The sequence below is a fragment of the Myripristis murdjan genome, chromosome 8 (genome assembly GCF_902150065.1).
Source record: "Myripristis murdjan chromosome 8, fMyrMur1.1, whole genome shotgun sequence".
Classification (NCBI taxonomy): Eukaryota; Metazoa; Chordata; class Actinopteri; order Holocentriformes; family Holocentridae; genus Myripristis; species Myripristis murdjan.
Genome location: NC_043987.1, coordinates 13688833 through 13977190, shown reverse-complemented (window position 1 = coordinate 13977190; position 288358 = coordinate 13688833). Strand labels below are relative to the sequence as shown.

Here is a 288358-nt window from a genome sequence, read left to right as displayed (position 1 = left end):
GGAAAAAGCACTGATAGATAGACAGAGGGATTAAGATGGGAAGCCCTGTGCAAGAGCATTGACTGCCAAGGGGAGCCATGACTCTTTCTTACTTCTCTATTCATTTTTTTTTTCCTTTCCTCTGCTGCTTGACACGTCTTAGGGATGCTGGGCTAAAAGAAGGGGGTGGGGGGGTGTCGGGATGGAGCAGGAGTGCTGAGGCAGGATGGGTCGGTGGAGAAACAAGTGGGTGAGGAGCAGTAAACAACCCACTATGTTCTCCTTGCATTATTGTATGGTTGGAGTACTGGTCTCCTTTTGCAAAAGGAGGCAAACCTCAGACTCTAGTTTTTGTTTGGTTTTGTTTTTGTTTTTTAAGAATGCAGGCAGAAGGGGTGAGCGACACTAGTCTTTGTGTGTCTTAAATCATGCCTCTGGCACCGAGCTACAGCCACTTACCAAGATGTCAAGAGTTGCGACTCGACAAAAGACACTTTACAGTCAGAGACAGAGAAGAACAACCACTTTTTTGCTTCTCAGAACTAACTTATGTTATGTTAGTTGCAAAAAGAATAAAATCCAATCTTCCCCACCAGTGGGATATTGATGAGTTTTATCATCTTTGTTTACTCTTAAATAAGGACAGTACTGACAATGAGCCCTCCACCTGTATGTGGTGAGAAGGCTAAGTGGGTGGGAGAGTGGGGTATGTGTGTGTGTGGGAGGAGACAAGTCATCAGTCAAACAGCAGGAAAAGAGGCATGAACTCGGGAAGTTTACCTCTGTCACTGGAAAAATATCCCCCCTCCCATATACAAACAATGTAACCAACCTCGACCTATGAAAAAGGAAACACAAAAAAAGTGGATGGGGGGTTCAGAAACAAGAACAAACAAAACAGTAACTTTTCTGCAGTATTTCTTCTACTCCTGCAGCTGCTTCTTCTTCCTCCTCCTCTTCTACTTCTTCAAAACATTGAAGCTTGAATCTTCTGTTGCACCCCACGCAGCTTCGTTTTTTAGACTTGCGGAGTTGTGCACCCTGTGGAATCCTGCATGAATGATACAAAAAATAATAATAATAACAATGAGAATCTACTGTATGTTGGGGGAAATGATTCCTTGGTCTTTTCTGTTGTGGTCTGTGAGGTTTCTCTCTCTTTGGTAAAAAATGCCTTTCTTTTTCTCTCTCTCTCCCCTCCCTCTGACATCCCTCTCTCTGTACCTTCATTTATGCTCAAATCAAGTGAGAGAAGGCCATGGAGAGAATGGATTGAGATACATGCCAAGAAGGGACAAAATGATTGCTTTTTGCTGGCTAGTTTGTATGTTCTGTGCCAAATGCTTGCCACCAGTACAGTTGGGTTTGGTCATTTTTGAGGAAGTCCATATTTTTTTGTAACTGTTTCCAAGGCAACGATCTTAAACAGATATACTGGGGAGCAGGGTAACCGGATAAAGGAACTGGCAATGAATGTTGCTTCATCCTTTTTTGTGTATCGGTTTGACAAATCAGAAACATCTTGAAGTCTTCCAGGGTTTGGGGTTAAAACAGAGATATCAGAGAGAAAGAGAGATAGAAAGGAGGAGAAAGGAGAGAACCTCTTCATCTTTGTTTTCTTTGTTATTGATGGTGACAGTGGTTCAATAGATAACAATATAATAACTTATAAAGATGATGTCCATGATAATGGGAGAGGTTCTCCGTAGGTTTGGTCCTTCTTTTCTTTTCTTTTCTTTCCTTTCCTTTCCTTTCCTTTTCTTTTCTTTTCTTTTCTTTTGCTAAATTCACTGTGTTAATTTTATTTAGGGTGGGTTCTTGTTCTAAGCACATTACCTGTCCAGCTCCAGGGTGGAGCTCTGTCCTACTGTTGCACTGTGGGAGAATGAGTTTGCTGGTGATGGGATCAGCCACTGCTTAAAGCAGCCAGTTACTGTAGCTGCTCTAACCTTACACTTGTCCTCAAGGCTCGAGGCAGCAGTATTTGGACAGTAGGTGAAATGGATTAACCCCCCCCCCCCCCTTCCCCAAGAATACATCACACGCCAAATATGCCACCGTGTAGGTTTCTGTTTTAAGGCTTTGGATGAGTACCCAGCAAACGGTGGTAATTTGTGGGTGAAGTGTGAACCTTGGGGTTAGACAGTTGGTACACCCCACTATAGATTTTAAGACAGAGCTCCACCACCAGTTGCAGCCATTAGGTGGCACTGTATGCAATACACTGCAATGTATCCTTATTTATTTTTTATTTTTATTTTTTTTATATATATATACCTCTCCCATTTGTTCTCTGTAATTCTGATTCAGAGCTTTTTTTTTTTTTTTTTTTCATATCCATGCACTGGAAGTAAGGTTTAACTAGTTCTCTCACTGGTAGAGCACCTCATCTGTGTTCACCACATAGAAACACAGCCAACCGAATTGCACAGGATCATGTAACGCACAGCCAGTCAACCTGGATGGGTTGGAGGAACATGGCTGGGTCTTGGCTGGGTCCTGCCAAACTCCTGTGTCCCGTGTGTATCCCTCCTATATATCTTTATTTCTTTCTGTGTATTTCTCTGTGTGCCTCAAACTAGCACTTGCCACTAACGCACACCACTGTCCACTCTGTCAGCACCTACACCCCATTTACATGCCAGGACATTGTGAGTTTCTGTTTAAATTATTATTATTATTATTATTATTATTATTCACATCCAGTGGAATTATTTTTGGTGAGTTACCCACATTTTACCTGGAGGCCTATTCACATGTTGACCAGAGAATGCACCGAAAAAATATTTTTAAAAAAAACTGCCTATTAGTGTCTTTCCAACTTCAGTGGAATGTCAAAGACAAGTATTTTTTCACATTTCGACACTTAAAATCAGAAAGGCACACAAGGTAATGTAGCTCCCGGCTGTAGGGCGTGTGTGTGTGTGTGTGTGTGTGTGTGTGTGTGTGTGTGTGTGTGTGTGTACAAAAAAGTGCGTTTCTGATCAATTTTTGTGTTTCCTTATTGCTTGCTTTGCTTTTGACTGTGTCCAGGAATATTTTTGTGACATCAAGATTCCAGTCACATCATTTTAATGATCTCTGACTCTGTGTGTGTGTGTGTGTGTGTGTGTGCGTGCATGCGTGCGTGTTGTGAGTAACCCCCTGAATGAAACATGCAAAGTCCCCCACATTCACCAGTCATCTTCCTGTCTATGCTGACCAGTGAAATCCACTAACACGCTAATTAACCACACGTCTTCAAAGAGCAATGTACAAGCCGCTACTGAGAAAAAAAAAAAAAAAAACCTAACTAGGGGTTTTTTGTTCGTTTTTTTGTTTTTTTTTTTAAGTACAAAAGACTAAAAAAAGGAAAAATATCTAGTTCCAGAAATGCATGTGCTATGTGCATGCCACACCGTGGGTGAACAGTCATCTTCAGGACATAAAAGAAAAAGCAGAATAATGAATTCAGAGGAATAAAAAAGATATAAATAGATAGATGTTTTTAAAAGCGACATGTTTCCTTTTTTCCTTCTATTTTTGAGAACAAAAAATATTAAAAATTAAAAAAAATAAAAATAAAAAGTCTAAAGAGTGAAAAGAAAATGGAGACTTTGGTGAGAGTCAAAGTCTCATTTGTTTCTTTCTTTTGCCAACTTGGGGTTGAGGCACAACACAACAGTGTTCAGGACACCACAAAAAAGAACTCTTGTTTTTCAAAAAAAATATATATATATTATATATATGTATATATAATATATATATACATATATATATATATATGGAAAAGACAGTACAGTTCAGAAGAGGATGGTGTATTCTCCCTTCTACTTTTTGTGGGGGTAGGGGGGGCAGGAGCTAGCCAAATCTGATGATGTACTCATTAACTGGCTTTGGAACCTTTGATCTCTCACTCACTCCCTCTTTTCTCTCTCTTTCTCTGTCTCTCTCACACTCTTATCTGTCACACTCTCAACCTATCTCACCGCTATTTCTACCAGTGCATTTTGTAATTCCAAACAGACTTCTTCCTAAGGAATAAAAACCAGAGAGAATGCACACTGGGCCGCCTTGAGATCTGCTCATTTCTTGCCTATATGCTGTTTTTGTCTTCTGCATCAACAAGCATGTGTTTTGTACGGAAGCACCGTCCCACCATATTCAACAACAACAACAACAATAATAGTAATGATTTAAAATAAATTGTGAGGGTTTTCTATTGTGACTTATTCTGACTTTTTTCCTCACAATTATCCAGTTGTGCCTTGGTAATCGAGAATTGTGATAATTTTGTTTTAATTATAGTGTTTTTCTTTTTTTTAATTTAAAAGTTATTAAGTATTTTTTTTTTTTCAGCTATATGTATTGCTTTGCAAGGGGACTTGCAGTCAGTAACGTCAGCTTATGGTGCAGTCACCTAATTAGCATCTGCAAGCTTGCTAATATAATAAAGGACTATTTTCATTGTGTTTTCACAAACTAGGATTCTAACATTAATGGAAGAATTGCACAGTATAAAGAAACAAGTAAGTATAAGTATAAAATAAGTCTATGAACATTTCTAAAGGAACAGCGTCATACCTCAGGCCAGCAACGTGGCAATTTAGACCCTTTTGGGCTTCCACAGTATGACGGCATACAAGGGTCACTGTTGAGAGAAAAAAAAATGACAAATGTGGGAGAGGATTATAATAATCCAAAGAAAAAAAATATGAGAATGGCCACTCAAAAGTGGGATGTGTTTTGCTTAAGTAAATGACTCAGTGGGCTAACATGGGAACAGTGAATTAATACCATTTTGCACCAAAGGAACCGTCCCTGGAGCAGAAACCCTTTTTGAGGGACCAGAAACCCTTACCCCTGCTTGCACCGGAGGAAGCCGGTCCTCTCTTTGAGCTGGGGTCTGTGTCCCTGGGCACCAAAACAGTCCCTACAAACTGACGAAGTGCCGAGGACCATCATGGTGGAGCTACAGTGCTGAACATGCCTGACTGTAACACCCCAACCGGATTTAAAATATGAGTGTGCATCCGAAACACAAATTATTAAAAGATCATCCAATCAACACAGCTGGTAATTTAGAGAACAACATACTGTTTAGCTCCTTTTGCACAGCCTGTTCGAGGCAGGAATGTTCCGCCTGTGCTTCCGGAGCACTGGCATGCTATCTAAAATCACACACTGGGGCAGCGTTATGCCGGCTTTGTTTGGTTCACTGTAAAAAAGTGAAGCCGGCATAATGATGGGTCTTGTCTCTCTTTGCAAATGCACACCATGTCATTTGATTTCCATTACTGTACTCTAAAAGTAGTTTCCTCTTTTTTTTTTTAGCCCTAGCGTTTCATTTTCAATCCTCTGCATTTTCTCCAAAATCAAATGCAACATCATAGCCGCACAGATGTAAATAATCACAAACAGAACGACAGTTTCGACATCTTCCATGTTTACTGTTTTGCTCGTCACTTGTGCCCAGAATGACTAGATAAATCCTCCTTGCATTAAGTTCACTTTTCCCTTTGTGTGGTGGAAAAAACAAACACCCAAATGCTTACTGTTTTCCCCACAGAACTGTCTTCCAAAAGCAAAACAAAGGAACTTTAGGCCCCAGAGTTTTTGGTGTAAAGGCTGCATTAAAAACCTTGGTTGCTTCAAGTGAGTTTAGTTTGTGTGCATCACACTTTTCTAACAAATGCACCTGTGTGATGACATTTCAGCTGTCTAGGTGACATGACTTTATGGGCTTAACTTTGATCTGCAAACATCTGTGTGTGAGAGTGTGTGTGTGTGTGTGTGTGAGAGAGAGAGAGAGAGAGAGAGAGAGAGAGAGAGAGAGAGAGAGCGAAAAGAGAAAGAAAGAGAGAGAGAAAGAGAACAGCTACAGCTGTGTCATGGCAAAAAGAGTGTGTGTGATGTGTATGATGTGTGTATTTTCACAGACGTGCAGACAGTTCCGGCCCCTCCTCCGAGCCCTGTGTACACAGACAGGCTGCTCTGGTTTCAGCCGGAAGAATTAGCAGCACAATCGACGGGCCTCATGCCCATACACAGACACTTCCCCCTTCCTACCACATTCCTTCCTCTTCCTTCCCAGGGCAGCCCCCAATACACACACACACACACACACACACTCCCCCTTTGGCCCCTCTCAGTAAGTGGTATGTACACTTCTCTTTGCCTGCCCCTTGCCATCCTACTTTACCACAAAACTTGTCTTTTCAGTAACAATTTACTAAAGGCATATGACCCCTCTTAATCCTGCTGAGGGTGTTCAAATCGAGGCCTTGTTTGACAAGTGTATCTGTACTAAAACCATCTGTAACAATCTGATTACAAGGTAGGTTACAACTCAATTAGAAATGCTCAGATATTCCTTTACAATCAAAAGAAACAAAAAAGTGAGGTAAGATTATACACAGTCCGTGCTCACAAAATGGATTACCCACTTTATTTAGATGGGCCATACACATGGTGTAATGTAAGGATGGTATAAAATGCACGGTATTGGCATGGCCCATTTTCAAGTATTCCATCAAAGCAACAGTATAAATAATTAGTTCGGTCCAGAATCAATGTTTTGCAGTAAATAACATTACACTTTCTTCTCACTTTCTCCTCTAGAATCAACATGCACTCTTTAATACACATGCATGCACAATGCAACATACTTGTGCTTTATTGATTATAATCCACTGGTTCCACTTTCCATGTAATGTGGCTTTTGTGCAAGTCTATTGCCTTTGATTGTTGGAGCTGAACAAATGGCTGTTGTCTTTACAGTAAAGGCCATTCTAACAGCTAGGAGATCTCATTGTATAGTGCATGAGGCTTTATGGCCCTCCTATTTTCTTTAGACTGCAATCTCCTGGAGTGTCACCTCTTTTGTTATTTAAATTGTTGTGGGGGATGTGAGGTTGTCGGGAAGGGACACACATTTCTAATTCTTCACACCCAAACCAGTTTCCTGTCGTACACACACACACATACAGCCTACATATTCAAACACTTAAAGTAAATCCCTCATTTACATACAGTAGTGACTTTAGTCAGGAGTACTCAACTCCTCCACGCTATAGGCTATTTATTGGTTATAATGGAAATAAATAACATTACACAACAGAATCACAGTACAAAAAATGTTTAATAAATACTGAGGTAGTGAGTTATCATCGCTGGAATATTTTACACTTAATTCATCCATACAGTTTGCATTGTGGTCCACAGAAACTTCATCACTCTCATAAGCATGTCACTGGATGAACAGGCTATACAACCTGTTCAGTATCTGCTTATATTAAACAGTCTTTGTTTGTATAAATCATCATCTTTCAGGGAGGAAGTAAACTGGAATGCGTCCAAACTATCCTCCTTGGTGGAAAGCCATGGATTTTCAATTAAAATGCCTAGATCCGCCTCTAGACAAAGTTAAAAGCTGTCCCATATGGCGCATTTTAGGCCGAATGTCAGTGGCATTGTTTCGCACCAAGCTGCCTCCTTAAACCTGCCCCGGCTAGTTCACATACTTTGCCCGGGGGCTCGTTGTACGTCTGGGACCATCGGCTGGTCGGTGCGCTGCTGCGCCTCCAAGCTCCCCGCTCAGTAGGCCGTCCTGATCTCAAATGATCCCGTTGTTTCAAAAAGCTGCAATAGCTCTCGGTACCGGCACCGGGCTCGGGTGTGCTCCCAGTTCACTCCCACAGTTCCCATAGTCCACCAACACAGCATTCAAAGCGACCTGTTTAAGGCAGGCCCCCTGTTCAAGTTTTGCCTTTTTGCAAGGCAGAAAGTCCGGCTCTGCGGCCACCATACCCCGTCTCTTCCTTGCGTGTCGCGGGGGGCCAGATGGGCCCTGATTTTCCTTGTTTTCTCCGCCGGTCAGTGTGTATGAATCGCAGCGCAGAGGGGGTCGGGTGACGGGCAAGGGGGACACCGACGGCACCTCCTCCTCCTCCCCCAGCCGGGCTCCAGCCGCGTTTGCGCTCGTCTCTGTCGGAGGGGGCTGCTGCACATCCTCAGCGGCAACACAACCCACAGTCGCCTGGGCCGCGTGGTACATGTCCCGGGCAGATTTCATCACCAGAGTGAGCAGGAGGCTCCGGTGGAGACGGAGACCCCCTCGCTGAGTTCGAGAGCTGTATAGTTTCCCCAAAGCCACGACCATGATCCTCTTGGCCTCAGCGCTGACCTCCATGTCACTGCGGCTTTTGTTACGGTCCAGGGCAAACAATCAGCGTCTGCTGCTTATTCAAGGTTTCAGTTTGTTTTTTGGGTCTCTCCCCTTTGACTTCACACACAAACAGACAAGAGGCGGAACACGAGCAGGGCAACTACTTATTACCTCGTTGACGTCAGCCACTCGCCGTCACGTGAAAGAGTCCCGCCCCTCGGCCACAGCCAGTCTGCTGATTCAAACAGCCCCTCTACAACTGGCCAGACAGCTGTGTCTCTATTTAGAACAGTGCTTATTATGTCGAAGGAATGATAACCATCCGAAATACAAACACACGCTAGCAGGACAACGAGGTTAATGAGTCTGGGCTGAGAAAACTGGCCTGTAAATGGTTTCTTATCCATCCAACAGAGAAGCTGCATTAAAACGTTTTATGCAGATTTTATTACATTTTCAGGGAAACTGAGCCTATCCATGCATAGGCTACTCTGGGCAGAAGGCAGGGAAACAACCAGGACAGGTCAAAGTGAATGGGAGGGTTACTAAAATCTTCACATTTTCATATAATAACAACTAGTTAAGCATTAGTACACTATTTAATTGCCAGTCTGTTAGCAACAGATCCCATGCTGGGTAGGCTACTTAATTGCCACCTTCTTACCTGATCATTTGGATTTTTGAAGGACTTTACAGAAATAATGTACAAAAATTCAACAAACTGCATACTATTTCACACTTAATTTCATCCTATTTACTGGTATGGGTCAAACTACAATTGGTGAGCTCATTCAGTGCTGTGGAGAATAACACAAACACCTGAAATTAATTTCAACAAATGCGGTGCACGAGGTCTCAATTAGGCTGCATATTTTCTGATGCAGACCCAATTTGTGGCTTAGGCTGACGAGACAAGTTCGCTTTTATTTAAAAATCTTGCCTGTTGTGCAGCTTTACACGTGTCACTACCCCTGCATCTATCAAATTCGAATCAGCTCTATCACATTTAAAAAAAAAAAAAAAAAAATGTTTTCCGTGCATACAAAGGAGTCTTTTGCAAAGATGAAGAGCCAAGGTTGTGAGCTCAGTTTTGTATTAGTTTGATGTTAAGAAATAGCAGTTCTTGACCTGATTCAAGTCAGCTGATCTATACATCTCAAATATACAGGAATGTATTTAGGGACATGTTTCAAAAATGTCTAAAAATGTATTTGTACGTCTAGATAACATTCATCATATATTTCAGCTGTATTTAGATGTCCAAAATATATGTTCTACCAATATATACATGAACTCATACTTTTTGGATACTTTAATATTAAGTATGTTTTTTTTTTTTTTGTTTGTTTGTTTTTGTTTGTTTGTTTGTTTTTTTTTTTTTTGTATAGTAACTGGCAGATGGTCTTCACTGAGGAAGTATGGTAGATATTGCTGCAAAGTGGGAGAGATGCAATATTAACCCATATAAATGTACGACCAGCAGGCCCCTGACTGCATATTTCGGTAAACTCTAACAAGTAGCACTGAGAAAACATACTTTAATTATACCTATTTGCACATTATTTGTAACCAGGCGCCACATACAACCATTGCTTAACATCAGTCATACTATTGGTCAAATGTTAGGCTGATAAGGTCTGCAATGTGAACAGGGCAATTTCATTAAGTGTTTTATATTTTGTACTCGTATAATACATAATTAGTTTAAATGTGTGTTTGTGTTTTCGGGGGTTCATAAACCAACCCTGTCTGCAAATAAAAAGGTAAGGGAAAAGACGTCTCTGGATACTGCAGTCTTCCTCACACGTAAGACGCATTATTCAATCAAGTGAACAAATTCGTTTTTATCATTTGCCTTGTTGGAGGAAACATCTGAACGCTCATCTCAGACTCACAGGCTCACCTTTCCCCCACTGTTGCTTTCTTTCGAAGGCAGACAGAGAAATGGGGTGGGGGTTGACCAACAGATGCCCATATTAAGCGCATCCGGCTCTTGTGGCGCGCGCAGAGGAAAACCCGTGACGCGCGTGGGAGCCCTCGTTTCCTGTTACCATATTAAGTCAGGATTGCGTCAGGGCCCTCGCTGCTTCCACGAGCCCATATTTGGGCAATGGAGTGGCGTTCCTTCGGGTTGCAAGGAATGTGTGCTGTGTGCAGGAGCAGTTGTCAGTACTTAGTAGTTTACTTTCTTAGCAAAGTGAGGCTGGATCATTTAAATATGAGGGAGCATGCACTCAGTAACTGTCTCTGCTCTGTTGGCTTCAGTGTGCTTAATTCCCTAATATTTCCCTTTTCTGATGGAGAAACTATGTCCATGCCTCCACGCAGGCTAATTTGGGAAAGATGGTAGGTGATCATTCCTGGGTGTAGTATAATTCCCCCCCTTCCAAAAAAAAAAAAAAAAAAAAATTGCACTCTGCACGTTCCCTCTTTGCACTGTCTTGTAGCCCCTCTGTCCTTTTGGCACTTGATGTCCTGGTTTTTTAATGACTTTTTTTTTTTTTTTTTTTTGTATACTATGAACACGACTGAGTGCAGCCATCACAACTGTTTAGCACATGAAACAGCATTGTTCAATCACTTACAGGCAGTGTATCTAGATAAGATAAGATAATCTTTATTTTCATTGCACAAAACAATGAAATTCTGTTGGAGCAGTCCACCAGTTGCCAGGCTTATAAATATAAAGATAAAAATAAGTAAAAACAAAGAGACATATTTACAATAGAGCTCAATAGCAAAGATATGAAATATGAATATGAAAACTTGTGCAAAAAAAAAAGTCTGAGTCCTTAAGTGTCATTAGTGCTGCATGTGTGTGTGTGTGTGTGTGTGTGTTGATGTGAAGAGAGGGAGGGGGTGGTGGAGGCTCCTGAGAGAGGGGAGGGGGCATCAGTGTGAGAGGGGGGTAAAGTTTAGTAGTATCACAGCTCTATTGTACAAGCTGTTTTTTAGTCTTGTTGTGCAGGCTCAGTATTCTGTAGCACCTATCTGAGGGGAGAGGGGTGAAAAGGCAGTGTCCAGGGTGTGTGCTGTCTTTAATGATGCCCTTAGCCCTCCAGATGCAGCGGGTCCGGTAGATGTCCTCTATTCTGGGGAGCTGGGTGCCGATGATCCTCTCTGCAGACTTAATGATATGCTGGAGAGCTTTCCTGTCCTCAACGGTGCAACCAGAGTACCATACTGTGATGCAGTATGTGAGCACTGACTCAATGGCTGACCTATAGCAGCTCCCCAGCAGCTGTTTTGGGAGGCGTGCTTTCTTCAAGCACCTCAGTAAGTGAAGCCTTTGAAGTCCCTTCTTGGCCGTCGCTGTGGTGTTGACGGACCAGGTCAGGTCGTGGCTGATGTTGACACCGAGGTACTTGATACTCTGCACAACCTCCACTGTCTCACCATTGATGGTGATGGGGTGGTGGACGAAGGGCTTCTGTCTCCTTCTGAAGTCCAGGATCAGGCTGTTTTCTCGGCTCCAGCTCACCAGGTTCTCTACCTCTGTCCTGTAGGCGGCCTAGTCATTTGCTGTGATCCTGCCTACCACGATGGTGTCATCTGCAAACTTAAATGTTGTTGGTAACATGGGTAGGCTACCAAAATGTACATGTGGTGATGGTCACCTAGCAAAAAGTCAACCTCCTTCCACCGTGTGCATTTGTGGAATATCTTCAAGTGTTTGTGAGACTTCACAACCTTAATGCTGTTAGCATGGTATCAAAGCAAATTAAACATTTCTGTTTAAACCAAGCTCAGCATCATGTTAGACAGATAGTAATTGGGAGCTAATAGTCTGTGCACGTGTTCATGTTGTGTGTATAAGAGTATGGCGAGTTGTCATGATAGTCTATAACAAGTTTTAAATCATGGTATCACTATAGACTATGCATTACATAAACAAAAATATTAACAGTGAAGTTTAGCTTCAGCAAAAACCTATGCAAAGAGATATTGCATTGATTTTTGTTTACGAACTCCTTGCCTCTTATGTTTTTAATTAGGTTCCATCATTTTAGCAGGCTCACACCTGAGACACAGACAACCAGTTCTCAGAAGACAACTTTGTCTCACACACAAAACCTACAAGCATACCATGCAAAGCGAACTTACAAAGCCTAGCTGATTTGTTGAAGTTCAGAGTTAAAGGGTGTGTAAAAAGAACCTGGGGCAATGTCTTTTTAATCCCCTTTCCCTCTGTGTACACGTTCAGAAGAATAGCAAAAGATATGTGGCCTTTTTGTTTAGAGGGAGGTTAATTGCTATGCCAAGTAAATTGAGCTGGCTGATGAGGATTTAAAGCAACTGCCACTCTGAGCTTGGCTCAGAAATCAAAAACATTTTGCTAAACTTTAGGCACTGACTGTTTTTTCTTCAGTGATTTTGATACTGAATTCTGTGGAACATCAGATGTCTTTGGTATATACATCAGCAGAGGAGAATTTCAATAATGCTCTCAAGATGAACATGAAGTTAACAGGGGGTGCATCACTCAAGCTTTGATTTGTATGGAGCAAACATTAACAGACAGACAATTACGATTTATGAGAGTACTTCATCATTTTGCTGATTATCCTCCACAAACAGAGAGAATGTTATGAGTTAACCATATGTAAAATCATATATAAAATACTAATAATAATGTTTTGTAGCTGTGGGCCTGGACAGCAGCTTTGGCCTTGAGCCTAGACTGGGAAACAGTGAAAGAGTGTGATGTGCAGGGGTTTGCATTTTATAAAGATGGCAGAACTGACACAAGTTGAAAAATGTACTTGTTAAAACTGATAAGAATGAATGCTGCGTGTGGTATCAAAATAACGGGGTCCGTGGCCAGCACCATAGCAGTGGTGTGGACTTTATGAAAGGGAAGTGCCTCTGTCCGCTTAGAGAAATAATCCCCCACCATGAATATCTACTTATTCTTATCAGATCTGTAGAGGAATGGGCCAAAAATAGCCACAGTTCCTTGCACATGAAGTCTCAGGGTAATACATGGATGAAGGGTGTCCCCGTGTGGTTGTGTTACGCCACTGACTCAAAACTGTGGAGGCTGGAGGACTGCGTGCACTTGACAGGAAGACTCACACTCGACTAGAGAAACTCACACCATCATTAAACACTGCACTTGCAACTTATCCCAACATGAATCATCACGGAAATCTACTTGCTCTCATCTCCGAACCCCAAATTTCACCTGAATAAGCTGCCGTAGCTCCACATTGTCGTGATCAGAGTTAGTTAATCAGTTTCATTCTTCCAGTTTGCATCTAATATCTAATGTGTCTCTTGTTCCTCGCATACAGTATGGCAGTATGAGTTTTGTCCCTGCTCACATGCATAGTTAACCGGTGAGAAAGACACTACTGGAATCTCTGCTAAAAACACAGCCATTCTAGAGAGCACACTGGCAATGGCATGTGCTTTCCTTGGCTGAAGTACAATCTTGCACTCAAAATTGGACAGCTGCTCCACTCACTAAGCTATGTGTCCTCCAGACCCAGAAAGTTATGCAACCACTGAAATGAAAGATGGTCTATTCCTTTTCGAACTGATCCTGCTTCAACTACCTGGTTAAAATAACTATATTCAACAGCTTTAAGTGAAGACACAAATCTGCTATTGTTTTGTCAGTGACTGGATAACATGTATAGCCCTTTAAAAAATAAATCAAGGTGAGAATAATCATAATAGCAAAATAGTAAATAGAACAAGGGAACAAATGAATAAAAAATCAAGACAAATTCCTACACAGAAGACAGCATATAAAAATGAGTTTTGCGCATAAACGTAAAATATGATACTGATTAGTCAGCTGGACTTCCTCAGGCACAGTGTTCCACAAACTAGGAGCCCAAATGGCATAATGCAGATAACTTGAAAGTAGTGTGGTAAGTCAGCTTTTTCAAACAGATAAGAGGACAGTATTACTTCTGGGTGTTTCCTCATGAATAATTACAGTAGTTGTGTTTATTTGTTGCTTATTGATAACCTTGTAATGCTGAACCGCTGATATAAGGAACATCTGGCAGTCCGTTGAAGGGCAGCCATCCCTGACAAATGAAGATAGCAATAAGCTATTACACACCCAACTGCTCCTCTACAGCTGCATGATGCATGTATTCCTGATAATGCTGAGCATCACACAGTTTCACAGCTTTCGCCATTCAGTGGCCTAGTAGAAGTGCTAAGTTGGGAAGCATACTGTATACAACAGTTTGATGGAAATGGGTACCCTTTTCTGTCAAACTGATGAGTGTTCGTGGCCGTATGTGTGTGTATGTGAATTCTTGAAAACTGCCATATGAGAGGCTTATACACAAAGTCAAAACAACAGGTGTAATGATGCCAATGTTTCATTTTTTATGTGTATGTCGGTGTGAATATGATATGAAGACAAATCTGAACACATCAAAGTATACAACAAAGTATTTGATTAAGGAGACTGTGCTGCTCTTTCTATTCATCTACAGTTGCAACTTTATTATTTTATTTTTACTATCATTATTATTATATTTAAATTTGGGATCTTTTCTCATGAATATTTAACTAGGATTTATTATTTTAGCCCATTCATTGTCTTGCCTGAGACATAAACATCAGAAGACATGAGTTTTGGACTCTTAAGACTTGTGCCTGTCTGTCTTTGGATCTGTTGAAGATGCCGCAAATGAAATGTGGGGCAATGTCTTCTTAATCCCAACTTTGTGTTTCCCTGTGCACAGACATTCAGAATAACAAAAGATCTGTGGCCTTGTCGGTTAGAGGGAAGTTCTTTTCTGTGGCAACAGAGTAATTGGAGCTGCGAAGGCTTTGTCATTTGTGAGCAAAAAGGGTGGATATTTAGTGACTGGTATATTTTGCCTCAAGACATCAAAGTGTATTGCAGTTCCTGTCCTCCTACTCCTCAGCTGAGCATATTCACACCAAGCACTTGTCACTCATCATGATAAATTGTCTGATGAACTCTGGGATAATCTGTCTCTGGCTCGCATCTTACTTGTGTAGCACTGTATAGGCCAGCAGTTTTGTTAAGTATGATACAAGCTATAAAAGACGGCAGCAACGGATATTCAATTCCAAAGAAAGTCAGTTCCCACACACACTTTTTCACCTCTGTATTGATTTATTCAAGAGAGTCAGCTGACGTGTCGGTTGCAAGACCCCTTCCCAAGACATACAGACCTCAAGACATACCTGTCTGTCTGACATACTCGTCTCTCTGTCATACCTGTATGTCTTGAGAAAGGTTCAACCAAAACTGGATCTTTGATCTTTTTGATTCCATGCACCAAACAAGAAACCAATAAAATGTGTGTATTGCCTTCTATTCAGCAAGCAATACCACTAAATGATTTGCAAGCACTTTTTCTTTCACCTGATTTGAATTACACTGACAAGGCTGTGTTTCCTGTGGTAGCGTGTCCATTCCTAAATCTTTCTTTAGCACCTGTAAAAATGCCACATGAACTGCAATAGTGTTAATGTTTAATCTTTCATCTGTTTGAATGGCATGGCCTCCGACATTTTTTAGGTGCATGACCAAAACCTACAATAGTCCGTCTCAGTGGTATCTTGAAACACTGCTTATGTAAGAGAATACCGTTATTGTTTGTTTGGAGCTTAACACTGTATGCAGACGTTCCTTCTCTACACTTAATAACCTCTGATACACTGTATTGTTTGCCAGTGATTCTGCGCAGCACCAGATCATCACCAGACTAGGGTTAGAGGAGGCCATCTCAAAATCCTTTCCCTCTGAGGAGAAATTGCCACCTCTTGTGGCACGTCTTAGTCACCTCGCTTTACATTTCATTCAGGCCTATCCTTGCATACACTGAGTTGAAGGAAGGGAGATGACACCTCAGTTGCCACATGATCATGAAACAAAAACGAATATGCTCTGAGAGGTTCCTGGAAAAAAAACATGAAAACAAGTCACACTAAGTGGCCTAACAGTGATCAAATTTTTGTCATATTACTGTAAAGATGGAAAGCCTATCTCCTCTGCACAATGAATGAAAACTACAAAAAGACTACACAGATTTACAGTCATTTTGAAACTTGGGCAAAATAGGGTTTTCCCTAAAGCCTTTACAGTTTTGTTGTACATGCTGTACAAACTGATCAAATTACAAGAAATGCAGTAGGAGAATAATTTCCTGAAAGACTGATGTAACAAACAAACAATAAATAAGAGGCAGCTGAGTATTGAATCACGTTTTTTGGACTGTCATACACAAATGTTCTGTACAGCTGTTTTTTTTGCAAATGAAGCATCTAAATAAAGTGATTGTTCCTTACTATTTAAAGTTCTATTCAGACAAGTGTGGGTTGATCAGGTATTTTACAACAGATCTGAACATGTGCATACATTTCATAACCATGCCAATAGCTCTAGGTGCAGTTTTAACTCCCTGTGTGGCCGTGTGATGCCGTGTTACTGATGGGAATACATTTTAGGGCGTGCCTCTGCAGTCCAACAGTTCATGGGGTTGCGATGCCCTTTATCTAAGTCAGACACTTGCTTTTCATGTCTGCTTTCGCAATTATTTCATGAGAATTTTGACAAACATGTTTTTTCTAGAGCTATGCAAATTAATGGAGTGGTGACGTTCTGAGTGACTGAACAAAGAGGCCGCAGCTTAAACTCACATTTGGCAATATTTGGACATTTACCAATCATTTCAAATAGTTTAAACTCTTGAGGCAGTGCCTTCTTTTTGTCGTCCTTCACTTCAGCATCACCATGGTGTGTGTGTGTGTGTGTGTGTGTGTGTGCACTTGAACTGTCGAGCTGGGAGATGTTGTGCAGTCTCATACACCTCGAGATTGTCTGGTATCTGTTGCCTTGTCAACCTTTCAAGTGCACTAACAAGGGAAATTAAAATGGGAGCTGTTTACTGTTAAGTGCAGTGTCGTATCCGGCATGTCTGGTATCTTTCTTTGTTTCAGTCTTGAGAGACAGCAAATGCTTGATGAGCTCTTATTATAAAATGAAAATGAAAATAAGAACAGTGCAAATTATTTAACTTCACTTAACACTTAACATTAAACAAGTTGGGCCATGTTATTCTCATTGTCTAAGTTTTGCTCACATCAATCAGCATGTCATTATGATACACAGCCACAGATTCAGTTTAGAGTCTAAGCTTATGCATGCATGCACCTTTCAACTCCTAGCTCATGCATTTCCTCATTTGAATCACTCAGATGAAGTCAGAAATAGGTCTTCAAGCCAACCCCTGATGAAAATAACTACATAGCTCAACATTAAGATGATTAAAAGGTTATTGACTGACAAAAAGAAAAGGGTGTGTACTGACATCGATATGTTTAAACACAGCGGCAAGTGGATGAACCTATGATAATAAACAGTGAATAAAGTTTAGTGCTTGCTGTAGTTATTGATTTGGGGAAAGGTTAGAGGAACCAAACATATAATATCAATAGGAATTATATGTTTGGTGTGAAGTCTTATTTCACTGAATAAAAGATAAGCTGTTGAGTTGATTCATGATGTCAAAGTGTTGCCCAATTAAAAATACTGAATAGCTGAATATGAAATGGGTCAATGAATACTGGCTAAATCCGCATGAGGTAACTTGTTCATACATGTAAATTACATCCTGTATGAGAGCAAAACTATTCATGAAAGCAGAGGCAGCTGTGTGTGGTGATGTGTGCACAAAAAAAAAAAAAAAAAAACAGACAGAAACAAGTGGCTATACAATGAAGTTCCCAAATCTCCCACCTGTAAAATGTTAAATAAAAATGGAAGAAGATCCATATTTGTGGTGGTTATTACAATCATTTTGTTCTCATTAAAGTGTAACCAGATGACTAGTAATGGTAACAGTGAGGGGGGAAAAAATATAACCAGACAGAAATTGTTACAAATCTTTTTTTTTATTATTAAGATATTCATTGTTTAATTCATGTTGACATTTTCTCTATGAGTTTTATTTATTTATTTATTTATTTTACAGTCGTTAATGTGCAATTACCTTTGATAATGTTGGGTCACAGTTACAGGGCTTTCACAAAGTTATTGGCACTTGGAACACAAAGACCAGGATGAGCAGTATAGGAGGTCCACTGGCGCTACAGGGGTTACAGAGGGCTAGGAGCAGGGGCAAAGACATGGGCAGACCAATTACTGCACAGATTTTGAAAAAGCGTTGTTTCTTGGTAGATATATATGTATATATACCTCATGCTGCGAGTGCACAACAAACAATCTGACCTCTATGTGTGCCTCTATATATAATATACAGTATTTATCTATACATGTATATAATCATATTTATTTATGTACTGTATAGTGAAAAAGGGTTCCCCATGCCATGCCACGCCTTATCCATTCAAGTGTGTAGGTCTATGTTTGTAAATATATAAGCTGACATGTACAGAAAAAAGTGTTTGCTGTGGACATACTGAAAAACAAGTTTGTGAAAGCTCTCTGTCCTCAAACGCAGCCAGGGGAGTACAAAACTCATCAACACTCACACAGAAACGATCGCAGATGGAAAAGTGTGCATGCAGGTTGTGGCTGAGAGATTTTTATGGTAAGAGTGAAAGCGTGCATAGCTGAAAATCGTATACACTGCATCGGGTGCACGGTTGCAACAAGAATCAAAACAAACAGAACACCGGCACTCGCGGTTCAATAGTCTTCAATTTAGTATGAGCTTGAAATTTCATGCGCACAATAAACTGAAGACTACTGAACCGTGAGTGCCGGTATTCTGTTTGTTTTGAGAGATTTTATGGACATGAGAAGTGGAATTTCATTGTTTGGTATGAGGTGCAGTTGCCCCTGAATGCTATCTCCAGATCTGACGTAACCACAGCCGTTTTGATCTTTGAACTGACTGGCACCTATGCCATTGCTTCTCAACCAGTGGGTCACGGGCCAGAATTGGGTCACAGGGATTCAGGCCGGGTCACATAGTTGTTGCTCTTCTGCTTCTGCTTGACTCTGCTAGACTCAGATTTCATCTTTGCAAGCATTTTATAACCATTTTCACTTGTCTCGATGAGCTTTAACATATTTCACATAAGGAATAGCACATTTATGCATACTAAGACGTTATGAAAGGTAGACTAACAGTTTCTCTGGAACAAATGTGGCTTCATTTGTGATCTTTCAAATGCAGTTGATGACTCAGAGTGGTGTATACGCTTTAGATGCACCCACTATTATCGGACAGAAAAATCTGCTACATGGCAACTGATTAGGCCTTGGTAATTCCACAGTTCTGTCGTGATGGTAGCTTTTTTCTGTCTTCCTAAGGAAAGAGGAGGGCTAATGACAAGGTATTGTTTGTGACTGTTTGATTTGCGGTTCACTTGCTTCTCGTCAGTGCTTTCAGAGAGACTTTGTGGCTTGTATGACCCGCCTACGCTTGACATCTATCAGCCCAACCATGGATGTTTGGAGGAATGCTGGCACCCTGGAGCCCGAGTGGGTCACAGTTATTGTTTCAAGCAAAATTTCCAAACACTATAAAATAAACATGCAGCCAGATGGTAATTTGGCAATATTTGTTGCTCTGACAGGATGACGGCCCTTCCCTCCCACCAAAAACAGGCTCCCAAGGCAGGCATGGTTACAGCTCCAGATGTAATATTATTAAACTGGAAGTCTCCATCAGCCCCATGTTTCAGGAGGTGGCTCAATGGAATGATTTCTATTTCTAAGATGGAACAGATTCGTTTTAACAAAGGGAATCCACAAACCTATTTCCTGAAGGTGTGGAAGCCATTTTTGACATTGCTTGATGAGACCTGACTTTATAACTCATGAGCTTTGCGGCTATGTTGCGTCTTTATTCTGCGCGAACTCTGTCCTATTCTGCATACTGACTGATATTTTGTGTGTGTGTGTGTGTGTGTGTGTGTGTGTGTTGTAAAAAAAAAAAAAATCAAAAATTATAACAATGATAATGATAATAACAATAAAAATGATGATAAAAGTATGATCATGTGCCCTTATTGTTTCTTACTCCAAATGTTACTGTAGACGTTGCACCTTCTCTTCCACCACAAGCTACTAGTTTTAAGTTTTTGCTTTGCTATGTAAGAGTCATTGGGAGTTGATTAGAAAAAGAAGTGTTTGGTCTAAAGGTTTTCCAGGTAATTCTAATCTGTCTTAATTTATACAAAGCTGAAGCATAGTTATCCTAAATGTGAATTACATAAATTGGATCGGGAGCTCACTATCGTGTGTTTTAAGGCTGAGTTCTTGGATTTATACTGTTACTACCTATTGGTTACATTATTCCTTTTGTTATACTATTCATAGCATCTCCTTTCATTGCTATGCTGATTATACTCTGCTCTATTTCATAGCTAAAACAATCAATTATAGTTAGTAGGAAGTGTTATGTGGCTGTCTAATTGAAGCCATAGATGAAATGTCTCAATATTTCTTTCAGTTAAATTCAGAGGTCTTTCTTACGGGCTCTAAACATGTGTCTTGGTGGTTTAACTCTGTACACAAAGCCAATAACTAGGAATTTTGGTGTTATAATGTATACATTTCCAACCTTTGAGAAACATACTAAAATGCTGGTTTATTTTACCAAACTGAGTAACATTCCAAAATTGGATTAGCTGTTAACACTGACCAACTTCCATATGTCTCATATCATCTTATCTTTCAAGACTGAAACACCAAGCTCCCCTGTTTTAATTGACAGACTTCAGCATAGCTCTAAATTGCACAAACTGCTGCAGCTGTGCATTGTCTCTTTTTCATTTATTTTAAAAGTTAACAGATTCCAAAATGATTTTGTAGTGATGGCACTTTAAATATGATACCACATGTTGTACAAGCATGGAATTTATTCATTACAACTGTATAAGTCCATTAAATCTTGTCAGACAAAAAAGAGGAAGGAGAAGAAGAAGAAGAAGAAGAAGATGATGATGATGATGGTGATGAAGAAGAAGAATAGGTGGGGCAAAAAATGTTGTGTGGACTTACTTTGAGTTGCATGAATTTACATGTTGAGTCCGATATAAAACCAGCTGAGAATCACTGACTGAGGCAAGTCTGCACGATTGCATTATTATTCAAACTTTTAATTACCCAAAAATATTTTTGCCACTGTTTTGCCTTTCTCTCTAAATAACATGAATAAATTTGACAGTGGAGCTGAAGCATGACTGCAGCTGCATGATGTCTAAGATGGGAAGCAAAACTACAAACACCCCTTCAAAGGTACTTTGGGGGGGAAGTTGGGGGTGTTGTCTATGTCAGTGTGGCTTCTACAGTCAAGTGCAAAGCTTACTGAGGTTTTGTTACCATTAAATTTCTTGCATAAACTCAAGGCATTTTTGTTCTGTCTACTTCTCCTGGTGAAGCTGTCTAAGTAATCCTCAATTTTGACCTATATAGGAAAACCAGATGCAGCTCAGTGTAGCTTTTTTCTGATTTTCATTTCCATTCTGTAAGAACTGGCAAACTGACTCAGCTTCTTTAGATAATAAGCAATATCTAGCTTCCCAAGTCAAAATGTTTTTGTACATATACTTTTAGAAGGAGAAAGCAATCAGAGTTGTCTGGGAGAGCAGTAAAAGTCTCCCTACAAACAACACTAATGCTTACCTAAGGCAGACCAAACACCTTGTCACCGTTACCATCCTGCAACTGGAATAATGAAACCCCTTTATTGACCTTAGATCGACAGGCGAACATGCATTCAAAAAGCTTCTCAAACACAAACATGCATGTGAAAATGTTAAATGTTGACATCTCTGATATTTCAGCAAGACAAAATCATGTACAAAAAAGAGAAAATTAATACAAAAGGCGTGGTCAGGACTCTCCCACACTAATCGTAATCACAAGCATCCAGCAACGGAAGTCAAGAACACTTGGGGTTCAGCTCAACAGTCTTCTTAATTATTTACATTAGGAGTTTGTGCCACTCGTGTACAAGAAAAAACAGGCAGATGTGAAAAACCTCAACAGCTAAAGGGGTTCAACAACATAGCACCCCCTTCCTAAAAGGTGCATGAGCCACTAGTTAGTCTCAGTAAGGTGCGGAAACCTCCCCTCTAGCTTTCGTGGAAGGTACTAAATCATTTACAACTCAAAAGTAAAACTGTCAGTCATTTTGAACTTCCATATTGACAAGGTGGTATAACAACATGGAAATACATTAAAATAGTGAATGAACACATAACACACAACCACACAATTCAAAGAGACTGTCCTTCTTTAGCAAAGAACCACATCTCACACATACCCGCTCACATGGACCATAGCCTATTAAGTATTTGCTTCAATCAAAACTGCCTCCTCCTTGGCATCACTCTACCCACCAGGCCTCTGTTTACGGATTCAGTGAAAGGCACATTCCAATATTCCACTAATATTCCCTGTGACTTTTGCACATGCACAAACGGTCAGTAGTGTCTTTATGTAATTAATTCAAACACAAAGAAGAGGCTAGCTGAGTAGTCAGGTTGATAGAAGATTGCTATGTCTACAATTAAGCGACATAATTTTAACTAAACGGTTTAGCTGGGCTGGCAAACCTTTACCTGCACCTTCACAAATTTCCAAGAAATAGTTACCACAGACAACAGTCACGCCATCCAAATTGGTTTCATAATTTCTTATAGGCTAGTGAACAGAAGATGAAATGCTTCAAATTTAGCAGATCAACTGCTCTTTCCATCGCTCTGTGCACTGTCAAAATAAAGATAAAAATAAATGTCTAAGGGTCTTATGTTAAGACTACTCTATCATTATACCACATTTTTATGCAAAAATAGCACTTTTCCTTATTTGACAAGACCTCTCTTGGCAATACTGCTGCTTAAAATACAAAAAAACACAATGATCGAGATTTTAAAACAATCCCTCTTGCTCTCTCTGCTCACACCAGGTGTAGGCATATGCACTTGTATAAATATATTTTGTCTTCTAAAAATATGACCATCTTTAATTACTTGTTCCCATTAAGTTTTCTTCACAATTATCGCAGTAAAAAGCTTTTCCCCTCCTCTCTGGATCGTTGTCAGGTTACAGAAAGAGAAACAAGCTAAATTTTCAAAAGACAGAAAGATGAGACATAAGACATAGCACAATGGTGCACTCGGGCGTGATCGATTTTCTCTGGTCAGAAGGGTGGTGTGGTGGGACGCAGGGGAAAAATTACGGGGTGATGGGTGGAAGCTGCAAGGGGGCGAATAGGGTAAGGAGCCGGTAGTGTTATTAATTTTCTTTTTAAATTTTAGTCACTTGTCCAAGGCTGGAATACATTTTGTCAGGCTGGCACAGAGAGAAATGCCACTGACACTCACAGTACATTCAATATCCTCACCACCTTAACTCCCAATCTGTCCGGCCAGTCATCCCTCCCTCCTCAAAATGCACTGGCAACTCCCACCGCTCCACCCCCACTTCAGGGAATGTATTTAATATGCGACAGTAGATGCGCTTACACACCTAAAAAAGACAAAGGATTGCAGAGGGCGGGTGTGAGGAAACAAAACACCCTCTCATCTCCCCCTTTCTCAACGAACCCCATTGTACAGTCATAAAGCAAAAATGATATTTTTCACTTCCTGGTTACAGTAGGGTAATACCCACTGTTTACCCTAGCAACATAGTATAGACAGTCAGGTGTGAGAGATCAGTGTGGGCCAAAGAGTGAGGGGGTGAGCAGAATAGGGAAATACTGGCATATATGTCATTATATTTCAACTTTCCCCAGACATGATGCTCAAAACAATGGCCCACCATCCCCACCCACACCTGGTAGCGATTCACCCGAAGAGCCACCTGACTCGACGCCAGCACTGCCAGCGGCCTCCAATGAGGCGGGATCGAAAGATGGATCCGCCCCCAGGGTGTCGTCCTCCATCTTAACAGCATCAGGGAGGAAAGCAGAGTAGGCGTCGCTCTCAGCCATCAGCAGCTTCAGCTTGGGGATCCAGCTCTTGCGTACCACACGCCGCGCATTGGTACACATGTCGGCGGCGATGGCATTCATTTCACTCTCTTTGAAGCTGGTGGCAAAGTTCTGGCAATAAACTGATGGGGAGATGGAAAAAGACAAAGAGGTGGTGATTGCACCTAATTCACAATATTATCCTGATAATCATGAAAATATATTTGAAACTTGAAACAGGACTGTGTGTTGGCGAGTTGTATAGCTTTTTCACGTCACTCATGTGAGGGCATTCACAAATATCCTGAAAAACAAGTTTCACGAAAAAGGATATTCACTACAATCAACTTTTGGTGGATGTTTGTTTTAATCCCGATCTGTGATAAAATCCTGTTTTGGCCCATCCCTACATGCTGATGTTATATTCTCTTGGCTATTGATGATTACTGGCTGGATGCAGCAGGTAGAAAACTGGAGATCAGCACAGCTAGAGAGGAAGCCTAAGGAACATGAACATGCTCCATACCAATTATTTACCACCTCCTTCCATCTATTATCACTGAACACTGACACATCCTATCCTCAGATCTCTCACTGAATTACAATTGGGGTAACTGTGCAAAAATGCAGCTTTACAAGGACATTCTGCATTGTTTTTTGCACACTTGACCAAGCGGAACTATTCCCATTACAAGTATAATCCACTGCAACACAACCAATAACATTTATACCATCAAGTGCCCATGTGGTTTTGTGTAAGTAGGGGATACAACCAATGAACTATGCAGCCGTTATGTGTAAACACAGTGCTGCAGTTGTGTCTTAAATAAGAGAGCTTTTGTAAACTCACATAAACACACAGGTACACGCCCAGCTCCCATTTATCATGCTTTCTCAACAAAAACAACACATGGCACACATCTCTATTCCCTAGGATTTTTATACTCTCTATATATCCACTGTAGTTTTCAGAGGTCGCATGATGTTCCTATGTTCAAATATGGTTATTCCAACTCTGAACTGACGCCAGCAAGTCTGAACAACATGTTACATATGATCTGCACATGATTTGTCTGCATAGAAGATGCTTAATGTCATTCACATGTGTTTAAGATAATGAAAGTCACCAGATGTTGTTCACCTAATGATATAAAATGAAGTCTCACCCTCCTATCAGTGTATTCTCATGTTATCTGTATCAGCATATAGTTAAACACTATTTGGACAAAAGTATTGGGACACACCTCTTAAACACTGAATGCAGTCTGCCTTTACAAAAAGTTATGAAAAATTGGCTTGCTCTACAGAGCTCACTGAATTCCAGTGTGGTACTGTAATAGTAATGTAATAGAATGCCACCGTTGCAACAAGTCAGTTTGTGAGATTTCTTCCCTCCTAGATATTCCACCATCAAATGTGAATGGTATTATTGCAAAGTGGAAGCTTTTAGGAACCACAGCAACTCAGCCACCTAGTGGCAGACAACATAAAGTTACAGAGCGGGGTTGCCGAGTGCTGAGGTGCATAGTGTGTATAAGTCACTAATGTTCTGCTGACTCAATAACTGCAGAGCTCCAAACCTCCTCTGGCATTAACATCAGCACAAAAACTGTGCCCCGGGAGATTCATGGCATGGCATGGGTTTCCATGACCAAGCATGCTGCCACCAGACTCTGGAGTGGTGGAAAAGGAGACCAATCACGCTTCTCTACCTGGCAGTTTGATGGACAAGTCTGGGTTTGGTGAATGTCAGGAGAACGTACCCTGCCTGACTGCACTGTGCCGACTGTAAAATTTGGTGGATGAAGGAAAATGCTATGGGCTTGTTTTTCTAGGTTCGGCCTTGGCCCCTCAGTTCCAGTGAAGGGAAATCTTAATGCTTCAATTTTCCAAGACATTCTGGACAGTTCTCTGCTTCCAGCTTTGTGGGAACAGTTTGGGGAAGGTTTTTTTCTCTTCCAGCATGACTGTGCCCCAGTGCACAAAGCAAAGTCCCTAAGTCATGGTTGGGTGAGTTTGGTGTGGAAGAACTTGACTGGCCCACACAGAGCCCTGACCTCAACCCCATCCAACACTTTTGGGAAGAACTAGAACAGAGATTGGGAGCCAGGTCCTCTCAGCCAACATCATTGTGTGACCTCACAAATGCTCTTCTGGATGAATGGTCAAAAATTCCCACAGACACAAAATATTGCAGAAAGCCTTCCCAGAAGAGTGGAAGCTGTTCTAGCTGAAAATGGGGGGCCAACTCCATATTAATGCTTATGGATTTAGAATGGGATGTCAAAAAAGCTTCTGTAGGTGTAATGTGTAGGTGTACCAATACTTTTGTGCATATAGTGTACGACCCAAGCTTGTTCATAAATGCCTGAAATGATGTACATGTGAGTGTGTGCTTTCTACTTTGGTCACAGCAGAATCAGCATCCTTCTATTCCACCATTATATTTAAATACTAATAATATACCACAGGGAATGGACATTATGAACTAAGGCTGAGCAATTTTATCGATTCTGCGATATATATCGATATTTTGTTTCCCCAGAAAGTATCGATTTTTCAGCCGCGAGTATTGATACATTAAGCCCCATTCAAATCCCCCGTGTTCTGTCTGGCACGCTGGTCGCCGGCTATTTCCCCCATTCGCGTTGCAAGAGAGCGATTAGGTCAGCCAGCTGCTAGTGTCGATGTAGAGCATTTCTAGCAAGTCACCCGTCTAGATACTCTCTTTACACAGACGCTGACGTCTTTCTTTTCCTGTTTACGCAGTCAGAGCTAAGAGATTCAGGGGAGAGGCGGTGAATATAAATCCGGCACCTTCAATCCATGTCAGTGCGCTACAGCAGCACACTGACATAGATTGTGTACCAAAGCGAAGAGTTGCCACTCCGCTCAATTTTCACTGGCTAACAGCAGCACACTGGCTTAGCTTGTCTATTCAGAGAAGCGGTATCACTTTGGCTTATTTTTCAATCTATGTTATCACATGCATACCACTGCTCATTCATTGGTAGCTGAATTGTTAGGTCTGTTTGATAAGTAATTTACATTTTTAAAATAATAATAATAATAATTTAACATATTGTTAAATTATTGGAGTCAAGCCAAACTAATTTTCTCATCACATCTTTGATTCTTTTTGTCCAGCATTTGCAAACTGTGGACTCTCTCCCCAGTCAGAGCCATATATTGTGTAATTGATTGATGCTTTCAGTTTTCAGTTCAATTAATTCAATCCAAGTCAATGGAACACTCACAAGATGTCACCAAAATCACTCTGTCCCTTTAAAATCTTTCAGAAAATGATGTAAGCATATCGAATCGTATCGAATCATATAGAATTGTATCGCTGGCCTAATATCGTGATATATATCATATCGTGAGCTGAATATCGTGTATCGTATCGTATCATGAGATTAGTGTATTGCTACAGCCCTATTATGGACACTGTTATTTTTAATGTCAAAAGAACATAGTATTGAAGGAACACTGGTCTGTTTTTAGTTTGATTCAAATTACTCTGATGTAAGATAGGACCTTGGGAGCACAGGGTGGACCCCCAGTCTAACCAGATGCAGAGTATTGAGACAGCGTTATTCAGCTTCTACCTGTTTTAGGTTAATAGTTAGCAGAGAGGCAAGAGTCATAGTACAAGCCCATAAACTTGTTTCAAAGTAAAATCAATGTTGGTTACCAGTTCTTTTCAACAGTGACTAATGTCTACATTTGAATAATAAACCAACTTACATTTCTTTTGTGTTTCTCTACATTTTAGTCGCGATTTAAGCTACCCTTTGTATTTTTTTTTTCAACCAAACCGTATGCAGCTCTTTTTACTAATCTAAGACCAAGATGTTACTCAAGGTGCATCAAGAAGCTCTAAACTTTGTGGGGTATTACAAAACATTACCCATAGAGGTGCATGAAATCAATCAGTTGCAGATAAAAAATATGAAAATCCCCAAAACTGGAGTTCATGGTTTTCACATGACAAGAGCAATGTAATTCTTACAGTCTTGCAAGTGAATCAATACTTGAAAACAAGAACAACTATTCTCAAGCAAGGAATCAGAGGGCTAATTTAGATGTATACATATTTGTGGGATTCCTGTGGGTCTGGCAGGTCCTGACACAGAGTTTCAAGGTTCATGTTTCTTTTTATTAGCTACAGGCAGGTGGTTACATGAGATGGCTGCCGGGAATTATGAAAACAGATAAATTGTGAAAGGAGCAGCTAAAAGACTTGTCTCTTAAGACATGCCCTGCTGGCTCTGTTGTTTCATTCTCTAAGACATAAGCCTTGAGGGGAGGTTTTCTCAACTTTAATAACTTTTCTAATATTATGTGTTTTCTGACTAATGGTGAACCTCTCATTACCATCATAAACATTGTATATATATATATATATATATATATATATATATATATATACATATATACATATATATACATATATATATATATATATATATATATATTCACCATGTGCTCTGAGATCAAGCTGTGCAGTAACTCAACTAAATAAAGTATTAATCCTCTTTTTTAGTTCCAATTTACTGTTATTTTTTCAGACTTTTATAATACTGCTCTTAACTGTATACTCTTACTTGTACTGAATGTCGAGACATTGAAACCAAAGCATTTCACTCCCTAATACTTGTATAACGACTCGTAAGACTAAAGAATCTTGAATCTAAAAACAAACTACATTTGTGGCAATCACTGAATAAATGCAAGACATGACCGTCTACACAAATGGAATAAGGATACCAGAACTGAATTCAGGCCATGCCTTCCACCATCTTTATGACTCTCGCCTATAGGATCTGTCTGTGGTTCGCATTTAGTGTCAGGATAAATGTTGCTATCTAGTGGTCAGTATGAGCTATCGCCTGATATATATCTAAAGCCAGGGAACTCAAACACAATAAGTAGAAAATGCTCATCAACATTATTTGCATCTTTATCGAAAATGAGTCCAGTGGAGACATTTAACTGCCAAATGTTCTTAGCCACTGACAAATCGAAAGTTGAATATCACATTTCACCGTCAGTGTGTTTTTCAACATAAGCTTTTACATTTATGTACATTCCTATCCACATGTATCCTTTGTCAAAGGCAAAAATGCACAGTTGCTTGAATGTTTGTATGCACACATCCATAGAAAAACAAATATGAATGCTTACATTTGACTGCATGCAGCACTCTGTTGTCCAGGGGCTTGCGACTAGGGTCATTGGTGGAGGAGCGGATGCCTGTTCCACAACTGTTGGCCAGAGTATTCCTGATGCAGTGGAGTAAAAATAAGTTGTACAGCTCAAGACAAGAGAAAATGAAAGTGTTTTATTTTATTACACTGTGCTACTGGATAAAAAAGAAAACAAACAAACAAAAAAAAAAATCAAACCAACATTTTTCTTCAAAACTAAAACTAAGCTATCGTTGCCTTCATGTGAGGCAGACTCACAGAAATAGACCAAGACACACAAACAGAAAAAACTAACCTGTCAAAGAAAGCAGCCAGCAGCCTCCTTAGCAGCACCTTGTGTCTGGTCCCCGCACTCACATGACAGTTCATTAGCTGGGCTCGTGATATGTACACAGAAGTACCTGGTGATTCATGCACACAATAACATCAATACACAAACTAAGTGACTACACAGTGTCCTATATGATCAGGTTATTGTCATCTATTGGGAGTTCTGGGTTGGTGGGGTGCATAATGGATATGACTTGTCTCTGAGGTCACTTTATTGGGGTTGTGTAGTTTGCAGCTCTAAGATGCTTTTGTTTTACTGTAGCACATGTTGCAGCTGTAGGTCGGGAATGAGGAAGTTGATGAAATGAATCACTGCACTGAGTGTTACTGCTTACAAGAACATGCTGAACTCACCTAAATTCAGTTTAGCTACCTTTTCATTTGTAGTGTAGAGTTCACCTACTCTTTTATGCTCAAATCTTTGACAAAAATTCATAATACACATTATATTAAGCAGCATCCGGCACATTTATGTAAGCTGTATATGCACACATGTATTCATTTATTCATTTACTTTACTAAAACATGCTTTATTAATTGGAGGTTATTACACTGGTTGTTTGCCTGATGATCATTGTTTTTATCCATCCTTTTCTTTACTTCTATATAATTACACATATGATTGCATGCACACACATTCAGTTGACACAAAACAGTTCAGGTTTACATGATCAATAAAACAGTACTGCATCTTGGGACAAGGTATGTCTCTGTTTTTGCTATGTTTCTCTTTTCATTTCTCAAAGCATATTACCTTACTCTGCTTGCTAGTTGACTAATGTCAGTGGTAGTGGCCCCCACTCACAAACACACATACACACACACACACCCACACACACATGCACGCGCGCGTGCGCGATTGCAAGGCATGTAACCCTGCCCATAAGGTAATACAGACACAGTCACAGGATGTCCTTGACATGTCTAATATTAAGCTCACCGAGTCACATGCTCAGTGCTGCTGCCTTATCTGAATGCCAATGCCAAGCTCAGTCATTTGAGGACAGTTTCCAGTAAATATAATGTGTATATACACATCACTGGCAGTGGCCTTGCTCTGTTTTGGTCTCTAGGATCAAATAATGTTGCAATATTTTACATATGAACAAGAGCATGGTTATTTTGTGCTTGATTGTACTTGGCTCATACGCCTCAATATGTACTACACATAATATATACTTAATATGTAGGTTCCAAATGAGTTCCTAAGGAGCCAGGGATGTACTTTATCTCAAAGGACTGTACAGTGTATGTTAAAATCCTGTATGCAACAATTACTTGATTATATTTTCCATCCTGTTTTCTCAAACCTTTGTCTCTCTCTTTTGTATGGACACACACATATAGAGACACATACCTGAGACAAGCTCTAATTTCTCTGCAGGGTCTCCCTCCTCATACAGTTTGGGGTGGCAGCGGTTGCCTATCTGAGTGACAAGTTCTGCGGGGAGACATGTAAGGTCTCGGCCTCGCATCCGACCCCGTGTTTCCGTGTGATCCGGCAGGGCCTCCACACGCTCACCAGCAGCTGAAGAGACACAAAACCTCAGAATGAGAATAAAATTGATCACATTCACACAAAGAGAAGATATATTCTGCTTAACAGCATACCATGTCAGTTCAAATGAGATTTTTTCCCTTGTGAGATATACATTATCTTTTTGTTGATATCAATGGAATGAATGGGGGAAAAAAATCAAGAAATCTCATTTTCCCTGTCTGGACAGCAGAGATGAAACCGAAATCTGTCACATAAGTGCAATTAAGATATTTGAGTGGGTATAAATCAAACCAAAATGATACATATTAAAGAATAGATTTTCTTACTTGTGCAATTGCCTCTGAGCTACTTTGTTCATACTTCTCTGCCTAATGTCCCTCACCTGCAGCACCCACGTTGAGCATGCTGTACATGGTATACATGTTACAGATCTGCCTGTACTGCTCCTCAGCACTTTCATCTGTCCCCTCCTCCTCTTCCTCATCATCATGGTAGCTGATGGGTGAGTCACTGGCATAGGCGCTCATGGTGCCGGGGCTGGCACCCTCTGACATGCCAAGACCCGTTGTAGAGTTCCCATTAATGCCACCACTGCCGCTAAGCCCACCGCAAGCCACCATGCCTGTCAAGCTTGTTCCGCTGGCTCCCATGCCCATGGCTAGTCCCAGTGCTCCAGAGCTCTGGATGGTGCTGCCACGCACTGCCTCCTGGGAAAAACGGGCCGCTTTCCTGGCCCCTCCTCCTCCCCCTCCACCTAAGCCTCCTCCGCCTCCATCCCGGCTGCTGCCCCCTTCCCACAGCCGCTTGGCCACTGGTGTGCAGACCACTGAGTAAGGAGACGCTGTCTCAGGTTGGCTAGCCGGCTGCTCCGTCTTCACCCGCGACACCAGGGGAAGTGGAGTCATGCAGGATGCAGGCCGGGTAGCACTCCCACTGGTCTGTGTGACAGGGCTCTGAGGCTCGGAGGGTGGTGCCTCCTCAGTGTGTAGGCCCTGGGAATCGCAGCTGGGAGAGGAGACCTGGAAATGAATGTGGATATCAACACTGTGTCAGCCTTCAAGGGTTGCATTGATACACAGAAAGCTGATACACTGATATAGAAAAACACGATGAATCAGCACTTCTGGATTTGATCTTTGACCGTATTTTTACTTGCACAAATTATTAATAATTAGAGATATTGCCTCACGGATGTATGCCTCCGCAAACCAGTCAAGTTGCAGTTTACATCCATATCTGTCCAGACTTATAGAAAATTTGTAGAAAAGATTTTGAAGGAATTGAATAAAATGTGTATTTTATGGCGAAATGGAAGTTATCACTTGTCTATGATTCCAGTGAATAACTTCCAGTGAGAAACATGCTCTATTCATTTAGAGACAATTTTTACAGAAGTACAGAGGACTGATGGAAAGCATTGTCACACAGTGCAAGAATAATCAGCTGAAGTTCAGTATCAGCAAAACCAATGAGCTTGTGGTGGACAACCAGAGGAACGGGAGGCTCCGTGTCCTGGTGGTCATCCAGGGAGGGGAAGTGAAGAGGATGGACTCATACAAGTAACTTGGAGTCAAAATCAATAGAAAATGGACTGGTCTCACAAAACGTAAGCCCTTTTTAGCAAGAAACAGAGCAGACTGTTCTCCCTGAAGACATCATTATCATGTCACAGTGAAGTTGACCTTTACCTTTTGGATATAAAATGTCTTGACTTCATCATTTTGTCCTATTATAACTTTGTGTGAACCTGTCATAATTACCGTATGAATTCCTGAGTTATGGCCAAAAACTTCTTTTGTGAGGTCACAGTGACCTTGATCTTTGACCACCAAAATGTAATGAGTTCATCCTTGACTCCAAGTGGACATTTGTACCAAATCTGAAGAAATTCCCTCAAGGTGTTCCTGAGATATTGCATTCACAAGAGTAGGACAGACATATGGATGTATGGACAAACACACGTACGTATGGACAACCTGACAACATAATGTCTCTGGCCATGTCTGTTGCTGGCACAGGATTTGCAGTGGTGCAAAAGACATCTTACAATTACTTTAATCTTAAACAAGTCAGCTTAGGAATGATTGTGAAATGCTGAACTTTGATCTTCTTGCAACTGTGTCCACACTGTAAAGACTCTCCTACATTTATTTGCTTTGTACAATAACAACTACAAGGAGTGGTCATTTCATGTCAATCAAAACACAGCTCCACCCTCTCTAACGCTACCCAACAGCAGACCCAGTAATAGTGGTAGCCATTATCATTGTCTATGCACAGATGGGTACTTTTTTGAACCTGGGCTGCACAAGTCCAACAAATACAACTTGTTCATTTTTTTTTTTATATATATATATAAGAATTCTCATTTTGTGCCACATGACTAGTCTTGCAAGCACAACTTCACCTTAAGAAAGAATTCAGTGCCTTTTTCCATAATCTGTTGGATCTGAAGGAAGCCAGCGGTGTACATGAGAAGGAACTGGTCCCCCACTGTCATGCTGAGACGGCCCGTGTAGCAGAAGGCCAATATCTGCTGGAAACTCTGGGGTTGCACAGCTGGGGGTAGCTCCACTATGGTGGGGCTCTTCCCATTGCCACTACCACCTCCGCCATTATTGCTGCTGCTGAAAAGGTCCCGGAAATAAGAGCTGCTGGCGGCCAGCACAGCCCGATGGGCCTAAGAGAGAAGAGAAAATGTCTGCATTTTTGGAGTAATGATTTCAGATATGCCATGGGAATATTTACATTTTAGACATTTACAATCTTGTCCAGAGTGGCGTATAATGCGTGAACGGGTCAGGCTTCAATGTCTTGCTCAAGGACATTTCCACAGGATACGAGGCTGCTGCTGAAATCAATCTGAGACCCTCTGGGGATAAGACTGTCAAACCATAATGTTTCCCTGCTACCACTTAGCATCTTAACAGACTGACAGTTATGAAAGAGATGGAAACAGGTAACTACATGTAGGGTTTGAAACTGCACAAATCAAGTTATTTTATCTTAACGACTGGGGTGACCAATTTGTTATAACACTATTTGTTTTAGCATTTTGCACCTTTATTGGATAACTCAATGGAGAAAGACATGAAAGCTTGGATAAGAGAGTGAGAGATGACATCCAACAAAGGTTCAGGGTAAGATTTGAACACAGGACACAGAATAATGCAGGGTATGCACCTTAGCCAAACGAACCACCTGGATGCCTTAAAGAAATATTTTCTATAAAATGCGCATGAGATATTTTAAATTTAGAGGCAGTTATGAGGACGGGGCTGAATGTTTACACCAAAATCAAACTGCCACCAACCTTATCAAAACAAAAACTAAACTGCTACCGTGTCCTAACCTACAGTTCCTCACCTTGAATGAATGGCCCTTGACCACCACTGAGACGTCGCAGTAGAGACCTTGCAGCCGCTGCTCATTCAGACACTCAAGAACATTGTTGCCAAAGTTAGGAATCGCCATCTGGAGGGTCTGGGCCATGGTGCGCCTAGGCACACCACCACAATGTCTATAGGCAGAGAAGCAAGGAAGGAAGGAAGGAAGGAAGCATAATTTTGATACAATTAGTCACTGGATTGGTAGAAAATGTGAACGTTATAAGGCTTTATGCAGGAAAATCAAGGTTAAGTGGCTGCCAGGCAGAACACAGCTGTTAAACAGAGTGTCATAATTCCAAATTCAAATCTGCAATGAGAGGATCTAAAATGAAACAAAATGGACAGTATACATTGGATGACAATCTTTTGTAGCAACAAAGCAATTCTAAAATATTTTGAAGTTAATGAAAGTCTAGTGTTGTGATTATTACCAGCGAATTATATCCCTCAGCATATCCAACTGACACAGGCCAACAAACACATTCCTTGTAATAGCTTTTGGCTAATTCACAAGACACAGTATGAAAAATAAAGTTTTACTGAAGCTTCCATACATAGCTTAAACTGCATTAATGCTTTACGTCACTAGAGCCTTACTTTTTATTGCCAGATGCAGGCTCAGTAAAAGCCTTTTTATTTTCTATGGGCTATAAAACCCAGTGTCCTTAGATAACTGGGTCATGTTCTGTTATTCTATGTGCAATAGTGTGTGGTCTAAACAAACACTACATAGCATATTTCCATGCAGTTCCATGAACAGTCAAAGGCAAACATACCCCCTTGCCCTGCACCTTCTAGAAGATTCCTATATTATGCCTGTCAATATTAAGTTAAACTGAACCAATGTTCCCTTTCATTGTGGATATGAACACAGTGTGCAGGCTATGTCTTCTTACTGTAAAGTGGCTATTTCTTTCATGCTACCTCCAGCTGCACTCACTCATATTCAGTGACAGAATATGTGCACACAGTATTCAGGGATTATATAGGTTACTTTATGTTTTTTAAATCCTGCATGTACTAAAACCTCCTTCTATATAGGAACAGGTGTGAATCACAGAGGAGCAAGAAGAGGAATCTGCTTCTTATTATTGGGACATGTACCATGTTAACTTAAACAACAATGGACAGTACATCTAATCCACTGATAAGCCCACATACTGTTTTATTGCCCATGAATCCCAGCCCAAAGCAGACTGCCAACTGTACGTGTTTGTGCATATACATGCAGTTGGGTGGAAATACAGGCGTACACCACACAGTCAAGTGTGTGCATGCATAGCCTAAATGAAGGTAATGTTCACACGGATGCTTTACCATTTGAAATTGGTGCAGGAAGGCATGCTGCACATGCAAACACAGATACATACACAATCATGACAATGGCTAAAACGGTGAGAATACTTTGAGTGAGAGTGATTGAAGCCCACCCTGTGTGAGGCATACAACCAACTTTAGTCTGACTGACTGATGAAGGCTGGAGTGAGCCGCCCCATCATATCCAAAGCCTTTCATTTGGGACTTAGCCAAGCTCCAGGGTAAAGAGAAATGCTCTCTTTGTCTCTGCCTCTCTCAAGCTCCCTCTCCCTCATACTAAAACACAGATGCGCACACACAAACTCAAACAAACCCACAAAAGGCACACTGAGTCACACACACACATTAGACAATACTGCTTGTTTACAGTTTGGCAAGCGAGCCGCAGTAAGCACACATGCGTGCACATAAAGACACACACACACAGGGCTGAGAGCAGGGTGTGTTTGCACAGTTTGCCCTGAAAGTGAGAGAAAGAGAGAGAGAGAGAGAGAGAGAGAGAGAGAGAGTGTGTGTGTGTGTGTGTGTGTGTGCACCAAGGAGGGGCAGTGGGGCCTGCGGAGAGGGCTGTTCTTGGAGAGGAGAGGGATCATCTCAGGTCCTTATTCCATTAAATATATAGGTTAGAGTGCCTCAACACGAACAAATGAAGTTCACCCCAACTAACCCTGTGGTTTAGATCTCATACAAACCAGCAAAGTCAGACTAGAGTGAAAAGTAGGTCAGACATACTCACAACATACTTAAACACCCAAGACATTTTCATGGTAAGCTTAAAGAATGTTTTGCTGGTATGCGAAGGGCTTATGTTATGTTATGATAGGCTGGGTGTCAACATATTTCATAACAGAGCATTTTCCAGTTCCCTAAGTATAAAACCAACAAGGTCTGGAGTCTTTTACATTGCTATGTGAATTATTAGTAGGGAGTCACTGGTGCAGCTGGCACACAATGCTCTCCCTCTATAGGCATTTCCTGGTTCTCATGTGCCCATGCCTGCAATATGGCTAGCACTGCTATTCTTATCAAATCAAGACATGAGACTCATCCATATTTATCTCTTCATCATAAGACCCAATCAAAGCAACACATCCCCCGTGCATTAAAGACTTGCAAAACTTCTCAGCGACAATCAACTGTAATTAAAGTTTAAACGGTGTAAGCAAACAGTTTATAGCGCATACCTTATGACTGCTGGCGTCTGCCTCCCTGCAGAAACGTTTAAACGGAAAGGGATGCAGGATCAAGCGGAACAGATAAGAAGCTCTTTACCGCACCGGGGGTGACCGCGCGGTGTGCCAGTCTACCCGGTCGGAGTGCTTCACTGCTGGCACCGGAGCCGGGAGGAGGAGGAGGGAGGGAACGACACAGGATGGCAGCAAACCCCGGTGATACCCGGCTGAGGGCGACGGTGTGTTTACGTGCTGTCAGAATCTACTCGAGCATATTCAACCAAATCCGCTCCTATCAACAAAGACGGTCTTAAATGTTGCTCTTTCTGTCCTGCCCGGGCGCACAAAAGTGTTTGATGCCCTCTCCCATCTGCAGCAGGCCTATAGAGGCAGCTAGTAGCTAAGCTAACACATTGTTAAATATTTTTGGGTTCGCCCCAGCGCAACATCCACCTCATGCACACTCTCACACAGCCCGCTGCGTTCAAGCGTTTAATTCTGCGATAACAACATAAAGAACAAACCACTTACTGTCTGTGCTGGCGAGGCAGCGGTATCGCGACACCGGCTGTCAACCTCAAATGTTACTTATTTAAATAATTTGGTGATGGGGGAAATCGCTCCCCCTGCCATTCTCCATTTTACCGACATCAACAGGTCATCCCAGGACACGCAGCAGCTGAGGGCGAGCCAGACGGAACCAGTGCGGCACGGAGCGGGGGGTGGGAGCACAACAAGGCACAGTTCTTTATAACCGGCTCTCGCAAGTGCTGTCGTGCCAAAAACCTGACTGTCATTACATTTTTGCATGTTTGTGAGAAGAGCTCCATGAAAATTAACCATTTGTCAGCACCGCACTCCATACTGAAATGCAATTTAACGTTACTGGTAAGAAGGTTGAGGGAAAACGTAGAAAGAATGTAAAGTTTATGACTGTGCCAACCTGGTCCCATCCCCCAAGTCGCATAGCGCAAACCAAAACTTTGTCGGGTATCTGCTGAATCGTTCATAATCAGCCCAAATCGCCGGTGCTAACTAGGGACACGGCCGGCACAGACACCTCCTTCTCTGCCGCTGCTGGGTCCTCAGACGACCCCGGCAGGGCGCCTCACACATCGGCAGACAGACACTCACCCCCTCGCTGGGAAGTTGATGCAGAGCGTTTCAATGGAGGGGACGCAGCGCTCTCTCTCCCCGCTTTTCCTCGCTACAAGCAGCCATTCATTGTGAGCAAATCGCCGATACCAGAGCCATCGAGGGCGGTACAGTATCCCAGGGGATTGCGGAACACAGAGCCACTGATCGCACAGAACAGAAGAGGAGGAAGACAAGCATGACGCGCTTGTCATTCAATCGCATGATCGTTTCGAGCGCAGCCTCAATTTGGGGAGACCTATCCCACGGCGTAGACTGTTTGCGCATTGGCACAGCAACAGCAGCAGCCTGCAAAGAGAAACCGCCTCTCTTTCTTCGGTCTCTCTCTCTCTCTCTCTCTCTCTCTCTCTCTCTCTCTCTCTCTCTCTCTCTCTCTCTCTCCATGCATTTGTGCGATTGATATGGGAAAAGTAGGCCGTGTGTGCGTGTGTGTGTGTGTGTGTGTGTGTGTGTGTGTGTGTGCACGCACTTATTTAACTTTGCTGAACTCTGTGCGCGCACACAATACAAAGTAGGGATAAAGCCGCGCCCTAACTGTTAGCCTATCAACAACTGAAACCTTTATCCCAATACTCATAACACCTACATTACCAACCAGCAGTAATTAAAATGAACCTTAATTATCATATCAGTAGTAAACTAGGCTAAAGGCTACACAGCAAAAACACATAGTGATAGTCTATGTTGGAAAATATAGTGCATAATTTTAAACTATACATTTCCATATAGGCCACAGCAACCTAGTACATAGGGGAGAGTGGGGTAAGTAGTGCCAATTTTTACTTAAAGTGCCTTTAAAGCGAGGGGATTACAGTAATGCCTCCAACTAAAATATGTATGTATAGTTTAGGATGTTGTGCATCCCTGGGAACAATCACTTTGGATCTTATATAAACTGATTGAGAAATACAGCTTTCGAAAAAAGAAGTGGTTTTGGGGCACAACTTGCCCCCGGTGCGGGGTAAATTGTGCCATTAGAGAGAATACACTGGGGTAAATTGTGCCATTGATAACTGAAGTAAAACAGATCATTTTAATCTCACAAATGATAATGCTATATAAAAGCAAAACAAATTCAATACAAAATTATTTATTTATTAATTTAACAAGATCACAGGCCACTTTTCTATAACAAGGCCTAGCGCCACATGAACACATACCCAGAACAAAATAAAACTTCAGAAATGAGCACCTGCAAATCATCTTCACCTGAATCTGAATAGTTTTAGTGATCAAAGGTAAGAAGACAATGTACAATAACAATAAAATACAATAAAGTAATGTATAGTATATAATCACAAGTTGTGCCACTGGCACAATTTACCCCAGGCCCTTTGGCACAAATTACCCCAAGCCCACCATTTTGAAAAAAATGCATCCCCCAGCTGTTTTGAGCTAACGTCATGCTAACTGTATAGACTCATGGTGTAGCTTACTAAAGTACTAAAACCTGTGTGAACTGTTTTCAAAGTTTTCTATAATTGTTCAAACACAGCAATCAAAAAACCTTGATCATAGAAATTTTACTTTGGAGGGCAAAAAAATATTTTTTGAACTGAAATGTGCTTACTTCTCAAGCCATGTGTCTCCCTTCTTTGCAGGATGAGTGAAATGGATGCCTCTTCAAAAATATGTGGTCACATGACCAACTTCTTCTATGGTTTTCTAGATAACAGGGGTGGCACTACTTGCCCCTTGGCACAAATTACCCCACTCTCCCCTACAGTTTTCCACATGTACCCGACAGTGTATGGATGGGCCACACATGGTTTGTAACACAATAACCATTTATGATTGTAACAAAAAGTAGCTATTGCAATTAGATCCCTGAAGGGCAGTAAGGTATATCCCCAAAATTTTTGGCTAGATGGGTCACAGGGTCACTAAAACTGGTAATGTTCTTCCTCTAGGAGTCATGAGTGAGCACAGCAAATGTGAAAAGTTTCAAGTATAAATTACTAGAGTTATTTTCACAAATTGAAAGTTTGGCCTGAAGGTTGTGCTGGAGGAAAGGTCATGGGGTCACCAAAATCAGCAGGATTCTTCATGGAGGTGTCATGCTTGATGTACGAATTGGAGTTACAGTCCCATCCTGGATCTGTGGTGGTCGATGGGTCAAGTCCATAATTGCCTACCCCCAACATCATCATTTCAGGGATCTAAAAAAATACTAAATTAAATTGTAAAGAGTAAATTATAGTAAATTCTGACATGCAATAATTATTATGAAAATCTCATTGAATTCACTTCCTTACAAATTATCAAAATTCCTGTATCTTGTCACATCAGTATATTTTCCAATATATCAAAAGCAGCATTTTGTATGTATATTTCAATACAATGCATTATATTAACACAATATGCACATTACACATTATTATTTGATATATAATATGGTTTGTATGTGAAATATCAGTAGGCAGCCTCTTCTATTACTTATTCATCTGTGTTAATCAGGCTGCAGGCTGAAAGAATATTCACCTTATATAACTTTGTATATCTTTGTAAGTAGCAAATAAATCGAAACATTAATCTAACTAAAGCATTAAATAATTTAATTTAATTATTTAACATATTAACAGTTCCTATATAGAAAATATATTTGTCTTGGCCTCCAGACATATGCTTCAGCAGGGTATTCATACATATGTAGCAGTCTATGCATTTATGTGTATAGGTATTAATATTCTTTCTTTGTGTGCATTTATACATTCATGCATTTATTCATGCTACCTGAGTGAAGCTGGAGGACTGGCAAATAAACAAGCATCATGCATATTTCATATACCAACAGTGTATGCAAGTAAAATGACATTCCTGTGTTAATGCACTTATGAATAAATTACTTCAAAATAACATGCTACCATGCATAGCAACAATGACTTACTGACTATGCATAAGGTGTTCATAATTTTGGTTGTAACTATGACTTTTGTGGGACGGAAAGAAACAAAACCTTCTTTATGCTATACAGTGTCATAGGGAGATTTGTCAGATGTTGCTTATGCAAAACCTGAACAGAGGTGCTCACTATGTTCGTATGTCTGGTATGATGTTCACGCATTCTGTTGTGGATTCACATCAATGGCAATTTCATTGCCATCTAGTGAGAAACTTAACAAAAAATTCTCAGAGTCCCAATTATTTATGTTTGTAGTGGTAACTGATGTGATACTGAGAACAAATCGCCCACTGTTGTAGGAGATTTTTGCAGTTAGACTGTAAACCACAATATTCAAAAGCTGTAGTAGCTGGCTTCACCCTGAATGTACAAAATATTATGGACAACTCCCTGATATTGAGCTGTAGCCTTGTTTTCAAATGCTTCAAAGAGTGCCAAAGTGTGGGGCCTTTGCCACTAGTGGCCTGCTGGCTTGGTACATGTGTGGGAGATGCAAGTAAAGAATGATGGGGTTTGCATATTTTGGCCTGAGGATGGCGCAAGAGAAAAGGTCACAAGGTCACCAAAGTTGACAGGGTTCATCCTGTGGGTAGCTATGGCAAGCCACTTTCACATGTACTTTCACATAGCATAAGACTTAAATCATTTTCATCCTCCTCAAACTATTCAGTAAGCCCTTGTACACTGAGGATGGGGGCGTTGTCATCCTGGAAGAGACCACTCCCACCAGGATAGAAAATATCACTGCATAGAGGTGGTCACTCAGAATAACTTCTGTATACTGATCTCTCTAATGTGACAAGTAGACTCTGAACTCTCAAATTTATCATAAATTGACAAATTGTGCAGCCTCTAACAATGAACAGTCAGTCAGCACAGATGAGAAGATTTATCTGGATTTACTTTGTTGGTGCACTTTTTTTGTAATATCCAGGTAAAATAATCTAGTTTGACACATTTGTCTTTTTAGATTTGCAGTGAAAAGATCTCATCTAACAAAGTTATTGTTGCTAAAAAGTACCTCAGCAACTTTTACTGTTATGAATGAAGAGTATGAATGCACTTAAAAAATAATGATAATCCAGTAATTGCATTTTGTGATATCTTCCATGCAAAGATGATATTTTGGCCTGGGGATGGTGCCACAGGGATGGTCATGAGGTCAGCAAATTCATTCTGTGAGGAACATGCATGCACTTCCAAAATTTCATACAACACAATCATACAATCAGTACAATTCAGTTCATACAATCTAACCAACTTTGAGTTTGTGATATGTGGCTTTGGAGTAAATACTGAACAGAGAGATGGACGCATGAACATGGCCATCCCCAGGCTTCATCCTCCTTAACTCTTGCTTGGCTTTATTTGCACATCTGTAGATTTAATAAGGGAGATAAAAGAAAAAAGGGGGATAATGGCTTTTACATCGATTTAAGTCATGGGCATAAATATTATGTTAGCATTAAGTGTTGCTTTGCTATCTGAATTTTTAAAACTGCTTAGATAAAGGTATAATTACCATGACAGTGCTGTTTAATTTTAAATGAACTTGTTTTTGTTTTGTTTTGTTTTGTTTTGTTTTTCTCACAACAAACGTTATAGTGGGATTTGAGGAATGCTTTCATTTAAAGGACTGACTCAACTATTGAATGTTTAATGAAAAATGTCAGGGATCTATTGATAATGGATAAACCATATCATTGTCAAACATCTGGGTCAGAGAAAAAAAAATCATTAACTGCCCACTGAATCTTTGACATAAAGATAAGGCTGGAGGATATGAACAAAATGAAATATCACAATATCTTTGACCAAATGCCTTGATATTGATATTGTGATGATATTGTAAGAATGACTATTTGTGCTTTTATAAGGCATTTGCACACAAAACATCATTAATAGTGTGGATATGACCAAGTAGGTAGAGGCAGGTAACAGAACAGCTAGAGCAGACCAGCCTTACAAAACTGTATCCTTTTATTACCACCTTTAGAAAAACAAACACAAATGCCGCGGGACGGTACTGGAGTCACCAGAGTTAACATTCACACTGTCTATGGCAATGCTAAAACTTTTATAGATATTCAAGATTCAAGATTAAATAATTTATTGCCACAACTTTATGGTTTTTATTGTTTTTTATATGTTTTTTTTTTTTGTTTTTTTTTTTGTTAATATATATGGAAATTTGTTTTGGTGTGCATGGAGATCACAACCATAAAAAAATAATCCACAGAATACATACTGTAGGCTCCTAAAAAAGACCACAAAAACGTAAATGGGGTGACAACAAAAACAATACAGTTACAATTACATTCACAAGCCAACATGAATTTTGTCACAAAATTTAATTTTATACATTGTTCTGAAGTAGCAATCCTCATTTTCGTAGTAACTTGTTGTGCAATGACAAATAAACTCATTCATTCATTCAACTCTTCCAACCACCATTACTAGCACTGTTATGACAGCTTGGCTTTTTGATGGCGCTAGATGGAACGTCATAGGGTAAAGTACTATCACCTACCCAACATGAATGTTGGAACCAAATTTCATGGCAATGCTAAATTAGTTTTTGATACATTCGTGGGCAAGATAAAAAAAAAAAAAAAAAAAAAAAAAAAAAAATCACTTCCTGGTGATGCTATAGGGAAGGTCATAGGACCACCTACATGGCTAGGTTTCATCCTCTAGTCTAGGCAACATGAATGCTGTCACCAAATTTGATGGCAATGCAAATACCTTTTAATTTTATTAGCGTGCAGTCTTTGGTCAGACAGGAAAATATACACTGAGGAATTAATCAGGGAATAAGGACCAGGTGTGTATGTGGACAGGGGAACAGGCAGGGAGCTGATTGGCTGGGATAGGGGAAAGGAGCAGGTATACCAAGGGCAGGGCTAATAAGGCTGGTGTGGAGCAGGAGTGCTGTTTAACCTGGGTGCGACTATTAAAAAAAATTAAAGGTACATTTGTCATTGTGACCCGGAAATGGAAAACTCTTCTCTTCCTCTTGCTTCAGAAACAGGCAGAGGACACTTGTCGCCTCCTTCTCGTCTCATCGACCTCTTCTCTCACATAGGATACAGAACACAGCTGCAATCTGCTGCCCCTCTTTTTCGTAGGTCGTAATGGCGTAGTGCAAACCAGCGTGTAAGTGCACAGCTGCCACCTAGCTGAGATACCATACAAAAGTTGAAATCATGGCTGTGCTTTAACCCGCTCCACTGATGTAAATGCTGTAAAATCAAAAACAGATAATAATACAAGCAAGCTAATAATTTTGTTCCTATGTGAGTAAACAGGTTGACACTATGTTGCAGTGTTTGAAAATGAAATCACAAGCTAAATAATGTCCTTGTGAATTACTCCATATAGGCCTATATGATCATGCACATGGGAGAAGGTTGCCTTCAGCGCTGAAACACTTTTCTAACAGAAACCCTCTTCTCCAGCTGCCAATGCAATGTCAAAATGTCACTAAAATGTCCCGGTTTTCAACACTACCAAATTTCAAAACCATCCTGGGTTTTTGCTATTCATGCCCACAGGTCACACTGAACATACACAGGTTAAACAAAAAAATGTTCAGCGTTTTCTGCTTACACTAATGGTACCAGGGTCAAAGTTTTCTTTTAGAAGCTATCTGACAGCCATTACATAACATTATATTACACCAGTTATTAATTAATTATTACACCTTGTGTTTTATGTTTACTAGTGTTATATTTTTTAATGATGTTTTGGTGGATTTTGGAAGAAAAAGCAATTTTTCATCTGTGGAGGCACTTTCCATGGCGTTGAAAGGTGTGCTCGGTAGGTGTGTTAATTGCTGAAATAATTGTCTCCCATCCTGACGCAAAACGCCTATGATGTGTGCATAAGTGCGTGTGTGTGTGTGTGTGTGTGTGTGTGTGTGTGTGTGTGCGCATAAAACTCCAGTACACTGAAAGGTCCTGGTTTTAGGATTTGAAAACATAGTCACCCTAAGGCAAATTCAGTGAAATTCTTTGGCCAGTCTGCTGAATTAAAAGGGTTTTATCACTGGAAGCTAACATAAACCATCTTTTTGTGAGAAAGATTTGTGATATTAGGTAATAATAATATCAGTTGTCTTTCTGTCAGAAAGGTTACTGCACTTAAAGTTGTGAGTCTAACCTTTGCCTCATATTGAAAATGCCAAGTCAACATTAATGTTAACTGCTTAGCAGGTAAAGGAAAAGTTAGTTAAAAATTCTCAACCAGACTATTGAGATAAACATGCTTTACCACTGGCAACTAATAAGATAAGCCAGCTTTTGGAACAAAAAAAAAAAAAAAAAAAAAAAAAGTTTGCGATCTTAGGTAATAATAACCATTGCCTTTCAGTCAGAGAGAATTGTGCATTTATCACATTTATCTGTTTATATTATCTTATCATTTATCTGTAGCTAATAATATCTACGCTCTGTCAGAAAAGCTAGTGCACTTGTAGCTAATAAAACCACCTGTATTTCTGTCAGAAAAGCTAGGACATTTATTACTGATAGCTACTATCAGTCATATTTCTGTCAGAAAAGCTATTGCCTGAATCACTGGTAGCAAATATCAACTGTCTTTCTGTCAGAAAGGCTAGTGTATTTATCACGTGGAGCTAATATCCACTATATTTCTGTCAGAAAGAATAGTGCATTTATCACTGGTAGGTAATAATATCAACTGTGCTTCTATCAGAAAGCTGCATTTATCACCTGTAGCTAATAATATCAATAATATCACCAACTGGAGGGTTATCTCTCTGATTGCTCTCTTTTGGAGTGAGAGTGCATGTTCACAAATACTGAACTCTGCTGGCACAAGGGAGTTATTTAAAACTTGACCTCTAGCAGAGGTCAAGTCAGAGGTCAAGTTTTGAACTCGTTGTGTGGTGATTTTCATATACTACAGGACATATCAGGAGCAAAATGAGCAGTCAACACGATGGCTCAGTTGCTCATGCAGCTTTGTAAATGTGTGTAAATGTAAACTGTAACCTCGTACAAAATTCTCACATTCAAAATGATCACTTTTAGACTATTCTCTCTGTGCATTTCCTCAGGTTAGAATTATAATTCTTGTGCTGCACTAAATGTGACAGTCATAGTTACAATCCAGCCTACAACTCATAAAAACTATAAAACTTACAGGAATTTCAGAAATGTTCAGAAATTTTTCAGGAAATTAATAACTTTGCAGAGATACTGAAAACACAGTTTTGCTGTAATTCCTGCTTAATTTCAAATCCTATATGAGACGAGGGTGCATTTTATGCTTCAGTGTCTATTTTTCTCTCTTTCATCTCTCATAAACACAAGGATACGAATATCCCAGCATAGACAACATATCATCTGGGTAACAATAATAAGTACATCTTCATTGTATTTCATTTTGAATTTCAAAGTAGTCTGCATGGCTCTCCTGACACAACAAAATTGCCTGTGAGGATGATGGCTTTGGTCACTGAGTTTACACAAAATGAAGCAGCAGAAATACTCAGAGCAGTGCTGTCCCTGCCATTTTCCTCATCATGTATCCAAAGAAAGCTGACACAGCAGGTTGTTTTAAGTTCACTCAGCAAGATGATATCATAATACTCAAGTTTTTCTACATGAATGCTGATTGTACATTTGGTTGAATACCACCCACCGCTGAGAAGAAATGACAATAGCTGCCTTGGAAATTTTCTTTGTTTAACATAAATGGATATACCTCCAGATACAGTGTTATGCTACAACAAATGAAGGCATGTTATGTAGCTTTCTCTAAGTACTTAGAGTTGTGGCTAAACCAGAGTTTAAGTTTTCAATTCACTGCCGCGTGTTCTAGAGAATTTCATACAAATATGTGCAAACTTTATCCCAGGGTTGCCTGTACAACTGAGTGCAACTGTAGTGCAAGCATTAAATCCCCAATGCCAATATTACAAGTAACTGTAAGAATTGCAAGAGTTATGGTCACAAAGCCCTCATAATGCTTTAAAGTGAGCGACTAAAGTGAGCATGTTATAGTGAAGTGCTACAGGACAAATATACAAAAGCCAAGGAGGGCAACAGTATGGAATTTTATCTAAGAAACAATAAATTCAAGCAAGCAGAAGAAGATATGGCAGTGGAAAGAACTTATTTGAACTTATTTTCATTGTCCTCCAACACCTGAACATATCTCTGTTATACCCTTAGTGCTGGTACCCGTGGGAGCATGCACTACCCCCTTGAGGTTAATGAGCAGGTAAATGAGCACCACCTTTTTACACTTTCATAGAGGAGTGTAAATATAAATACTCTCTGTGGTGGACCAAACCTGATACAGCAGCATAATAGCAGAGCAGTTCGAACATGCAAGGTCATCCTTAGGATTTGAGAGTTTTCACCTACTTTTTGGTAGAAAGCTTACTTGGATTCGATGAACAAAGTCAACCCAATGTTGTTTCGTCTAACCATTTTAGGATCATGTACCATCTAACAAGGACTGTGCAGATTTTAAAGTGGATTTAGGTTCTTGCCAGTACTACTACCCCAATCCTCATTGCTTCATATCATTCTCCTCCTGCCCCCATCTTCATACATTATTCCTGAATATGCCAGTATGGTGTCAGTTTCAGCCCCTCATTTCTCTTAAACATTTGAATAATTGTTTTGTGCATTATGCTTTATGTATGTTTTAATCAAACTGCATTTGGAAAAGTATGGGAACAATAAATCAAACACACCCTATGAAACACAGTGTGCAGACTGTCGTGCCAGAGTTAAAGAGCAACCCATGGTAGTTGCATGGATTAAAAGCTGTGAGGTTTGTGCGGTGTGTCTTATAAAGAAATATATAAGAAAACGAACTGCTGTTTATGTTGACCTAACGTTAGCAGATGTGTTAGCTTGTTGGAAATGCAATAGTGATGGGTTGTATGTGGATTTTGGCATGCACCTGCTGTTCCCTCTTCCTGCTACCAACACTGAATCTTTTCGTGATGCAGAGTACCGGACCATACTGGCCTAATTTCACCCCCCTGGAATTTTGCATATGTTTGCATATTAAATCATGCCTATTGCAAATATAATTGGTAATAGTTGTAATGAGTGCATTAGGTTATGCTTTTCTGTACAGCTTCAGTCATGAGCAATATTTATTTATGTATTTTTATTTAATTAATTATTATTAGGAGCTAGCTGCTTGTTTTAGAGTTATGTGCACAAAATGAAAACTTACCATCTAAAGTGAATTACTACTAAAAAAAAAAAAAAGTTCTTGCTATTTTAACAGTAATCTTACTTTAAGAATTATGGTGTGGTTTTCAGTAAAGATGAGAGTAGAAAGAGTCTTTTCCCACCCAGTAAAAGAGCTTGAAAATCGGTCTAAACCACAATAGAACTGCCTTCATTTTTCACAAGAGAAAATTAAAACATGGACATCTAAACACATGTGGAAGGACTTTTTCTTCATGTAAACAATATGGATAAAAGTAATGGGACACACCACTTAATCACTGAATTCAGGTGTTTCATTCAGTTCCATTGCCACAGCTGTATAAAATCAAACACCTAGCTATGCAGTCTGCCTTTACAAAAAGTAAGTAAGTCACTGTAATAGAAAAGTAACAGGATGCCACTGTTGTAACATATCAGTTCATGAAATTCCTTCCCTTCCAGATATTCTACGATCAACTGTAAATGGTATTATTTAAAAGTGGAAGCATTTAAGGGAGCACAGCAACTCAGCCACCAAGCAGCAGACCACATAAAGTAACAGCGCAGGGTCGCCGAGTGTTGAGGCAAATATACCCCTTTTCCACAAGCACCTACTTGGCTCGACTCGGCTCGACTCTACTCGCCTCGACACGGTTTAGGTGGTTTTCCATTACAATTGAGTACCAGCTCACCATGGGTAGAGTCGTCAGAGCAAGGCGGCGCATGGTCGCTGTTGCCGTTTTTTTTTTTTTTAATGCTGGGTTTGGTTTTCGTGCAGGAGTTGCTCTCATGTGTCATCGCTCCATGTCCAATCAGTGGCCTGCAGGGCGTTTACATCACATTTCGGCTCGACTCAGCTCGCTTGGGACCCCAGCTGAGTAGGTCCCAAAATCTGCTACCAGGTACTACCAGCTAATGGAAAAGCTCTCAAACCGAGTAGAGTTGAGCTGAATCGAGCCAAGTACCGTATTTCACCAATTAATCGCCCGGGCGTTTAATATGCAAAATCGACTTGAACCCCGGGCGTTTAAAAGAACCAGGCGGCTATTTGCTGCAGGCCTTTATTTATGTTTGCACCAGGACATTATCATGATGACAGCTGCTGTCCAATATATTTTCAGTCGGTTGATTTAAGATTAAGGTACACCCTTTTGTTCTAACGTTAGCTAGCGCTCTTATTTTGACAGAAAACGGAAGTGCGGCACTGTTAGTCTGCAGCTAACTGTTTACTTCTGCAAAAATAAGGTGAATAGCCTTATTTTGGGTTACCTACATATAATGCAAATAATCGCCCCGGCGGTTATTCGGGTGGACGTTTAATACGCAAAATGGGTGCAGACCCCAGGCGATTATAAGAACCCGGCGGCTATTTGCGGCCGGGCGATTAATTGGTGAAATACGGTAAGTACTAGTAGAAAAGGGCCAATAGTGTGTAAAAGTCACCAACGCTCTGCTGACTCAGTAACTGCAGAGCTCCAAACAGAGCCCTGACCTCAACCCCATCCAACACTTTTGGGATGAACAAGAACAGAGATTGTGAGCCAGGTCCTCTCAGCCAACATCATTGTGTGACCTCACAAATGCTCTTCTGGATGAACGGGCAAAAATTCCCACAGACACACTCCAAAATCTTGTAGAAAGCCTTCCCAGAAGAGTGGAAGCTGCTCTAACTGAAAAGGGGGGACCAACTCCACATTAATGCCTATAGATTTAGAATGGGACGTCATAAAAGCTCCTGTAGGTGTAATGTGTAGGTGGCCCAATACATTTGTCCATATAGTGTACTTCGTACTTCAGAAGATACTTGCATTTTGCAGTCAGTGCATTGTAATATGCTGTTGTTCTTACTAATGAATGCATAATGTGGTGTAGAGTGTGTACAGTAACCACAATAATTGCAAAGCATGCGGCTATATGCATTGCCCTTTTAATAAAGTTCTGATGGTGTGATGATGATTATAATGATGATAGCAATGATGGTGGAAATAATTATCATCATAATGATAACGTTGGTGATTATGATGATAGTAATGGTGTTGGAGTGATTGGTGACAATAATGATGGTGATGATCGCTTGGCAATTATGATACCACATGTTCATATACTCCGATGAGGATCGTGGGTTTTCATCTGTTTAGCTTGATTTTATTTAGCATTATTTTTTATTGTTATCATGATTATTATTGTTGTTGTTATTATTGTTATTATTATTAGTAGTAGTAGTAGTAGTAGCAGCAGCAGAAGTAGTAGTAGTAGTTGTAGTAGCAGTAACAGTAGCAGTAGTAATAGTAGCAGTAGTTGTAGTAGTGGTGGTGGTGGTAGTATTTACCTTTTTTCATCCAGGTAAAACTGATTGAGCACATATGCTCTTTGCAGCACTTTCCTGCTGCTTCACATTCAGTTCAAGACATTCACATCTGGCAGTTGCCCAGTACAGCCAGTTCCCTAGTGGCCACTGGAGAGCTCCACTGGAGCAGTTTTGGGCTGTGTGCCTTGTTCAGTGATACTTAACTGGTAATTGTAGACAGTAGTTCTCTAATATTTGTGAAGATACTCTGCTATTACTTCTCCATGGTTCACAATGGAGGCAGGGATCAGGTCAGGCAAGGACCTAGAGTGTGGGGGGCTTGCCTCAAGAGGATGGGAGGGGATGGGGGTGGAAGGTTAGACAGGGAGACGCTCTCAGGCAGCCTGCTGGGCATGGTGCCCTGCTTCCCTTTTGCCGGCCCCTTGGCACTTACACTGGCAGAAGCATGCTGTGACTCCATCCCAGCAACAGCGTCACAGACTTGGGCTGGCTGCCACAGAGTCCCCAGCCAATCGGGGCACACACTATGACAGATCACACCAGAAGTAGCCAATAGTAGACCTGGATGAGCTTAGTGTCATCCCTCCCAGATGTGAATTCCTTCAAACCCACAAGGTACACAAATGCAGACATAAACACCCAGCTCTCACCCATAGACAAAGTGTTCTTGCGCGCACGCGCGCACACACACACACACACACATGCACGCACGCACGCACGCACGCACACACACACACCGAAAGTGAGAGAGAGAGAGAGAGAAAGAGAGTGTGAGTGAGTGAGAGTGAGAGATAGAGTATAAAAACATAGTCATCCACATACGCCATTCTTCCTAATATGACAGTCTCTGTTTGTGTTGTCAAGGGGATTTCAGACCTGTGACCATCTGCATACATACCAGAGCACATTACTACACATGACTAGCCTTTCACATGGGAACGACCAAATCACTGCTGCTAAATGCAGAGCTATGTCTCCCTCTTGTGGGCAAAGTCTGTAATACAACAGATTTGCAAGACTACAGTTTACTACTACTAGTTTCATGGCATTCAGTGAGGAGAAAATATGACAGACTTTAAATAAAAGAAAATAGAATTCCTCTTGTCATTCATGTCATGAAATTAGACCATTCCTGGGGTTATAATCATTTAATTTGAAAGGAAAAAGATGGGAAAATTTGTCACTTATCTGGTGTCACTGTAAAAAATGTAAAGCTAAATTCATATAAAAACAAAGAAGTGAGTTATTTTTTTGTTTGTTTGTTTTTGTTTGTTTTATATTGCTGATGGCCCACCAGCTATTTCAGCGTTAATTCTTTGAGACAAAAAATGGAAATAAAGCCTTTATGCCTTTATGCCTCACCCTCATGTCATTTTGATAAACACCGATAAAGTTTGTATGTCAGTGTAACACAACAGGTTAGCAAGCACAGCACCATAGAAACCTTACACAAAAATTGGTGTGGTAATGTGGTAATGAAGACTGTTTCTTTTGTCTCTGATTCTTCTCACCTTAATTAGGGTCACCAACATGCTATAGATTAGGTGACAACAGTGACAACATCATGTACGATGTCGTAAAAGAACATACCTTCATCCAGGACCTCTATAACAGGGATTGATATCACATGTGTTAGTTACCATCACAGAAATTAATTAAATTACTGCACCACAAAACAAGAGGGATGACATTTTTTAATAAGACTGCAGTCTCTTTCATTGCAACTCATTTTTTATGCAACATTTCAGATACAGATTTATTACACTGACTGACCAAGGTCTGATCAAAACATAACTTACCAGGGACTGTTAACCAATACTCATCCAACAGTGTCACAGATCTAAATGATGCTGACCCAAAAAGCTGACATCTTCATGGCTCTATTCAATGAATTAGCACAGGAACCCTTTGACTGCCTCAGTCTTTACTATGCAAGAAAATAAACCAGGTGAACCAAACTTAACCCTCCTGTTATGTTCACATTTTTGAACATCCTTTATGTTTGGAGTCAATTTGACCCCTGCAGTTTAAACTTTCACAAAATTATCGTAACTAAAATTTTTACCAAAGTTTATGTGTCAAGTACTTGATGTTTCTTTGTTGATTACCTAAATAGCCCTTTAAATAAAACATAACTCCCCACCACCCCCACTTATACATCCAGTATTCCTATTACGCGACAATGGAAAAATATTCCGATCACCATAAAATCTCACTGATTGTTCTAAAATTGGAAAGAAATATTAATTTTTGGTGTTTTAATGGCTTTATATTATTTCTAAGTACAGATTTTTGTTATTTATAACCAATGCGTTACAAAGTGTGTACAGGACATTGAAAACATATCATCATGTCAATTTCATGTTTACCCGGTAGAACCCATTACATTAGGAACACTCATTAAATATGAAGCAAAAAAAAAAATGATGTTAATCATTTATTTAGAGACGTTAAACATTGGCTGGGGTCAAATTGACCCCAACATAATAGGAGGGTTAAACCAAACTCTGATCTGATATTTGCCTTCAGAGCCTCTATTGTGGAACAGACATAGTTTTACAGACTGTTTTTTATGTAGTTGTTTATTCAGTCTTAAATCTTGTTTTTGCCATTATGATTTCATTAAAGCAATTTGAAACTCTAATTTTAGAAAAAAAAGAAAAGAAAAAAACAACAACTTATAAATATAGGTTACTGCTGTTAGTAGTAGCTGTAGTAGAAGTAGCAGTATCAGTGATGTGATATGATAGACAAACTGGCACCTGGTTTGGCGATATTCAGGGCTAAGGTGATGTTTGAATGTGTCACCCTGCAGGTGTAGACTGCCCCACGTTGCCAGTTGACTGGGGACAGACGAAGGCGGCTTTGGATGCTGAATTTCCCTTTTGGGCCTCTGTGGGCCTCACTGGTGTTGTAGTGCCACAGCTCGGTGGTGTCATCGAGAAGCCAGGTGATGTTGATGGATGCAGGGCTGAAATCAGTCACCAGGCACACAAGCTCACCAGAGCCTTGTAGCAAGGTGGCTGAAGGTCGGGAGAGGCTCACTGAAGCTGTGAATATAGTCATATACATGTTATGGATCAGTACTGATAATATCTTTCTCCATGATGTATCAACTGATGATTCATATGTCATGGATAAAGAAAAAATACATTTGAAATTATGTAGGGCATTATGGACAGGATTTTTTATGAATACAGCAGGAGATAAAATGGTGGCCAACTTGCAAGAGATTAGCTATTAAAAAGAAAAGAGAAAGGGGAGATGTTGCCGTGGTCTCAAACTGGAGGTTGTCCTCCAGACGCAAAAGTCAGTCAACTAAATCGTCCTGTATGGCGAACTAAATCATAAAATGTATGTTTCAACCTGTATAGGAATAATTAACATGTATTAACTTGTCTAAGTAGCTTTCTTATACTAACTGAGCCAGTACGCTGTAAATATACAGGCTGTTCTCATGAAACGTTCGTAGGAATTCCTACGAAAAATAATGCACAAATTTTCGTGCATATTCCTACGAATTTCCAGCAGCACGAGCGATCAGCGCGCCTGCGCGAGCCCCGAAGTGAGAGCCTTAAGAAAAATGGCGGACATTCCTTTTATTCTGAGTGGAAAATGCAATATTTTAAGAGAGCTTATGCATTCAAATGCGTTTTGATAACATTTCTAGCGGGAAATGTGCATTTTATTTTTTTCTTAAGATAGTGAAATCATGTTTTTTCCATGTTTTGACACTAGTCAGTGGCGCCCCCTATTGGTTTGCCATCGGGCATGATAGTAGAGGTCAAGACCTTTCCAAAAATGTTGACCCCATGTCTGTGCCATTTTTTGTTGCTGCACTGTAAGCCTTTAAAAGTGTCTCAGGTGGCCATATTAAGTCAATGGGAAAATATGAAATATGAAACACTGAGTATTTTAAGGGGAAAATAAGCTTTGAAATGGTCCAAATTGAAAAGTATGACTGTGTATAAGACTAACATCAGTATTATAAATAAATTTGGCCATTAAATACCCCCTTAAAGAAGTTTGACTGATTTTATCAAGCTTGGCCCTAAAAGAGGTCTGCAGATGTACACCTGAGACAGCCTTGGCTTGGAGCACGATGAAAATCAAACTTTGTCACAGAACAACAATGAAGACATCGTTTGAAAGGTCTTGACCTATGGAGTAACATATCTCAGTGTGAAACCAGTGCGCAGTTCCTGCTCCTCAGGAATGCCCTTTGAACCTTGCACCTGAGACACTTTTAAAGGCTTACAGTGCAGCAACAAAAAATGGCACAGACATGGGGTCAACATTTTTGGAAAGCTCTTGACCTCTACTATCATGCCCGATGGCAAACCAATAGGGGGCGCCACTGACTAGTGTCAAAACATGGAAAAAACATGATTTCACTATCTTAAGAAAAAAATAAATAAAATCTGACCAAACAGGCGTTCTTCCCACACCCAAAAACTGTAATAAAGATTGAAAAATTAGTGATCACAACATCACATAATAGACATAACATATTAGAACTACAAAATCTATGGCGCAGGACACCTCTGTGTGTTGCAACTCTGCACGAATTGTAGTTCTGGTACCCCTCTTCCGGGTTAGGATAAACATTGTAAATTTAGGTTTAAAAACCATACATACGGTAGTTTTTCAACAGCAAAAGCATAACCTTAACATGTAGCCTATGTTTATACCACGAGTAAAGATGTGTTATGAAAAAAAAAAATATATATATAGACTATATAAATCGTTAGTGCTATTTTGACGTGTTTCGACGGTTTTTCCACCCGCTCTGTTTCGCTGACTGAAAGGGTTGTGTTCAATGGCGTAACATATCAGCATATTATCAACTTTCATGCACTTTATTACACTTTATTGACTTTATTGATGAAAGTAAAATCAGACACGTCGCTGATAAACACTAGGATTATGGGTAATGTAGTGCTTCTCCGTGATATGACATCGCAAATAAAACGTGTTTTCTTAAAATAAAGTTGATATTATACGGGACTTGTGGACTTGGCTGAAGCACATGCCATCGTTACACATCCTCATAGCTCGTGGTAAGTCTGCCTTGGATGGTTACAACGTTATGGCTAATAATCAGACCTTTTTCCGGAATATCGATTAAATTTGCACTTCCGGGATCTATGAACTACCACCCACAGCGTGACGTCACGGAATCTCGCCGACTTCCAGTGAACACCGTTTGTGTGGTGATCACACAGAATTAAAACCATAGAAATCGATTAAAACAGGTTACATGCTAGGAGCACGCAATGCGTTATTAGGAGGTCATGCTCATTTCACGGATTTCTGTGAGAGCAGGTTAACCCCACGCCTCCCTCCCCAGATTTCCACAGTGACAGTCAGTGAGGACGGAAGCTACATCAGCGACAGTGGTAGCAGCGTCCATAGCAACAGCCATAGCAACGATAGAAACCTGAAAGAATCTTCGTAATAACTAACAAAGTAAACATTATATACACTAACTGAACGAAGATTTTGGAAATAAAATGCACATTTCCCGCTAGAAATGTTATCAAAACGCATTTGAATGCATAAGTTCTCTTAAAATATTGCATTTTCCACTGAGAATAAAAGGAATGTCCGCCATTTTTCTTAAGGCTCTCGCTTCGGGCCTCGCGCAGGCGCGCTGATCGTTCGTGCTGCTGGAAATTCGTAGGAATATGCACGAAAATTTTTGCATTATTTTTCGTACGATATCATACGAACCGTTTCATGAGAATACGTTGAAATATAGCAGGCTGTAGTGTTGCTTAGCAAACATTTTTTAAATATATGGTCCTTATATTTCATATTAGACTTTACAGTTGTGCTGGTGATCAGTTTGATTAGTGACATAGCTGATGAGACTGAATAACTAAATATACAGTTGTGGAAAAAAGTTTTCGGGCACCCTTAAAATTTTACACAATCTCAAATATTATCATGAAATATTTGTGGAAAAATCTTTTTTGTGTTTGAAAAGGTGTGGCAGCATTAGACAGACAGATACAAACAAATGCAAATTATACTTTTTTGTTTATTGTTTACAAGAAAAACTAACAAAACTAAATTCTTGACAGTTTAAATAAGTCAGTTCTCAACACTGTCGGTATCAAAGTCAACAAATAACAGAGAATGTGTTCAAAACTGAACAAAAAATAAATAAACCATCACAGCATCAAATTAATATTTAGTAGTCCTGCCACTGGCACGTAGTAGAGCTCTAATCCTGGCTGGCATGTTCCCCACAAGCCTTTCACACTGTAAAGGGGTAATCTTGTCCCATTTTTCTTGAATTACTGCTTTTAATTCTTCTAAATTCTTTGGTTTACGCTTTGAAACAGACCTTTTGATAATCCACCACAGATTTTCAATGGGGCTCATGTCCGGGGATTGAGCTGGCCACTCTAAGACCTGGATACTGTGCTCCTGCAGCCCAGTTCTTCTGGCCTTGGATGTGTGGCAAGGGGCATCATCTAGTTGAAACATCCAGTTTTTACCTCGACAGAACAGTGCACACGCAGAAGGGAGCATGTGGGTTTCGAGAATGGTATAATACTTGGCAGAGTTCAATGTGCCATCACAGACAGTGAGATGACCAACACCAGCAGCACTCAGTTCCTTGTTTTAGCCATTTTTGTGTCTGAAGAACTTTAAAATGTGCTGGCTTTATATAGACACGAAGCTTGGCAACAAAAATTGTGTCTTTTAATAAAAAGAATGACCTTCATCACTGGTACCAAAATGACCCAATACTCAAAATTTCTTATGTATTTTTATGGAACCAATCAATTTTAAGTTTTTAATGGCTTTTCTAGGATTTGTTTAGTATTTTGGCTGTGACTGTACTAAAAGAAATTGCACTAGAAGACCTAAGAGCGATTCTTAATGCAATATTTCACAAATGCATGGGATTTCTGAAAACTTTTTTCCACCACTGTATGTTTTGAGTAATGATCTAATTTTCATATTGTGCTATCAGACAGAGGTTCCCACACTTACTTGAACAAATATTGATGGATCTTGTGAATTCATTTTTGGCATAGTAGGACTTGCATGTGACATCTGAGCCTTTTGCCCACTCCTTCATATCAAGTTTAATCTGACTGGTCAGACTGAAGGTTTTCTCCCCTCCATCCACACTTTGCAGCTTCTTTTCGACTGGTAAAGCCTTGACACATAGGCGGAGTTTGAAATTTGCGCTTTTTTTTATTATTATTTTATTTATTACAATACCAAACATAATGTAATTCAGATTTATTTCTGAAAATAATCTTATTTTATTGCATTGCTTAAATGTTTATAGATATGTATACAGGAAAAAAAAATATTGGACCTATTTTTGACTCAATGTAGAGACACATTTCAGACGCTGGGGGGAGCAATGCCCCACCACAATTCCTGGAACAACTCACCATTTTCTCAAATGTTCACACACAATTCTAAAAACTCACACCCAACGGTACAACACACACAAGCTGTCAAAACACAGACTACATGAGTGTTTGAAATGCATGAAAAAATTGCTGTCTGGCACTATTGTACCACCCTCTTTGTCTATTACACTCCTTTGAAACTTGCTGTACAGCGTTGAGCGCTCAGCATGTTCATATGTTTTAAATAATGGTATTAAAAGCAATAATCCTCTAACCAAATGTCTTTGCTCACTGTTCTGTTTCTACTACAGTCCATCAAAGCAGCTTTACAGAACTAGAAACTCAAAATAAGCTCTAAAACTAGAGGAAATACTTTGAATAATACAAGTACATCAAACTATTCTTCAAAAAACATATTTATTATAGTATCAACAAAAAACAAAGCATCAAAGAGAGAGAAAGATATGGCATCAAATAATGACATATGGGTCGCCTATGGGTCATTGAACCAGGTGCGAACCACAGCAGCCTGATGGAAGCTCACGTTATCCCAAATGACAACATATTGGGCTTGTTCTGGTTGCCCTGGCTCCCCTTCCTGTTGAAGAATATTATTGTGCAGCTGATCTAGAAACTGAAGGAGTAGTGCAGTGTTGTATGGACCCAGTATGGCATGGCGGTGGAGGATGCCACGACTGCTAATAGCTGTACACATGGTGATGCTGCCTCCCCTCTGGCCTGGAACTTGTGTGATTGCTCGGTGTCCAATGATGTTGCGGCCCCTTTTGCGCCTTTTTGTCAAATTGAAGTCTGCTTCATCGATAAAGATGTACTCATGAGGGACAGCCATGGCATCCATCTCAAAGATTCTCTACAGGAGTCAAAAACATACATTTTACTTCAAACACAGTACTGTGTGTATTGGAATGAAAGATGGGCCTTTACATACTATAACATTTCTGTGTTGTATAGCAATTACCTGCACATATTGGAATCATTGCTCCTTATCCCTATCAGAATTCCTCTCAAAAGGCACAAGGTAAAGTTGCTTCGTCCTTATGTGGTTCCGCTGCATTATCCGGTCAATGGTAGAACGGTTTATGCTGTCAGCTCCTTGAAAGATTCCCTGGTCTTCATTAATGTGGGTTTGAATTTCTCTTGGAGTAATGGCATTACAGTTTTTTCCAATTGCTAACACACTAAAATGACATGCATAGCACAATTATTTCAACTGACACACAGAGAGCAAAACCTCTTCTCAAGTCTCCAAAACTCTAAACACATTTTCTGCTTTACAAACATTTTGCAATTCAAAATGGAACTTTTTAAATGCACCGAACACGGTTCTCTGCATAAGACACAACAATCTGACTTTTGCACAACACTTCTCACATGTGTCATTTACATGGCCCTGACTCCATTGACTTCACTGTGGTAGTCAAAAGCAAAACATCTGCTCACAGCTGATAGAAATTACCTGCATGACTGTGAAATCACTAGTGCACCTGCATCACTACCCTTTCCACAAATCACCATTCACCAATCAATCAGGATGCACCTACAAAAAAAGGGGCCTATAAATTGTATTCTGTATTTTTTTTTTCAACTCCTTTCAACTCCAGTTTTTCTGTGTAATACTGTATGTGAATTACAGTATTTCAGTTTTTCCATCAATACAGTAAAATTTCACCTCAAAGTCTTTCTGAGTTTGGATGTAATTCTTTACTGTAAGTTCACATTTGAATGTGCAGCACACAGGAAAACCTTGTTCAAACTGACAGCTGTAGTTTGTATTCTGCTGTCAACAGTACAGTATAGCTGACTGAAGGAATCTACTCATTTGGGCAGAAGTTGAGTTGATGAGGGAAATATTGGCTTATTCTACTTGCTTTACAAAATGTAACTATGTAAATTGTCAAAAAAATATGACTGCAATACACACAGGAAAAAGTAAGGTTGAACCTGCTCAGACTGAAAAGGGTATGTTGCATTTTGGTGTTGAGTATGAAGTGAGTGAGTGGCTGGATTCGCTTGCTTGACTGCGAGTTGTATTGGGTGGTGACAAAATGTGCTGCATGTTTGAAATGTTTTGTCATGGTAAGAGCCTTTTGCAAACAAAATGTGTTATTTTGGGAAGAGCGCTAGCCTCTGAGTTCTGCAAAAATTAAATTTGACCATTACTGACCTATGGTCATCCATTACTCAGTACAGTACAGTACAATAAAAACTACATAGTGGATATTCAGTCTATATGCACTACAACATTACTGTACATGTACTGTGATACAGTACATGTACATGTGTGGTGACAATTAGGCAAATTACCCGTTTTCCCTCCTGAAAGTATGCGCAATCGATGCGACTCAGGTTTGGTTGAACTAGCTGGGCAGCTTCTCGCATAGTCCTCCCATGTACCACCACATGATGAACTAGAGTGGCATGGATTTCATCAGAGATGATTTGTCTTTGTTGCCCTTGTCCTCTTCCTCTTCCTCTCCCTCTCCCTCTGCCTCTTCCTCTTTGTTATCCACCAACCTCGCCATGGTTGTGATCCATTGTTCCAAAGCACATGAACATGCCTCCAGGCCCTATTTATTGACCCACAATTCTGATTGGTGTGTTAAAAATTTTTAGGCTGAGTGTTTGCACTTGGAGAAAGGTGTGGTCTCTGAGTTTAGGTCATGATAACTTGAGTTAATTATATTGAGAGCATGTGTTTGCTGAATGAACACAGTGCAATGAATGATTTATCTGGCCACTTTTGTGTAAGGTTTTGCAGAAAGAGTTTTTAATATTGAAATGTGTAGAAACAGGTGAATTGTGTTTATGGTTATGGGAAATGTGTGTGTGCTTTTGGGAATGACAAAAAGGTTTGGGTTTTTGTGCTACAGGAACCAGTTTTTGTGTTTTAGCAATAGAGAAAAACTGTAAAGTCAGGTGGAGATGGAGCAGGAGGTGTGTTGCACAGATGTGAGAGCAGGACAGGGAAGAGCGATCAGGGCAGGCAGCAAGCGGAAGCACCGAGTAACACCCAGGTCCCAAAAAAGCTCCGAAATACAGAAGTGAAACATGACACTGAGCAACGGTGCATCACACACACCAGCTGTGAAGTCTGCTCATGCCAGGAAAGGAAAGGCACTGAAAATGTAAATATCTTATAACTATTTACATTCTTAGGCACCTCTTGGATTTTGTTTGGTGACTTCTCACAACTTTGCTGAGAGTTTTAGTTCTCTGGTCTGTTGTTACCTCCACATTGTAACATCTTTCTATTTACATATTCAGTTGAACACGGTCTGTTGGCTCCAGGTGCTGGAGAGCTGATGGACAAAACTGATGCAGCTATGACAAAATCAAATATATAAACAAGAGTAATGAATGAATGAATGAATGAATGAATGAAAGAATAAATAAATACAAGAATAAATAATCTTTGATTAAAAATAGCTCAAAGAAACTTTAGGTTCTGTTGTTGGCTGGCTCTACAAATAATTTAAGAGTAAGCACAATGAGAACCTTGACATAATAACCTGGACAAAAAAAAAAAAAAAAAAAAAAACTTCTCTGCAGGAGAGAAGAATATTGGAGGAGCAGCCACAAATGCTTCACATGGGTTCCCAGTTAAAGGTTTATTTTCAACAAAAACATAACACAAATGTTTGTAAAAGGATTAGGTTTGTAAAAGGCCAATTACAATGAAATGAGTGTAATGAAAAAAATATCAAATTAATATATAGAGATATGATATTTTAACACAGACAGTCATCACAGACAGTCATTCCCTTTTCTTTTTTCATTTGACCTGAAAAAAAAAACAGCAACAAAGAAAAACAGATCAGAGCTTTCATATCAAAAATGACCAAAATACAACAATCTGTAACTAGTTCTAATGTTTTGATGAGTACAAATTATTTAGCTGCTGGATATTATGAGGTATAAATCATTGTGCACATAATAAGCATTACAGTTTCATCACAACTGCATTAGAAAATGCCATAATACAATTTAATGCATCATAAAATCATGACATCATCTAAAGTAGTGAACGTGAAATGAGGCACATCATTATTGAGTGAAGCAGAAAACACTGCACATTGCATCTGTACACAACAAGGTGTAACATAATTGTTGCATGATATGTATTGTAGATCATATTTCTAAAGTTCCACTATTAATTCATTTGAGAAATTATTTTAACTCTATTGGCAGATGGGGAAAACAGCACATGTATCTAACATTGATGGCAGATAATCACCACACTGTAGAGCTTTTGGTGCAGTTGTGTCACAAATGTCAGTCAACCATGGCTGGTGCCATCATGAAACTGCACTGAAGACTAGCAGTGTGCAAATAATGGCTAAATATAAAATAGCCAGGCTCAGAAAAAGAGATGTGAGAAAGGCAGAGGTGTGTGGATGTGGGTCTGTTTAGTAGTTGTTCTCAGTGATGAATATCTTACCTATAACATCCACATTATCTAGTCAAATCATGTTCATCATGCATTACAACATTTTCTCATGCAGTTATTTTAACACATCTATATGATGTGCACAGGATTATTTTATGATATGTAATAACCAACATGATGTTGGTGATTTTTCTGTCCTCTATTGCAGTTACTCTTTAATGACTTTTAGCTCTTCTTTATCCAGTTTTCCAGTCTATTTAATTTGGATTTTAAAGAGTTAAATTCAGATTTCACATTGTATCTGTGTTGGGTGAAGCCCTAACTTTTAAAAGCATTACTACCTTGACAGCAGTGGTCCCGATGCTGTACAGCAGAGTGATGAGGAAGAGGATGATGAAGGTGAGGGCTGTGCTCCCCATGCTGTCTTGATCTGTTTCCACGGCATGATCCCAGCAGCTGTTAGCCACACACTCTGCATGTGGAGATGGAAGTGGAGTTACACTGACAATCACATCTGTGGTCCTCTGCTCTGCTTATAATTGACACATTTTATCACGACTATCAAGACTACACAATATTTTATGACCCATATAGATCTGTTAAGACTATTTTGGGGTGAGACTGATTTTTGTGTTTCTTTCTTTCTTGCTTTCTTTCTTGTTTTCTTTTGTTAAAGCAGTGACAACAGCATTGGGAGAAGCTGACCCAATAGTCATTTCTGACACACTTTGTACACCCCTTAAAAGAAAAATACACTCACAAACTGTCTTACCTTTGAAATGAAATAATCATTCTCATTTAAAAACGTTTTTGTCTAATGCCTTGAGATGTTACTGAAGGTGGTGTGTGAGTGTTTTCTCTGCTGTGTTTTTTTTTTTTTTTTTTTTTTTTTTATTTTATTTAGTCCACCTGCTGGTCTTTGAGACTTGAGAATGATAATTCTCTATGGATCCTTTCATCAGTGGCCAAGCTGCCTGTCCTCTCAATATGTATTTGTATATTTATTATTTAATGGATATAGTGTTAGATATCGTTACTATGAAATATGCATATATACAGGGAGCATGTCTTTTATTAAATTTTGGTAATAGTAGCAGTGGCAATCACCCTGAGTTGCTTTTGAAAGACTCCATGTTTTGCTATGGCCTGTCTGTGGCTTGGCTTGTGAGTTGGTATCATAAATCCTGAATGCCCAATAATAATCTTTGAGACGAGTGACCCTGTTAGATGCTAAATTGTTTTTTTTTTCTTGAAAGGGAGGCAAGACCCAGTAGAGATAACATACACACACAAAGACAAAGCATGAGAACAGTGTTCATGCACCAACCACACAGAACAAAGAACGAATATTATTTAGTTGGTGAGTTTTACTCTTACAGTCATTGATCAATGGGGGTGGGGGTTACTAAAGTGAATGAAATTTCAGTGTGGGACATTTGCTGTCATTATACTTTCATTTGTAAATATTCTGTTTTTTTGTCCTACTGTGCTGCCACTCAGTATGCCTTTAACCTCATCATTCAACTAAACATACAATTCTCTACATGGGTTAAACATAAATGCCAACTACATGGACATAAATCAACAAAGTGATCAAGTGTTTTTTTTTTTATTATTATTTTGATTTTGAATCTGCATTTAAAAGACAAACAACATGTCATATCACAAGCAACAAACATGACAAACAGGGCATAAGACACAGCAACACAACAAAACATCTACTAGGCCTTGCAAGTTTGAGGGAGGTCAATGTTGAGGTTGACCGTGTTGGATTTCTCAGTTCTCGTCACTGTGGACCTCATAATGACTCGGGATGTGTCCATCAGGGATTCATGGTAAACTACACAGCTATACACCGCTTCATTGTTTTTCCACTGGTCAAGGCTGAACGATAGCTGGCCATAGACAGAGTAGACTCCATTGTTTTCTACAAGGTTTGTGGTATTAAACGCATACATTTTTGAATCTGCTGCCACATCATCAACAAGCCAAGACACCACAATCTCTTTGGGTTTGAAGTCTCTCACATAGCAAGTCAGGGTCACCACGTTATTTAGAGTTTGTTCTACTGGAGGCAGCAGAAAAACTGATGGACGCTTAGGCACTTCTCCTGCAAGCACGACAGAACAGTTAGGCCCTCCTGGCACAGACGAGAGCAGCTGTTATACAACATTTCTTCGACAAGAAGCATTCTTAAACAACACTCACACACAACATGATCATCATGAACAGAGATCTGTCAACCGCACTCAAACAGACTTTTAATGCACAACTGCAGAATAATGAAACTTTGCTCACCACTCTTTCGATAAGGTTCCTTCTTAGGCTCATTCAAAGTTGGATGTTCAACCACACAGTAGTAATCTATCCCCTTGCTCCACTCCTCATACAGGACGTCAATTGTAGCAACTTGGCGTTTCCCATCGCTTTGACTCCTGTTCTTGCTCTCAACTATTTTTTGTCCATCCTGGTCCTGCCACTCAACCGACTGGATTTTTCCCTGTTTATCAGTGACGTCACATACCAGTTCAGCTTTTTTGTTGAGAAACATGTCCTCCAATGAGATTGGTGTGATTGTGATGTCCAGGTCAGGTTGGATATCAGGACAAGGTAATGGTGCTGGTATTGGGAAGAAAAAAATGAGCATTTACTAAACCTTCATTACTATGAATATTCTGCTCTCTACACTTTGTTTGTACACTTTGTGTTACCTTAGTATGACAAATTGTTTCATGCCTGCTTTCTATTTTTTTTTTGTCTTACTGTGCTGTCACTCGGCACGCCTTTTACCTCATAGTTCAACTAGACATACAACAATCTACATGGGTTACACACAGATGTCAACATAATTCAGCAAAGTGATGGAGTGATTTTTTTTTTTTTTTAATTTTGAATCTGAATTTAAAAGACAAACAACATGTCATATCACAAGCAACAAACATGACAAACAGGGCATAAGACACAGCGACACAACAAAACATCTACTAGGCCTTGCAAGTTTGAGGGAGGTCAATGTTGAGGTTGACCGTGTTGGATTTCTCAGCTGTTCTCGTCACTGTGGACCTCATAATGACTCGGGATGTGTCCATCAGGGATTCATGGTAAACTACACAGCTATACACCGCTTCATTGTTTTTCCACTGGTCAAGGCTGAACGATAGCTGGCCATAGACAGAGTAGACTCCGTTGTTTTCTACGAGGTTTGTGGTATTAAACGCATACATTTTTGAATCTGCTGCCACATCATCAACAAGCCAAGACACCACAATCTCTTTGGGTTTGAAGTCTCTCACATAGCAAGTCAGGGTCACCACGTTATTTCGAGTTTGTTCTACTGGAGGCAGCAGAAAAACTGATGGACGCTTAGGCACTTCTCCTGCAAGCATGACAGAACAGTTAGGCCCTCCTGGCACAGACGAGAGCAGCTGTTATACAACATTTCTTCGACAAGAAGCATTCATAAACAACACTCACACACAACATGATCATCATGGACAGAGATCTGTCAACCGCACTCAAACAGACTTTTAATGCACAATTGAAAAATAATGAAACTTTGCTTACCGCTTTTTCGATAAGGTTCCCTCTTAGGCTCGAACAAATCCGGATGTTCAACCACACATTTGTAATCTATCCCCTTGCTCCACTCCTCATAGAGGACGTCAATTATGGCAAATTTGCTTTTCCCATTGCTCTCACTCAGGTTTCTGCTTGCAACTATTACTTGTCCATTCTTATCCTGCCACTCAACAGACACTCTCTCTTTGGGAGTGACTTCGCATATCAGTTCAGCTTTTTTGTTGAGAAACATGTCCTCCAGTGAGATTGGTTTGATTTTTATGTCCAGACAAGGTTCGCAAACATCTGGCCGAGCTGTGGGAGGAAATAATGGCCATTTACTAAACGTGCATAATTATAAAGCCACTGGAACTGCTGTCACAACAACAACAACAACAGTGATAATAATAATATTATACTCACTTTTATAGGTCACAGATTTGTTCACGTTTGTCTTAGGTCCTTCAAACACGCACGTCAATATGTCACCTTCAGTCAACTCGCCCTCAACATTGAGATAGCTTGCTGTGCTGTACCGGGTTCCAGTTTGAGTTTCTTTGCTGACAGCAGGTGTCTTGATCTCAGATATTGGGTTGGTGATTTCCTGTCCATTTTTCAGCCATGTAATCTCATGTGTTTCAAGTGAAAAATCAATGGCAAAGCAGGAGAAGGAACCCTTCGATTCATCCTCGGGAGAGGAGCCCAACACATGGATTTGTGCTGGAATTGGTGCTGGAGGAATCACAGCTGAAAAACAAACATACACAAATATATGTATGCAGAAGGAGGGACTAACAAATGTGCAGAATCAGAGGTGAACAAGTCTTGTTGAGATAAACCTTGGCCGACTTGTCGTGTAGCTTTATGAAACTGTAACATGTGTACATATAGAATACTTGTTGCTCAAACACACTGTCAATGACCTTTACAGTGACTAGAGCTTTAGTACTCTCTTCTGCATAGACACTGACTGTACAGGTAAGCCAACAAGTCGAAACCTCGAGCCTTTGACTGGACATTTTCTGAGCCGTGAACGTTCAAAGAAAGTAAAATGCAGGCAGGCAGATTGGAAACAACGTGGATTATGAAAGTAGATGGAAGCAAGCAGAACATATTGCCATAACTAGACTGAGCCAACAAGTCAAGCTACCATCAAGCCAAGCATGGTGCAAGCTCAAGCCTCTCCATTCCTGCAGTATTTACCATATTCTGTCCTGATTCACTAAGTATATACAATATTTTATGTGACTCTTACGTGGTTCCTTGATGGAGGTTATTGATCCTGTTACATGATCCACAGTATAGCCAAGATTCATTTGTTCCCAGTCTGATCTCTTCAGTCGGACCTGACTAAATCCTGTGTAGTAGCTGTACTTCTGAACTGCAGGGTACTGAACAGAGTCAGTCAGGGGCTGATTGCCGAGGCTCCATGTGATGGTCAATGAGGCAGGTGTGAAGCCGGTGGCGAGAATGCCGACAGTCACCGTTTCTGCGGTCTGAGAACCACATTGTATCAGAGGAAACACAGTAGGGGCCCTTGGTGTGGCTGAGAAAAAGAAAAATATTTCTCATGAGGATACTGAAATAAAAGTTTGATTCCACATGACAGAATTTTTTTTAACATGAGTGATAACAAAAGGGAAGCCCATGGCAGCTTTGCGTTGCAGCTTTCGTATCCCAGTTATTGACAGGTTGGTAAGGAAAGGAACAGACTAACGTCTCTCACTTATAGCACTTTGTAGTAGTTATTGTTATTATCAGTCAGTATATTGTTGGTAAATTATGATCAATTCATATATTCCACAGTATTTTTAAAAACTCAAAATTATTTGTTGAGGGTTTGACATGAGTAAGCATCCATTCATTTCTGTAATAGCAGCCACATCACAATATGGACATTAAATGATTCTAAAATAATTACTGTTCCTTTTGTTTCAGTTCACTGGTTATTTAAGTTGACAATTCTCACCTGATAAAACAGTTTCTGTTGTACCCTTCCCCCAGGAGTCAAAAGCACCGTAGCACAGCGCTAAATCTACTTATTGCTTATTTTCAAAAGGCTTCATCTAATCAATAACTAGTTTGAAAAGTCTATAACTTTACTTTTAATGGAGAATAATATTATAAAATCCATTTGAAAGACCAAATGCCCTAATATTACAGCTTTTTGTCTAAGATCTTGTCCGATACTGAGGATTTTGCCGTTTCCACTTTTCGCACATTTGAAACACTTTTTATTTGAATAACAAACATCTGAACTGACACGTGACAAGCAGAGAAATTATAAATCATAAAACATAATATTGTTCAGTCTGAGTCATAAACGAAGAGATTTTAATTCTTACCTGATGACACAGTGACCATAGTGCCTTTTCCCCAGTAGTCAAAAGCCCAGTTGTCACAGTTGAGACAACCAATACACACTTCTTACAAAAACTATCCTCCTAAATGCCTCACATCATACAGACTGTAGAGCCTGCCAGTTGAAAGGCAGTCTAAAGTTAAAATCAAACTAACATCTACTACCTCTGTTGATAGACCCAACTCGGTTTCACACTCAAGACAGATTATTTGACAGATTACAAATTACTGTTGGCTGTTTTATCACAAGACAACAGTTGTGACTACCTGAAAATAATACAATATTTCTGACTGATGAATTAAGAATTTCTGTATCTAATCAGAAATATTAATATTACGTACCTGAGGACACGGTGACCATTGTTCCCTTTCCCCAGTATTCAAAAGCACCGTAATAGTCACAGCCTAACAGTTTAATATCTACTGCATACAAAAACCTGCATCCACAAACCTATACTTTTCTACCATCTTACAAATACATTTTCTCTGCTTGTACAAGTGCTTATGAATAAAATTAAATGATACATGATATTGACCTTCAAACTTTAAACTGACTTCAGTGACAACAAGCGCAAACTCTCTCTTGTCCCTCTTTTTCAACACATTCTGCGTCTCAGTGAAATCCCTGATATCAAGTTTGAATTTTCAACAAAACACTTTTCTATTCTTTTTTAATCCAAAAAACGACCATCTAAAAGATGCCGTCTACTGACATCACTAAAGTCCAGATTCTCTACTATTAAATATTAGAATTGATACAGTGAAGATGGAAAAAAAAAACAAAGCCATTTTTACCTGTTGTTACAGTCACTGTTGTCCCTTTTCCCCAGTAGTCAAAGTAGTGATCACAATGACAGACTGTAATGTGCCGCTAGTACAAATACTAAAAAAAAACATTCCACTTAATATCGTCTTGACATTGTTTATTAGCCATATCCCCTTGAGACCTAGCTTACCATCTCTTACCACTTCCTGTAACCTTGGTTACATAATATTAAGCTTCAATCAATCAATTCGACTTTATTTGTGTAGCACTTTTCATACAAACCTGCCAACCGTCCCACCCCCACACACATATACACACACACACGCACATACACACACAGGAACTTCCCTCCCCCCATCCAAACACCGACACCCAGGCGCTATTAAAAGTGGAACACGAACTGAAAAACGAGCCTATCATATGTGAGGAAACACCAGAAGCAAGAAAAAAATTCAAAGTGAAGATATCAATCAGTCAATAAAACCATAAATAGTGGGTAAGAAATCAGTAGTAAAATGTTAAAAGGAAAAGAAATCAATAGATAGTAAACTGTTAAAAGAAAAACAGTCTAGAACATACCAATAAATAGCTGAGTTAATAATACATACTTGGGATAAAATTAAATACTGACAGTAAAAACATAAACATAAAACTTCAATAAATGACTAAATTAATTAATTAATTAATTAATTACATTTCATCCAAGTTTCATCCAAAAAAGCACTCTCTGCAATCTCTCTGCAAAAGCAATCTGGTGTAATTGTAATAGGATATAGGTGCGATGCATCTGATAAACCTTTGACCTGAAGGACATGTCCACAGTTAGGTTACATGGAGCAGGGAAGGGTCGGGTCTCTAATAACAAATGGGATTGAGAAACCCACAAGCAGCCAGTCTGATCCAGCATCAAGTGGACAGTAGACAAAGGTCCCTATTTTGTATTTATTTGTTTTTTAACACATGCCCCAGCCATAAAGCCTACATCTGAATCAGCCCATCTGACATTTGACAGAATTACCAGTCCAAGCCTGACTGTGGCTGGGCTCATTTCCATTATACATCTTGGTAAATCACATGCTAAATTAAGAAAATGCAGCTATGCAAAATCATCACTGACTGTCTCTTTGGGCAAATTGAATCATAGGCAACTGGACTTGTATTTGTCTTAGGAAGACGTTTCGCCTCTTATCCAAGGGGCTTCATCAGTTCATGCGCATCGGTCTTTCTAGTCCGCACTAGTCTGACAAAGACAGTGGAGTAAGGTCCAGGTATTTAACCTCTGTGGGTGTGTCCACCAAAAATGCCTGTGGGTGTGTTCATGAAGGCACTGGTTTCGCTTGACTATTGTTGTAGTCTCGTGTTAACGACAGTCGTTAGGTGCTGGTTTCACTTGACCATTGTTGCGGTCTGGTGAACGACAGTCATCAGAATCAAGTGAAACCCTGGTGAACGACGATCGTTGAGAGTTGCCTGAGGTTAATTTGTTGAACCTCCTGGGTACCGATGAAAGGGCAACATTATAAATTGGAGATAGGTGGTGCCGCAGCATATATTAGGTTGCTCTTCTGATTGTGCTCCTACGATTCAATTTGCCCAAAGAAACGATGACCTGGATAAATGAGAATATCCATAGACATCATTGACTGTGTTTACATGGTCTTTAGTATCCCGGTTTTGATTGCGTTTTTTAAGTATCCCGTTTTTGTGTTTGTGCAAGTAAACACCATATCCTGAATTCAGAAACTGGGTTATGGCCTCATCCCGGTTTCAAGAAACCCGGTTTTGCCACCGGGAGTACTCCAATAGAAGCCGGGATACTGGAGCATGTATACGCCTTATCCCAGTTTCTGATGGCTGCCCAACGTGTGCTTCCCATTTTTGGAGCGACGAAGAGACTGAATTTTGCCTGAAAATAATGAAAGAACTCAACATAACTACTGCCGCTTTTCCACTAGCACCTACTCGGCTCGACTCGGCTCACCTTGGTTTTCGGTCGTACCGAGTAGAGTCGAGCATGTGATGTGCCACCTAATTGGCAGGGCGGAGGCTTGGGTGATGACCAGACATTCCAAGAAGTAGACTCTGTAAAAGACCATGTAATTTCTCTTGAGCTGCCTTCTGATTTAGACTCTCACATTTCCCTGGGAAATAAAATTGCTGGGGAGAAGGAGAAACAGTGGTGTAGGCCATCCTCTTGCTCCGCCTAACCAAAAACTGCCTCTCTGTCACCCCCCAAAGCCACAGAGGTGGCTAGAGCCAGACTAAATCCTGAGGAGTGTCATTTACTGCTCTCAGCTAGACCATTTCATTTGCTCATCAGTGAACGAATCCTCTAGAGACCAGAGCTCTGGATGGCCACCTGCTGTGCTGTGTCACACATTGCACTCAAGCCATCCAGGTGGTCTTTGCTGATAATCGCACAGTTCTCCCTTACTAGCTAAACCAGTGACGAGCGTTGACGTTTTTGTGTAGTCATGCTGTGGTCCCAATTTTATGCGAGCGCCTGTCAGGGCGTGAGCTCGAAAAATTTTGGGCATTTATTTATTAATAAAAATGCATAATATGGTTTTTAACTACACTATATCAACTTGACAACTCGATTTTGATAGACACGCATGCGCATTTTGCCCCAATGTTACCAACAACAATGTGTTGCAATTTACAGTGTAAATGAAAATGGAAATTATTAGAACGGACGGATGATGCAGTAATAACCAGTTACAGAGTCAAGCAAATGGCACATGAACATGCTCACAATGTTACCAACAAAATGTTGGCATTTACCGTGAGATCTGAACTATTCAGACGTGCCACGGGGTGATGCAAACACAGAGCAATGTCACCAGCTAGCCTACATGGTCAATGAAATGACACACAAACATGCCCAATTGCCCATCAGACAGGCTACGCGCCAAAGTGATAAACGTCAGAGAACACCTCTTTTTCATAACACCTGCAATAGCCTAAATCGATGAAACATGCCAGGTTACTCAATTGAAGTTGTATTTTCACCCATTTTGATTGGCACGATGCAGATGAAAAAACAAACTAATGTTAACGTTCCCGTACTAGATAGCCAGCTAACGACGTTAACGGTAGCTAGCTGTCAAGTGCATGACTTGCAGTTGCCACTGAACATTTCAAGCGAACTTGCTACGTAGCTACTCGTGTTGCGCATGCGTCTTCTGAAAAGCTGATTCGCAGACCGCTTATTTTCCATTCAAAACGTCCACGTACAGGAAACACCGGCTACAAAACTACTGTAAATACTCAGTATCACAGAGCACATGCGCGCATCAAGCTGTCAACTTTCCAGCATTTCGCTAGCAAATTGAGATAGATACATGTATATTGGCACCATTGACCTATTAGTCAATCCCTATCAAACAATTTAAAATTAAATCCATCTGAGGAGCACCAAAATGTAGAAAAATTGAATATGACATGAATATAACAGAAAGAAAAAAAATATCAAGACAGAAAATTTCAAAATATCATCATATTTTATAGAAAAGTCACATATGATGACTTATAATAAATTACTCCGCTGTGTGCCAGCAGTACAAATGTGGTAAGCATGTTAATTAGTAAGTCTTTTTTTTTTTTTTTTTGGTAATCAGTAAGGCATTTTTAAAAACTTGCTCGTAATGTGTGCTGGTAGCAAAATGACATATTACACTTCAAAAAAGTAGTCAAACTCCTGCTTTTCTTGAGCTCAAGATGATCAAGACAAAAGTCTTTAGAAAATGAAGAAGAAAGAAAGAAAGAAAAATTCTTATCTTTGGGCAGAGAGAAAGACAAATGTGGCAGTAGTTAAACTCATCCTTGGTTATGTGGAAAAATACAAATTAAAAATACCTGTTCATTATTTATAGTACACAAAACTGGTTCACATAATGTATTTATAACTGCATTTACTAGTACTGGAAAGTGAATCATGTTGACTAACAATATTATAATTACAGTGTGTTGAATACTGTTGGAGCTGTGCTTTGGCTTGCTGAAAAAGATGTAGCATTACACATTACAGCGGTCCAGATCATGTTGATTCAAAACAATGACACAAGTTTAGACATAATTCTGTCAGGACTGTAAATATAAGACAAAACTCATGTAATCTTAGGCGGTAAAAGTTGCTCTGGTTTAGCGCTGATTTGCACCATCACCTTACAACATGAAGAGTCCTCCTCTGGTTCTTCATGATGTGATGAGATCAGCTGACAAATCATCTTCTGAGCCACTCCAATGTGCTACTGCTGCAGCTTTCTCCACTAGATGCCAGTCTTCACTAGCTTTTGGACTTCTGCTCTTCAGCTGAGAAAACCTGGCACATAAACCAAGGTGTCAAGAAACTGATCTAAGAAAACACTGAGTCAAGTTAGTCATCAATTCGTTAGCTTTCAAGAATCTATCTGGTGGTGTGATATTGTGCTCAAAAAAGAAAAGCGGCCATATCCCTTATAAGGTATTCGGGTCTGTGGGACCTGTTTTCAGTTTTTAGCTTAAGAAAAATGATACTAATAATTATTTTTTCAAACTAATATTTATTGGCCTTGGGTCATTTTCTGTGAGGAACATGAATCAGAAAAAAAATTTCAATTACCCCCCCTGCATACCCCCTCTCCACATTTATATTACATACAGGGTCTTCGGGTCCACTGGACCCGGACCTAGTGAAAGTGTGTAAATCATAGATCCGTGCACCCTCATGTTCCCTTCCTCCTGTGTGTGTGTGTGTGTGTGTGTGTGTGTGTGTGTATGTGTGTGTGTGTGTGTGTGTGTGTGCGTGTGTGCGTTGATTATTTTCTAGTTATGCCTGTTTTATGAGAGATTTTCTTATTTTGTTGCATTTTGTTAAAAAACGAGTGTTATTTCTATTCATGAATGTGATTTTACAAAGGTAAAGGGAACAAATTTAACATATGTATTGTTTATATTACTTGCAATTGGGATGAAGTAAACATCTGCTGAGTATTTTAACAAAAAAAGTTATGTTTATGTTGAATTAAAAGCCCCAAAATGCGACGGGTCCACCAGACCCAGCAGGACTCCCTGTGTAACAAAAAAACAAATACCATATAAGGGATATCTTTAGTCCAGTGATCTTGAAGGGCAATAGGTGCATAAGCTAAACTGATTCCTTTCAGGGTCAGCATGAACTGATCACATGGTGAGTAGATGCTCCGTCAGGAAAAGAGGTTAAGGTCAGAGGATGGGCTATCTTTGCTCTCTGACTCTGTCAAGGGCTGTGTGGTTTTTGGTACTGGCTCATTACGCATGTTTACTAGTCAGTGTGTGTGTGTGTATGTGTGTGTGTGTGTGAGAGAGAGAGAGAGAGAGAGAGAGAGAGAAGCTCAGTGGCACCCCTTTATAGTTTCTGGCTGGCAATGCACTCACTGCTTCACACACACACAATTATTCCAAATATGGTTGGATACCGCCCACTTCTGAGTCCTCATTACAAAGGATTTCAATAGCAAAAAGACATTTTTCAGTGATAAATGTGGCAATGCAAGAGGTGGACAAGGAAGATTATTTACAAGAGATGCCAGCCAAGAAGCCAAGAATTTGTGCAAAGAAGCAAAAGGTGTCCAGTGTTTCTGTGAAACATACCAAATAAAACGCAACAGAGTTTTATGCGTTACGAAGAAATGAATGAACGACACCACATGGATTTGTTATTGAATGCAAGCCAAACAGCCTGTCTACTGTGGCTGAAAGTACATGAATTAGCTACCTAGTCAACTGACTAGCTAACTAAAGCAGTGATTAAAGTTTTCTGTCACAATGACGGATTTTAGTCAAATTTAAAAAAAAAAAAAAAAAAAAAAGGGCTTTGCAAGGCAAGGTTGTCCGACAGAGTAAATTAGGTTAAGGACCAAATCAGTACTTAAATGAATGCCCAAGGCCACCAGGGAATATGATAGGGCCACATTCTGTGTGATTTTGTGAGAGATTAGAGACTAAATCAAAGGAAGTGAGTCGCTACCCTCAAGGGTAGCATTATGCCAGATATTTAATGGAGCTCAGATTCTGAATTCTGATGTCCCTGTTTACTGAAGAGACCAGGTTGATTCTACAACCATTTTTTCAAATACCACACAATATCAGATTCCCTGTGTTGTTTTCTATGAGTCACAAGTTAATTAAAGGATCCTCCATTTAAAGGCTCAGATGGTTGAGCACAACGCAAACACGCAAACACTCACCAGCATGGTAAAAGATTCTAATCAAATGTTTAATTTCATACAGTTTATTTGAAATAGAAAGCGCAATAAAAAATGTTTGAAATCTGTGGCTATAAACTATGTCTTTACAGATGATCAGCACTGCAACAAGTACATTGGTGGTGGAAGACTCCTGTACTTCCCCCAAGTCAGAGACTCAGATGGATGATGCTACTGGTCCAAACAACACTCCTCAACAGGTACATTCATGTTCATCCCCTCAGATTTCAATCTACTGTCTATCTTTGTCATAGTTTTGGATTTTTGTTAGATTAAGCAGCTAAAAAGGTGGAAGGAGGATTACTGTGATGGTAATCTAGTTTGAACAAGGACACGAAACAGTTTGGATTAAAGCATCTAGAAGGTCAGTGGTAGTGGGATATTTAGGGCAGATTTGAACCTTCAGGAGGAATTTATGTGTATGTATACCCGAAGAAGCGTTGCTCTTTTTATAATAACAATAATAATAATGATAGATAAGCAAACCAATTAGGACTTATTTTTATAATTTAGCCTACTTGAAACTGCAGTGACTAAAAACACAGAAATTTCTCTGTTGCCTCAAATTATTAACCAGTATACTAAATTTCAAACAAATTGATCAGTATCTGGATTGACTAAGTACATATATAAAATTTGATGTGAATCTTACGTGGTGGTCTAAGGGGGACGGTTATTGATCCTGCTGGATGGTCCACGGTACAGCTAACGTTTTTTTCCCAGTCTGATCTCTTCACTCGGATCTGACTGACCGCTGAATAGTGGCAGTCCGTCTGAACTGCAGGGTACTGAACAGAGTCAGCAAGGTTCGTCCCGCTGGCAGTGGCACAGCTGAAGGTCAGTGAGGCGGGCGTGAAGCCGGTGGCGAGGACGCCGACAGTCACCATGTCTCCGGTCTCAGAACCACATTGTATCAGAGGAAACACAGTAGGGGCCTTTGGTGTGTCTGAGAAAAAGAAAAATATTTCTCATGAGCATATTGAAATAAAAGTTTGATTCCACATGACAGAATTTTTTTAACATGAGTGATAACAAAGAGAAGCCCATGGCAGCTTTGTGTTGCAGCTTTCGTATCCCAGTTATTGACAGGTTGGTAAGGAAAGGAACAGACTTACGTCTCTCACTTATAGCACTTTGTAGTAGTTATTGGCTATCAGTCAGTATACTGTTGGTAAATTATGATCTATTCATAGATTCAACAGTATTTTTAAAAACTCATCATTGTTTGTGGAGGGTTTGACATAAGTAAACATCCATTCATTTCTGTAATAGCAGAACACATCACAATATGGACATTAAATGATTCTAAAATAATTACTGTTCCTTTTGTTTTAGTTCACTGGTTATTTAAGTTGACAATTCTCACCTGATGAAACAGTTTCTGTTGTACCCTTCCCCCAGGAGTCAAAAGCACCGTAGCACAGTGCTAAATCTACTTATTGCTTATTTTCAAAAGGCTTCATCTAGTCAATAACTAGTTTGAAAAGTCTATAACTTTACTTTTAATAGAGAATAATATTATAAAATCCATTGGAAAGACCAAATGCCCTAATATCACAGCTTTTTGTCTAAGATCTTGTCTGACACTGAGGATTTTGCCGTTTCCACTTTTCACACATTTGAAACACTTTTTATTTGAATAACGAACATCTGAACTGACACCTTACAAGCAGAGAAATTATAAATCATCTATTAGTTGTAAAAACATAATATTGCTCAGTCTGAGACATAAACGAAGAGAGATTTTAATTCTTACCTGATGACACAGTGACCATAGTGCCTTTTCCCCAGTAGTCAAAAGCCCAGTTGTCACAGTAGAGACAACCAATACACACTTCTTACAAAAACTATCCTCCTAAATGCCTCACATCATACAGACTGTTGAGCCTGCCAGTTGAAAGGCAGTCTAAAGTTAAAATCAAATTAACATCTACTACCTCTGTTGATAGACCCGACTCGGTTTCACACTCAAGACAGATTATTTGACAGATTACAAATTACTGTTGGCTGTTTTATCACAAGACAACAGTTGTGACTACCTGACAATAATACAATATTTCTGACTGATGAATTAAGAATTTCTGTATCTAATCAGAAATATTAATATTACGTACCTGAGGAGACGGTGACCATTGTTCCCTTTCCCCAGTATTCAAAAGCACTGTAGTTGTCACAGCCTAACAGTTTAGTATCTACTGCATACAAAAACCTGCGTCCACAAACCTACACTTTTCTACTATCTTACAAATACATTTTCTCTGCTTGTACAAGTGCTTATGAATAAAATTAAATAATACATGATGTTGACCTTCAAACTTTAAACCGACTTCAGTGGAAGTGGAAACTCTCTCTTGTCCCTCTTTTTCAACACATTCTGTGTCTCAGTGAAATCCCTGATATCAAGTTTGAATTTTCAACAAAACACTTTTCTTTTCTTTTTTAATCCATAAATTTGGGAAAATTCTGATGACTTACCTGATGAAACTGTAACTGTTGTTCCTTTCCCCCAGTAATCAAAAGAATTGTCACAATGTAATAATCTGACACATGCAACGTACAAAAACGACCATCTAAAAGATGCCGCCTACTGACATCACTAAAGTCCAGATTCTCTACTATTAAATATTAGAATTGATGAAGATGAAAATAAAACAAAGCCATTTTTACCTGTTGTTACAGTCACTGTTGTCCCTTTTCCCCAGTAGTCAAAGCAGTCATCACAATGACAGATTGTGATGTGCCGCTAATACAAATACTAAAAAAAGCATACAAATTCCAATTCATATGGATTTCTTGACATTGTTTAATAGCCATATCCCCTTGAGATATAGCTTACCATCTCTTACCACTTCCTGTAACCTTGGTTGCATAATATTAAGCTTCAATCAATCAATCCGACTTTATTTATATAGTATTTTTCATACAAACCAAATCACTCCCACACTGAAGTGAAGATAAAAGAAACAGTATCAATCAGTCAATAAAACCATAAATAGTAGGTAAGAAATCAGTAGATAGTAAATTGTTACAAGGAAAAGAAATCAATAGATATAAACTGTTAAAAGAAAAACGGTCTAGAAAATACCAAGAAATAGCTGAGTTAATAATAATAATTACTTGGGATAAAATTAAATACCAACTGACCGTAAAAACATTATATGCATAAACATAATATTTCAATAAATGACTAAATTAATTAATTAATTAATTTAATCCAAGTTTCATCTGAAAACGCACTCAGATAAAATCTAGTGTAATTGTAGGAACTGAAATTGTAATGGGTATTGTAATTGTAATAGGATATAAGTGCGAAACATCTGTTGAACCTTTGACCTGAAGGACATGTACACAGTCAGGTTTCATGGAGGAGGGAAGGGTTGGGTTTCTAATAACAAGTGGGACTGAGAAACCCACAAGCAGCCGGTCTGATCCAGCATCAAGTGGACAGTGGATGAAGGTCCCTATTTTGTATTTATTTGTTTTTTAACAACAGACCTGGCCATAAAGCCTACATCTAAATCAGCCCATCTGGTATTTGCCAGAATTACCAGTTCAAACCTGACTGCGGCTGGGCTCATTTCCATTATACATCTTGGTAAATCACATGCTAAATTAAGAAAATCCAGTGATGCAAAATTGTCATCATCATCATCATCATCATCATCATAAGTTCCTGAGTTATCATCAAGAACTCAGTGAACAGTTAAGAGCAAAAGTTAAGATGTTGTAACTCTAGTTCTATAAGCAATGCACAGCCCTCTAACTGGCTCTATGGCCAATAGCTCCTCCCCAACTGCACACATGGACTCACTCGGTGAAATTTTGCATGCACATTGTCAGCCAATGAGGACATGCTCTCAGAATGTGTACTATCCCAAAACTATAGACAAACCCATACTCACCATTATTCCATATCTGCAAGTGACTCTTCAGCGAATCTTGTTAAAGGGCAAACTTTAGCAAACTGCTTCTTGAACTGGGCTTTCCCAACCATGTCATCACCATAGCACACAAACATCTGTTGGATGTGGTGGATGGGGGGCCATGCTTTTGACATGACATGCCAACATATGTGCAATTAACTGATGCCTTTTTTACTTTCTGTTCTCCCACATGAAGACAAAACACAGCCTGAATGAACTACTTAAATGGGACTGGTTCTCTAGATGTGTTTAAAAGTAATCTTTAATGATTTGGAGACAGGCACATCTGGCTGCAGATGTTTTGACTCATTCATAATTCCTCTCTGTGATCTATGATGTCAATGAGTTATGAATAGTTTTGATATTTTATGATTCTGTAAGTTATTTCCTATTTTTGTTGTAATTTGTTATATGTTTTTGTATATCTGCAATCCTGTTTACCTCTGCTACTGTCTGTTTTGGCCAGGACACTCTTGTAAAAGAGGCCTTCCTGGTTATATAAAGAATAAAAAAAGGGTGGTTGGGAATGACAGAGTTAAGATCCTGTGGGACCTCCAGGTCGAGACAAATAAACAGTGGTAATGCAATCCTCAGTGACAGCAACATTAAAAAAAGAGGAATATGAAAAGCTGTGCAAGTATTGAAAGAATGAACTGAAGGAAGAACTGGTGAGGATGTGAAATACACTTGGCGCTGTGACCCCCAAACTGGGAGAATGATGTTCCAAATAGGGCATTAACGCAAAGGTTGACCCGTCGAAATGTTGTCATTAACTGACGTCAACGTTTCACCAGGGTCTGTCGAAAGTCAAAGAAAAATTTTTGATAGGGAACTTGAGAACACACCATCCATATTACAGTTTTTCTCAATTGCTAAGACACATTTCTCGAAAGCTGCTCTCCTTTTCTCTAACCTGTGAACACAAAACCCAATTTTCAAGCTACATTCACAAAACCTCAGACTCCTCTTGCAAAACCAAACTTTCACCGCAAAACAGTTCAATCTGTGCTCAAAACTGAACTATGTTGTCAAATTGTGCCCCGAGTCAATCAAAATTAAAAACACTACTGAGCAGTCACTAAACACTACATAGAAAAATAGAAAACACAATGCTCAGGACATGAAGCTGTAGAAGCATATATGTATATGTACAGTACAGGCCAAAAGTTTGGACACACCTTCTCATTCAATGCGTTTTCTTTATTTTCATGACTATTTACATTGTAGATTCTCACTGAAGGAATCAAAACTATGAATGAACACGTGGAGTTATGTACTTACAGTATTTCTCAATTGCTAAAACACTAAACCCTCCTCTCTGAACCAAATTCACAGTGCTCTGAACCCATTTATTGAATCTGTTATCCTTTTGGCAGAACCGTAAGCACTTTTCACAGAGTTAGACACAACTTGCAGACATATACTCAGCCACTAAAACACATTTTGCACTTCTTTGACAAGTTTATACACATTTTCTCACTGTTATGCACTTGTGTTGCATAACTGTGAGCACAGGGAGCAAAAGACAAACACAAGTAAAGCACTGGTGTCACTGGTTGAACACAACAACTCAAAATTGATCACACTTGTGGCTAATGATGTGAGGGAGCATATATAAGCCAGTTCAGAGAGCACTGCTTTGTGAGGCACTACAATGGATAGAAATCTGAGAGGAGGAGCTCGTGTGAGAGGAGGTCGAGGAGGTCGAGGTGGTCGAGGTGGTCAGCGAAGACAAAGAACAGTAATATCTGATGAAATCAGAGCTACTGTGATTGACCATGTTCTTGTCCATGGTATGAACATGAGGGAGGCCGGACAAAGGGTACAACCAAACATCAGTAGATTCACTGTGTCCACCATAATCCGAAGATTTAGAGAAGAAAACCGGTAATTACCTTTTTTGACATTATAGTATGTAAATGTTGACAGCAATTACTGTATGACTATACTGTACCATAGTGTACTGTAAGTAAATATATGTTTCAGTACATCACTATGCCAATGTACTGTAGTATTGTAATGGAGGGTTAGGCAAACTGTTTGTAGGCCTAGTATTCCATGTATATTTTTGTACTTTATTTTTACGTAGGCTTGCTGTATACCAGGGGCGAGCGGTCATAATAAGCTATAAATGCAGCGCATGCCCAAGCCCTTCAATTAAAATCTTTAAAATGTTGGTCTCCTAGTGTGTCCTTTTATAATATACCTTATTTCTATCATTTTGATCGCAAACCGCGGCCTATATACACGTATCTATCTCAATTTGCTAGCGAAATGCTGGAAAGTTGACAGCTTGACGCGCGCATGCGCTCTGTGATACTGAATATTTACAGTAGTTTTGTAGCCGGTGTTTCTGTACGTGGGCGTTTTGAATGGAAAATAAGCTGCCTGCGAATCAGCTTTTCAGAAGACGCATGCGCAACACGAGTTGCTACGAAGCAAGCTCGCTTGAAATGTTCAGCGGCAACTGCAAGTCATTCACTGGACAGCTAGCTACCGTTAACATCGTTAGCTGGCTAGCTAGTACGGGAACATTAACATCAATCAAAATGGGTGAAAATACAACTTCATTTGAGTAACCTGGCATGTTTCATCGATTTAGGCTATTACAGGTGTTATGAAAAAGAGGTGTTCTCTGACGTTTATCACTTTGGTGCGTAACCTGATGGCAAGTGGGCATGTTTGTGTGTCATTTCATTGACCATGTAGGCTAGCTGGTGACATTGCTGTGTGTTTGTAGGCTAGCTGGTGACATTGCTGTGTGTTTGCATCACCCCGTGGCACGTCTGAATAGTTCCGATCTCATGGTAAATGCCAACATTTTGTTGGTAACATTGTGAGCATGTTCATGTGTCATTTGCTTGACACTGTAACTGGCTGTTACTGCATCATCCGTCCGTTCTAATAATTTCCGCTTTCATTTACGCTGTAAATTCCAACACGTTGTTGGTAACATTGGGGCAAAATGCACACGCATGTCTATCAAAATCGAGTTCTCGAGTTGATACAGTATAGTTAAAATCCATATTGTGCGTTTTTATTAATAAATAATTGCCCAAAAATTTTCGAGCTCGAGCCCTCGCGGGCACTTGCATGAAATTGGGACCACAGCATGACTACACAAAAACGTCACTGCTCGCCACTGCTGTATACAAGTGCTAAATGCACAAGATTTCTGTTTGTTTTTGTACTGCAAGTGTTACGTGTAAATGCACAAGATTTCTGTTTTTTGTACTTTTTTTTTTACTATGTGCAAGTGCTAAATGCACAGGTTTTTTGTTTTGCAATATGCATTTAGCCTACAGTGAAGAATAAACATTTATTTCTACAGCTTCATGTCCTGAGCGTTGTGTTTTCTATTTTTCTATGTAGTGTTTAGTGACTGCTCAGTAGTGTTTTTAATTTTGATTGACTCGGGGCACAATTTGACAATGTAGTTCAGTTTTGAGCACAGATTGAACTGTTTTGCGGTGAAAGTTTGGTTTTGCAAGAGGAGTCTGAGGTTTTGTGAATGTAGCTTGAAAATTGGGTTTTGTGTTCACAGGTTAGAGAAAAGGAGAGCAGCTTTCGAGAAATGTGTCTTAGTAATTGAGAAAAACTATAACAAAAAAAGGTGAAATAACTGAAAACATGTTTTATATTCTAGTTTCTTCAAAATAGCCACCCTTTGCTCTGATTACTGCTTTGCACACTCTTGGCATTCTCTCAATGAGCTTCAAGAGGTAGTCACCTGAAATGGTTTTCACTTCACAGGTGTGCCTTATTGTTAATTAGTGGAATTTCTTGCTTTAAATGTGTCCCCAAGTGGAGTCGCAAAAACCATCAAGCGCTACAATGAAACTGGCACACATGAAGACCAACCCAGGAAAGGAAGACCAAGAGTCACCTCTGCTTCTGAGGACAAGTTCATCCGGGTCACCAGCCTCAGAAATCGCAAGTTAACAGCAGCTCAGATCAGAGACCAGATAAATGCCACACAGAGTTCAAGCAGCAGACCCATCTCTAGAACAGCTGTTAAGAGGAGACTGCGCAAATCAGGCCTTCATGGTCAAATAGCTGCTAGGAAACCACTGCTAAGGAGAGGCAACAAGCAGAAGAGATTGGTTTGGGCCAAGAAACACAAGGAATGGACATTAGACCAGTGGAAATCTGTGCTTTGGTCTGATGAGTCCAAATTTGAGATCTTTGGTTCCAACCGCCGTGTCTTTGTGAGACGCAGAAAAGGTGAACGGATGGATTCCACATGCCTGGTTCCCACTGTGAAGCATGGAGGAGGAGGTGTGATGGTGTGGGGGTGTTTTGCTGGTGACACTGTTGGGGATTTATTCAAAATTGAAGGCACACTGAACCAGCATGGCTACCACAGCAGCCTGCAGCGACATGCCATCCTATCCGGTTTGCGTTTAGTTGGACGATCATTTTTCAACAGGACAATGACCCCAAACACACCTCCAGGCTGTGTAAGGGCTATTTGACCAAGAAGGAGAGTGATGGAGTGCTGCGGCAGATGACCTGGCCTCCACAGTCACCGGACCTGAACCCAATCCAGATGGTTTGGGGTGAGCTGGACCGCAGAGTGAAGGCAAAGGGGCCAACAAGTGCTAAACACCTCTGGGAACTCCTTCAAGACTGTTGGAAAACCATTTCAGGTGACTACCTCTTGAATCTCATCGAGAGAATGCCAAGAGTGTGCAAAGTAGTAATCAGAGCAAAGGGTGGCTATTTTGAAGAAACTAGAATATAAAACATGTTTTCAGTTATTTCACCTTTTTTTGTTAAGTACATAACTCCACATGTGTGCATTCATAGTTTTGATTCCTTCAGTTAGAATCTACAATGTGTGACAAGGGCAACTGTAAGCCCTGACGACAAAAGTGACAACGCCACTCTAGGACTTTCACCTAGAGAATACCCCCTTTCACAGGTTCTTATAGTACAGAGAAAAAAGGGAAGCAGAGACGTGAGTTTCCAGTTTTGACCCTTAATTTTATTTATGTACCAGTCTACTTTTAGATTTCAAGAATTCACAAGACTAAACCTATTTAAAAATATACAATTTATTATCAAAAATATATGTATATATTTATACTGTGCTAAAAAGGTAAAGCTACAGGTAAAGGAGTATCAGTACAGGAAGGGGGGAATTAACAAGGAGCCTACAGGAGTGGGGAGTGAGGGAGAGGAGGAGTCACCACCACCACCAGGTACGGGCGAGGGAAGGAGATCACACACTCACTGCAAAGCAAAAGAACACAAGAATTAAAATACACAGCACTCAAACATGCAAATAAGACCCCCCCAAAAAAACAAAGGGAGACAGAGACCCTCCACCCAGTGACCCACTACCTGCAAGCATACGACAGCCCACCTGTACTGATACTAACAAAACCCCACAAAGTTGTTTTTTTATAAAACAAAAACAACAACAAAACCAATAAATTGACAGAAGCAAATATCAAAAATTAATCCACAATAAACACAGTAACCATACACAAAAATCTGTGGAGGGGCAAGAACAGCAGTGGCCAGCGCTCCTTTGAAACAGCAACAACTAAATCGGCCGGCATCCTTTCCCTGGGGCCTGCAAGTTTTATGACAAAACCATTTATCCAAGGGGGATCTGGCACACACCTATGCTTTCAAGCAGCTCCCATTCCTGCAACCACCTGCATAGATGATGCACGCATTAAGGCAAGCCCCCAACAACACAATCACACAAGCCACACAAATGTGTACCTCAGTTGGAATCTGTGTCCCTCAAGTGTGGAGTCAGTGAGGCAAACCCTGCTGCTGGCTGCTCACAGCCACCTTTGAGAGCTCGGAGTGATTGGGCTCACCTGCAGACAATCATTGATTGCAGGATGTGGCTAAACTAGAGACTGGGGATGAGAATCTACTCATCACAAATGTAAATAGTCATGAAAATAAAGAAAACACATTGAATGAGAAGGTGTGTCCAAACTTTTGGCCTGTACTGTAAATTTCTATGTTGCCTCAAATTATTAACCAGTACACTAAATTTCAAACAAATTGATCAGTTTCTGGATTGACTAAGTACATATATAAAATTTGATGTGAATCTTACGTGGTGGTCTAAGGGGGACGGTTATTGATCCTGTTTGATGGTCCACGGTACAGCTAACGTTTTGTTCCCAGTCTGATCTCTTCACTCGGATCTGACTGACCGCTGAATAGTGGCAGTCCGTCTGAACTGCAGGGTACTGAACAGAGTCGGCCAGGTTCGTCCCGCTGGCAGTGGCACAGCTGAAGGTCAGTGAGGCGGGCGTGAAGCCGGTGGCGAGGACGCCGACAGTTACCATGTCTCCGGTCTCAGAACCACATTGTACCAGAGGAAACACAGTAGGGGCCTTTGGTGTGTCTGAGAAAAAGAAAAATATGTCTCATGAGGATATTGAAATAAAAGTTTGATTCCACATGACAGAATTTTTTTAACATGAGTGATAACAAAGAGAAGCCCATGGCAGCTTTGTGTTGCAGCTTTCGTAACCCAGTTATTGACAGGTTGGTAAGGAAAGGAACAGACTTACGTCTCTCACTTATAGCACTTTGTAGTAGTTATTGGCTATCAGTCAGTATATTGTTGGTAAATTATGATCTATTCATAGATTCAACAGTATTTTTAAAAACTCATCATTATTTGACATTTGTGGAGGGTTTGACATCAGTAAACATCCATTCATTTCTGTAATAGCAGCCACATCACAATATGGACATTAAATGATTCTAAAATAATTACTGTTTCTTTTGTTTCAGTTCACTGGTTATTTAAGTTGTCAGTTCTCACCTGATGAAACAGTTTCTGTTGTACCCTTCCCCCAGGAGTCAAAAGCACCGTAGCACAGCGCTAAATCTACTTATCGCTTACTTTCCAAAGGCTTCATCCAGTCAATAACTAGTTTGAAAAGTCTATAACTTTACTTTTAATAGAGAATAATATCATGAAATCCATTTGAATGGCCAAATGCCCTAATATTACATCTTTTTGTCTAAGATCTTGTCTGATGCTGAGGATTTTGCCCTTTCCCTTCTTACTCTCTGACTCTGTTAGGGGCTGATTTTACACATGAGCTAGATAGACACACTAGGCAAGTTTCAGTTCAACAGACTGGGAAATAGAAAATCTACAAGTACATAAGCCCCCTGGGGTCACATGGGAGAATGAAATAAATTCATGTGGCAATCTACACACTTACAATTTTGTATCAGTCTGTGAATCTGCACAGATTTACAAACAGCACCCACAAATTATGTTTGTAACTCCAGTTTTGTTAACTGCACCCTCAGTAAAAAGAGTCAGTTTGGTCTTGAAATGAAACTGTTGCACCATTAGTGATTGAAGAAGTAATACAGACTAAACATAAATGTCCCAGTACATGTCTGTCGATACTGAAAGCACTGCACCGATACTGTTAACCAAACATGTTACACATTTTCAGCTGGGACTGCAGCATTTTCCTCATAAAGTTGAAAGCTTTTATTACAAGTAAAAGTTTGGCAACACCTGATCAGGACACAATTGCACAAAGCTATCCCAAAACAGTCTGCAGTGTGTGTGTGTGTGTGTGTGTGTGTGTGTGTGTGTGTGTGTGTGTGTGTGTGTGTGTGTGTGTGCAGTGTGGTCAATGCAGTGTGTCACCACCCTCACTTCTTGGATCAAACGGAGCTCTTTGAAACTTTACATCTCCACAGCAAAGGCACTGTCCTGTGGCAGGAGGAGAGCATTGCAGACCCCCATCCTCTCCTTGAGTCCAACTCTAAATTTGTTCATATTTTACCAGGATACCCCACCAGGCACGGATAGAGATTATCCATTCCCTCAGAAAATACTACTACTACTACTACTAATAATAATAATAATCATCATCAGCATCAGCATCAGCATCATCAGCATCATCTTCACAGACTGCAAATCAACAACATTTTCATGATTTTTTATTTTTTTTAATTTTTATTTCTTTTTTTACAAAAACACATACTCTTATAGAATGTGATTGCATTGAATCTGAAAGTGTATAGAGGTAGGTGAATGGGCCAAAATAACTAAATAAAAGAGTTTAATAGTCATCATCAGTGTAATGCGGTCCTGGCTGGATCAAGACAGGTCCACTGACCACAGAGCCAGCACCGGGGGGTGGGGAGGCAAACCAGACACTGCATAGAGCGTGCCCACCCCACAACCCTCCACAGCAGAGCTTAACATGTTGGTTATGATGATAAACCTGAGACTGCACCTGTGCACATGCATACACAACTGTACATAGCACTTGGCATTTGTTACCAAAGGTATCGCTCACCCATTCAAATGATCAGAATCAGGTGTCCTAATCACTTGGCCTGGCCACAGGTGTATAAAATCAAGCACTCAGGCATGCAGACTGTGAAACAAGACATTTGTGAAAGAATGGGCCGCTCTCAGGAGCTCAGTGAATTCCAGCGTGGAACTGTCATAGGATGCCACCTGTGCAACAAATCCAGTCGTGAAATTTCCTCGCTCCTAAATATTCCACAGTCAACTGTCAGCTCTATTATAACAAAATGGAAGCGTTTGGGAACAACAGCAACTCAGCCACGAAGTGGTAGGCCACGTAAAGTGACGGAGAGGGGTCAGCGGATGCTGAAGCGCATAGTGCAAAGAGGTCGCCGACTTTCTGCACAGTTCTGCTACAGAGCTACAAACTTCATGTGACCTTCAGATTAGCCCAAGTACAGTACGCAGAGAGCTTCATGGAATGGGTTTCCATGGCCGAGCAGCTGCAGCCAAGCCACACATCACCAAGTGCAATGCAAAGCGTCGGATGCAATGGTGTAAAGCACGCCGCCACTGGCCTCTAGAGCAGTGGAGACGCGTTCTCTGGAGTGATGAATCACGCTTTTCCATCTGGCAATCTGATGGACGAGTCTGGGTTTGGAGGTTGCCAGGAGAACAGTACATTTCAGACTGCATTGTGCCGACTGTGAAATTTGGTGGAGGAGGAATTATGGTGTGGGGTTGTTTTTCAGGAGCTGGGCTTGGCCCCTTAGTTCCAGTGAAAGGAACTTTGAATGCTTCAGGATACCAAAACATTTTGGACAATTCCATGCTCCCAACCTTGTGGGAACAGTTTGGAGCGGGCCCCTTCCTCTTCCAACATGACTGTGCACCAGTGCACAAAGCAAGGTCCATAAAGACATGGATGACAGAGTCTGGTGTGGATGAACTTGACTGGCCTGCACAGAGTCCTCACCTGAACCCGATAGAACACCTTTGGGATGAATTAGAGCGGAGACTGAGAGCCAGGCCTTCTCGACCAACATCAGTGTGTGACCTCACCAATGCGCTTTTGGAAGAATGGTCAAAAATTCCTATAAACACTCTCCTCAACCTTGTGGACAGTCTTCCCAGAAGAGTTGAAGCTGTAATAGCTGCAAAAGGTGGACCGACATCGTATTGAACTCTATGGGTTAGGAATGGGATGGCACTTCAGTTCATAGTATGAGTAAAGGCAGGTGAGCGAATACTTTTGGTAATATAGTGTACATGAAGTCCAGTCATAGGTTTTCAAAGGCCTTTCCGAGATCTACAATAAAAACTGTACCAGGTTCTTGTATTCTATCATACAAATCTATTATCTTTTTCTTTTTTCTATTCTTTTTTTCTATTCCCTGTTGTGTTCCTGTTTTATGAGTGAAATCATCCCTTCTTGTTGAGTTTTTGCTGGCTCCCTCTCCATATACGTGTAACAGATGTGTAAATTAACTTGTCATATTTCACCAAAAATCTGTTTTTGCTGTTATTGTTTTCATGAAAACTGTTTTTGTATTATTTTAGGGAGCATTATTTTGTTAAATTTACTTTCTTAAGTGTATGACCTTTGACATCGCGGCGATGTCACTTCCTGTCGCTTCGCGGCAATTTTATTCACTTGCCGCTAGCTATGGAGAGGAGGTGTGTTTCTGGAAGACCGCAGAAGGATGTTATATTGAAATATCTGTTTACACAGGTATGTGAGCTCCCTTTTTGTTTTTATCATATTTGTTTTGTTTAGTTTATAAAATACAAAAAAATTGCTGCTGGTGGATGGAAGAAAAATGTTTCTGTGTATATTATTGAACAGGATGTTTGTTTTATGATATATTTTGTTTTGTTGATTTGAGTTTGAGACGTAAAATTGAACTTATGTAATATTTTATGCACTTGCCGCTAGCTATGGAGAGGAGGTGTGTTTCTGGAAGACCGCAGAAGGATGTTATATTGAAATATCTGTTTACACAGAAAATAAATCCACCAGATGAGCAGACTCGTCGTCGTACTTGACTCGATCACCGCACACAGACACAACGCAGGAGGTGTAGCGGAGCCAGTTTCGGGACAAACCGGCTACAGTGGTGCCGTGACCCGGATCCACATTGCTTCAGACTGGATCATCGTCGTTCGTGGAGCTGTGGATCAACGCCAGCTTGGTCACCGGACGTTGCTACACATTACACGGTCGTTTTAACGAATTTCTCGGTATTAAAAAAAAAAAAAAAAAAAAAAAAAAAAAAAGAGAGAGAAAAATAACCTCTGGAAACTACCTTCTATTTTAAGTTGTTTTGTCCTGATTTGAGAATCAATTTTATTTTTTTTCTCACAATATTTTGTTGTGTACAGTTGAATGTGATATGACATATGTAATCAGGGAAATGGATGAGGACAAGGTCCCAGCTGATAATTTCAGTTTTTCTTTTGGGAGAGGGAGACCTATCAGTGAGTTACCTCAAACCCCAGTTCAAGGTGCATATAATGTAGATTCACCAGCTTTTTGTTCCACTCGTATGCCTGGTAATGTAGCCTCTAACTCCAGTGGAGCAGTTACACTCTCAAGCCTTCCAGATACAACAGACCCAGCCTTAAATAACCTGATAACACATATTGCACAACAAGTGGGACAGACTATAAAAGATCAGCTGAGGAATGAAAGTGTAGGAAAAAGTGTTGGTGGCACACAAGCTCAGAGCAGTGTGGGCCAGCTACCCAGTGACCCCACTTACCTCAACTTGACTGGTGCAAAATTAGTCCTACAGTCAGATGTGAGAGAACCTCCAGTCTTCAGGGGAGATGGGTCTGATAAGAACACAGTCTGTGAGTGGGAAGAGTTGATGGAAGTGTACTTCAGGAAACGAGCCACGCCCTTGAATGAACAGCATATTGAAATAATGTGTAAGTTAATGGGCAAAGCTAAAGACATTGTGAGAATAACTCTGAGAAGTAGCCCATCTCTGAAGCCTCAGGAAAATCCTAAAATCATTTATGACATCCTCAGGCAACATTTCAGTGCAGTGACGTACTCATGCATGCCCATGGCTGATTTCTACAGCACTGTCCCACAGGCAAGAGAGAGTCCTGTGGAGTACTGGCTTCGGTTGAATAAGGCTGTTGATGCCGCAGAAGAGGGGTTGAAAAGGCTAGGACGGCAAATGGAAGATCCCTGTCAGGAGGTAAGCATGATGTTTGTGAAACATTGCCCAGATCCCACCCTTGCTGCTGTCTTCAAGTTTAAAGCACCAGATAAGTGGACAGCGAGTGAGGTTCAAGAGCTTATTGATCGCCATCAGACTGAAATGAAAGAGCAGATGCTCTCCAAGTCAAAGTGCCCTAAACCACTGACAGTTCATGTTCAAGCAACCCCACAAAACAATTCAGAAACAACATCTCACTCAGTAGAGTCGTCTGGGCAGGAAGAGTGCAGTGCCACAGCCAGAGTCCCTTGTAATGATAACTGCTTGAAAACGCTAGTCAGCCTTTTTGACCGTGCACTGTCACAAAACAGCCAAGCTGCACGCGGACCAATCCCACCTGATCAGTTTCAGCATAGATTCTGCAGAGTCTGTCAGTCAATGGAGCACTCCACTCATGCCCACTGCAGGCGAGAGCGCCTATGCCTAGCATGTTTTCAGCCCAATCATATCAAGAAAGACTGCCCAAATCGCCAGTCTAGCCGATTTCAGCGTGCCTCACCGTCACAAAACACTGAGCATTTAAACTAACTGGCCCGCATTTGATGAGGGGATGTGTGGGCACAGAAGAATCCCTCAACAGTGGTGATATTGAGCAACAGTATATAAAAGCGTGTGCAGCAGCACCAGCTGGTGCTAAAGTAATAGCACAAAACATTCAGAGAGTGGGTCCCTTTGATAAACTGTTTTACACACCTGTCAGCGTAAACAACACATTCCAGGTCCAGGGGATGCTTGACTCTGGTTCCATGGCCTGTACACTCAGTGAGCAAGCAGAGCTGAAAATGTTGAGTGAGAATATACTCTCAGAGCCCATTCCTTTGACTCAGGAGATTGTGCTGGTGGGCTGTGGAGGGACACTGAGTAAACCAAAGTGTATGTATGAAATAGAAATGAAACTGTACGGAGAGAGTTGCATTGTGCCTGTCCTTGTGGTGCCCGGCCAGCGTGATGATTTGATCGTAGGCACAAATGTCATCAGATTCCTCATGCACCAGCTGAAAATAACAAGTGATTATTGGCGTCTTGTCTCTAGTGGAAATCTTCTCCCAGAGTGTGAACAGTTTCTTGACTTGATGGCAAATTCATCTCGGTGGAGAGGTGAGGAGCTTCCAGATGTGATCGGGACCGTCAAGCTCCAGCAGTCGGTCACCCTGCTAGCGAGGCAAGAGCACCTAGTTTGGGGTAAGTTGCCAAAGAATGTTCCCATGTCGCCAGGCAGCACAGTGATTGTTGAGCCCACCTCATCCAAGTCCATGCCTCGTAACATCATGGTCGGCCGTGTCATCACTCCTTTGTGGGGTGACAGATGGATCCCCATGAAAGTTACTAACCTGTCAGACAAGCCCATTATCCTAAAGAAAAACAGTAAGCTAGCAGATGTGTCTACTTGCTTAGCTGTGGAAGATTTTGAGGTTTTTCAAGGTGTCAACCAATCTGAAAAAGTTAAGCAGGGGGAAAAACCTGAAAATGTCAAGCCTGCAGATCTCAAACAGCGACTACAACAGGTTGGGCTTGCTGACATAGATATTGAACGGTGTCATGCTGACAAAGCAGGGAAAGAGAGACTAGTTGAGTTGCTTGAAAAGTATAATGACATCTTCTCTAAACATGCACTGGACTGCGGTGAGGCAAAAGGCTTCCAGCATCGTATCCGACTCACTGATGAGAGACCATTCCGCCTCCCCTACCGGCGAGTACCACCAGCCCATTACGAGAAACTGCGACAGGTCCTGTCTGAAATGGAGGAACAGGAGTTAATAAGGAAGTCGGTAAGTGACTATGCTTCCCCCCTCGTGCTGGTGTGGAAAAAAGACGGCAGCTTGAGGCTCTGCACAGATTTCAGGTGGCTAAACGCCAGAACCCTCAAGGATGCACACCCCTTGCCACACCAATCAGACTGCCTGGCCGCCTTGGGCGGAAGCACCTACTTCAGCACCATGGACTTGACGTCCGGATTTTATAACATCCCGATGGCAGAGGAGGACAAGAGATACACTGCATTCACAACTCCAATGGGATTATATGAGTATAATCGGATGCCACAAGGTTTATGCAACAGCCCTGCTTCATTCATGCGTATGATGCTCAGCATATTTGGAGATCTCAATTTCAGCAGTCTATTGTGTTATCTTGATGACCTGCTTGTGTTTGCTGCAACTGAGGAGGAGGCTTTGAGGAGATTAGAGGTTGTTTTTCAGCGGCTCCGGCTCCATAACCTGAAACTTAGCCCTAAGAAATGCCACTTGATGAGATCCTCAGTCAAGTTTCTGGGCCACATTATAAGCGGTGAAGGGGTGGCTGTGGATCCAGCAAAAGTTGAGGTCATATCAAAGATGTCAAAGGCAGACCTGATGGATGATGATGGCTGTACACCAGCAGTGAAGAGGATCAAATCCTTTTTGGGGATGGTATTCTATTACCAACACTTTATTCCTAACTGCTCTTCAGTAGCCAAACCGTTGTTTGCTCTCACTGCTGGACAAAAGAGACGTGGAAAGGTCAGGGCAAATTCCAATGCTGGCTCTTACAGAAAACTCAGACCCTCTGACTGGACAGACGAATGTGATACGGCCCTGTGTAAATTGAAAGATGCTCTATTAAACTGTGTTGTCCTCTCTCACCCAGATTTCTCCCAGCCCCTGATACTGTCCATTGATGCCTCACTAGACGGACTTGGAGCTGTCTTGTCCCAAATACCAGCTGGTCAAGTGAAGGCACGCCCCATTGCTTTTGCCAGTAAAACTCTGAGCAGTTCCCAAAAGAAATACCCAGCGCACAGGCTCGAGTTTTTAGCTTTAAAATGGAGTGTGTGCGAGAAGTTTAGCCATTGGCTAAGAGGCCATTCATTCACAGTATGGACTGATAACAATCCTCTTACCTATATCATGTCAAAACCCAAGCTTGATGCATGCGAGCAGCGCTGGGTATCCAAACTCGCCCCTTACACATTTGACCTGAAACACATACCTGGCTCCAAGAACATAGTAGCTGACGCTCTCAGCAGAGATCCCTTTGCAAAAACAGTCAGTCACAGGCTTATCACAGAGCAGTACAGCCATCTACTTGATGAAGCTGAGGGTGTTTGTCATGACGGCATTCAAGACACCTTTCGGCTGAAGGTCCAGTGTCAGGTGAAGAAATCAGCCTGCAACAGCTCAAAACCCCAATCAGTCCCCCTCAGATATTCCTGTGATACTGTGGATGTTAAGGCTCTTTTGGATGCTCATGAACACTGGGAGGCTGCCGCTGAGACAAGGGCTGTGGAGTTAATTCAGTCTGTTCAAGGCCTGTTATCACCAGGACAAGATTCACTCCCTGTATTCACGCTGGAGGAGCTTCAGCGCAGCCAAGAGCTTGACCCCACTATTTCCACAGTCATGCCATTTGTCACCCGCGGCAGGCGCCCTTCCCGCCGTGAGAGGGCAGGATTTGACACCAAGGCAATGGTGCTCTTCAAGCAGTGGGAGAGGCTCAAAACCCAAAACGGTGTCCTGTACCGAGTCACTAAAGACCCCATTAGCAAACTAAAGCGACATCAGTATGTCTTGCCCAATAGCCTCAAGGAAAAAGCATTACATGGCATACATGACGCTGCTGGACATCAGGGGCAGGCAAGGACCTTGCATCTAGTGAGACAGCGGTTCTTTTGGCCAAAAATGGAGTCTGATATAAAAGATCATGTCAGGTGCTGTCAAAGGTGCATCCTGGCCAAAACACCAGACCCCTCTGCTCGAGCCCCACTTGAGAGCATCAGGACATCTGTCCCTATGGAGCTGGTGTGTTTGGATTTCTGGAGTGCGGAGGACAGTAAGCAGCATTCAGTGGATGTCCTTGTTATAACAGACCACTTTACTAAGTTAGCCCATGCTTTCCCTTGCACAAATCAGACGGCTAAACAAGTAGCTAAAAAGCTGTGGGATCATGTCTTTTGTGTGTATGGGTTCCCTGAACGTGTCCACTCTGATCAGGGAGCCAATTTTGAAAGTGAGCTCATAGCAGAACTGCTCAAACTGTCCGGAGTCTCCAAGTCACATACTACAGCATATCATCCCATGGGGAATGGGGGGACTGAGAGATTTAATCGAACACTTGGAAACATGCTGCGGTCCCTTTCCCTCAAAGAGAAGCAAAAGTGGCCACAACAAATACAGACATTGACATTTGCATATAATGCGACAGTGCATGAAACCACAGGATATGCACCATTCCAGCTCATGTTTGGCCGAGTCCCACGGCTTCCCGTGGATGTGATGTTTAAACAGGTACTGCAGGACCCGGTGGTTGTTGATCATACAAGCTATGTTAAAACACTCATGTCACATCTTCATGAAGCAGCCAGGATTGCCCATAAACATGCTGTCAAAGAACAAGACAAACAAGCAAAAGGCTACAACAGGAAACTGAAAGGCACTCACCTGAACATAGGAGACAGAGTGCTTATTGCAAACAAAGGTGAGAGAGGAAAGAAAAAGCTGGCTGATAAATGGAATGCAACAGTGTACACGGTCAAAGACAGAAATCTGCGGACTCACACATACAAGTTGGAGGACGGCAAAGGTGACACAAAGATAGTGCACCGCAACTTGGTATTGGACATCAGCTTCCTGCCAGTGGTGACAGCTGAATTTGAGTCATGTGATGGTGAATCAGAGGAAGGGTCAAGTGTGACCAACACCCTGGACTATTTGGAGGAAGTGGATACGGAGGATAGGACCAGTGCATGGATAATGAGTGGATCAGAGGGCACTCAGAGTCGGGGTGCTCCAGAGCTGAGTGAAGAGGAGTTATCTCCAGACAGTGCTGTTCAGTGCCCCTCAAATGACCAAGCCTCTTCTTACAAAGACAGTGACTTGAACAGTTTAGTGGCGGAGCCTGACTCAGATTCCCCACTCATGTCAGATGTATTTTCAGTACCTCCAAATGCCCAGTTGATTCCAGAGTCACTGTCACAACCAGCAGGCCCAATTCATGACACAGCTACTCAGGTGACCCCCAAAGACACGGGCTGCCACCCAGAAACAGAGCCGGTGGTCAAAACACGAGTGGGCAGAGTCAGTAAAAGGGTAAATCGACTCATTGAGTCCATGGTTCAAAAGCCTTTTGGCTTCAGAGATTTTGCAAGTTCAGTTCATAAGAGGTCTCAGTCACTCCTTACATTGTTTTAAGAGGATGAACATGAGTTTGGGTTATTTCTTGTGCCTGTAATTTAGTGAACATGTATCTGTGGGACATCATGACTATGCATTGTTTGATATGTGGTATGCTTCATGTGTTTGAAAGTAGTGGGATGTTTGTATGGTGTAAAAGGCATCATATTGTCTAAGAGGGGCTAAGGCTTGATCACCCTTATGTTTTCTCTGAACCTATGCAGTAGGTAGCTTATAATGTTGATGGTAAAACTAGGGTTTTACAGTTAATCCCAGACAAGATTTCAGAGTGTGGGTTAGATGTCCATGTGTGTTATAGTATACAGAGTTATTCTCAGGTATGGTTTTGATTTTGGTGAAATCTAGGAGGGGAGGATGTAACAGATGTGTAAATTAACTTGTCATATTTCACCAAAAATCTGTTTTTGCTGTTATTGTTTTCATGAAAACTGTTTTTGTATTATTTTAGGGAGCATTATTTTGTTAAATTTACTTTCTTAAGTGTATGACCTTTGACATCGCGGCGATGTCACTTCCTGTCGCTTCGCGGCAATTTTATTCACTTGCCGCTAGCTATGGAGAGGAGGTGTGTTTCTGGAAGACCGCAGAAGGATGTTATATTGAAATATCTGTTTACACAGGTATGTGAGCTCCCTTTTTGTTTTTATCATATTTGTTTTGTTTAGTTTATAAAATACAAAAAAATTGCTGCTGGTGGATGGAAGAAAAATGTTTCTGTGTATATTATTGAACAGGATGTTTGTTTTATGATATTTTTTGTTTTGTTGATTTGAGTTTGAGACGTAAAATTGAACTTATGTAATATTTTATGCACTTGCCGCTAGCTATGGAGAGGAGGTGTGTTTCTGGAAGACCGCAGAAGGATGTTATATTGAAATATCTGTTTACACAGAAAATAAATCCACCAGATGAGCAGACTCGTCGTCGTACTTGACTCGATCACCGCACACAGACACAACGCAGGAGGTGTAGCGGAGCCAGTTTCGGGACAAACCGGCTACATACGCACAATTAAAACATGCCAACACATGATCTTTATCGTGGAAATGAAAAGTTTGACAGAATTCTACTGGTATTTTTAGGGGGAAAAATGGTATTTTTAGGAATAACTGTTAAGAAGCTAAGAAGATGGTAGCGGTAAGATGGCTATCCTCTAATACACTGTCACACACTGCACAGTGAAGATCGTTGCGGATAGTGGGGGCGGGGGGTATGTAGGCATGTATGTGTTGTGTGAGAATGTATGTGTAGTTATGCTGAGCAGACTAATGTGTGTGTGTGTGTGTGTAGCTCTGCATCAATGATCTACAGTAAATGAACCACATGAATCAAGGCAATACCTGGTTTATGTGATGGATGTATGTGAAAGTATGTTCAGGGGTGTGGCTTTGGATACGCGTAAATATATGCTATTTCAAATAATGTATATTTTTATTTATATTCACATTGCTTTTGGTTGTTTGTTTTCTTGTTGCTATGTATTGTTGTTTGAATATCTATTTCTGTATTATGTCTAATGCTTCATCCCACACACTGGGTGTTGTAAAAGAAAAACAAATAAAAAAAATTTGGTCACAAAAACAATTCTACTGGTATTCACTCTAGGCCTGGGCTTTTAAAAGCTTTAGAGGAGTTAAGGGTCACAGATATTTCATCTTCTGTAACTGGTCCTTCACTAAAGGCTTTCTGTTCAGATGTGAAAAAACAAAACAAAACAAAACAAAACACAGAGGTCATAGGTATTCCTGTGTATGAACATGTTCTTTAAGCAACGTAAAAAGCACAAAACCTTTCACAACAAACCGGCTTTTCAGGGGATTTGTGGGCTGTTAGGGTGTTTTGTTTGTCTTGGTGTGTGGTCAGTGTGCAGTTTTGACTGTTTACACAAAACGCAATATTTTAGTACACTGTGGCTAAAAAAGGTGTATGTCTTCTTCGAGGAAGGTTATTTGCAACTCTGACGGTTTCTAGAAAGTTTCACTCTCCCAGGTGTGGTCCCAGAGGTACAGAGAGAGGGGGAAGTGACTCTCTAAAGACGATTGGCCCCATCTTGCGCCAGACTCCCTAAACCCGCTATTTGCAGATTTAGGGCCCTATCTTGTGCCACCCGCTATCCGCTGCCACTACCCGCTACCCGCAAATTGCGGATTTAGGAACGTCCGCTATCCCTAAACGGTATTTTGCGCCACCCGCTACCCGCTATCCCTTATGCCGACTGCATCATTTGCGCCTGGAGGTGCGTCCGTGGGCGTGTTTCATGCGCTATTCCTAAAGTTGCTATCTTGCGCACACACTTTAGGGAAAGCGGATATCCCTAAAGTTTGGGCTGTTACGAGAGCGCACCCAGGCGGCTTCAATGCACGCCCCGACGGAGCCTCGCCACGCACACGGTCGGACTGATACCGGGACGCCGCCGGAATGGACTGAGTATATTACTCATATAGACTGCACAGAGAATGCATTTTGGAATGATATAATCATTATTCGTGAAGACGAATAAACCTGCCAAGTATTTTACTACTAAGTTTTATATTTTGACTGACAGAAGTGCGAATGGCTAGAGATTATGTTTACTTTTTTTTTTTTTTTTTTTAACAAAGCCAATATTTCTCTTAAACAATGACACAGCTGTGAAATATGAAGTAGAACTGTATGTATGTCATGCGTCCATTCACTCCACTTCATTTCAGTGTTTCTTCATCTGAAAAAGATATCCCATGATTAAAAAAAATACTCCTATGTACATGACTGTTGCTTTATTTGAGTGTTCTTTATTTCATTAATAAAGGCTGTCATTCATTTTACTAAGCTGAACTCATTCTATGTCTTTGCCAGCTTTATTCCCTTTCAGGATCAAGGGTAAACGTATGTATGGCAAAGTAGAGTGTCCAATCTTCCTGAGTTACTTATCTTTGGAACCGGAGGAAATCAGAGGAGTCAGCAAAATAAACAAAACAAAACATGCAAACACGAGGAAAACATGCAGGCTTCACTTTTTTCATGTCTGGCATTTTTACTGCCTGAAATTGGGTTTTTCATCTTATTTTATAGCTTGTAAATCACTTTGTGACACTGTTTATGTTTATTCAGACTGTGATGTCATATCCCAGAGCTAACCTTCAAACAGTTTGATTATAAGAGAAAAAAAGCCTGCTCCTTTACCTTGACCAGGCTGAATATCATGTTATAGGAGACGGAGAAAAGGAAGAGGGTTATAAAGGTGGAGGCTGTGGACCACAGGCTGCTGAACTCATCCTCCCCCGTGCCATCCTGCTGGCAGCTCAGAGGAAAATTCTCACCTGACTCTGGAGAGGTTTCTGAGTGGAAGAAGGCAGGCAGTTAGATGACACATAGGTGCTTGTGTTGGAGTGTGTATGTGTGTATGTGAGTATGCAGCAACATGTGTGCTTATTGTAAAGTTAGCACATTTTCACCACTGTCTTTCAATACCAGTGTCAACATTTGGAAAGTATTCTTTCCCCCTTCATGATTTACTCATAGACTACTAAGTATTACATCATAGACTAAAATAGCATACATGCTACTGTAAACAAAAGTATGTTTCTATGTGTGCTTACAGCCCATAACCTTTAATCAATATTTGCTGGCATCAGGACAGAGAACAAATGTGTTTTTTTTTTTTCTTGAAATAGACCATTTTTTTTGTCCTCTGCTGACAACTATTAGTAAAAAGGGCTGATTTGCCCTTCCTTGCTTTTTTTTCATGTTTGGACTCATTCATGAACATGGAACAAAGGTGATTCTATGCAGTCACGTTTATTGAAACACACTTTGCAGGCAAAGACAGTTTGACAAAGACAGTGCGTTCACTTGCACAAGAGACTCAAATGTAACAGCACACAATATGATGACAAACAAAACTCAGCTGACGCGCTGACTGTCATGTTAACAAAGTCACAGATTGCTGCTGCCGCAGAGGGCACAGTTTCCACAGGACAGGGGACACGCAGGCACACAGAGGAACACACTGCAAAACACAACATTTAAAGCTGAATTGACTCCACTCAACAGACATATATTTTACCCTGCGCTTTAGACACTGCTGACTTCTTGAATTTGCGTTCAGCACCAGTGGGCCAGACGTTGCAGGTGAAAATGACCTTGTCCTCCCACTTCTTCTTGCTGGTGGTGTACACACTTGTAACGGAGTAGCCATTTTGGGTCTTTTGCGGGGGGGAGTCGATACCATCTTGGTAGTCCGAAACATTATTTCCGTCTTGTTCAGTCCAGGTGATATAGTAGTCATAATGCAAGGTGCTGGACACCAGACACACCAGAGTGACCTTACCGCCTGATTCTCCCTTAGGCATGTCTTCTTCTTGGAGAACGTGGACTACAGGTTCAATTGTCTCTTTATCTGAAAGACACATAGAATTTACCATAGGAGCTATTGAGGTGGCTTCTTGGTAATTGTTCCTCCCGGATGAGGAACCTCACAGCTGTAAACAGATTTTCTCTCCCACTCCGTCTTGTTGACCTTCAGGACACTGATAAGTGAGTCGCTGCCTTCAGCTGTAGATATTTTCCATGTTTTGCCCTGTTTCACCACCTCCTCATTCTTTTTCCATGTGACTGTCGAGATTTCTGAGGGCAAATCCTCAATCATACATATTAGGGTGTAGGTGTCTCCATCAGGCACGGGCTGCAAAGTCACCACAGGCCCGGGCGCAGGAAGTGGGGGTGCTGAAGGTGCTACAGTACCCCCTACTTTTTCTGAAATGGCAATAAAAATTAAAAATTAAAAACTTTCTCTCAGCACACCCATCTCTGACTGACTTCCAGCGTCCCTGACCACAGGAAGATCTATGACCTCTGGACAGGGAGAAGAAAGAGCAGACATGAACATCAATCCTATACTGTATTCTAATTCATTTTTTTCTTTGAGTCATTTTCACCTGTAAAGGACAAACACATTTATTTATTTATTTTTATTTATTTTAATCAATTTATAAAGGACAGTGTGCACTTTCATTAGCTATTCAAGGAATAAAAAGATGAGTGCACCAGATTTAGCAAGAAAGCTAATTTCCATCTGTAGTCCTTACAAATAACATTAAAACAATCAACACAGTAAAACAAACATTAAAATTATCAACACAGTAAAACAAACATTAAAACAAACAGACCTGCACCTCTACCTCACATACCAATACACACAACATAAACACTACAGGCAGGCCATACAAACATAAATAAACAACCTAACCATTCCTAATGTAAAGTGCAGTGTAAAAAATGCCAGTTAGGTAGTAGAAATTATTATTGTATACTTAAAGTGCCAATGTAGAATACTGTAAACCTATTAGCATTACGATGTAAAGTGCCATTGCAGAATATTAAAGACATGAGGTTATTGGTATCATCAAATGTGATTGCAGATATTTTAAATACCAACCATGGTAATTCAGAACTACAGATTTACAATGAGGAAATACCAACAGTGGTAATAGACAAATACAAGATGGTTCTTGTAAGGTAACACATATAATAGTTAGAAAAACAAAACAAAACAAAAACAAAAACAAAACAAAACAAAACAAAACAAAACAAAAAACACAACCACAACCACAACAACAACAACAAAAAAAAAAAAAAAAAAAAAAAAAAACACTGGCAGGAAGTCAGGCAGCACCTAGTGTTGGCAACTCTGATTGCTCAGGAGCCATTTTTTTGTGGTGTGACAGAAGTTATTATAATCTGTGTTAGTTTTCATGTCACTAGGGAGCCTGTTCCATTCTCTGGTAGCCTTGATGGAGAAGGCGGATTGGCTAAAAGCAGAGCTCCTCTGTGGAACTTTGCAGTCCCCATTCGTTACCGATCTTAAGGTCCTTGTTCTCTGCTCAGAGCAGGTTACAACATAATTTTTCAACGGAGGGGGGGCAGCATTATAGATTATTTTATGGACCAGGCGAATGTGTGAGTAAGTGATTAGATTGTTAAAACTTAATAGTTTGTATTTAGAGAGGATGTTACAGTGGTGGTACTGTCTTGGCTTCCTGTCCAGTATTTTCAGGGCTTGTCCATACAAAGATTTAATCGGGACCAAGGTGGTTTGGTTGGCCTGCGCCCAGCATGGCATGCAGTATCTCATGTAAGAAAGGATCATAGAATTCAGGTACATTTTGGCAGCTTCAGTTGTTAAAGAGCTCCTAATATGATGGAAATTCATGATGTTAACCTTTAAGACATAGGTCATCTTTTTAATATGACTTTTAAATCTCAGATTTGAGTCCAGAGTAACTCCTAGGTACTTAAATTCATCCGTTTTTTTATTGACTGACCTTTCACAAATATATTTGGATACTCTCCTTTGTTGTTTTGTTTGTTAAAAAACATAGCCACTGTCTTGTCCATGTTAAGCGTAAGACACGCTCGGTCAAGCCACTCCGCCACTCGGTCCATAGCCTCAGATAATTTGGCTGCAACTTCATTGTGATTTTTACCATGGGCAAATAGGACTGTATCATCTGCATACATTATTGTTTTTACATTAGTACAGACTGTGGGGAGGTCATTGATGTATATACAAAACAAAAGAGGACCGAGAATCGATCCTTGGGGGACTCCCATAGTACAGGGTTGGAAAGTAGAGAGTTTGTCTTTGATTTTAACACACTGGGAACGATCAGCCAGATAAGATTGCAGCCATTTGAGGATGTTAGCAGAGAGTTTGAAGTTGGCTAACTTGGAGAGGAGGACAGAGTGACTCACAGTGTCAAACGCCTTGCGTAAATCCAGGAAGACAGCTCCTACTACGCCTCCTTTGTCAAGCTTTTCCCTGATGACTTCAAGGAAGTAACAACAGGCCGTTTCGGTGGAATGGTTTTCGCGGAAACCAAATTGCATGGGATGTAGTAATTTTTCTTTGTCAATATGAAACTTCAGCTGCTCTACAACTACTTTTTCAAGTAGCTTAGAGATAGCAGGAAGTATACTGATCGGCCTGTAGTTAATCACTTCCTGTCGGTCACCTGACTTAAAAACTGGGGTTACAATGGCTGACTTAAGGGCTGATGGAAACACACACTGATCTAATGACAAGTTGGTGATGTGCATTAGAGGCAGGGTGAGTGTGTCTTTATGTTTCTTAAGAAACACTGGGTCAAGTCCCCAAATATCCTTAGCTTTGGAATTTGAGAGAGAAGCAAGGATTTTTGTTACAATTGTTTCATTTACATGGGAAAAATACAACACAGACTTGTCAGATGCTTGAGCTCTAGGCACTGTACATAGATGGGTGTTTGAGAATGATCTACCCAGCTCGGACACAGAACTAATATAATAAGCATTAAAAACATTTGCCACCTCAAGGCTATCATTGATTGTATTGTGACTAGTTACTCTGAGCTCTAGCGGGCTGCTTTTATGTTGTGCCTTGCCAGATAATTTGTCCATGCAGTTCCAGATTATCTTGTTGTTTCCCTTTGCTTGTTGCCTGTGGATGAACTGAATTTGAGGCTTTTATGCTAAACAATAGATAGACAGGGAAAATGAAAACAGTCTATACTGCTGAAGAGCTGCGGTGATAAAACAGCTTCAACAGGAAAATGCATGTGGATCTGTTAAACAGATATTATACGGACACATTAGTAAGTTAAAAATCAAACCGTACTTTGCAGTGTCACATTTTGGGGGACTCCTGCATGATCCACGGAACAATAAAAAGACGCCAAAGAATCTAGTCGTGTTGTGTATCTGTATCTGTATAGTAATCTGTAGTATAAGTGCATTAGCCTACTGTTGTATTACAACAGTAGGCTAATGCACTTATAAAGTCAAAATTATTGCTGTGTCAAAATTATTGCTGTGTATTTTTCAGTAACAACTGTGAGAAATAAAAGTCAAAATTATTGCTGTGTATTTTTCAGTAACAACTGTGAGAAATATTAACCTTAACTGTTATGTTCATATTTACGAACATCTTTTATGTTTGGGGTCAATTAGACCCCAGCATTTTTAACCTCCACAAAATTATTATAACAAAAATTGTTACCAAAGTTTATGTGTCAAGTACTTTATGTTTCTTTGTTGAGGACCTAAATAGCCCTTTAAATAAAACATAACTCCCCCCATCCCCAACTTATATATACACGACTGTGGAAAAATATGCAAATCACCATAAAATTTAAGAAGAAATATAAATTTTTGGTGTTTTAATGGATTTATATTATTTCTAAGTACAGATTTTTGTTATTTATAACCGATGCGTTACACAGTGTGTACAGGACATTGAAACATATCATCATGTGAATTTCATTTTTACCCGGTAGTACACATTACATTAGGAAAAGTCATTAAATATGAAGCAAAAAAAAAAAAAAAAAAAAAATGATGTTAATCATTTATTTAGAGACTTTAAACATTGGCTGGGGTCAAATTGACCCCAAACATAATAGAAGGGTTAAATATGTATTTATATTATTATACTTTATTTAAATATTAACTAATTATTTACATTATTACAATTATTTAAATATAAAATATTTTTTTGTCTTTGATGTCCTGCTGCTCAAGTGAGACACCTATCACTCTCTGTATTTAGATCTAATACCTAATGTTGATTAAAATGGATGTGCCAAAACCCAGAGCCAGTGCCTGCTTTGGCAAAAATACTGAAGCCAAATTATCATATTAATTGGTAAAATGGGTATGTCATATAAAAGGTTTTTTTTTTTGTTGTTTGTTTGTTTGTTTCATATTCAGATACAGTCTACATTAAACAAATTGTCTCATATTTAATCTAATAAATATAACAAAATAATCAAATTAAAAGTGAAAAACTAACAGTAGTTGTAGACTTTCATCCACAAAAGATTCAGAAGGATAAAAACTAAAACGTTTTGCTTTCTAAGAAATACACTATATTGCCAAAAGTATTCGCTCATCTATCCAAATCATTGAATTCAGGTGTTCCAATCACTTCCATGACCACAGGTGTATAAAATCAAGCACCTAGGCATGCAGACTACTTCTACAAACATTTGTGAAAGAATGGGTCGCTCTCAGGAGCTCAGTGAATTACAGCATGGTGCTGTAATAGTAATGTAATAGGATGCCACCTGTGCAGTAAGTCCAGTTGTGAAACTTCCTCGCTACTAAATATTCCACAATCAACTGTTAGTGGTACTATAACAAAGTAGAAGCGATTGGGAACGACAGCAACTCAGCCACGGAGTGGTAGGCCACATAAAATCACAGAGCGGGGTCAGCGGATGCTGAGACGCATAGTGCGCAGAGGACGCCAACTTTCTGCAGAGTCAATAGCTTGAGACCTTTAAACTTCATGTGATCTTCAGATTAGCTCAAGAGCAGTGCGTAGAGAGCTTCATGGAATGGGTTTCCATTGCCGAGCAGCTTCATCCAAGCCTTACATCACCAAGCATAATGCAAAGCATCGGATGCAGCGGTGTAAAGCACACCGCCACTGGACTCTAGAGCAGTGGAGACGTGTTCTCTGGAGTGACGAGTCACGTTTCTCCGTCTGGCAATCTGATGGACGAGTCTGGGTTTGGTGGTTGCCAAGAGAACGGTACTTGTCTGACTGCATTGTGCCAAGTGTAAAGTTTGGTGGAGGGGGGATTATGGTGTGGGGTTGTTTTTCAGACGTTGGGCTCGGCCCCTTAGTTCCAGTGAAAGGAACTTTGAATGCTTCAGGATACCAAGACATTTTGGACAATTCCATGCTCCCAACCTTGTGGGAACAGTTTGGAGATGGCCCTTCCTGTTCCAACACGACTGCGCACCAGTGCACAAAGCAAGGTCCATAAAGACATGGATAAGCGAGTTTGGTGTGGAAGAACTTGACTGGCCTGCACAGAGTCCTGACCTCAACCCGAGAGAACACCTTTGGGATGAATTAGAGCGGAGACTGCGAGCCAGGCCTTCTTGTCCAACATCAGTGTTTGACCTCACAAATGCACTTCTGGAAGAATGGTCAAAAATTCCCATAAACACACTCCTAAACCTTGTGGAAAGCCTTCCTAGAACAGTTGAAGCTGTTCTAGCTGCAAAGGATGGGCCCACATCATATTAAATCCTATGGTTTAAGAATGGGATGTCACTCATGTTCATATGTGTGTGAAGGCAGCCGAGCGAATACTTTTGGCAATATAGTGTAGCTGAGGAAAACCTGATCTTGTCTGTAAGCCAAGCTTTTCCCGTCTCTCAAGCCACACTAAAGATTTAAAAAGGTCGCAACATAACTTTTTTCCTGATCAGGAATAACTTTTGAAAATAAAATAAACTGGTTACTGAAATAGTATGTTAAAACAGACTTACCTGAGGAAACAGAGACTTTGGTCCCGCTGCCCCAGTAGTCGAAATAATCACAGTGCTACGTCTCCATTCACTGCATGAACAAAAACCCTCAGTGCCATAACACTGCTTTAAATCCTTGGTAAATGCGTGAAATATAAAGAAATCCATGTTATTTTGCAGGTAATTTTGATCCCTCAGTATCACGTAAAGCCCTTTTTTCATTTTGTTTCACAAACATGGCTAAAATGTGGAGTTTTGTTGTCCAGGGTTTTTGTATGGGTGTATTTCACTGTGTCCAAACCACCCCATATCACAGTGATACACCCTTGTACAAAAACCAAGCCCTCATCTCTCCACTGGAAGACAAAAAGTCCACACATCTCCTCCCAGCAGAGGCTGTGCACAACACTAAACTCTGACTAATTCTTATCAACAAAAGCATCTCTGAGTCCCTGTGCCTTTGTGATGCAAATTGAATAATAAATCATTCATACAGGGTGTACACTGACGAAGTTAACAGTAACAAACAAGTAATAAAATAAATGTAAACAATACAATGGTGAAGGATAGCAATTTTCTTACCTGATACGTCTGAGGTAAAAGTGCGTTGGGGTTTGTTGTTTAGGTTGAGGGATTTCTGAACAAGTTGTTCTGTTGTGATGCACATCTGCATGACAGCTGCTTTCATACAGTGAGAGAGTCACACTGAAGCAAGTGACATAAATCCACTGCCAATATGATCGAAGCACAGGAGGAAATGACAGACAGCTGCTGAAAATGTCTTACTTTGAAAGACAATGAAATGTTATTATTCCATAATTTCTGACAATAAAAAAATAATTCATGAGTGAGAGCAAAAAGTTGCTCTCCTAAAATGATTAAACTATCTTTTATACGTTTATCTATCATAAGTTAAAATTGAATTACATAGTAACACTGTATATTGACACTATTAACTTAACAACATAACAAGTTTTTGCATGGCTGAATTGGTTCAGCCCCTGAGTAGCTAACAGGTACTCTAAGTACAAATAAACAACAATGGCTCAATATAATCTTAATACAGTTGTGATGAGTGCAGCTGCTGAATAAATTCTGTCATCTTTAACTGAATACACGCCATCACATTGTTACATACAAGCAAACAGGCACACAAAACAGTAAACGTTTTACAAAATTACGAAATTACAACTTAGCTCTTGTGTGTCCAGTTAGCTACGCTAGCTGTGTGTATCAACAGTGGCTCATGGCTGGACAGACTTAGGCCGTGTTTCTACCTGACATTAACATGCATCTTGGATGATCTGATCACAAGTGGACAGCTCCAAATGCGTCTGTTCACACCTGGCATTAGAAAGCATCTCCACATGCGTCTTAAGGAACCACTTGAGATCAGATCTCACTTCCCCGCTCTATATCCAAATTAACGTGTAGTCCATGCCATTTCCTTGCCATGTTTTGCTTTTTTTTTTTTTTTTTTTTTTTTGATAAATCAGTGTAACAGACATTTAACATAATGAGACTTGCTCACTCAAGCCTTGTTTAAATGTGCTGTCAGTCAGGCTATGTATGAAGTATTTCACATCTGTAAGTTATTACCATCATTTCCTACCAAATAATGTTATACAAAATTTGAAATGCTCTTAATGGAATGGAAAGAAAAGAAAAGAAATGTAATAAATCATAACATATCCCAACTGTACTTGTTTTCTTTTATTTCCCTTACACTTTGTTGTGAAGCAAAACTGTTTTTAAAAAAGCGCTGTGGAAATAAATATTATGATGATGATGATGACAGTGATGATGATGATAATGATGATGATGATGATGATGGTGATGATGAAAGATCAGACTGAACTCTGGTGAATAAATTAATTGGACAGGAAATCAGACCTCAGTGTGTCAGTGGTAGAGGGCTGTTTTAGTTGTGGATCTGATATGTGTCAGAAATTACAGATGAAGTAAAGAAGAAGAAGAAGAAGAAGAAGAAGGAAACATGTGTAAGGTATCCAGCCTGCATTTTTATCCTCTAAACAGCTGCTTTACAGCCTACCTTCAGTTCAGTTTCCATCTGGCCCATCAGCTCACAGTTCAGCTGTGCAGAACCAGCCAGGATATTTATATTATTGGAAAACTGACGGATCGGGCTGTTGTCAGGATTAGGTGAGGATTAGGTCAGCATGAGATGTTGGGCTGGAAATTAGAAGACATCAGGCGGTCCTTCAGTGTGGCCTGGCACACTTGTCTGTTTATAAATGTGATGTAGACAAATGTGTTCCAGGCCACCTAGAAGTGTGGCCTGAGCGATCAGATCTCAAGACACTTTGAGAACACATTTAAGTGCTTTTCCACCTGTACTCAGGACTGTCCACTTATGATTTGATGATCCATGACTCATGTTAATGCAAGATGGAAACCCGATCTCAGAGACCTTCAGGAGTCTTGGCTGGTCCTGCTCAAGTGGTCTGGCTAAAAGTATTCCTTATTTCTGAAATGGAGATTCACATATAAGGTCGTCAATTGACAAGTGGTAACTAGGAAAGTTTTTGTTGTTGTACTTTACACATAAAGTGTACAGATGAAGTGCTGCTTTCAGAGCTGAAGACGATCATTCTGTTTTCTAGATGAGTACAAAAAAATCACTTCAAAATTCTATTTGTTGAACAAAGAAATTTGCTTTATAAGGGCATTTAAAAAACTGGATGAAGTGGTTGCACAGAGGCTCTTTTTGTTCCTGACTCTCACACTGACACATGCAGTAGTTTTTGTCCAGCTCTGTGGCTTCCTGTATCACCGTGTTTTGTTCGTGCACAGTAGTAAACACACTGCAAAAATTCAAAATCTTACCAAGAATATTTGTCTTATTTCTAGTCAAAATATCATTACACTTAAAATAACACATGATCACCTCATAAGTAACTTGTTTTTAGCCAATTTTCACTTGTTTCAAGTGAATTTTCACTTGAAAATTTGTTTGTTTCATTGGCAAAATTTGCCAGTGGAAAAAGTGAAAATTCACTCGAAACAAGTGAAAATTGGCTAAAAACAAGTTATTTCGTAGGTGATCATGTCTTATTTTAAGGGTAATGAGATATTTTGACTAGAAATAAGACAAATATTCTTGGTAAGATTTTGAGTTTTTGCAGTGCAGCCGAGTCTTCAGTCTTCAGACTGTTCATCTGCAGATACACCTGGTCCACATTGTTGTCTCTGGAGATGGTGAAGCGATTCTGTACTGATGAAGAATAACGTTTAGTGCTACCACTTGGAGCAGAAATGTAGGCCAACCATTCCAGTCCTTTTCCTTCAGCTTGTCTGATCCAGCCGATAGCAGCATCACCATCTGATATTCCTGCATATGTACAGGTCAGTTTGTGGGATTCTCCAGGCCGCTTCACCACTGGTTCAGACTGGGTCAGAGTCTGACTGCAAACACCTGGAGAGAAAAACAGTTGGACGAGATTAGAGCCAAACAAAACCCTTTACAGAAAAAAAGTGTGAAGCATTCTTGTGCCATTCACCAGTGAAAATTGATATCATTAGAAAGGTGAGACATGTAGCTACTGCCATGGTGAGTATTGGAGTTTGTCTTGTCAGCAGTTTGGTCTCTCTTTCAGTTTGGAGTGAGATAAATACAGATGGAGGAGAGCAGAGTTTTGCATTGACTCCTCCTCACAGAGAGAGAAAATCAAAAGATTATCAAATGGAGGAAGGGGAACTGGCTTTAATGTTTAGTAGCTGAAGGAATTTGATACACATGATGAGAGATTTATATTGTTACTGTGTTTTTTTCAGTGACAGAGAGGAATATTCACCTTTCCCCCTCTTTTTTTTCACTGAGAGACCTGGAAATGAACCGAGGGGACTAAAGAGACACACAAGATAGAGGACACAGGTAAGATCAAGCAAGTGAAGCCTGATTCAAAAGACGGACCTTGTACTTTTTTTTTTCTTAAGTCAAAACAGCTTCATACAGCTGATATGTGGATTTGACTTTTGCTACACAGAGATAGTAGGAATTCATTTGTGAATGAAGTGATTATAAATGCCATGAAAAAGATATTTATATTATATGCTTCATGCTTGTCTCAGCATCTCTTAACAGGTTCACCTTTTAAACATAATTTCATCTAAAAAAAAAAAAAAAGATGTGTGTTAGTGTGTGTTCATCAGGCAGTGCTCACTCTCTCTGCTGCAGGATAAATCACCAGAATCTAGGACTAATTAAAAAAAATGCCTCAACTTTACCTTTCTGATAATTCAAAGGGAAGCTTGATCTGTTTCTGTGCAAAAATCCTAGTTTTTGCCACAATTTGGTGATGAGTTTTTCAAGATGATATTTAAATATAATGATTCATCTAGCCAAATTCCTAGATACTTGTACACTGTGACTCTCATTGCAGTCCTTCAATGTGGATTGATGTAGCCTATTAAAATCAATATCTCTTACTCAAGCATGAACATTGTTTTGCTTGCTTTTAGTACTAGTTCAAGGTTGACAAGTGCATTGATGAAGAGCACTAAAAGGAAGCTGTAGGTTTTCAACAGCATGTTGTCCAGAATCAGCAAAACAATATGTTTTTTTTTTTTTCCCACACAAGAAACAATATCATCTACAACTAATGTAACAGCAGAGATGGTACCATGCATAGGTCTGAAACTAGACTGGTGAGGGTTCAAAGCAGAATATTTAGAGAACAACACATTAAATAGGACATTCGATTCCAGGATTTTTTGCCAGAGAGTAAAGTTTGGATATTGAGCGATAATTATTGAGATCACTGTTGCCTCCTTTGTACAAAGGAGGGGACATATATTGTTGGCCTACCATCAAAACTTACTGTTATGTGGAAATAACTCTAGTGAGGTGTCAAAATAAATGTAAGAGTAAATTATTATAGTAAATCATTCTTAAAACATCTGAAGTAGACTTCAGTATACAGTGTTTACCATGGATTGTGACACACTGGATTGCTACAACCCCTCCTGTGAATTGTGAAATAAATTTTATTATTTTTGTGCGTTCATGTTTTCTTGGTGAATGTGTTTTTACAGCTCTGACATGCTTCAGTGCTTTGTAAACAGAGATCAGTGTGGATCAGTTTTTGCACAGCTTCACAGGCTCCTGTGTCACTGTTGCTCTTGAGCACAATAATAAACTCCAGAGTCTTCAGGTTTCAGACTCTTAGCCTCTAAGAACACTGCATTTTGGGAACTGTCTTTGGTGATGCTAAACTGGCCTTGGACAGCTTGGGCAAATATTGTGCCAGTTCCGCTATCAATGCGCCCAATCCATTCCAGTCCCCTGCCTGGTTTCTGACGAATCCAGTGCAGCCAAGCAAGAGGAAGTCCAGACACTTTGCAAGACAGAGTGACTGACTGTCCAGCTCTCTTGACCAGCAGCTCTGAGGAGGTGAGGGACTGACCCTGAGCAGCTGAGAGACACACAGAGTTTAGACGGTGGGAGGCCATCAGACAATCAAAGCTCTCAACTTTCTTCCTCTTTTCCTCCACTAGATACAGACAAGTACGCTTCACTCACCTGAAATGAGAGCCAGGAGGAAGCCACTTTCTACAGCTGTCATGGTGGAAATTTGTGAAGTCAGCTGAGAGAGGCTAACATGAGACTGAGAGGACAAAACATATATACTGTGCAGGAGGAAGGGAGGAGACTGTGAGGCAGTGTCCTTATTTGCATCTCTACCTGTTTTGAAGATAAAGTAATGCTAGAGGTACTTTCACATTAACATTTACTTCCAGTCTATTTCGGGTTGCGCATAAGTAACAGCGCAGGGACAGCTTTTCTGTTGGAACGAGTAAACCTTAATGTCCGTTCAAAACCACAGGACCCCTAAACACCAACAACCAACTTGATACATCACTTTACTGTGCGGCATATCACTCCCCCCAATCTAAACTATCCTGACCCCTACAGACACACTGTAGAGTGTGATAGAGTTTACATAAAAATATTTAAAAAATCTACCATTAATCCATTAATCAAATCATTTAAACATTGGACCAATACCAAACTAAGATAATCTTCAAAACAATTCTTCACAAAAATGAATCTTATATGACAGTACTTTATTATCAAAGAGATGAAGGCTGAGCTGGACTGGACTACACCTGAATGAATACTGGACAATATTGACCTACAACCTGGAAAAACATTTAAAGACTGAAAAACAGACTGTGATTATAGTTTGTTTTCTGCATTACAGTAATCAAAATGAAATTAAATTAAAAGAATAAAAGTTAAATTATTGAATTAAAAAACATACTGCAGGCTGTCTATTCATGCTTTGCTCTTGTTAATAATCTGTCAAATCAAAGGAAGAGCAAAGCAAGACACTGGGAGAGTGAATGAAAGGGGGGAAAGAAATGAAATGTATTAATGACCTGCCATTTCTGTGCACTGTCATTTAAAAATAATTTGTCAATTCAGTAAAGTGGTTGATTGTTGATAAATTACAGTCGTAAGGGAAAAAAAAGGTGATTATGTGATTTGCTCCAAAAGCCCTGCAGAAGTCATTTAGATCGCTCTGGTAAATGTCTATGGAGGTTTTTGTGCAGCTGCTCCACTGTCTTCAGTCACTGTGCTTCTCGAGCACAGAAGTAAACAGCAGAATCCTCTGCTGTCAGCCTCGTGGCCTCGAGGTGCTGAGTGCTGCTGGACACATCTTCAGTCAGGGTGAAACGGCTTTGAAAGGAGCTGGCATAGTCAGCAGAGTTTGAACCTGCATTCATGCTCCCAATCCACTCCAGAGCTTTCCCTGGCTGCTGCCTCACCCAGTGTATATAGTAGTCTGTCATGTCAAACCCAGACATGGTACATGACATCTTCACTGTGTCTCCTGGTCTTTTCACCTGAGAGGGAGTCTGGTCCAGTCTGATCTCACTCCACACTCCTGCAAACAAAGAAAACGTGATCATCAGACATCAGAGGATGAATCCCTGCTGAGATATTTACCAGAGAAAAGTTTTTACTTCAGAACTGTTTTCATACCATGTATAGTGACGACACAGAATAAAGTCCAGACGATAGTGTGTCCCATCATGTAATACACCCTGCAGTGAAGTGCTCTCTGATCAGTGTCTTTCTCCCCTCTGTAAAACTGGCCAAATGTGTGTGTGTAAGGAGTGAGGACTTTGCATAGACCTCCCTCTGCAGGTTTAAATAGGGAACATGTCAGATGGATCATCACTCCTGCTTAGTGACAATTGTCATTTTATGGCTGTCCAACAATTTTAGAAAACTGCTCTGACAGTAACATTGAAAAACAGTAAAATCTGTAACGTTTGTCATCAGAGGCATCTGGATTTCATTTGTAAGATGAAATACTTTGTGTACATGAAATATTTAAAGTTTTTGTAGGTGTGGTTTCATAGAAAAAAAAACTTGTTTCAAGTAAATTTGAACATTAATTTATATTTTTATATTGTTATGTTATTACTCTTGTTGTTTGTTGTTGTTGATAATGTTGTTGTTGTAGTTGTTGTTGTTGTGGCTAAGTTATCTAATTGTACTGTAACAAGAAAAAAGGAAATATGCATTTCCACCTAAGCATGAATCAGTAGAACTACCTTGCAAAAAAAAAAAAAAGGTTTTCACATTTTTTCTACATAAGACTTATGCAATTAAAACCTCCTTCCTGTACAACGTGTAAAACAAGCTTCTCAGAATTAATAGAAGAAAAACTGGGAATTTGTCATGTTGATAAGATGAAAAACAAACTTAAACAATCTGATTGATCAAGATTAATAAATAAAATCTTGTGTTTGACCTGAGGAAAAAAAATAAAACTTATTTTTGATTAACTGCTTTTTGTTCAGTGATTGTCTTTTCTCACTTTCTTTGTTGACCAAGTTCTTTCATGAAAAAAACATCATTCATGTTATGAGCTCAGCTCTTTTTTTTTCTTTTCTTTTTTAAAGCCCATCAAAGTTTAACTCTCTTATTATTAACTGTGGTTTGTGTATGTGTGTTTGTGCACATACGTGTCTGTAAATATAAATATTCATATTTTCTTACACTGGAAGCAAAGAGCTAATTCAAAAAAGGGAGGACTGGAGGATTTTGTACAGCTGCTCCACCAACTCCAGTCACTGTGGCTCTCGAGCACAATAATAAACAGCAGAGTCTTCAGTCTTCAGACTGTTCATCTGGAGATACAGCTGCTGCAGGTTGTTGTTTCTGGAGACGGTGAACCGGCCTTGGACTGACTGGGAGTAGTAGGTGTTGCTGCCAGTATGACTGATAGTTGCAATCCACTCCAGTCCTTTACTAGGAGCCTGTCTGACCCATGCCATCCAGTAGTCACTGAATGTGAATCCATAGTTGTAACAGATCAATCTGTGGGACTCTGCAGGCTTTTTAACCACTGGTTCAGATTGTGTCAGAGTCTGACCATCAACACCTGCCAACACAAAACAGAAAACCATCACATGCATGAAGTTAATATTTGAACGAAGACGATGCCAAATCCAGATGACTGAAAATGTTCACCTGCCCAGCAGAGAGTTAAAAGCAGCAGTCCTGTCCTATCGCCCAGTGGTTCCCAACCCAGTCCTCAAGTACCCCCTGTCCTGGAGGTTTTTGTTTCAGCTCTACTCTTTCACACCTGATCCAATTAAGGCCCTTGCACCTTCATGCACGCCCTCTTCTCTCTCTCTCTCTCTCAACCTTTATTTGGATTCGGGGAATCATTGAGAGCAAGCCCTCATTTGCAATGATGCCGAATGTACAACAACCATAAAAACAATACAGAATTACAATAAAAATAGCAAAAAATTGAATAAAACAGGGATTAAAACAGAATAAAACAGGGAATAAAACACAATAAAACAGGGATTAAAACAGAATAAAACAAGGATTTAAAAGAGAATAAAACAGGGAAATAAAACAGAATAAAACAGGGACAAAATTAAAAGCAGTTACAACTATGAGTAAAATAATCAGCAATCAAGGATTTGAACTGGTCGAGGTGTACAAATGTTTTAAGTTGCAGGTCACGTTGCAAAATGTTCCAGCTGTGAGCTGCACAGAAGCTAAAGGCAGTTTTCCCAAGTTCAGTACGTGGACGCGGTACTTGGAGCAACAAAAAATTGGAAGAGCGTGTGGAGTAATTCCTACTGGACCACCTCAATAGAGAGCTCAGATAATGAGGAAGCCTTCCAATAAGGGCTTTATAAATGAAAACAAGCCAGTGCCTATTCCGTCTGACAGACAGGGAAGTCCAGCCAAGTTTATCATACAAAACACAATGATGGACAAAATAACTGTCACCAGTAATAAATCTTAAGGCTGAGTGATAAACAGCATCTAATGATTTTAGGGTGGAAGCAGATGCATGGCGATAAATAACATCACCGTAATCCAGGACTGACAGGAAGACTGCCTCAATTACCCGCTTCCTGCAGGACATAGGAAAGCTGTCTCTATTTCTATAAAAATACCCTATTTTCTGACGCAGCTTGGTAACAAGCATGGCAATATGAAACTTAAAATTAAGTTTTTGGTCCAGCCAAATACCAAGATATTTATACTCTGAGACCCTCTCAATGTTATGACCGTCCAGGGTCGTAATACACAGTGGTATGTTGATATCAACGTCACTACGAGAGAACAGCATAAATTTAGTCTTGTTTGGATTCAGTAGTAATTTCAAGCTGAAGAGAGCATCTTGAAGTGCGTTAAAAGCCATTTGAAGGGTTTCAACAGCAGACTGAGCAGTATCGGCAGAACAGTATAGTACTGTATCATCTGCATAGAGATGAGCATTACAGCCTGTTATAGAGGTTGTAACATTATTAATAAAAATTGAAAACAAAATTGGACCCAGAATGGAACCTTGAGGAACCCCTTTTGCCAGTGGCAGGAATTTAGAGCGATTTTTACCTAGGATTACAGATTGTTGTCTATGAGACAAATAATCACAAAACCAATTACAGGCATTCAAATCAAAACCAATATCATATAATTTCTGAAGCAGCAGAGCATGATCAACAGTGTCAAACGCTTTTGTAAGATCAACAAAAAGTGCCGCACAGTATTTCTTGTTATCAACATCAGAAATAATATCATTTAAAACCATGGTAGTAGCAGTGATGGTACTATGCTGGGCTCTAAAGCCAGATTGATTTGGGCTCAACACAGAATTTTCTGAGAGGAATGATTTGAGCTGCTCATTTACAAAAGATTCCAGTAATTTAGCAAGGCAGGGCAGTTTGGAAATCGGTCTATAGTTATTTAAATCATTTTTATCACCACCTTTATGCAGTGGGATTATGTGAGCAGATTTCCAAACTAGAGGGACAATACCACTAGACATAGAAAGATTGAAAAGATAAGTTACCTGCTCTGTAATAAAAGGGGCAGCAAGCTTTAAAAAGAAAGGTTCTAGGTTGTCCTCACCAATTGCTGACCTACAATCAATGGCCTGCAGTGCCTTACTCACAGCAGAGGGAGTGACAGCCTGTAGGGTGAACTGAGGACAGGCAGGTGAGGTGGAAATAGGAGTTGATAAATGGGCTAAAAGTTTAGAACAAGAGGCTGCTCCTGAGTGTTCGATCTCAGCCGTTTTTCCAACGGAAGCAAACTGAGTATTAAAAGCCTGGCAAATATCAGATGCCTCATTTACCAGACAACCATTAAACAAAATATGAGGTGGGATTGACAAAGATTTATCTTTTGTGTTTACCGCTCTCCAGAATTTTGAAGGATCTGAGGCAGATTTGAAAATCAGTTCAGTGTAATAGTTTGCTTTTGTTTTCCGTAAGGAGGATGTGCATTTATTCCTTAGTTGTCTGAAAATAAGCCAATCAGCTGCTGCTCCAGTACGCCTGGCTTGTGACCAGGCTTTGTCCCTTGCCTTGAATAACAAAGACAATTCTGAATTAAACCATGGGCTTGATCTTTCCTTAATTCTGAGCTTCTTGAGTGGTGCATGTTTATCTATGACAGCAAGTAAAACATTTGTGAGATATTCTAGCGCTCCCTCAGCATTAGGAATGTCAGAGGTGTGACACAAATTACTGTCAGCAAGGTCCCTGAGGAAGGACTGTTCATTAAAAAATTTAAAATTCCTTTTAAAAACAATTTTAGAGCCCATTTTTTCCCGCTTACAGCTGCGTATGCATACCACAGGACAATGATCACTGAAACCAAGTGGAAAAACCCCAGAGGCCGTAATGTTTTCCTTCCTGTTTGAAAAGATCAAGTCAATCAGTGTAGATTTTGAAGGATCCTTCAAATTGGGTCTGGTTGGTTCCTCAATTAGCTGTGATAGGTTAAAATTTGCACACATCTCCTTTAAACTGGATGAATCATTAGATAACCAGTTCTGGTTTAAGTCACCCAGGATCAATAGCTCAGACTGCTCAAACTGGGCAAGCAAATCAGCTAAAGCACTGATAGAACCAGGGACAGCCGATGGTGGTCTATAAACACCCACTAGATTAAAGGACCTGTCATGAGATGAATTGATTTTCAAAACAATCAGCTCAAAACAGTGTGGCACAGAAACAGCACTTAAAATAGAGACAGGCAAGTTAGATCTAACAAACACAGCAACACCCCCTCCTCTGCCAGTCCTGTCCATCCTATACAGATTATAATTTTGGAGGGAAACCTCTGAATCAGGGATACTCCTTTTGAGCCAGGTTTCAGACAGAACCACAATATCAGGGTCAGACTGTTGTACAATGATCTTTAAATAATCTATTTGTCTGCAGAGACTTCTAATATTTAAATGTAAAACCCCAAGGCCTTTTCTGGCCTTAAATTGAACAGGGTCTAGCAGGGGAGGTTTGGGGGGTTCAGTGACTACAGAGGTGGGTATGAGTGGAGTGAACTTTACAATAGGCACAGATATCAAATTATTTATAGAACATTTGTTTTTTATAGAACGGGTTTCCCAGTTTACATAAGGAGGTCTGTAGCTAATTAAAACAGGGATTTTGTCCGATGGAACAGTGATAACTTTGTGATTCAGGGGGTTAACGCCTCTAAAACAGTTAGGTGTAGCGGGCCTGGTAATAAGTATTGACTGAGTAGGCACTGGGGGAGCTGACTGTAGAAAGCAGCGAGTCATTTTGGGCGTCAGGCCACAAGGTGGGGCTGGTGAGTTTGGCAGTGGGAGTCGTGGCAGTGTCGTGGCGGAGAAGTAAACACACGGCTGAGGGCCGGAAGTGACCGGTGGTGGACAGGTGTCAGGACCACGGCTGAAGAGGAGTGTTTAAAACGGTATAAAACATGTTTTCAGTTAAAATGCGCCCGCCCAGGGCACTGGGGTGGATGCCATCGTTCCTATAAAAAGACGGACGATTCCAGAAGAGATTAAAATTGTCGATAAAAAATGCATTGTGCATTGCACAAGCAGATTGGAGCCAGGTGTGGAGGGCGAGAGTTCTGCTAAAGCGTTCACATCCTCGTTTGAAAGGCGGAAGAGGTCCGGATATGAAGATTCTCCTTCCACAATCTTTCAGGGAGTCAAACAGCTTTAAGAAATCTTGTTTTAAGATTTCAGACCCCTGCTCCGGAACATTGTTGCATCCTATGTGAATGATGATGCTCCGTGCTCGGGGATATTTAGCCAGGAGGCTAATGCATTTTTCCGTTATGTCAGCCACCTTTGCACCAGGAAAGCAAAAACACTTGGCAGATTTTCTGCGGACATTTCTTATTATGGAATCCCCGATGACAAGCGTGGTTGGACTGGGGGTCGGTGTTTGAGGTGATGCAGCTGAGAACGAGGGGGCAGCGGTGGGGGCGGGGTCGTGGAGGTGTGCAACGGAGCGGTCAGGGCGCGGAGAGGAGGACGGGGCCCGAGGTGCAGGAGTAAACTGAGGCTTGGAATAGCGAGTATTGGGCCGACAGGGTTTTCCAGTGCCATCTGGATGTCGGGGGGGAGCCGGAATGGTGGATGACCAGCCGGACTGACAAGTCGACGTGGAGAGACGGAACTTTCTGGGGAGATTTTCGGGCTTCGGTGACGGAGGAGTGGTGTGGTGATCGATAAGTGGGGGAAAGTGATGCTCGTCCAGGATGGAAAATTTGTTGTTCAGCAGGAGGGGCTGAGACGGAGGTGAGCAAGAGGCAGGCTTCCCACCATGTTTACCTCTATGGGCAGTACACCACAGCTCCTTCTGACAGGGAGTGGAGCTAACCAGAGCCTTGGGCTTAGCGCCCAGCCGGGACCAATGCTCTGTGGTCGAGGCAGCAGCGACATCCGCACATGGGAGTGGAACAGTTGAGTCCATTTCTCTGGCGGTTGCAGAGCTGGCAGCGAGACCCACGGCGACAACCATCGAATCGATGATCTGCTCTTCCTCCCTCAGCTGATATAAGGTGGACATTCTCCCTTCCAGCTCGGAGATCCTCTGGGTTAGGCGAAGGCAGCCGTCGCATCCAGGTGAGGTGAGTGGAGGCATGTCTTGTTGTGTTAGGTGGTGGTTGCTGGGGAGAGAAAACAGCTGTGGCCAGTAAAGATGTCGAGATAAGGGGGATGCTAGTGTTGTTATTGTTGTTGTTGGTGGTGGTGGTCGGCTAGAGTTAGCAGTAGGCAGTGACACAGGGCAAGACTTACTCGCGAGGGCTCCACAACGGGAGCCCACAGCGGAGAGTAGATTTGACACGTTAAGCTGCACACAGAGGGTCCTGGGTCGGATCGAAACTTACCGGCACAGGCCCATAGACTGGGCCTGCTGCGTTGGATCAGCCTCCGGTAAGCAGGTTTGGCGGCGGTTGATTCCTCTCGGCTTGTGGTGAGAGTTAGCCCAGTGCTGACAGAGCTGGAAACAAGCTGAGCCAAGCCGGTCGTGGCAGTCGATTCGTAAAATTAAAAATCCGAATATCCGATTACTAAAAACGTTGTACCAGGTTAAAACATAGGCATAGCTTGAGAGGGTTTAGCCAAGTATGACACAAAATTCTGTCTAAAAACTGAATAAAATCTAGATTAGAGACAGAGCCTCTGACAGAGCTTCTGCCCGGTAACCGGAAGCCGGAAGGAACACTTCGTCTTCTAAGCTGCGTCCCAATCAGAACATGCTGTTCCTCACCTTGATGAGATCTAGGTAGATCTGTTTCAGCCAATCAGTATGAAGCCCTTACATGGATCAGGTGTGAAAGAGTAGAGCTGAAACAAAAACCTCCAGGACAGGGGGTACTTGAGGACTGGGTTGGGAGCCACTGCTATAGCCCATCATGTTAAACTGTGTGGCCGCTGTTCTCTGTCATCCTCTCTGCACTCACATAAGTAGAGATGGGAGACATCAAAGTTTTGCGTTGACTCCTCACAGGGAGGGACAATAGCACTGCAATTGATTGGTCTTCACTGTAGAAATGGACAAAATGAATAAAATTTGATTGATGTGAAATTTGATGTGATCTGAGGTCAGTAATTTTATCTCACAGTGACTCTTGCATGTGACTGTGGATGAATCAGTGAGGGGCAAATTAATTTTGGTTTGAAGCTGAAATTAACCATGCGTAGCTCTGTTGCAGAACCAATAAAGAAAATATTGTGTTTCACTGGAGAAAATTTAAAACCTTTTTTTTTTTTTTTCAAATTTATTGCTTACTGTTCAGTCATTGTCTTTTCTGTGTATCTTTTCTTGAAGATCTTTCATTCAAAAAATCTTTGTTTATTGTGTTCTGCTCTTCTAATGTAATTTTCTTATGACTTCTTGATCTTTTAACTTACACATACAATTACAATACATGTCAAGTCTTATCAAAATTAATAGTTGAATTTAATTGAAATTTAATAGTTGAATAGTTGTTATTTGAAACTTCAGAATTACTTTTGTTTAGTAGTGCTTTCTAGACGAGGGTCTGACTAAAAGTGAATTGACGTATGAGATGAAAAATATTCATGATTTTTGGTGCAGTTGTTAGGGGAAGTCAAACCACCACTGTCTTCGAATACATTGACTAACAAAGAGGATCCGCTGGCGGAGGGGGAAGTGGCAGGGCAGGACATTAAGTTTGAGATTGATTCAGGGGCTACTGCATCCGTTATCAGTGAGGAGACCTACAGGAGGACGTGGGGGGTTAAACTGCCTCCCCTCCGCCAATCAAAGCTCAGACTCAGGACTTACACAGGGCAGCCCATTCCTCACATAGGGGTGCTTTATGTGGACATTTCAGCAGAAGGTCAAAAGGCGACAGCCAGGTTGGTGATCGCTAAAGGCAGCGGGCCCAGTCTTTTGGGCCACAGTTGGCTTCGCAAAATCCGACTCAACTGGCATGACATAAAGTATGCAAGCACGACATTCTGCAGCGGTACAGCGAGGTGTTTAGGGACGAGCTGGGAGCACTCAAAGGCGTGACAGTGAAACTCCATGTCGACCCTGATGCCACGCCTCGATTTTTCAAGCCCAGGTCAGTGCCCTATGCCATGAAAAGCAAAGTTGAGGAAGAACTGGAGCGGTTTCAGAAGCTGGGCATCATCGAGCCCATCCAGTTTTCAAAGTGGGTGGCGCCCATCGTTCCAGTGATGAAAGAGGACAAAACTGCACGGATATGCGGGGACTACAGAGTTACAGTGAATCAGGTCTCTAAGCTGGAGGAGTTGGAGCCACACATAGACGACCTGTTTGCAATCCTGGCAGGGGGTAAGCGATTCACAAAGCTGGACATGAGCCAGGCCTACCAACAGCTGTTGCTCAACGAGGATTCAAAAGAGTACGTCACAATCCACACACAAGGGATTATTCAAATACAATCGCCTGGTGTTTGGAGTGGCGTCCAGCCCCACCATTTTCCAAAGAATAATGGACACTCTGCTGCAGGGGATTCTGCACGTCGCAGTGTACCTGGATGACATTTTGGTCACAGGGGCCACGGAGGCGGAGCATCTGGCTAACTTGGAGGAGGTGCTGAGGAGGCTCTCAGAAGCAGGGCTGCGATTAAAGCGCAACAAGTGTGTGTTCTTAGCACCAAGTGTGACCTACTTGGGACATAGGATCACAGCAGAGGGACTTTGCCCAGTGGAAGACAAAGTGAGGGCTATTAAGGAGGCCCCAAGCCCCAAGTGTGTCACTGAACTCAGATCATTTTTAGGCATGGTGAACTATTATGGCAAGTTTCTGCCTGACCTCTCAAAGGTTTTGACCCTACTGTATAAGTTGCTTCACAATGACACTAAATGGCAGTGGTGTGAGGAGCAGGAGGCAGCTTTCAAGGAAGTGAAAGAGCTCCTCCACTCAGCAACACTCCTTGTTCACTATGACCCGGATAAGGAGATAACCCTCTCATGCGACGCTTCGCCCTATGGAGTCGGGGCAGTCCTTTCACATGTAATGGAGGACGGATCAGAGAAACCGGTTGGTTTTGCTTCACGTACACTGACGGCAGCAGAGAAGGGATATTCCCAGCTAGACAAGGAAGGTCTAGCCATCGTGTTCGCTGTCAAGTGCTTTCATCAGTATCTTTATGGCCACTCATTCAAAATCTACACAGACCATAAACCACTGATGAGCCTGTTCAGTGAGACCAAATGTATCCCGCCGCTAGCCTTAGCCCGGATACAGCATTGGGCGCTCACACTGTCAGCCTACGAGTACACTATAGTGCACAGAGCGGGTAAGGACAATGCCAACGCCGATGCTCTGAGTCGGCTGCCCCTACCTGACACACCCACTGCTACTTATGTGCCTCCAGAGACTGTTTTCCTACTGGAAAGGTTAGCAGAGACACCAGTGAAAGCTTCCCGGATCAAGCAGTGGACAGAGAGGGACCCAGTCCTGTCTCAAGTCAAAACTTTCCTTTTGCAAGGCTGGCCCAGTGTGGTGGAAGGAGAGGAGCTGAGGCCTTATGCTAAACGCAAAACAGAACTGAGTCTGCAGGATGGCTTCATCTTATGGGGTGCAAGGGTCATCGTGCCTCCCCCAGGCCGTTCACAGATTTTGGAGGAAATACACGAGACTCATCCAGGTGCCTGGATGAAAAGCCTCGCAAGATCCTATCTCTGGTGGCCAGGTCTGGATCAGGATCTGGAAAGCAAGGTGAAAGCATGCACACGGTGTCAGACCAATCAGAACATCCTGCCCCTCTGCATCCATGGGAGTGGCCAGACCGTCCCTGGTCTAGGCTACATTTGGACTTTGCTGGCCCGTTTATGGGGCAGATGTTTCTTATAATGGTGGATGCACACTCTAAATGGATCGAGGCCGACATCATAAGCAATATCACATCCCCCACAATCATCGACAAACTCAGGCAAGTGTTTGCAGTTCATGGCTTGCCTGACACACTGGCCACAGATAATGGTACAACATTCACCAGTGAGCTGTTCAGTGAGTTTGTGAAACAGAAAGGAATTCAGCACATGCGCACAGCTCCTTTCCACCCAGCCTCAAATGGTTTGGCGGAGCGGGCTGTTCAGACAGTGAAGGAGGGTCTGAAGAGAATGACAGGGGACTCTCTCAGCACTCAGCTTTCACATTTCCTGTTTAAATACCGCCTCACGCCACAGGCTACAACAGGGCGCACGCCGGCAGAGATGCTGATGGGACGTCAGCCCAAGTATAGACTTGACCTGCTGCGTCCAGACATGAAGACAAGAGTGGAGAAAAAGCAGGGAAAACAGAAAGAAAGACATGATCAACATGCTCGTGAAAGACAGTTGAAATCAGGTGACTGTGTCTACGTGAGGAATTTCAGTGGCAACAACAAGCACTGGCTTCCTGGGATTATTCTCAAGCAGAGTGGGCCAGTCTCATATGTTGTTAAGCTGACTGATGGACGTATCTTCTGCAGACATCAGGATCATGTGTGCCTGTGGCAGGATGCCGGCCCAGAGACAGACATTTCCACTGGTTTTCCAGTGGTGGAACAAACCGCTGTGAAAGTGGGTTCACCAGAGACAGAGACAAGGGCAGAGGTTTCTGTATCCTCCGGAGAGGATGGACACACTCACACTGACATTCAGACCTCTCCCAGTTTTCCCAGTCTCCCTGCACCAGATCCACCAAAAACACCCACACCAGCGGTGCTTGCTGGGTCACCAGGGGTAGTGCGAAGGTCGCAGCGCACTCGCAAACCTCCTGACAGACTGAATGTGTGATTGAAAGTTAATGTGACACTGAATGTTTAACTCTGCTATGTTTTGTTTGGCAGGTTTGTTTGCAATGCTTAATTTTGCTGTGGCAGTACTGGAGGTTTTGTGGTATGCCAGCTAAAACCACTCCTGTTTTGAGTTTCTTTGAGTTCATGTGTATTTTGTGGAACTTTGGAATTTAAAGGGGGAGAAGTGTTGTAATGTGAACATGTGTGTAAGCATTATTAAGTTTTACTAATAAAATTTCAGATAAAATAGTCATATGCCCACTTGGGGTCGCTGTTGTATAAGAGATATTGTATTTTGTGTGGGCAGTAGAAGACGTGTTTTGTCCGCCCTCTGTTGGTAGACCATGCTCTCCGGCCGACAGCCGAGTTACTTAGCTGTTCTGTATGCAAAGTTATATCTGCAGTGCCGAGTAAAGATATTTTTCGGTCACCAAGTGTTCGAGTGGTTCTTGAATTAGAGCTGAAGTTACCACAAAACTGGACTCAAACTTGGCCCACTGTGAAAAGGACTTCTCCAGAATTTATTTTTGAAGCCGCCAGGGAACCACATGACATTAAATTAATTAGTGGTCTGAGGCTGCCTCCTCTGGTGGCTTCATGTTATAAGTGTTCAGGGACTGAGGGGTTTTTGTACAGCTCTACCAATGGTTTGTGTCACTGTGGATCTCTGGCACAATAATACACAGCAGTGTCTTCAGGCTGCAGATTCTGTCCAGTTAGAGTCACTGTGTTGCTGGAAGAATCTAAGGAAATACTGAACTTGTTTCTCAGTGAATCTTTGTAGTTTTCATCTCCTGTATATTTGTCCCCAATCCATTCCAGTCCTTTCCCTGCAGGCTGTCTGATCCAAGCTGTGTAATAGCTGCCAACAGAATAAGAGACCTGACAGGTGATGGTCAGAGTTTGACCTGGCTGGACAGTCAGAGACGCTGGCTGTGTCAACGTGACACATTTCACACCTGTGGAGGAGAAAATATTCAACATATCAGTGTATTTGACAGTGTAATAATAATAAAGAAGTTGTGCAGTGTGATGATAGAGTGTGTGTTTGTCCCTCAAAGAGACTCACAGGATCCAGCAGCAGCAGCACAGCTACAGAGAACATGGTTGGTGTTGAAGGTGAACTGGTGGGAGCTTCTCTTCGTCTGCCTCAGCTCACAGTGTGATATCCACTGTTTATAGCAGACTACAAGGAAGTCAGCTTTGCATACAGCACAACACTCACTTTAAAAGGAGGATGGGTTGTTGTACTTAAGCATCTGATGTTTGATTCAAGTTTCATTCCTAACTCTTAATATTCATTATGATACACACTATATAATTGTTGCTTTACATGGTCACTTTATTAGGTCCACCTTCACAATCCAATCCAATCCAATTCAACTGTTCTGCCATAAAGTTTACTTATGATGCCTATAATGCTCAGGTTTTCTTTTTGTCACAGTAATAGAGATGTTTATTCATTTATATGTTTGGCATTCAGCTCATAGTTTGTGGTGCTGTTGCACTGGACTGCATTTTATTGAGAGGTGTCTCTAATATTCTGTCCCTCTCATGTATATAAACAGGGAGGATCAAAAATTAGAAAAACCTCAAAATACAATGCAGTCCAGCACAAGATCTCGGCAAAAGGACCTGATAAAGTGGCCACTGAATGTATGTTCCCATGAGTTGTCATTCAGACTGACAGATGAGTCAGAGGCTGAATCTAAAACCTCGGACAGTCCCATCGGCTGTGGCTGTTATTGAGAGGATGGAGAGGTCAGAGCTACTATGTCTCCCTCTTGTGGTCAGAGTCAGTAATGCAGCAAAGCTGTGAGCCGACAGCTGATTCTAACACAGTAACACAGCATGTATTCCTTCAGAGAAAATATGTTTTATATTAATCACACACACATATACATGGCAGTTTGTGTAAATACTAGTTATGAATAACTGAATAAATGAATCATGAATAAAGTTGAGTTGAGTAGTTTTATGGTATTACTGACTCAGAAGCTGAGTCTAAAACCTAAGATGGTCTCATTGGCCGTCCTTGGTCGTCACTCAGAAAATGGAGTCAGAGGCTTGAATATCACAGAGGGATTGTCTTGAAGGGAAGTGTGTGTGTGTGTGTGTGTGTGTGTGTGTGTGTGTGTGTGTGTGTGTGTGTGTGTGTGTGATGGCCGCCCTGCTGCCACACAGGCTTTAAGTATCCCTACACCACACTGCCTGTCCCACACACCTTTTGTTTGGATCACCTTATTTTTTGGTTATCTAGTTTATGCACATTTTTGCAGTCACCATGCACATACATACAGCTAACAAATAAATGACAGGACACATAGCACAGTTTCTATTTTGTTGGCGCGCACATTTTATTTACTGGTTAATATCAATATGTTAAAGCATTTGTTCTGTTTAGTAATATTATTGTCTTTTGAGTTACCTTTTAGTTCTTGGTGTGTGGTCCAGGCAGAAAAAGAGGAGTCTGTGGGTGCAGCTGCAGTAAATCCTCTGATTACACTGATTGGGAGGAACCACCCGTGTCTCCCTCCAGGGGAGGGGAATCTTTCATTTCTGTTTTGATTTATTTTTTTTCTGGTTTAGATATTAAGTTGATCTTTATTGTGTAGTATAATTTGTTACTAGTTATTTTCTGTATTTTCTTCATAACCTGAACTTTTGTCTACTCTGTTTTGTTTAGTTCGTTTGTCTTGTCTACCCCCCTTTTTGTGTTTATTGGTCTGATCAACCAGTATATAGGTTCACCTTGTGTGTCTAGTAGTAGGTCAGTTCATCTTTTGTTCAGTTCAGGTTAAGTTGCAATTCCATTGAGTTAAGTTCTGTTTAGTTGACCTCATTTTAGGGCCCAGAACTTTGTGTTAAGTATTCTTGTTTTTTTGGATTATTGAATTGATTATTGCGAGTCCTTGTCCTGCCTGCTTGGTCCCTCACAGTGTGTGTGTGTGTGAGTATGTGTGTGTGTGTGTGTGTGAGAGAGAGTGTGTGTGTGAGTGTGTGTGTGTGTGTGTGAGTGTGTGTGTGTGAGAGAGAGTGTGAGTGTGTGTGAGAGAGAGTGTGAGTGTGTGTGAGAGAGTGTGAGTGTGTGTGTGAGAGAGTGTGAGAGAGTGTGAGAGAGAGTGTGAGAGAGTGTGAGAGAGTAGTGAAGACCATAGTAATATACAGTACAGGCCAAAAGTTTGGACACACCTTCTCTTTCAATGCGTTTTCTTTATTTTCATGACTATTTACATTGTAGATTCTCACTGAAGGCATCAAAACTATGAATGAACACGTTGAGTGATGTACTTAACAAAAAAAGGTGAAATAACTGAAAACATGTTTTATATTCTAGTTTCTTCAAAATAGCCACCCTTTGCTCTGATTACTGCTTTGCACACTCTCTCGATGAGCTTCAAGAGGTAGTCACCTGAAATGGTTTTCACTTCACAGGTGTGCCTTATCAGGGTTAATTAGTGGAATTTCTTGCTTTATCAATGGGGTTGGGACCATCAGTTGTGTTGTGCAGAAGTCAGGTTACAACACAGCCGACAGCCCTATTGGACAACTGTTAAAATTCATATTATGGCAAGAACCAATCAGCTAACCAAAGAAAAACGAGTGGCCATCATTACTTTAAGAAATGAAGGTCAGTCAGTCCGGAAAATTGCAAAAACTTTAAATGTGTCCCCAAGTGGAGTCGCGAAAACCATCAAGTGCTACAGTGAAACTGGCACACATGAGAACCGCCCCAGGAAAGGAGGACCAGCCCTGCGTTCCAATACTCATACTACCATACTATTTAGTAGGGGAAAAAAAGATTTAGTGTGTCCCAATACATAGTATGTCAGATGCAGTATGCCAAGAGTACCAGGATGTTCTACTACATCCGGTCAGATTTCGCAGTATGGATTTCAGCATGCTGCTCTGGCCATTCTGACCCACAATCCTTTGTGCAGCGGACGTTACGTCGCACTGACTGAGTTGCGTGTACAAGCCATGCCCACATACGGACGACAACAACAAAACGCACATATTGCACAAAGCTCGCTCAGTGATGTCGTGGCAGAAAAGTGGCAGTACAACGAGGAATCAGATGGACGAGACACAGGTATCAGATGGGGAGCTTTCTTTATTCACAGCGGCCCTACTAACAGCATAGGTCATAGACAATTCTTCTCCCTAATTACAGATCGTGCCATCCCTTTTTATACTCTGGGTGCGAGTTGTTTTCGTCTTGTTTTGGTCGGACTCTCATAACCTTTTGGCAAGCACAACTTCCCGATATGTGTGAGAACCCTCTTCAATCTTGTTTATCTTGGACTCCCACCCATGGTCTCTGGTTACTTAATACCATAAGTGTGTGTGTGGTGTGCCTGTCCTTTTCCCAGAAATCGCCAGATGTTTCCCGCTCATGTTTTCAGCCTATACTTGTCCGGTTCGGCGCCAGTGCCGGTCATGATGACCTGGCAACACATACTTCCTGCCGCCAGAACAGAACATGCTTTGACCTGTGTATTTGACCCTATCATTCTTCTACAGTGACAGCAGAAACAACAGGAAGACAGAAGATAATAAATATGACAGATGACACCGCAGTATGAAACAGCACCGGCATTTTGACACAACATTCAAATTTGCCACTACTGACGGTGGCAGAAGTGAGCGAGAGGGGCGGACTTCAGGGACGATGTATGTAGTGTGTCCCAATAGTATGCATATGCATGCATATTTCATACTAAACTACATACTTTGTAAGCGCAGCTGCAGTACATACTAAAAGTAAAAAGTATAAGTATGCTATTTGGAACGCAGGGCAAGAGTCACCTCTGCTTCTGAGGACAAGTTCATCCGAGTCACCAGCCTCAGAAATCGCAAGTTAACAGCAGCTCAGATCAGAGACCAGATAAATGCCACACAGAGTTCTAGCAGCAGACCCATCTCTAGAACAACTGTTAAGAGGAGACTGCGCGAATCAGGCCTTCATGGTCAAATAGCTGCTAGGAAACCACTGCTAAGGAGAGGCAACAAGCAGAAGGGATTTGTTTGGGCCAAGAAACACAAGGAATGGACATTAGACCAGTGGAAATCTGTGCTTTGGTCTGATGAGTCCAAATTTGAGATCTTTGGTTCCAACCGCCGTGTCTTTGTGAGACGCAGAAAAGGTGAACGGATGGATTCCACATGCCTGGTTCCCACTGTGAAGCATGGAGGAGGAGGTGTGATGGTGTGGGGGTGTTTTGCTGGTGACACTGTTGGGGATTTATTCAAAATTGAAGGCACACTGAACCAGCATGGCTACCACAGCATCCTGCAGCGACATGCCATCCCATCCAGTTTGCGTTTAGTTGGACGATCATTTATTTTTCAACAGGACAATGACCCCAAACACACCTCCAGGCTGTGTAAGGGCTATTTGACCAAGAAGGAGAGTGATGGAGCACTCAAAAAAATAATTCATGGGATGAACATAATTTTATCATGCCACCTATATTCCATCTAAACAAATCAAGTAATATCACTCTATCTTGATTGTGTTACTTGAACACCACTAAGATTTGTGGGCGGAAAGTCATGTGAATATTTACATTCAACTTATTTGCCTTTTATTGAGTCAAAATGTTTCTAGCTACTTAGTCTAGTCAAATTAATTTAAGTTTAGTTTACATGGGCCAAATACTTCAGTAAAACAAAATTCAGTCTTGTTTGATGAACTAGTAAAGGTTTTGTCTGTTACACTAATTTTATTCTTGTTGAATGAACTAGTATAGGTTTTGTCTGTTATACAAATATCAATCTTGTTTTTTTAATTAGGTAAGTTTTCATTGTTAGGGTAAGCATTATGTTTAAATTACAAAAGGTACACTAACAAAAAAAGAACATGCAAAAATGTTTTACATTTTATTTAACATTTGGCTGTAACATTGAAGTGTCAACAGTAATGCATACAATCTGCACCAACAGCAATGCATACAATCTACACCAACAGTAATGCATACAATCTGCACCAACAGCAATGTATACAATCTACACCAACAGTAATGCATACAATCTGCACCAACAGTTTGTTTTTTAGGAACTGTGCCTTGGATGACAATCTCTGCCCATCCAGCTTCAGCCCAAATAACAGAGCACAGGCAATCACAATGTTCCCCAAACCACTGAGGATCTCCACACCTTCAAGCAGGACACCGATGTCTTCTGGGTCATCTCCAGGCTCTGCACCCTCCTTCTGAAGTGTTGGCCTCAGTGTCTGTGTTCTGTGGAGTAAAATGTGACAATACATTTGATCTGAGTGTAACCCATGGTTAAAAGACAGCAACAAGTATATAATAAATACATAAATATAAAAAAACATAAAAATATAAACAAACTTCCCATTTCATATTAAATGTTTCCCCTTCACTTAATGTGCTACTATTAAATATGTGCTACTGTGTCTTTAAGAGGCGAGCTACATTGTAAACAGTAGACACGAGCCGGCTTAGCTCAAAAGACCAACTGACAGAGACCAGTGGAAAAGACCGAAACTACACGAAATCAGTCAGCACAAGATCAAACAAAAATACAAACATCTGTAAGAGAAATTATTTATTTTAAAACGGAAAATCTACCCTACTACACCCGAGTGGCGATTAATGAAACTGTTGAAGACGGTTTTGGTGAGCTTTCTTTTTTTTCCCCTTCTGTGTTTTAAGTTGAATGAAAGTGTTACACTGTAACAAGCAAGCAATGTAATTGGTCAACCAAACCCACTGCAACATGATTATATGTATATCTAATAAGATTTATTTGTTTTGCTGTCAGAAAGTATAGCCTTCACTTGAATAATCCCTGTAGTCTATCCGAACATCACAACAATATACAACACATGAAGGATGAAAGGCCAACCAAGAAACACACAACTAACTGTCTTGTTACTTCGTAGATGTGTTCCAATATGAACAAAAAAATCTCTCTCTATGGAGAGGTCACTGCATTCACATAACTCGCATTTAAGTTACTGAACTGGAAGTTGTCTGTCTAAGCTGAAATGAATGAGCTTTATAGACATGGGTGTTGAGCCCACTCCATGTCTTGAATGTGCATGGACAAATTACATATATGCACAGATAATGTTGGCATCTTCCATAATGATGATGTAGTTTATAATGTTTAAGTAATTTGTATCTACTTCTCTCTCTGGCAACACAATGCTTGCACTGTCACATACACGTCACTGAAAGAAAAGAAAGAAAAAAAACAAAAGCATTAGCAAATGATAAAAAATAAATATACTACATTTCTTAAAATACAAAATACCCAAATACAAGCCAAGGGAAAAAACAAGGGTGGCTACACTCCTGGGGCCCATTTAGGAAAGGAGGTTCAACAGTCTAACCCTGAAGTCTGAGTTGAGTTACCCTCAGATGGGAAACTCTGAGTTACTGGATCCAGAACAGCTGAGTTAAGCCGACAATAAAAAGCCACCATCCATGGAGCTCCAATTCCATGATTCACCATGGCAACAGGTAAATAAAAGGCAGTGCCTCCATTTTAATACAGTGGACATAGAGATATTAACATGTGTATGCAGATGGTGAACATTTATCTTAAAAAAAAAAAAAAAAAAAAACCTGAGTCAGAGTGAGGAAAGTTAACCAATAAGTTAAATCAATAAGTTAACCATACAGTTTTATTCAGTGTTGTCCATTTATTCATAATTTACCAGACTTACATTTCCTTGATGATGATAAAGTGGTGGAATATATCTGACTGTGTATCAGGCTGTAGATACATTATATTTTAAATATATTTGTTCAGATTTTCCCTCATTTCAGGGTTAACAGACTCACAGTTTTCACTAAACCTGCTTTCTGAAACGGGCCTCTGGGGCCATGGTGAATGCCAACTAGGTAACAGACAAACAATATGACACAAAATTAACTTACCATGTATTGTTGAGAAGGTGCATGCAAATCTGAGAGCATAGGGACTGCTTTGTTTTGGGATGTATTTCTGTTAAAAAGAGAAATTGGTTTTACAAAGTTAACATATTTCTAATGTGAAAAGGGTAAGTATTACAATATTTATATTTACATACACTGAAATGAGAAGACTTTTACTTAACCTTAATACAGAGGACTTAGGGTTGTGCAATGCGACTATATAAATATATATCGTGTGACGATAGAAATACGTCTTTCATATTATGCTATGTTGTTTATTTCATTGTGCCGCAAGTCACAGCCTATACTGCAATATTTTTCATAATTTGGAGTCTCTTATCTTTTGCGTGAATAAATGACTCTTATTGGCTTATTACCTGCAAAAGCTTTTATTGCACTTACAGTAACAATAATTTTTTCTCAATTCTCCAACTCTCCGCCGCTGTCTCTCTCTCTCCTCCGCTCCACTAAGCTGCATGTGTGGAGGAGCTGAGCCGCACCCGCGATGAAACAGAGCGCAGAGTGCACTCGAAACACAATGATTAACTGTGGCTACGACTACATCCTGTCACCCTCACACACTCTTTAGACAAGCCAAAGCACTTTTATTCGGATTCGCTCGTGTTTCACCGCTGCTACTTCTGCTCCGTGAACACGCACATGGACAAACGCGCACGCACCCAAACACACATGGGCTATAATGCTAACGGACTCAGAAAACTCAAACAGAAAACATGTTGTGTACTGTTTTGCGTACTTTGTCCTCATTTTCGGCCCCAGAATGACGGGAGGTCCTTAAGCTCGAGCCCTGACCCAGGGTGTAACGTTAAATACAAACTAGCCATAGAAAAGTTGAGCTAGCTTAACTGTGAGAAACACGAGTGACTGAGATATGTCTCTACTATTTATCACTCACCATATTTAAATAAATAAATTCATATAGATATATCTGTATTACTTACCCTTAAGAAGCGTAAGTGCCATTTTGGGTGAATATGAGTATTATATATCAAATTAAAGGTCTCAATGAGATCTTTTCAGTGCCAAAAGGACATAGCTGAAATGATTACCCATATGTTGTAAGTATAAAAAACTGATGGTGGGATTTGGAAAATATGAAAATACATAAAACTTTATTTACAGGCCAAGTCCCTTTTCCTGTAATATTAATATTCATACTTATTGGTTTGCATACACAATTTGACAATATTCCCCATCCTTGCTGAACAAGAGTTTTGTCCAAAAGAGTGAAAGGCAGGTCAGTCCCAAATATAGGCAGGTTGGATTCAGTGACTGATGCAAATAAAAGCCCTGGCTGTTAATTGAAGTTTTAAGGTTTTTAGTGCATGATTGAAGCTTTGAGCAGTCAGAGCAGAAGGAGCTGCTATTCTATTGAAAACTGTTTTAGCAGACATACAGCTCTCTCTCACATTCACAAAGCATAATGTTTGCATGTGGTGCACGACTACAAGAGAGCAGAGAAAATATATTTCATTGTATTTGTTTTGGCTCATATTTCAGCAGCATGGACAGAGAGCAGAGGTCTAATTATCATTAGCCATTTGTTTAACCATCACATAAAGTAAAGAAATGCATTGAATCACATGCTATTTTCTGGTCGGTAAGGGCTGTCCAAAACACAGCAAAACAAAAGGCAAATGCTTCACAAAATAATCACATTCATTATAGTTTCATTTCAAAGTACTAAGACTTTGTTGTCTCACTCACTGAACAGGGGCTGATTCAGTGAAGGAGGCTGATTCAAAACAGAGCGACCCAGCCAGGTGTGGCAAGGTATGGCAGCTGCCACACACACAGCCATGTGATCAGTTCCCTTGTTGCAGAGAATTTCAAAAGCCTTGGTGGAAGTAGCTGAGAATTATTTTAATGATGAAGGTATTCAGCATTATACACAGCATATGTTTCAGTGTCATTGAAGTGTAATTGATTAATTTAAATTAAAATTAATGTTGTTTTTACAGTTGTTTACTGACATATGTCCAAATTCTGTAGCAACCTGTTGGGAAAATGTTGGTGCCAAAAAGGTGTAGCTCACATTTTTGTTATTTTTTAATATTTAATAAAAAACTTGAACTGTCACAATATTATGTTATAGTGATCTAAATCTAATAGCACAAGCAGGACAAATATTTTTTTTGATCAAGTTTGATCAAAATTTGTAACATCTGATATCACACACTTACGCCCTTTTGGCTCCAAACCCTGGAAAAGCTCATGATCATTTAACAGTCCACATGTGTTGAATCAGTGCCTTCACTCCTCCTCACAGTTAGATGGCTGTCACTACATGGAGTTCAGAAGTGCTTTTTCCACTTGTGTTTAATCTTATACAGTCATTTAAATGTTCATTTATCAGCATTTTTTGCACAATTTGTAGTTATTATTTTTATGTCTTCATTTTAAAACCTGTTGCTGAGCTACTCAGACAAAGGTGGGGAGTTACTGGTAGTTTGGGAGCTACTCATTGCAGAGCCCAATGGATGCTGTGTTCAAACTGTTGTTTTACTGTATTTGCAACTTTGAGAACCTGTGTAAAGTCCTGGTTGGATGTGTGTGCCCCCTGTCACCACCTACATACCTTTGATTACACAGGACATTTTTTTTAAGTCAGGACATTATTGAAAATACATGATCCTTACATATTTTTGATTTTTTAAAATTTTTCATGAAGAAAGGAAAAAGTTACAGCCGTGTCTTTAGAAATGTGAGTCAAACATTTGGGGAACAAAAAAGCTTAACCAATTTCACTAAACAGTTGTTGACATGCACATTAAGCACATTATAAACTGTCAACAAACTTATGATTCACAGTAAGAATTGTGAGAACAGTTTTTTTCTGTTTTTGTTTTTGAGCATGGACTCTCCTATAACAATAATAATCACTAAGATATTTAACAAAACTGAATGACTTATGAATCAAAATAAGTATATCTCAGAGGCTGTCTCCTCTGGTGGTTTCATGTTACAAGTGTTCAGGGACTGAGGGTTTTTTGTACAGCTCTACCAATGGTTTGTGTCACTGTGGATATCTGGCACAATAATACACAGCAGTGTCTTCAGGCTGCAGATTCTGTCCAGTTAGAGTCACTGTCTTGCTGGAAGAATCTAAGGAAATACTGAACTTGTTTTTCAGTGAATCTTTGTAGAGTTCATTGCCATAACTATCTTTCACTCCAATCCACTCCATCACTTTCCCTGCAGGCTGTCTGAACCAAGCTGTGTAATAGTCTTCAACAGAATAAGAGACCTGACAGGTGATGGTCAGAGTTTGACCTTGCTGGGCAGTCAGAGACGCTGGCTGTGTCAACACTTCACATTTCACACCTGTGGAGGAGAAAATATTCAACATATCAGTGTATTTGACAGTGTAATAATAATAAAGAAGTGGTGCAGTGTGATGATAGAGTGTGTGTTTGTCCCTCAAAGAGACTCACAGGATCCAGCAGCCAGCAGCAGCAGCACAGCTACAGAGAACATGGTTGGTGTTGAAGGTGAACTGGTGGGAGCTTCTCTTCGTCTGCCTCAGCTCACAGTGTGATATCCACTGTTTATAGCAGACTATAAGGAAGTCAGCTTTGCATACAGCACAACACTCTCATGATATAAAAGGAGGATCGGTTGGTGTGTAAGAAGCATTTAAAGAATGCATTGCCATTTGCTTTCTTATAAATTATCAATAAAATTGCTCAACCTTAAAAAACTGTCTGCCGAGTATACATTTGCGTGCATTTCTGTATTTACGCCATATATGGATACAGGAGTTTGTGAATATTCAATCTTTTTGTTTTTCAAATTCAGTCTGTAATCTGCTCTTTTAGATGAAAATGAAAGAAAAGTATCAAAACCTGGCTTGCCTGAGTTAATTACTTTTTTGAAATAACTGGATGTTGAAAGTTTTAGACTCATCTTGCACACTGGCTCTCAGCCTCCGTCCAGCTGCAGCCAGTTTGCTCACACAACTTAAAGACACGTCTCTTGTTTTTCAGTCTCTTGTTGTCTCAGGCCTTCACTCCTCCACCTCCCCACCACCACCACCACCAGTCTAAGGCTCCTGGGTGTCACAGTTTCACCCTGACCATCCCTGTCCTGCCATATTTCAGTCAATAAATAATTTTGTTTTCAGTCATTTCATCTGTCCTCTTTATCAGTTGTTGAATTATGGTTGAAATGTTTAATTGTCTAATTTTAGACACTTTTTTTTTTTTTTTTTTGTCCTGTCAGAGGCAAAGAGGACATTTTTATAGGGACTGTGCTTTGCGTTGACAGTGTTGTACACTCAAGTTGTTTCTGTGAAAATGAAGAGCAGACAGCAGCTCTTTGACTTGGTTTAATTTGGTCAGTTATTGTACAGCTTTGTTCCCTCCTGTGTCACTGTGGCTCTCGAGCACAATAAACAGCAGAGTCTTCAGTCTTCAGACTGTTCATCTGGAGATACAGCTGCTGTCTGCTGTCGTCTCTGGAGATGGTGAACTGGCCTTGGACTGACTGGGAGTAGTAGGTGGTGCCACCCCCACTGATAGCAGCGATCCACTCCAGTCCTTTTCCAGGAGCTTGTCTGACCCAATTCATCCAGTAGTCACTGAATGTGAATCCAGAGGCTGTGCAGGTCAATCTGTGGGACTCTGCAGGCTTTTTAACCACTGGTTCAGATTGTGTCGGAGTCTGACCATCAACACCTGCCAACACAAAACAGAAAACCATCACATGCATGAAGTTAGTATTTGAATGAAGATGCTGTCAAATCCAAATGAGTGAATACACTATATTACCAAAAGTATTCGCTCACCTGCCTTTACTCATACTATGAACTGAAGTGCCATCCCATTCCTAACCCATAGAGTTCAATATGATGTCGGTCCACCTTTTGCAGCTATTACAGCTTCAACTCTTCTGGGAAGACTGTCCACAAGGTTGAGGAGAGTGTTTATAGGAATTTTTGACCATTCTTCCAAAAGCGCATTGGTGAGGTCACACACTGATGTTGGTCGAGAAGGCCTGGCTCTCAGTCTCCGCTCTAATTCATCCCAAAGGTGTTCTATCGGGTTCAGGTCAGGACTCTGTGCAGGCCAGTCAAGTTCATCCACACCAGACTCTGTCATCCATGTCTTTATGGACCTTGCTTTGTGCACTGGTGCACAGTCATGCACCAGTGCCCGCTCCAAACTGTTCCCACAAGGTTGGGAGCATGGAATTGTCCAAAATGTTTTGGTATCCTGAAGCATTCAAAGTTCCTTTCACTGGAACTAAGGGGCCAAGCCCAGCTCCTGAAAAACAAGCCCACACCATAATTCCTCCTCCACCAAATTTCACAGTCGGCACAATGCAGTCTGAAATGTACCGTTCTCCTGGCAACCTCCAAACCCAGACTCGTCCATCAGATTGCCAGATGGAAAAGCGTGATTCATCACTCCAGAGAACGCGTCTCCACTGCTCTAGAGGCCAGTGGCGGCGTGCTTTACACCATTGCATCCGACGCTTTGCATTGCACTTGGTGATGTGTGGCTTGGCTGCAGCTGCTCGGCCATGGAAACCCATTCCATGAAGCTCTCTGCGTACTGTACTTGGGCTAATCTGAAGGTCACATGAAGTTTGTAGCTCTGTAGCAATTGACTGTGCAGAAAGTCGGCGACCTCTTTGCACTATGCGCTTCAGCATCCGCTGACCCCTCTCCGTCACTTTACGTGGCCTACCACTTCGTGGCTGAGTTGCTGTTGTTCCCAAACGCTTCCATTTTGTTATAATAGAGCTGACAGTTGACTGTGGAATATTTAGGAGCGAGGAAATTTCACGACTGGATTTGTTGCACAGGTGGCATCCTATGACAGTTCTACGCTGGAATTCACTGAGCTCCTGAGAGCGGCCCATTCTTTCACAAATGTCTTGTTTCACAGTCTGCATGCCTGAGTGCTTGATTTTATACACCTGTGGCCAGGCCAAGTGATTAGGACACCTGATTCTGATCATTTGAATGGGTGAGCGAATACTTTTGGTAATATAGTGTATGTTCACCTGCCCAGCAGAGAGTTAAAAGCAGCAGTCCTGTCCTATAGCCCATCATGTTAAACTGTGTGGCCACTGTTCTCTGTCATCCTCTCTGCAGTCACATAAGTAGAGATGGGAGACATCAACATTTTGCATTGACTCCTCCTCACAGGGAGGGAGGACAGCACTGCAGTGGATTGGTTTCTTAGTCATTTTGTAAACTTAGAGAATGAATGTTCATTGTGCAAAGGGACTCTACGGATTGAATTTAACCTGGATAAAATATCTGGATAAAATCTGGAAAAAAATATGAAAAAAAATACATATATAGATAGATAGATAGATAGATACATGTGTGTGTGTGTGTGTGTGTGTGTATACAGTGGTGGAAAAAAGTTTTCGGACACCTCATGCATTTGTGAAATATTGCATTAAGAATTACTCTTAGGTTTTTAAGGGCAATTTCTTTTAGTACAGTCACAGCCAAAATACTAAACAAATCCTAAAAAGCCATTAAAAACTTAAAATTGATTGGTTCCTTAAAATATATATAAGAAATTTTGAGTATTGGGTCATTTTGGTACCAGTGATGAAGGTCGTTCTTTTTATTAAAAGACACAATTTTTGTTGCCAAGCTTCGTGTCTATATAAAGCTAGCACATTTGAAAGTTCTTCAGACACAAAAATGGCTAAAACAAGGAACCTAACGCAGGAAACACGGCTGAAGATAAAGATTCTCAGCCAGGAAGGGTACAGCTGCCGCCAGATAGCCAGGAAGTGCAGATTCAGTCCTTCAGCAGTTGGATGCACTCTGCAGAAATACAGACGAACCAACAGCTTGGAAGACAAACCAAGATCTGGGCATCCAAGGGTTTCTTCAGCAAAAAATGACCTCATCCTGATCCGCATGTGCAGGCAAAACTGCTGAATGAGATCACAGGAGCTTCAGCAGCAGTGGTCAGACCAAACTGGTGTCCAGTGTTCCAGCCGCACTGTACGTGGCTGACTTTTAGATTATGGCTTAAGGTCCTACAAGGCTATCAAGAAGCCCCTGATCAATGAGAGACAGAGGCTAGCCCGGCGCCGTTGGGCCCAGGCACACAAGAACTGGACAGCCAGGAATTGGAAAAAGATTCTGTGGTCAGAAGAATTTGTCAAGAATTTAGTTTTGTTCGTTTTTCTTGTAAACAATAAACAAAAAAAATATAATTTGTATTTGTTTGTATCTGTCTAATGCAGCCACAGTTTTTAAAATACAAAAAAAAAGCTTTTTCCACAAATATTTCATGATAATATTTGAGATTGTGTAAAATTTTAAGGGTGTCCAAAAACTTTTTTCCACCACTGACTGTACATATATATATATATATATATATATATATATATATATATATATATATATATAGATAGATAGATAGATAGATAGATAGATAGATAGATAGATATATATATATACGAATGGATGAATGAATGAATGAATGGTTTATTTTTGGTTTTGGTTTGTACATCAATCATTGCACACAGTACAACAATCACAATAAACACATAAAAAAAACCCAAAAAAAAGGATTAGGCTAGAAGCAAAAGCTTATTTTTGTGCCTATCATTTACACCTGATTCACTGCTTCTATTACATTACATATGTACAGCATCTAGCATTCAACATTGAACAAAAGAACAACAATCAACAATAACAAAAACACATTTACCATCTCAACTTAGTATTCCTGTATGATCTTATACCTAAGGCATTTTTTAAACTTTGTCAGAGAAGTGAAAGTCTTAAATTCATCATCGAGTCCATTCCATAATTTCACACCCACAACCGAAGTACATCTAGACTTCACATTTGTCCTAACTTTCATACGTTCAGAAATACAATGACCTCTTAAATTATAGTTGCTCTCTCTTAATTTAAAGAAATCTTGAATAGTATTTGGAACAGTATTATTTTTTACTTTATATATCATCTCTAATATTTTAATATATACAATATCCTGGAATTTTAAGGTTTTAAGTTGAATAAATAAATTATTAGTTGCTTCAAAATATCCTACTTTATTAATTATTCTAATAGCTCTTTTTTGTAATTTTACTAGTGTATCTATAATAGTTTTTCCTGCGTTTCCCCATATCTCTGCACAATATGTCAAGTAGGGCATAACCAAAGAACAATATATCATGTACAGGCTTTTTTTGTTTAGTAAGTCCCTTGTTTTGTACAGTATGCCTATAGATTTTGACACTTTACTTTTAATATACTCAATATGGGGTTTCCAACACAATTTGCTATCTATGATGACACCTAAAAATTTAGCTTCATAAACTCTTTCTATTTCCACACCATTTAAATATAGTTTTGCATTTTCAACCTTTCTATTACCTGAAAAAATCATAAACTTTGTTTTATTCTCATTTAAAGATTTATTATAGAAGTTTATTATAATCAAATATATATATATACACACACACACACATATATATATATATATATATGTGTGTGTGTGTGTGTGTGTGTGTGTGTGTGTATATATATATATAAATGTAAATACCGTTCAAGTAATTTTTTTTTTTTTATTTATATAGCCCATGCTCACAAGCATCTGTCAGAGAAAAAGAAAAGTTGGAATTATTCAGCTACTAATCATACAACACAATGATGTGTTATCATCATTAGGAAAGTTTAAAATCAAAATCTCTTGTGAACGAGTGTGCAAATTACTAGTTCTAAGTGAAATTAAACTGGTAAGATACACAGGTAAAACATCAAGTAAGGCCTTGTAAATGAAAATCAAGCAATGCTGCTCTCTCCTTGCAGTTAAAGATGACAATCCAGTTTTGTCATAAAGAACACAGTGATGAGTTCTAAACCCATCACCTGTAACAAAACGAAGGGCAGAATAATAAACTGCATCAAGAGGCTTCAATGTCGAGAGAGTAGCATGCATATAGATTACATCACCATAGTCTAAAACTGGTAAAAAGGTGGCTTGAACAAGTTGTTTTCTGCATTTCCAAGTAAAACAAGCTCTATTACGATAAAAGAATGATAGTTTTGCCTTTAGGTTTTTTGTTAGCTCAGAAACGTGGGTTTTAAAAGACATCTTATCATCCATCCAAATGCCCAGGTATTTGTAACTGGAAACTCTTTCAATAGGAGTTAAAATAGCACTATTTAATGGTAAAGGAGATAACAATCTAGTAAATAACATGAATTTTGTCTTTTTGGGGTTAAGTAATAATTTAAGATCAATTAGGGATCGCTCTATAATAAGAAAATCAGACTGTATGTGTGTAAGAGCTAGATCAGCAGAAAGGGTAACTGAATAGATGATTGTGTCATCGGCATAGAGATGAATGGTACTATTTGATATGCCAGCACTCAGATCATTAATATAAAGCGTAAATAAAATGGGGCCTAGAATGGATCCTTGAGGAACCCCTTTTGATATGCCTAAAAATGTTGATTGATAACCATCGGCTAGTACCTCTTGAAATCTGTCCGATAGATAGTTATTGAACCAGCTAAGGTATTTCTTATCAAGACCAATGGTTTCAAGACACCTTAAAAGTAACGAGTGGTCTACTGTGTCGAATGCCTTGGATAGGTCAACAAACAGGGCAGCACAGACCATCTTATTATCCAAAGCATGGACAATATCATTGACAACTTTAGACGTAGCCGTCAAGGTACTATGTGCGGATCTGTAGCCAGACTGATGAGGATTTAAAATGTTAAAAGTAGTTAAGTATGTTCTTAATTGATTATTAACTAGTCACTCTAAAGTGTTAGTTAATGATATAAGATTGCTCATATTTACACCTTTAGCATGGCTTCGAGGATAAGAAGATCTAACTGATAAAATGGGAGTGACAGTTAATGCAGGTGTTAAAACTGAGTCAGGGGGTGTAGTCTTAATCAAGTTATTAGTATCGCTGTGCAGGATCTCAGCATTTTCATGATAAGCCCTATGTGAGACTAAGACAGGGATATTGTAGATTGATAAAGCAGCACCAGCAACAACAGGGCTGAGAAAGGATTTGACCTGAGTGAGAGAGTTAGTGGAGAAAACAGAACCAACACCAGCTTGACCCGCATTGTTAAAGACAGGGTTATGGGATGCCAGGTTAGGACACTGGGCAGGGTCCAGCCGGGAAAGATGTCATGTTAGACTAAATGCAATAAAGTTGATAAAATTGTGGATCAGTCTGGCTGTACCTTTCCTGTTAAGATGTAATCTGTCACTTTTGAACAGATCCTTTTCAGTCCAAAAGCAGTCAAAGTTGTTTATGAAGCCTAACCCGGTAGCAGTTGTGAAGTTCTTCATCCATAAATGTAGACTGAAAAGGCGACTAAAATGCTCTGAGCTTTTGGTCAAAGAAGGAATTGGGCCAGACAAAACACAGCATTTCCCTAGACTTTCGACTGTACTGACTAGAGACTCAAGTTCTAAGTGGAGTTTTATAGATTGTCTAGACATGACATCATTATTTCCTGTATACAGAAATACATAGTGGACGGAGGGGTGGAGCTCAAGGAGGACAGGTGTCAACTCTATGAAATCAGCTGTTTTACCACCAGATAGAGGGAGAGTAGCCCGTCTCCCCTTCTTAACAACGGACACCCAGGAGGGAGAACGACAGTCAGATATACCGGGGACATCATTAGCTTCTGCTGGGCACTGAAGACTGCGGGGGTCCCGCTGCTGCAGCGCGTCAATCCGGGAGAGCAGCAGGGTATGCCGTTGGAGGATATTGTCCAGGAGGCTCTTGATGGAGTGTAGTTCGGATCTCAGACTGGACACCTCCGTCTCCGCCGGGGTGAGTGGTGGCATGCTCGGGAGAGAGAAAAGAGCTGCCAGTTCACAGAACTATGTATGGAAGACAGTGCTGACAACAACAGCTGATTAGCGGAGCTAGGAGTTAGCTGATAGCAAAAGTTACTTACACGCAAGGGCTCCAAGTTGGAGCCCACTGCGATGATCATGTGTAGCCAGGTGGAGGTACAGGTGGAGATTCAGGAGTCCAAAGTGAGACCCAAATTTCAGGGCGATCAGTTTGTCTGATTATTAAAATAGGCAGCCAGCGAGTTAAGACGGAGATCGAGCAGACTCTCACAGACTCTGCTCCCCTGATTGTAAAGAACCTGTGAGCCATTTTATAGTGTCTTAGGGCTCTTTTGACTACCCCCCTAGGTGGCGTTGTCGGTTTTTAGTATTTTTTTTTTCCTATTTATTTATTTGTAATTTAAAGTGCGGCCTTTTGGCCCGGCCACAAGTAGGAATGACAAACTGCTTATTTACTCAATTTTTAACAATTTAACAAAAAAATTGACTTTGTTTTTAAATGATAAATTGGTACCTAACCCACACTGAATTATTTGCATGCTTTGGAAAGCAATTAAGTTTAGAATATATGAAGTGAGGCAGGAGGGGCTGGAAAACTCCTTTGGTTTTTTCCTACCTAGTATATATAAGTATGCATATAAAACTCTGTATATGTAAACAGCACTTTATAGAAATGCAACTTTTTTCAAGTATCTAATCTGCTGTGTGGTGAAAATGAAAAAAATACAACATTGACTCTGATATGATAATGACTTCAAGAGCACCATCAAGAAGTGAAAACAAGAATCTTTAACATCCTGAACTTTCTGCAAACAGGGAGAGTTTTAATTTCACTCCTGTGCTTTAATGTCATCTTTAATTTACTGAACGCTGAGAGGTTTAGGGTTTCTCTTCACTTGTTCGACCTGCTCTACAATGTCCTTATGTCTGATTTTGTTTCTGAAAACCTGATTTCCATCAGGTTTTCAGAAACAAAAGAAGGGTTATCTAAATTTAAATTTAAATTAATTTGAATAATTTGACTGCTGAGTAACAACACAGAGGATTTGAAAAGGACAGTCAATCAACACAGATCCTGCTGTTGAGTTGGAGGGCAGCCACATTCATAACCTGAAAACTCAGTAGGGAATAAGGAATTCAAAGTTTATGTGAGCCAGGAAATAATGGAACAAAAAGGTTGAAACATCAGACGCAGAACGAGGCAGGAGGCAACATGCTGCAGTAGACTGGCAGAGCAGAAAATATTTGTGTGACAACATGATTTTTTTTTAAGTTGTAATGGTTGAGGAACAATTTACATAGAAATCCCATTTCAATGATTACAGCAAATATTAAATAACATATGCTGTATTCTAAAAGATTTGGATGTAACTCTGGACAAATCCCAGCGCCTATCCCAGCGCACATAGGGCAAAGGCAGTGAGACACCCTGGACAGGTCGCCAGTCCATCGCAGACACTAAACTTTGTTGTCACTTTGTCATTACAATGTACATTATGTCTGATTCACATCCCTCAGATCCACTGCTGGTTTCTCTGCAGGTGATCTGTTACAGTGTGGATAGATTGATTGACTGATGGATGATAAAATATCCAGTCTTATCCACTTGTTTTTGAAGAAAGAAGTGCAATTTTTTTTTCCACATATATGCAGGCACAAGTAAAAGAAAGAATTGTTTTATTCACAAAGACTTATCCTGAATAACAGGATTTTGAAGCCACCACGGAACCACATGGCATTAAATTTATCTGTGGTCTGCGGCTGCCTCCTCTGGTGGCTTCATGTTACAAGTGTTCAAGGACTGAGGGGTTTTTGTACAGCTCTACCAATGGTTTGTGTCACTGTGGCTCTCTGGCACAATAATACACAGCAGTGTCTTCAGGCTGCAGATTCTGTCCAGTTAGAGTCACTGTCTTGCTGGAAGAGTCTAAGGCATTACTAAACTTGGTTTTCAACGAATCTTTGATTCGAGTATCAGATGCAATCCATTCCAGTCCTTTCCCGGCAGGCTGTCTGATCCAAGCTGTGTAATAGCTACTAAGAGAATAAGAGACCTGACAGGTGATGGTCAGAGTTTGACCTGGCCGGACAGTCAGAGACGCTGGCTGTGTCAACGTGACACATTTCACACCTGTGGAGGAGAAAATATTCAACATTTCAGTGTATTTGACAGTGTAATAATACTAAAGAAGTGGTGCAGTGTGATGATAGAGTGTGTGTTTGTCCCTCAAAGAGACTCACAGGATCCAGCAACCAGCAGCAGCAGCACAGCTACAGAGAACATGGTTGGTGTTGAAGGTGAACTGGTGGGAGCTTCTCTTCGTCTGCCTCAGCTCACAGAGTGATATCAACTGTTTATAGCAGACTAGAAGGAAGTCAGCTTTGCATACAACACAACACTCACTATAAAAGGAGGATGGGTTGTTGTACCTTAAGCATCCAATGTTTGATTCAAGTTTAATTCCTCACTCCTAATATTCATTATGATACACAATACATAATTGTTGCTTCACTTGGCCACTTTATTATACTTTATTATATATATATATATATATATATATATATATATATATATATATATATATATATATATATATATATATAGAAACACCTCAAAATACAATGCAGTCCAGCACAAGATTTACTACAACCTCAATAATAAACGCAGAATTAAATTGACACATTCTCCACAATGTCAACAAAAACTGAGCATTACTAACTTTCTTAAAAGGTAGAATTTATGGCAGAGCTGCTGCATTGAACTGCATTAGATTGTACAGGTGGACCTGATAAAGGACGGAGTGTATGTTCCCATGAGTTGTCATTCGGACTGACAGAAGAGTCAGAAGCTGAATCTAAAACCTCGGACTGTCCCATCGGCTGTGGCTGTTAATCAGAAGATGGAGAGGTCAGAGCTACTATGTCTCCCTCTCGTGGTCAGAGTCAGTAATGCAGCAAAGCTGTGAGCCGACAGCTGATTCTAACACAGTAACACAACATGTGTTCCTCTAGAGAAAATAATGTTTTATATTAATCATACACAACAAAAATAAATAAATAAATAAAAATACATGGCAGTTTGTGTAATTATTAGTTTCATGGTATTCAATGAGGGGAAAGTATAACACACTTTGCTCTCAAAATGTTAAGTTGGATTTTTTTCAAATTGCAAGAATAGACGACCAACATGAACATAACCAGGGAGACTCAAATATTCAACATTTCAACATTTATTTATTTATTTATTTATCTATTTATTTATGTATTATTTTAGCAACATCAAGACATGAAACACAAAAAAGCTCAGAAACGGCTGTATTTCTTAAGGAAGCTTAAGAAAGCAAAATTCCCAAGCCAAGTTCTTGTCAAGTTCTACAAAGGAGCGATTGAAAGCATCCTGAATGGAAACATAACAAACTGGCATGGGATGTGCACGGCCCAGGACAGGAAGACTCTGCAATGAGTGATTAAAACTGCCCAGAACATCATTGGTACTCATTTACCAAGCATCAGTGATACTGGGGAGGTGAGGTGCCTGCGCAGAGCCAAAAGGATCCTAAAAGACAACACCCACCCCAGCCACAGCCTGTTCACCCTGCTGCCGTCAGGCAAAAGATACAGAAGTATTCGCTGCCGTACCACCAGACTACAGAGCAGCTTCTTCCCTCAGGCTGTGAGACTACTAAATGCACCATCTGAACTCCTCCATGATTAATAATTTAATTTTTTTATACAATCAATTAATCAATCAAGAGGGAACCACATTTTAATTTCATTATACAACCTGTTGTATAATGACCAATAAACTTCCTTGTATCCTTGTATCCTTGTACATGAAACTACATTTCCATTAGTTGTCATACAGACTGACAGACGCTTCAGAGGCTGAATCTAAAACCTAAGATGGTCTCGTTGGCCGTCCTTGGTTGTTGTTCAGAAAATGGAGACAGAGGCTGGAATATCACAGAGAGATTGTCTTGATGGGAAGTGTGTGTGTGTGAGTGTGTGTGTGTGTATGTATGAGTAGTGAAGACCATAGTAATATACTGTATATGCTGCATGTATACTGATCCAGGAGGTGACCAGATCATACAACTTGACAAATTAGAATTTGAATGATACTGAATCGTCATGATATTGGAAATCAATAAAAGTATCAATAATATTTCATATAGTAAAAAAGGAAACTAGATTTGTGTCTTGAAAGATTGATCTGATTTTAACCTTTAGTATTCATTTAATTTTTGCTTTAATTGTTTTAATTTCAATTTATTATTTAATTTAATTATTTTTAACTCAATTTTTGGACCATGACATCACATGACATTTTTGTCTCAAATCATGTGGAAATGATGTGTTAACCTGCTCAGTTTCTTTTTTATTAAACCTACGCTCATGTGTAGTGACAAAATAGTTGTAGTCCTGAGAAGTTAGATGAGAATAAACCTGAAAATACTGATCATCATAATGACCATGTCGATGATGATGATGATGATGATGATGATGAGCATGATGGTACTAATACAGTGACAGGTAACAGTAATGATGCTAATGATTCCAGACCTCTGACCAGCTGCATACATAGCAGAGCACATTACTGCATATGAAGAGCCTTTCACACGGGAACTAACAAATGACTGCTGCTGAATGCACAGCTATGTCTCCCCCTTGTGGACAAAGTCAGTAATGCAGCCAATCTGTGAGACCACACCTGATGCAAATACAGTAAAACAACATGTGCTCCCCTGGAGAAAATCATGTTTTATTAGTGGGCAAGCTGGAGGCTTGCTCACCTATGTTATACACAGTCTTTATTATTATTCTCCATGTTTTTTGTCACATATCTGCTCCTTCATGAGCAAAAAAAAAAAAAAAAAAAAAAGGGTTAAAACTCAAATCAGCTCAATTGTGTGATGTTTGCTTGTATTTAAATTTTTGAGTTTTTCTACATTTTTTTTCCCCAAAGCAATGAATGGCACAGATTCCTCATAATTCAGCGTTTTTCATTATTATTATTATTATTATTATTATTAGTGGTAGTAGTTGTAGTAGTAGTAGTATTACTTAATAGCTAGAAACTCACTTCAAACTGGAAAGTGTTATGCGTCCCTTGCATTTTTTTCTTTTTCGTATCACTTATACTTTTTTAATTATTATTTTTTTCCGCCCTATGTGTGCTGGGATAGGCTCCAGCAACCCCCCACAACCCTTGTGAGGATAAGTGGTTTAGAAGATGAATGAATGAATGAATGAATGAATGAATGATTTTTTTCACAGTTAAAGTTTATAATGAGTGTGTATTGCTTCCAGCACAGGACTTGTTACCCATTTCTGCCACAAGGGGGAGTGTCTTCATATGCAAGCGCTTATGTCAGGAAATAAAGCTTTTATTTTGTAAACAGCTGTTTGGCCTGTTGTTGGAATAAAACTGAACATCAAGAAATATTCTTACTTTGACTCTCATTTTACTCGGGAGAATTTAGAAGGGATGAAATGTCCTGCTGTAACAGCATTTCCAGCTGTTTCAAGCTTGTTTTCAGCAGCGTTGACCCCAAATATCTCGCTGCTTCCAGTTTGCCCTCACAGTTTCTCCAGAAACGACATTTTTCTAGTTTTATATTAATCACAAAGATAAACATTGCAGCTTGTGTAATTGCTAGTGTCAAGGTGCTCAATGAGGAGAAAGTATGACAGACTTTGCTCTCAACATCTGAAGTTTTATTTTTCCAACCTGTAAGAACAGCCCACCAACACGAACATGCCACATCAAATACAGAGCTGAGTATCCTACAGGGAAATTATGACAGGACAAACAAACCATATAAAACAGAGAAAACATTTGGGTCATGAGATGGGATGTTTCCACGGGTCATGATCATTTAATCTGAAAAGAAAAAGATGGGAAAATTTGTCAGTTGTCTTACAACACTTAAAAAAATCACCAGCTAATAAGGTGTAAGTTTTGTGAGACAAAAATGTAAATGAACAAATTCAACCAATAATCAAATATGCCATTATGTCCTCACCCTTACATCAGTTTGAAACACTGGTAAAGTGAGTATGTCAATATAATGCACCAAGTTAGCAAGAAAAAAAATGTGGCAGTGTTTCTTAAGTCTTCCAAAAATACAGAAATGATGATAAAATTACTACAAAGAGCATCATCTCTGTGTTGTGAATCCAGATGATACCAGTGTCGGTCCAGTATTTACCTCATTAACTCCTGGATTTTCTGCACTTGTGCTGCAGCTGCCAACTCTTTATCCTCTACAGTTGTAGAGAAGAGTACTGTGGAGCAGCACTGGCTAACTGGCTGCATGTTACACTGATACTGAAACTTCACCAGCATTTCATTTCCATGAGGATGAGTAGATAATGACAACCTTTTTGGGTTTGTGGGTGAACTGTTGTTTTGAGATTACAAATACAGATTGTGGTCTAAAGTCAGTAGACCACATCAAACACTACTGACTACATGCAGTTACTCAATTACAGGAAGCATTACAGTGACCCAAAGGTCTGCAAAACCACCTTAGACATCCACACCTCATTCTTCTCACCTTAATGAGGGTCACCAACATGCTATAGATGAGGGAGATTAACAACAGGAGGAGGAAGGTGACAGCCATATACCAGCTGCCCTGGCTCAAGTCTTCAGTGACAACATCATGTACGATGTCGTAAAAGAACATGCCTTCATCCAGGACCTCTATAACAGGGATTGATATCACGTGTTAGTTACCAACACAGAAACACAAACCAAGAAGGATGATGCCATTATCTGTATCAAAGATATGACAGACGAACTGGCACCTGGTTTGGTGATATTCAGGGCTAAGGTGATGTTTGAATGTGTCACCCTGCAGGTGTAGACTGCCCCACGTTGCCAGTTGACTGGGGACAGACGAAGGCGGCTTTGGATGCTGAATTTCCCTTTTGGGCCTCTGTGGGCCTCACTGGTGTTGTAGTCCCACAGCTCAGTGGTGTCATCAAGAAGCCAGGTGATGTTAATGGATGCAGGGCTGAAATCAGTCACCAGGCACACAAGCTCACCAGAACCTTGCAGCAAGGTGGCTGAAGGTCGGGAGAGGCTCACCGAAGCTGCGAATATAGTCATATACATGTTATGGATCAGTACTGATGATATCTTTCTCCATGATTTTTACTTTAATGTAGTGGCAAAATAGCTTTAAGAGTTATCTGTAACACTTAATTATGTTGTGATTTAACAGAATGCAGAAAAACAGCCACAAAAAATCCTGCAGGAAATGTTTTGGAGGGAGACAGACAACCATAATTACTATTCAGTAATCTTGGAACATGAAAAATATCAGACACTCTTGGATGTGATGGACAGAGCAGAGCTGCGTTTCTACATCATATTGGCTCTCTGCTTACCAAACACTTCCTCTATGGTGTTTTTCAGTGGCTTTTCAGATGACTCGTGTATCACGACACAAGAATAAGTGGGTTTCTGGTCCCGCTCTGTTGGGGACGTGTTCAGTGAGCTGCTCAGGGAATAAGTGCTGCTCCCTGGCTCTTTCCAAGCAGGGCTGTTGGTGTAGTGAGATGATGGCAGCTTGTGGCCATCCTTCTCCCAGTACACTATGATGTTAGGTGGGGAGAACCCAGAGACGAGACAGACAAGTGTGGTGGTGTTTGACTCTGACAGTTCAGCGTCACTTGGCTGTATTAGCTTCACAGTTGGTTGATTTAGATCTGAGAAAACACAGAAGAAGTGAACAGTCAACAAGGGTGTGTATTTTGGCTTTTTGTATCAGTCATCATCAATCATCATCATTGTTGCAGTCTTGTTATGTCATATTAAACTTGGCAGCAAATCAAAACCAGTGAAACAATCAGCTTCAGGAATGTCATGTGTGATGCTACCTCTGCTTTTGCTTATATGGTCCTCGTAGCCCTGGTCGAAACATCGGTGCTTTCCCTTACAAGACACTTGTGTATATGAATTCCAGACCTGTGATGATACATTCAGGGAGCTCTGCCAAGTTACAGTCCCATTGCTGTGACGCTGTAGTGGTTCTTTGGCCACATTGTCCAACACCTCTCCATCACCTACTTTCCAAGTAATGGAGAAGTCCTCAAGATTTAAACCAACCAGGAGACAGGTGATCGTCACATGATCATTTTTCTGCAGCTGCTGAAGAGGTGGGCCCTGAACATACACACCAACTGTCTGAGATGATGCTGAAGTCACTGAAAAACAAAGAAAATAAATGAAGATTTTCCCTGCACAAAAAGAGAAAACAGAGGAAAACAAGAGAAATGAGAAAAAAACACTTGAAGCATATAGAGATGCCAATTTCAGCTACTAGCTCTATCTAAGGGAGGAATTACTTGTAAAATATGGTCTCCTATTGTCAATGGAAGGTTAAAAATGTTGTCAAATTGATCTATTCCATATTTTGTGTGTACTACATGATGCCAATTCTATTAGTTTTTAATTGTATTTGGCCATTTTTACATTTAGTTTTCAATTTACCTGAACAAAGGCTGATGTTCTTCTTGACTGTACTGTTTACAGACTGGTCAGACACTTCACAAGTGATGTCCTCCCCTGTTTTCCACTCTGTTTGAGGGACATGGAGATGACTGGTTACTTCCACACGTCCATCTGCACCCATCCTGATGTCCTGAGAGGCTGCGGGTCTGTGCTGAGACCCAGAAAGCCATTTGATTTGAGGGTTGAAGCCCCGTCCAGAGCATAAGAGTTTCTGTGTTCCCGACTCTTCACTTGGGGCTAAAAGGAGCTCCACTGATGGGTCACCTAAATATCAAACAGAAAACAACAAAAACAGCTCATTTGTAGTTCAAAGAGATTGATGTAGAGTGAACAGATGGCAACAAATGATAAAAAAAAAAAAAGCTTGAGGCGAAGAAAAATTTAAATGTCTACCCACCAAAAATATTCTCAGTGGACTTTGACTCCCATTGGTTGGAGAAACCTTGGCTCACTTTGCAGGTGAATGTTGTGTCTTTTTTTTGGTAATGTGGAGGGACAGAGAACTGTTTTGTGACTGAGTGGAGGCCTGTTGCTTTCGGAAATTCAATATACATTTTCTCAGAGATGTCAGCGCCCTTGGCCTGAAATGTGATGTAGAGGTCGCTGGAGGAGAGTTGTGTGACGTCACACTCCAGCACAGCACTGTTTCTCTTGAGCAAATCTGACAGAGATCTCCTGATCAGCACTGATGGAGCTGCAGCTGCAGGCCCTGCACAAAACATAGAGGTGCTGACCTTCAGACTGTCAGTGTTTTCAGGTCTTGAGCTCTCACAAATCAGCTGATTTTTATTTTGGATAGTTTTCTTACCTGTAAGAATGATGGTGTTTTCAGTGAGTGGGAAGCAGCGATGTTCAGCTCTACATTGTACTTTATTGAGGTTTTTCCAGTCAGTTAAGGGAATTGTCAGATTGCTGATGATATGAGTTGTGTTTCTGTCCTGATTCGCTGGACGATTGCTAAAGACTGTATCATTTAGCAGCCAGGTCACTTTGGCATCCAAGTCACTATGGACCAGACACGTGGCAGTGACCACAGACTTTGCCATTATGACTGTCTTGAAGCTGGGAATCTCCAGATGAATGGAGGGAGGCGAGGATGAATGAACTGTCAGAAAACAAGTTTGGTCAAAACATGTGAATGTCTAAAACTAGCAGACTGTATCTGAACCTGATTTGTTTTAGGGGTTTTCATGCATATTGGACATTACACAAAGCAGTTAAATATTACTACCTGTGTCAACTATGTGGCATTAGAGAACAGCCACTAATTATATGTCATGTTTCTGTATATTATCTTTAGACCACACCATGTAAATTTCATGCAAATCCAATGATATGTGTCACATGAGGCTGACTTCCTGTTGTCAGTAGGTGGCACTATGATTTTGAATCAATATGGGTGTGTAGATGTGTTCAGGCCTGCACTCTTATCCAGCATGTGAAATTTCTGACAGATTGGAGGATGTATATTTCAATTGTAACTTCTTGTTTCACAACAAAACCTCAAAATTCACCATGCTGCCACAGTCCTGTTGTTTGACGAAAACTCAAAAGCTTCACAATATAACGTCTCAAAGGTCTTTAGATGTCACACACCAAATCTGAAGTTGCTCAGGTCAAATCTACAGGAGGACTTTGTTAAAATACAACACCTGGAAAAGTTAAACCTTCCAAAAAAATTGCAAATTTGAATGAAAATAATTAACTTTCTGTTGGATTTAGTTCATGCCATCTGTAAGGTGTTTTTCACGTGTAGGGGTGTTGCATGTGCCTGTATTTTGTGCATGTAGGTGAAACGTAATGCAAGGCTTGCATCCTAGGAATCTTTTAGGGGGCATTATGGAGCCATTTTGCTTTGCACAAGCACAAGACCCATACATGATGCGAATTTTAACCACTTTTGACACGTGCAAAGTTTGGGGAGTTTTTGAGCACCTGCAGCCCCTCAAAAATGCTATTTATTTTTTGGTATACTAATAAGATTATTATAGAGAGCAATTACAAGAGGGTTTTCACACTGTTTGGTGCTCTGACCACAAAGAAAGAAGAAAAAAAAACAAACACTTGAAGCATACTGAGTTTCATATTTCAGCTACCAGCTCTTTCCGCAGGGAGGAATACTCGTAAAATATGGCCTCATATTGTCAATGGAAGGTTTACAGATGTTGTCAAATTGATCTATTCCATATTTTGTGTGTACAACATGATGCCAGTTCTGTTAGTTTTTAATTGTATTTGGCCATTTATACATTTAGTTTTCAATTTACCTGAACAAAGGTTGATGTTCTTCTTGACTGTACTGCTTACAGACTGGTCAGACACTTCACAAGTGATGGTCTCCCCTGTTTTCCACTCTGTTTGAGGGACATGGAGATGACTGGTTACTTCCACACGTCCATCTGCACCCATCCTGATGTCCTGAGAGGCTGCGGGTCTGTGCTGAGACCCAGAAAGCCATTTAATTTGAGGGTTGAAGCCCCGTCCAGAGCATAAGAGTTTCTGTGTTCCCGACTCTTCACTTGGGGCTAAAAGGAGCTCCACTGATGGGTCACCTAAATATCAAACAGAAAACAACAAAAACAGCTCATTTGTAGTTCAAAGAGATTGATGTAGAGTGAACAGATGGCAACAAATGATTTAAAAAAAAGCTTGAGGCGAAGAAAAATTTAAATGTCTACCCACCAAAAATATTCTCAGTGGACTTTGACTCCCATTGGTTGGAGAAACCTTGGCTCACTTTGCAGGTGAATGTTGTGTCTTTTTTTTGGTAATGTGGAGGGACAGAGAACTGTTTTGTGACTGAGTGGAGGCCTGTTGCTTTCGGAAATTCAACATACAGTTTCCCAGAGATGTCAGCGCCGTTGGCCTGAAATGTGATGTAGAGGTCGCTGGGGGAGAGTTGTGTGACGTCACACTCCAGCACAGCACTGTTTCTCTTGAGCAAATCTGACAGAGATCTCCTGATCAGCACTGATGGAGCTGCAGCTGCAGGCCCTGCACAAAACATAGAGGTGCTGACTTTCAGACTGTCAGTGTTTTCAGGTCTTGAGCTCTCACAAATCAGCTGATTTTTATTTTGGATAGTTTTCTTACCTGTAAGAATGATGGTGTTTTCAGCGAGTTGGAAGCAGCGATGTTCAGCTCTACATTGTACTTTACTGAGGTTTTTCCAGTCAGTTAAGGGAACCGTCAGACTGCTGATGATATGAGTTGTGTTTCTGTCCTGATTCGCTGGACGATTGCTAAAGACTGTATCATTTAGCAGCCAGGTCACTTTGGCATCCAAGTCAGTATGGACCAGACATGTGGCAGTGACCACAAACTCTGCCATCATGACTGTCTTGAAGCTGGGGATCTCCAGATGAATGGAGGGAGGCGAGGACGAATGAACTGTCAGAAAACAAGTTTGGCCAAAACATGTTAATGTCTAAAACCAGCAGACTGTATCTGAATCTGATTTGTTTTAGGGGATTAATAGGAATATAACCTACATATCTCTCTCTTTATATATCATTATAGTGCATTGCATCATTTGTTTTGGGAGTAATAAATGTCGGTCAAGGTGACTAAAGTATAACTGATCTTTAATTTCAGTCTTTCAAAAATCATAGACTGGTCAGTGATCCGTTTGATTTCCAAAATACTCCCAAATAAAGAATAGGAATTAAAGTATGAATACACGTCTTGAGTAATGATCTAGCAATTTTCATATTGTGCCATCAGACAGAGGTTCTCACACTTACTTGAACAAATATTAATGGATCTTGTGAATTCGTTTTTGGCATGGTGGGACTTGCATGTGACATCTGAGCCTTTTGCCCACTCCTTCATATCAAGCTTAATCTGACTGGTCAGACTGAAGGTTTTCTCCCCTCCATCCACACTTTGCAGCTTCTTTTCGACTGGTAAAGCCTCGACAGTATCGTTGCCCAGTTGCCATTTTACAGTAAGCTGGTCTGGATAGAAGCCACTCAGGGTGCAGATGAGTGTGACTGGTGAGCTCCCAAACTTGCCTTCCCAGACAGAGTAGAGTGTGATGTTTGGAGAGATCACCTGTGGTGCTAGAACACAGCAGAGATTGGTTTTCAGGTCATGCACATTTTCAAAATCCTAATGTAGGATCTCAGCAGAAGTTATACATACCTTTTGATTTTAACTTAGCAGCTCTACTGTCTCAACACTTGGTGTAACATCCCTGTACTTTGGCTAGATGGAAGAGTTGTACTTTTACACTGGCTGGTGCTTAAAGTCAGGTGGAGATGGAGCAGGAGGTGTGTTGCACAGATGTTAGAGCAGGACAGGGAAGAGCGATCAGGGCAGGCAGCAAGCGGAAGCACCGAGTAACACCCAGGTCCCAGAAAAGCTCCGAAATACAGAAGTGAAACATGACACTGAGCAACGGTGCATTAGACACACCAGCTGTGAAGTCTGCTCATGCCAGGAAAGGAAAGGCACTGAAAATGTAAATATCTTATAAATATTTACATTCTCAGGCACCTCTCGGATTTTGTTTGGTGACTTCTTTGCTGAGAGTTTTAGTTCTCTGGTCTGTTGTTACCATCACATTGTAACATCTTTATATTTACATATTCAGTTGAACACGGTCTGTTGGCTCCAGGTGCTGGAGAGCTGATGGACAAAACTGATGCAGCTATGACAAAATCAAATATATAAACGAGAGTAATGAATGAATGAATGAATGAATGAATGACTAAATAAATAAATAAATCGTCTTTGTTCAGAAATGCTCAAAGAAACATTAGCCTCTGTTGTTGGTTGGCTATACAGATAATTTAAGAGTAAGCACAATGAGAAAAAAAAAAATTCTGCAGGAGAGAAGAATATTGGAGGAGCAGCCACAAATGCTTCAATAGTTCTCTTCAGTTAAAGGTTTATTTTCAACAAAAACATAACACAAACGTTCTTAAAAGGCAAAAAGAGTAATTATGCAGACTTACAGTGTACAATGAAAAGACAAAGGATTAATATGTGGAAATATGATGTTTTTACAGACAGTCACAGCATTCCTTTTTCTTTCCTTTTTTTTATTTGACCTGAAAAGGAAAAAAAAAAAAAAACAAAGAAAGAAAAATGATCAAAATACAACAATTTGTAACTAGTTCCAACATTTTTATGAGTACAAATTATTTAGCTGCTGGATATTATGAGGTATAAGTCATTGTGCACATCATAAGCATTACAGCTTCATCACAACTGCATTAGAAAATGCCATAATACAGTTTAAAGCATCATAAGGTTTGAGTAATACATATACTAGTGTATGAAATCTAACATCAGCTCAAATTAAATAATAAATTATATCATTAAAACTTGCGATAATAAAGTAGAATGTGTATGCTGTGAAAGTCTCATTATTGTGCCATAATGTATAAGTAATCCATAAAATCATGACATCATCTAAAGTAGTGAATGTGAAATGAGGCACATCATTATTGAGTGAAGCAGAAAACACTGCAACATGCATCGGTGCACAACGAGGTGTAACATAATTGTTGCATGGTATTTATTGTAGATCATATTTCTAAAGTCCCACTATTATTTAATTTGAGAAATTATTTTAACTATATTGGCAGATGGGGAAAACAGCACATGCATCTAACATTGATGGCAGATAATCACCACACTGTAGAGCTTTTGGTGCAGTTGTGTCACAAATGTCAGTCAACCATGGCGGGTGCCATCATGAAGCTGCACTGAAGACTAGCAGTGTGCAAATAATGGCTAAATATAAAATAGCCAGGCTCGGAAAAAGAGATGTGAGAAAGGCAGAGGTGTGTGGGTGTGGGTCTGTTTAGTAGTTGTTCTCAGTGATGAATATCTTACCTATAACATCCACATTATCTAGTCAAATCATGTTCATCATGCATTACAACATTTTCTCATGCAGTTATTTGTTATTTGTTATCTGTCCTCTACAGCAGCTACTCTTTAATGACTTTTAGCTCTTCTTTATCCAGTTTTCCAGTCTATTTAATTTGGACTTTAAAGAGTTAAATTCAGATTTCACATTATATCTGTATTGGGTGAAGCCCTAACTTTTAAAAGCATTACTACCTTGACAGCAGTGGTCCCGATGCTGTACAGCAGAGTGATGAGGAAGAGGATGATGAAGGTGAGGGCTGTGCTCCCCATGCTGTCTTGATCTGTTTCCACGGCATGATCCCAGCAGCTGCCAGTCACAGCCACACTCTCTGCATGTGGAGATGGAAGTGGAGTTACACTGACAATCACATCTATGGTCCTGTGCTCGGCTTATAACTGACACATTTTATCACGACAATCAAGACTACACAATATTTTATGACCCATATAGATCTGTTAAGACTATTTTGGGCTGAGACTGATTTTTGTGTTTCTTTCTTTCTTGCTTTCCTTTTTGTTTTCTTTCGTTAAAGCAGTGACAACAGCATTGGGAGAAGCTGACCTGACAGTCATTTCTGACACACTTTGTACACCCCTTAAAAGAAAAATACACTCATAAACTGTCTTACCTTTGACATTAAATAATCATTTTCTCATTTAAAAATGTTTTTGTGTAAGACCATGAGATGTTACTGCAGGTAATGTGTGGGTGTTTTCTCTGCTGTATTTTTTTTTTTTTTTTTTAGTCCATCTGCCAGTCATTGAGACTTTGAATGATAATTCTCTATGGATCCTTTATTCAATGGCCAAGCTGCCTGTCCTCTCAATATGCATTTGTATAGTTCTTCTCTAATGGATATAGTGTTATATATTATTACTATCAAATATACATATATAGAGAGTGTGTCTTTTATTAAATTTTGGTAATAGTAGCAGTGACAACGACCCTGAATTGCTTTTGAAAGACCCCATGTTGCTATGGGCTGTCTGTGGCTTGGCTTGTGAATTGGTATCATAAATCTTCAATGCCCAATAATAATCTTTGAGACTAGTGACCCTGTTAGATGCTAATTTTTTTTTTTTTTCTTGACAGGGAGGCAAGACCCAGTAGAGATAACATAAACACACAAAGACAAAGCATGAGAACAGTGTTCATGCACTAACCACACAGAACAAAGAACAAATATTATTTAGTTGGTGATTTTTACTCTTACAGCCATTGATCAGTGGGGGTGGGGGTTACTAAAGTGAATGAAATTTTAATGTGGGACATTTGCTGTACTACTGCTACTTTCTGTTGTAAATATTCTGCTCTCTACACCTTGTTTGTACACTTTGTGTTACCATCATATGACAAATTGTTTCATGTCTGCTTTCTGTTTCATTGTCTTACTGTGCTGTCACTTGGCACGCCTTTTACCTCATCATTCAACTAAACATACAACACTCAATATGGGTTACACACAGATGTCAACATAAATCAACAAAATGATGAAGTGTTTTTTTTTATTATTTTGATTTTGAATCTGCATTTAAAAGACAAACATGTCATATCACAAGCAACAAACATGACAAACAGGGCATAAGACACAGCGACACAACAAAACATCTACTAGGCCTTGCAAGTTTGAGGGAGGTCAATGTTGAGGTTGACCGTGTTGGATTTCTCAGCTGTTCTCGTCACTGTGGACCTCATAATGACTCGGGATGTGTCCATCAGGGATTCATGGTAAACTACACAGCTATACACCGCTTCATTGTTTTTCCACTGGTCAAGGCTGAACGATAGCTGGCCATAGACAGAGTAGACTCCATTGTTTTCTACGAGGTTTGTGGTATTAAACGCATACATTTTTGAATCTGCAGCCACATCATCAACAAGCCAAGACACCACAATATGTTCTGGTTTGAAGTCTTTCACATAGCAAGTCAGGGTCACCACGTTATTTCGAGTTTGTTCTACTGGAGGCAGCAGAAAAACTGATGGACGCTTAGGCACTTCTCCTGCAAGCATGACAGAACAGTTAGGCCCTCCTGGCACAGACGAGAGCAGCTGTTATACAACATTTCTTCTACAAGAAACATTCATAAACAACACTCACACACAACATGATCATCATGGACAGAGATCTGTCAACGGCACTCAAACAGACTTTTAATGCACAATTGAAAAATAATGAAACTTTGCTTACCTCTCTTTCGATAAGGTTCCTTCTTAGGCTCGAACAAACCCGGATGTTCAACCACACATTTGTAATCTATCCCCTTGCTCCACTCCTCATACAGGACATCAATTATAGCAAATTTGCTTTTCCCATTGCTCTCACTCAGGTTTCTGCTTGCAACTATTACTTGTCCATTCTTATCCTGCCACTCAACAGACACTCTCTCTTTAGGAGTGACTTCGCATATCAGTTCAGCTTTTTTGTTGAGAAACATGTCCTCCAGTGAGATTGGTTTGATTTTTATGTCCAGACAAGGTGCGCAAGCATCTGGCCGAGCTGTGGGAGGAAATAATGACCATTTACTAAATGTGCATAATTATAAAGCCACTGGAACTGCTGTCACAACAACAACAACAACAACAGCAACAACAACAATAATAACAACAACAACAACAACAATAATAATAATAATAACAATGTACTCACCTTTATATAGCACAGATTTGTTCACATTTGTCTTAGGTCCTTCAAACACGCACGTCAATATGTCACCTTCAGTCAACTCGCCCTCAACATTGAGATAGCTTGCTGTGCTGTACCGGGTTCCATTTTGAGTTTCTTTGCTGACAGCAGGTGTCTTGATCTCAGATATTGGGCTGTTGATGTCTTTTCCATTTTTTAGCCATGTGATGTTATGTGTTTCAGGTGAAAAATCAATGGCAAAGCAGGAGAAGGAACCCTTCGATTCATCCTCAGGAGAGGAGCCCAACACATTAAGAGTTGGTACCTCATGAATCACGGCTGAAAAACAAACATACACAAATATATGTATGCAGAAGCAAGGAATAACAAATGTGCAGAAGCAGAGATGAACAAGGTGCAGCAGCTGAGATAAACTTTGGCCGACTTGTCGTGAAGCTTTATGAAACTGTAACATGTGTACATATGGAATACTTGTTGCTCAAACACACAGTCAATGACCTTTACAATGACTAGAGCTTTAGTACTCTCTTCTGCATAGACACTGACTGTACAGGCAAGCCAACAAGTCGAAACCTCGAGCCTTTGACTGGACATTTCCTGAGCCGTGAACGTTCATTGAGAGACAGTAAAAGTGCAGGCAGGCAGATTGGAAACAACACGGGTTATGAAAAGTAGATGGAAGCAGCAGAACATATTGCCGTAAAATGTATTAGCCAGGTGTAGAGAACATAGATAAGCAGGAAATAAATTAGACCGAGCCAACAAGTCAATTTGCATGGTGCAAGCTCAAGCCTCTCCACCGAACTCTGTACCTGCTACTGACTCGACACATGATAATATTTATAGATATGAGAAGCTGTTTGATTTAGTAATAACTGAAGTCACATTCAGTATAGAATTATCATGCTGTCCTTTGTGTCTGCTTTTATGCTACTTTAATATGTTATTCAACAAATTAGTATGGTACCTTTGTATGTAACTTTAATAAACATTAAATCACATCTGGCTCAATTTTACGTGCACTGCATGCATGTAGAACTAAAGTAAGACATCACTTAAAGTTACAAAAGGTTCTGCAGGGGCATAAAGTCCCTAAATTATAAAGCAGCTGGGAGACTGACATAGTGATTAAATTATGGGGACAAAGTAGAAAAAAATTACAAATAATTAATAAGCTATTATTACATTGTGTTTAATTAATGGAGGTTAGGTCATCAAACTATCTTCAACAGATGCACAAAAACTGATGTTATAGAATAATAATCACAACAACAACAACAACAACAATTACAATAACAATAATAATAATAATAATAACCAAACCAGTTAGGACTTATTTTTATAATTTAGCCTACTTGAAAATGCAGTGACTAAAAACACATACATTTCTATGTTGCTTCAAATTATTAACCAGTATACTAAATTTCAAACAATTTGATCAGTTTCTGGATTGACTAAGTACATATATAAAATTTGATGTGAATCTTACGTGGTGGTCTAAGGGGGACGGTTTTTGATCCTGCTGGATGGTCCACGGTACAGCTAACGTTTTGTTCCCAGTCTGATCTCTTCACTTGGATCTGACTGACCGCTGAATAGAAGCTGTCCTTCTGAACTGCAGGGTACTGAACAGAGTCGGCCAGGTTCGTCCCGCTGTCAGTGGCATAACTGAAGGTCAGTGAGGCGGGCGTGAAGCCGGTGGCGAGAACGCCAACAGTCACCACGTCTCCGGTCTCAGAACCACATTGTATCAGAGGAAACACAGTAGGGGCCTTTGGTGTGTCTGAGAAAAAGAAAAATATTTCTCATGAAGATATTGAAATAAAAGTTTGATTCCACATGACAGAATTTTTTTAACATGAGTGATAACAAAGAGAAGCCCATGGCAGCTTTGTGTTGCAGCTTTCGTATCCCAGTTATTTACAGGTTGGCAAGGAAAGGAACAGACTTGCGTCTCTCACTTATAGCACTTTGTAGTAGTTATTGTTATTATCAGTCAGTATATTGTTGGTAAATTATGATCAATTCATAGATTCAACAGTATTTTTAAAAATAATTGTTTGTGGAGGGTTTGACATAACTAAACATCCATTCATTTCTGTAGTAGCAGCCACATCACAATATGGACATTAAATGATTCTAAAATAATTACTGTTCCTTTTGTTTCAGTTCACTGGTTATTTAATTCTTACCTGATCAAACAGTTTCTGTTGTACCCTTCCCCCAGGAGTCAAAATCACCATTGCACAGCGCTAAATCTACTTATCGCTTACTTTCAAAAGGCTTCATTTACTCAATAACTAGTTTGAAAAGTCTATAACTACTTTTAATAGAGAATAATATTATAAAATCCATTTGAAACCAAATGCCCTAATATTACAGCTTTTTGTCTAACATCTTTGTCCGATACTGAGGATTTTGACGTTTCCACTTTCACATTTGAAACTCTTTTTATTTGAATAACAAACATTTGAACTGACACCTGACAAGCAGAGAAATTATAAATCTTCTTTTTGTCATAAAAACATAATATTGTTAAGTCTGAGTCATAAACAAAGAGAGATTTTAGTTCTTACCTGATGACACAGTGACCGTAGTGCCTTTTCCCCAGTAGTCAAAAGCCCAGTTGTCACAGTAGAGACAACCAATACACACTTCTTACAAAAACTATCCTCCTAAATGCTTCACATCATACAGACTGTTGAGCCTGCCAGTTGAAAGGCAGTCTAAAGTTAAAATCAAACTAACATCTACTGCATATGTTGATAGACCCGACGCGGTTTCACACTCAAGACAGATTATTTGACAGATTACAAATTACTGTTGGCTGTTTTATCACAAGACAACAGTTGTGACTACCTGAAAATAATACAATATTTCTGACTGATGTATTAAGAATTTCTGTATCTAATCAGAAATATTAATATTACATACCTGAGGAGACGGTGACCGTTGTTCCCTTTCCCCAGTAGTCAAAAGCACCGTAATAGTCACAGCCTGACAGTTTAATATCTACTGCATACAAAAACCTGCGTCCACAAACCTACACTTTTCTACTATCTTACAAATACATTTTCTCTGCTTGTACAGGTGTTTATAAATAAAATTAAATAATACATGATGTTGACCTTCAAACTTTAAACCGACTTCAGTGACAAGTGGAAACTCTCTCTTGTCCCTCTTTTTCAACACATTCTGTGTCTCAGTGAAATCCCAGATATCAAGTTTGAATTTTCAACAAAACACTTTTCTTTTCTTTTTTAATCCATAAATTGGGAAAAATTCTGATGACTTACCTGATGAAACTGTAACCGTTGTTCCTTTCCCCCAGTAATCAAAAGCATTGTCACAGTGTAATAATCTGACACATGCAACGTACAAAAACCACCATCTAAAAGATGCCGTCTACTGACATCACTAAAGTCCAGATTCTCTACAATTAAATATTAGAATTGATACAGTGAATATAAAAATAAAACAAAGCCATTTTTACCTGTTGTTACAGTCACTGTTGTCCCTTTACCCCAGTAGTCAAAGTAATAGTAGCCACAGTGTTCAGTTTGAATAGCACTTCAGTGCAAAAATACTTTTCCATTGGAATCATCTTATCAAAACTATTTCAATAAACAACATTTCTAATATTTGCCCTGATCATGTCTGTCTTCTGCAAGACCTACACTGTATCCCAACTGAAGGAAAAAAAATTAATTTTTGTCATAATATTTTACATTTTTGTATAAAAATATGAGTTTTGTCATATAAAAATGTTGAAACTCATCAGATGATGACTTACCAGAAGTTACTGTGACTGTTGTTCCTTTCCCCCAGTAGTCAAAGTAGTCATCACAATGATAGATTGTGATGTGCCACTAGTACAAATACTAAAAAAAACATACAAGTTCCACTTAATATCGTCTTGACATTGTTTATTAGCCATATCCCCTTGAGATATAGCTTACCATCTCTTACCACTTCCTGTAACCTAGGTTACATAATATTAAGCTTATTTGTCCAAAGCTGCTGAAAACTTCCTCTTTTTCAGAGGGTTTCATGAAATCCCCCCAGCCTGCAGTTCAGCTCACACAACTGAAAACCTGAGCCAAAAAATGAACTGAACTAAAATATTTATGACAGTATTAATACACTATATTACCAAAAGTATTCGCTCACCCATTCAAATGATCAGAATCAGGTGTCCTAATCACTTGGCCTGGCCACAGGTGTATAAAATCAAGCACTCAGGCATGCAGACTGTGAAACAAGACATTTGTGAAAGAATGGGCCGCTCTCAGGAGCTCAGTGAATTCCAGCGTGGAACTGTCATAGGATGCCACCTGTGCAACAAATCCAGTCGTGAAATTTCCTCGCTCCTAAATATTCCACAGTCAACTGTCAGCTCTATTATAACAAAATGGAAGCGTTTGGGAACAACAGCAACTCAGCCACGAAGTGGTAGGCCACGTAAAGTGACGGAGAGGGGTCAGCGGATGCTGAAGCGCATAGTGCAAAGAGGTCGCCGACTTTCTGCACAGTCAATTGCTACAGAGCTACAAACTTCATGTGACCTTCAGATTAGCCCAAGTACAGTACGCAGAGAGCTTCATGGAATGGGTTTCCATGGCCGAGCAGCTGCAGCCAAGCCACACATCACCAAGTGCAATGCAAAGCGTCGGATGCAATGGTGTAAAGCACGCCGCCACTGGCCTCTAGAGCAGTGGAGACGCGTTCTCTGGAGTGATGAATCACGCTTTTCCATCTGGCAATCTGATGGACGAGTCTGGGTTTGGAGGTTGCCAGGAGAACGGTACATTTCAGACTGCATTGTGCCGACTGTGAAATTTGGTGGAGGAGGAATTATGGTGTGGGCTTGTTTTTCAGGAGCTGGGCTTGGCCCCTTAGTTCCAGTGAAAGGAACTTTGAATGCTTCAGGATACCAAAACATTTTGGACAATTCCATGCTCCCAACCTTGTGGGAACAGTTTGGAGCGGGCACTGGTGCATGACTGTGCACCAGTGCACAAAGCAAGGTCCATAAAGACATGGATGACAGAGTCTGGTGTGGATGAACTTGACTGGCCTGCACAGAGTCCTGACCTGACCCCGATAGAACACCTTTGGGATGAATTAGAGCGGAGACTGAGAGCCAGGCCTTCTCGACCAACATCAGTGTGTGACCTCACCAATGCGCTTTTGGAAGAATGGTCAAAAATTCCTATAAACACTCTCCTCAACCTTGTGGACAGTCTTCCCAGAAGAGTTGAAGCTGTAATAGCTGCAAAAGGTGGACCGACATCATATTGAACTCTATGGGTTAGGAATGGGATGGCACTTCAGTTCATAGTATGAGTAAAGGCAGGTGAGCGAATACTTTTGGTAATATAGTGTATGTGTGAGTCATTCTAGATCAAATATAAAAGTATGATTATTGCACTTTACATTTTGTTTCATTTTCAATACAGTTTTCAAAACATACCTTCACTTTTTTACATCTTTCAGGACCGATCAGTCTTTCCTAAACTAAATTTTCACTAATTGGATTTAAATTGCATTATTTCCTGTTGTATGCTCAATTAAATCATCCTTCCCTCTGCAGGCTTGACAATAAAGAAACACGTCAAGCAAATAAAGGAATGTGGCAACAATAAAATCACTTCTTGTGCCATTAACAAACTGGACTTTTTGACTCAAAATGTTGGACAGTATCTTAAGATTATGTAACTTGAAGGATACCTTGATATCTTGAAGATGAATATGAAATTGAAATTACACATTTTTGATTTCTTGCATAAAAAGGCTTATTATTTCTACCTTGGCTTAAAGCACTTTTACATTGTACAAAACTGAAATCTTTTGTCTGGTCGCCACTCATCAGTAAACCATACCGTCATGTATTGTGTGTTAAACTGTAGGCAAAACCCCAGCTAAGGCCTCCTGATTGCTCTAAACTACATGAATGGATATTACAAGTTCAAGAAAAGTACGAGGCAAAGGTTTGACTCATGAAATGTGTGTGCTTTTAGATTGCTGGTGATAAAATAAGTGAACACTGACTCTTGTTTACTGTAAGGCTTAAGAAATTCACTGTGATATAAAGGGCTCTAGTTTCCCGGCGCAGCGCAGGGTGGCGCAGTGAGGCGAACCCCGCGCAGAGCTAGTTTCGACCAGCGCAACGCCAGAGGCGAACGGTTTCCAAGTTTCGCAGGCCGATGTGCGCCGAGATGGGAGTGGCAGCGCAGCAGGGGGAGGTGTCGACAGATTCAGCTTGGCGCAGTGACAGTTTCATGCCAAAAGGCTTCACCGAAGTGCGCCAAAAGCTCACCTCCTGAAACCAGGTCTACTTTCGGCGCAAGGCGCAGCGGGCCGGCGCAGTGGAAGTTTGGCTGACAGGCGGGCAGTGCGCACACGTCACCACAACCTCACAGATTGTCAGACACATTAACAATGCAATAAATAACCACAAAAACCACTATTCAATGCTACTATCTCAATCAGCACATAAATGTATCTCCATATCGACTGTCCCGTCACAACTGATGTCAGATCAAAGGAGATTGGCACCGTTTGGCAGCGTAATGGAAACCCAACCTGATCACCTGTCAGTCAAACAATGTGTCCAGTACTGTGATGTCTTTTTTCCAGTCATGGTGTCTGGCGCTGCTCATGTTAACTACACAGTTCTTCTTCCATATATATAAATATTCCACTCTGGGTTTTCGTTATCCGGTAATCACCGGACTATGACTGGTAAAATCTGCCAAAGTCCGGTAATTTTTAAATGTCCGGTGAAAATATTCACAATTTGAATTTTATTTAAACAGTCAATTTCCACGTAATTTTATTTATAATTAAAAAAAAAAAAAAAAAAAAATAGACTGCGTGATCCCTGTCTCCGGTGTACCAGAGAGAGAGAGAGGGTTTTTTTTCTGCAGAACCGGATCAAAACAGCGCAGCAAAGTCGCCTAGGGGAGAACAAGGTCACAAGACTGATGCGCATTGCAAGTTGCAGAGAGACACTTGAGACTTTCGATTTTAATTCAGCTGCTGAATTAAGTTTTTATTGCATCTATTTGATTTCAAGTTGGCAGCACGCCGCGTTATTAAAATGATATGAGCCCGTTTTTTTGTTTGCAAATTGTAGTTGCAATTGTTTGCAATTGTATGCAATGTTTTTGTTAAAAGAGCACAGGCTTGTGCAATATTTATTTATTTATTTTAGAAGTTAAATGAGTGCCGTCAATTTAATTTCATACAGCCTGCTTTTCAATAAAAAGATTACGCTATAAATTGACATGCCTTGATATCATTCTTATGTAGCCTGCATATAATCTTAAGCTCAATAAATTCAGATAATATTTGACCGGAATTTCAAACATTTGTCCGGTAAATTGAAAACCTGCCGGTCACGTTGTCCGGTGCCAATTTTTTGTCTAGGGGAAACCCTGATTCCACACATATCGAAAATGTAAAATGCATCGGTTCTTTGCCAGACACTGGGCATTTAGAACAGCGAATGTAAAAGCTTTCATGAACCAGATTTTGTTTTAATCTCTAGTGTGTTGTTGCATCAGTAAGTGAGTCGAAAGTTGCAAAACAAACATGTAGGCTATTTATATGAATATGGCGAGGATTATCCTTTGAGGTAAAAACATTCATTAAAAATGGGGGCTTCACAGTAAAATTTATATTTGCTCGTAAAAATCAATAACTTAAACAGACGGTGACAGAGCTGGAAAAAAAGAGATGCGAGGCAGGTAGGTAATGGAAAGACAGGGGACTCAGGAAGACAAATTTAAGGATCGATGCATGGATGGATGGATGGATGGGTGGTTAGATGGATGGCAGGTAGCTCCAGCAACATTGCAGCAGCCAAGACTGGCCTCACTGTTCTGAGTGCATGATGCGGCTGCTCTCTTCGTCCATGTCAAATGTGTAGACTTCCAATACGCCTTCGCGCAGCGCATTTTAAAGGCGAGGACAGGGGCTCATTTGATTGGTTTAAAGTGAATCGGCTGTGTCAAACCCACACCACGCCTTCTCTCCTCCCTTGCGCCGGTAGGAGGAATGGCGCAGTAGTTGCGCCAAGGCGCACGGCGTGCCAAACTTGCAAAATCCACTTGGCCACATCCAGTTGGTGCAGCGCAGCTGCGCTGCACCCGCGCCTCGCCAGGTCTGTGAAACTAGAGCCCAAAGTGTTGGCAGAGAGAAGCCACACTACACATTTTACTTCAGTCAATCAAAACATGCCATTTTTCACAATCAAATGCGAAATCCAGAGCAAAACTGGCATTCACGTTCAGTAGACAAATGATTCAGTGACAAGCATGTGTTGTTGTTTGCTGGTCTATATCCACTTTATTCATTTTGGAGCAGCACAGTCCTGGTGAGGCTCTTGTTCTCACAACAGGAAAGAGCTGACAAAGGTTGCTCGAGGATGCACAAAACCTGCATGGAGCAACACATACAACTATATGGGTTTGAATCCAAACTATCACCTCAAGTACATTCAAAGGTGGAGTAGAGGCACGTAAGGTTAAAGGATTCCACTATTAAGCCGGGTATACACAGAGTGATTTCAGGCTGTCCCAGAGAAAAGATGACCAACATGGAAGACACGTGGTGACATCTTCATTTGTGGCTGTAAAATGTCACACTGTGAGAAAGGCTGAAAGATTGATTTTGTCACAGTCTTGTGACCAAAGATAGCCTAAGATAAAATTCTGCCAGTGTCAGAAATTTAGGGTAACCATCTCACAATATGGCTACTGATACAACATATATCTACTAACCAACCAATAGAAATGCAGCATAAAATGACACACTGATCAACTGATGACACTGACACTGACACTGATGCTAAACCCAGTAATGGAAGTAAAACAAGCAAAACAAAATGCTTGGCATTCCAACAGAGAAGAAAACGTCTGGTTGCACATTCTCCTCCTGCTCCTCTTCCTAGGATTGTTGTCCAAACACATCAACACCATGATTGCAAGGGCTCAGTTCTTGCTTAACTTCATATGTTACCAATATTGTGGCACAGATGCAATGCATGCTGATGACATTGTCTTTTGTATTGACTTATGTTGTAGCCTATAAGATTTGGTTGGTGTGATTATCATACACTCTACATACATCAGAGCGGATGTCATACCCAAGTTTATTAGATCAATGTCACAGTGTGGCTTGCAATAAACACATAAGATTGCTGAAATCTCAGTCTTTAGGCACTTTTAAAAGAATGACCCAAATAAGCCTTTTTACGAAGCATTGAGCTAGTAATCTCACTACTTAAATGCACTGGCCAATATTATAATACACAAAAAGTCCTAAAGATAAAACTACATATGTAAGTGCAGCTAAATGGTGGTGATGTGGTGAGACATATTAAATTCAGTTCTTCACTGAGGCCAAATGGTTCCAACGTCTTTAAGAAGTGTATCCAATATGCTTTTCTGTGAAGCAGAAAGTTGACTATACAACTTGCTGCTTTGTAGAGAAGCTCATTGGACACTGACAGTAAGGAGTTAGCTGGTGTGTTTCAGCCCCCTCATTCCACAACTTTTGTCTTTTGTCTGTGTGGCACCATTTTTAAAGTTATCTCCCTTCACCTTTCATACACAAAACCTACATCACTGAGTTTCACGCACACAGGCAAATACACAGCAGAGATGACACAGAGCATACCACACTGATGAGGCTTCCAGGCCAATATACAATTTATTAGCTTTCCATCATGCCTCAGATGTTATTAAATCATTTTTTAAATACTTTTTACTTTGGGCAGCTGTAGTCATGTATAGTAGGTCTCTGTTGGACAGTAGTTTGCAGTCAGATTCCTCACAGTCTAACCATGTGCAACCAAACACTGTGTACAAGAAGGGGTACACATCCAATCACTTTACATAAGCCCACTGGCCATAATGGCCCTTAACTACCTGCGTGTGGACACAAGCAAATTTAAAGTTAAAGAAGAGCAAAGACATCCATTCAGTTCACAATTAAAATTTGACTTGAGGATTGATCTGAGGAAGGCAGCAGAGACAACCATAAGTCAAATACCTTTAGCTTGATAACGAAAACGCCAACTGACTCCACCAAGAAGCAGAACCAAGAAGCAGGCACCTATACTGTGGAGAGATTCTGTCGCAGACCCCAAGGGAGGCCACCATGTGTGCACACTGTCACCACAACTACACTGCAACCTGCTCTGCACTGAAGGAAAGGCAAATCCACAAAATTAAAGTGAGCACCATCCTTCAGGCCTACAACACTGCATGCAGGGAGAGGTGTCTCAAGTACTCTCCGCATACATACACTGCAAAGGGGAAAGAGGCAAAACCATACAAGAGAAAACAGAACACAATAACATGAAGTCCGATTTTGAGACCACAATATAAAACAGAGGGCAGCAATCGGGGAAATCAGGTCAGGCAAAGCAGCAGTATGGCATTAGATTTAGTCCTGAACCAATAAAGATGAGTGGCTGTACTGTAACTCAGCCAGGGGAAAGGCAAGCTGTCTTGTTTCCTCTTCAAAATGGGGCTACAAACCAAAATATCCATCCATCCTTGAGTCAGCTGCACCACAACTCTGCACAAATAAGGCAGTCTTCCCCTCAGCTCCCAGGCCTCAGACAAAGAGGGGCACTAGTTGCTCTCACCTGTGCTTATGAAGGCAAGGAGCTCTGTGATCCTACCTACCAGGGGCAGTGCTCCCTCTTAGATGCCTCACAAATGGGTAATCAGTCTGATAGTAATCCGTTTCAAAATATACTGTAAATGATGATAAAAGGACGCTAAAAATAAACAATAAACAAGATCTTTAGGCTTTTTAAGTGTGATTGGTTCCCCCAACGCGATTTTGAAATATAAATATCGTTCCGTTCGTTCATCTCTGCATTGCGCTCTTTCTCCCTGTCATTCCCGTTCACACACACACAGACACGCGTGCATACATGCCAGTGGTGCGCAGGTAGGCTAGACTTAAACAACCCGCACTCGCCCGACATTTTCAACCAACCCAACCGCAACTCGGACTGCAAGTATTAATTAAAATAATGTACCCGACCCGCTTCCCAACCAACTTATTTTAAAAGGTAAGCTCTTGATTAGCTTAATCATAACCTTATTGGCTTACGTGAAACTGACATCCCTGAGTCATATGCATTTAAAACAACGTATTACAATTTTGCCGAAGTCTGTAATGATGAAAATATTGTTCCCTCAAGAAAAAGGTTGGGAACCACTGCTTTCGAGGGACAGACTGGCGGCATCATCTTATTCAGAAGGTCCTGTATCTTTTTATAGAAGGACGAGGATGTCAGTCTGATTTGTTGCAAAGCAAGTGCAGGGTGATTTTACACAGGTGGGATGTAGAAACCCCCAAACAGCTGATCGGTTCTTGCATCAAATGGACTTAAGGTGCAGGCCCCAATTACATATTTATCTCTTTTATTTCTTAACAGCAGTCCAGGCTGTGCAGATCAGCACATGAATCAGCCCATCTGGAATTTTCCAGAATTTCCAGATTGCCAGTCCAAGAGTGTTCTTGAGTTGTCATCAAGAACTCAGTGGGTCATTTAATAACTAAAGTTACAATGTTGTAACCCTAGTTCTATAAGTAAACCACAGCCCTCTAACTGGCTGTATGGCCAACAGCTCCTCTCCAACTGCTGCACACATGGACTCACTGAAATTTTACATGTACATTGCCAGCCAATAAGGACATGCTGACAGCTTGCCTAAAGCCATAAGAATCGGTACTCAGTATTACTCCATATCTGTAAGTGATTCTCCAGAGATTTGGCGTGCCTGACCCTGTAGGGGTCAAAGGTCATGCCAGTGGAACACCTACCTCACCTCACAGCCTTGGGGGAACATGGGGGATAAAAGTGGCATGTATGGTCTGTGGGGGTCAGGTATAAAACAGCTGACACACACCGCTCTCTCTCAAGTCTTGGGTTGAGCCCTGACCTCGAGACGGAACCCATGCGCTCCAAGAGATAGAATTGTATGGACAAATCTTAGATCAGGATGCACAGTTAAAAAAAGTTACAAATTTTTCAATTTGGGCGCAGCCTGACTGGGGCCGGTGCCAGCCAGTTCGGCGCAGACCAGTGCGCCCTCGCGTCCCGCAATCACATACACAATGAATGGCTGCGCCGGCCGAGGTCTGCGCCATGCGTGGGCAGGGGCACCGTAAATGGGGGAAAAGTTAGGACAATTCCAAGGGCCCTTGCCTGACAGGGGCCCCAAAAAATAGGTAAAACTAACATAAAATTATTAAACCATCATCGAGTAAATATAGCCTATATATATTTCAGAAATAATACTGTCATTATGATCTCTTTGTTTTTACTTGTTTTTGGCAGTAAAAGTTAAAAATCCCCAATTGACCACAAAGTAACACCCCCCCCCACCCACCCCCACCCCCGCATGAAATGGTTTGGTCCTGCAGCTGCGCTAGCTTTTCAAGCCGATCGGACTTTACGGTTTTTCCGAAGTGATCAACATGAATGGAGTATCCGCCCAACTACACTTTAGGTACAGAAGCTCCGATAGCAGAGCGGATGGTGTCTCCGCGTGCTATGCAGGAGACTGCAGGTTCAATTCCCCACCTAGGCAAGAGAGTATCATTACTTTATCACTTCCTCTGTTCCTACTGCTTTGCAGTAGGAACAGAGGAGGTGCTGGTGCATGCAGAATGAGTGACTGCTCTCAATACAATCAGAGAAATGTTTATATTTTCTGGAAATCAGAAGATTAAATTGCAATGTCCATATAGCCTCATTTATGTATTTTTTCACCCCAAATCCAATGCCACCACCTGTGAGTCTACAGTTTTGGAGATAAATTAGACCTGCATGCAGGACTACAAGGGAGACAGTGAGCAGTAACTAAGTAACTGTCATGTTGTTCTTTTCACAAATATGGGAATGATGGTCAAAAATATCATTAAAATGTATAGTTTTATATAAAACAGCATCAAAATTTTTCGCCGGGCTATAGGCCGGCTATACAGGGGCCCAATAACATTTCTTTTCATGGGGCCCAAAATCCCTGGCGGCGCCCCTGTGCGTGGGCTATGTGAAAGCCCCATTAGCTAGATTAGCTGCGCATGCAGTCTGTAGCCACAGCCGTCAGAGAAAAAATAACAATGAATGATTTATTTAACAATATTAGAATTGTCACGGGTCCAGACAGAACCATCACTGGGTCCGTGCCCGGACCATGGTCCGCCATTTGATGCCCGGTGTAGAAGAACATCTGTGCTGAATATAGTTCGGATCCCGCCAAGTCCAGACTGGAGACTCTGCAAAGGCTCGTTGGGAATGACAGATCTAAGATCCTGTGGGACTTCCAGATCCAGACACATAAACAGTGGTAATGCAATCCTCAGTGACAGCAACATTAAAAAAGAGGAATATAAGGAGCTGTAGAAGTATTGGGGACTGAAACAGGAACTGGAAAAGATGTCAAAGTGAAGGCAATGATAGTTGCACTTGGAGGTGTGACCCTCAAACTGGGAGAATGGCTCCAACACAGTCCAGGAACAGCTCCATCTTGAAGAGTGGAGTTTAGGAACCACTGAGATACTGTGGAGAACATTCACACTCCCAGATTTTCAATAGGGAACTTGAGAACACAGTATTCATATTAAATATACATGAATTTATCCTTTCTGTCTTTCGATTACAGTTTGGTCATTTTAAAGGAAACTAATGTATTCAGAAGAGCTTTGCAGCTTCCATTTGTATAAGAAAATAAATTTCCAGTGTTGGGCAGGATCTTTGGCTCCTGCCTCTGTCAGATAGATTTCAGTCCAAGGTTTCAGCTTGTTAACTGGACGTGGAAGCACCTGCTGTGGTTAAGGCTGTTTCCTGTCTGTTATATAAATATTAACCAGTCAGGATGTCACAAGCCAAAAGTCCAAAATTCATACACATTATTTTGTGTTATGATTGCCCCTTGTAAAAGATTTCACAACTAATTTATTGTAACAATATATTTGTCAGAACATAACTGTCTCAACATATGTCACACTCTCTGAATATATGCCTTTGTGTATTAATATATTTAAGACAATGAATAAATATTTCACCATTTTATAGCACTTATAAGATCATCTATTGTCCACTTGCTGTAAGCTTTGCTGCCTCTGAAATGATGTATCTCAACTGTGATGTGTTTGAATCGCGTCAGGGTTACCTATTGTTGTTTTCATTTTCAGTGTTTAAAATGTGGCCTTTTTGACTCTCGTCAAGACTGTACCTGTAATTAAAGGCTGGACAAAAAAACCCAATTGGACTATTTGGTCTGCTAGTAGTACTACATGTGGAGTTTTGTAGAATCAGTCTTTGAACTTTTGTTTTTTAATATTTACAATCTTATATCTGCTGATCCAAGTCTCAGTAGGCACTGTCAGTCTTAGGTGTAAGTTTTAAAATATTTCAGGATGAGCATGGTAAAGATCAGAACCATGTAAAATAAATTTTATCAGTATCAGTCCCCTGCATCATCATTTTGAGAAAGACTTGTTTTTGTGAATATTTTCCCTTGTTTATGAGTGGCTTCAGGCAAGTGAGGTTTTTGTCATAGCATATATCACTGTGGGTAGTTCCCGTACACAGTGACACACACTCATACAAAAACCTTCATCAGATGCGTGGTCTGTTCACTCTGTCTGGGTGCACTGTATTACTTTTATTTACTAAAATTTTTAGAGGAATAAATCTATTAAATCTTGCTCCAACATTCAATTTTTGTTCCACCTTCTTTGGTAGTTCTATTATGGATTTTTCTTCAAAATCACTTTTTGCTAGTGTGAAAATCATACAATTTACATCATAATCTATGGGCTGAGAAAATACTCTCACAACTGAAATACTATGACTGTTTACCTCATAAAGTGCTGTTGTAACCACCTGAATAAGTAAAAAAAAAAAAAAAAAAAAAAACTTAAAGATTGTCTTAAAAAAGCTCTGCTTTTCTAACTCCTAAAAAAAACAACATTTTAGCAGGTTAGAGAAATTAAACAGAAACCAAGCATTCTAACTCACTAACTTATTTTCAGTGTCAGTGCAGTTTCTTTCCCTGAGAACAGTGGAAGGAGGTTTTTGTCATTAGCTGTATCACTGTGGTTGCTATAGTCTGCACTGTGATAGAGCGCTGTACAAAAACCCCACCCTGTGCTTTGACCAGCCACTGTTGATGTAACAATAACATTAACATTAACAGTACTATAAATAGTAAGAATAACAATAACAATAATATAACTATTGCATTGCTCAATTAAAAAATAAAAAGAAACACATATACTCATTTTGAAAATATTTCTTCAGACAAACTGTTTCACAGTTTCTGCACCTTGACTGCAAAGGCTCAGTCGTCGTTAGGCTTCATTCTGGTGGGAATCTTCTGGTAATATTTGTAATTATAGTACATGCAGCGGTGTTATCAGTTGTATGACATATTGTCTAAATCCAAACAACAGGCCTCAGGACTGCTGTCCACCCAAAGGTTTTTCTCTAGCACAATGATTCATAGCTGCCAGTGGACCAGTAGACCAGTGGACCAGTGGACCAGTAGACCAGTGGGCCAGTGGCCATGGAGCGATACAGTTCAGTCTGAACTGAATTATGTCAGATACATTTCATCGTGAGACTGGCTGCACACTGATTTAGGCACAGCTTGCTGAGTCTGTAATGAGAGTTGAAATGCGCCCTCCACTAGTGACGGCCTCTGCCTCTTGTGAGGTTTTTGTAACGGTGTGTTTCACTGTGGCCACCCCACTACACAGCGATACATGACAGTACAAAAACTGAAGCTGCTCCAGTATGTCACTCCCACAGGCTTTGCTTCGAGAAACAGACTAAAACAACTGCTCATTTCATCCAAATTCATTAGAAATCATTAAAATAAAAATACAATAATTGGGTGACCATTACAACATTTGTTTTTATTGATGAACTATTATGATGATTATTTATGCGCTTGTCTGCAGTGTCACTATGTTATTTTATTGGCATATTATTAATATGTTATTAATTATGCTAATTATCTTCCTTTTCCATGTCATTTAAGAAAAGCATCAAGAAAATATCAATATGACATTTAATGTTGTATTTTCTTAATGTCATAAACACAATCTTGTCAGTTAGTGATATAATATCAGTATAATATGTAATATAATAGTGATGTATTTTTCACAATATTTTTGACATTAAGTAAATTGACAATAAATGTAAGTTCATTTAATAAAATGATGTATTTGCAGTAACTTTTTTCAATGCTGTTAATTGAATATGTTTCAATGAAAAGAATGTCACATTTTTTGTTTGTAATTGCACTATATTATGCAATGATGATCCTGGTTTATATTTCTTTTTTTATTATGTGCTTGCCTTGAAAAGGCAACACATCTTAAAATCTTGCATATTTAATCTTTTTAATATTATTATTATTCCACCTTTTTTTCGGCGCGCTACTCCTCCTACAGCTTTGGTTTTAGGCCCCCACAATGAATTGGGAAAATGTGCGGCCCCATTGGGAGAAGTGTGCTATTACTTTTATAAGGAATCCAACTCACGGAATTCTCAAAATTCCAATTTTCCTGAAAATTTCGGCCATCCGAAATGAATGGCCAAAACTTCAGAGGGCTCCAGGGCCCAGAGCTTTTAACCTGCGTCCACGCACCAAATACAAAAAACGTGCGTCTTGTGGAGAAGAAGCGGTGTGTCAATTTTCAAACTGATCAGACTATGCGATTTCTCATAATTCAATTTTAAAATCGCGATTTTGCCCTCATTGAAAAATAATGGGAAATCGGCAGACACTCATGCATTTTCAAAGCCTCACAGCTCCCTCATTCTTTGGCCCACAGACTCCATTCAAAGCTTAAATGACTCAGCAGATGTTCAACTTTATGTGTGTCATCTTCAATTTTTCATGTCTGCTTTAGTTTGCCATAAAACACAGTTTAAGTTTGGAGTTATTTTTGAGCCGCCTCTGACTTTTGAATGAGTGTGTATTGCGTGAGCTAGAGTGGCATTCCTGAGGGCTAGAGTGGAGCAGCCCTGAAAATTCGCCTAAAACTTTTGTCTTAAACTTGCTCTGCTGGCCACACTTTTCACTGCACATGCATAAATTTGGGATCAAATTGTAGGAAAAATAGTTGTGCTTTGAAAAATGTAAATACAAAAGCAAAGTAGCTTCAACTTTTTACACTGTGACACTTAACGAGGCAGGAGTGCCAGCTCTCTCCCCCATAGACTCCCATTATATCTGAAATGCAAAGTCTCGGGAGAGAAGCAGAAAGACACACTTTTCCAACTCGCTCTAAGGTGGGCATTTTTGGGAGTTGGAAAATAATTTTGACACAGTTTGAAAGCCCAAAGCCTTGCCTTTCTCATGGTACATTTTATTTTCTGCTCGGACTTACTATCATTGACAAAGAAGCATTTGTTTGACCACTACTTTTAGGTGATTTTTCACAGAAGCAGCACTATCACTCATGCTGTGTGCTTCATAGAGCCTCATTTCTGGCTCCGCCCACACAAGCCCCAGTAGCACAGTGGATAGTGTCTCTGCCTGCCATGCAGGAGACCAGGGTTCAACTCCCCGCCTGGGCAAGAGCCACAACACTACACAGCCCACAAACAGCATAGGGCTGGCGGTTTACACATGTCTAGGCGCTGGCAAGGCAAGCACATCAAAGTTTCTTCAGAAACTTTATAAAGTCTAGTTTAAGTTGTCATTCTTGTTTAGCTTTGTTTTTCTTGTTGTCTACTCTCTGACTCCACTTGGTTTTTGTTATGGCATGTAACACTCTGTACCCCCCGTATAGTATAGCACAGTGACCCATGGCCTGTCAAAAACCTCCCCACTCTTGCAAGAGATACGTCTTTTCTGGAGTTTGGACAAAGATAGCGATCATTGTTTTTACAAAACATTCAGTGGAGAAAAAAACATTCTCAAGTATTTTTTGTCTGAAAAGTTTACATAATCTAAATAATATATGCCTGGCAATATGATGAATAATGATTGATACAATTTGTCAAAATACAATTTGTCAAGTCTAAAAAAAGCATGTATCAAAATTATATTATTATTCTATTATATATTGTAATATAAGTATTATGATTATTTATTTATTTATTTATTTATTTATTTATTTAATGAATGAGATGAAGGCAAATTTTTATTTGAGAAACCAGCCTAATGGAATTATCTGTGCATGTTAATGCAGTCAGTGATTTGTCTTGGTAGCATAGGCCTTTTTTTTTATCACTGAACCACTGCCACAAGTATAGCAAATCTGAATTTGTAAAAGTGCTCATTTTACTGGACAGTAATCTTATCTATAAATAAAAGTATACATCCGTTCATTTAATGCATTAACTGTTTTGTTTTTATTTGTTTTCTTGTAAAAGACCAAGTGTTGCAAAGCACTAATTTCTGTGTGGCTCTTCCAGCTTTCTGATTGAGAGCAGAGACGTGACAGCGGCTGGTGGTTTTTGTCATGGCATGTCTCACTGTGCTGCTGCTACTCCATAGTAACCACAGTGACACATGGCCTGTCAAAAACCTCCCACGCTTGCAACTGAATATTCACTCATGGTCCGGCAGCAACACAAACATTTCTGTTACTTTACTTTTGCTAAATCTGGAAATAATTTTTACATTACATCCAGGAGAGAGCAGTTTCTGTATGTTTGTGTGTCTAACGGTGTGTGTGTGTGTGTGTGTGTGTGTGTGTGTGTGTGTGTGTGTTAAGGTTGAAAAAGCAACAAACGTCTTAAAGCATAACTACAGCAGTAACACTGATGCACAGAGATGAGCAACAACATCACAGTGTGTCTTTGTCTTTGTAAATCATTAATAATTACTTTTTCTTAGTACTTTTTAGGCACAATATGTATTATTATTATTATTATTATTGTTGTTGTTGTTGTTGTTGTTGTTATTATTATTATTATTATTATTGTTGTTCAAGACTGTATTATCACCCACTGTGCCAGGAGTGAGATGTTTCCACGGTGACCTGTAAAGCAGACATCATCACATGGTGTCTCATAATCAGAGGATGGACATCACTCACACAGTTACATTCACATATGGCAATTCCAAACTGGAATACCTGAGGAGCCAGTTTAAGAATGGAATTACCTGTGAAAATTCAGTCAGTCACTGACATGAGAGCATCTTGATCACTGCACCGCAGCTGAAAGCTGAATTTAAAAATGCTTATTGTATAGGACAGAAATGTAATGTAAAAATTTACCTATACATTTCTAAAAAATCTGCTCTGCTCATTCATGAGTAGTTTTGTTCGCTTTATGATGAACAGCAGAGAAGTGACTTTGTCCAGTCTCTGACTCTGCATGGTTTTTGTCATGGCATGTAACACTGTGCCATAACTCCAGCTATCAGCAGAGCCACAACGACACACGGCCTTTCAAAAACCTGCCAACACACGTAAGACTCTGCACAGCCTGCTCAGTGAAACATTTATTTTTCTAGCATTTTTATTTTTTATTTTGTTTTGTATAAAGGAATGCAACAGAGTTTGTCCTTTAAAAATGTCAATGAAGCTCAACACTGTAACACTTCAAAACAATGGGAAAAAATGCTCTGAAGTCAGATCTCAATAATACATAGGGTTAAAAATGTGATGAATATGACACAGTTGTCACATTTATATGTGTTGACACAAAACCAGCTTGCTTGACAAACTGGTTTAAAAAAGGAATTCTTTGTGTGTGTAAATGCATTTAGTGACTGGTCTTGGAAGCATATTTATAATTTTTCTACTGCCAGAATTGTACAGGGTGTCCATAAAGTCTCTTTACAATTTAACAAATTTATTACAAAAGCAAATGAATAGACAAATCTGTGGAAATTATTACATAATGAGGAGTAGATACTGAAGTTTTTTTGCTTCATTTAATACACCTCTATATGGGCACCATTAGTTGCACAAAGCACATAAAGACACATCCAGGGCTCGTTTTCTTGCCATGTTCGCTGTAGCATAGCCTCATCAATGGTGGTTGTGGCATCAGTGATCTTTTGCTACAGGTCGTTGGTGTCCCGTATCTTTGTTCGATACACAATATCTTTAACATAACCCTGCGTATCGGATTTAACAGAATCTATTTCATTAACAGGTTACCTGAAATACACAAATGCAATGTGATTAAAAACTTTGATAACCACTGAGTACATAGAACCAATCTGACTAACATATCTCATCAATTGCTTTTGTAACAGATTTTTTAAATTGTAAAGAGACTTTGTGGACACCCTGTATAAAATCTGAATTTAATGATACCTATCTACCTACCGTATCTGTAAAATTCAGTTGACGGCAGAGAGGTGGAAACATCTGGTTTCTGACTCGCATGGTTTTTGTCATGGCATGTTACACTGTGCCATAACCACTACCACTACTATAATAACCACAGTGACACACGGCCTGTCAAAAACCTCCCAACACACTGCCGACACTGCACACCGTGGTCAGTGAAACATTTTTATGTATGTATGTATTTATTTATTTTTATAAGGAGAAAGCAACAGAGTCTGTCCTTCAAAAACATATGAAACAAAAAGAAATAATAATAATAATAATTGAATTCTTTTGTAGAATTGTAAAAATAATGAAAAACGAACCAATACTTTTCAGTTAGATCTCAATAATAAATAAATGAAAAATGTGACAAAGCAGCTCACGTGTTTTGACAAATCAGTATAGGGAACTTTTAATGGAGGTAAGAAAAATTCTGATCCAAATAATAATTGTAATTTCTCCACTCATTCCCATGTCTTGTGGTTATATTAAAATGTAGCCACGATGCTAACTGTGAATGTCTGAGTTTGCACAGGTGAAAGCTTCGCTGCTTTATTCTAACCCAGTTGTCACATTTATATGTGTTGACACAAAACCGGCTTGCTTGACAAACTGGGTTAAAAAAAGGAGTTCTTTGTGTGTGTAAATGCATTTAGTGGCTGGTCTTGGAAGCATATTCATCATTTTTCTACTGCCAGAATAGTATAATTGTGTAAAGAAATCTATAAATGTATCTGTACAATTCAATTGACGGCAGAAAAACAGCAGCGTCTGGTTTCTGACTCACATGGTTTTTGTCATGGCATGTAACACTGTGCCATAACCACCACTATAATAACCACAGTGACACACGGCCAGTCAAAAACCTCCTGACACATGGAAGACACTGCACAGCGTGGTAAGTAAAACATTTTTAATCAATCAATCAATCAATCAATCAATTAAAATAATGGGAAATGAACAAGTACTTTTTAGTCAGATCTCAATAATAAATAAGGTTTTAAAAAATGAAAAATGTGACACAGTAGCTCACCTGTTTTCATGTGCCCATGATGACAACTGTGAATGTCTAAGTTTGCACAGGTGAAAGCTTCGCTGCTTTATTCTAACCCAGTTGTCACATTTATATGTGTTGACACAAAACCGGCTTGCTTGACAAACTGGGTTAAAAAAGGAATTTTTTGTGTGTATAAATGCATTTAATGACTGGTCTTGGAAGCATATTCATCATTTCTCTACTGCCAGAATTGTATAAAATCTGAATTTAATAATACCTATTTTGACAGAAATCTATAAATGTATCTGTAAAATTCATTTGGCGGCAGAGAAGTGGAAACGTTTGGTTTCTGATTCCACATGGTTTTTGTCATGGCATGTAACACTGTGCCATAACCACTATCATAACCACAGTGACACACGGCCTGTCAAAAACCTCCCACATTTGCAAGAGGCAGTGTCATTGTCCAGTTTGATCAGTGAGTGAGAGGAATTTAATTTATAATTTAATTTGGATTAAAAATATCTTACAAGAGATTTAGAGGGAAAAAAAATGTGATGCGTTTTTGTGCATGAGTGCGTGTGCACATACAAATTTAAAGAGCAACAGAGAATGTATCCCAGTCAAATAATTTAAAATGAAATCCATTTGAAGAGTGAACTACCAAAACCAGGGAAAAACTCAATAACAGACGTGAATAAAACATCATGAAGATTATCATGAAGCCATTTCTCTTATTTACTAATCGAAAATCTATAAAAATATCCCCCAAAAAATAGCGTATTTTATAGAAAAATCACCTATGATAATAAATTTGTCCCCTCTGTGCCAGCAGCTCAGAGTTGGCAAATATATTGATAATTGTCTACAACACATCATGTCAAGTCTAAGTAAAGCACCTTTAAAAATTCTTAATGTGTGCTCGTGGCAAAATGACATATTACACTCGGAAAAAATGGACTAACTCCCAATTTTCTTGAAATCCAGATGATCGAGACAAAGGTATTTAGAAATGAAAAAGAAAGAAAGAAAGAATGAAAGAAAGAAAGAAAGAAAGAAAGAGAAAATTCTCATCTTTGGGCTGAGACAGACACAGACATGCCAGCAGTTGCACTCGTGTCTTGGTATGTGGAAAAATACAAATTACAAATACCTGTTCATTAATTATAGCACAACAAACTGGTTCAAATCATGTATTTATAGCTGCATTCACTAGTACTGGAACGTGAACTATGTAGACTAACAATATTATAATTGCAATGTGTTGAAAACACACAGGGTGGAGCTCTGCTGCGGCTTGCTGAAAAAGATGTAGCATTACACATTACAGCGGTCCAGATCATGTTGATTCAAAACAATGACACAAGTTTAGACATAATTCTGTCAGGACTGTAAAAATAAGACAAAACACATCTCATCTCAGGCAGTAGAAGTTGTTGTGGTTTAGCGCTGATTTGCACCATCACCTTACAACATGAAGAGTCCTCCTCTGGTTCTTCATGATGTGATGAGATCAGCTGACAAATCATCTTCTGAGCCACTCCAACGTGCTACTGCTGCAGCTTTCTCCACTAGATGCCAGTCTTCACTAGCTTTTGGACTTCTGCTCTTCAGCTGACAAAACCTGGCACATAAATCAAAGTGCAAACCAATCATTGGAAGGGCAATAGGTGCATAAGCTGAACTGATTTATTTCAGGGTTGGCATGAACTGAGCACATGGTGAGTAGATGCTTGGTTAGGAAAAGAGGTTAAGGTCTGAGGATGGGCTTTCTTTGCTCTCTGACATCTGCTGAGGGTGCGGAGGAGTTTTCATAGCAGCCACTACTGCCTCTAACAACCAGACCTCACCAGATTGTTGACTCAGTAACCACTGTCAGTCGCTTTCAAGCCAGTTCTTTTGTCTTTCTGTTTTTATATTTTGCATCGAGAGTAACTTCTCTATTTTTCTGCCACGGATCCAGCTCTTCCCTGGCCTCCAGCACCAGTCCTGCATCCAGTCTGCCACCCAGCCAGATCAGCCAGCCAAGCCCTCCATCCATCCCTCACCTGGAGATCCGTCATTCTGCAATTAGTCCATCCCTCATCCTGGACTCATCATTCTGCACCCAAGTAGTATTAAACATTCTTTGAACTGAACAGCTGCCTCACCTCTCATTTCTCTGCCTTTTGAGTCCACCATTCCTAATCCGTTACAGCGGCATTCTCCCCAGAATCTTGTGGCTAATCCTTGGCTATGAAGTGCCTCTCCAAGGTCTCAACACTTGAGACCTTGGAGAGGAAGGTCAGCAGCCATGTCAGACAAAATCTCGGACTTCCTAAGAGCTTGAGCAACATTGCACTTTAAGGACAGCACAACAAACTACAACTTCCATGGAAGCCAGAACTAAAGTCTGGACGGGTAGGAAGTGGAGGGCAGTGTGGCAAGCAGAGTCAAGGCTGAATCACAAGAAGCTTGTGGGAGTGGTGACAAGAGACAGGGCTGGACTGGGATCTTTCACAACACCTCACAATGACACCACCAAAGGAAAGGAAAGGCAGCACTTAGTCAAGGAAGAGGTGGGAGCAGCAGTTCAGGAGGAGAGATCTTGGAGGATGGTTGGAATGAGGCAGCAGGGAGCATGGACAACATGGGAAAGGGTGATTGAGAGGAAGGTGACATGGGCCAAGCTGTGGAAACGTGAACCACAACGGATGAAGATTCTTCTTGTCCAAATGGTGTATGATATGCTTCCCAGTCCATCAAACCTACAAATGTGGGGCAAAGTGGAGTCACCACCATGTCTGCTGTGCTATAAACATGGAACATTGAAGCATATTCTGAGAAGCTACTCAAAAGCTCTAGGGAAGAGATGGTGCCGATGGGGACACGACCAGGTCCTGAAGGCAATCACAGAAGCCATCAGCAAGGGAGCTGAATGGGCCAGGCAGCACCGGCCCTCCATCCAAGCCATCACCTTTGTAAGAGCCAGGGAGCAGCTACAGCAAAACCATCTGCAGGCATCCAGGCCTCAGCAAGGGACTGGAAGTTGCTAATGGGCTTTGAATGGCAACTTAAGTTCCCAAACCACGTTGTGACCACCGCCTTGAGACTAGACAACGTGCTTATGTCTGAGTCTACAGTCAAACAAGTGGTTCTGTTAGAGCTGACAGTACTGTGAGAAGACCACTTGGAAGACACCAGGAGGCTCATCAATTACGAGGGACTGGTCAGGGCTTGTTAACAAGCAAGATGGAGAACAAAGTGTTACCCAGTAGAGGTCAGATGCAGTGGAATTGTGTATTTGGTGACCTAAGTTTGGATGAATGGCTGAACGAGAAAGACAAGACAGAACAGAAAAAGCTGAGATACGCGAGACTGACAAATGAAGAGCTGGATCAGCTGGAGAGTCAGGAAACGGTACGTCGGTACGGCCTGGTCAACGTCTTGGGCCGTCAAATGTCTGCAAGACTAGCCTACCTGGCAAAGACCGGGCAAGCAGCTGATTTCCAACTGTAAAGAAGAGCTAAACAAGATCCTCCGTGAATTTTATGGAGCTTTAATTTCTATAATAAAGAGAATGAGATGCCTCATAAGATGAGATGCCTCATAAGATTCAGCACGACGGACAGTACCTGCTGAGGCAGATTCAGCACCACGGACAGTAGCCTACCTGTAAGATTTCCCACGGAGATGTGCGGCTATAACTTTGTTTTTGTTATTAATGTGTTAATGTTATGTTATAAATTAGCCTATTAATTGTTATTCATTTGTTTATTCTTTATGAGTTGCCTAGGCCATTGATTTAATTAATTTGTCAATTTGTTTGCATCTGCACATTGAAATGAACATTTAATAAATCAACACATCTGTGAAAACTTTCATCTTCATTGATAACAGCCTGAAAAGGTGATTAGCAAAAGACCCCAAAAGGTGGGGTTGAAATGATATAGGCTAACTCTGTTCAGCCTTAATGTTCCTGCTTACTGTCGTTACTTTTTCTGCTTAGCCACATTAATCGGAGCTAATGTTAAATTGGAGCGACACAACCCCAGCTGAAATAAAACATCTGCCGGTGAGTTTATGAAAAGATAGATGTTTGTTCTGGCCGACACTGGAAAGCAGTAGTCTGTATTTAAATATAACTGTTAATATAGCCTAAGTTGGTTGTAGATAAAAATCAGCTGTGCCGCTGAGTCGCTGTCACGGCAACCTGTTAGATTAAAAATGACTGAGAAGTCGGCAGAAGTGTAGCCTAATTATCAGTCCATGAAAAAGTGATTTTTTCCAGTGGATATTCTAGTTACAATATGATTGAGCTAGCAAAGCAGTTTTGTGTGCACTATATGTAATATTTATTCAGTTGTGGGAAATCATGTAAAAAAGAAAAATTGGCGATGTTTAGAGGGATTGTCTGGGATCGTAAAGCGAGCCAGTCCAATTGTTTAGGCGGGCCGGGTCTGGCCCGCGGACCGTAGTTTGGGGACCCTGGTGTATGATGTTAAATGACCTGAAACACCCAATGATTCCAGGAACATCAACAAAACATATATAATGTACAGGAGGAAGGGAGGAGACTGTGATGCAGTGTCCTTATTTGTATCTCTACCTGTTTTGGTGATAAAGTAATGCTAGACGTATTTTCGCATTAACTATTACTTGATTCAGTCTATTTCGGGTTGTGTATAAGTAACAGCACAGGGACAGCTTTTCTGTTGGAACGGATAAACTTTAACGTCTTTTCAAAACCGCAGGACCCCAGAACACCAACAACCAACATGATACATCACTTTACTCACTCACCCCAATCTAAACTATCCTAACCCCTATAGACAGACTGTAGAGTGTGATAAAGTTTCTAATTTACATAAAATTTAAAGAATGTATACTGCCATTAATGAAATCCTGTAAAATGTCCAACCAATACCCAAAATAGATCATCTTAAAAATAATTCTTCAAAAAACTAAATCTCAACTTGCTGTTATTATCAAAGTTATGATCAAAGAGATCAAGGCTGTGCTGGACTGGACTACAGCTGAAAGAACACTGGCTAATATCTTGTATTGACCTGCAACCTGGAAAAAAACATTTGAAGATTGAAAAATGGACACGTGATTACAGTTTGTTTTCGGCATTACAATAATCAAAAACAGTTTTTTTAGAATTAAAAAACAATACTGCAAACTGTCTATTAATGCTTTGCTCTTATCAATAAACTGTCAAATCAAATGAAGAGTGAAACATGCAGAGAGAGAGAGACTGAAAAAGGGGGAAAAATATAATTTATTAATGACTTGCCTTTTCTGTACTCTTTGTGGTTTATTGTTTACAAGTTAAAATTGTGTGATTATGCATTGTGATTTGCTCCAAGAGCCCCAAAATAACCAGCAGAGCATTCAGCAGCAGGAACTGTTCATGTGAAAATATTCTTCCTGTCTGCTGTAGCCACTCATGATAGTGAACCAACCCTGAACTGAGAATTTGACTACTATGACTATGGATTTGTAAACACACTCACCTCTTTTACCAGGAGCAGGTCTGAGGGATATTTTTAATCATGACCTCTGAACCTAAAACAGTTGCAGGTCAGTTTGTCAGATTGTCCAGAATTTTAAACCTCTGGTCCAGATTCACTCAGTGTCTGATTTTCATTGAGTGAAATATAACAATCAAATCATCAGTCAGTCAGTTTTTATGTCATGATATCTTGGTGAATGCTCACCACAAACTAATGTTACAAGATTTATTAAAATGCAAAATAAATAAATATAAACTTATCATTACATATTATGACCAGTGAGAAAAGGAAGCATAATTTTCCTTTATGCCACATACTGACATAACAAACATACTGACTGATTAACATACTGATGTATTTCAGTGAAACTTGTGAGAAGGTGGGGCTCTTCCAGAGCAGTAAGACTGAGGACTGGGGTATTTTGCACAGCTGCTCCACCAACTCCAGTCACTGTGGATCTCGAGCACAATAATAAACAGCAGAGTCTTCAGTCTTCAGACTGTTCATCTGGAGATACAGCTGCTCTGTGCTGTCATCTCTGGAGACGGTGAAGCGGCCTTGGACTGACTGGGAGTAGTAGGTGCTGCCACCACCATTACTGATAGCAGCGATCCACTCCAGTCCTTTTCCAGGAGCCTGTCTGACCCAGGCCATCCAGTAGCTGCTGAATGTGAATCCAGAGGCTGTGCAGGTCAATCTGTGGGACTCTGCAGGCTTTTTAACCACTGGTACAGATTCTGTCAGAGTCTGACCATCAACACCTGCCAACACAAAACAGAAAACATCACATGCATGAAGTTAGTATTTGAATGAAGACCCTGTCAAATCCACGAGTGAAAATGTTCACCTGCCCAGCAGAGAGTTAAAAGCAGCAGTCCTGTCCTATAGCCCATCATGTTAAACTGTGTGGCCACTGTTCTCTGTCATCCTCTCTGCAGTCACATAAGTAGAGATGGGAGACATCAAAGTTTTGCATTGACTCCTCCTCACAGGGAGGGACAGTAGCACTGCAGTGGATTAGTCTTCACTGTAGAAATGGACGAATTGAATAAAATTTGATTGATGTGAAATTTGATGTGATCTGAGGTCAGCAATTTTATCTCACAGTGACTCTCGTGTGTGACTGTGGATGAATCATTGAGGGGCAAATTATTTTTGGTTTGAAGCTGAAACTAACCATGTTGTAGCTCTGTTGTAAAATCACTGAAGAAATTCTTGTTTCACTGAAGCAAATTTAAAACCTTTTTCTTACCAATTTATTGCTTACTGTTCAGTCATTGTCTTTTCTGTGTATGTCTTTATAAAGTTTTTTCATTTAAAAAATCTTTGTGCTCATTGTGTTCAGCTCTTTTAATGTAATTCTTTGGTTCTAACTTCTTGAACTTTTAACATTCAAGAACTTTTAAGGCACATGATAGTTCAGCACTATTCAGCACTATTCAGCACTGTTATTTTTTTTTTTTGTCTATGCCTCTGTGTGTGTGTGTGTGTGTGTGTGTGTGTGCATGTCTTCTCTTGAAGAGAATAACTGACGTAATTTAATTATATTTGAATAAACAACATAGAAAATACATTTTCGCACAATGACAAACAATTGCAATATGCTTGAATTCTTATAACATTTTCTCAATAGGAATAGTTGTAATTTGGACAAAACTGAAACTCAGAATTACTTTTGTTTAGTGGTGCTTTGTAGACAAGTGACTGACTAAAAAGAATTGATGTATGAGATGAAAAAAAATCATGATTTTTTTGTGCAGTTCAGTGAAATCAAACCACTGAGCTCATATTTAAAAACTAATGCAAAGTTAAAGACATTATTTACCAAGTAAGCCACATGAGCTTGCATTAACTAAAACAGATGCACAGTATCAATCATCAGTATATAATTTTTGCATTACATCGTTGCCAAACTATCTGTTAATAAACTCATGAATATGATCTTTGTCTGCATGTTTCTCTTGCTCACAGAAACACACAGCTGCATCTTCAGTCCACACACTCTGTCCTCTAAGCATCTGTGTTAGACTGGATGTGTCTGTGGTGACACTAAACATTGTTGTCACTTTGTCATTTTACTGTACATCAGACTGATTGACTTATGTTTTCAAGGAAAGAAGCACATAATTTTTCCACATATATGTTGTTGCTAATAGTAAAACGCCCCGGCAACACTCAAACCTGGTCCACTGTAGTATTGCAAAGGGGTGGAAAGTTTCCAGTAAATTTCCCGGAAAGTTTTTGAAAATTCCTGTGGGAATTTTCACTCTGGAATATTGGAAATTTTCAGGAGATTTTTGCTGTCACTTTTTTCCCCAATTTTTCCTAAAATTCCCAGGAAAATTCAGCTCGGGAATTTTGGGAAATTTCTTTTTTTTTTCTTGTCATCAATTTGAATGAGGTTTTTAAAACGTTTTCATGGAAATTTGAGCTTGGGAATTTTGTAAATGTTCGTTTTTGTTGTTGTTAACTTAAGGTGAATGGGGCAAAAATAAATAATAATCAATAAAATGAATGTCAACATCAATATCACCATTTTGGAAATGGAAACCCTAATCTCCTGAACTCAGGACTCACCTCTAACCCAAAGGCCACAATGCCAGCATACTGTAAAATCATCATCCCCATACCCGAGTGTGTGAAATAAAACTTAAATATAAAACTTAAATGTAAACAGTCAACTTTGCATTTTGGTGGAAACAAATATGTTGCACGATTCAATGCAGATTCAACTGTGCACCATTTGATGATCAAATGTGCTCAAAATTATTATATGAAAATAATTTCGAGCACATTTGATCATCATCAGTCAGTAGCTTATACTCCACTAGGCTACAGCACTTCCACTGAGACAGACGATCATCACATCAGCATCACGATTCAATTTCCTGCATTTCTATGCATTTTAATGGGTAGTTTGAACCACTTCATATGCACACCTTAACAATAGTACTGCACACAGTCCTATGCCTGAATTAATAGCCTAAACCTCTTACTAATGCTGTATAACTACTGGTCGTTGCATTAATATCCTACAACAGAACAGACATAGGTTTATTATAAAGAGAAAATTCGTTGCACACGGGTGATACCATTAATATCTTAATGTAGGATATTTTACCTAAAACGCCCCAATGGATCAGGCTAATTTCATTTGAACAACAGATTTCCTGAGCATTTATATTGGCTATGCAAACTTCAATCCACATGATAAAAATTAATCCACGGACCACCAAATTAACGTTTGAATGTTTAATTAAATCAACATAAAATTACTTTGGCACGGTTGGAGGGGGTGTGTTCCAGTACAGTACGGGCGCTCATGCACGAGCACATGCATGGTCACGCATGCAGCGTGCGAACGTGGATACAACGTAAATCATGCCGTCCTCGTGCTTCCGCAAAATTGTTTAATGTGCACAGCGCAATTAACTGCGAATTGCAACATTGCACAATCAATAATCAACTGATAATAATAATCAACTAGATCCGGCAGACAGGGGAGCTCATGTCACCACCACGGGGAGCTGTGCTCCCCTTTGCTCCCCCTTATTTCACACACTGGTTATGCCAATATTCACGACAGTTAGACTCAGCAAGGAAAAATTCCGGAAAATTCCCCGGAAATTCATTATAATGTAACATGTTTACATGCATATCTGCTTATAACAAACCAAAATGTTTATTATGTATACATGTATATGACCGGGTGAATGCAGTGAATATAAATTCCAGAAATTCCCCAAAAATTCCCATTTATTCCAGTTAATTTCCAAAAATTCCCATAGAAATTTTCCAACTTTGAAAATTGCTGGAATTTTGCAACACTAGTCCACTGTGAAAATGACTTCTCCTGAATGGTACAAGAATTCATTTTTTAAGCCACCCAGGAACCACATGGCATTAAATTCATCTGTGGTCTGAGGCTGCCTCCTCTGGTGGCTTCATGTTACAAGTGTTCAGGGACTGAGGGGTTTTTGTACAGCTCTACCAATGGTTTGTGTCACTGTGGCTCTCTGGCACAATAATACACAGCAGTGTCTTCAGGCTGCAGATTCTGTCCAGTTAGAGTCACTGTGTTGCTGGTAGAGGCTGAGGACATACTGAACTTGTTTTTCAGTGAATCTTTGTAGTATGTGCTGCTACCAATAACATATCCAATCCACTCCAGTGTTTTCCCTGCAGGCTGTCTGATCCAACCTGTGTAATAGCTGTCAACAGAATAAGAGACCTGACAGGTGATGGTCAGAGTTTGACCTGGCCGGACAGTCAGAGACGCTGGCTGTGTCAACGTGACACATTTCACACCTGTGGAAAACACAAACATTTTTTAAAACAAACTATCCAGTTACATGGCACCAGAAGAGCTGCTGGTTTTGTAAATGTGATGTCAAATCCAGAGACACTCACAGGATCCAGCAGCCAGCAGCAGCAGGAGAGCTACAGACAACATGGTTTGTGTTGAAGCTGAACTGGTGGGAGCTGCTCTTCCTCTTTTGTTTCAACTTACAGCTTCATATCAACTCTTTATAGCAGAGGAACCAGGAAGTACACTTTGCATACAATCAAACATACGACTGACGAGGATCTACTCAGCAGTGGATCTAAACTGAAGTCGTTTTGTCATGAGTCTTACAGCCGTCTAATCTAATTACCGTATTGATCTGAATATAAGACGATATTTTTTCCATTGAAAATGCCCTGAAAAAACGCCCTCGTCTTATATTTGGGGTCTAATCAAATACACATGTACTGTACTTGCATATGTTCCGTGCTTGAATACAGCACACTTCCCCTGCTCTGGCACGGTTGGAAGGGGTGTGCTCCAGCACGGTACGGGCGTTCATGCATGAGCACATGCACGGTCACGTGCGCAGCGGGCGAACGTGGATACAACGTAAATCATGCAACTTTCCTTCTGCCTCCGCAAAATCGATTAATGCGCAGCGCGATTACCGGCGAATGGCCGCATTGCGCAATCAATAATCAACCATGGTGTCTGTGTCGCTGTCCATTGTGCTGCTGCAACCGCGTATAAACAAAAGCTGATTCATGATGAAAGGTATATATGGCAGTCTGTGTGCGCCGCACACCCGTCAGATCCGGCAGACCTGACTGGGTGGGCGCGGTGCTGACCGAGGCACCGGCCGGTATCAGGTGGGCCGGCCGGTGTGCGCCGCCACCCGGTTGAATGTAGAAGCCAGCTGACATGCCGCTCCGGCTGTCAGTTGGACGCTTTCTGAAGTTACCTCCGAAACTGTCAAGGTAAATAAACATCCCTTAACTCCTTAACCCTGGCCCTGAGTGCAATGTGAGACGGTGGCGGTCTCAGAAAGAAGAGCTAAAAAATGCCCACAGCCAGAGAAGGGCTTTTCGTGGTCCACAAACTGGTCGATTCAACGAGACTGACAGGAGGGTGTGCGATTTTGTGAATGATAAACTTAGTGAAGGACTGCCCGTTACGAGGGCTGTGATGCAGCAGAAAGCACTTGAAGCTGCCACAGAGCTCGCCCGCACTGAGTTCAAAGCTAGCATGGGCTGGTGTTGCAGAATGCAGTGGCGGATTTAAGAAATTTGGGACCCAAGGCAAAGGCAGGCATGGGGCCCTCTGAGATGAGAGGACAACACACAAAACAGGGGCCCCGAGACACACATAATACGATAAGCATTCTGCTGGCATTTTAGCGAAAGTATTTTAATCAAAAACATAATCAATGTGCGCAAATAAGTAATAACTGTATTAACCATAAGTGTATGAGGAGTTTTATGGGGCCCTCAGGAACTTGGGGCCCTAGGCAACTGCCTAGTTTTGCCTAATGGTAAGTCCGCTCCTGGCAGAATGTCCATATAAAAAGTATTTTTCCAAAAAAGGGTCTTGAAAAAGAGGGGTCGTCTTAAAATCAGGGTTGTCTTTTATTCGGGTCAATACAGTATGTCTTTGGCTGCAATAATGGTCAGTGTGTGATTCATTGTTTTCCACTCTTTCTCCTTAATCGGTTCCTGTTCTGGTAACAACACATATCCTGTTGTATAGTTTTAGTTGTATGGAAGCCTGTCAAGGATGCAATTCCAGTGCAAATCTTTATTAATATCACACCAACATGTCCCCTGAAATGTATTTCTTTCAATTTTATCACTTCAAATGATTTGAGATGTTTCTGATCATAATCTAAAAACATGCAGATACATATTTCCTGAGAGAAAATTCCTTTTTATATTGTGAATATCCTATTTTCATTTGTATGAAATTAAAGTTTTGACACAAGTTTGTGTTCAGACTTTCAAAAATGAGCAGTGAAGAATTTGTAGTAGTAGAAACAGTCGCTACTTTGTGAAAATGCATTTTTGTTTGGGAATGTCATTAATGGATGCTATATTTCATTATCATTGTTATTCTCTCTACAGTCAGCTCCATGGATGAAAGCAATAATCCGGGAGCTGAATAATCCCAGTGTGTGTCTACTGGTGGTAAATAGAGGAAGTAGTTTTTGTATGTGTTTCCTATTACTGCCTCTCACTGTGTCTGTTCGGGCACAGTAATACACGGCTGTGTCCTCAGTCTTCAGACTGTTCATCTGGAGATACACCTTACTGCTGGAGTCGTCTCTGGAGATGGTGAATCGACCCTGGACTGACTGGGAGTAGTGGATAGGAGAACTAGCTGTGTGTATAAAGGCGATCCATTCCAGTCCTTTTCCAGGAGCCTGTCTGATCCAGCTCCAACGTGAGCTGGATCAGACAGGCGCAGGTGAGTTTTCAGGTGACTTTGTGGGATCCTCCAGGCTTTTTAACCACTGCTTCAGACTCTGTTATGGTCTGAGCCTCAACACCCATGGAAACAAACACAGCAACCACCAGCAGCATTACTTTTCTGGGTTTGGTAGTTTTGTGAAAATGCATCATCATGATTTGATCATTTAAATTTGTTCATCAAATATTGAGCCAATATCTAATTATGTTTATGATGGTCGCTCTTGACAGAAATATGGTGTGTTCAAATCATTTGTTGTAATTATTTGCTATGAGTTCCTTTTCTCTCTGTAAATATACATTTAAAGCTCAGTCATATTTCAGTGCTGCTCAGATGTAAGAGTGTTGGTGATCTGACAGAGCAGTGAGGATGAGGACTGGAGGATTTTGTACAGCTGCTCCACCAACTCCAGTCACTGTGGATCGCGAGCACTGTGGATCGCGAGCACAATAATAAACATCTCTCTGATAGATTTTTTTTTTTTCTTTTTGTGCCTAATGATGGCCTCCCTCACCTGCATAGACACCTCTTTGGATCGCATGTTGAGTGTTTGATAAACAGCTACCAAATGCAAATGCAAACACTTGGAATAAACACCAGACCTTTTATTTTCTTAATTTGTCATGAAATAATGAGGGAAAAGGCCACACCTGGCCAAGAAACAAGTGTGCAATTACTTTTGAGCCTCTGAAAGTGGGGTGACAATGTAGCCTACAGAAAAGGCTGTAGCCTACAGTTGTCCCTCGCTATAACGCGGTTCACCTTTCGCGGCCTCGCAGTTTCGCGGATTTTTTTTAGTGCAATTTTGCATGTTTTTTTTTTGTTTGTTTGTTTGTTTTTTTTGTGTGTGTGTTCTGCGTCCTGAGACCATTGTCAATCAATCTCCTCCGTGCCGTGTCTCCTGTACAGTACAGAATGCGTTCATTCTATAATACTGGACTTATTTTTCTACGAAGGTTTGAACTTTGAGAGAGAAAATTGCCCCCCCTAGCGTCTGAAATGTGTCACTACATTGAGTCAAAAATAGGTCCAATTTTTTTTTTTTTCTGTATACATATCTATAAACATTTAAGCAATGCAATAAAATAAGATTATTTTCAGAAATAAATCTGAATTACATTATGTTTGGTATTGTAATAAATAAAATAATAATAAAAAAAAATGTTTGCCCCCCCCAGCGCAAATTTCAAACTCCGCCTATGAACGTAACTCCCGCAATAAACGAGGGACCACTGTAATTCCTTAACGGTTGATGCCATATTTTTGTTCAAGCTGAAAGTCTGCGCTTTAATCACCTTTTTTTCCCCCCTCTCCTTCCCTAATGTCCTCCTTTCTCATCTAATGTAAGGGGCGCCGCGCATGGTGGCTGACCCGAAGTTCTCCTGATCCTGTAACCCTGTATTTGTCATGTCTTTTGGTGTCTCTTGGACGGGATGTAACTTAAATTGGAATTTCCCCTTGTGGGATTAATAAAGTGTACTTACTTACTTAGTTACTTACTTACGTCTTTATTACTCCATTTCAAACCCACTGTGGTGGTGTACAAGGGCAAATTCACTAGCAAGGACCACACCAACAACAAGATATGTTTGAACAATTTATTTCAAAGTGAATAGTAAACTTGATTGTTGATCTTTTCATTCGTCTTTTCATCCACTTTCATTCATTGCGTGTGGGGAAACATCACAGGAAATCCGTCGTAGCTCCCGGGCACAACGAACCCCCCTTTTAGGACTCTATGAGGATGGGAGAGGAGAAAGAGAGAAAACAGGGTGGGACAGGGTTGCCAGATCTGTGAGACAAAAGCAGCCAAACAGCATCTCAAAACCAGCCCAAAACCCGCCCAACCGGGTATAAAAACAGCCCAAAAATCAGCCCAATACCAGAACTCAAAATATGCCGATAAAAATCCATATATGTTGCTTTTAAAGTCCAACAGCATTGGTATAATTGCAAAATGCACTATAATATCTATAAAATAACATCATAAACATTAAAGGCAATTTCCCAGGCAAAGGCAATTGAAAATAAATTCAGCTCACCTGTTAAACTGCTGGCTGTCTCCAACATAAAAAAACGGGAAAAAACTCCATGAACTTGAACTATTTACAGCGCTGTCCAGTTTATTTTTAGACATGTTGAGATCCCTCACCCTGGTCCCTGTCATACAGAACTGTATTGAACAAGGCCACAGTTATGCCACAGGTCTGCCCAAGCCCAACCCGCGGACACAATTTGTTACCCGCGGCAACACTTAAAAAGTAGCCCAATTTGGCGGAAAAAACGTGGACTTGGCAACCCTGGGGTGGGAGAATACGAGAGTGACAGAGGAGGAAGGGGTTAGGAGAATTTAAGCAACGCCAGAAGAGGCGTGGTTGTGGTGTGGTCCTGCTCCTGAAACTACGCTGATAGCTTCAAATTATAAATACTGTGTCACTGTCCAAATACTTATGGACCTACCTGGACATTCCTAACAGGAAAAATGTCAGATTTTCTTCAAAGTGTTAATTTCCCCTTTTCATTTGTATATTCTCAGTATTACAGTCTGGTCTTTATGCTTCAAGGTTCAAAAGTCATTAAAGATAGATAGATAGATAGATACTTTATTCATCCCGAAGGAAATTCACAAGACTCATGAAGAAAGCTGGAGCTGAACTTCTTGTTATGAGAAAGAAGAGAAAAAGAAAATTCATTGACTGCCCTCTAATGTTTCAAAGAACTGTAGTTTAATTTCTACTTCAACTCATCATATTGTAGATAGATTTTAGTGATTGAACCAAGAGTTTCCTTTTTTATATTTTTCAGTGATGCTTTCAATTACCAAAATGCTGTATTGGTTTTAGTAGTTAGGTGATTTTTTTTTCATTCATCCTCTAATCATTCACATTTATTCACTAAATATTTTGTCAGTATCTCATGTTTATGATGCTCTGTCATGAAAAAATGTAATGTTTTCATATCATTTGTTGTAATTATTTGCTATGAGTTCCTTTTCTCTCTCTAAATATACATTTAAAACTCAGTCATATTTCAGTGCTGCTCAGATGTAAGAGTGTTGGTGATCTGACAGAGCAGTGAGGATGAGGACTGGAGGATTTTGTACAGCTGCTCCATCAACTCCAGTCACTGTGGATCTCGAGCACAATAATAAACAGCAGAGTCTTCAGTCTTCAGACTGTTCATCTGGAGATACAGCTGCTCTCTGCTGTCGTCTCTGGAGACAATGAATCGGCCTTGGACTGACTGGGAGTAGTAGGTGCTGCTGCCACCAGTGCTGATGTAGGCGATCCACTCCAGTCCTTTTCCAGGAGCCTGTCTGACCCAGGCCATCCAGTAGCTGCTGAATGTGAATCCAGAGGCTGTGCAGGTCAATCTGTGGGACTCTGCAGGCTTTTTAACCACTGGTACAGATTCTGTCAGAGTCTGACCATCAACACCTGCCAACACAAAACAGAAAACATCACATGCATGAAGTTAGTATTTGAATGAAGACCCTGTCAAATCCACGAGTGAAAATGTTCACCTGCCCAGCAGAGAGTTAAAAGCAGCAGTCCTGTCCTATAGCCCATCATGTTAAACTGTGTGGCCACTGTTCTCTGTCATCCTCTCTGCAGTCACATAAGTAGAGATGGGAGACATCAAAGTTTTGCATTGACTCCTCCTCACAGGGAGGGACGACAGCACTGCCGTGGATTACTCTCCCAGTTATTATTTAATGCAATGGAGAATGAATGTTCACTGTACAGAGTGACCAATGGAATAAAATGTTTCTGTTGCTGATGAAAGTGAATTGATGAGTAACAAGTTAGCCGACCTAAAGCTGACATCAAAACAACCATGCATAGTTCTGTTAATATAAAAGTGGGATAAACATTAAAATTAGGTGAAGGTCATTGAGGTCTTCATATTCTTACCAAAATCATGGGGTGATGGTGATGTTGTGAGGTTGTTCAGTACACTGGATACATGCATGACGATCTCACACAAAACCTTTCTACAACACAGTTCCTGTAAAACAGATTTTCAAGATTTTGTGTGAAACAGCATTAACATTATTTCTTGGAGTTAAATCATGTGAGTTAAGGAAAATTCCATACATTTTCAGATTTTAGGATGGGCAGCTAAGGAGAATTTTTTACTACTATTTGCTCCAAGCACCCGGTATGTCTATATGTTATGTAGAATTTTTTACAGTTGCTCATTTAACATTTTTCACTATGTTTTGCCAGCAAAAGAATAAATACTAAAATCTTAACAGGCCAACATTCATCCAAAGAGCCTCCTATTGTTCACTGCAGGAGATGAGATGGTGAACCAACCCTGGACTGACAGCTGAGTATTTGATGGAGCTACAGCGACTGATGGTGAAAACACACTCCAGTCTTTTACCAGGAGTCACCTGTTCTTATAAAAACACTGGACCCAGAGTATGTGCAGGTCAGCTTGTGAGATTCATCCTAGCACAACAGTTAGTGGGGTTTTCTCCTTGTAGTTTGTTCCTTCTTTGTCTCAAATCTAACAAGCCCAGAAGCTGCCACTGGACACAGAAGATGAAGTGGGAAAGTACATTAAATCAATCCTGTTGAAGTGGTAGTTACTTGCATCATGCAACATAAAGGCTTATAATTATATCAGTGTTCTGTACTAAATGTATTTCATTGCTATTTAGTAAATAAGCCTAAAGTCACCAGTGTTAAATGCATGATCTTGTGTTAACTAACAAAGATTTACAGTATTCATGATCAATATACAATTTTTGCTTTACATAGTTGCAAAACTGTGTCTGTTAATAAACATATGAATATAATCTTTGGCTGCATGTTTGTCTGATCTTCTTGCACCATGTGAGCCACTTGTTTGTAGCTGTGTGTCTCCAGGGGACAGAGTCTCTTGCTCACAGAAACACATGGCATGAAATCAATCTGTGGTCTGAGGCTGCCTCCTCTGGTGGCTTCATGTTACAGGTGTTCAGGGACTGAAGGGTTTTTGTACAGCTCTACCAATGGTTTGTGTCACTGTGGATCTTTGGCACAATAATACACAGCAGTGTCTTCAGGCTGCAGATTCTGTCCAGTTAGAGTCACTGTGTTGCTGGAAGAGTCTGAGGACATACTGAACTTGTTTTTCAGGGAATCTTTGTAGTTTGTGCTGCTACCAATAACCCATCCAATCCACTCCAGTGTTTTCCCTGCAGGTTGTCTGATCCAAGCTGTGTAATAGCTGCTGACAGAATAAGAGACCTGACAGGTGATGGTCAGAGTTTGACCTGGCTGGACAGTCAGAGACGCTGGCTGTGTCAACGTGACACATTTCACACCTGAGGAAAACACAAACATTTTTTAAAACAAATTATCCAGTTACATCGCACCAGAAGAGCTGCTGGTTTTGTAAATGTGATGTCAAATCCAAAGAGACTCACAGGATCCAGCAGCCAGCAGCAGCAGCAGAGCTACAGGCAACATGGTTTGTGTTGAAGCTCAACTGGTGGGAGCTGCTCTTCCTCTTTTGTTTCAACTTACAGCATCATATCAACTCTTTATAGCAGAGGAACCAGGAAGTACACTTTGCATACAATCAAACAAACGACTGAAGAGGATCTACCCAGCAGTGGATCTAAAGTGAAATAGTAGTTTTGTCCCAAGTGTGACAGTCCTCTAATGTGTGTGACTGCGCCACATCACTTTAATCCAGCTGCTGACTGCTGTGATCTCTGGACAGAGAGAAAACACTTTTTGTTGCCTGGAAATCAGCTCTGCCTGCTGTTGAGGTTTTAAATCAACCTGTGATGTCTTTTTCTGCAATAATCTGCTCAGTGTGTGATTCACTGTATTGCAGCCTTTTTCTCTGATCAGATTCCTGTTCTGATAACAATACATGTACTGTTGTATGGTTATAGTTTTACTGAGGCATGTGAAGGACAAAGTTCCATAAGGTTAAATTTTTATTCAGACTAAACCAACATGTTCTCTGAAACTCATTTGTCAGTATTTTATTATTGAGGGTGATTTCATATATTGAATGTGATCTTGTTTGAAAAGTATGCATATACCGCTATGTCCGTAAGTATATGGACAGTGACACAATATTTATAATTTTGCCCTTGTTCACCACCACAGTGGATTTGAAAATGAGTGATGAAGACATGACTGAACTGTAGACTTTGAGCTTTAATTTAAGGGCTGGAACAAAAATATGGCATTAACTGTTTAGTAATTGCAGCCAGTTTTCTGGTACAAGTTAATTTTCCTTTCATCTGTCCAAAGAACCTTGTTCCAGAACCGGGCAGGCTTTTTTTAGAAGTTTTTTTTTTTTTTTTTTCTGTAAAGTCAAATCTGACCTTCCTGTTCTTGAGTGACACCAGTGGTTTGCACCTTGCTGTTTACCCTCTGTATTTATTTTCTCACAAATGTCTCATGACTGTAGATTTGGACAATGATATGCCGACCTCCTCGAGAGTTCAGTGTATCATTGTAGTACTCCAGGATACACCAAACTGTTGATTTGGCCTCTCCTAAAGTTGTTTCTATCTCTCTGATGGATTTTTTTTTCTTTTTGCGCCTAATGATGGCCTCCCTCACCTGCATAGACACCTCTTTGGATCGCATATTGAGGGTTTGATCAACAGCTACCAAATGCAAATGCAAACACTTGGAATAAACACCAGACCTTTTATTTTCTTAATTTGTCATGAAATAATGAGGGGAAAGGCCAAACCTGGCCAAGAAACAAGTGTCAAATCACTCTGAACCTCTGAAAATGGGGTGACAATGTACGGAAAAGGCTGTAATTCCTTCACAGTTGATGCCATATTTTTGTTCAAGCTGAAAGTTTGCGCTTCAATCACCTCTTGATTACTCCATTTCAAACCCACTGTGGTGGTGCACAAGGGCAAAATTATAAATATTGTGTCACTGTTCAAATATTTATGGACCTACCTGTACATTCCTAACAGGAAAAATGTCTGATTTTCTTCGGTGTTAATTTCCCCTTTTCATTTGTATAGTCTCAGTATTAAAGTCTAGCCAGTCGTTAAACTCCAAGGTTCAAAAGTCATTAAAGACTCATGAAGAAAGCTGGGGCTGAACTTGTTGTTATGAAAAAGAAGAGAAAAAGAAAATCCATTGACTGCCCTCTAATGTTTCAAAGAACAGTATCGTAATTTCTATTTCAAAATAATGTCACTCATTTTCAACCCACCATATTGTAGATAGATGGTCGTGACTGAAGCAAGCGTTTCCTTTTTTATATTTGTCAGTGATGCCTTCAGTTACCAAAATGCTGTAATGGTTTTGGTAATTACGTGATTTGTTTTTTTCATCATCATATGATCATTTACATTTATTCACTAAATATTTGTGGAATATTTGAAAGAAATTTGATGTGCAGGCTTTTTAACCACTGGTTCAGATTGTGCCAGAGTCTGACCATCAACACCTGCCAACACAAAACAGAAAACCATCACATGCATGAAGTTAGTGTTTGAATGAAGACACTGTCAAATTCACATGAGTAGAAATGTTCACCTGCCCAGCAGAGAGTTAAAAGCAGCAGTCCTGTCCTATAGCCCATCATGTTAAACTGTGTGGCCACTGTTCTCTGTCATCCTCTCTGCACTCACATAAGTAGAGATGGGAGACATCAAAGTTTTGCATTGACTCCTCCTCACAGGGAGGGACGATAGCACTGTTGTGGATTGGTCTTTCAGTCATTTTGTAAAATTAGAAAATGAATGTTCATTGTGCAAAGGGACTCTACGGATTGAATTTAATCTGGATAAAACATGGATTTTTGTTGAACCCCAACATAAATACTGTTCAAGTTCTAGTTTCTTTTATTTATATCGACCATCATCACTAGCATCTGTCAGAAAATAAGAAAAGTTGTAATTAGTCAGCAGCTAATCATACAACACAATTATGTGTTATCATATCATGCAAATATATGATTCCATTACATACTGTGCTACAGTAAAAGGGTTTATTAAAATCAGTTTGGTTTTTTTTGTTTGTTTGTTTTTTTAGATCGACTTTGATTGGGAATGAAGACCAAATAAATATATTTCAATATTCAGTATCGTTTTGCATCATATTCAGGAAAGTGGCCTTGAATGTGTTGGTGGTCTGAGGCTGCCTCCTCTGGTGGCTTCTTGTTACAAGTGTTCAGGGTGTGTTCAATGTGTTGCTGGAAGAGTCTACAGAAATACTGAACTTGCTTCTCAGTGAATCTTTGTAGTTTTCACCGCCAGTATATTTCATTCCAATCCACTCCAGTCCTTTCCCTGCAGGCTGCCTGATCCAAGCTGTCCAAGAGCCAGAATAAGAGACCTGACAGGTGATGGTCAGAGTTTGACCTGGCCTGACAGTCAGAAGCGCTGGCTGTGTCAGCACTTCACATTTCACACCTGTGGAAAACACAAAAAATTTTTAAAACAAACTATCCAGTTACATGGCACCAGAAGAGCTGCTGGTTTTGTAAATGTGATGTCAAATCCAGAGAGACTCACTGGATCCAGCAGCCAGCAGCAGCAGCAGAGCTACAGACAACATGGTTTGTGTTGAAGCTCAGCTGGTGGGAGCTGCTCTTCCTCTTTAACTTACAGCCTCATATCAACTCTTTATAGCAGAGAAACCAGGAAGTACACTTTGCATACAATCAAACATACAAGTGAAGAGGATCTACTCAGCAGTGGATCTAAACTGAAGTAGTAGTTTTGTCACAAGTGTGACAGTCCTCTAATGTGTGTCACTGAGCCACATCACTTTAATCCTCCTGCTGACTGCTATGATCTCTCTGGAGATAGAGAAAACACTTTTTGTTGCCTGGAAATCAGCTCTGCCTGCTGTTGGGGTTTTAAATCAACCTGTGATGTCTTTTTCTGCAATAATCTGCTCAGTGTGTGATTCACTATATTGCAGCCTTTTTCTCTGATCAGATTCCTGTTCTGAGAACAATACATGTACTGTTGTATGGTTATAGTTTTACTGAGGCATGTGAAGGACAAAGTTCCATAAGGCTAAATTTTTATTCAGACTAAACCAACATGTTCTCTGAAACTCATTTGTCAGTATTTTATTATTGAGGGTGATTTCATATATTGAATGTGATCTTGTTTGAAAAGTATGCATATACGGGTAGGTCCATAAGTATATGGACAGTGACACAATATTTATAATTTTGCCCTTGTTCACCACCACAGTGGATTTGAAAATGAGTGATCAAGACATGATTGAATTACAGACTTTGGGCTTTAATTTAAGGGGCTAAACAAAAATATGGCTTTAGCTGTTTAGTAATTACAACCAGTTTTCTGGTCCAAGTTAATCTTCCTTTCATCTGTCCAAAGAACCTTGTTCCAGAACTGGGCAGGCTTTTTTAGAAGTTTTTTTCTGTAAAGTCAAATCTTGTTCCTTAAGTTCTTGAGTGACACCAGTGGTTTGCACCTTGCTGTTTACCCTCTGTATTTATTTTCTCACAAATGTCTCATGACTGTAGATTTGGACAATGATATGCCAACCTCCTCGAGAGGTAGGTGTATCATTGTCGTACTCCAGGATACACCAAACTGTTGATTTGGCCTCTCCTAAAGTTGTTTCTATTGTTGTCATTTAGCACTGAATGATTGAGATCTCACAAACATATCATCTAAGATATTGTTGAGCCCCAATATAAATACAGTTCAAGTTCAAATTTATTTATTTATATAGCCCATCATCACAAGCATTGAAGAATAACTGAGATCTAAGAAGAATATCAGCATGGATTAACTAATTATACAACACAATGATGAAACACAAGGAAGCAAAAAAAAAAAAAAAAAAAGAAAAAAACAGTAATTGCAAGTTACATATATATACAGTCATGGACGAAAGTATTGGCACCCCTAGAATTTTCCCTGAAAATTTTGCAATTACAAATGCTTTTTGGTATACAAATGTTTATTTCCTTTATGTGCATTAGAACAACACTTAAAAGCAGAAGAAAAAAGTCAAATTTGACATCATTTTACACAAAACTCCAAAAATGGACTGGACAAAATAATTGGCAGTCTTTTAAAACTGTTGGCAAATCATTTTATTTCAAGCATTGTGATGCTCGTTTAAACTCACCTGTGGCAAGTAACAGGTGCTAGAAATATAGAAACCACACCTGAAGCCCGTTAGAATGTATAAAAGTTGACTTAACCTTTGTGTAGACTTTTGTCTACACAATGCTACAGGAGTTGCATTATCATGTTATACCATTATATCACTCTACTACATACTGTGCCACGTTAAAAGGGTTTATTACAATTGAATAAATTAGCCAGTCATCATTTTTTGTAAATCGACTTTGATTGGGAATAATGACCAAAGAAATATATTTTGAAATTCAATATGGTTTTGCCTCTTCATCAGGGAAGTGGCCTTGAATGTGTTGGTGGTCTGAGGCTGCCTCCTCTGGTGGCTTCATGTTACAAGTGTTCAGGGACTGAAGGGTTTTTGTACAGCTCTACCAATGGTTTGTGTCACTGTGGCTCTCTGGCACAATAATACACAGCAGTGTCTTCAGGCTGCAAATTCTGTCCAGTTAGAGTCACTGTGTTGCTGGAAGAGTCTAAGGAAATACTGAACTTGTTTCTCAGTGAATCTTTGTAGTTTTCACCGCCAGTATATTTCATTCCAATCCACTCCAGTCCTTTCCCTGCAGGCTGTCTGATCCAAGATGTGTAAGTGCTAACAGAATACGAGACCTGACAAGTGATAGTCAGAGTTTGACCTGGCCCGACAGTAAGAGATGCTGGCTGTGTCAACGTGTAACATTTCACACCCGTGGAGGAGAAAATATTGAACATATCAGTTTATTTGACAGTGTAATAATAATAATGAACTGGTGCAGTGTGATTATAGAGTGTATGTTTGTCCCTCAAAGAGACTCACAGGATCCAGCAGCCAGCAGCAGCACAGCTACAGAGAGCATTTTTGGTTTTTGAAGGTGAACTGGTGGGAGCTTCTCTTCGTCTGCCTCAGCTCACAGTGTGATATCAACTGTTTATAGCAGACTACAAGGAAGTCAGCTTTGCATACAGCACAGCACTCACATGATATAGAAGGAAGATGGGTTGGTGTGTAAGGAACGTTTACAGTATGAATGGCCAATTTCTTTCTTTTCATATAAAATATCAGTGAAAATTTTTATTTTCACCAAACCTCTTAACAGCTAAGAAATTGTGGCTCAGTTTTTGAAATTTAAATTGGTAATTAAGCCAAGCTTTATTGACTTTCCTTGCTTTGGAAAGACATTAATTTTAGAAGAGTACACAATATGAAATTATGCAGGAGAGGTTGGGCAAGTGTTTCATTTGTATTTTTTTCTCAATCCCATGTATGAGCATTTATGTATTTACGCCATCTATGCACAGTAGAGTGTATATAAACGCAATCATCTTTTTCTTTTTCAAATTCAGTTTCTAATCAACTCTGTTCATTGAAAATGAAATAGTGTTGTAAAAACTGGCTTGCCTGAGTTAATTACCTTTTTGAAATAAATGGATTTTGAAAGTTTTCGACTCATCTTGCACACCGGCTCTCAGTCTCCGTCCCAGTCCAGTGTTAGCTACAGAGAACATGGTTGGTGTTGAAGGTGAACTGGTGGGAGCTTCTCTTCGTCTGCCTCAGCTGACAGTGTGATATCAGCTGTTTATAGCAGACTAGAAGGAAGTCAGCTTTGCATACAGCACAACACTCACATGATATAAAAGGAGGGTGGATTGTTTCATTACAAGCATTTAAAGCATGGATTGCCAATTGTTGTCTTTTCTTATAAAGCAGGAACGACAAACTGTTTATTTACTCAGTTTTTAACAATTTAAAAGAAAAATTGGCTTTATTTTTAAATGATAAATTGGTACCTAATTATTTGCATGCTTTGGAAAGCAATTAAGTTTAGAAAATATGAAATGAGGCAGGAGAGGCAAGAAAACTCATTCAGTTTTGTTCTACCAAGTATGTGTAAGTATGTATTTTAAACTCTGTATATGTATACAGGACTTTGTAGAAATGTTTTTTTTTGTTTGTTTGTTTGTTTGTTTGTTTTTGTTTTTGTTTTTTGTACAGTATCCTAACTGCTTTGTGGTGAAAATGAAAAAAAAAATACAACATTGACTCTGATATGATAATGACTTCAAGAGCACCATCAAGAAGTTAAAACAAGAATCTTTAACACCCTGAACTTTCTGCAAACAGGGAGAGTTTTAATTTCACTCCTGTGCTTTAATGTCATCTAATTTACTGAACGCTGAGAGGCTTCGGGCTTCTTTTCCCTTGTTCGACCTGCCCTACAATGTCCTCATGTCTGATCAATGACTGTGACTGTTGAAGTCCTTATCATGTAGATGGGCATCACATCTCCTTCTGATTCTTTTTTTAGTTTTTCATTACAGAAATAGTCTTACATTCATTTCTTAATTAATTTCTACATTAGTTTCTAAGTGTGTGTGTGTGTGTGTATGTGTGTGACTTGCATCGGGATTTCAGAAACAAGAGAGGGATTATTTAGGTTAATTTTAATAAATCTGAATTCATTTGACTGGCGAGTAACAGCACAGATGTTGTGAAAAGGACAGTCAATCAAAACAGACCCAGCTGTTGAGTAGGAGGGTAGCCACATTCAAAACCTGAAAACTCAGTAGGGAATAAGGAATTCAAAGTTTATGTGAGCCAGGAAATAATGGAACAAAAAGGTTGAAACATCAGATGCAGAACAAGGCAGGAGGCAACATGCTGCAGTAGACTGGCAGAGCAGAAAATATTTGTGTGACAACATGAGATTTTTTTGAAGCTGTAATGGTTGAGGAACAATTTACATAAAAATCCCATATCAATAATTAGAGCAAATGTTAAATAACATATGTTGTATTCTAAAAGATTTGAATGTAACTCTGGACAAATAAACAACTGCATCTAAATTCACCTAAAAAACAAATGTTACTCTGCCTAACTTGATATATGTATGGATGGATGGATGGATTTAATATTGGATTTAGTTGTTTAAATACATAAAAAAAAAAAACTTACTTTGGTGGTTTCAAATATCATGCAGAAGCCATTTACTGGTGAAATTACCAAAATATAGCTACACTAACATCATGGAATATTCTTTCTTGATTAATTTGCTCATGTCTATAAAACAATGTAACTTTGTGGTTTAGTTGGGAATCAAAAAACTTTATTCCTCATTTGATTCACAGTGAAAACACAAACATAGAAACACAACAGTTATACATTCAAAGCCTCGAATAAAGAAAAAAAAACACTCATTTCTTACCTGCTAAAGACTTTTCTGTTCTAATAAATCTTCTTGGAGTGAATCATAAATGAAGTTTATTCTTCAACATACACTAAAATTTACACCCAGTACAAAATGTGTTTGTGTGTGTGGTTGAGTGATGCAGTGTGCTGGGTTTTTGTGCAGGTCTGCTGGTGGTTTGTATCACTGTGGGACAGCGAACACAGTAACACACAGCTGTGTCCTCAGGCTGCAGATTCTGCCCTTTCATAGTCACCATTCCAGCAGAAGTGTCTCTGCTGTAGCTGAACTTGTTCTTCAGAGCATCATTTTGATAAAAGTTGCCTCCACCCCATTGATCAAAAATCCAGTCCATTGGTTTTCCTTTACAATGTCTGATCCAACCTGTTGCATAGCTGTCATCAGTCACGGCATAGCCAGAGGGCTGACAGGTGATGGACAAAGACTATCCAGGCTGCACAACCACTGAGTCTGGCTGGATCAGATCAATACTGTACACACCTGTGGAGACAAACATCAAGATGATCCACATCATTCATGTCACTCTGCAGCCTTTATGATGTGTTTATTAGTATGAATCCACTGAAAGCTACTCACAGGATCCAGCTGCCAGCAGCAGTATCACAGCTACAGAGAACATGGTTTATGTTGAAGCTGATCTGATGCCAACTCTTCTGTCTTCTTACTGACACACACACACACACACACACACACACACACACACACACACACACACACACACACTTCTCCTCCTTATGTGCTCAGACTTACACACTCATTTGCATATTGAGGAGAAAAAGTGTGATCATTTAATTATTAACAGCATAGAAATAAATAACCTCACAATGACATACAATTTCAATGTATGTGCAAGTTCTTGTCAAATTCTCACAATAGGAATAGATTTAATTTAGACAAAAATGAAATTTCAGAGTGAATTCTGTTTTTTTTTTTCTGGTGCTTTGTAGTCTAGTGATTCACTAACTTTGAATTGATGCATGAGATGGAAAAAAAAAATCATTTTTGTGCAGTTCTACAGTGAAGTCAAACCACTGAGCTCACTAATTTAATACACAGTCTGCAGCCTTCAATGAAAATTTCCTCACAATGACAAACTAAAACATGTGCACTTTTGTGACATTATTTTCACAACATATAAAAATATATTTTAGTCACAGTCTTAACAGAGCTATTAAGGGAGTAATGGAAACTCACAGACTCACAGACAGTATATACCAAGTAAGCTTGCTGGCACTACTGTTTTCCAATGCATGTTCTCATACTGATTAACACAGATTTTCAGTATTCATGATCAATATATAATTGTTGCACTGCATCATTTCCAAACTGTGTCTGTTAATAAACACATGAATATGATCTTTGGCTGCATGTTTGTCTGATCTTCTTTCTCCATGTGAGCCACTTGTTTGTAGCTCTGTGTCTCCAGGGGACAGAGTCTCTTGCTCACAGAAACACACAGCTGCATCTTCATTCTACACACTCTGTCCTCTAAGTGTGTGTGTTGGACTGGATGTGTCTGTGGTGACACTAAACATTGTTGTCACCTCTTTTTTAAAAGGGGAGGTGGGCGGAGGGTGTGTTCCAACTACAGGGGGATCACACTTCTCAGCCTACCCGGGAAGGTCTATGCCAGGGTACTGGAGAGGAGGATTCAGCCGATAGTCGAACCTCAGATTCAGGAGGAACAATGCGGTTTTCGTCCCAGCCGTGGAACACTGGACCAGCTCTATACCCTCCGGAGGGTGCTCGAGGGTTCATGGGAGTTTGCCCAACCAGTCCACATGTGTTTGGTGGATCTGGAGAAGGCATTCAGCCGTGTCCCCCGTGGTACCCTTTGGGGAGTGCTCCGGGAGCATGGGGTCCAAGGCCCTTTGCTAAGGGCTGTTCGGTCCCTGTACGACCGGTGCAGGAGCCTGGTTCGCATTGCCGGCAAAAAATCAGACCTGTTCCCAGTGCATGTTGGACTCCGGCAGGGCTGCCTTTTATCACCGGTTCTGTTCATAATCTTTATGGACAGAATTTCTAGGTGCAGCTGGGGGCCAGAGGGAGTCCTGTTTGGGAGTCACAGGATTTCATCGCTGCTTTTTGCGGATGATGTTGTCCTGTTGGCTCCTTCGAAGCGGGACCTTCAGCAGGCACTGGGGCAGTTTGCAGCCGAGTGTGAAGCGGTTGGGATGAGATTCAGAACCTCCAAGTCCGAGGCCATGGTTCTTGACCGGAAAAAGGGTGGCATGCCCTCTGCGGGTTGGTGGAGAAGTCCTGCCTCAAGTGGACAAGTATCTCGGGGTCTTGTTCACAAGTGAGGGAAGGATGGAGTGTAAGATTGACAGGCGGATTGGTGCAGCCTCCGCAGTGATGCAGTCGGTGTACCGATCCGTCGTGAAGAAGAAGGAGCTGAGCCGAAAGGCAAAGCTCTCGATTTACCAGTCAATCTACGTTCCTTTTTTTTTTTTTTTTTTTAATTATTATTGAAATAGCTGACCGTAAGATCAGTAGATCAGCGGCCCGATTGACACTGGGCTGGCCCAATCACATTGCTAAACAACCCCTTTTGCGTAGTTTGGTCCTGCCTGCATAATGATTTCGGCAAATAAAGTCATTGCAAGAGTTTGTTTAATCAGCACCGGGCCGGCCCCTTGAGACACGCTGCTCTGCGGCCCATTGGTTATTTCTCTTCACTGACACGGGGCTGGCCCAATCAGATCACAGCCTGTGGCTCGGTGAGCCGGTGTGCAGTGCAATGCGGGCCGAACGTTATCTCATAGGATCTACTGAGATGGAGAGAAAACGCAAAAGTGGCGCAGAGAAAGTGCGAGAAAAAAAGCGGCTGTCAATTTTCAAATCGATCGGACTTTTTCGCTTTTTCGTAATTTATCAACATGAATGAAGAACAAGCCCAAACAATGCCGGAGGAACACATTCCCGATGGTAGAGCGGACAGTGCCCCCGTTTGCCATGCAGGAGACCGGGGGTTCAGTTCCCCACTCAGACAGAAGTCAGTTTTCACTTTATTACCTATTTGTTGTTAACCATGACAGTGAAGTGATTCTTATCATTCTGCCTGTCACTGGCTAGATGACACACACACTGGTATTTAGGGTTTCTGTAATTTTCATTTCTGTACTCTTTTTGTGAATTTGTTTTGTAACCCAGGTGCTAAATTATTATTATTATTATTATTATTATTATTATTATTATTATTATTATTTTGCCTTGTTTTGTTTTGGGGTTTTTTGTTGTTGTTGTTGTTGTTGTTGTTTTTGCCTTTTTTAATGCCTTGTTCTAACTTTATGGGGAGATATACATACCAATCGAATCAGATTCAGATTTAAACAAAGATTTGTGTGGTATACTTTGTTTGTCGCCATGATCTTCCTATCTGTAGTTTGGGCTCATTCTCCATTCATGTTGATAGGCACCTGCACTTACTGATCTGAAATAGGTGCCCAAAAGGTGTTGGCCAGTTGTGACCTGTTCAATAGAATAAAAAAGTTCAATTCCTATTCATCTATTGAATTTTATTGTTCCACTATAGTACTATAGGCCAGTATGATTGGGGCAGCCAAGTAATTTGACATATTTGAACAATTTTTTAAAAAGTAACGTAATAGTTACTTTTCCTGGTAATTAATTACTTTTTAGTAGAAGTAACTAGTAACTATAATTAATTACTTTTTCAAAGTAACGTGCCCAACACTGCTGATGGCAGCTAACTAACTGCATGGCATTATGGTTTTAAAGAGTTGCACAGTTGGTATACACATTTAAGAGAGCAAAAAGACCGGAAAGGTGTGTGTTATCGAATGTGGTGGGCCGGTCTGGTCCAAAATGCCCGGGCCGATTTTTTGTCCCAGTCCGCCCCTGGAGGTGGTAATGGTTTAGCAGGACGCAGCAGCTGGTAAATCAAGTGTTATGTGGTGAGGGATGAATAAAGCAAGAATGATTGAAAAGAGAGCATCATAGCTTATAATTGCATTTAGGCTAAATAAATTTTTGTGTAGGCCTGTGCTTTTGTGGATGTGGACATTAAGACAAGACACACTGTTGTTTTTATGGTATAAACTTTACCTCAAATGATGTCTCTGTAGCTGCTGAGCGCAGTGCGGTCAGTGCAGGTTCATTTCCTCAGTCACACTACTTGCTACACCAAACATGTCTAGTAAAAACTTTATCAGTAGTCATATTTCTGATAAAATTTTCTGTTATAGATGTGGCTTGGTTTGGGGTGTATTTCCAGCAGCACAGATGTTATTAAATGATCATAGAAATGTTGAAGGAATATTATAGGATTGTTACAGGAAACAGAGAGTCTCTATGATTCTCCTGCTCCTCCACAACAACATGATGCTTCTTGTCAATGTGATCGTAAAGGTGACACTATTCAATTTATTATATACGTTACAACATAGTATAGAACTGGGTATTTACAATATATAGCCTAGTAGGGATTACTGATGCACTCGAATCTGCATTCATATTCAGAAAGTAACAACAATGACTTTCTGCGGAAGAAGTTACCATTTCAAACATTTTTCCAGTTCAGCTGAAGAGAAAAATATACCGAACCCAGTATATGTGCAGGTCGGCATAAAGTGTTCAAAATGATCAAACTCACTTTTGATTCCCCATCATATAAAGAGATATTTGTCGTTGATATTTACAGCTTGTGTCTCTATTATTCAGGGTTTTTTTATTCAAGGAGTAATGCTTTCAGCAAACAAAGTATAACATTTAAAAAAATCTTAATAATTATCATATTGAAGTTTAAACAAAAACGTAAGATGAAGGTGACTGTCATGAGGTGTGGTCACACAATAAACTGGATAACTCACTCAGCTCATTTCCCCTTTACTTCTTAACAGTAAAATCACCAAAAGAAGGTAAGATAACCAAAGCCAGGTGGTGATGGATATTACATAAATGATTATTGAAAAGAGACACTTTTCCATGCAATACACACAATTCAATGTTTTCTGATCAGTGTGTTTCTGGGTTTTAGAAATCTGCCCCTTTTATTCTGTTACATTTGATATCAGTGGTACTGACAGTCTGGCTAGAAGAGAGGAGGACACATGTAGACCATTCTCAATAGGTTTAAACAGGGAGGATGCAACACACGGGTATTTTGACTAGCAGCCACTGCAGAGAGATTGACAGACTGATAAAGCTGTATCAGTTTAAATCATTCATTCATTCAATCATGAGTTCATTCATGAGTTCATCATTTTCTGCCATGACAAACATGTTTTTACTACTGAGTGAGGAGTCCTGTTATCACCACTGTGTTAAACAGAGTTTTTGTTGTAACTTTCATGCATTCATAGTATTCATGATCTGTGTAAAAATAGGATAATATAGAAATGTCAGTAATGGACGCTCAATGATATCAGTACTGTAGATAAAAACAGTGCTATGGGAACTGAAAAATCCCAGTGTCAGTTGGAAAAACAAAGTCTACTGGTGGTAAATAGAGGAAGTAGTTTTTGTATGCCCTTCCTATGACGGTCTCTCACTGTGTCTCTTCGGGCACAGTAATACACGGCTGTGTCCTCAGTCTTCAAACTGTTCATCTGGAGATACACCTTACTGCTGGAGTCGTCTCTGGAGATGGTGAATCGACCCTGGACTGACTGGGAGTAGTAGATAGGAGTACTGGCTGTGTGTATAAAAGCTATCCACTCCAGTCCTTTTCCAGGAGCCTGTCTGATCCAGGCCATGGGATAGCTGCTGAATGTGAATCCAGAGGCTGTGCAGGTCAATCTGTGGGACTCTGCAGGCTTTTTAACCACTGGTTCAGATTCTGTCAGAGTCTGACCATCAACACCTGCCAACACAAAACAGAAAACCATCACATGCATGAAGTTAATATTTGAATGAAGACCCTGTCAAATCCAGATGAGTGAAAATGTTCACCTGCCCAGCAGAGGGTTAAAAGCAGCAGTCCTGTCCTATAGCCCATCATGTTAAACTGTGTGGCCACTGTTCTCTGTCATCCTCTCAGGCAGATAAGTAGAGATGGCAGACATCAAATGTTTGCATTGACTCCTCCTCACAGGGAGGGACAATAGCACTGCAGTGGATTAGTCTTCACTGTAGAAATGGACAAACTGAATAAAATTTGATTGATGTGAAATTTGATGTGATCTGAGGTCAGCAATTTTATCTCACAGTGACTCTTGTGTGTGGCTGTGGATGAATAAGTGAGGGACAAATTAATTTTGGTTTGAAGTTGAAACTAACCATGTTGTAGCTCTGTTGCATAACCAATGAAGAAAATTTTGTTTCACTGAAGCAAATTTAAAACCTTTTTTTTTTTCCAATTTATTGCTTACTGTTCAGTCATTGACTTTTCTGTGTATCTGCCTTTCTGAGGTTCTTTCATTAAAAAAATCTTCGTGTTTATTGTGTTCAGCTCTTCTAATGTAATTCTTTGCTTCTAACTTCTTGAAATTTTAACATCCAAGGACTTTTAAAGCACATGATAGTTCAGCACTATTCAGCACTGTTATTTTTTTTTGTCTATGACTCTGTGTGTGTGTGTGTGTGTGTGTGTGAGAGAGTGTCTGTTCTTGAAGAGAATAACTGAAATAGTTTAATTGTATTTGAATAAACAACACAGAAATACATTTTCTCACAATGACATACAATTACAATATGTGTCATTTCGTATCAAATTCCATAGTTGAATAGTTGTTACTTGGACAAAACTCAAACTTCAGAATTACTTTTGTTTAGTGGTGCTTTATAGACGAGGGTCTGACTAAAAGTGAGCTGACCGAAAATTCATGATTTTTGGTTCAGTTGTTAGGTGAAGTCAAACCACCACTGTGTTCAATACATGATCTTGCATTAACTAAAACAGATGCACAGTATCAATCACCAATATGTAATTGTTGCATTACATCGTTGTTAAACTGTGTTAATAAACACATGAATATGATCTTTGGCTGTCTGATCTTCTTTCTCCATGTGTGCCACTTGTTTGTAGCTGTGTCTCCAGGGGACAGAGTCTCTTGCTCACAGAAACACAAAGCTGCATCTTCAGTACACACACTCTGTCCTGTAAGTGTCTGTGTTGGACTGGATGTATCTGTGGTGACATTAAACAGACCCACTGTGAAAAGGACTTCTCCTGAATGGTACATGAATTCAATTCTGAAGCCAACAGGGAACTACATGGCATTGAATTCATCTGTGGTCTGAGGCTGCCTCCTCTGGTGGCTTCATGTTACAAGTGTTCAGGGACTGAGGGGTTTTTGTACAGCTCTACCAATGGTTTGTGTCACTGTGGTGCTTTGGCACAATAATACACAGCAGTGTCTTCAGGCTGCAGATTCTGTCCAGTTAGAGTCACTGTGTTGCTGGAAGAATCTGAGGAAATGCTAAACTTGTTTTTCAGGGAATCTTTGTAAGTTGTGCTTCCACCATAAATCTGTCCAATCCACTCCAGTCCTTTCCCTGCAGGCTGTCTGATCCAAGCTGTGTAAGAGCTGCTAACAGAATAAGAGACCTGACAGGTGATGGTCAGAGTTTGACCTGGCTGGACAGTCAGAGATGCTGGCTGTGTCAACGTGACACATTTCACACCTGTGGAAAACACAAACATTTTTTAAAACAACTTATCCAGTTACATGGCACCAGAAGAGCTGCTGGTTTTGTAAATGTGATGTCAAATCCAGAGAGACTCACAGGATCCAGCAGCCAGCAGCAGCAGCAGAGCTACAGACAACATGGTTTGTGCTGAAGCTGAACTGGTGGGAGCTGCTCTTCCTCTTTTGTTTCAACTTACAGCATCATATCAACTCTTTATAGCAGAGGAACCAGGAAGTACACTTTGCATACAATCAAACATATGACTGAAGAGGATCTACTCAGCAGTGGATCTAAACTGAAGTAGTAGTGTTGTCCCAAGTGTGACAGTCCTCTAATGTGTGTGACTGCGCCACATCACTTTAATCCACCTGCTGACTGCTGTGATCTCTGGAGAGAGAGAAAACATTTTTTGTTGCCTGGAAATCAGTTTCCTGTTCTGATAACAATACATGTACTGTTGTATGGTTGTAGTTTTATTGAGGTATGTGAAGGACAAAGTTCCATACGGCTAAATATTTATTCAGACGAAACATGTTCTCTGAAACTCATTTGTCAGTATTTTGTTACTGAATGTGATTTCATATATTGAATGTGATCTTGTATGCATTTTCAGGTAGGTCCATAAGTATTTGGACAGTGACACAATATTTATAATTTTGCTCTTGTAGCCACCACAGTGGATTTGAAAATGAATGATGAAGACGGGATTGAACTGCAGACTTTGAGCTTTAATTTAAGGGGCTGAACAAAAATATGGCATTAACTGTTTAGTAATTACAACCAGCTTAATCTTCCTTTCATCTGTCCAAAGAAACTATTAAACTATTAAACTCAATTACTTTTGAGCCTCTGAAAATGGGTTGACAGTGTATAGAAAACGCTGTAATTCCTTAACGGTTGATGCCATATTTTTGTTCAAGCTGAAAGTCTGCACTTCAATCACGTCTTGATTACTCCATTTCAAAGCCACTGTGGTGTCACTGTCCAAATACTTATGGACCTACCTGTACATTCCCAACAAAAAAATGTCAGATTTCCTTCAAAGTGTTAACTTCCCCTTTTCATTTGTATAGTCTGAGTATTAAAGTCTTTATGCTCCAAGGTTCAAAATTCAGACTCATGAAGAAAGCTGGAGCTGAACTTCTTGTTATGAAAAAGAAGAGAAAGAAAATTCACTGACTGCCCTCTAATGTTTCAAAGAACGGTATCGTAACGGTATCGTAATTTCTAACATCACTCACTTTCAACCCACCATATTGTAGATAGATGGTAGTGACTGAACCAAGAGTTTCCTTTTTTATATTTTTCAGTGATGCCTTCAGTTACCAAAATGCTGTTTTGTTTTTGGTAGTTATGTGTTTTTTTTTTTGTTTTTTTTTTGTTTTTTTTTGTTTTTTCATTCATCATTTGATCATTCACATTTATTCACTAAATATTTTGTCAGTATCTCATGTTTAGGATGCTCTGTCATGAAAAAAATTTAATGTGTTTAAATCATTTGTTGTAATTATTTGCTATGAGTTCCATTTCTCTCTCTAAATATAAATTTAAAGCTCGGTCATATTTCAGTGCTGCTCAGATGTAAGAGTGTTGGTGATCTGACAGAGCAACCTGATCTCACAGAAATCCGTGAAATGAGCACGACCTCTTAACAACGCATTGCGTGCTCCTGGCACATAACCTGTTATAATTATGTGTGGCCACCACAGAAACAGCGTCCACTGAAAGTCAATTAGGATCCGTGTCGTATGGCCACCACGCAAACGCTGTCCACTGAAAGTCAATTTCACGTGGGTGGTAGTTCATAGATCCCGGAAGTGCAAATTTAATCAAAATAAAATAATAAAATAAAAAATAAAAAATCGCCAGTTTTCTAGACTAGGCCTACCATATTGGCCCGCATAAAAGACGACCCTGATTTTAAGATGACCCCTCTTTTTCAAGACCATTTTTTGGAAAATAGGCTACTTTTTATATGGACAAAATCTTGTTTGAATAAAAAAGCCACCGGCCTGCATCAGGCGGGTCGGCCGCGGCACCGGCTGGTACCGCGCCCACCCGGTCAGGTCTGCGGGATCTGACAGGTGAGCGGTCAGTGCCGCGGTCGGCCCGCCTGGTGCCATGGCCGGTAGGAGTAGTATCTAACATGGAAGGACGCAAGCCAGTAATTTCGCCTAGGGCGGCACATAGGCAGAACCGCCACTGTATAGTTTATAATGTCATCATTTTCATATTTTTCTAGTCCACAAAAATCACATTTTAAGCCATTTTGAAATCAATGAACGAAATTTTATTTTAATCTGAAAAACACCGGCGTTACCAAGGCAACGCGCTTCATGCTACCTGGTGACTCCCGGCTTCTCGGCTTCAAAGACGTCACGCCGTGGGTGGTGGTTCATAGATCCCGGAAGTGCAAATTTAATCGGTATTCTGAAAAAAGGTCTGATTATTAGCCATAACGTTGTAACCACCCAAGGCAGACTTACCACGAGCTATGAGGATGTGTAACGATGGCATGTGTCCACAAGTCCCGTATAATATCAACTTTATTTTAAGAAAACACGTTTTATTTGCGATATCATATCACGGAGAAGCACTACATTACCCATAATCCTAGTGTTTATCAGCGACGTGTCTGAATTGACAGCTTTCATCAATAAAGTCAATAAAATCTAATAAAGTGCATGAAAGTTGATAATGTGCTGATATGTTACGCCATTGAACACAACCCTTTCAGTCAGCGAAACAGAGCGGGTTGAAAAACCGTCGAAACACGTCAAAAATAGCACTAAAGATTTATATAGTCTATATATATATTTTTTTTTTCATAACACATCTTTACTCGTGGTATAAACATAGGCTACATGTTAAGGTTATGCTTTTGCTGTTGAAAAACTACCGTATGTATGGTTTTTAAACCTAAATTCACAATGTTTATCCTAACCCGGAAGAGGGGTACCAGAACTACAATTCGTGCAGACTTGCAACACACAGAGCTGTCCTGCGCCATAGCTTTTGTAGTTCTAACATGTTATGTCTATTATATGAAGTGGTGATCACTAATTTTGCAATCTTAATCAAAGTTTTTGGGTGTGGGAAGAACGCCTGAATGGTCAGATTTTAATTTTTTTTTCTTAAGATAGTGAAATCATGTTTTTTCCATGTTTTGACACTAGTCGGTGGCGCCCCCTATTGGTTTGCCATCGGACATGATAGTAGAGGTCAAGAGCTTTCCAAAAATGTTGACCCCATGTCTCTACCATATTTTGTTGCTGCACTGTAAGCCTTTAAAAGTGTCTCAGGTGCAAGGTTCTAAGGGCACTTGTGGGGAGCAGGAACTGCGCACTGGTTTCACACTGAGATATGTTACTCCATAGGTCAAGACCTTTCAAACGATGTCTTCATTGTTGTTCTGTGACAAAGTTTGATTTTCATCGTGCTCCAAGCCAAGGCTGTCTCAGGTGTACATCTGCAGACCTCTTTTAGGGCCAAGCTTGATAAAATCAGTCAAACTTCTTTAAGGGGGTATGTAATGGCCAAATTTATTTAGAATATTGATGTTAGTCATATACACAGTCATACTTTTCAATTTGGACCATTTCAAAGCTTGTTTCATATTTCAGATTTTCCCATTAACTTAATATGGCCATCTGAGACACTTTTAAAGGCTTACAGTGCAGCAACAAAAAATGGCACAGACATGGGGTCAACATTTTTGGAAAGCTCTTGACCTCTACTATCATGTCCGATGGCAAACCAATAGGGGGCGCCACCGACTAGTGTCAAAACATGGAAAAAACATGATTTCACTATCTTAAGAAAAAAAAATTAAAATCTGACCATTCAGGCGTTCTTCCCACACCCAAAAACTTTGATTAAGATTGCAAAATTAGTGATCACCACTTCATATAATAGACATAACATGTTAGAACTACAAAAGCTATGGCGCAGGACAGCTCTGTGTGTTGCAAGTCTGCACGAATTGTAGTTCTGGTACCCCTCTTCCGGGTTAGGATAAACATTGTGAATTTAGGTTTAAAAACCATACATACGGTAGTTTTTCAACAGCAAAAGCATAACCTTAACATGTAGCCTATGTTTATACCACGAGTAAAGATGTGTTATGAAAAAAAAAAAATATATATATAGACTATATAAATCTTTAGTGCTATTTTTGACGTGTTCCGACGGTTTTTCCACCCGCTCTGTTTCGCTGACTGAAAGGGTTGTGTTCAATGGCGTAACATATCAGCACATTATCAACTTTCATGCACTTTATTAGATTTTATTGACTTTATTGATGAAAGCTGTCAATTCAGACACGTCGCTGATAAACACTAGGATTATGGGTAATGTAGTGCTTCTCCGTGATATGATATCGCAAATAAAACGTGTTTTCTTAAAATAAAGTTGATATTATACGGGACTTGTGGACACATGCCATCGTTACACATCCTCATAGCTCGTGGTAAGTCTGCCTTGGGTGGTTACAACGTTATGGCTAATAATCAGACCTTTTTTCAGAATACCGATTAAATTTGCACTTCCGGGATCTATGAACCACCACCCACGGCGTGACGTCTTTGAAGCCGAGAAGCCGGGAGTCACCAGGTAGCATGAAGCGCGTTGCCTTGGTAACGCCGGTGTTTTTCAGATTAAAATAAAATTTCGTTCATTGATTTCAAAATGGCTTAAAATGTGATTTTTGTGGACTAGAAAAATATGAAAATGATGACAGTATAAACTATACAGTGGCGGTTCTGCCTATGTGCCGCCCTAGGCGAAATTACTGGCTTGCGCCCTTCCATGTTAGATACTACTCCTACCGGCCATGGCACCAGGCGGGCCGACCGCGGCACTGACCGCTCACCTGTCAGATCCCGCAGACCTGACCGGGTGGGCGCGGTACCAGCCGGTGCGGCGGCCGACCCGCCTGATGCAGGCCGGTGGCTTTTTTATTCAAACAAGATTTTGTCCATATAAAAAGTAGCCTATTTTCCAAAAAATGGTCTTGAAAAAGAGGGGTCATCTTAAAATCAGGGTCGTCTTTTATGCGGGCCAATATGGTAGGCCTAGTCTAGAAAACTGGCGATTTTTTATTTTTTATTTTATTATTTTATTTTGATTAAATTTGCACTTCCGGGATCTATGAACTACCACCCACGTGAAATTGACTTTCAGTGGACAGCGTTTGCGTGGTGGCCATACGACACGGATCCTAATTGACTTTCAGTGGACGCTGTTTCTGTGGTGGCCACACATAATTATAACAGGTTATGTGCCAGGAGCACGCAATGCGTTGTTAAGAGGTCGTGCTCATTTCACGGATTTCTGTGAGATCAGGTTGGACAGAGCAGTAAGACTGAGGACTGGAGGATTTTGTACAGCTGCTCCACCAACTCCAGTCACTGTGGATCTCGAGCACAATAATAAACAGCAGAGTCTTCAGTCTTCAGACTGTTCATCTGGAGATACAGCTGCTCTCTGCTGTCGTCTCTGGAGATGGTGAACCGGCCTTGGACTGACTGGGAGTAGTAGGTGCTGCTGCCACCACCACTGCTGATAGCAGCAATCCACTCCAGTCCTTTCAGATTCTGTCAGAGTCTGACCATCAACACCTGGCAAGACAAAACAGAAAACCATCACATGCAGGAAGTTAGTATTTGAATGAAGACACTGTCAAATCCAGATGAGTAAAAATGTTCACCTGCCCAGCAGATAGTTAAAAGCAGCAGTCCTGTCCTATAGCCCATCATGTTAAACTGTGTGGCCACTGTTCTCTGTCATCCTCTCTGCACTCACATAAGTAGAGATGGGAGACATCAAGGTTTTGCATTGACTCCTCCTCACAGGGAGGGACGATAGCACTGCAGTGGATTAGTCATCACTGTAGAAATGGATGAATTGAATAAAATTTGATTGATGTGAAATTTGATGTGATCTGAGGTCATTTTATCTCACAGTGACTCTTGTGTGTGACTGTGGATGAATCAGTGAGGGGCAAATTAATTTTGGTTTGAAGCTGAAACTAACCATGTTGTAGCTCTGTTACAAAACCAATGAAGAGAATCTTTTTTCAATGAAGCAAATTTGAAACCTTTTTTTTTTTCTTCTTTTTTTTTTTTTCAATTTATTGCTTACTGTTCAGTCATTGACTTTTGTCTGGCTTTATGAAGTTCTTTCATTAAAAAAATGTTCAGATCTTCCAATGTAATTCTTTGGTTCTCACTTCTTGAACTTTTAACATTCAAGGACTTTTAAAGCACATGATAGTTCAGCACTATTACTGTTGTTGTTATAGTTATTGTTGGTTGTTCCTATGTTTTTTTTTTTCTATCACTGTGTATGTGTGTGTGTGTGAGTCTACTCTTAAAGAGAATAACTGAAGTAATTTAATTATATTTGAATTAACAACATAGAAATACATTTTCTCACAATGACATACAATTACCGTATTGATCTGAATATAAGACGATATTTTTTCCATTGAAAATGCCCTGAAAAAACGCCCTCGTCTTATATTGGGGGTCTAAGCAAATACACATGTATTGTACTTGCATATGTTCCCTGCTTGAATACAGTACACTGGCACGGTTGGAAGGGGTGTGCTCCAGCACGGTACGGGCGTTCATGCACGAGCACATGCACGGTCACGCACGCAGCGGGCGAACGTGGATACAACGTAAATCATGCAACTTTCCTCCAGCCTCCGCAAAATCGATTAATGCGCAGCGCGATTACCAGCGAATGGCTGCGTCGCGCAATCAGTAATCAACCATGTTGTCTGTGTCGCTGTCCATGGTGCTGCTGCAACCACGTATAAACAAAACTTGATTTATGATGAAAGGTATATATGGCAGTCTGTGTGCGGTGCCGACCAAGGCACCGGCCGGCATCAGGTGGGCCGGCTGGTGTGCGCCACCACCCGGTTGAATGTAGCAGCCAGCTGACATGCCGCTCCGGCTGTCAGTTGGACGCTTTGAACGGGCAGTGAAGGACTGCCCGTTACCAGGGTTGTGATGCAGCAGAAAGCACTTGAAGCTGCCACAGAGCTCGCCCGCACTGAGTTCAAAGCTAGCATGGGCTGGTGTTGCAGAATGCAGTGGCAGATTTAAGAAATTTGGGGCCCAAGGCAAAGGCAGGCATAGGGCCCTCTGAGATGAGAGGACAACACACAAAACAGGGGCCCCGAGACACACATAATACGATAAGCATTCTGCTGGCATTTTAGCAAAAGAATTTTAATCAAAAACATAACCATAACCATAAGTGTATGAGGAGTTTTATGGGGCCCTCAGGAACTTGGGGCCCTAGGCAACCGCCTAGTTTTGCCTAATGGTAAGTCCGCTCCTGGCAGAATGTCCATATAAAAAGTATTTTTCCAAAAAAGGGTCTTGAAAAAGAGGGGTCGTCTTAAAATCAGGGTCGTCTTTTATTCGGGTCAATACGGTACAATATGTGCCATTTCTTATCAAATTCAATAGTTGAATAGTTGTTACTTGGACAAAACTCAAACTTCAGAATTACTTTTGTTTAGTGGTGCTTTATAGACGAGGGTCTGACTAAAAGTGAATTAGCGTATGAGATAAAAAAAAAATAAAAAAAATCATGATTTTTGGTTCAGTTGTTAGGTGAAGTCAAACCACCACTGTGTTCAAATACATGATCTTGCATTCACTAAAACAGATGCACAGTATCAATCACCAATATATAATTGTTGCATTACATCATTGTCAAACTGTGTCTGTTAATAAACACATGAATATGATCTTTGGCTGCATGTCTGTCTGATCTTCCTTCTCCATGTGAGCCACTTGTTTGTAGCTCTGTGTCTCCAGGGGACAGAGTCTCTTGCTCACAGAAACACACAGCTGCATCTTCAGTCCACACACTCTGTCCTCTAAGTGTCTGTGTTGGACAGGATGTGTCTGTGGCGCACTAAACATTGTTGTCACTTTGTCATTATCATGTACATTATGTCTGATACGCATCTCTCAGATCCACTGCTGGTTTCTCTGCAGCTTCTCTGTTACAGTGCAGATAGATCAATTGACTGATTGATGATATAATATCCAGAGAATGAGAGACAGTTTTTAAAGGAAAGAAGCACATGATTTTTCCACATATATGTAGTTGCTAATAGTGAAACGCCCTGGCTGGACTCAAACCTGGCCCCTTTTCCTGAATGGTGCATGAATTCATTTTTGAAGCCACCAGGAAACCACATGGCATTAAATTCATCTGTGGTCTGAGGCTGCCTCCTCTGGTGGCTTCATGTTACAAGTGTTCAGGGACTGAGGGGTTTTTGTACAGCTCTACCAATGGTTTGTGTCACTGTGGCTCTCTGGCACAATAATACACAGCAGTGTCTTCAGGCTGCAGATTCTGTCCAGTTAGAGTCACTGTGTTGCTGGTAGAGGCTGAGGACATACTGAACTTGTTTTTCAGTGAATCTTTGTAGTATGTGCTGCTACCAATAACATATCCAATCCACTCCAGTGTTTTCCCTGCAGGCTGTCTGATCCAACCTGTGTAATAGCTGTCAACAGAATAAGAGACCTGACAGGTGATGGTCAGAGTTTGACCTGGCCGGACAGTCAGAGACGCTGGCTGTGTCAACGTGACACATTTCACACCTGTGGAAAACACAAACATTTTTTAAAACAAACTATCCAGTTACATGGCACCAGAAGAGTTGCTGGTTTTGTAAATGTGATGTCAAATCCAGAGACACTCACAGGATCCAGCAGCCAGCAGCAGCAGGAGAGCTACAGACAACATGGTTTGTGTTGAAGCTGAACTGGTGGGAGCTGCTCTTCCTCTTTTGTTTCAACTTACAGCTTCATATCAACTCTTTATAGCAGAGGAACCAGGAAGTACACTTTGCATACAATCAAACATATGACTGAAGAGGATCTATTTAGCAGTGGATCTAAACTGAAGTAGTAATTTTGTCTGCAATAATGGTCAGTGTGTGATTCATAGTTTTCTCCTTAATCGGTGCCTGTTCTGGTAACAACACATATCCTGTTGTATCATTCTAGTTTTATAAAAGCCTGTCAAGGATACAATTCCAGCACTACTAAATCTTTATTAATATCACACCAACATGTCCACTAACAGTGCTCGATTTTTTCACCTGAAATTATTTGACATGATTTGAATTCAAAAGCGGGCAGTGCAGAATTACATTATTATGAATTGTTGTATGGGAATGACATTAATGATTGCTATATTTCATTATCATTGTTATTTTCTCTACAGTCATCTCCATGGATGAAAATAATAATCCAGGAGCTGAATAATCCCAGTTTGAGTCTACTGGTGGTAAATAGAGGAAATAGTTTTTGTATGTGTTTCCTATTACTGTGTCTCACTGTGTCTGTTCGGGCACAGTAATACACAGCTGTGTCCTCAGTCTTCAGACTGTTCATCTGGAGATACACCTTACTGCTGGAGTCATCTCTGGAGATGGTGATCAGAATTTTTTAAAGTATATCACTGTGTTCAAGTTATGATTATGGTATTGTCTGAGTATTAAACTCTAGCCAGTCTTTACTCCAAAGCTCCAAAGTCATTAAAGATTCATGAGAAACCTGGAGCTGAAGGAAGAGTCAAACATTTTCTGCCCGTTAATGTTTCAAAGAAGAACTGCAGCATAATTTCAAATACAAAATAATGTCACTCACTTTTGACTCCATCATATAAAGAGCTGGTTGTGGCTGAAAATTGTACAGAAATTTCCTTTATTTATATTTTGAGTGATGCTTTCAGTGACCAAAGTGTTATATTCGGTTTGGTAGTTTTGTGAAAATGCATCATCATGATCTGATCATTTAAATTTGTTCATCAAATATTTAAGCAATATCAAATTATGTTTATGATGTGTTCAACTCATTTGTTGTAATTATTTGCAATAAATTCGTTTTTCTTTTTGTAAACATACATTTAAAGCTTTCAGTGCTGTTCAGATGTAAGAGTGTTGGTGATCTGACAGAGCAGTGAGGATGAGGACTGGAGGATTTTGTACAGCTGCTCCACCAACTCCAGTCACTGTGGCTCTCAAGCACAATACTAAACAGCAGAGTCTTCAGTCTTCAGACTGTTCATCTGGAGATACAGCTGCTGTCTGCTGTCGTCTCTGGAGATGGTGAACCGGCCTTGGACTGACTGGGAGTAGTGGATAGGAGAACTAGATGTTCCTATTCTGGCGATCCACTCCAGTCCTTTTCCAGGAGCTTGTCTGATCCAGACCATGTAGTAGCTGCTGAATGTGAATCCATAGTTGTAGCAGGTCAATCTGTGGGACTCTGCAGGCTTTTTAACCACTGGTTCAGATTCTGTCAGAGTCTGACCATCAACACCTGCCAACACAAAACAGAAAACCATCACATGCAGGAAGTTAGTATTTGAATGAAGACGCTGTCAAAGTGAAAATGTTCACCTGCCCAGCAGATAGTTAAAAGCAGCAGTCCTGTCCTATAGCCCATCATGTTAAACTGTGTGGCCACTGTTCTCTGTCATCCTCTCTGCACTCACATAGAGATGGGAGACATAAAATGTTTGCATTGACTCCTCCTCATAGGGAGGGACAATAGCACTACTGTGGATTTGTCTATTAATTACTGTTTACAGAAAATGGAGAACAAATCTTAATTCTAAAAATAGAAGGTATAAAATTCACAAACAGGTAAAACTATGCACTCACAGGGCAAAGTTCCCATAATAAAGTGCCCATCTGCTGCTGCTGTAGTGGATGACTGTGGGTGAATCAGTGAGTAGCAAGTTTGTTTGAAGCTGAGATCAAAACAAACATTGCTCTTCTTCAGCAAAATCTCATTGCAATGGAATTAAGGTGAAGGTGCTCTTGACCTTGAAATGTGCTTGTTGTCAAATGGTGAGTCATGAGGTGATGATGGATTAACAGGACACAGCAGCTGGTAAATCAAGTGATATGTGGTGATGGATGAATAAAGCAAGAATGATTTGATTTTGTTAGAGCTGATGGTAGGTCAACATGGCCTATTATCAGACTTTGTCAAATTATAAGTATTTTTTTTTTTTTTTTTTTAATTACGTAGCAGTGGATAATTCGTTATTTTTTAACAGAGCACCCCCCTGCTCCCACACCACCAACCAACCCAAAGGCCCATGTACACATCCCAAAGGACATTTGTCCAGGACGCTTTAACCATCACTATTTCTAATTCTGCAATTCCATTTTATCCAGTTCTCTTTTTTTTTTCTCGACTATTTGTCTTTTTACAACTGTGCATTTAAGTAATGAGAAAATCGACCGGGGTTTTCTCATGTTTCTCCCAATACACTACAAGCAGGGCCATTTTATGTTACATGACTCCCAAAAAAAATCTTTAAAGGACACACAATGAAAATTGTGCAAAATAGAAAAGAGAGCATTATAGCTTATAATTGCATTTAGGCTAAATACATTTTTGTGTAGGCCTATTAGCTATTTAATAATCCTTATTTTTCAAGACACACCGTTGTTTTTACGGGATAAACTTTACCTCAAATGATGTCACTGTAGCTGCTGAGCGTGGTGCGGTCAGTGCAGGTTCATTATTATATAGGTTACAATATAGTATAGAATTGAGTATCACTGATTCTTGGGAATTTGGATAAAACAGGTTTTAATTTTGAAAAAACAAAGTGAGTTGAATTACAAAATCTGAAGGTATATCATTATAGGCCAAAGTCTTGGCTGTTCAGCAATGTACCGGTGCAACCTCCTCATTTTGCATTTTTTTCATAAAATAGGCTACTTTGTTTTTGCCAACACCGTAACCGTAATGTTTATTTTTTTTATTTGAAAAACATATTTTTGTATTAAAAGAGACTAATACTTAAATCATTCAACAGCGCCAAAGAAACATACTGTAAGCATTTTCATTTAAAACAAATATAACTGCCTCTGGCGGTGGTGACACTAATCTGACGGTGGTGACAGTCGCCTCATTAAAACATACATTTCCAAAATTTATACCACTCAAGTCAATGGCTTCTTGCTTAACAACTTTATTTAACTATTTGGTACAAAAAATAACAATCCTGAGCACTATTATAAGCATTTTCAGACTTCAGTCATCACCGTCAGACAAAACCTGACGGTGGTGACGTCTGACGGTGGTGACAAAAACCTGCTCTTTCGCATGATAAGCATGAGTTGTTCACATTAGCCAGCTTGTTTTCGCCCTGTTGCTACCTGCATCAGACCTCTTCTTAAAAAGTATACATTTATTCCATAATCTAATCTAATATTTTTTTATACAAAAGTGACGGTGTTGACATGTTATGGTTGTGACAGTAGGCCAAAAATATGAAGAGATTTAAGAGAAAATAGCAAACTTCCAGGAGCCTGAGTGGTCTTGAAGCATGCAGTGGAGCTGAAGCTTTGAAAAGGGGAGTTTTTTTTTGTTTTTTTTTTAAATAAATATCTGACGGTGGTGACGAATATGTGGGACACATTTTGAGCAACCACAAAATAATAGTAAATATTGTTCAAAACTCATCGTTTGTAGTTTTTAATACATATTATGATGTACTCTTTCATGTGGTAAATATATTATTCAATGAAATTATTACTTTTTGTTGTTTTAATCAAGTTGAAATGATTATCTCCTATCCAAGGACAACTGGGTTTGTAGGCCATGGGCCAACATATAATCATTAAATTAATAAAAATTAAAAATAAACCTCTGAAAGAACTTTACAAATGTGCAAAGGACCCCCTGATTATGCCCTTGATTCTTATTATTCATTAAAATGTTGTACATTTCCAACAGAAATAGCATTTTTCTTAGTGGAACATGATTTATCCAAATTCCCAAGAATCAGTGGTGTTTACAATATATAGTAGGGATTACTGATGCACTCGAATCTGAATTCATTCTTGGAAAATAACAAACAATGACTTTCTGCTGAAGAAGTTACCATTTCAAACATTTTTCCCATTCAGCCAAAGAGAAAAATATATTGAACGCAGTATATGTGCAGGTCAGCATAAAGTGTTCAAAATAATCGAACTCACTTCTATATTTGTGATTGATAGTTACAGCACATGTCTCCTTTATTCAGGGTTTTTATTCAAGGAGTAACATTTAAAAAACATCATAATAATTATCATGCTGAAGTAAAAAGAAAAAGAAACATAAGGTGAAGGTGACTGTCATGAGATGTGGTCACACAATAAACTGGATACACCTGCATTATGATGTTATACAATGTGTTCATTCAGCTCGTTTCACCTTTACTTCTTAACAGTAAAATCACTAAAAGAAGGTCAGATAAGAAAAGCTGACAGACTGATAAAGCTGATAAATGCCAGAATTTCCCTGGTTGGGATCAATAAGGTCTATCTATCTATCTATCTATATCTAAAGCTGCATCAGCTTAAATCATGCATTTGATCATTCATTCATTCATAAGATCAGCATTTTCTGCCATGTCAAACGTGGATGGATGCTCAATGATATCAGTACTTTTCCAGCTGACACTGAAAAATCCCAGTGTCAGCTGGAAAAACAAAGTCTACTGGTGGTAAATAGAGGAAGTAGTTTTTGTATGCCCTTCCTATGACTGTGTCTCACTGTGTCTCCTCAGGCACAGTAATACACGGCTGTGTCCTCAGTCTTCATACTGTTCATCTGGAGATACACCTTACTGCTGGAGTCGTCTCTGGAGATGGTGAATCGACCCTGGACTGACTGGGAGTAGTAGATATGAGAACTACCAGTGTGTATAAAGGCAATCCACTCCAGTCCTTTTCCAGGAGCCTGTCTGACCCAGTTCATCTCATAGCTGCTGAATGTGAATCCAGAGGCTGTGCAGGTCAATCTGTGGGACTCTGCAGGCTTTTTAACCACTGGTTCGGATTCTGTCAGAGTCTGACCATCAACACCTGCCAACACAAAACAGAAAACATCACATGCATGAAGTTAGTATTTGAATGAAGATGCTGTCAAATCCAGGTGAGTGAAAATGTTCACCTGCCCAGCAGAGAGTTAAAAGCAGCAGTCCTGTCCTATAGCCCATCATGTTAAACTGTGTGGCCACTGATCTCTGTCATCCTCTCTGCACTCACATAAGTAGAGATGGGAGACATCAAGGTTTTGCATTGACTCCTCCTCACAGGGAGGGACGATAGCACTGTTGTGGATTATCCTAAATTATTAGAAACTTTCACAGATGTCAACAAGGTTGGCCAGCAAAACTACAACCAGCCATGTGGACACACTATTCAGTGTTTCCCCGGTTGAGGTTCCAAACAGCATTCATTAATGGTCATTAATGGTTAAGAACTTATTTTACAGTATGACATGCACAATATTTTATAGGTTAGGCAGTCTTTAGAAGTTAAAGAACGTGTACAGGAAGATAAAGGAACAAGTAAAGCAAACCATAACAGAAAACAGGAAACAAGACTCAGTTTAACATTTAAAATTTAAGCCATAATTTGATGACTGAGCTGAAATATATAAAATTGCATCAATTACTTCATTTATATGAACACGCAACGTAAAGGCTCCAACAAGTAGAGGTCCGAGGTTATGCAGGATGAACATGGTTATAATGTGACACTTCAAACCCACTGCCAGTGACTGAACAAAACAATCACATGACTGAATGTTTCTGAAAGTTACACTTTTTATTATTATTATTAAATAATCAAATCAGATTTGGATATTCCTCTGCATTACATGGATTACATACCATTTGTGTACATATACATTTTCATAAACAGATGATGAATGATAAGTTATAATCAAAGTGATGAATGAATCTATTTATTCATTAATTTGTTTGTTTGTTTGTTTATTATTAAATCCTTCATTCACTCAATCATCCATCCATTGATTTTTCATTCATTCATTATTTTCAACAGACGGCCTGAAGTGCAAAATACATGACAATATAGGAAACAACAATAACAACAACAATAAACAAAACTGAGTGACTTATGAATCAAAATCAGTGTATGATTAAACTCATATCTATCATTTTTAGTCAAAAAAGACTTTCAAGACTTAATAAAAAAAAAATGAAGACTTTAATTTATTTTTTCTTTCCATATTGTTATTTTTCTCTTACAACAAACATATATATTCAGTGTTTGTTTTTCCTGCTCATCAGGGATGTGGGCTTGAATGTGTTGGTGGTCTGAGGCTGCCTCCTCTGGTGGCTTCATGTTACAAGTGTTCAGGGACTGAGGGGTTTTTGTATAGCTCTACCAATGGTTTGTGTCACTGTGGCTCTCTGGCACAATAATACACAGCAGTGTCTTCAGGCTGCAGATTCTGTCCAGTTAGAGTCACTGTGTTGCTGGAAGAGGCTGAGGACATACTGAACTTGTTTTTCAGTGAATCTTTGTAGTTTGTGCTGCTACCAACAACCCTTCCAATCCACTCCAGTGTTTTCCCTGCGGGCTGTCTGATCCAAGCTGTGTAATAGCCAGAATAAGAGACCTGACAGGTGATGGTCAGAGTTTGACCTGGCCGGACAGTCAGAGACGCTGGCTGTGTCAGCACTTCACATTTCACACCTGAGGAAAACACAAACATTTTTTAAAACAAACTATCCAGTTACATGGCACCAGAAGAGCTGCTGGTGTTGTAAATGTGATGTCAAATCCAAAGAGACTCACAGGATCCAGCAGCCAGCAGCAGCAGCAGAGCTACAGACAACATGGTTTGTGTTGAAGCTGAACTGGTGGGAGCTGCTCTTCCTCTTTTGTTTCAACTTACAGCCTCATATCAACTCTTTATAGCAGAGGAACCAGGAAGTACACTTTGCATACAATCAAACATACAAGTGAAGAGGATCTACTCAGCAGTGGATCTAAACTGAAGTAGTAGTTTTGTCCCAAGTGTGACAGTCCTCTAATGTGTGTGACTGTGCCACATCACTTTAATCCTCCTGCTGACTGCTGTGATTTCTAGAGAGAGAGAAAACACTTTTTGTTTCCTGGAGATCAGCTCTGCCTGTTGTTGGGGTTTTAAATCAACCTGTTACATCTTTTTCTGCAATAATCTGGTCAGTGTTTAATTCACAGTATTGCAGCCTTTTCCCCTGATCAGTTTCCTGATCTGATAACAATACATATACTGTTGTATGGTTGTAGTTTTATTGAGGCATGTGAAGGACACAATTCCATAAAGCTGAATTTTTATTCAGACTAAACCAACATGTTCTCTGAAATTCATTTCTCAGCATTTTATTATTGAATGTGATTTCATATATTGAATGTGATTTTGTATGCATATACAAGTAGGTCTATAAGTATTTGGACAGCGACACAATATTTATAATTTTGCCCTTGTTCACCACCGCAGTGGATTTGAAAATGAGTGATCAAGACATGATTGAACTGCAGACTTTGAGCTTTAATTGAAGGGGCTGAACAAAAATATGGCTTTAACTGTTTAGTAATTACAACCAGTTTTCTGGTACAAGTTAGTCTTCCTTTCATCTGTCCAAAGAACCTTGTTCCAGAACTGGGCAGGCTTTTTTAGAAGGTTTTTTTTTCTGCAAAGTCAAATCTGGCCTTCCTGTTCTTGAGTGACACCAGTGGTTTGCACTTTGCTGTTTACCCTCTGTATTTATTTTCTCACAAATGTCTCATGACTGTAGATTTGGACAATGATATGCCAACGTCCTCCAGAGGTAGGTATATCATTGTCGTACTCCAGGATAAACCAAACTGTTGATTTGGCCTCTCCTAAATTTGTTGCTATTTGTCTGATAGTTTGTTTTTTTTGCTTTTTGAGCCTAATGATGGCCTACCTCACCTGCATAGACACCTCTTTGGATCGCATGTTGAGGGTTTGATAAACAGCTACCAAATGCAAATGCAAACACTTGGAATAAACACCAGACCTTTTATTTTCTTAATTTGTCATGAAATAATGAGGGAAAAGGCCACACCTGGCCAAGAAACAAGTGTCAAATTACTTTTGAGCCTCTGAAAATGGGGTGACAATGTATGGAAAAGGCTGTAATTCCTTAACGGTTGATGTCATATTTTTGTTCAAGCTGAAAGTTTGCGCTTCAATCACGTCTTGATTACTCCATTTCAAACCCACTGTGGTGGTGTACAAGGGCAAAATTATAAATATTGTGTCACTGCCCAAATACCTATGGACCTACCTGTACATTCCGAACAAAAAAATGTCAGATTTTCTTCAGTGTTAATTTCCTCTTTTCATTTGTACAGTCTCAGTATTAAAGTCTAGCCAGTTGTTAAACTCCAAGGTTTAAAAGTCATTAAAGACTCATTAAGAAAGCTGGAGCTGAACTTCTTGTTATGAAAAAGAAGAGAAAAAGAAAATTCATTGACTGCCCTCTAATGTTTCAAAGAACGGTATCGTAACGGTATCGTAATTTCTAACATCACTCACTTTCAACCCACCATATTGTAGATAGATGGTAGTGACTGAACCAAGAGTTTCCTTTTTTATATTTTTCAGTGATGCTTTCAATTACCAAAATGCTGTATTGGTTTTGGTAGCTATGTGATTTTTTTTTTCATTCATCATTTAATCATTCACATTTATTCACTAAATATTTTGTCAGTATTTCATGTTTATGATGCTCTGTCATGAAAAAACGTAATGTTTTCATATCATTTGTTGTAATTATTTGCTATGAGTTCCTTTTCTCTCTCTAAATATACATTTAAAGCTCAGTCATATTTCAGTGCTGCTCAGATGTAAGAGTGTTGGTGATCTGACAGAGCACTGAGGATGAGGACTGGAGGATTTTGTACAGCTGCTCCACCAACTCCAGTCACTGTGCCTCTCGAGCACAATAATAAACAGCAGAGTCTTCAGTCTTCAGACTGTTCATCTGGAGATACAGCTGCTCTCTGCTGTTGTCTCTGGAGACGATGAATCGGCCTTGGACTGACTGGGAGTAGTAGGTGGTGCCACCACCACTGCTTATATAGGCGATCCACTCCAGTCCTTTTCCAGGAGCCTGTCTGACCCAGTTCATCTCATAGCTGCTGAATGTGAATCCAGAGGCTGTGCAGGTCAATCTGTGGGACTCTGTAGGTTTTTTAACCACTGGTTCAGATTCTGTCAGAGTCTGACCATCAACACCTGCCAACACAAAACAGAAAACCATCACATGCATGAAGTTAATATTTGAATGAAGACGATGCCAAATCCAGATGACTGAAAATGTTCACCTGCCCAGCAGAGAGTTAAAAGCAGCAGTCCTGTCCTATAGCCCATCATGTTAAACTGTGTGGCCACTGTTCTCTGTCATCCTCTCTGCAGGCAGATAAGTAGAGATGGGAGACATCAAAGTTTTGCATTGACTCCTCCTCACAGGGAGGGAGGACAGCACTGTAGTGGATTAGTCTCCCAGTTACTATTTAATGCAGTGGAGAATGAATGTTCACTGTACAGAGTGACCAATGGAATAAAATGTGACCCACAGGTAATCAAACATGCTTGACTACACTGGAAACACAGTTGGCATCAATCATGTGAACTGGGGTCAGCAATGTTAGCTCCGAGTTTCTGTTGCTGATGAAAGTGATTAATGAGTAACAAGTTAGCCGACCTGAGGCTGACATGGGGTGATGGTGATGTTGTGAAATTGTTCAGTAAGCTGGATACATGCATGACGATGTCGCACAAAACCTTTCTACAACACAGTTCCTGTAAAACAGATTTTCAAGATTTTGTGTGGAGTTAAATCATGTGAGTTAAGGAAAAAATTCCATACATTTTCAGATTTTAGGATGGACAGCTAAGGAAAATTTTTCACTACTATTTGCTCCAAGCACCCGATATGTCTATATGTTATGTGGAATTTTTTACAGCTGCTCATTTAACATTTTTCACTATGTTTCGCCAGCAAAAGAATAAATACTAAAATCTTAACAGGCCAACATTCATCCAAAGAGCCTCATATTGTTCACTACAGGAGATGAGATGGTGAACCAACCCTGGACTGACAGCTGAGTATTTGATGGAGCTACAGCGACTGATGGTGAAAACACACTCCAGTCTTTTACCAGGAGTCACCTGTTCTTATAAAAACACTGGACCCAGAGTATGTGCAGGTCAGCTTGTGAGATTCATCATAGCACAACAGTTAGTGGGGTTTTCTCCTTGTAGTTTGTTCCTTCTTTGTCTCAAATCTAACAAGCCCAGAAGCTGCCACTGGACACAGAGGATGAAGTGGGAAACTACATTAAATAAATCCTGTTGAAGTGGTAGTTACTTGCATCATGCAACATAAAGGCTTATAATTATATCAGTGTTCTGTATTAAATGTGTTTCATTACTATTTAGTAAGAAAGCCTAAAGTCACCAGTGTTAAATGTATGATCTTGTGTTAACTAATGCAGATTTACAGTATTCATGATCAATATACAAATTTTGTTTTACATCGTTGCAAAACTGTGTCTGTTAATAAATATATGGATATAATCTTTGGCTGCATGTTTGTCTGATCTTCTTGCACCATGTGAGCCACTTGTTTGTAGCTCTGTGTCTCCAGGGGACAGAGTCTCTTGCTCACAGAAACACATGGCATGAAATTAATTAGTGGTCTGAGGCTGCCTCCTCTGGTGGCTTCATGTTACAGGTGTTCAGGGACTGAGGGGTTTTTGTACAGCTCTACCAATGGTTTGTGTCACTGTGGATCTTTGGCACAATAATACACAGCAGTGTCTTCAGGCTGCAGATTCTGTCCAGTTAGAGTCACTGTGCTGCTGGAAGAGTCTACAGAAATACTGAACTTGTTTTTCAGTGAATCTTTGTAGTTTTCACCGCCAGTATATTTCCATCCAATCCACTCCAGTCCTTTCCCTGCAGGCTGTCTGATCCAAGCTGTCCAATAGCTGCTAACAGAATAAGAGACCTGACAGGTGATGGTCAGAGTTTGACCTGGCCGGACAGTCAGAGACGCTGGCTGTGTCAACACTTCACATTTCACACCTGTGGAGGAGAAAATATTCAACATATCAATGTATTTGACAGTGTAATAATAATAAAGAAGTGGTGCAGTGTGATGATAGAGTGTGTGTTTGTCCCTCAAAGAGACTCACAGGATCCAGCAGCCAGCAGCAGCAGCACAGCTACAGAGAACATGGTTGGTGTTGAAGGTGAACTGGTGGGAGCTTCTCGTCTGCCTCAGCTCACAGTGTGACATCAACTGTTTATAGCAGACTAGAAGGAAGTCAGCTTTGCATACAGCACAACACTCACATGATATAAAAGGAAGATGGATTGCATTACAAGTATTTAAGGCATGTTCATTAATTTCATAAATGTATTTACAGCAGTTTTTATAACTTTATATGGTTCATTAAATTTCTTATAGTGCTGTATTGTTTGAATCAGGCGGCAATGGAACGTGTAGTTTGCTTGATGAATTGATTGAGTGATTGACTGATTGATTACTCCATTTGTAAACTCCTTGTGTGTCTTATTGCAGTCAGATGCACTCAACATGACAAAGACCACATGACCAAATATCACATTTACACTGATAACATCACCATGTGTATCAGTAAATATTAGCACACATATGCTGTGGTTTCCATGGTACAATGGTAAAAGACACAGGACTGAAAACCAGAAAACAAGACTCAATTTATTATTTAAAAAGGGAGATTTGAAAATAATTGTTTTGAGTTGCGCATCATGTGGGTGGAAAACACTCCGCTGCAGCACAAGCAGTGGATCTGGCTCTGAATAAACACACGCTCTGTGCATTTACATCTTTTTTACACATGGGTGGATATGATTTGCTTTTTGTTAACACTGAAATATAAAAAATTGCATCAATTACTTCCTCGGTATGAACACGTACAGTAACAAGTAAAAGTCCAAGGTTATGCAGGATGAACATGGTTATAATGTGACACTTCAAACCCACTGCCAGTGACTGAACAAAAAAATCGCATGACTGAATGTTTCTGAAAGTTACACTTTTTTATTATTATTAAATAATCAAATCAGATTGGGATGTCCCTCTGCATTATGCAGATCACATAACATTTGTCTACATATACATTTTTTAAACAGGGCACACTTTACTGAATAATGTTAAGTTACAATCAGTTGTGATTAATGAATCTATTTATTCATTAATTTTGTTTGTTTATTTCTTTGTTTGTTTATTATTAAATCCTTCATTCATTCCATCATTGATCCATTCATTTTGCATTCATTCACTATTTTCAACAGAAGGCCTGAAGTGCAAAATATATGACAAAATAGGAAACAACAATAACAAGAAACAAAACTGAGTGACTTGTGAATCAAAATCAGTGTATGATTAAACTCATATCTATCGTTTTTGTCAAAAAAGACTTTAGAGATGAAAATAAAAAAATAAGACTTCAATTTTATTTATTTATTTATTTATTTCGCATTTTGTTCTTTTTTCTTATTTCCTGAACATCTGTGCCAATAAACATATATATTCAGTGGTTGTTTTTCCTTCCCATCTGGGAAGTGGCCTTAAATGTGTTAGTGGTCTGAGGCTGCCTCCTCTGGTGGCTTCATGTCACAAGTGTTCAGGGACTGAGGGGTTTTTGTACAGCTCTACCAATGGTTTGTATCACTGGATCTCTGGCACAATAATACACAGCAGTGTCTTCAGGCTGCAGATTCTGTCCAGTTAGAGTCACTGTGTTGCTGGAAGAGGCTGAGGACATACTGAACTTGTTTTTCAGTGAATCTTTGTAAGCTGTGCTGCTACCAATAACATATCCAATCCACTCCATCACTTTCCCTGCAGGCTGCCTGATCCAAGATGTGTAATAGCTGGTAACAGAATAAGAGACTGCCATGGTTTTGTGTTTCTTGTGTTTTGTTTGATTCTGTTTCATGTGTGTTTCTGTCATGGTTTTGTTTCTTGTGTTTTGGTTGGTTCTGTTTCATGTGTTTCTTTTGCCTGGTTCTTTTTAGTGATTTCACCTGTGCCTTGTTTGCTCCTCCCTGTGTCACACCTGTCCTGTGTCTGTCAATTATCCCTGATTGTTCTGATCCCTCCCAGTGTTTACCTCAGCCTATCCTCTGTGTTCTCCTGTCTTGTGCTCCAGCCCCTTCCCCAGGTGTGTCTTGTTTGATCATTTGGTTCTTGTGTATTTAAGTCCTGTTTTGAGTTCTGTTCCTTGTTGGTTCATTGTGTTGTGCTGTGCTTCATTGTGTTCTGTTACGTTCTGCTTCCTGCCTGAGTTTCTTGTGTTCCCTGTTAGTTAAGTTTTGTTTTTCGTTGAGCATTTTTTGCCTGCAGCTCCTGCTTTTGGGTCCTCCACCTTCCAGCCCCCGTGACAGAGACCTGACAGGTGATGGTCAGAGTTTGACCTGGCCGGATAGTCAGAGATGCTGGCTGTGTCAACACTTCACATTTCACACATGTGAAGCTGGTGAACTGGTGGGAGCTGCTCTTCCTCTTTGTTTCAACTTACAGCCTCATATCAACTCTTTATAGCAGAGGAACCAGAGGGCTATTCCATGAAAGCAGCTAAAGAAAGCTGCGCTTACGTGATATAGCCTGGCTTGAATTAGCGTCAACTTTAACTAAAGCCTCAACCCGTTCCACTAACGTGATTCAGCCGCGTCAGGTCAGCGCTAATTCTAGCCACGTTTGAACGAGCCTCAAGTGCGCGCGTTCATGGGGTACATAAGCAGCCCAGAACAGTCGATTGTCGAAACGAAGATACAACTGTCTCAAAAGGAGGAGAAAAGGGGAGCCTCGACATTTTCAGCGGCGGAGCAGACACCGCTGATGAACTATATGAAGAATATAGAGAAATCACCACAAACAGGGCCGGCTTTTGGCATAGGCGGTATAGGCAATTGCCTAGGGCGCCATCTGCTGGAGGGGTGCCGCTAGCGGCCAGAGGGGCGCCGGAAGCGGGATTGTTGACCGGCGCGACACCGTCGGGATATGGAAATCAAAAAACTGGAGAAGGAAGTAGGCTAAGTAGCCTATAAATTTAAACACAACAGAAAGCCATGGTTTGGACTGTATTTAATGCTTCCATTCTTTGTCTTCATAGCTTGAACAAAATGATGATTGAGTTTGTTTTGTTTTTTTAATGGTTAATAGGCTAAATGATTTCAAAACTTAGGAATTTATATTATATATGAAATTATAGGTAGGCTACATGTAAAAATCCAAATATAAAGGGATCATTCAAAAAGTGGGATGACTGAAATATGTGTTTTGTAAACATCCCTCACCTATGTCAACTAACCTATTGGCTTCGGGCAGAATAGAGGCGGGTCATCGCAAATTGCGGGTGGGAAATAAAATAAGACGTCTTTTTTTATTTAACCTCATGTTCTTTTCAACCCTTTTATGTTCAACGCTTGTTGTTGCATTTGATGTATGACTTGTGTTATATGAATAAAATTTGATTGAGTAATTGATTGTTTATTCGGTTGATTTCGGTGACTGACAGTGATAACACATGATTTTCATTACGTTTATTTTTATTAAGTAAACACGTACATTCATGCTTCGTCACATTGTGGGAAATAGGCTAAGTCTGAATTTATATTTCCGAACACGGACATGGTGCTACATAATTAAATTTGAATTTAATTAAATTGAATATGTGTTGCCGGGGCAACAATACAGACGTGACGGAGCCGTCATTTGGGGGTCTGTTTGCGTCCGTCGGACATTCTCTGACAGCAGCTGAGCTAAGCTTGGCTGTAAGCCTGCCACGGAGCAGGCTAGTTCTGCTGACTAAGTTACCATGGTTACTGAGCTGCAACTTATATAAGCCACTTCGATGGAACGGAACTCTCACTTAAATTAGCGAGGCTCATCGAAATAAGCCAGGCTATCCCGTTAGCCAGCTTGATGGAATAGGCCCCAGGAAGTACACTTTGCATACAATCAAACATACGACTGAAGAGGATCTACTCAGCAGTGGATCTAAACTGAAGTAGTAGTTTTGTCCCAAGTGTGACAGTCCTCTAATGTGTGTGACTGTGCCACATCACTTTAACCAATTTATTCCCAAATTTTTCCCAGACACAAAAATATCCAAATCACGTGTCATTAGTAGCCCTTTGAAACAATCAATCATAATTTTTAGAAATTTTCATGGAAAAGTGTGTGGAAAAAGTGTGTTTTATGATCGGTCACAATTGTGACCGGTGGGATAATGTGTTGTATCAACCATTGGACAGACTGAATATAGGCCTATTTGACCTATGCAGTTTGTGTGTGTGTGTGTGTGTGTGTGTGTGTAAAGTTAGGTAGAATTACAGCTGTGTTCAAAATTATTCAACCCCCACTGCAGTAAAGTGTTTTAGCAAGTTTGACATTTATTTTTTATCTTGTTCATAATCAGATCAAATAAGGACTTGTAAAACAGACAAATGCAACTTAAATTACAATATTTTTTCTATTATACCAAAAAATGTCCTTTCTGTGATTACCTCATTGACAAAATTATTCAACCTTTTAGTCACATACATCCTTAGTACTTAGTACAATACCCTTTGGCAGTAGGTAATGTCCTTCAGACGTGAAACATAGCTTGACACAAGTTTCTTGCAGTGATCTACAGGTATCTTAGCCCATTCCTCAAGGACAAAGGCCTCCAGTTCACTGACATTCTTGGGCTTGCGTGCTGCAACTGCCTTCTTCAAGTCCCACCAGAGATTTTCTATGGGATTTAAGCCGGGCGATTGCGATGGCCACTCCAGAATCTTCCAGCCCTTCTTCTGCAACCAAGCCATGGTAGATTTGGAGGTATGCTTGGGATTGTTGTGCTGATGGAAGGTCCAACGTCTCCCAAGCTTCAGCTTTGTCACTGATTGCATGACATTTGCACCCAAGATCTCCTGGTAGTTAACTGAATTCATGGTACCTTGCACACGCTGGAGATTCCCTGTACCTGAAGAAGCGAAACAGCCCCAGAGCATAACTGACCCACTGCCATGCTTCACAGTAAAGTCTGGGCCGAAACATGAATACCTCCCTCTGGCAAGTCCTGTCGCAGTTCCTCAGCTGTCGCCCACGGATTTTTCTCCACCTTTCGTTTCAGGTACCGGACAGCAATCGCTGCCAGCATCCTCTTTCTGCCACGCCCATGTAGCGTTTCCACTGTGCCTTTAGCTTTAGACTTGCAAATTATGCTTCCAATTGTGTCTCTTGAAATGTTTAATGTCTTTGCTATCTTTTTATATCCATATCCTTGCTTATGAAGAGAAATGACCTCCTCTCTTGACTTCTTTGACCATCCCCTGGACTTCACCAGTCCTTTTTAAATCTGCTTAATAATTGCTCGTTATGGTTCTGTTCATATCTACAGGTGTTTTCAACACCTGATTGAAAACACCTGATTGAGACCTCTGTTCTTAAGAGTGGTAATCTTTAAGGGGTTGAATAATTTTGTCAATGAGGAAATCACAAAAATGACATTTGTTAGTGTATTAGAAAAAGCATTTTTGTAATTTTAGTTGCATTTAGCTAATTTACAAGTCCTTGTAAGATTTCATTATAAAAAAGATTAATTAAATAAATAAATAAATAAATAAATGTTAAATTTCCTAAAACCCTTTACTGCAATGGGGGTTGAATAATTTTGAACACAACTGTAGTTGGCTAGCTAGCCTTCCTGGGGTCCGTGTGTGTGTCTGTGTGTGTCTGTGTGTGTGTCTGTGTGTGTGTGTGGTGTGTGTGTAAAGTTAGGCAGAAAGGTAGGTAGCAGCAGAAAGTTAGGTAGAACAGTTAGCCTATGTGTATTAGCATGTAGATTAGAGTTCTCATCGGGCCTGAAAATTAAGACCCGACCCGACCCGGCCACGACTGGGCCAGCCCGAGGCCCGACCCGACCCGACTAATTAGCCGAACTTTAGGCCCGACAGCCCGATAAAGCCCGAAAAAAAAAAAAAAAAAAAAAAAAAAATCGCCAAATTCGCCATTATTTAGCAGAGCCGGTCGGCCGCGGCACCGGGGCACCATCAGTCGGTATCAGCTGTCAGATCCGGCAGACCTGACGGGTGGGCGCGGTATCGGACGGTGCCGCGGCCGGCCCGCCTGATGCCAACTGATGGTGCCGCGGCATGTGCGGGTCAATACGGTAGTCTAGAAAACTGGAGATTTTTTTTTTTCCCCGTGCGCCCCCAGTTGCACTGCCCATAGCAGAAACCGTCCCTGCTGCCGAGTCTGCCAGCACAGCGGGATACTGCTGCAACTCTCTCTCACTTGTTTGCGCTGCGCTCGCACAGCTGGTTGTCTGTCTGTCACTGAAAGTTTAGCCTCCAAATCCAATCCAGTCTCTCACTCTCTCCACCAGTCACATAAAAATGAAACGTCATAATCAATAACACAACACATAATTCTATTTTTTTATTACAAAAAAAAAAAAAAAAAAAAAAAATCCCCCACAGAACCCGAAGCCCGACCCGACCCGCCCAATTCACGTAAATTTTAGGCCCGGGTCGGGTCGGGTCGGGTCGGGTCGGGTTCGGGCAGAATATGAGAACTCTAATGTAGATACAATGGGTTATCCCACCGGTCACTATTGTTGCCGGTGACATGCTTGTGAGTTCTATGACCACACTGAACAAAGTTGTGTAATTTCAAATGCATACATCAATACTAGACACCTTAAACATGATGTGTACCAAAAATCTATGTCCTCTCTTTATGTTAACATACTTTACTAAGCTTTTCTTTGGGAGCTTTGTTGCTGCCATCCTCTTCTCTTGGCGCAAACAGGAAGTAAACAGCTCTGGTCATGTGACAATTTACAGTAAACATGTGACACTGCACATATTTCATTGAGACCCTTTCTTATTTCAATATTTGCTGGAAATGCATTGATAGATCATTCAGTAACATTTTTATAGCCTTAGAAATGAAACATTTTTTTACGGTCACTATTGTGACCGGTGGGATTAAATGGGTTAATCCACCTGCTGACTGCTGTGATCTCTGAAGAGAGAGAAAACACTTTTTGTTTCCTGGAAATCAGCTCTGCTTTCTGTTGAGGTTTTAAATCAACCTGTTATGTCTCTTTCTGCAATAATCTGCTCAGTGTTTGATTCACTGTATTGCAGCATTTTTCCCTGATCAGTTTCCTGTTCTGATAACAATATACTGTTGTATGGTTGTAGTTTTATTGAGGCATGTGAAGGACACAATTCCATAAAGCTAAATTTTTATTCAGACTAAACCAACATGTTCTCTGAAACTCATTTGTCAGTATTTTATTATTGGAGGTGATTTCATATATTGAATGTGATCTTGTTTGCATATACAGGTAGGTCTATAAGTATATGGACAGTGACACAATATTTATAATTTTGCCCTTGTACACCACCACAGTGGATTTGAAAATGAGTGATGAAGACGGGATTGAACTGCAGACTTTCAGCTTTAATGTAAGGGCTGGAACAAAAATATGGCATTAACTGTTTAGTAATTACAACCAGTTTTCTGGTACAAGTTAATCTTCCTTTCATCTGTCCAAAGAGCAGGCTTTTTTAGAAGTTTTTTTCTGTAAAGTCAAATCTGGCCTTCCTGTTCTTGAGTGACACCAGTGGTTTGCACCTTGCTGTTTACCCTCTGTATTTATTTTCTCACAAATGTCTCATGACTGTAGATTTGGACAATGATATGCCGACCTCCTCGAGAGGTAGGTGTGTCATTGTCGTACTCCAGGATAAACCAAACTGTTGATTTGGCCTGTCCTAAAGTTGTTTCTATCTCTGATAGATTTTTTTTTTCTTTTTACACCTAATGATGGCCTCCCTCACCTGCATAGACACCTCTTTGGATCGCATGTTGAGGGTTTGATAAACAGCTACCAAATGCAAATGCAAACACTTGGAATAAACACCAGAGCTTTTGTTTTCTTAATTTGTCATGAAATAATGAGGGGAAAAGGCCACACTTGGCCAAGAAACAAGTGTCAAATTACTTTTGAGCCTCTGAAAATGGGGTGACAAAGTATGGAAAAGGCTGTAATTCCTTAACGGTAGATGCCATATTTTTGTTCAAGCTGAAAGTCTGCACTTCAGTCACCTCTTGATTACTCCATTTCAAACCCACTGTGGTGATGCACAAGGGCAAAATTATAAATATTGTGTCACTGCCCAAATACTTATGGACCTACCTGTACATTCCTAACAAAAAAAAATGTCAGATTTTCTTCAAAGTGTTAATTTCCCATTTTCATTTGTATAGTCTCAGTATTAAAGTCTGGGCTTCATGATCCAAGGTTCAAAAGTCATTAAAGACTCATTAAGAAGGCTGGAGCTGAACTTCCTGTGATGAAAAAGAAGAGAAAAAGAAAATCCATTGACTGCCCTCTAATGTTTCAAAGAACAGTAGTTTAATTTCTACTTCAAAATAACATCACTCACTTTCAACCCACCATATTGTAGATAGATGTTAGTGACTGAAGCAAGAGTTTCCTTTTTTATATTTTTCAGTGATGCTTTCAGTTACCAAAATGCTGCATTGGTTTTGGTAATTAAGTGATTTTTTTCTTCATCATATTATCATTTACATTTATTCACTAAATATTTGTGGAATATTTGAAAGACATTTGATGTGTTCAAATCATTTGTTGTAATTATTTGCTATGAGTTCCTTTTCTCTCTCTAAATATTCATTTAAAGCTCGGTCATATTTCACTGCTGCTCAGATGTAAGAGTGTTGGTGATCTGACAGAGCAGTGAGGATGAGGACTGGAGGATTTTGTACAGCTGCTCCACCAACTCCAGTCACTGTGGATCTCGAGCACAATAATAAACAGCAGAGTCTTCAGTCTTCAGACTGTTCATCTGGAGATACAGCTGCTCTCTGCTGTTGTCTCTGGAGATGGTGAACCGGCCTTGGACTGACTGGGAGTAGTAGGTGCTGCTGCCACCACCACTGCTGATAGCAGCAATCCACTCCAGTCCTTTTCCAGGAGCCTGTCTGATCCAATGCATCCAGTAGCTGCTGAATGTGAATCCAGAGGCTGTGCAGGTCAATCTGTGGGACTCTGCAGCCTTTTTAACCACTGGTTCAGATTCTGTCAGAGTCTGACCATCAACACCTACCAACACAAAACAGAAAACCATCACATGCATGAAGTTAATATTTGAATGAAGACGCTGTCAAATCCACATGAGTAAAAATGTTCACCTGCCCAGCAGATAGTTAAAAGCAGCAGTCCTGTCCTATAGCCCATCATGTTAAACTGTGTGGCCACTGTTCTCTGTCATCCTCTCTGCACTCACATAAGTAGAGATGGGAGACATCAAAGTTTTGCATTGACTCCTCCTCACAGGGAAGGAGGACAGCACTGCAGTGGATTAGTCTCTCAGTCATTTTGTAAAATTAGAGAATGAATGTTCATTGTGCAAAGGGACTCTAAGGATTGAATTTAATCTGGAAAAAACATGGATTTTTGTAGAACCCCAAGATAAATGTGATACAGTGAATTTATTTACACGAGTGTGTGTGTGTGTGTGTGTGTGTGTGTGTGTGTGTGTGTGTGTGTGTGTGTTTATATATATGTGTGTGTATATATGCATGTATACAAAAGTGAGGCACTACAAACATGATGTAACAGAGAAATAACTTTGGCCATTGGCCTGCACCAACATCCACAGAAGACTGGACACACTGGTATCCAGCTGCCAGATAGAAACACTGCCTCCAGATCTGAGAAAGAGGACAGACAGACAGACACACCTGCTGTGCAAACAAAACACATTCAGTGTCGACATATTCAGCTACATTCACACTCACAGACTCTCAGACAAACAGTGAGTCCAGACATGCAGCAACAAGGAGGAAGCCCTACCCTGGGTCAAAAATTACAGATTTTCATGTTTTATAAAATCCAGGCTGAGGTAGGACTGGGTTCTGTATTGACAAGAGTTTGTTTCAGAGCTTGGCAGGAAAATAATCAGTTTTTTTCAGTAGCCTCACAGTAAATCAAGACTTTTGTCTACACAATTATACATGAGTTGCATTATCATGTTATACCATTATAACACTCCATTACATACTGTGCCACGTTAAAAGGGTTTATTACAATTGAATAAATTAGCCTCACACACATTCAGTGTTGAAAATTATTAATTATTTTCAGTCATTAAAAGATTGCTTAGAAACTCAAGTACATTATTCTCTTTCCCTTAAAAAGATCTATCTATCTATCTATCTATCTATCTATAGTAGCTGTTTTTTCTTGTCATGAGGGAAGTGTTTTTGAATGTGTTAGTGGTGTGAGGCTGCCTCCTCTGGTGGCTTCATGTCACAAGTGTTCAGGGACTGAGGGGTTTTTGTACAGCTCTACCAATGGTTTGTGTCACTGTGGATCTCTGGCACAATAATACACAGCAGTGTCTTCAGGCTGCAGATTCTGTCCAGTTAGAGTCACTGTGTTGCTGGAAGAGTCTTCGGACATACTGAACTTGTTTTTCAATGAATCTTTGTAGTATGTGCTGCTACCAGCAACCATTCCAATCCACTCCAGCCCTTTCCCTGCAGGCTGTCTGATCCAAGCTGTCCAATAGCCAGAATAAGAGACCTGACAGGTGATGGTCAGAGTTTGACCTGGCCGGACAGTCAGAGACGCTGGCTGTGTCAACACTTCACATTTCACACCTGAGGAAAACACAAACATTTTTTAAATCAAATTATCCAGTTACATGGCACCAGAAGAGCTGCTGGTTTTGTAAATGTGATGTCAAATCCAGAGAGACTCACAGGATCCAGCAGCCAGCAGCAGCAGCAGAGCTACAGACAACATGGTTTGTGTTGAAGCTGAACTGGTGGGAGCTGCTCTTCCTCTTTTGTTTCAACTTACAGCCTCATATCAACTCTTTATAGCAGAGGAACCAGGAAGTACACTTTGCATACAATCAAACATACGACTGAAGAGGATCTACTCAGCAGTGGATCTAAACTGAAGTAGTAGTTTTGTCTCAAGTGTGACAGTCCTCTAATGAATGGGACTGTGCCACATCACTTAATTCAAGTTTGTTTTCAAACCTTCAGAAATGAGCAGTGCAGAATTAGAACAGTAACTACTTTCTGAAAATGACAATATCATAAAGTAAAATATTCTGCCCATATGGCTTGTATAAATCTGATTTTTGAACTTCAGGTTCTAGCTACACCCCTGAGTTGTTGAATGATGCGAGTTCTGGTGGTGGCTGGTTAAATGTTTCTAATTTTGTATAACAGAGTTTTAATGGTTTCGGTGTTTGTGTATTGCTGGAAGCCAAGGACACACACAGTAACCTGTAGCCTGTAGAGGAAGCAGCTGCTCAGGAACTGAAATCTGTGTGACAACATGTCAGAAAACATGCAAAACAATAAAATTTTCTTTGATTAAATAAGAATATTCATCAGTCTAAATCATCAGTCACATTTTGCCATTCGTGATATTTTGAAGCAATCAGGCTTAACAAATATCAGAAATTGTCAAAACATATCACTGTGTTGTAGTTATGATCATGGTATAGTTTCAGTATTAAAGTCTAGCCAGTCTTTATGTTCCAAGGTTCAAAAGTTATTTAAGATAAGAAGATAAGACAGTCTTTAGACTGTTCATCTGGAGATACAGCTGCTGTCTGCTGTCGTCTCTGGAGATGGTGAACCTGCCACGGACTGACTGGGAGTACTGGATAGGAGAACTAGATGTTCCTATTCTGGTGATCCACTCCAGTCCTTTTCCAGGAGCCTGTCTGATCCAGGCCATCCAGTTGTCACTGAATGTGAATCCAGAGGCTGTGCAGGTCAATCTGTGGGACTCTGCAGGCTTTTTAACCACTGGTTCAGATTCTGTCAGAGTCTGACCATCAACACCTGGCAACACAAAACAGAAAATCATCACATGCATGAAGTTAGTATTTGAATGAAGACAGTCAAGATGAGTGGTTTTTAACCTACCATTTACCACAGATTGTAGACTGACTGTGGTCAGATGTTTGTTCATGCTGTTGTACTATTTTTGCAACTAAGGACTTTCAGTTCTATTCAGCACCTGTGTAAAATACTGGTTGCATGTGCACCGTCCGCTGCTGTTCATCCCTCCACCTCCCTATCAAAGATTAATTCATTCAGTCTCATCAGATGTCCTCAGCCACACTCACCACCAGTGTCTGGACTCCATGAGGGATTTATTATGCTGCTGCTGAAGGCTGATGCCCCGCAATCTGAAAATCTCGGCACAGAATCTAAACACCAAAGATTTTGTTATCAAGACTTATCATCACTTATCTACTGTAATGAACCATATTTTCTCTATATTGCATATTATATGAACTATACTGTCTCTCCTGCCTGAAATACATTCAGTGGTTGTTTGTCCTCCTCATCAGGGAAGTGGCCTTGAATGTGTTGGTGGTCTGAGGTTGCCCCCTTCTGGTGGCTTCATGCTACAAGTGTTCAGTGACTGTGGTTTGTGTCACTGTGGCTCTCTGGCACAATTATGAATAATAATGAATTGAGTAACCATTTAGGCATCTCAAACCCATTAGCTTCATGCAGTGGAGACTCACTGCCAACAATACTGTTTCAGAAACCATCTGCACCACCAGGCACATGTTTTATGGCAAAGAGGCACTGAATGCAAATGCTTTGCTTTAAGGTCAAAGGGTCAACTTATGATAGTACCAGGCTACTAGCCAAGAGAGAACCACGAGTATTCATATAAAATCACTCATGGCTTAGTAAGACCAGTGAATAGATAATAACAGTGCATTGATAATACAGTATAGTGAAGTGCATCCACTGTAAACAATTCAATAACTTCAAGAATTTTAAGTTCAAGGTGCGAACATTAGACCAAGACTAACACTGTAAATTAGGCACATACTTGGCTTCGAGTTTCTATTGGCCAGTGGCAGTGATAGAAACTCCATGTTGAATTTCCAGAATATTAACTGTAACATGGCAAAAAAAAAAAAAAAAAAAAAAAACTTTCCTTGTCAGTCAAGTATCAGATTAATGCTGCCATTATTTCCTGCGTCTCCAGACAAGAGTCATCAGTGTTAACGTGCACTTCACAAAGTGGCACATTTGTAGTGCATTATGCCCATAACTTGGTGACAAATGTGCTGGAAATACAGTGTGCCAATGGTGTCTTTGCCCACACTAAGATGATGGAGATGGATACTCAGCTTTGTTCTCCCACAAAATCTCATGGAGCGTCAAAGCCATGTAATAAGGCCTCACAGCTGACCCGTTATTGCGCTCCAGGTCCTCAGCTTATTGTGTGCATGTGTGTGTGTGTGTGTGTGTGCATGTGCGTGTTAATGGATGTAGCAGGAAATTATTTATGATTGAAATCATGACAAAAACGTGTCAGGAGGACCAGCAGGGAAGGGAAGTGAGAGAGACAAAAGACCTAACCTAACTTTTTGTAATCCTTAAGGTGTCTAGTAAATGGATTGTGATGTCCCCAGAGCCAATTATTGTCCCATATGTGTTTTTATTAACCATCTGCCATGGCCAGCCAGCTTCAAAAGAGCAGCCACACCAACATTCTCCTGCCCCAAGCCCTACAATCCTGGTCAGGGCTGGGTGAAGAGTGAAGATGGTACCCTGGAGCCAGTGTGGTCGTGTGGCCCAATCCTCCCCGCTACACTGGTTCAATTCAATTCAATTCAAAGAACTTTATTATTCTGTTAGGAACTTCAGTTGTGCAGAGCATCAGTGTGTAAACTTGACATCACAGACACAGGTTGACTTGCTGGAGAAAACAGTCGAGGATATGGATGAGGAAGACAATGAAGAACAAGAGATCGATTACGAAGACCTGCTAATTGATGAGTAAAGTTTTTGGGTTGTTTGGGATGGGATGATTCCTTCTGTAAGCATAAGCATGCTTGAAAATTTGAGGCAAGCTGGTAACATATCCAGAATATAAAGCTATGATTTGGTCTCTGTATCCTATTTCAATGTGTGATGAATTTGGTTTTGAAAAGCTTCTTACACAGTGTTTTGGAGACATTATATACCTAGTACTGACCCAGTAATTTCTCCAACTGAAGCTTATAGTGTTTTAAACTGGTCCAAAAGGTATCTGTGTAACGTAATATGACAATGTGGTATATTTGTTTTTACATTTTGCCACCTTGGAATTACAGGGTTCTGTCTGCAGTCTGAGTGGTTTTGAAATATTGAGCTTTTAAATTTTACATTCCAAATGGTGGAAGTGATGTGGAACAAGACAGACGCCCTCGATGTGTTGTAAATGTACAACATCAAAATCCTACCAAGTTTCTAAAATGAGTTTTTCGAACAGGTCAATTGCAGACAGAACCCTCTGAGCCTCAGAAGTCACCTTCGGCTTTATAATAATAAGGTTCCATCTAGCAAAAAATGAAAATAAGCAATCATTTTCAAGGAATACAGATTTCCCAAAGTTGTTTTTAAAACATAAAATAAGTGTTGTAACAGTATCAGAAATTTAAGTTTAAAATTTAGTTAATTTAATCACAGAACCTTTGTTTTCTAAGTTAAAATTCCAAAAATTGACACAACAAAAATCACGTTAATGATTTGTCACAAAATACGTGAATAATTCAATTTTGACAAAAAAAAGTCAGAACCTTTTAATTACAATGTGATGATTCATGCAATTTGAAATAAATCACTGTTAAAAAAAAAAACACTTTACTGGATACTAAATGGTGAAGTGAAGGGCACAGCACTCAAATTATTTCCAGTTTAAATGGGTAACCAGAGGACAAGCAGCTAGGAAAATGAATGAATAAAAAAGTGTAACCACAGCTACAGCCTCCTTGGAATAAGCCCCTATTCTGTCCATGAGGATCGGTCACAAACTGCTCACACACACCAGCTTGGAGTGACCGCTCTGTGACCAGGACCCAGAGTCCCACACTGCAGGGCGACAAACTGTTTTTCTGCTGCATGTTGTCTCCCACATCTGGAACGTCTGCTACAGCACGCAAGGCACCCAAGGCAAGTCTAGATCCTCCATGCCAGGCACAAGACTACCTCTTGCAAAATGTATGCCTCTGTGTGCAGTAGCATTGAATTTGCTCCTAGTCAGACACATAGTAAACAACTGTTTCACAGTTCAGCTGGGTTTTGAAGGAAAACCAAAACTTGAACTTGAACTGAGGCTCATACCATCCACAGCTGTACAACTAACAACTATTATATTAGGTGCAATGAGAATTGTTTGCGTTTAGACACAGACATTACAACTGAGGCTACTTACACATTTAAATGCAGTCATCAGTGATCTTAAATTTTGATTAACATTCTTGGTGCCGAGGTCCTCCGGTGTCTCAGGCGGACACAACGCCCTCTGCCCCATCTTCCACGGCCCTGTCTGATGCACCTCATACAGCTCCCTCCTCTACCTGCCCGGCTGCTCATAGATGCGGGCTGTGGGGGTGAACTCTTCACCTGAGTCCAATGACTTGCCCTCAAAACTCTTTAACAATAAATATCAATAAATAAACATATCACATTTTGCAAAAGCAGCACGTGAATAAGGTGTTAAATTACTGGTATGTCCTCCATGTTACTGAAATGTGACAGCAAACATTAGCCTGCCTGTAGGCTTACTGTACTTTGAGAAACACTGTAATGTTGCTTTCATCACAAAATTTGACTTTTTTAGTGCTAAATAAACAGATAATGTTGAGGACTGAGTCTCTAGGTAGCTAACCAGGCGAGAGTCTATAAAACAAAGTCTATAAATTATACACCATCTTATATTTCACTGTGTGGCATTTAATTTGTTTTCTTGCAGGTGTGAACTCCATGCTCTTACCCCAGCCTCTTCGGGTGCATGGCGGCCTCCTCTGAGCTAGACCGCATTTAGATGGGAGGGGGGAGGGAGCTGGAAGTTGTGCTGGTTCAAATTTTCAACTCAGTTTTGAACTTCAAAGTCCACTCTTTTCTGAATCTTACCCACTGCAGATGATTGCATTCAGCGTGTAAGTAGCCTCAGTATTAATGTCTGTTTCTTAACACAAACAATTCTCATTGTACCTAATATAATTGATGTAGTGGTAACAACAAAAAATTCATAACTAGTATGAAAACATCCATTTTCTTTCATTATCATTATTATTATCATTATTTCTTCCTAACTTCATATAACATATCAATCTGATCATTTTAGTAATGATGTGTGCCACGAACTTATGTCTTATAGATTTCTGTCAAATAAAGATTGTGTATAAGCTGCACTGTGTTGTCCTCCACAGCATCCACCTCTATATCATGTCTACCCATGACCTTCTTTCTGCTTGTCTTCACAGCTTCACTTTCTGCGCTGTAACCATCACTAAATGAGCTGTGGTCCAAACCCCTTCAAACAGATCTCCTTTAGTCACCATTCACATTAAAATATAGGAATACAGTGGCAAAATAAAACAGTAAGTGATATAAGGTATCTGGAGAGTTAAACAGTGATATTTCTTGAACAAATAATGAATATGAGTAGATAAAATCATGGCAGGTAACTAGCTAACTGCAGGCATGTCATTATTATCATCTACTTAGCTTTCCTTGTTTCCAGGTTCATGTATTTCATTTTAGTTTGCATTCTTCTCACAAAACTCCCTTTGCAGCCAGTCCAGCTTGGCCATCATGGAGTGTATATATACAAATATGTTTTTATGTGTGTGTGCTTGCATGTATATATTGCTTGTACTGTATTGACTTTGACAGAAGATGTGGCACTGGCTTGACGTCCCATAAGTACCTAGCAGGTTGTCGACCGTTGACTTGGAATAGAGCAAAGATGACCAAATTTTATCTGTAAACTTGGGTGTGGTTTTGGATGTGGTGACAGCTCCTTTAGTCAGTGGTAGCAGAAACTAGTTTCTGACATTTATGAATGTTTTTGGGGAACCAGCCCCACTTGGCAGATTCTACTGCAGCCGATCCAGTTCGACCCACGCCACTGCCCTCTGCTGGCTGTGGATGGCACTGCGTATAGCTGCCAGCAGCTCATCCGTGCAGCTCCAGGTGCTGGGCTCCAGGGTGTGGTAGAGCAGAGGCAGCGTCTCCAGCTGCAGCTCCTCAGCCTGGCACACCTCCTCCATCACACCCTCATCCCTACACATTGGAAACAACTTCCTGTGGAGAGTCAGGGATGGGAGCATAATTTGCAGAGGGCTTGATGAAAGTAATTTTCTTAAAAACAAAAAAAGAGCTTTTTTGCATCAACATGAAATAAACAAAGACCTCTCTGCATAGCTGGATGAGCTATGTTGGTATGCTCTAACTTTAACTTGATATTGAGCTTTTTTGGGTAACATGGAATATGAATTATAAGAGCACACCTAGTACCTACCTCAGCTTCTTGTGTTTTTTGTTCTTAGGGCGGATATGGATGACAATGGGATAAACCCCCTGTCTCAGTAGGGCCTCAACACTGGGAAGCCCAAGCTCAAGCAGGCAGTGCTTGTCCTGAAAGAGGCAGAGAGACAGACAGCAAGACAGACAGAGAAAGAATTGGGGTGATGGGTGATGATATACACTAAGGGACACCTGCATTTTCCTTAAAATAGAATGAACAGGTGAATACAACATTGTGCATTGATTACATCTGTAAAAGTCTCTTTCAGTAATGAAGGGATATGTTGTAGATGCTATTAAAATTATGGTGCAAATAAGGCACAACTCTTTATTATGATGATGTGTCCACATTGCATACTTGTGAGATAAAGACAGAAACAATGGCACTACTTTCTCACTTTTTTAAAGTGAGAAAGTCACCTGATTTGTTCTTTTGTTACCTGGCTGATGATATCCTGTATTGACTGCAGCCGTACACCCAGAGCCTGCTCCGGGGTGGAGGAGTCCAACAGGAATATTTTCTTGTCATGTCTCTCTGAAGGCTGGATAGGCTCTGCAGGCCACAAGAAGAGGAGTGTGACACAGTTGAAAAGAAGACTGAGGCTATGAAATATTATCTGACTGTCCACTGAGGAATCAGAAATTAGCAGTGTACCTCAGTTGTCTTTATTTTCCTTACTGGTACCTCAGCATTTGTGCATGTGTGTGTAAAAGTGTGTATGCACATGTGTGTGTGGTGTGTGTGGCGTGTGTGTGTGTACAGTGGCGGTTCTGCCCATGTTGCCGCCCTGGGCGAAATTGCTGCCTTGCGCCCTTCCGTTCTAGCCGCACGCGCGAAAGAACTTCCAAGCGATAACGGTCGCTACCGGTGCCCCTCTGGCGGCTACACGCGCCCCTCCCAGAGCAGGGGCGCCAACACCTGCACAAATACCTTTTTTGGAAAAATACTTTTTATATGGACAAAATCTTGTTTGTATAAAAAAAAAAAAAAAAAAAGCCACCGGTCAGCATCAGGCGGGCCGGCCGCGGCACCGGCTTGATGCTTACAGGTGCCGCGCCCACCCGGTCAGGTCTGCCGGATCTGACAGGTGAGCGGCGCACACATACTGCCATCATCTCATTATAAATCAACTTTTGTTCATACGCGGCTGCAGCAGCACAACGGACAGCGACACAGACAACATGGTTGATTATTGACTGCGCAATGCGGCCATTCGCCGGTAATTGCGGCATCAGGCGAGCCTACCTACTGGTTTATATGCAAGCACAATACATGTGTATTTGCTTAGACCCCAATATTAGACGAGGGCGTTTTTTCAGGGCATTTTCAATGGAAAAAAATATTGTCTTATATTCAGATGAATACGGTAATAGAAAACTGCTTTGCAGCGAGGATGATTTTTTTTTTTTTTTTTTTTTTGCGCTCATGCCGCCCCCCACGTGACATGAAAATATGCCGCCTCGGGCGGCTGCCCGCTTCGCCCGTGCCTAAAACCGCTACTGTGTGTGTACCAGGCAGGCAGGTATTGAAGTCCAATCCAGACTCTGCGGGTTGCAGCAGTCTCTCTATGAGACCACGGGAGAGAAGAGATGGAGAGAAGATGACTGGCCGCTTGGTCTGAACCTGCACTGGATGCACTAAACTGTATGGGATCAAGTGCTCCTCATGTCCTGATAGGACAAGCAGACACATGCAAGTACACACACACACACACACACACACACACACACAGATACACAGTCAAGGACATACTAATACAGTACCTTCATTCACAAAAAAATGGATATCACACGGTCAATAATTTATAACAGAGATGATTTCGGTGTTGCGCTCAGGGAATACTGTGGGTAGAGCTTGACTTACGGTGGCTGAGTGTATAAAGGACTTGTGGTGCAGAACCAATCCCACGACAGCTGGGAGCCACTGCCTTGACCAATCGTACACGTCCAGGCTCTTTCTTCGATAGCTATGTGTAGGAGTGGAGAAAAATAAACTGTTCACAGTTCAGTTGGTTAACAACAGTTAGTTGTTGGTTAGTAACAGTTTACTGAATCATGTTAACTGTGACACTGAATCTCTTCTGCAAGTCACTACAGTATAAGCATATTAACCACCTTCTTCTTTAAATTCTTCTGCTCCAGGGCCATCGTTCGTAGCCTCACAAGTAACAGCTGCTGGGCCCTGAGATGGAATATGGTGGGATTCATTCAAATTTCAAATATTGCACAATGGAAAACAGGAGCTGCACATTCACATTCATACTTTATCATTCAAAAGAAGCACAGAAAAATCAAGAATTGAAACGAAGATGTAAATTTTAGCAGCCTATTCACTAGTCTAGTATTGGCTAGTATTTTTCATGCCGGGCTACTGCAAGTAAATCTTTACTGGACAGTCCCCAAATTAGAGTCTAATTGTGGGTACCTGTTGTAGTTGGGCATGGCCCCAGCCTGCAGGGGCTTAGCTGTGCGTGGGTCCACAAGGGAACAGCGCCATTGGTACCTCCCATTGTATCGTGTGTCTGTTACATGTATAATGTCATCGCACGACACCCCCAAACAGGGAGGGTCACCGTGTGGGTCCATGTCCAGGTTGACACGCACATAGAAGGAGTCAGCGCCCAGGAAAGTAGGCAATGAGAGCTGAGAGCAAAGCTTGGAGTAGACTGAGGAGAAGGAGGAGAAAGAAGATCTTAGGTTTGGTCATCACCTTGCTGAGAACTGTTGTTATGCTGAGAAGTTTACATGATGAAGTGATGTTTACATGATGTGGCACTGTTTTATGCCCATGTACAGCATGTATGCAAAACCTCTATTTGTATATGTTTTCTATGGCATCAAAATCAAAAAGGAAGGCCCTGTAATCTTCTTTGTGATATAAACATCACAGAGGATTTAATTTGCTTAATTAGCACACAGAATAGGTACTTATAGAGGCAAGGAACACAAAATATTGTCAGTCTAGCTTGAAAAGCATTACCAGTATAGACCGCACATTAGCCAAAAATGAATACTATACCCTTACATTCAAGTGGTCTTGCATTTTTCCATTTTTAATTTACATTTTCAGTCTTTTAGTGGATGTCAAATCTAAAATAAAAATATAAAATGCAATCTTATATAGAAATAAGAGGGGATTCACCCTCCATGTTGATCTGATGTTTGAGTGATGTTGGGTCGCTCCACCATTGCAGAGAAAAATGGGCTACCTCTCCAGTGCACTGGCCCAGCTGCACACTGCCCCCACCAAACAGAACTCGCTCAAGCTGCTCAGAATTCGGAGAAACACACATAATCGCTACAAATTCACAGGTCATGCAAAGAGAATGTGAACATACGTTTAGTCTTAAAAATACAACAGAAATCTGCAAGCACCCGCACAACACTCACAAACAACTCAATCCCAGAACAGGTAACACACACACACCTCCAACAGCTCGCTGCCCTCCTTCAGTCCACACTGCTCAGCTGGGGAACCAGCTCTTACGTAGCTGACGAAAATGCCTGTACGGTTTCCCCCGACTATTGTAATATCATCAGCTAGACTGGCTCTCCCACATTTTGGTATGGTGGGAGGGCTTGAAGATGGGGAGAGGGGGGCCAACCTGAGAAATGGCAAGGAAGAGTGGCGATAAAGGTGTGTCAACATATTAGATATGGCTATGAGCAGTTTACAAGGTGAAAGTATTCTACATAATGGCCCCACATTCTTGCTATCCACTCTAATAGTGTTTTTCACAGCAGGTGCTACAGGTTGCAAAACAATGGAGTTGTACCCGAGAGTGCTGGAACTGGGTTTCTTTGGAGGAACTGGAGGCAGGTTGACCAAGTCAGGGGGGAAGAGATGAGAGTGAAGGGAGCTCCAGGAATCCCACAAAGAAGGCTCACTCTGTTCACCTGAGAAAAAACAGAGTGCATCTGGGAACTAAATACACAGGGTTTTGTGAAGGACCAGAGCTGGGTCAAAAAGTATTTTTAAATGCCTTTTCATTTTTTGTCTGTTTAGATGTCAAATGGGTGGTCTTTGCCACACAGGTTGATACAGTGATTACCAAGAAGTTTAGACAATCATTGACACTGGAAAGTCTCATAAAGTCACCTACACCTGAACTGTCCTGACTTGGTGCAATGCTGTTCTCATCTTGTGTCACATGACTGTGAAGGATTATCATGCAGGACATGACAGAATGAAACATACCTGTAATATTATCATTCTCATCACTGCCCCAGGAGTCCAAGTCAAACCTTTGGAGGGGGAGAGAAGCAGGGAATTTTAAGTGACTGGAAAAAAGGTGAAGAAAAAGAAATAAAATGGGGGTGCTGGCCTGCTAAACTCACTCAGTGTTGAATCGTCGATTGATGGAGTTCATACAGGGAGGAAAGGGGAATATGGAGAGACGATTTATTTCCTTTTCATTGTCCTCTGTCTGATGGTAGAGAGACAAAAGACCATTCACAAAAACTCTATTCCCATCATCTGTATTTATCAACCAACCTAGATGTTTATAATTATGAAATATAATTTTTGCTGTGTGTTGACATGGGCTGTGAGGCTCACTGATGACAGGAGATTCTCTTCAGAGTTGGAACGGGAATCTGTGAGAGAGCAAAGAGTACTGTATTTAAGTGAATTAAATATATGTTTATGTGTATCCTCTGTTGCAATATACCAACCGGAGTTGAATCCTAAATGCTAATCTACAGCAACATTAAAATCTGACCTTTGAGACAAGTGTCCTCAACTTACCCTCAGAATGGTCATTGGCTTGGCCTCTAGAGGGCGTCTGTCTCACAAAAAAAGACAAGCAGTGACATGACCACACAGTCAGTGAGGGGTATTATATGGTGCAGCAAACGTGCTGACATGTTGATAGTTGCATAACTATCTGTGGCAACATTTCACATTTTATGCAAAACAATAATAAAATTCCATACTAGCAGAGAGTAGCTTACATTCCAAAAGTTACTTGCATAGTTTCTTTACAATGGTACCATGAAAAACATGTCTAGTTGATCTGTAGTCCCTAATACAGTTGGGTCCAATGGAAGTGATTCCTCCCAGAATACAAGGTAGGAATTATGGCTCAAAAATAGCATCTGGGAGAACTAGGAATGTGATGGCATAACGCAAAAACAGACTTGCATGTTATAACACAACATTCTAAAAATAGGGACCTCTATTAGTGCTTTACTAGTCATGGCTGAGATGACGGTGGTTCTACTACTATAGCAAAGATGAGATTGATTATGGAAACCACGGCAATGGGATGGTGCCCTGACCTTTCGTAGTAGTAGATGACTGCTATTGGCTTGGGGGCTCAGGTCCAGGCCTAGAGAACAGCAGGGACCATAGCACTGGTCCTCACTGCACAGAGACAGGTGGGACTGGGGAACAAATGCAGGGAAAAAATAATATATGCATTATTTGGTGTGGAAAATGAGTATGAAGAGATAACTGTAAAAATGAGGAGAGTCAGACATTGCACTGGGACAAGAGCCCTGCATCACTAATTCACTGCAATATTAACTTTTTGCAGTACAGATTCACTCCACTACTACCTCTCTGCAAGTCACTGCAATAGTAACTCACACAGTGCAGGCAGTTGTTCTGCTCCCTCTGCTCCCGGCTCCTCTCCCTCTCTCTCTCCAGCTCCCTCTGCTGCTGCTCCAGGTTGGCCTGAAGTTCAGCAATGCGTTTACGCAGACGGTTCTTATCCAGCAGACAGTCGGTATACTCCAACTGCAGGCTGTCCCGACTACGCAGAGCCTGGAGGGAACAGGTAAAGGTGGGGAAGAGAGACACAGGTGGCATGCAATGCTAATATAGGGAAGTTTGATTTGCATTAGGCAAAACATAGGCATCTCCAACTGGCAGTGTGAAGCGAATGTTTGTGTGTTTTTGAAGCCTTTTTTAGCTGTTTTGTGTATTTTGTATGCTGGTGAGAAGGTCCAACATCCAGAAGTCCAAGTTGGCTGCTGCATTCACATGTTGTAACAAATGATAAGCAAACATGCCCTGTAGCTTAACAATCTAATGAAAAAAAAAACTTCCTTGAAATATTATTATGATTGATATTCTGGGTAACCACAAATGATGAAGGTGCATGTGCCTGTAGGTGACTTTTATTTTTTTCACTAATCTATGTTGAAATATTTAAGGATATCATTGCAAACTTGGTTAGCAAAACGTTCTTCAGCTTTCTGGTTCCATTGTCACACTTTGGTGTTCACATGAAATTTCCAGGCAGGAAATATGTTGTTTTTATATGTTAGACAGCAAGTGAATGCAGGCAGAGGCTGAGGCCATCGCTGGCATGTTCAAATTTCTGTGGCTTTCTTTTTGCCTTTTTTTTCTCTTTGCTTTGGTAGAAGTTTTGTCTTTAATCCTTCCATTTATTACTTCCTGTTTGCAAAGAATATTTACCACCAGTCACCAAACTTCACATGAAAATTTAATTTGTGCAATGTTTCAATTAGGTGCTGTTTCTCTGACAGCCCCACTTCATGTTTGACACTGCTAAGATGGGTGTATTTTGTATTTTAGTGTATTGTTTTAAAAGTCATATTTGTGTTTCGGTTGAATATGCAAGTAACCATATCAAATATATTGTAAAAGATTCAATGGTATATCACTTTTCGGGACCACAAAAACCCTACAGACTCTGGTTCAAAAATTGCAATTAAAAGAACTGTAATTTGCATTGCTTTTTTGCTGTGAAAATTGTCAAATCTTAGGAAAGTACAAGTTCAGAGAAAGACAGAATTTTGAGAGTTTTGTCTGGGTTGTAAACTGACTAATAGACAGGAGCACAAATTCAGATTCCTGTTTATTGGAGCACACCGACTGACCTGGTCCCTTTCCTTCTCCAGTTCCATAATCTGGTTGAAGTAGGACATACACCTCTTCTGCTCCGTCTCCCAGTCCAGCTGGAGAGTCCTCACCTTCAGCTGGAGCTGCTCACACTGCGACTCCAGCTATGCAACACAGCTCACAATTAAAATCTCAATTCAAATGCAATTAAGCTTGAAATGGAACAAAAACACTTTCAAACTGAAACACGGATTTGGTAATTTGATAATAGATGAAAATATGATGTTTAGAATTGTTATGTTATGTTTAGTATTATGGATTGTAAAAAATCAGCTCAGTTCACCTTGTCCCTCTGTTCCTCTGTGCTCTCTAGCTCCCCCTGTAGTCTGGTGATGGTATCACAAAGTTCCTGCCTCTGCTCAGCAGCCTCCCTGCGGTCCTGCTGCAGGATGTCCATCAGTGCCTGACATTGACAACAACAACAAAAAAAACAACATTAGAGGGGAAAAAACACACCTATCAGAGACATCACCAACAGAAAAATCAAAAATCCTTTTCTTGAGAGACAAACAGGAAAAAAGCACTGTGGTTCAGTCTGGCACAAAACAGATTGTTTTGAAAGTATTGCTTGACAAGGAACAGTGAAGCAATAAACCCACACAGCTACACCACAAACAGGAACTGATTAACACTGTCACATACCACACATAACATAACACATGTCAGATATGTGAACTTGAAAGAAAGAGATTCCCTGTAGGGGAGAGGGTGTCAAGTCCACGGAGGGCAACAAATTTCTAACCTGAGTTCCAGTATTCCCAGCTTTCTGAATCTCAGTGCGATGCAGCGGCTTTTCCGGTAAAGGAGGTGGAGTACCATTTATATTGTTGGAGGCCAAACTGTTGCTTCTGACTGGTGTAGCATTGGCTGGACCCCCGCTGGTTCGCTTCTCTGCCTCCATCAGCCTAGACTTCAGCTCTTCAACCTATATGGAGAAATGGTACAGCGGGAATAAAGATAATCAATTTTGATTTGGGTGTTTTATTTTTCCTTCACTGAGAAAATGTTATGTTGTTGTAAAATAGCCTCTAGAGTAGTCATGCAGCCACACAAAAAAATCACTGCATGCTTCATTGAGGCAAATGGTTACCAAAGCAACAAGCAAACAATTAAGTGTGGACTAACGGCATCCATTAGCGTCCATGAGGAATGCTTACAATGCTGACAAGTGTAGCTAAAGCTGTGTTAAAAATGCTAGGTTACAAATATTAACAGACTAAAACTGCGTAACATCAGTAACCATTAAAAAATAAGATATGTTAAGATATCTGCTGAAGGCATGGCAGTGGTTGTGTAGTTGTAGTTTTGTGAGGGAAATGGGATACAGGATATAGAAGTTTATGATAAATTTATATTATGAAAAATTTGCTGCCATATACCACACAGAGGACACCATTACTATGGTGAAAATAATGCAATGCTTTATCAAAATTACCTTCATCAAGGAAAATATTTATCCAAAAATATTTTCAGGGAATTTTTGCAGCAATTCCTATATCCTATTTTGGAACCACACAGTCTTGAATTTGAACTTCAACAAGTGAAGCATACCTCAAAGATTCGGTTGACATGTTTCAACAGGGCTCCAACTTAAAAAAAAAAAAAAAACAGAGACTGGCCTGAATGGTTATCAGCTCTCCTCTTGCAGCTGCATGCCAGCTGAAGCAGTTTCACTTCAGCCTGCCTCTGGCACTGTCATCTGCTGAATTACAGAGGGAGTCTACAAGCCAGAGCGGCCTGTGACACGACAGAGCACCACTACAACCAAATACTAAAATTAGTACGTTGTTGCCTTTACAATTCCTGGAACTCCAGGAGGTTGCAAAGTGAGTAACAAATCCTTGCCCATTACCTAACTAACATCGAGATGCCCTCGCCTTCCCCTGTGAAGTTTCACTGTGACGTACAGCAAAAGACTCTGGTTGTATTTGACAGCAGGACTGTCTGTAACTTAAACAAGTCTGGAATAGGGTCAGGATGAACACGAGCACGCATTCTCAGTAAATCTTCCAAGCTAAGAGTTTAAAAACACTATACTACACTATTTTATTTTATTTTTTTATTATTTTATGTAACTTTTATTTTGCCTTTATTTTTTATTTTGAGAGACTCTTGGCCAAGAATGCCAAGTTATTAGGTACCTGAAACAATCAGACACAACAAGTAAAATAAGGAAACATGTAAATAAAATCATTAAAAAAAAATAATAAAACTAACTAACACTAAACATGAGAACAATTACACTTTTACACAATTATACCAACACACAATTAAAAACACCCATTACCCATTGAATTTTAAACTCATTTTAGGTAATTTGTGCCTGAAGCTACAGAGATTCCCAGAGAAGTTCATTCCACACAAGTGGGCCTGCAAACATAAAAGCTCTTGGTAGCTTAGTTCATACAATAGAGACAGTAAAAACAGGTCCTGTAAATATAAACTGTGGTTCGACGCTGTAGGTTTGAGCAAAAAAAATGAAAGGTAGTTGAGAAGCTGCTAAAAAATAACCTTGTAGGAATACCAGTGAACTTATCTACGGATTGTCTGGCCAGCCTGAAAATTCTGTTCGTTCAACTTTAAAGTCTGATTGTCTGTCTTTCCCCCTGCCCCTCGTGAGCCACCTACCTGCCTCAGCAGCTCTCTCTCACGTGTGGAGGCCTTGCCTTGCTCCTCCAGGGCCCTGGAGTATTTCACAGCTTGCTCCAGCTGCCTGTCCTTCAGCCTGCACAGCTCTCGACTACCAGACTCCCAGTCCTGACGCAGCCTTGGGATCACAAACAATTTATTACAAAGGTTTTGTTCATTTTTTTCTTTCATTGATGAATTTGTGTGTAATACAAGGCATATGTCAAGAAGAAAACATGGTAAATAATGTGCTTTGTATCGAGTTTGAATGTGTGCTTATCAGTTATGGATTCCATGTCGCTAATCATCAAAATGGGACTGCAACAGTGACAAGCATCCCATCCCCCCTCACTGAGACACCGCAGTTATCCCTTTTGCCTATAGGAAATTTTGATGTCATGTATGAACGTTGGTGAGAAGTTTTCCCTGACCACAGGAAGTGAAGTGAAACTTTACAAGCAAAATACAAACAGTCTCCAAAACACGAGTGAGCAGGAGCTCTGCCCAGACAAAGCTGGACTCACTAACATCAGATCAGTTTATCTCTGTTATCAATTTGGTACCCTATTTTCACAAAACAATTACAGCCAGGCTGGTAAACATAAGTGTGATGTGTGCAGTTCATTGATGCCATGTTACTTAACATCTGGGGACTGAAGTTGCAAATTTTTTTTTCTTCTCACTTGCCATTTTTCCCCCCTCTCACTTGCCATTTAGAGTTTCCAACGTGCAAACTTGCCAACTACAGCTTTAAGAAAATATGCTGTTATGACTCTTTTCCAAAAGGAGGAGGTATCTCTTAACTATGAGCTCATGTTTTCCAAAACCGGTCCCTACTGCCACCAGCGTCCCCGTGCTTCGTAGCAGCAGGTGCAAGCACAGGAGCAGCAAACCAAACAAAACAGGACAGTTGGACATACCTCTCCAGCTGCAGACGGTCAAGACGCAGCTCCTGGGCTTTACGTTCAGCGCGGCTGCGCTCATCCTCCGCCACCCGGCAACGCTGAGACAGGCGTCGCTCACACATGCGGCTGTTTCGGAGCTGCTCCCTCAGTTTACGCACCTCCAGCAGAAGAAACTGAGTCAAACCCTCTGGACCTTCCTCATCTGGGGACAGAGACAGGTGGAGGAGGTGAAAGAGGAGGAGGGGGGTTGTTGGTTAAGATAGAGAAAGGATAACCTCACACAAGTCAGAGAAGGACAGACTTGTTTCAGCCTGTGTGGAGACAGGAAAGGTGTGCGGGTTATGATAGGATCAAAAGAAAGAGATGCTATATCCAGAGAGAGGAGTACACAAACTGAAACAATGTGGAGAAAAGCTGATCAGAGAAACACGAGGGAAGAGTGGAGGAGGAATACTAAAGACTAGTACTAATACAACCATAATACATTTTACCCATTTATACTCGCAGTGAATCACCCACCTCCCCATCCATCCACATACTGTACAGCAGTCACATGGCCAGAGGTGCATGCATACCCAGTATAAGTGAGCAGCGGTGCGTGGGCTTTTGTCCCGTCAGCTGGGTGTACTGCTCTGGATGGTAGAACTCCAGTGATTCCATGAAGGCCTGCAGACCTCTCTGGCCCTGGCCTCGCAGGATGTCGAGCAAACGGCCTGTTAAACATCACAGAGAAAAGAGCATCAGCGTGGGAATTCATAGTGAGGGGGTAGCTCACCCCAAATAGGAGCCTCAGTCATTGCACACTCACATGGAGGTGAGTCAAAACACTGAAATTCATAACACCAAATATACAATATGTCTGCCTTGTCCAAAAAAGGGGACAGCAAAACAGAATAAGAAACAGCTTGTGCAGCATAATCCAAGCGTTTTGTAGCCAGATGACTGCAGTGTAGGTCCAAAAGTGCAATGTTTGTCATTATCTCATTTCCTCACTGACCACCCTGAAGTGCTCTGGTGTAAGTCTCTGATTGCCACTGTAGAGTGCATGCATGACCAGGACATTGTCACAAAGGCAAATATAAATATTGGACTTAAGGGCCCACAGTACAATCATTTCTTGAGAAAATACTTGGATTTTTCTGCACAAAATGAGAAATTTGACAATTTATCATTTTCTGTAGCTGTTAAAAATGGCCTTGTTAAATTCAATTGCATAGGAGAACAGTAAAGCTGGAATACAGAGGCAAACCAGGTGTTTGTTTGGGGATCCTACAAACTTCAATTAAGTTTCTACTGATTCCTTTCCACCCCAGTGTCTTCAGCTGTGATAAGTGTGTGTAAAAGGAATAAAGTGACGCACGCTGGCGTCAGCTGAAACAGGCTAACCACAAAAATGCTATCTCTTTGATAGAGTATCACTTAGCCTGTGAAGTTACACTGGTATTTCAAACATGACCATGATGGATGACACGCACTGGCATTAAATCAGAGGCAGTGATGTGAACATGTTACTGGGCCAGGTGCTTGTCCTCATCCCCTCTCCGCTTACATCAGCTCCCCTTCATCTTTATCTTCTTTCACTCCCGCCTTCCTTCTCTGTCACACTCCACCTTTACTTAGCAAAGTCTTTCATCTTACTCTCTCACTTTAGCTCTCCTCCTCCGTCCATCTCTCACTACTTTGTCAGCATTTATCTTTATGCATTTATCTCTTTGACAAACTGATGAAAAATCATTCACAATACTGGGAATTCTCACATCACACAAAGTAAAAACAAATGATCAAAACCTGGCCTGTGTGCTTATTCAATCCAGTGTGGCTGTAATTTACATTTTATTTATCAAAATCCATAAAACTCACTTTTACAAGATGGCCTACACTTAACAACGTTCTCCTTCTCCATTATCTCACCATTTTTATATTTGCATTTTATATTTTATGGTGATTTATTTCATATTATTTAGTTTATTGCCATTGTAAATTTTAATTGCGCTTGTTTTACTATCATCATTTTTTCTACACACACCATTTATGCACTTCCATTTATGCTTCCATTTGCATTTTACCTGTTTTAAATTCAAGAGCTCTTTTATTGGCATTCTATTTGCTTCATGGGAAATCATTATATATCTGACTTACAAGAAATCATATTTTATCTTTGTATCTTATTTGTTTAAGTATGTGGTTATTTTGTTGTCCTGAAATTTTACCTGCATTATGTGAGCTTATTTCCATATTTTACTTATTTATATTTGTGAACTTAATTCATTTGTTGAGCAGTTGCGCTTCCATTTATTTACGTATGGGTTCAATGCTGTTGATATATATCCTCTCATGTTCCTAAACTTAGTATTTATTAATTTACTCAACGTGGTTTTTGTTTTTCTATGAATTGTTTTCATAGTCTTTTCTTGTGTTATTTCTTTGTCTCCTCCTCTCACCGGCCTTGCTGATGCGCAGCGGGTACTGAGTGGAGTTCAGCACCTCATCTTCATCCTGTTCGTCGATGACCTTGCACTGCCGCAGGTAGGGGGTGAGCTTGGCCGGGTTGAGGATGCGGGTGAGCTTGTGTCGCACCCCCTCCACCCTGTCCCACAGCTCCTCGCAGCGCTCCTCTGACCAGGGGGAAGAGCATCGCCCCTCCTCCTGGGTCGTATCATAGTCCTCTGCCCATGCTGTGATACCTGCAGGAGAGAGGAAAAGTTCGAGCAGTTCAAGGCATGTGCATTAGAAAATCATGGTGCTAACCCAGTTCTAAATATTATTTTGATGTGTAAAAAAGTTGGAGTATGACTACTAAAGAGGAAAATGAAATGAAATGACAGGAAAATGCCTGCACCTTGAAGAAAGCCGGAGAGCTGGGGATGTTCTACTCTTCTATTAAAAGTTAAAAATAGAGGGATCTGGAAATGATGTGAGTCCCAACAATGCTTTGCGATTGTAAGGTATTTTCTTCTTTCATTGTTATAGACACTTCAAATGTAATGACCAGTTTTGTACAGACATGTACAGTGTCGCGTCTAGTCCTAGACTCAATAGTTTTTTTTTTCAAGTGGAGAATTCCTTTGGCGTTTGGTGTTGTTTGGGACAAGCCTTATCCGTTCCCCTGAAACTCTTATCCATCACAAAGTGGCCCACTATGCTGCCTTTTATTTTGAAAAAGGGCACAGTTGTGTCAGGCCAGGAGGATCAGACATCACAAGCAAATATGTGAGATGCCTTTGTGGAGAGTGTTTTATTGCACTGGTGAGGTGCACATTGCTTTTCACCCTCGTTAGCTGTGATGCATTATACTCTTAAAATGAAATGGGATCAGTGAAGGATACAAAACTGGATGTAGAAAAAGGAGTAGTGCTCTTAGCTGCAATGAAGAATGACTTGGGTCTGCTGCATGGTGAGTGAGAGGGAGGTCCTTACTGGATGTCTTCCAGGGAATAATGAGGGGGATTTACTAACTAGGACATTCCAGTCTGAGTGATTACCATTAAAGTGAAGTCATTTGACCAACTGAGGGTGGATATAGCATTATATTATCAACACCAAAATTAGGTTAAAGACAATAAATCTTTGAGTAAATGGCCAAAAATATGACTTCTTATTATCTTAATTAGATAAGTTTATACAACAGCAGCCAGTCAGTGTTTTAGACACCATTTTATTGATGTAGAGCAAAGGGTCTCCTGCTATTGGTGCCATAAACTAAGATGGGGAGGACACTTTGCTGCTCAGTGCTCGCTGTGAATCAAAGCGCTGGAATGAAAACACTGGCATGACTCACATCACACACCTAAAAACACACAAAGGATACGAGACAAAAGCCTTGCCAAACTCACTGACTTTGCACTGCGGGGGAAACACAGGGAGAAAGTAAATAAATCTGCGAAAAGTGGGGGTCACAGCAATAGCAATATGGCTTTGCTCATTTCTACAGTGCAAGATTTGCACAGTGATGAAATACCACGAGGCAGATTAACTGAAGCAGACGACCAGATCCAGTGATAAAGTGCAAAACAAGGCACACTAAAACAGTACAAGCCTTAAAGTTGTGTTCATTTGCAGACAGAATCTCACTTCTCATAAATGTGGCACAGTGGCTCTGCTATCTCTAATCACAGATAACAAGTATATGAGCCTAGCAGCTGCAGCCATGCAGCAAGATCAATCTGTCTTATCTTGCTGCAGTATGAGACATAACACATCACACATCCTTTTTCACACACACATAGAGAACTGATTTTATATTTGCATTATTAGTTTTTAAGGCCCTGCATGGATTAGCTCCACAATACTTTCCATATTCTGCCCCAGGTCACCGAAGTCCTGTCCCAGACTAAGTCCTGTCCCGGATTAAGTCCTGTCCCAGATTAAGTCCTGTTCCACCACTGACACTTTTAAATCAAATTTAAAGACTCACTTTTTTCCCCTTGCTTTTAGTTCAGTCTGAGGTTGCCCAAGGGTGTGTTTTTTTTTTTTTGTTTTTTTTGTTTTTTTTGTTTTTTGGTCAAGTCCATTCTTAACTTATTTCTGACATCCTCTCACTACATCTGTTACATCTGTTGATGATTTTACTGGTTTTATTTATTTGCTCATGATTTCTTGATTTTGTAGTTTAATATTTGACTTTAATTTTATCTTTTCTCTCTCCAGTATGCTTTCCATTTTTGTCTTGGCTTTTCATGTATTACTCTTTTCATCATGTATATTTGTATTGTAGATCTTTCTGCCATGATTGTAAAGCACTTTGGGTCAACTCCTGTTGTTTTTCAATGTGCTAAATGAAAAAAAGTAAAATGACTTGACTTGACGTTATCAATAAGGATGCGTGAATGACACGCATTAAACTGACCTATAAGAATGAGTAAACTGACTCATAAAAGATGATTTCATTCACTTATGTCTGCATTATCATGAAGATGTGTTAATTTTAACTCCATGACTTGGGTCAAATGTTGCACAAAAAAAAAACTAAGTGCTGCCTCACCCTCTGTTACCCATCGGAACTATTTACCAATAACAGGAACTAAATGCCCTCCTGTTGTCCCTGCAGCTATGTAGGTTAGCAGGCATGTCGGAGCAGGTCTGGATGCTTGGCAATCTCTGTCATTATCATCTCTTCCTTGCAAACAGAGACTTTGTTCTGTAATGTGCCCTGTGATCATGCGATTAGCACTTTACTCTTCCTCAGACCCTGACACACATTTTTACTTGAAAACAGCAGGGCAGATGTCTGTGTGTCCACTTTGAGAGTGAGAGAGAGAGAATCGGGATATCCACCACTGGCACCTTTTCTTACTAAATGTCCGACAGCAGATAATTTAAAGCACTTGTTACAGGGTGGTGGATACACTGGTTGATAAAATAGTATCATTTTTACAAACTGTGTCCTGCATAAGAAAATACAGAATGGTCAAAAGTCGGTATAATTTCTTTTAATTGGTATTGTCCACACATCTTAAAACAGATTTGAACATTATGTGGGAAATATCAGCACACTGCGAGTTAATGCGCAAAGCAGAATTAAGCAGGTGGCTCATTTCTCCCCCCACAGATACCTGGGAGTGTTTCATTGTGTTTGCATAATCTGTGGACCTGAATTTGTCGACTTTATGACTGAAGATATCAGTCATACAGCAAACAAGGTGTGACTGTCCCGTGCTCCAGCTCCGTCTGTCATCACCCGGCACCGAGTATTACCGCTGGATAATTTCGAAACAGAGTGAAAAGTAATCAGGAAACTTACCACTCATTGTCTTTGGCCTCAGCTTGTGTTGAGAATGGTGACAACTCACTGCAAACAACTAAATTAAACTTAAATCCTCCTCCGTCAGCAGCCTACATCTCCTTCAAATCCACCCGCTGGTCAGAGTGAGGCCGAGCAGCGACAGATGCCTCCGCCGAGCTGAGATTACACGGCGCTACCTGGCTGCCGGCGAGCAACGTCTCCCTCCGCCCCCACAAACGAAACCCACCAATCAGCTTTCAGCAGGGAGCGTCCCGAATGTCACCGGTATGCCGTTTTCCCCCCAAGGATGGCGAAGTATTTTTTTTTTTCAATAGGCTATATATTTTTGAGTGGTCGATTTAGCTTATTGGTTAAGGTTAAGGTTAAGGTTAAGGTTAGAGTTAGGCATAAGTTGGTTATGGGAAGTATTAGGGAAAGGCTGTGGAGAATAAATGTAAAGTCATACCTTCTCCAGCCTATGAAAAAAATGTCGCCACCAGCACACACCTGGCCCACTTCTGTCTACACTACTGTCATACCAAACACTTAAAAACTATCTTCTTCAGTTCACACTAGCCCATAAGAAGTCCCCGACCTTTCCCACGACTCTCTGCCATTATATGAATCCAATTCAGTTAGTGTGCGCAGGCTGTGTCACGTTAATTAAAGTGATGGCCTATGAATGATAAATAATAATCCAACAAAGAGGTAAATCAAGCGGTAAATAGTGGTCAGGACACATCTAATCTTTTAAGAGAGCTTAACGACAAACACATATGTCATGTAAGTAAGTCTCTCAGTTATCACCTATTAAGATATTTCTTTCTTTTACTATTTTTTCCCCAACGCATAGCAGTCAAGCGTTTTGAATAAACAAAGGTTTACAAGTTTGGACTCATGAATTCTTAATAAAAATGTTTCTGGGATGAGTCAAAAATGACATAAATGACAGTTTCGAAACTTCACACTTAAATTCTCATCCTCCATCAGACGTTTTCACAGCAGCTTCTCTTAATTTTTTTTCTCGATTGACCACAAGATGGCGCAATTTCACCAGCGATTTTCCTCAATTTTTGTTACCTACAGGCACAACATTTCATCCATTGCAGACAACACTGCAATACATTGACCGGAGAGAGCAACTCCTACATGACCTCTCATTTAAAAGTAAGTATGTTTTGCAGCAAGAGTTTAGCATGTTACAGCCATAGGTAGAGGACTCACACATAATGTGACTCACTGGGCCTCTGATCTCTGTGACTCACTCCTGCTCTTTCACTGGAAGGGGCAGAAAAGCGAAACCTTCAGCCTCTATAACCTGCAGGAGAAACAGAGGGATTTTAGGGTTTGATTCACTGGGGGAGCGGTTAGTCATCAGCCTGATGCAGGGAGAGTGGGACAGCTGACTCATATTGTTTAGGTGTTTAAAAAAAAAATTGCCACCAGTCATCTCATTGGTACACAGTAATTTGACTTGGAAACAAACCCAGAGAGCATGTCAGAGGTACAACAAGTAGAGACAAGTGATTGTAATAGAGAAAATTAGGCCTGGTAGTGCTACCATAGCAATTGTGATGACAGGTCAGGAGATACTCTGAGTCAGATGAGAGATACACCGGCCCTCTTGGGTACTGAATAACAATGAATGCATAACTTATTTCATAACATGTACACAAAAAACAACATTAAAATAACAGAAAACATCATTAATTTCTGTACTCTCTATGACAAAGCAAAGTTACATCTTAGAGAAAGAATAGGAGCAGCAAGGTATTAACATATTTACTTAAACAATGAACATTAACAACACCCAAATTCAACAGGAATTTAATTTAATTAGCCTTTGAGGGATGTTAAGTAACCTGGGGAGGGTTACTTAACATCCCTTTAGAATACAAATTATTAATATTTTAGAACTTGAAATCCTCTTGTTGATAGTCGTGATAATGGCAGCTGGCTGAACACAGATCATGGCGACTGGGGGAGAAGTGTGTTTTCCAGAAGGGAGGCAGGAAATATGGGGTGCCAAGCAGAAGAATGTGTCTTTTTCTTGGCACACAGACAGGAAATGTCAGACTGCCCTCCGTCTCCATGCCTCCCCCGAATAAGCAAGTTTGTTTCAGCTGAGCTAAGTCTCTGCTGCTTGTTAAGAGGGGGGTTGTACAGTAGCCTTTATCTGTGATGTGAAAGGGCTGTGATGCAGGGGTGTTGTTTTGTCATACCTGCTGTTGTTGCGATATTGCCGCTGCTGGGGAAAGATGCTCTGAGCAAACTTCCCCTTCAACAACAAGAGATTTGGTGAGAGCCGACACTCTGCAACATACTAAAGCACCGGGGACATCGTTCGGCTTCCTCATCATCACCAGTCCTATTGATGGGATCTTCATTACAAATCCATGCTGTGTGGCTGAGCTTTGTTCAAACTGTCCCGCTGACATACAGGGAAATGTGTATAAAATGATGCTTGAGATGTTTTCTGTGTGAAAAAGGTAAAGGTAAAGGTGCAGCCATAAAACAATGCCATCTTAGGTTTGAATAGGTCACTCAATATAAGCGTAATGTAGCTTCAGTGAAGTCTTGCAACCAGCAGATATAGAATATGTTTGTGACATTGTCGTACAACATGGAAGTGAATGTGTTTTTCTAACTTTTTACTTAAAGGGAAATTTAAGAAGAAACCAGAATTACATTGCAAGCTCACTGTGGTACCTAAAGGTCTTAACATGCCATGTAGGCCTACAAAAGTGGTTGATCATTGTTCACTCTGTGCTTTATCTTATTTAATTATGTAGAGGAGACATGCATGATTGATTTCATGCAAAAAACTGAAACTTTTATATGTGCTGTTTGCCTGCTTTTTAATTTTGAACGTTTGTAGCTATAGATATCACTGTACTTGAATGACACTTCACAGACAGGAAATAAGTCTCATAAAAATAATTCCGTTTCCTCCCAGCGGTTGTCCCTCTTGTCGTGCTTTCTATCATTCTCTGCCTCTCTCCGTTTCTCTCTGTGTCATGTAGCATCTGCTTCTTCCACAGACAGGCCAATCCATCCTCAGACTGTGCAGGCCTGCTTTGGAGGGGCGTGTTTGCCAGCCTGCAGTGGATCAGCGTTCTTATTGTCTCTGAGGTGACAGAGAAGCCATTGATAGCGGAGCTGGACCTCACAGTTTGCCCATGCTGGAATGTGTGAGATCACGACAGCTCAGGCACACAGAAATAGGCCTTGCAGAATCCATAAAATGTGACACCAGACTACTTACATTTTAGGCATTTGGTTGATGCTTTGCTGCAGACAGACGTATGAGGCGTGAGCAGGTGTGGGCTCGTGCATGTTTTTGCAGAGGGCACATTTGCTGCAGCAGGGATCAAAACCTGTGACCTCTCTGGTATGGAGCTGAGCCTTAAAGCACCCTCTTAAGAAATAAAAAATCTTCGCGAATGCCATTTTTCTTAACTTTTGAGTCAAGAAAAAGAAACAAGGAAAATAATACTCTCAAGAACAGCTCTTGTATATTTTCTTGACTCTCTAATTATGTTTCTTCCTATGAACCTATGAATAAATTTTTACTCTTTAAATTAAAATTTTCAGATTTGTCTCTCTTAAAGTGAAAAGCAAAGTTCAAAGTCTTCATAGGATTCCTTATACCAAGCATTAAAATTAGGTGATAAGATCATAAGTTAGATGGGTTGGGTTAATGATTTGGTGTGATGGTTTTGTCGCCTAATATAAAATTTATATTACCTGATTGACAGCATTAATATTGACAAATATGCTTATTTTAATTAAGAAAGAAAATCTGTCTTCTCACTTCAGTGGTAAAATTAAATCAATTTGTAAGAAATGAGCAGTCAAGAAAATATTCAGGAATTGCCCTCAAGAGCAAGTTCTTAATAACATGAAATTTTTTCTCCTAATGTCATTTCTTATGATCTATCATAAGATTAGATTTGTGAATCCTGGTCATTAGTACCAGGAGCTGGAGATGTGACTGAAGGATTCATTCTGAGGAAGACTCTGGGTTGGAAATGGTCAGGACTGACAGCCATCATTGCTCTGCTTGGTGGAATTAACAAGATTCTTGAAAATGCTTTGTACATTTCTGTTGTGTTTATTGCAGCTGCATATGTGGCAGAGCGGCAGGGAGATATTTTAGCTTCCTCATATGTAATGTTAACAATAGGAGCAAACAACAGGAGCAAACCAATTTAAATACGCTTTCATGTGCAAGTGCTCAACAATGCTCAACACATCTCACACAGGAGCCGCATCTGTGGGTTTCATTTCTGTGTTTTGTTCCTCTCCAGTGCAGGCGAGCACACAGTGGCTGAGGCTCTTCACCCAGCAGCTGACCCCCCACAGCTTCGTCTCTGACTCAAGCCTGGCAGCCCCAGCAGAATCAACCCTTTGTGTCCACGAAGAATGTGTCTTTTCTCACTTTTTTGGGAAACAGAGGCAGAGAGGGATGGGGGGCATGAGTAAATGAGACAGATTTAAATGTTGATCTGTGATTTATGCTGCCTTTGTAGGCAGGATAACATAACACAAGTTTTCCCTGTTGATAAGGGTGAAGATACTCTTACCTTTCTTTTGATTATGAGTTAAAAAATCAACACCACATCCAGAGGAAACAATCTTGATTCACTCCTCATTTAAATACATTTGTAAAATTGAAAATTCATTTTAGAAAGCAAATACAACTTGAGATCTATACCAAGAAGGTCTCTTGTGTTGTATGCAGTAATCATCTCATCTTATTTATGGTTCTGAAAGGATGTCATATCTGGCAGCACTACTATAGCTCAATGGGATCTTGTAAATATCCCAATTTAATGTGGATAACACCATGCAATTTCCTGTTGCAAGATGGGCTCAACACAAAAGACAACGCCAACAGCACAGAGGCACCCAGAGGGTCTGAATCTGGAGGAGGAAGTCTTATTTAAGCAAACAAGACACCACTGGAAAAGCAATTAATGGGCAAAAAATATTAAATTTTCTCAAAGGGTAAACCAGAGGTCACTTTTGTGGACAACTAGGGGTTTTTTTTCCCATGCAGAGAATTCACTGAATGCACTTGTTGATGTTATTTGAATGGCCTTAGCCATAAAATCCTCTACCTAACCCTGCAGGAAGGATTTTTATAGAAGAGTAAGTCACATTTTTTTCCTAAGTGATATCCTACAAATCAAAAGAGAGAAAAGGCTGAACTCTTTCTGCCTGCTGCTAAACTTGTTCAGTCAGAAAAATGATGATTTCCTGGAGACAAGGCGACTGCTGCTTCTTGACACAGATCACAGACCACTAGACTTTGCCCAGGCAAACATAGAGGGCTTAGACAAAGGCACCGCACAGAACCAAGGAGCAACGGGAATAAACAGGACAGATTTGTTACAGACACATGCTAAACGTTTTACTTTTGTAATCAGCCTACCATTTTTATCTGTTAAAAAAGTGGGGAAAATGGTCTTGGACTCTTTTCCAGGATTACAGGTTTTAAGGGAATTTGTTTCAAGAGTTCACTTTTTATACACCAGTCTCATGGTTTTCCCGTGTAATAATTTAGTCCCATGTGGTTGCTGATCTGGTGACACTCCTCCAACATGTCACATTGTTTTGAGGCCAGATCAGATTCATGAGGCTCATGTGGAAACAGGATGTTTTGGATGAAGAGGTGACTGAGAGACAGTGGCTGTGTCACGCTCTGCTCTGTTGTGTAATCTACACACTCTGCTGGGAAATACTAAGTGAACAATTACACACACACAAAAACACTATGAGAAAATACTGAACATTCTTGCAAAGACAGACATACAAAATCAGAGAGATCTTGCAAATGATTTCACTTCACCTTTTGGCTGAGGCCAGTAAAAAGTGAGCTGCTGAGATTCAAAGTTATAAGAAAGCTGAATCAGGAAGACACAGTTTTGAATGTGAAAAGTGAGGAGAGGGGTTCACTTACAGGGATGACAGTGGTCCTGTGGTTGGTGAAGCAAGATTGTATTTGTTTGAATCCCAAGGCATTTCACCCTCAGACACTCCAGTGGGAGCTGCTGGTTTCACTGGGCAGCCCCCAGGTGTGAATATGTGTAACCCTCACCCAGGCTGTTGCTATAAATAGTTGTTCCTCTCTAATTCGCCAAGTTGGATTAGAATAAAAAAATAAAATAAAATTATGAGAGCAACAACTGCCATCTGAGATGTAAAAGAACTCACAGGCCATTTTGCGACAATATAAAAGTAGTTTTAACTATAAGTGAAATCCAACAACACCCATCAAACTCATTCTGCGGTGTGTTTTGTATATCTGCTATGAATGCTGAGGCTTTCCTCAAACCACTGAATGCACTGCAGAGGTCTGGGCATGGGGCAAATGCCTCCACAGTGATGTGTTTTCCATCAGGCTGGTTTGCTTTCCACAGAGGACAGTTTGAAGTGCACAGGAAGAAAAAAAAAAGCAGCATATTAGCAGTAATGGCTGAGGTTCTGCGGTCGCTAGGTTTGCCTGGGTTGGAATATTAGGCTGTATCGATGTCCAAACAACTCGGTTTCTCTCTGAATGATTATAGACACACAGAAAAGAGACAAGATGTCTACCACTGAAAATAGCAATATATGAAGCAGAACAGAAAAACACACATGCACATATATTCATTCATTTGTTGTTAAAGGCCATGGTAAGACCGTCTCTTGAACTGTTGGCTATAACACATTATAGGGTATCACACATGCATCATAAGCACATTAAAAACATCATATATGAATCAGATAATTATAATGCTGTGATACAAAATATTTACTGCTGGGGCCTCATAGTTTTTTTTTTAATTTTCAACATAAGTGCATCATAAACACATTATGGTGTCATCATAATGTTATCAGAAAATATCATAATAATAGAAATGTAATTGAGATTGCATTTCTACAATCAAATGCACTACATTACATTATGAACATGTTATGCGGTTGTTTTAAATTTTATACAAATAATAGAAATAGTATTAAATAGTACTAAATTAATCATATGAACTAGTAAAAAATGTATTAATACTAAAATGTGTATTTTTTGTTACACATATATTTACTAGTAGGATCCCTTTTCACAGCACCCAGAACCGCATGTTTCTAATGGTCAAACAGAGCCAGAGCCTGGTGGTGTGCTTGCTGGCTCACTGGAAAATGATTTGCTACAAGAGTCATGAGATGACAACTGACAATATGTTTTTACATTCATTATGAGTCTTAAATGTCTCGTTTGTGTTACATACTAATTACCCCTTGTACTGCTTAAAGCCCGTCACTGTTATATTTAGATACACACACACACACACACACACACACACACACACACACACGGTCACATATTTTTGCACGACATTATGGATTCTGGTGCCAGCTTGTGCCTCTGCCTGATGCCTCCTCAAAATTCGAGTTGGCATTTGAATTACAGGGTGTAACAAAGCTGTCTAAATCTGAGCACCACCACACATATGAACTGCAGACATAGACAGCTTTACCAAACACTGCGCACCAATTTCAGATCCACAAACATTGTTAAAAATGTGTCTGCCGCTAACCACACACCAAAAGTTGTGTTACGTTGAACAGGTTTAGATTTAGTAGTGGAGTTAGAGTGAGCAAGAGGAGATGGAGGGCGGTGACCAGGCGAGCCACATAGTACGTTGATTTCTTATTCATTCTGCTGACTTACCTGAATATTCAGCGAATGTTTAGTGTTCAGTAATTTTACATCCTACCATTCAAACCTTTTTGCCACGTCTCACTGAAACACAGCAACATTTTGGAGGATAGTGAACTACAACACAAATAAAAAACAAACCATCATCACCACTGCATATTGCATCTGGTCAAAACATCATTACTGAACAAGTCGAGATTTGCTCAGGCTTCAGTGAGCACTTTGTCATTGCCGGCCACCTTTATGAAAATTTGCCCATAGCCTCTCCCAATAACCCATCTGCATTTAATTAATCCTACCATCTCATTTTCTTTGAGTCCCATCTCCCCTGCTGCTGTAGCTCATGCTTTATAATCTATTGATATTAAAATATCGTGGTGATGATCATATCTTCCCTTCCTTTTTAGATCTTGCAATTACCTAATTACTTATCTATATTTTTAATCTTTCAATTTCTAGTGTATCTAGTGTTGTACCTTACATCTGGAAAACTGCTACAGTTACCCCTCTGTACAAAAGCACTGACAAAAACTGTTAAAGTCCTTGATTCACTGGATCTCAGTCAAATTTATTTTCATTTCAAAATATTGTGCCCCAGATCCTCATCAGTCTGGTTTTAGACCCAAGCATAGAACGATTACTGCTGCTACCTTGTATGTGTGTGTGTGTGTGTGTGTGTGTGTGTAATAAACAATACTGCATGCATCTATGACAGGGTGGACACTGTGCTGCACTCTTTGTGGATCGTTGATGCAACTGACAATTCTTTACTCTTAATTAAGTCGCTTGCTGGAGATTGTTTTTGACTCAAATGCTTCTTCTTGGATTCAAACTTATTGAACTGACAGAAATCAAAGTGCATTCATTGGTTGTAAGCACTAAAAATATTTGCCAGTTGTTAAAGGTGTTCCACAAGGTCCCATTCTTGGTCCAGTTTTATTTACAATTTATAGCAACAAACTTGCCCATCAGCTGCAGAGCTGTCACACCCAACAATTCCCTCTCACTGGCTGAGAGGGAATTGAGGCTTCCTCCTTAAATGACTTACAGGATGCTCTACTGTCTAAAACTGGCTTTTCAAAAACAAAGTTTATGGTGTTTTCTAATACCACTATAATCACTGTAATATGATTTCTAATGTCACTGTAGCAACCATCCACCAACAGATTGAAGTGATGTAATAAACCTACTATACTGCATCAGATTTTGAGTTTATTCGAAATATTTATAGAGCTATTGGTAAAGAGAAGTGTGGAGGGAGATCCCTACTATTCTGGCCCAAGGTGGGAGATTTTCCAACCACACTGGATAAAAGTGTCTTTAGTCACTGTGCTCCAGGCTCCTGGAGATATTTGTGCAAGTATTTGCACAATACTTGCAATGAATGTGCATGTGTATATTTGAAACGGCAGACTTGAAGATGACACCCAGAGGTCACAGCCTTCAGTCCTCAGGTTAGCGGTCAGAGGTCACATGGGGACATTTGTCACAGCTCATGCCTGCCACACGCCTCTCCTGCTCCTGTTGGAGTCATTCCCTGTGCTTTAGGGAATCCCTTTTTTACTGGCATCAACTAAACAAACACATGTAGGAAAACCTTTTCTCAGGGGAATGACAACAATAGGGTAAGATGCTGGAGAGCACTCGATGTCTCATGTTGCTATTTCAAGCGATGTACAACAATATTTGGGTCTTTCGTCTGACAATGAGAGGGTCAAAATAGCCTGTTTCCATACCAACATGTTTAAGGGCCGTCCAGTAAGTGCAGAAATTCTGTTTGAAGAGTATCTGAGGAGCATGGCTGTGATTGTTTTATATCAGAGACTTCAGAAAGATACGATTCCAACAGCATGTGACCTCTACACTATTTCTCTGTCCAGCTCTGTTAATCTGTGTGCATGTTTTAACCATGAATATGTGCCTGTCTGGGAGCACAATGGCTTGTTTCATACAATGATCACCAGCTCCCCTAGACATCATCTGTCTCCCCATCAGACAGACACACAGGGAGTGAAGGATTAACCCTTACCAGTTCCCCATGACTCACACACAACTGAAACCCACTGCTTTGGTGAAAGACTCTCATTTCATTACTCTCACTGATCCAAATAGCCAGCTTTTTTCTTTTTTGCACAACAAATTGCAGCTCCGTGATCTTTTAATAATAGACATTATTAACACACACACACACTCTCTCTCTCTGAATATATTTATCACTGTATGACATATAAACAATTTAATACTTTAAAAAAAAAAAAAGCCTTTTCATAGTAGGATACCGAGGGGGAAATTTAATTTGTGATGAAGCCGTGTCAAAGACAAATTTCTGTTTTTATTGAAGAACAGACAATAAAGTTTCTATTCTATTCTATTCTATAAATCACTTCAAATCTTCAAATGGAGGCCTGTGGCTTAATGACAGTAAACTTGGGGGTCCAAAACAAAGCTGGAAAATCACTGCTGTATTGTCTCTGTATCCAGAGACCATACCATGCTCTACTTACTGTTCATATTCACACTGTAAACACATTGTGGGACAGGTGGCTAAATCTTTAATTTTATGTCACCTGGATTATTATCCACCTGTATGGTCATCTGCATCTAAAAGTCAAATAAAGAAATCACAAACTGCCCAAAACAGAGCTGCCAGGTTAGTATTGCATTGTCCCATGAGAACAAACGTTGTCAGCATGCACCGTCAACTCTCATGGTTAATGGTAGAGAAAAGGCTGGTTTTTAATGTAACTAAATTCTTCAGAAATACTGTGTTTTCCTTTCAGCCCCTTTTCTTATATAAACAAATTGTTAGGTGCGACCAGGTTCATTCTCACTTGACTAGATCAGCTGATGATGGCCAGATAATGTTACCACGCCCAAAATCAAATTTTTTAAAGAGAACAGTTATTTATCGTGCCATCAACCATTGGAATAATTGTCCACTGAATATACGAAAGCTGAATAGCAAAATATCTTTCAAGTACCACTTAAGACTGTATTATTTAAATCTGTGAGTGGAGAATGACCATATATACTGTATGAATGTAATAATGAATGAAATGCTGTAATAATTTAGTCTGAATAATTTTTGATGATGTTTATAATGTTGTCTACAATGTTTTGCTGCTTTTACATTGCTACTGTTATGTGTTTTTTTTTTTTTCTTTTCTTTTCTTTTCTTTCCCTTTTGGACCTCAGGAAGACTAGCTCGTCCTACTTTTGTGACAGCTAATGGGGATCCTTTTAACAATAAACAATAAACAATAAACTTTGTGCAATGACAATAAAGTTTAATCTAATCTAATCTAATCTAATGGCCCTCATCCATTTTCGGTCAAAACAATCCTATGCAGAGTGTTGAATAGCTGGGCCAAAGAATGACTTTCATTTTGATTATTTATCAGATGAGGCTTAAAATTATTCAGTTTTTCACAGAAAACTGAAAATATCTGTGTGTGTGTGTGTGTGTGTGTGTGTGTGTGTGTATTTATATGTCTATATCTATAGAGAGAGAGAGAGAGAAAATCTGAGTGAAAAGCCATGATAGTAAATCTGTATAGTAGAAACATGTTTTTTTCTGATCGTACAAGTCACTACAAAATGATCTCATGACCCCTCTGGGTCACAACGCCCAGGTTGAGAACCACTACTTATGTTATCAGCAACAGCCTGGAGTTAAGCGAGGCAGGCTTAAGGCTCTTGGTTCAAATCCAGGTGCTCTTGAGCAAGGTACTTGGCCCTCAGCTGTTCCTGTGGAGCAGCTCATTGACTGGAAACAGAAGGCTGTGTTTGTTCTGGGCAGCTCCCAGGTGTGAATGTGTGTGAAACCGTGGGCTGCTGCTGAAAAAGAGTATGCGAGTTCAGGCAGCCTCTTTTAGTGTACAGGCTGTCCAAATGAGTGAGCAGTTTTCCTAACCTCTGTTTCCTTTCTGGTGTTCTCCCCTCTTTCAAAACTTAATTTATGCTTGGATTAAGACTCAATTTCCCTGGAAAACTGTCAACAAGAAATGACAAGTATGCAGGTCTCTCAGTTTACCTTGAGGGCTCCTTGCTGTTCCAGACTATCAGTCAAGTCCTGTTCAGAAAAGCACCTGACTCCTGAGACACACAGAAGCCTATATTTAGTCCAGGTTGTAAAAACAAAGGCCAACAACAGTCATGTAACATCCCAGTGTGTGGGTGAGCGTCAGGACTGAGTGTTTCAGTGTGTGTATGTGTGGCTTGATGCACCAGTGTCTAGGTGTGTTTGCATATGTGTGTGTGTGTGTGTGTGTGTGTGTGTGTGTGTTGATGCCTTTTTTCCTGTTGTAGCCTAGAAAACGCTGAGGACTGCCATTACAATGGTCCATTGTCTCTGGGCCAACACTCAGCTTCCTGGCGGGTCAGAATTCACGGAAACAGGGGTGCAGCCCAAACAAAGACATCGGGGTCAACTGCTTTAGTGGACCCCTGAACCCAGCCCTCTATATATCAACCTCCTCACACAATTAAACCCCGTCCCAACACACAGGTCCCCCTTACATACAGTATTCAACGGCAGCACATCTGGGTTTAATCAGAACTAGGAGTCAGGCCTGTATCTGTTCTCCAGACCATGGCAAGATTCACACACAAAAAAAAACACTTCTTAGGATTAAAAAACAATCCTCTTAAGCCATTTTTAAAAATTCATTCAGTGTTAATAAAAATGCTAAGTAAAGTTCATATTAATTAGAACTGTTTTTTGTTTTGCTTGCTAAATAATCAATAAATTCTTAAAGTTTTTCTTAACTTCCTCCCTCTCATCATAAAGTTGTTTCCGTGGAAGGAAAAGCCACCAAATTTATTTAAGCAGATATTTCCAAGTATTAATAGATTTACTTACTTTATCTTATATTTTAAGCTCAATATATTTTGATAAGCTAAGCTCACTTTTCATTTGATGTGTGTCTCATGTAACGAGCAAGACAGCTAAGATTTCAGCCCAGTTACAAAAGTCTGATCCTTTTCCATATAGTTCGATAAGTACTTGAGACAGCCATAAATATTAACACCTAAAATAACTGTTCAAAACTTTTCTCTATTTGGCAGTTTGGAAGAAATTTCTCCTCAGCGAACTATCTTAAAAACACTTTTTAGAAGATTCAGATTCAGATTTTAGAATACAAATCCAAGAATATTTTGGGCTGTTTTTATTTACTGGAATTCAGTTTTTGATTCACTACCATTTGACCGTTTGATGAATTTTGCAAATAGTAGATAAAGTGTATTAGTAATGGAAATATGTTACAAAACACCTGAGATTTAAAAGAAAAAAAAATCTAAATGTTCATGCCCAGGAAGTGCAGAGGCATTTCCCCCCCTTGCCCTGTGTTTCTCTTGGCCTATTCAGGACAGTACAAATATTTTTATATTCAGTGTGGGGATACAGTGGATATGTAACATGATTCAAAAAGTATTTTCATACCTGCTGACACACAACAGTAATTCAACCTGACTGAAGGATGTGGTTCGTGTGCCTGTGACTGCTCCGCTTCATGACCCACCATGAAGAGAGATGCTCGGGGCGCCTCCAGCTTCATGCAGAATCAGTCGTACTTCAGCTTGACTAAATATGTTTCCCCTGTTCAGTCTTTTTCATCGGAGCCTTTCAGGATTGCTGAAAAATAGCGATGATGGTGATGCACAGCTCACTGTTGAGTGGTAAATGTATTTCAGAGCCTCAAAAGAGTTAAAGGTTCCTGGCTGTCTCTTATATTTGTGGGAAAGTCATTTCCTGTGGAGAAAACCTTTTTCCGTCTCGGAGACTTCTTATCCTGTTTTACTAGCACTCCTTCCTTTCTACCTCTATCTTTTTCCTCCTCTCGTGGCCTTGAGTTTCATTTTGTTGGATCATTTATCATCTTTTATCCATAGTGGATCTTATCTCTCTTCTCTTTCTGTGAATCTTGTTCTTTCTCTCACTCTCCTCCTAACTTTTTATGAAGCGTTGATCCCTTCTTTGACCCAAATTTATCACTAAAAAGTGGTTTACGCATGCAGTGTGTAAATACTAGTGAGGGGCTATATGAAATATGATTTCATACAATTCTTTAGAGGCACTGATATGTCCAACATGACAGCTCACAGATTTCCTCTGTATTTGCTCTTTCGCTCTTTCATCACCCTCCTCTGTCTTTCTCTCACCAGAGTGCATCTGATATTTTGCAGCTGTTGACAACAGGAGCTGGTTTGTCCTCCCAGATTCACAGAGAAGATGATCCCTCCATTTCTCTGTCTGTCCATTCTTTAGGCCCATTCCTCCTCCCCCCATCTCCCTTCTTCCTCTCACCCACTTCCTCTTTTCCCCCAGTCATTGGCCTTTTCTTCTTAACCTCCTCTCCTCCTCTGACCCCTCTCATCTTTTTCTTTTATTCCTCCTCCTCTTTCTCTCCGCTACTTCATTCCTCTGTCATGTCATTCTGTCTCGTGTTCCCGTCATTTTCCCCACCATTTGGCGGAAATTCATTTCTGGTTTAGATAATAGGGGGATCCATTTGTTCCAAAACTATTCTGTTGCATATGGTATTTTTCTGTTTGTTTATATGACATTACTGTATTTTTGTCTTTGTAGAGTGTTATTTCTATGTGTGGTTTGTGTTTCTCCATTGCTACCAGCGATATACAAAACTAGGTACATGGATGCAAACTGATGGGCAGTACATGTTAAACAGCCTGTAAAAGCAGTGGAAATTTTTGAACAAAAGGTATTAACCACCAGAGATAGCAATCGACAAATGCCAGTGATATTAGACATAAACATCAGCAGACAAAGATGACTGACTAATGCAATGTGCAAAGACCAAAACAAAGACCAAAATACAGAAACAATGCCATATACATGCCATATACAACAGTACAATACAATATGCAACAGCATAAGTATGGAACAAATGGAGCTCCGTAAAGAGAGGAAATTGATTTCTCTTCAATCTGTTCTGTCTCTGAACCCCTCTGATTCAATTTCAAGGAGCTCTGTCTTCTTTTCATCCTGAGGAATCTCCTGTCTGTGTTTTTTATTCTTTTTTTTTTCAGGACCCTGTAGCTGCTGCCAGCGCTGGCCCTTCCTCCAGTAGGCGTTTAAGTGAAACCGCAGACGCACCCTCAAACCCTTGGAACCGGCTGGAAGGCCAGATGAAAACTGCCACGGGAACATGGAGTATCATTGTTTTGCATTTCACCCAGCTTGGGTTTCTGGTTGTGTGATCTGATGAAAACATACTGAAGGGAGATTCAAGATAAACATATTTTGAAGCGCTGCATGTTAATACGTTTTTCCTTGCGGGTGAGCTTTAAATGCCTTGTGTTCTTGGATAACAGTACAAATCCTGTACCGGAATTGCTGCCAAATACTAAATAGAAAGTTTCCTAGTGTCCTCACGAAAGCCCTGTGCCGGCTCTATCAGTGAGAAAAATGACATGGCTTGAGAGGTGCTTCTTGTTTATGTTTTACAACCTGTAGTTATAGCAGATTATCAGTTTACACAAGGTTGCAAAAACCGTCTCTCTGTGTTTTCCCAGATAAAACCACAGCAGCAGTTTGGTGTTCATTGTCTTGTTAAAGGGCACTTTGGCAGTGATGGCAGTCCAGCCAGCTTGTAGTTACCAGCTTATAACTAGAATCCTATTTATCAAGAAGGAAATACTGTGTGTCAACAAGTAATAAGAAGTCTTACAGGGCTTCTTTGATGTGGAGTCCCACAAGGATCCATTCTTAGACCAGTTTTATTTTTGTTATACGCCTATGCTCCATATTATCCATATTAGGACAAATTATCCAGCAATTTCACTGAGACTCTTATCATTGCTGCGCTGATTATATTCGCCTGTATGTGCCTGTAAATTATAACAAACACTCTAATTGCAACACTCTCCATAAATGTGTTTCAGAAATCGACAACTGGATACCCCAGAACTTTCTGCAATTAAACTGCAGCAAAATTGAAACTGATGTCCTCGGCTCAAATGAAACTTCACCTTATATTTCTCAACTTTCAGGTCCTCTGTCTCCCTACGCCAACTCTTCTGACAAAAAAAAAAAAAAAAAAAAAAACTAAACTAATCTGATTGCCCCGGCCCTGACTTCTCTGCATTGACTTCCTGTCAAATTTAGAGTTGAGTTTAAAGGCTGAATTATGCTTCCGTGTAGGAAGAGCGTACGGAGGTTGTGCGAAGCTTGCGGGGGTTGTGCGACCGCCGCAGAGCCTTAAGATTCAGCCTTAAGATCCTGCCCTTTAGTTATAAAGGCTGGATTATGCTTCAGCGTTGGAAGAGCGTACGGGGGTTGTGCGAAGCACGCATTTCCTACGCAGCGCGTGTGTGTCCAACATACCTCTGCGAAACACACTGAGCAATTCTCCGCCCACCAACGTCGCTGCTCTTCTGTACGTCTTTGTAATGGCGAGAGGACGAGTCGTATAGGTGCGGGTACTTGCGCACCTCCTCGGCCAGGCGTTCTTCCACGAGATCCAGCGTTCTCCAAAGTTTTCAAACACAACCGACGAGTCGAGAGACAACAGTTGTTTTAAAAACGGCTCTGCCAGCCGGCACAACAACAGGATGTGATGCCGGTTGCAACGGAATGCCGGAAATGATGTACTTCGGCGGACCAATCACAGCTCTTGTGGGGCTGCGTAGGGTCCGCGTAGTTACAATTTTTGGGAGGCGCGCGGCAAGGCGCGCGGCAAGGCTCTGCGGCGGTCGCACAACCCCCGTAAGCTTCGCACAACCTCCGTACGCTCTTCCTACACGGAAGCATAATTCAGCCTTAAGGCTCTACACAACCTGGCTTTCACACAATCCTACATTAAAGGTCTTGTCAGGTCACTTTAGGTTTTAGAGTAGCAGCTAACAAATTTTTACTCCCCAGCTTTTATTTATTTTATTTGTTTGTTTTGTTTGTATTTATCCTTTGTCTCACTTAGTCTTATTTCTATATTTTTATCTCTGCTTTTAATATCATTGCTGTTTCCCTCATTTTTGCTCTTTTTTAATCATTTCTGTTTTATTGTAAAGCACTTTGTAACTCTGGCTCTGATAAGTCCTATATAAATAAAGTCTTACTTGCTTGCTTACTTACACCCAGCTGCTTGTGGAAAAATTAGGGGTAATGGCCAGTCTTTTTATGTAGGTGAACTTGTTGTCTCAGGTTTCTCTTAACCCACACATCATAAAAATGGAGGACATACTGTGACTACAACACAACAGGTCTGATTTTGATGAAACCTGCAGGGACAAGGCATTCTGACCTTATTTAAGTGGGGCATTTGATTACATTTTGACAAATTATTACATTCTGGTAGGTATTTCATTATCAGTTTGCTACAAGTGTCAGTCTCAGATAGGGCGCAAAATACAGTGTAAGATCTGCACTCATTTTTAGCACACTTACACATACACAGGTACTCTATTGCTTGCACAAGGCTAATAAGGAGAGTATTTTTTCCTGAGAGAACTAAAGATGTGACGGAGGGAAGGAGAGAGGGAAGAAGAAAGGTTGATGTTACCCATGGGAGCACTTATGTACCTCCCACTGCTTTATGGAGCGAGAGAATGTCAAAGATGATGATGATGAAGGTGTGTGTGTGTGTGTGTGTGTTTCATTCTATCTGCTGCCATCATTTGTGTGTCACTTTGCATTGTGTCCAAGTTGCTAAATCCCATCTGCCACATCACAGCTTCCATTTAGCATGAAATAGCAGGGTTTACACAGGTTTTACTAATGAAGTTAATTAAGGCTCTGTCCGTTTGGTCTAACAGAGCCAGGGTCCTGGTGTTGTTCATGCCAGCTCAATGGAAAGATTCATTACATTTTTTTCTTAAAGATTTTTTTTTGGCATTTCTGCTTTATGTGATAGCCACAGCAGAGAGAGACGGGAAAAGCAGGGGGGAGAGAGGGGATGATACACAGCAAATGGTGTGGGCTTGGATTTGAACCCAGGCCGCTGCAGTAAGGACTCAGCCTTGATAAGTGATACGCACTCTACTGAATCTGGTACACTGAAATGGAACAGAGCCTTAATTCATGTCATTAGTAACACCTGGGTTTACCTGCTATTTCATGTCAAAATGACTGCTATGAAATGTGAATTTTCACCTTGGTGCTGTTTAACCACACATACATACACATATACACATACAAATGTGCAAAAACAAACTTGTCTAAGGCAGCATGGGAAAAGCAGGCCCTCTTCAAACCAGACAATCCAGAGTTAAGACCTGATGAGCTCAGACACACACACACACACACACACACACACACACACACACACACAGGCTGATAAAGCACATAAACACACACATATACCCATATTTGGGGACACACATTCTCACACGCACAGTCTGGGAACACTCACAGTTGCTTATTATTGCAGGGTTGTGTTTTTGAGACAGCAGTGTCTCTGTCCCGCTCCGGCTGCTTTGATGACCTCAGACTGACATGTTGTTATACTCCTGCAGTGTTGCTCTTCATCTTTTCTGCCCTTCCTTCTCTACTTTTGATTAACTGTGTGTGTGTGTCCATTTCAGCATCGACCCAAAAGGGTAAAATCTCGGTTCATTCTTGCTTCAGTGTGAATACCTTTCAATTTGAGCAATTGTGATATTTGTCTTTTTACTTGAGATGAAAGTTGACATAGTAATTTATGGACTGGGCAAGTTTCAGGACTTCACAAACCTGTTGGAAACCTATTAAATTTAATTTCCCCCAACACACTGAGAGCGAATGGCTATCAGTCTTACAATTAGACTGTTTCTATTATTCACAGAAAAAGCTGTGTTTTTTTTTTTTTTTTATGGCCCTTTTTGACTGTTAAGGGTGAACCTGGGACTTTCCTTAACCTGCGACAGAACCCGTGAAGTTCAGGTTCTGTCTTTTGTTTCCTTTTCCACTGCATGGAGAACCAACGGTGAGGGGTAGGAGCAGCTCCAGCCTTAATCTTTTTGCAGTCTTACTTTATTTTTCTCCACTGTTTGGCTGTACACTGGATGCCCTTGCTCTCCCAAAAAGTTTTTAAAATACTTTTTCATCTCTATCCACTGACCTATAATTTTTATTATTCATTTAGATTTTTTTAAATTATTATTACAGATCAGTCTCTCTGACAGAGTCAACATCCTGATGAACACTGTAAAACTCAAAAGCCAAGTCAGATATATCAAAACATTTATGAGGCATCAGGCTATTTAACTAACCTATTTCAACCTGTTCTTGTTGACAGATCAAATCAGCTTCCAGGAACTTAACAAGGAAACGCCCAAGATCCACTGATATACACCATACACACGCAATATGACGATCGTATAAGCTATCTGATATATATTACTCATGCCTGAGGCTGCATGAAAAAGGTGAAATGTTAAATGTCGGTTTTTACTTGATTCAATTTTAAACAAAATGTCTCTCTTTTTCTTTGTTTGCTGTTACACAGAGGTTAGTGAAGTGTGCTTTAACACAGAGGGTCAAAGGTTTGATTCCACGCTCAAATGTGATTAATCTCCTTGGTGGAGTATGAGTTGGTAATAAGTTTGTTTTTATTTTATTTTTCTGTACATATAGGATGTATGCAGCTGCTGAATGTACATAAACTTTAGCACAATAGCTGAACTGGCTCATTTGTGGCACTGACATATATTCAATGTTGCTAAAACATCCAGCTGATGGTCATGTAACATCCAGGTAACTTTCACTTTGGAACTATTTTTATCCATGATAGGACATCTTAATTTAACTTTCAAACAACTGATATTCAGCATCTTAATGTTTGGTGAGCTGTCGCTGCCAATAGAAATGTTTTCATGACCTGTGAAATACCGTAAATTACGTGACGCACCTCAGTAAATTCTTGCAGTCAAAAAGGGCCCTTACATTGTCCCTCAAAAAGCCATATAATAATACCATTACTGAAATTCCCTTTTTGTTTCTCCCTTTCCAAAGGCAGGTCAGAGGTCATGGTCAGCCACTGAGCAGCATCCCAGGTAGGGATTGCCTTTGAGAGACCAATCCTCTCTGCTGAAGTGTCCTCTGTCCCAAATTTTCCCAATTTATGCCCTTTTTCCAGTTGAATAGTTTCAAAGCTTCAACTAGAGAGTGCTGTCAGAGAAAGAAAAGTGAGGTGCACAGGGAGAAAAAAAGAAGAGATCTAGAGGTTTTGTGTGGGACAGAGAGCAATCATTCCAAACCAAAGACGAAATTGTCTACTCATTGCACCACAGTAGCAAAACAAAGCACATCACTCCACTAACAAAGTGCATACACATCACATACACATGGGCGCACATAAACTCACACAGAGACTCAGACACATAAACACAGGGCTGTGCTGGACATACACGCACATCAGACTCAGCCCCGTCTCGATCAAACAGGACAGAGCACTCGGTTCTCCACCTTTGTCCAAGTGAAATGGCTTCACCGTAACCTTCTGGCCTGTTTCTGGCAAACTGACAGTCTGCCTTGTGGGTTTGAGAAATGGCCAGCAGTCGGGGTCAGCGTGGGTCAGAGAGTCTTACAGAAATAGCCTCAATCACTATAACCACTTTGGAGTTTTGGATACATTTTTTTTTCTTTTTGTGACGAAGGACCACGTCAGCAGCCAATCCGAACTGCACTAGGCTCCCCTGTTTGCAGAAGACAGCCAGTGTTAGTTAGTGAAAGGTTTGGAAGGGAGCGCTGATGTGGAAGGACGGCAGTGTTTATGTCATTAGCCTTAATGAAGGAAAGAGGAATTCTGTAGCTC

At 40.3% G+C, this 288358-nt stretch overlaps 6 protein-coding genes, 2 pseudogenes and 6 gene segments (V, D, J or C); 2 read left to right on the top strand and 12 right to left on the bottom strand.

The window, feature by feature from the left end:
* The window catches only part of cacna1aa (calcium channel, voltage-dependent, P/Q type, alpha 1A subunit, a), a 112999-nt gene extending 111594 nt beyond the window's left edge, over positions 1 to 1405 (top strand). Inside the window, exon 51 of the mRNA XM_030056901.1 lies at positions 1 to 1405. This exon is cut by the window's left edge and continues 839 nt beyond it. The gene's annotated coding sequence lies outside the window, so the exon portion shown is untranslated.
* Positions 1406 to 7080: 5675 nt separating this feature from the next.
* ier2a (immediate early response 2a) lies at positions 7081 to 8273 on the bottom strand. Its single transcript, XM_030056905.1, has one exon. It carries the CDS (start codon positions 8147 to 8149, stop codon positions 7592 to 7594), a length of 558 nt encoding a protein of 185 aa, XP_029912765.1. The 5' UTR covers positions 8150 to 8273; the 3' UTR covers positions 7081 to 7591.
* Positions 8274 to 17999: 9726 nt separating this feature from the next.
* Positions 18000 to 38344, bottom strand: nacc1a (nucleus accumbens associated 1, BEN and BTB (POZ) domain containing a). 3 transcript variants are annotated; one of them, XM_030056902.1, is made up of 8 exons: positions 38078 to 38344; positions 34432 to 34585; positions 33473 to 33745; positions 31448 to 32084; positions 30922 to 31092; positions 29530 to 29635; positions 29212 to 29309; positions 18000 to 24167 (listed from the first exon to the last, which is right to left on the bottom strand). In XM_030056902.1, the coding sequence occupies exons 1-8, from the start codon at positions 38290 to 38292 to the stop codon at positions 23857 to 23859; spliced, it is 1965 nt and encodes a 654-aa protein (XP_029912762.1). In that variant the 5' UTR covers positions 38293 to 38344; the 3' UTR covers positions 18000 to 23856. The 3 variants fall into 3 exon arrangements, with proteins under 3 accessions (XP_029912762.1, XP_029912763.1, XP_029912764.1); XM_030056903.1 differs by lacking the exon at positions 38078 to 38344 and adding an exon at positions 37475 to 37592; XM_030056904.1 differs by lacking the exon at positions 38078 to 38344 and adding an exon at positions 36956 to 37095.
* A 25652-nt stretch (positions 38345 to 63996) lies between these two features.
* On the bottom strand, positions 63997 to 114393 carry LOC115363104 (immunoglobulin gamma-1 heavy chain-like). The gene is made up of 10 exons (XM_030057176.1): positions 114216 to 114393; positions 111215 to 111239; positions 77327 to 77373; positions 75865 to 76158; positions 69015 to 69077; positions 67114 to 67404; positions 66282 to 66605; positions 65865 to 66173; positions 64599 to 64919; positions 63997 to 64410 (listed from the first exon to the last, which is right to left on the bottom strand). Exons 1-10 carry the CDS (start codon positions 114391 to 114393, stop codon positions 64022 to 64024), a joined length of 2241 nt encoding a protein of 746 aa, XP_029913036.1. The 3' UTR covers positions 63997 to 64021.
* A 5803-nt stretch (positions 114394 to 120196) lies between these two features.
* LOC115363103 (uncharacterized protein K02A2.6-like) lies at positions 120197 to 124154 on the top strand (annotated as a pseudogene).
* A 7827-nt stretch (positions 124155 to 131981) lies between these two features.
* On the bottom strand, positions 131982 to 145231 carry LOC115363102 (Ig heavy chain V region XIG8-like). The segment is given in 4 exon segments: positions 131982 to 132029; positions 135122 to 135315; positions 144955 to 145047; positions 145158 to 145231. Coding segments are annotated over 4 exon segments (378 nt in total).
* Positions 145232 to 148612: 3381 nt separating this feature from the next.
* Positions 148613 to 191268, bottom strand: LOC115363777 (uncharacterized). The gene is made up of 16 exons (XM_030058078.1): positions 191226 to 191268; positions 190831 to 191123; positions 162906 to 162963; positions 161461 to 161754; positions 155184 to 155501; positions 154534 to 154830; positions 154123 to 154434; positions 153708 to 153992; positions 152249 to 152545; positions 151838 to 152149; positions 151420 to 151704; positions 150807 to 151133; positions 150315 to 150635; positions 149730 to 150017; positions 149477 to 149637; positions 148613 to 148800 (listed from the first exon to the last, which is right to left on the bottom strand). Exons 1-16 carry the CDS (start codon positions 191266 to 191268, stop codon positions 148792 to 148794), a joined length of 3900 nt encoding a protein of 1299 aa, XP_029913938.1. The 3' UTR covers positions 148613 to 148791.
* Positions 191269 to 195215: 3947 nt separating this feature from the next.
* On the bottom strand, positions 195216 to 220225 carry LOC115363101 (Ig heavy chain V region 6.96-like). The segment is given in 3 exon segments: positions 195216 to 195302; positions 196708 to 197003; positions 220172 to 220225. Coding segments are annotated over 3 exon segments (432 nt in total).
* LOC115363780 (Ig heavy chain V region 5A-like) lies at positions 214154 to 214636 on the bottom strand. The segment is given in 2 exon segments: positions 214154 to 214458; positions 214561 to 214636. Coding segments are annotated over 2 exon segments (348 nt in total).
* Positions 220226 to 224526: 4301 nt separating the features above from the next.
* On the bottom strand, positions 224527 to 224973 carry LOC115363779 (immunoglobulin heavy variable 3-21-like; annotated as a pseudogene).
* Positions 224974 to 228080: 3107 nt separating this feature from the next.
* Positions 228081 to 228526, bottom strand: LOC115363778 (immunoglobulin heavy variable 3-21-like). The segment is given in 2 exon segments: positions 228081 to 228382; positions 228471 to 228526. Coding segments are annotated over 2 exon segments (351 nt in total).
* A 20-nt stretch (positions 228527 to 228546) lies between these two features.
* LOC115363100 (immunoglobulin heavy variable 3-48-like) lies at positions 228547 to 243675 on the bottom strand. The segment is given in 3 exon segments: positions 228547 to 228555; positions 232285 to 232580; positions 243616 to 243675. Coding segments are annotated over 3 exon segments (354 nt in total).
* A 1126-nt stretch (positions 243676 to 244801) lies between these two features.
* Positions 244802 to 245233, bottom strand: LOC115363781 (immunoglobulin heavy variable 3-23-like; the record flags this gene model as incomplete). The annotated part of the segment is given in 2 exon segments: positions 244802 to 245088; positions 245191 to 245233. Coding segments are annotated over 2 exon segments (330 nt in total), but the record flags the coding sequence as incomplete, so codon positions are not given.
* A 5547-nt stretch (positions 245234 to 250780) lies between these two features.
* Positions 250781 to 268080, bottom strand: LOC115364476 (caspase recruitment domain-containing protein 10). Its single transcript, XM_030059062.1, has 24 exons — positions 267923 to 268080; positions 264624 to 264866; positions 262758 to 262895; positions 262198 to 262384; positions 261278 to 261416; positions 259392 to 259574; positions 258933 to 259052; positions 258628 to 258753; positions 257369 to 257545; positions 257059 to 257163; positions 256526 to 256562; positions 256337 to 256374; positions 256117 to 256205; positions 255977 to 256023; positions 255555 to 255675; positions 255206 to 255383; positions 254921 to 255044; positions 254204 to 254444; positions 253894 to 253960; positions 253643 to 253745; positions 253291 to 253449; positions 252219 to 252331; positions 251774 to 251889; positions 250781 to 251556 (listed from the first exon to the last, which is right to left on the bottom strand). Exons 1-24 carry the CDS (start codon positions 267927 to 267929, stop codon positions 251349 to 251351), a joined length of 3066 nt encoding a protein of 1021 aa, XP_029914922.1. The 5' UTR covers positions 267930 to 268080; the 3' UTR covers positions 250781 to 251348.
* Between the last annotated feature and the right edge of the window lie 20278 nt (positions 268081 to 288358).

What these genes read in the sequence shown, in the direction of transcription:
- LOC115363104 (XM_030057176.1), bottom strand. Translation starts at nt 114,393, where the DNA reads ATGGCATGGGTCAGACAGGCTCCTAGTAAAGGACTGGAGTGGATTGCA. An exon ending in TATTGTGCTCAAGAGCAACA is followed by an intron (nt 77,374 to 111,214) that starts GTGACACAGGAG and finishes TGACAACTACAG; the next exon opens with TGCTTTTGAATACTGGGGAA. An exon ending in GGAACCTTATCGAAAGAGTG is followed by an intron (nt 64,411 to 64,598) that starts GTGAGCAAAGTT and finishes TCGTGCTTGCAG; the next exon opens with GAGAAGTGCCTAAGCGTCCA.
- LOC115364476 (XM_030059062.1), bottom strand. An exon ending in CCCAGTTCCAGCACTCTCGG is followed by an intron (nt 255,384 to 255,554) that starts GTACAACTCCAT and finishes GCCATTTCTCAG; the next exon opens with GTTGGCCCCCCTCTCCCCAT. An exon ending in TACAGGATATCATCAGCCAG is followed by an intron (nt 251,890 to 252,218) that starts GTAACAAAAGAA and finishes TGCCTCTTTCAG; the next exon opens with GACAAGCACTGCCTGCTTGA.
- LOC115363777 (XM_030058078.1), bottom strand. Translation starts at nt 191,268, where the DNA reads ATGTTGTCTGTAGCTCTCCTGCTGCTGCTGGCTGCTGGATCCT. An exon ending in AAACACCATCATTCTTACAG is followed by an intron (nt 152,150 to 152,248) that starts GTAAGAAAACTA and finishes TGTTTTGTGCAG; the next exon opens with GGCCTGCAGCTGCAGCTCCA. An exon ending in GAACATCAGCCTTTGTTCAG is followed by an intron (nt 151,134 to 151,419) that starts GTAAATTGAAAA and finishes TTTGTTTTTCAG; the next exon opens with TGACTTCAGCATCATCTCAG.
- ier2a (XM_030056905.1), bottom strand. Translation starts at nt 8,149, where the DNA reads ATGGAGGTCAGCGCTGAGGCCAAGAGGATCATGGTCGTGGCTTTGGGG.
- nacc1a (XM_030056902.1), bottom strand. Translation starts at nt 38,292, where the DNA reads ATGACAAGCGCGTCATGCTTGTCTTCCTCCTCTTCTGTTCTGTGCGAT. An exon ending in TCAAGGGCCATTCATTCAAG is followed by an intron (nt 33,746 to 34,431) that starts GTGAGGAACTGT and finishes CTTCTCTCTTAG; the next exon opens with GCCCATCGGGCTGTGCTGGC. An exon ending in CTGGCTGCTTTCTTTGACAG is followed by an intron (nt 29,310 to 29,529) that starts GTTAGTTTTTTC and finishes CCACTGCATCAG; the next exon opens with GAATACTCTGGCCAACAGTT.